This window comes from Phacochoerus africanus, chromosome 5 (assembly GCF_016906955.1).
Source record: "Phacochoerus africanus isolate WHEZ1 chromosome 5, ROS_Pafr_v1, whole genome shotgun sequence".
NCBI classification, from domain to species: Eukaryota; Metazoa; Chordata; class Mammalia; order Artiodactyla; family Suidae; genus Phacochoerus; species Phacochoerus africanus.
In genome coordinates this window covers 107,285,523-107,530,507 of record NC_062548.1, presented here as the reverse complement: position 1 = coordinate 107,530,507, position 244,985 = coordinate 107,285,523, and the positions used below count along the sequence as shown (strand labels likewise).

General features: G+C 38.7%; 7 protein-coding genes across 8 annotated transcripts; 3 read left to right on the top strand and 4 right to left on the bottom strand.

The window, feature by feature from the left end:
* Positions 1-6,255: 6,255 nt before the first annotated feature.
* SULT6B1 (sulfotransferase family 6B member 1) lies at positions 6,256-26,828 on the bottom strand. Its single transcript, XM_047782279.1, is given in 8 exon segments — positions 6,256-6,386; positions 8,943-9,099; positions 13,490-13,584; positions 17,435-17,561; positions 21,172-21,261; positions 24,983-25,047; positions 25,050-25,097; positions 26,630-26,828. Coding segments are annotated over 8 exon segments (912 nt in total).
* Positions 26,829-44,862: 18,034 nt separating this feature from the next.
* CEBPZOS (CEBPZ opposite strand) lies at positions 44,863-50,620 on the top strand. The gene is given in 5 exon segments (XM_053743505.1): positions 44,863-44,915; positions 48,276-48,367; positions 48,370-48,390; positions 49,860-49,904; positions 50,529-50,620. Coding segments are annotated over 4 exon segments (249 nt in total). The 5' UTR covers positions 44,863-44,915; position 48,276.
* On the bottom strand, positions 50,516-74,537 carry CEBPZ (CCAAT enhancer binding protein zeta). Its single transcript, XM_047782273.1, has 16 exons — positions 74,321-74,537; positions 70,981-72,458; positions 63,258-63,489; positions 62,421-62,607; positions 60,674-60,762; positions 58,534-58,587; positions 57,238-57,340; positions 57,072-57,140; positions 55,871-55,937; positions 54,737-54,831; positions 53,957-54,014; positions 53,194-53,384; positions 52,576-52,659; positions 51,548-51,609; positions 51,379-51,460; positions 50,516-50,783 (listed from the first exon to the last, which is right to left on the bottom strand). Exons 1-16 carry the CDS (start codon positions 74,477-74,479, stop codon positions 50,644-50,646), a joined length of 3,150 nt encoding a protein of 1,049 aa, XP_047638229.1. The 5' UTR covers positions 74,480-74,537; the 3' UTR covers positions 50,516-50,643.
* A 25-nt stretch (positions 74,538-74,562) lies between these two features.
* NDUFAF7 (NADH:ubiquinone oxidoreductase complex assembly factor 7) lies at positions 74,563-90,842 on the top strand. Of its 2 annotated transcripts, XM_047782277.1 has the most exons (10): positions 74,563-74,672; positions 74,977-75,140; positions 79,500-79,580; positions 81,187-81,297; positions 83,149-83,362; positions 84,194-84,252; positions 84,947-85,057; positions 87,651-87,794; positions 89,155-89,328; positions 89,870-90,842. In XM_047782277.1, the coding sequence occupies exons 1-10, from the start codon at positions 74,621-74,623 to the stop codon at positions 90,083-90,085; spliced, it is 1,326 nt and encodes a 441-aa protein (XP_047638233.1). In that variant the 5' UTR covers positions 74,563-74,620; the 3' UTR covers positions 90,086-90,842. The 2 variants fall into 2 exon arrangements, with proteins under 2 accessions (XP_047638233.1, XP_047638234.1); XM_047782278.1 differs by lacking the exon at positions 84,947-85,057.
* A 5,294-nt stretch (positions 90,843-96,136) lies between these two features.
* PRKD3 (protein kinase D3) lies at positions 96,137-187,318 on the bottom strand. Its single transcript, XM_047782272.1, has 18 exons — positions 186,478-187,318; positions 138,740-138,878; positions 138,208-138,339; positions 137,264-137,421; positions 133,775-133,967; positions 130,429-130,506; positions 123,503-123,686; positions 121,748-121,871; positions 119,239-119,316; positions 117,801-118,077; positions 114,807-114,859; positions 111,326-111,398; positions 110,211-110,317; positions 103,757-103,918; positions 103,418-103,516; positions 101,122-101,389; positions 98,547-98,632; positions 96,137-96,946 (listed from the first exon to the last, which is right to left on the bottom strand). Exons 1-18 carry the CDS (start codon positions 186,763-186,765, stop codon positions 96,773-96,775), a joined length of 2,673 nt encoding a protein of 890 aa, XP_047638228.1. The 5' UTR covers positions 186,766-187,318; the 3' UTR covers positions 96,137-96,772.
* On the bottom strand, positions 187,285-197,078 carry LOC125128482 (uncharacterized). Its single transcript, XM_047782812.1, has 3 exons — positions 196,950-197,078; positions 195,360-196,111; positions 187,285-187,424 (listed from the first exon to the last, which is right to left on the bottom strand). The coding sequence occupies exons 1-3, from the start codon at positions 197,076-197,078 to the stop codon at positions 187,331-187,333; spliced, it is 975 nt and encodes a 324-aa protein (XP_047638768.1). The 3' UTR covers positions 187,285-187,330.
* Positions 197,079-213,696: 16,618 nt separating this feature from the next.
* On the top strand, positions 213,697-242,156 carry QPCT (glutaminyl-peptide cyclotransferase). The gene is made up of 7 exons (XM_047782271.1): positions 213,697-213,911; positions 222,342-222,488; positions 229,339-229,617; positions 235,086-235,262; positions 237,187-237,286; positions 239,797-239,913; positions 241,564-242,156. The coding sequence occupies exons 1-7, from the start codon at positions 213,792-213,794 to the stop codon at positions 241,707-241,709; spliced, it is 1,086 nt and encodes a 361-aa protein (XP_047638227.1). The 5' UTR covers positions 213,697-213,791; the 3' UTR covers positions 241,710-242,156.
* The last annotated feature ends 2,829 nt before the right edge of the window (positions 242,157-244,985 follow it).

Genomic DNA, 244,985 nt, shown 5'->3' with positions numbered 1-244,985 from the left:
CATTTGGGACGGCGTTGCGGGGAAGGATGTCATCAGCTCCATTTTACATTAGAAACTGAGCAAATTAACTGTCCCAGGACAAAGCAGGATTCTATTACCCTTAACCACCAAAGCACCCTGCCTCTTCCTCACATTCACCAGGCTGGGAATGAAGAGATCTGCTGGCATAATCTCCCTTCAGTCTGTTCCCAGCCATCCATCCATTCATTCAACGATACTTGCCAGCCTTTGTACCAGCCAGTCCATCAGTTAGAGCCACTTGCTCCCCGCGCAACCTCCTGGAAGTTTCGACCAAAGTTCTTACCAGAAATCCCAGATTTGTAAAAAAAAAAAAAAAAAAAAAAAACCCTACTCACCTAATGGACTATGACACCTTCCCAAAGTAATACTGGTGCCTCGACCAAATGACTGAGGAGTGCTGAGGACTTACCTCACAACAGTTCTGCAAGGTAGGTCCATTATTATGCCCATTTAACAGATGAGAAAACAGGCCTGAGGCACAGAGAAGTAACAACTAGTAAGCTGAGGAGCCAGAATTAGAACCAAGAGTCTGTACCTCAGCATCCTAGCTAGGGTGAGTAAGAGAGGTGGTCCCAAGGTGGACTTCAGGTACACATTACCTATTGGCCATTGGCTCCAGGAGTCCTTTCCCACTTCTCTTTTCTACCCCCTGTATGGCAGGATATCAATGGCTAAACACTGCATTTTCCTTGATTTAAGTTCCCCAAATGTGGCGCACTGATGGGAGTTTGGAAGGCAGGTAGGAGGCAGAGCCATCTTTCTGTGCCCTTTGAGGTCGCAAAAAGCTGTAGCTTTGGTGGCTGTTTGAAGGAGTCCACTTACCAGCTTCGTGGGTGTGGAGTGACTGTGACAGCCGCAATGGCAGTAGCAATGACAAGTTTTCTGACTTTTTGAAGCCTCTGAACTGCCCAAAAGCTTAAGGAAAGAAGATGACAAGCTCAAGCATGGTCAGAGGACACAAATTTTTATGGTTGAGGGGAAAATCCTCTTACTTCTTGTAGCCTCAGGGCTGATAGAGCAAAAATCAGGTGCAGAGTCTAATGCTACAGGGTAGCGGAAATACTATATAACTTTTTGTTGTTCTTTTAGAGTTTTATTGAACTGTAGTTGAGTTGTAATGGTGTGCATATGCCAATCCCAGACCCCCAGTCCATCCTCCCCCTGACCTTTCCTCTTTGGTAACCATGAGTCTGTGAGTCTGTTTCAGTTTTGTACATAAGTTCATTTGTATCCTTCTTTTTAGATTCCTCATATAAATGATATCTTATGATGTCTGTCTTTGTCCGACTTACTTCACTTAGTATGATAATCTCTATGTCCATCCATGTTGTTGCAAATGACATTATTTCATTTCTTTTTTATGGCTAAGTAATATTCAATTGCATATATGTACCACAACTTCTTTATCTTTTCTATTGATGAATATTTAGGTTGTTTCCATTGTCTTGACTATTATAAATAAGACCACAATGAAACTGTGGTACATGTATCTTTTCAAATTGTGGTTTTTCTCTGGATAGATGCCAAGAAGTAGGATTGCTGGATCATAGTAATTCTATTTTTAGTTGTTGTTGTTTTTTTTTTTTTGAGGAACCTCAATACTGTTTTCCATAGTGTTTATATCAATTTGCAATCCTACCAACAATGTGGGACGGTTCCCTTTTCTCTGCATCCTCTCCAGCATTTATTGTTTGTAGACTTTTTTTTTTTTTTTTTTGGCTGTTCCTGCAGCATACGGAAGTTCCTGCACCAGGGATCTAACCTGTACCACAGCACGAACCCAAGCCATTGCAGTGACAATGCCTGGTCTTTTTATCCACTGTGCCACAAAGAACTCCTGTTCGTAGACTTCCTGATGATGGCCAATGTAAGGTGACACCTCATTATAGCTTTGATTTGCATTTCCCTAATAATTAGCAATGTTGAGCATCTTTTCATGTGTTTTTTGGCCATTTGTATGTCTTCTTTTGAGAAATGTCTATTTTAGATCTTCTGTCCATTTTTTGATTGGGATGTTTTTTGATATTGAGCTGCATGAGTTGTTTGCATATTTTGGAGCTTAATCCGTTGTTGGCTACTTTGTTTAGAAAGATTTTCTCCCATTCTGCAAGTTGTCCTTTTGTTTTGTTTATGGTTTGCTGTGCAAAGTTTTTTTTTTTTTAATGATTTTGATTTTTTCCGTCATAGTTGGTTTACAGTGCTGTGCAAAAGATTTTAAATTTAATTAACTCTAATTAACTCAATTAATTATTTTTTTAATTTTCATTACTCTAGGAAGTGGATCCAAAAATGTGGGGAGTTCCCATCGTGGTGCAGTGGTTAACGAATCCGACTAGGAACTATGAGGTTGCAGGTTCAATCCCTGCCCTTGCTCATAGGGTTAAGGATCTGGCATTGCCGTGAGCTGTGGTGTAGGTCGCAGACAAGGCTTGGATCCCGTGTTGCTGTGGCTCTGACGTAGGCTGGCAGCTACAGTTCCTATTGGACCCCTAGCCTGGGAACCTCCCATATGCCATGGGAGCAGCCCAAGAAATGGCAAAAAAAAAAAAAAAAGACAAAGATGTGTTGCTGTGACTTATATCAAAGAGTGTTTTGCCTATGTTTTCCTCTAAGAGTTTTATAGTATCGACATTACATTTAGGTCTTCAATCCATTTTGAGTTTATTTTTGTGTATGGTGTTAGAGAATGTTCTAATTTCATTCTTGCATGTAGCTGTCCAGTTTTCCCAGCACTATTTACTGAAGAGACTATCTTTTCTCCATTATATATTCTTGTCCCCCTAGTCATTGATGAGTTGACTGTTGGGGTATGGGTTTATTTGGGGGCTTTCTATCCTGTTCCATTGATCTGTATTTCTGTTTTTGTGCCAATATCATACTGTTTTGATGATTGTAGTTTTATACTATATTCTAAAGCCAGGGAACCTGATTCTTCCAGCTCGATTTTTCTTTCCAAGGATTGCATTGGTTATCCAGAGTCTTTTGTATTTCCATACGAATTTTAGAATATTTTGTTCTAGTTCTTTTAAGTATGCCATTGGTAATTTGGTAGGGATTGCACTAAATCTGTAGATTGCCTTGGGTGGTATAGTCATTTCTGGCAATGTTGATTCTTCCAATCCTAGATCACATACATCTTTCCATCTGTTTGTGTTATCTTCTGTTTCTTTCATCAGTGTCTTATAGTTTTCTGAGTACAGGTCTTTGCCTCCTTAAGTAAGCAGCTTCCTAGGTATTTTATTCTTTTTGATGAGATGGTAAATGGAATTGTTTCTTAATTTCTCTGATAGTTTGTTGTTAGTGTATAGAAATGCAAGACATTTTTGTGTATTAATTTTGTATCCTCCAACTTTACTCAATTCATTGATGAACTCTAGTTGTTTTCTGAAAGCATCTTTAGGATTTTCTATGTTTAGTATCCTGTCATCTACAAACAGTGGCAGTTTTACCTATTTTCGAATTTGGATGCTTTTTATTTCTTTTTCTTCTTTGGTTGCCATGACTTCTAAAACTATGTTGAATAACAGTGGCAAGAGTGGGCATCCTTGTCTTGTTCCTGATCTTAGAGGAAATCCCTTCAGCTTTTCACCATTAAGAATGATGCTGGGGGAGTTCCCGTCGTGGTGCAGTGGTTGGCGAATCCGACTAGGAACCATGAGGTTGCAGGTTCGATCCCTGCCCTTGCTCAGTGGGTTGACGATCCGGCGTTGCCGTGAGCTGTGGTGTAGGTTGCAGACGTGGCTCGGATCCCACATTGCTGTGTCTCTGGCGTAGGCCAGTGACTGCAGCTCCGATTCGACCCCTAGCCTGGGAACCTCCATGTGCCCTGGGAGCGGCCCAAAGAAATAGCAAAAAGACAAAAAAAAAAAAAAAAGAATGATGCTGGTTATGGGTTTGTCATATATGGCCTCTATTATGATGAGGTATGTTCCCTCTATGCCCACCTTCAGGAGGGTTTTTTTTTTTTATCATAAATGGATGTTGAATTTTTGTGAATAGCTTTTTCTGCATGTATTGAGATGATCATATGATTTTTATTCTTCAGTTTGCTTATGTGGTGTATCACACTGATTTATTTGCAGATATTAAAAAATCCTTGCATCCCTGGAATAAATCCCACTTAATCGTGGTGTATGATCTTTATAATGCATTGTTGGATTCTGTTTGCTAGTATTTTGCTGAGGATTTTGCTCTATATTCATCAATAATACTGGCCTATAATTTTCTTTTTTGTGAAATCTTCATCTGGTTTTGGTATCAAGGTGATGTGGCCTCATAAAATGAGTTTGGAAATGTTCTTTCCTCTGCAATTTCTTGGAATATTTTTGGAAGAATAGGTGTTAACTCTTTAAATATTTGATAGATTTTGCATGTGAAGCCATCTGATCCTGAATTTTTGTTTTTTGGAAAGTTTTTGTTTGTTTTTAAATTTGTGGGCTGCACCCACAGCAAATGAAAGTTCCTGGGCCAGCTGATTGAATCAGCTATGCTGCAGCTGCGGCAACACCGGATGCTTTGACCCACCATGCTGGACTGGGGACTGAACCCACACCTCCAAAATGACCTATGCCACTGCAGTCGGATTCCTAACCCACTGCACCATGATGGAAATGCCATGTTTTTTGGAAGTTTTTTATTTTATTTTTAAATTTTTATTATTTATTTATTTATTTGTCTTTTTTGTCTTTTCAGGGTTGCACCCACAGCATATGGAGGTTCCCAGGATAGGGGTCTCATTGGAGCTATTGCTGCTGGCTTACGCTGCAGCCACAGCAACGCCAGATCCGAGCCATATCTGCAACCTACACCACAGCTCATGGCAACGCCGGATCCACCAGCCACTGAGCGAGACCAGGGATCAAACCTGCAACCTCATGGTTCCTAGTCAGATTCATTTCCGCTGTGCCATGACAGGAACTCCCGGATGTTTTTAAATAATAGTTTCAATTCACTATTGTGATTGGCCTGTTCGTATTTTCTTTTCTCCTTTAGTCAGTCTTGGAAGATTGTATCTTTCTAAAAATTTGTCCATTTCTTCTAGGTTGGCATATAGTTGCTAATAGTAGTCTCTTGATCCTTTGTGTTTCTGTGGTGTCAATTGTAATTTCTACTTTTTCATTTTCAATTTTATTAATTTGTGCCTTCTCCCTTTTTTTCTTGGTGATTCTGACTAAAGTTTTATTAATTTTATCTTTTCAACAAACTAGCTTTTAGTTTCATTGGTCTGTTGTCTTTATTTCATTTATTTCTGCTCTGATCTTTGTTATTTCTTTCCTTTTACTAACTTTGAGTTTTGTTTGTTGTTCTTTCTCTTGTTGCTTCAGGTGTAAGGTTAGGTTGTTACTTTGAGATTTTTCTTGTTTCATGAGGTAAGTTTATATTGCTGTAAACTTCCCTCTTAGAACTGCTTTTGCTGTGTCTCATGGCTTTTGGATTGTTGTGGTTTTGTTTTTCATTTGTCTCTAGGTATTTTTTTATTTCCTCTTGGATTTCTTCAGTAATCTATTGGTTGTTTGGTAGCATATTTTTTAGTCTCTATGTGTTTGTGTTTTTTACAGTTTTTCCTTGCAGTTGATTTCTAGTTTTACAGTGTTGTGGTCAGAAAAAATGCTTGATATGATTTTAATATTCTTAAACTTAACAAAGCTTGATTTGTGGCCCAGCATGTGATCAGTCCTGGAGAATGTTCCATGTGCACTTGAGGAAAATGTGTATTCTACTGCTTTCAGATAGAATGTTCTATAAATATCAGTTGTCAGTCTGGTCTCAGTTTGGTCTAATCAAATTAGAATAGGATTTATTCATTTTATTTTGGCATAGAGTTAGAAGTAAATTTCCCCCAGCAGTAAGTTTGAGATAGACAGCACATGTGTTCTGAACCATAGTGAGAAAGAGGAGTTATTATGAGAAGATAAAACACTGTGGTCATTTGGAGGCCTGTCTCATCTCTGCTCAAACACAGACTTAGGTACATCTCTAATAGTGTCAGCTTGTGCTCTTCTGTGAATCCAGAGAATGAAAGAAGTTGAAACTCCAAGATTATATTAACAGTAGCTACCCTGTCCTCAAAAAATAAACAAACTGAAATTTGTGCTCAAAAATTTCAGGTGTTCTCATTATTACTAAATTTGTCTCATTTATATCTAAATGTTAATTATCATTATTTGATTGAATTATTGTTTAGTTATTTAAATCCAGTTATTATTGATGAAAATAAAGCTGAATCAACCAGAATCAGGCCTGGCAATATAAGTCATATTTCAACTTTGTTCCCAGGGCAGTGCCTGCTAAGCACTCTTTAAATTTTTCATCCATTTCTTGGTTCTGAGTTTCACTGAACAACTTTTTCCAATCACCAACTTCACCTATAACATACAAAGAACAGTAGAATCAGATATCTGTTAGAATACTTCTTCTTGAATTTTACCATTTTCCAGTGAAGAATTTCAATTTGAAGTGTGAAAATGGACATAGGAAAAAAAATTACACATTCTTAAAAATGAATGTAATTTCTCTTGTAAAATTAACAATATCCATTTGGGCTTCCCCATTTCTGTGGTGTGGTAGGTGCTTTCTCTACATCACTAAGGGGACCGCTGACCTCAGTGACCTCCATCCCCACCCCTCTCCTGGGACCAAAAATGCATCATTTTGGTCTCTTTTTGAGCATCATTTTTCTCTCTAAAGTCTTTGAAGACTTTAAATATCCCTTGAGATGTTAACATTTTATAGCAGGTTTTGGTTAAGAACCCAGATACTAAAAATTTTGCAAAAAATTATTATTTTGCCTGAGATTAGGATATGTTTTACTGAATTGCTTTTAAAAGTAAAGGAAGTTTCTTCTTTTTAAAAAAATCTATTGATGATTTGGATTAAAGTTGTAAGTTCCTTGTTGCATAGCCATTGAAATGTATCTTTATAAAGAAGATTTAATGATGTGAGGGAATGCTTAAGTATATGAAAGGAATAAAAAAAAGCCTGTTTATAAATGTCATCAATGATATAAAAATCACAGAATAAATATGGAAGAAACGTGTCAGAAAGTCAAACCTTCCTCTGGTGGGAGAAATGTAGATACTTAATACTTTTTCACATCTTTCTGTGCTATCTAATTTTTCTACAAGGAATAGTGTAAATTTTTTAAATTACTACTTTATTTTAGAATTTTTCTATTCTTAAGAGTACTTGATTAATAATGTATGGAAAGGTTCTATTCTCCCCACCACCACCACCCCCGGCTTTTTGTCTTTTTAGGCCACACCTGCGGCATATGGAGGTTCCCAGGCTAGGGGTCTAATCAGAGCTACAGCTTCTGGGCTACACCACAGCCACAGCAACACCAGATCTGAGCCAGGTCTTCTATCTACACCACAGCTCATGGCAATGCCAGATCCTCAGCCCACTGAGCAAGGCCGGGGATTGAACCTGCGTCCTCATGGATGCTAGTCAGATTCATTTCCACTGAGCCACAAGGGGAACTCCTATTTCCTCCCCTTCTTAAAGCTAATAAAATAAGGTGTAAAAACCAAGGTTTAAGTCAGGACTGAAACCAAAGCCAGATTTATATTCAACATTCCATTCACAGTGGATTTTTTAAATGGGTCTTCACTTGACAAAGTGTAATAGAGTCAAGTAGACCCATGTTCACATCCTGATTGCATCATTTATTAACTTTGTGATAATGGACCAATTAATATCTCAGTTTTGGTGCCCATATTTGTCAAATTAAGGATTTAATGTATTTTCTGCTATAAAATTTAACCCCAGCAATGGGTCTAACACATGACTGATGCCTGATAAATGATAGTTGTTGTTTAATGTGCTGCCTCTAAATCATGTTATCATTCATTATATATGCAATAAAAAAGTAAACTGGCCGAGTTCCCATTGTGGCTCAGCAGTTAACGAACCTTACTAGCATCCACGAGGACACAGGTTCAATCCCTGGCCTCGCTCAGTGGGTTAAGGATCTGGTGTTGCCATGAGCTGTGGTGTAGGGCGCAGATATGGCTCAGATCCCTCATTGCTGTGGCTGTGGTGTAGGCCAGCAGCTACAGCTCCAGTTGGACCCCTAGCCAGGGAACCTCCATATGCCCTGGGTTCAGCTCTAAAAAGACAAAAAGATGAAAATAATAATAATAATAAACTGGCAATCCCTGAGCTATATTATACATTTCCATAGGAATTAGAATGCTTTAATGAAATTTAGTAAAATCAGTGCTATAGAGACAACTGGTTGCCTATTCTGTACTCATTTTCTCTTTCCTCCTTACTAATAAAACCTTGATTTTAATTAATAAGACACCCCTTTTAAAAAAAAATACATTTTCCAGCCAACAGCACTGTGAGAAGTGACTGATGAGCTGTAAGTCACTGAGTGAGGCACCCCACAAAGTTCTTTAAAGGGGGCTCACTCAGCAAATACACATGATTCTATTTCTTACCTTTCCCTTTGCATTTTAATAAAGTAGTCCTTAACTTTATTGTAATGGTGGAGCTCTAGCTTCTCTCCTGTCATCACGAAGTGATGAGCAGAAAGGTAGAAGAAGCTCAGTACTCTGAAAGATAAGGTGAATGAGTTCCCGCTCTGGCACAGGGAACTTCTCGGCGTCCCTGTAGCACCAGGACCCAGGTTCATCCTTGGCCCAGCTCATTGGGTTAAAACATCGCACTGATGCATCTGGCCATAGGTAGCAACTGGGGCTCCGGCCTGACCCCTGGCCCAGGAACTCCATGTGCCACAGGGCAGCCAAAATAAAAAGTCAAAGGTAGGACAGACCTGTCAGTTCCAATTCAGCTCTGTGTCCTGTTTTCTTGTGGAGGGGGAGAAAAGGAAAATTCTGTCTTATTTAAGATAAAGTCACTTGAATGGCTTGTTCTGTACAGATTGACAGGAGCCCCAGAAACCAAGGCAGCTTTACCTTTTCGGAACAAGAATGGGCCCACGGCACCATGTGTTTCCTGGGACTGTGCTCGCATCGCCTGGAAGGTACTTTGGGCCGAGATAGTTTGAATCTGCTCCCCAGATGGAGAGAATCCAAAGAACGCAGCAATTTGTTTTATTCCAGCAGCCAGATCCTGAAAGCAGAATTTTAAAGGATAAAAATCTTTCTATGGAAATTGTGGCCCTAGCAATGACAAGCTTCTCAGAGTGGGTTAAGCCTAACTCTCTAATTCATCTGTTCTACTCTTTCTTTATTTTGATACTTCTGTATAAATATTTGAAATATCCCTATAATAGTCCATATTTTATTTACTTTGTAGTTTCAATTTATGACTCTTGTTGACCTATTCAGGGTATAAATAATGACAGTAAGCATTCATTAGTAGGTTAGAATTTTATGTAAGAGGACATGCATCATTATTAAAAAGCACCAATCTAGACCACCTGAGGAAATTAATGTATTTGTACATGCTCATTAGAATTCCCTTTTCTTCTGAATCCTATCTGTAGCTAATGTTTGGTTCTAGAAAGAAAGGCTCATTTTTAAAGTCGTACAAACTGGCAGGAATCTTGAAATTTATTATTTAACACCTTCATAAGTATCATCAACCCCCTAGACAGTACTGCTGACCAACGGAGATTTATAAATCTTCTAAAATGGTTTCTTAACCTGTATTCTACGAAACACAAATATACCTCAAGGTGGTTATAGATGTTTCATGGGGAAAAAAGGAGGGTAAAGGGTTGAGGTCAAATAAATTTGGAAGCTTTGGGTTAATACATTAAGTCTTCCCCCCACCTACTGCAGAATCTCTCAGTCTTTATTTCTTTCTTTATTTTTTTTTTTGTCTTTTTGCCATTTCTTGGGCTGCTCCCGCGGCATATGGACCTTCCCAGGCTAGGAGTCGAATCGGAGCTGTAGCCGCCTCCAGAGCCACAGCAACGAGGGATCCGAGCCGCGTCTGCAACCTACACCACAGCTCAAGGCAACACCAGATCCTTAATCCACTGAGCAAGGCCAGGGATCGAACCCGCAATCTCATGGTTCCTAGTCGGATTCGTTGACCACTGAGCCACGACGGGAACTCCAGCATCTCTCAGTCTTTAATATGCCAGTGTGCAATGCACATTTCCCAAAGGAGCAGACCATTTAATATGGCAGACCCCAGATCAATGTGAATAGGCAACCTCCTTCCAACCCCAAGAAAGATGTATTAACATCTGGGACAACACTAACATCCCATGGAGCACAAGCTTTAGAAACATTCTAGGCTAGAAGGGGAAAAGACTAAATTAGTATGTTCTTTCTGGTTATAGAAAAACATCCTATAGGAGTTCCCATTGTGGCTCAGCAGAAATAAATCTGACAGATATCCACAAGGACATGGGTTCAATCCCTGGCCTTGCTCAGTGGGTTAAAGATCCAGTGTTGCTGGGAGCTGTGGTGTAGGTCACAGACTCGGCTTGGATCTGGCATTGCTGTGGCTGTGATGTAGGCCAGTGGCTACAGCTCCAATTCGACCCCTAGCCTGGGAACCTTCATATGCCACATGGAGGCCCTAAAAAAGACAAAGAAAAAAAAGAAATGCATCCTATAAACAGAAGGAATGGATTGTTATACTTTCCTTTCATAAGAATATCAGAGGATACTAATGTTGAAAACTCAGAGAGAGTATTTGACACATTCCCTTTCCCTTTAACACACTGGTTTTTTTGTTTGTTTGTTTGTTTGTTTGTTTGTTTGTTTGTTTTTGGAGGAGCTTCTTCACAGGAGCTCCAGGACTCTGGTTTCCCTCCTACATCTCTAGCCGCTCCTTCTTAGTCTTCTTTGCTAAATCCTCTTTTTCCCAAAATCTTTATGTCGAGGCTGCAGGCCTCCGTTCTTGGTCATCTTCTCTTCTCTGTCTGTACACTTCCAGACACAGGTTGGTAGTCTCATGGCTTTAAATGTCATCTACATGCCAGATTTATATCTGCAGCTCTTAACTCTTTCTGCATTCAAGACGTCAGTACCTCACTGCCTACTTGACCTCTCCATTTGGATGGCTAACAAACACCTGCACCTTAGCGTGCCCCAAACCAAACCCCTGGTTGTCCCACAACCCTGCTTCACTGGCTGCATCTCTTACTCAAATGGTGACAACTCAGTCCTCCCAGTTGGTTGGACTAAGAATATTGGGGTGTTATTTGGCTTTTCTTTTTCTCTCATACTCTTTCCCTCATCCAATCTGGTGGCAAATCCTGTTGGCTCTTCCTTCAGTGTAAGCTCAGAATTCAGCCCCTTCCCTTCCCCTCACTGCCCCTTCCAGTCTGAGCCACCATCTTCCCGTGCCTGCACTGGAGCAGTAACCTCGTCCTGGGTCTCCCTGCATTATCTTTCCTTTGCTCCAGTACATCCTACTCCAGAATGATCCTATTAAAAACACCTCAATTCCTATCCCCCTTCTGCTCAAATCCTACAATGACTTCCCATTTCACTCAGAGAAATTTCTGAGTGAAAATTTAAATTTACTTTTTTTTATTTTTTACTTTTTTTAGGGCTGCACCTGAGGCACATGGAGATTCCCAGGCTAGGGATCGAATCAGAGCTACAGCTGCTGGCCTACACCACAGCCACAGAAATGCAGAATCCAAGCCACGTCTGCAACCTACAGCACAGCTCACGGCAACGCCAGACCTTCAACCCACTGAGCAAGGCCGGGATCGAACCCACAACCTCATGGTTCCTAGTCGGATTTGTTTCCGCTGTGCCATGATGGGAACTCCTGAAAATTTAAATTTAAATTTAGCAAAGTAGGAGTTCCCATCTGTGGTGCAGTGGAAACAAATCCAAATAGGAATCATGAGGTTGCGGGTTCGATCCCTGGCCTCGCTCAGTGGGTTAAAGGATCCAGCATTGCTGTGAGCTGTGGTGTAGGTCGCAGACACAGCTGGGATCTGGCATTGCTGTGGCTCTGGCGTAGGCCGGCAGCAACAGCTCCGATTACACCCCTAGCCTGGGAACTTCCATATGCTGCGGGTGCAGCCCTAAAAGGTCAAAAGACTAAATAAATAAATAAATAAATAATAAATTTAGCAAAGTAATTTCAGTGGCCTGCCACGCCATTCCTCATACCCCACCCCACCCCCTTACACCTGTCTTTGTTGGTTAGTCTCTTCTGGTTCATGCCTACGGTCCAGCCACATCTGCCTCCTTTCTGGCCCTTAATCATCCCGGGAACACTCCTACCTCAGGACCTTTGCTCCAGTTAGCCCTCTGCCTGGAAAGCTTCTACTCCAGTTACCTGCTTAGCTCACTCCTTCATCTCCTTCAGCTCTTTGTTCAGGTTACCTACTTCCATGAGGTTCCTTTGATCACCCTGGGGTTTGTCCAGTACCCCAGGTCCATGCCCCCTGGCCTTTCCAGTTTTCCCTGATCAGCTATGCCATTTCTTCATTCTCACAAATTAACATTTTAAATTTTTATTGTTTCATTATTTATCATCCTGTCTCCCCGCCCCACCTTCTCCAGCTAGAATGTAAGCTTCTCTACAGCAATGAACTTTCTTTGGTGTTCACAGATATATCACAAGGGCCTACAACAGTGCTGAACAATCACTTGCTAAATGTTTGTGAAGAAACTGTTTTTTAAAAATAACATTATATGGGGGAGTTCCCATTGTGGCTCATGGTAATGAACCCAACTAGGATCCATGAGGATGCGGGTTTGATCCCTGGCCTCGATCAGTGGGTTACGGATCCAGCGTTACCAGGAGCTGTGGGGTAGGTTGTAGACTCGGCTTGGATCCCGCGTTGCTGTGGCTCTGGTGTAGGCTGGCAGCTATGGTTCTGAACCCCTAGCCTGGGAACTTCCATGTGCTATGGGTGTGGCCCTCAAAAGACAAAAAAAAAAAAATTATATGGAAAAATTAATTCGCAGCCAAAAGCATGTTCAATTAAACCTCAATAGAGACCTACCTATTGTTTTTGCTATTTCTAATTTGGACTTTCTATTGTAGAGGGGAAGTAAAGCAGCCACTGTTGGTAATAAGTTGCTAAACATTATTTTATTTCTGTTAAATAAATAACCTAAGCACATATGCATTGTTTGGGGTTTTTTTTGCTAGCACTGTACCACCTACATGGAATATTCTTATTTTATTTTTTTATTTTATTTTATTTTATTTTATTTTTTAGGGCCATACCCTCAGCATATGGAGATTCCCAGGCTAGGGGTCTAATCAGAGCTGTAGCCACTGGCCTCCGCCACAGCCACAGCAATGTGGGATCCAAGCCATGTCTGCAAGCTACACCACAGCTCATAGCAACGCTGGATCCTTAACCCACTGAAGCCAGGGATCGAACCTGCTTTCTCATGGATGCTAGTCAGATTCATTTCTGCTGGGCCATGATGGGAACTCCTGGAATAGCCTTTTTTTAAATTGAGTATAATACTTGTTCATGCAACCAGACATTATGAGTAAGTGCTTTATGTTGTAGTTTATAATAAATCTTGTTATTGAATGCCAATAATCATAATCTCACCTCTTTCAGGTCTTCATATAATATGAGCTTAACATTTTCATCATTAAGATGTTTGTTCCAATTAATTGCAAAGTCAAAATAGCTTCCCCAAGAAACTAAAAACACAAGGGAAAAATAACTTTTTTAAATAACTGAGGTTAAATGATAGAATAAATCATACAGTGAGGATAAAATGGTTAATGTATGCCCTAAAATATAAACTATACATATGTATATATGATAAAACAAGATATTTATAAGATTACACATTCCTGCTCCAAAAGAACTGGCGTGAGCCAGTCCTTTTGCCAGATTTTCTCATTTTCTTATTTTCATAAATAGTAGCAAAACTAAGCAAGTTGTAAAAATGGTTTCACAAGAACTACAAGATATTCATGAACATTTAAGGTGAATAAAATAATTCAGAAATAGTGAATGATACATGAAAACTCACAGATATAATTCCAGAAAGAAATGTTGAGGTGAATGTTATCTAGATCAGCATTATCTGGTAAAAATGTCATACAAACAACATCTATAATTTAAAATATTCTAGTAGCCACATGAAAAAGCAAAAAGAAGCAGGTGAAATTAATTTTCATATTTTCATTTATTTAACTATCCCAAAATATTATCATTTAAGCATGTAATCAGCATAAATAATTAGTGAAACATTACATTTTTTTAAAATTCTAAGTCTATAAAAGCTAGTGGGTATTTTATACTTATGAAGAACCTCAATTTGAATGCTATGCTTTTGTCAAAAATACTTATGTGTGTTTAGATATTATAAAACTTACAATTGCAAATTAAATTCACATACACAGCTTGTACTAAACCTAGTTGAAAGTTTCCAATAACTGAATTGAGTATGTTTTTAAATGTAAATTTAAATTAATTAAAATAAAATAAAAAGTTTAGCTCTTCATTGCACTAGTCACATTTCAAGTGCTCAGTTCCACATGTGGCTAGTAGCTACCATATTGGACAGTGAAGATCTAGATGCTGGTTAACCGGGCTACTTACTAGCTGTGTGCATTTGAGAAGCTCCTTAAACCTCTTTGTACCTTAGTTTCCTCATCTGTAAAATAGGATTGTTATGGCTTTTAAGAGAATTAACATGTGTCAAGTGTACATGTTAATTCTCTTAAAAGCTTTAAATTCTTTATTTAAAGTGCCTGATAAATAGTATCTACTTAACAAATGTTAGCTATTATTATTATATCATTAATAATAGTAATATTCTCACAGTTATTATCATTATCATCATCATGAAGCCTTTGCTTCAAGCCAGGCAGTTTCTGTATTTGCTGTGGAAAATACTGTTAAGTTTCCTGACCCAAATCCAATACACCTCCTTTGTTGCTAACCAAACCCTGATTGACTGGGTCTAAGCCAGTCCAAGAATTCTGTTTCCCACTTTCTGCCTCCCTTAAAATTGTAATTGGTCACATAACATGGTTCTGGCCAGCGAGACACAAGCAGGGGTCTGATGGAAGGTTTCTAGAAGACCATCTTGATGAGCCTTCTTCATGATCTGAAGGGGATGCTCTGAGGAACAGAGGCCAACTTGAGAGAAGGTTGCAAAAACCATGGAAGGAGAGGCCAAGGGGATGTCAGAGGTGCTGGTCCCATGTCACTGGGCTGCTGAACCAGTTGCCTATCTCTAGACTTCTTGAAAAAGGAAACTTGATCTGTTTAGGCCACTGTAGTCCACTTTTCTGCTCTTCCAAATGTACTATTAATTGATACGCATACACTTTATCTTTCGATTTTAAAAACAATCTAATATGACAAATACAATTTCTTTGCCCATTTTGTTGATGGGGAAATAGAAACCCAGAGGAGTTAAGTAACCACTTTATGGAAACACAATAGATTATATGTATGGTCATCTTTTAACATCAGTCTGCCCCAGAGCTAGTGCAACCAAACAAAATGCTATACTGTGTTAACCTCCCATAGGTCAGATATTCTACTCGTCTCACTATGACTAAGGAAATCAGACTTTAGAGATCAAATGTCTTGCTCAAAATCATGCAGGCAGTGAGTGATTTGAACCTGAGTTTAAGTTCTAGCTCTGATGTTTAGTGACTGTGTAGCCTTTCTATGCTTTACTTTCCTTCTTTATGACATGGTGATGATAACAGCATTATCCTCATAGGGTTCTTATGAGAATTAAAATAAAATTATGTGTACTAGAGATAACATATAGTGCCTGGCATGTGTTTAGTGCTCAATAAATGGTAGTTATTTTATTCCATCTAATGTTAATCACTAATTCATAATAATAAGTGATGAAGCCCAATCTAGGCCTTCTCATTCCATATCTCTTTTTTTTTTTTTTTGGCACATTCAGATGCCTCCATAAGTTGAATTTAACACGTTTACAATGTTGAAACTCCACCCAAGTTGTCACTGTCACTTTTTATCACTGTAAGTCAAATAATTAGGCTGAAAGGATGACTAGACAACAAAGATCCCCTAAAACAGATTGTCCCAGTGACGAAGGGTTTCTCGTCACTCAGTGTTCTCTGGTGTTATTAATGGGGTAATGTTTCAGGTGTGCTTTAACTGCCCCCATTTAGTCTTAGTGAGTGGTTAATTGACAAACCAAATCTCTTTTACCAGTGCTTCGTAAGTACCTTCTGGGCTCTTTTTTTTCTTTCCTACACCCCAACCCCAATATTTAGTCTTTGCTAAAGGCTCAGTACTGTACCCAGTGTCCATACATGTGGGACAAAGTAGCCCTGCTCTGCTGATCACCTTTAAAAGTGGTCCTTCTAGGGGAACCTATTATCATCTGGCATTAATTCTTCTTTCTACGACACTGCAAAAACTCCACAGAGTCACTAGCAAAAGGAGATATTTATTCATTTCTGGCCACATACCCATGGAAATAGAGTCACTGCCACTTACAAGCATTGGGACCATTAGCAAGTGATTTAAATTTTTGATAGCTAATACTGCCTTTTTCATAGTGTGCTATTGTCTTAAATGAAGTATATAATACCTAGTTTAGTGGCTGGAGAATTTGTAGGCACTTAGAAGGTTGTAGTTGCTAATAACTAGCAGTAAAACATCAACATGGACTAACAAAAACTTATTTCCTTCCTGGCAAACAAATATCTTAGGTGTGGTTGCTCATTGTCATGGTTTTGGGTTTTTTTGGTGTTTATCATTGTGTTATTTATGGGAAGTTATTTAGAAATGCTTATGTAAATGAGTCTGTTACAGATCTTTTTGTCCCATGTCTATTCTGTGGCCATTTAATACTCATAGTGAGCATATGAATTGTCCACATTATTTTTTTAAGAAGTGCTATACTGTTTGATGCACAGAAAACTTTATTTAAAAGCAACTTTTTGGTTCCTGGATCTATCTTATTTATTTTTAAAAATTTGTTATTGAAAAATAGTTGATTTACAATGCTGCATTGGTTTCTGGTGTATAGCATAGTGATTCAGCGGTATATATATATATGTGTGTGTGTGTGTGTATATGTGTGTGTGTGTATATATATATATGTATATATATATTTTTTTCTTTTTAGGCCACCCCTGCAGCATATGGAGGCTAGGGATCAACTCGAAGCTACAGCTGCTGGCCTAAACCACAGCCACAGCAATGCAGGATCCAAGCCACATCTGTGACCTACACCACAGCTGGATCATGGCAATGCTGGATCTTTAACCTACTGAGTGAGGCCAGGGATTGAACCCACAACCTTATGGTTCCTGGTCGGATTCGTTTCTGCTGCACCACGAAGGGAACTCCCTTTTTTTTTTTTTTTTTTTTCATATTCTTTCATTATAGGTTCTTACTGGATATTGAATGTAGTTCCCTTTACTATACCAGTAGAACCTTGTTGTTTATTTTCTTTCTTTATCCTATAACACATTTGAATTTTCCTATTTATATGGTCATCTGTTAAAGTAAAAAGGACTCTTTTACCAACAGCCATACCTTGTCCTTTCATGAACTGTCTGAAGAATTCATCCCAAGAGCCATAGCTTGGAATATCAGGAACATCATTGTGGAAATGGAAAAAAGATACTGCCGTGTCTTTAGGATTTCGAAAGATCACTAGTATCTAAAGAGAGAAAATTAAGTGATTTAGTTCTAAGTTCTGAACTTTGCAAAAATGAAAGCATAAGCATTCTGTCCTATTGTAGACTACCTAATTTTGTTAATGTATAAAGAAAGAAAAAAATTGAGCAACAGGGGAGTTCCTGTTGTGGCTCAGCGGAAACAAACCCGACTAGTATCCATGAGGATGCAGGGTCAATCCCTGGCTTCCCTTGGGGGGTCAAGGATCTGGCGTTGCCATGAGCTGTGGTGTAGGTCACAGATGCGGCTCAGATCCCATGTTGCTGTGGCTGCGGCATAAGCAGGCAACTGTAGCTCTGATTCAACATCTAGCTTGGGAACTTCTATTATGCCACAGGTGTGGCTCTAAAAAGCAGAAAAAGGAAATTGAGCAACCGGAGGTGGCAGATGGGGAAGTCTGGGAAGAAGGGAGAAAGAAAGAAGAAGAAGAAAATTGATGTAACAAAGAGCTTTTGCTAATGAGTTTAGACAGTAAAAAGTTGTATGTAGATGATGTAAAAAAAGGATAAAGAGCAAGCTCACAAGAGCATGGTCTGAAAAATCTTACTGCCTCCAGAAAGTAATTGCAAAATAATGTTAAGGACAGCAAAAAGAATGTTTAGAGTTTGATGGAAAAAAATCAAAGAAGGGCATGCCGAAGGTGCAGTAGGTGATGTGGAGGAAGCAGAACCACTGAATTTCCACGTTATGTCTGTCTTCCCTGATGGGGCATGGGTTCATTTTTTAAAAATAAGTGTGAAATAAATGTTGTAAGGAGCAAACTGAAACCCAAGAGAACCAGGGACTGCAGACCACCTGCCTTCTCCAAGTGAGGCTGGGCCATCTGGCCTGAAGATTTCTTTTTCCAGAACTGAGGAAAATGGAAAAATACATTACTGAGCACTGTTAGTGACCCGGGAGGAATCAGGGATAACGATGCACAAGAGGTTCAGAAGACCGGAAACATCATTTCCCCTTCAGAAAGGAGGAAGTTGTGGGTTTTTGTAAAGTACAGATTTTAGATGCGACTTTATAGATGGTTTGAGCCATATAAAACAGGAAATAGTAACAACCATGGGGCAACACAGGTGCTCTAAGAACAAGTCCTTTCTGAATAACTCCAAGTTTTGCTTGGGCATAGTTTCTAAATTAGCAGATTTGTTGCTTATGACTTCCTCTGCAAAATGGAAGGAAGCAAGCCGGAAGCAGAAGCAATGAGGCAAATAAAACTGACTGAGTACTCAGATGCAAAGGAGGCTGAATAACTAACATAAACCTGCCTGGAGGTTTTTAATGGCATTTTCACTGTCCTGACTAGACCAGCATCTAAATTTTACTGAGTGATTTTAGGTGAGGATATAGAAGTCGTATTTATCAGATTTGTAGATGACACGAAATTGAGAGGGAATCAGAATCCCAGAACACTTCATCAGTCTCAAGACATGAACTAATGCTAACAGAATACAACTGAATGGAGATGGATGGGGTGGGTCTATAGACAGGTAGTCTGAAACTCACCTCTGCTTCCAATCCACATGGAGCAGATTCTTGTCATAGGAGCATCTTATATTTGGGCCTCTGATTACCACTCAGGAATCACCCTGGCTCATAGTAATTTATAACTTTACAGATAAAAAAAATTGAATGGTGAGGCCAATGAGCTGTAGTGTATGGATAAATCCTCAGCACCAAACTCTTACTTTGGCTGTCACTTGTCTCTTGCCCTGTTGTTCTTGTGAAAGTAAAGCTTTGTCCAAAAGCCTGAGTGCTGCAAATCCAAATGCTTTATACATCACTTTAGTTCAGTGTCTTATGGAGTAATTCAAGGGGAAAAATAAGAGTCACTGAGATTTGAGATTCTACTGAGTTGCATTAAAGCAGGGAAATGAGAGGTTAAAGTGATATTTCTGATTTGGGAGATTATTGATGTAAAGAAAAACTGTTTTACAGAGCTGTCCTCTGCTATCACAGGGGACAGAGGAGTCTCTTATAATTGGAGGGGGTGAGTAGTCTAGACAGCCACTTGGTGGAATTCAGACACGTAATCGGGGTTAGGCAACCTTCAAGGTACTTTCCAATTCTGCTCCTAAGATTCTTGTTCCATAGCCACCGGCTGTTAATTCTAAGCCTCCACTTCCTGGTCTTCCCTCCTCCATTATTTCCCCTCTTCCCTCTTACCACTGCCATATCTTAACTCTTTTCCTCCTTTGTCTTCCCTTGCTGTTACTGCACTATCCTCCTGTTCTGTTTTATTTTGTTTTTCAGCTGCACCCACAGTAAGCAGAAGCTCCTGGGTTAGGGACTGAACCCACACCATAGCAGTTATCCCAGCCACAGAAATGACAATGCTGGATCCTCAACCCACTGAGCCACCAGGGATCTCCTCCTCCTATTTTTATTTGTGGCATTCGGGAGTTTAAATCTTCATTTTATTTTATTTTAATTTTTATTCGTTTTGTCTTTTGTTCTTTTAAGGCCTGCCAGCGGCATATGGAGGTTCCCAAGGCTAGGGGTCTAATTGGAGCTACAGCCGCTGGCCTACGCCACAGCCATAGCCACACCAGGTCTGAGCCACATCTGCGACCTACACCACAGCTCACGGCAACGCCAGATCCTTAACCCCCTGAGTGAGGCCAGGGATGGAACCTGCAACCTCATGGTTCCTAGTCGGATTCATTAACCACTGAGTCACGAGGGCAACTCCTAAATCTTTATTTTAATTAGTTCTAATCTTTTCCTCTGAAGACAGAGAAAGATGAATGGAGGTGAGACCAGGTGACAGAAAACAAAAAGGATTGGGTAAAAACTAATAATTATGAAAATCCGTCAGTAGTGATTAATGAGATGTGATTTTAAAACAAATGATAAGAGTAGCCGAGGCACATTGCAATTATGTATGCTTGATATGAAGTTTACTGTTATTTGTGAAATTCAGAAATAAAATAGTTTCAGACCTCAGGTAAATAGTGCTCACCAGAAAGAACGGAAGGAAAAATTTTTGCTCATTTTCCTAGGTTGTATTCTTTTGTTAAACACTCTAAACATCCTAGGGGGGTGTTCAAATCTATTCTCTCTAAAACACGTTTTATTTATTTATTTTTGTCTTTTTTGCGATTTCTTGGGTCGCTCCTGTGGCATATGGAGGTTCCCAGGCTAGGGGTCAAATCAGAACTGTAGCCACTAGCCTACACCAGAGCCACAGCAACGTGGGATCCAAGCCACGTCTGCAACCTACACCACAGGTCACGGCAACGCCAGATCCTTAACCCACTGAGCAAGGGCAGGGACCGAACCTGCAACCTCATGGTCCTTAGTTGGATTCGTTAACCACTGAGCCACGACGGGAACTCCTTTTTTTTTTTTTTTTTTAAACACTTTTTAAAATATGTTCCATGCTATGTATATGTTTTATATCCTGGCTGAAAATGCATTTGATTTGAATGCAACTATAGCAGATATATCTGAAGAAACAGCAACCAAAGAAAGACCACTTCATTGCACACTTCATTTATTAAAATTCTGTGATGAGTGGCAAACTCATCCTCTACCTCAGAAAGCCAATATCTATACATTAAGAACTTCAAACAGAAATACCAGTAGGAAGGAGCACTCACCTTGGCTTTATTCTTGAAGATGGACCCAGGTAATTTGTCATAATGGAGGTGAGTTGTCAAAATCCTTGGTGATGGAAACTGGCTCATTCTCTTAAAAATATATACAATAAGGTGAAAGCATGTGTTGTGTTTTGTGTGTGTGTGTAATGAATTACTCCTAAGTTTATTACCCGAACTGTAGTTTCAGTTATTACTATTCCTCTCTCTTCTCTTCCACACCCTCCTCCAGATTTTCTTTATTTCTATTTTCTTACTTTGTGGGGGATGAGGAATGGAAAATTATACATAAATAAATAAATAATTTAAAACTTCCTTTTGAATTTCTTTCTTCTATCCCACTTCCCATTGCTCATTTTTTTTAGATTGTTTTTTGGGAAAAATTTACCTTTTCCCACAACCATACCAAGTTCATTTTCTTCACAACAGCTCAAAATCTGCAATCTACTCTTTCACTTAAATGTGGATCTTTTCTCTATTCAAAGTCATTAACAGAAATGTTCAAGCCTTTCCATAGCCCCTCCAAATCCATTTTTAACATCTAGATCTTTCTTTTTTCTTTTTCTTTTCTTTTCTTTTTTTTTTTTTTTTGTGGTCTTTTTAGGTCTGTACCTGCAGCATACGGAGGTTCCCAGGCTAGAGGTCAAATTGGAGCTGCAGTTACCAGCCTACACCACAGCCACAGCAATGCAGGCTCTGTGCCACATCTGCGACCTACACCATAGCTCACGGCAACGCCGGGTCCTTAACCCACTGAGCAAGGCCAGGGATTGAACCCGAAACCCCATGGTTCCTAGTCAGATTAGTTTCCACTGTGCCACAATGGGAACTCCCTAAAACTTTTTTTTAATGTGTGTACATGTATAATTGAATCACTTTGTTGCATAGCAGAAGTTAGCACAACATTGTAAATCAACTATACTTCAGTAAAACTTTAAAAAATAAAACAATACAAAAATTTGGGGGGGGGGGGCCTATGCCTGTAGCATATGGGAGTTCCTGGGCCAGGGATTTAACCCACACCATAGCAACAACCCAAGCTGCTGCAGAATGGCAATGCTGAATCCTTAACAAGAGAACTCCCAAAATTTAAAAAAAATCAATGATACAGATTCAAGTGGCGATTAGTAGTCATAATACTCGACTTACATTGAATTACACTTTTTCAATTTGGAAGTGCTTTTGCATTCATTCACAACAGTCCTCTCAGGTAGATATTATAACCCCCATTTTAGAGATTAACAATAGGCTTTGAGGCTTTAAGTGCTTTGTACAAAATCACACAGATGGTAATTTTCAGATTAAGTGATAGAATGCTGTTTCCACTAAACTGCACAATCAAAAATCACTTAAAGACATAAGAGAAATGGTAGAGATCCTAAAAGGATTAGAAAAATATTCAGGGGAGTTCCCATTATGGCGCAGTGGAAACGATTCCGACTAGTATCCATGAGGATGTGGGTTTGATCTCTGGCCTCGCTCAGTGGCTCAGGGATCTGCTATTGCTGTGAGCTGTGGTGTAGGTCACAAATGAGGCTTAGATTCCGCGTTGCTGTGGCTGTAGTGTAGGATGGCAGCTGTAGCTCCAATTTGACCCCTAGCCTGGGAGCTTCCATATTCAGCCCTAAAAAAAGCAAAAAAAAAAAAGGAAAGAAAAGAAAAAGGAAAAAAGAAAAGAAATGCTGGGAATTACCTTAATAGGAAGAGCAACTTTTTATGTCATAATTAGGGCAAGGATTTAGAATGCAAGAACCCAGAGACAGAAGAAGCACTTTGATTTACCTTCATACCAAAGTACCTGGTGGAAAAGGAAGAAACCAGGGAAGGACCAGGAATACCCGGTTTCCCATGAGAGAAAAGAGAGGTTCCCAGAATACTGGGTGCTTAAGCTCAGAGTGAAGTCTTGGCATGTCAAAAGCTTAGGAATAAAAAGTCTTCCCAAAGTAGTAAGTAATATCCCAGGAAGTTCCCTGCTTACAAATGGTTTGCGTTACAAAGTTTTGTTTCTAAATTAAAATGGCAGAACAATCATATAAACAACATAAAAATGTGTAAGCTAGCATACCAAACCCTATGTCAGTCATAAGAGAAACTTGTTTATCTCTGATAGGTAACAATGCAGACAAATAAAATCATAGTGTTTACATTGGTAAGGTGAGTTATAACAGGTAAGGTAACCTGTGATCCACAATGGAATACAGTTTTAAAAGAGAAATTGGAAAGCTAGATAAATGTTAGCATCATTTTTAAAGATGATACTAAACATTATTTATTTACTTATTTTTGGCTGCACCCATGGCACACAGAAGTTTCAGGCCAGGGACTGAACTCGCACCACAGCTGTACCAGAGTCACAGCAGTGACAATGACGGATCCTTAACCCGCTGACACACAAGGGAACTCCTAAATACTCTTTAGGGAAGGTTACCCAGTGGCCTGCATAGCGGAAATCAATGAGGCTGTTTATCAGCCAGTCCATTTCTAACCTAGGAAAAAGCTTCTTAAGACTCCTGTGAATCTACATATGGGTGAAATTTTGTAGAACTATACACTATAAATGTTAATTTTACTCTATGTTAATTTAAAAATAAGATTTTAAAAAGTGATAATGAACCGAACTGCAGAAGGAAAAAAAAAAAAAAAGGACTCCTGTGCTGGTCCTGACCAAACTCACCTCTGCTGTGCTTATGACCCTCCAGGCCTGTTGCAACCGTATCTCTTTGACTCCTCCTGAGGCTGCAGCCAGCCACATCCAGGAATTAGTGCTCGCCTCCCCACCTCACCGACTAGGCCCTGAACACTTCATTTACAATAAATACTTCTGTTACTTTGACCCAAACCACGGACATGAGTTTCCTTCAACCTGGGATCCAACTTTTAAGTTTGTATTTGTCATCATGCCAAGTGTCTCCATTTCTTTCAAGATGCTGTTTCCTAACTCCCTATGTGACTTTATTTTTAGTAACTGAGTTCGTCCATCCACCTGTTGGGAACCTTGGTGGTGAACAATTCTTTTTTTTGTGTGTGTGTGTCTTTTATTAGGGGGCGGGGGCCGCACCTGTGGCACATGGAGGTTCCCAGGCCAGGGGTCCAGTCGGAGCTGTCGGTGCCAGCCTACGCCACAGCCACAGCAAATGCCAGATCCGAGCCACGTCTGTGACCTACACCACAGCTCACTGCAATGCCAGATCCTTAACCCACTGAGCGAGGCCAGGGATTGAACCCGCAACCTCATGGTTCCTAGTCAGATTCGTTTCCACTGCGCCACAATGGGAACTCCATTGGTGGTGAACAATTCTGCAAGTTTTGCTGAGCCTATGTGGGTCCCCTTTGGGTATGTTCTTCCCCCTCTCAAATGTGTTTAGGGTGTGTCTAGGCCTGGAGTGGGGATGGTCATCCTCTCACCTGTTCTGTCCAAGCACTGAAGTCCTCAGGCAGATCCTTCCTCTCACCCTTTTCTTGCCTTCCCTGGCAGCGAGCCGAACATCCTGTCTCACACCCAAGCCCTAGTTAGTTACATTGGTTAAGGTGAATAGTAACATGTGGTAAAGCAAGTAATAACAGGTAGGATGACCTGTTAGAACCTTCACCCACATTCTTAATAATTTAATCATTTGTAAAATGGTGATAAGGTTATTTTGCAATAAAATGAAATCATTGCTGAAAGTGATATTTCATTATATGGAATTATACGGCAAGCATATAGTAAATTGCAATAATTATTGGTGTTGTATTTTCTGAACTCAAAACCAAAAAAAAAAAAACCTCAAAGGGAAGCAATAATTTGCTGTAAGTTTTAAAGGCTGCTTTGTACCAACCTTATATTTTCTGGGTCCCCACATTCAAGAACTGGAAATTCTGGATATTCAAATTTTTTTTAGAATCGGCGAATATTAATTCACTAATGATGTGAAGAATCCAATTGGAACCTATAAGAAAAAAAATCAGTCTTGATATACAAAAGATTCTTACTTTAACATATATATCATAAAAATTAAAATCTATAATCATTCTCTGATATGTATAATTGGTTCTTCTGCATTCAGAATAACCTGGACTACAGAAAGAGGTAGAGTTTTGTGGAAAATAGCATTTTACTTACATTGGTTTAAAAATCAAATTATCTTGCTTCTCAAATTTCTCCTTTAACAAGAGGCAATGCTTTTTATTTTAAATCTAGAATATCTGGAGTTCCCACTGTGGCTCAGTGGTTAATGAACCCGACCAGTATCCATGAGGATGAAGGTTCGATTCCTGGCCTTGCTCGGTGGGTTAAGGATCCGGCATTGCTGTGAGCTGTGGTGTGTTGCTGTGAGCTCTGGTGCAGGTCTTAGACATAGCTTGGATCCTGAGTTGCTGTGGCTGTGGCTGTGACATAGGCCAGCAGCTACAGCTCCAATTCGATCTCTGGCCTGGGAATCTCCATATGCCACAGGTATGGCCCTAAAAAGACAAAACAAAAATCAAAACAAATCAAATCAAAGTCTTGACTATCTTCCTTATAGAACAATGTTAAACCATAGAAATGATTGTTTATTTTATATCATACATTTACCTTACATTAGTGAGTATTTTCTATAGGAGTATATAACTTTGGTTTTATAAAAACCCAGCATCAATCAAGAAAGGAAAACATGGGAGTTCCCGTTGTGGTGCAGTGGAAACAAATCCGACTAGTATCCAACTCTGGCCTTGCTCAGTAGGTTGGGGATCTGGTGTTGTCATGAACTGCGGTGTAGTTCACAGACGTGGCTCGGATCTCACATTGCTGTGGTCTTGGTGTAGGTTGGAAGTTGTAACTCCTATTAGACCCCTAACCTGGGAACTTCCTTATGCTGTGGATGTGGCCCTAAAAAAAAAAAAAGAAAGAGAAAAGAAAAGGAAAATATGAAATGGAGTTGGCTTTAATAAACAAGGGTGAAATAACACTTTAGAATATCAAAAGTAGTTTGTGTAAAATAGAGTAATTTAGATTCTTACATCTTATCCTCCACTTAGGAAGGAGCACTGTGAAACTGATTTGAGAAACTAGAATATTGTTGTTTGATCCTGAAAAATAATCTATTACATGGAAAGCTTAGAAGTTTATCGACATGGCCATGCTTGACTTCAGCCCAAAAGCAAGATGAAAATCTTGACTACTCTCAGTGCTCCTTGGTACCTGGACTTTCCACATCCCTGCTTCTGTTTGCCAGCCCCCGCCATGCATTTACTTCTACACTCATCATCTGACAGGTTCTTCACACAGGTTTCCTTCCTCCGACACTGGGGTTTCAAGAGCTAGCAGTTCTAGTCATTGGTCTTACAAGCTCTGTTCTTACCCATCGTGGCCATCCTCCTCACTGATTTCTGGCTGACTTCATGCAGCGATGAGCTGCCTTCTTCCTTGCACCTCTCACCCCCCCACCCTCCCCCCCCGACTATGAAAAATCACCCTTGTAGGAAAGGATTTGTTAGTTACCGCACTTTGGATAAGACGCTAGCACTATGTCATCGCTTCTGGCTTCAAAGGTGTCCAAGGCTTGGAAGGTCTTTGAGGTGCACATAGTGACTGGGTAAGGAATCCCCTGATAGGTGAAAAGCAAGTGAGACAGTGCAGTTTCTTTTGATTTTTCCAGAGCTTCATCAATGTAGTCAATAAATTTGGAATTAGTGGCCATGCTGGTTCCCTGCTAATGAACTGGTGCTATGCTTGTCCAGGACCAGTGATGGCTTTTAATGGAGGTGAAATAAAAGATTCCTCCCATTCACATGAGAAAGAAAGAACTTAATTCTTATCCACTCCCTACCCCCACCTTCTTGCATCCACCTCTCACAAAAGGCACACCACAGGTGCAAAACAGGCTGAGGATCAAGGGTTGATTATGTTACCATTATAGGCAACCTTCCCAAGGAAAGTAAGAGTAGAATCTCTTAATAGATGATAATAGATATTAAATCTCTAACACATAGTTATTTAATTGAATCAGGTATATAATTTCCCTATTAGCAAAAAGCAGTTCATGGATGAAACCTCTCCCCTTGGTTGATGGCTTTGCACATACATCCTCCATGGTGTGATTTAGGGGCAGAAAAAACTTTCCCTTCTAGGTTCTTTGGCTGATCTAATAATTAAATTGATATAAGACAGATCAACAGGAGAAAAACCAAAATTATGTATGGGGGCTCCTTTATAACATGCAGATTCAAAAGGCGACTAGGTAATTGAAGCTTAATAACATCCTGAGTTTAGGAAAGGGGTAGAGGTTTGGGGATACAAACGGGAGGAAAGCCATCCCTGGGAAGGCAGAGATGTTTGGAAAACTAGGGTTGTACTGTTATGCAGATAAGGTTTTTAGGGGAAAATGGTCTTTTCCTGGTACAGCCCTTTTTTTCCAATAAAAATTTAGGCAATTGAGGTGGGAAGCAGAGAGCTTTTCCTGAATCTACTGGGTTTTTAAACTGCTTTTAGCACAAAATAATCTTCATGCCAAAGTGGCATATTTTGTGGTGGCAAAACCCGGTCCCCTTCATAGCAAGGAAGCAGTGAAATTGCCAGGTAATTCCATGGGGTGGGAAAGCAATCCTTGGCACCAAACTCAGATCTGTCATTCACTACCTCAGTAAACTTAGAAGTCTGCGGACCTGGGAGTTCCCTTCTGGCACAGTGGGCTAAGGATCCAGCATTGTCACTGCTGTGGCTTGGGTTGCTGCTGCAGTGTGGGTTTAATCCCTGGCCATGGGTGTGGCCAAAAAATAAAAATAAATTTTAAAAAATTAAAAAATAAGTAAATAAATAAAAAAGTCTATAGACCTGAGTTTGGATCTTGGCACCACTGCTTACTAGTTATGTTTTGTTTGTTTTTGCTTTTTTATGTTTTTATTTTAGTAGAATTAAAATGCTGTGTTAGTTTCAGGTGTACAGAAAAGGGATTCAGTTCTTTTTCAGATTCTTCTCCATTATGTTATTACAAAGTACTGAATATAGTTGCCTACAACAGTTGGTCCTTGTTGTTTATCTATTTTATATGTAGCAGTGTGTATCTGTTACTCTCCCAAACTCTTAATTTATCCCTTCCTCCCCCTTAACCCTTTGGTAACCTTAAATTTGTTTTCTGTGTCAGCAGATCTGTTTCCATTTTGTAAATGAGTTCATTTGTATCATTTTTTAAGATTCTATACATAAGTGATATCATATTTGTCTTTCTCTTACTTCATTTAGTATGATTATCTCTGGGTCCATCCACGTTGCTGCGAATGGCAATATTTCATTCCTTTTTATAGCTGAGTAATATTCCATTGTTTATAAACCACATCTTTATCCATTCATCTGTTGGTAGACACAGGTTGTTTCCATGTCTTGGCAATTATAAATAGCACTGCTGTGAACATTGGGCTGCATGTATCTTTTCACATTATGGTTTTCTCCAGATTTATGCCCAGGAGTGAGATTGCTGGATCATATGGTAGTTCTATATTTAGTTTTGAGATTTTGTTTTTGTTTGTTTTTTTATGGCTGAACCCATGGCATGTGGAAGTTCCTGGGCCAGGGATCGAATCCAAACTGTAGCTGCGGGTTGCTGGATCCTTTAACCCACTGCGCTGGGCTGGCAATCAAACCCATGCCTCCACAGTGACCTGAGACACTGCAGTCAGGTTCTTAACCCACTGTGCCATAGTGGGAACTCCTATATTTAGTTTTTAAAGGAACTTCCATACTGTTCTCCACAGTGGTTGCACCAATTTACATTCCCACCAACAGGGTAGGAGGGTTCCACTTTCTTTACACTCTCTCCAGCATTTATTATCTGTAGACTTTTTGATGATGACTAGTTGTGTTATTTTGAGCTCATAGTATACCTTCAAAGGTGTGTGTAAAATGGGATAATGCTACTGCCCTTCCTGACCTATTTACCAATAAAGTTATATGGTTCCTGGAAGGGAGATGCTTCGTCAAGGGCAGCACATAATACAATGGTGTCTCCTGTTCTCTGCGTTCATGCACTGCTGGTTAAAGGTCCCTGGAGTGAGACACTCACTCTCTGTGATACGGTCTTTCCCTATCGGCTCTCTGTTCTTTTTCCTTTGAATGAACTGGGCTATGATCCCTTTGCAGCTCGGTGTGACCCTGGGGCTGGTAGGAGGTGAGCAGAGGTAGTGTGTGCAAATTCACTGTTATGACCTTAAGACAGGAAGTTAATTGTTCTCTAATTTTCCCCTATCCCCTTTCCTATGCCTGATACCAGCCAGCCCAACTTGCTAATTAGCAGACAAAAAGCATTCCAGGTGATGGTAGACCAACAAGATAGAGAAACTTGGCTCACTTGACAATGGTGAAAGAGTCACTCTCCCATCACCCACCCTACTATAACAAATCTCCTGAGCTGGATGTAAAAGAGCGCAATTGTCTATCTTGTTGCAGCCTCTGGATTTTTGCAGTCTCTTTGTTACAGCAGTTGGACCTATATCCTATCTAGTACACTTTCTGGGTCATGATGTACTCTCTTTTGGCCTCTTAAGTTGTGTTTCCATAAACACCTGCTGAGCTTTTTTTCTTCTTTCATTGTCTTCTCCAAGTCATTCTCCTTACTCTTCTTCCATTTTTTTTTTGTCTTTTTGTTTTTTAGGGCCGTACCCTCGGCATATGGAGGTTCCCAGGCTAGGGGTTTAATCGGAGCTGTAGCTGCCGGCCTATACCACAGCCACAGCAACGCCGGATCCTTGACCTGCTGAGTGAGGCCAGGGATCAAACCTGCAACCTCATGGTTCTAGTCAGATTCATTTCCACTGTGCCACAATGGGAACTCCTCTTCTTCCATTTTTTTCTCTAGCCTTATGAACATAATTTTTAAAAACTATGAATACCTTTCTCTAAACTAATGCACTGAAGAAGTTAATTCCTAATTGGATGATTTAATATAACTTCATAATAGCCCTATGAAATCAGTGTTACTGTTGTTACCATTTTACAGATGGGTTAAGTGGAGTTTTACAGGGGTGAAGTAGAGTCAGCTGTTTCAGGAGCTGAGATTGGCATGCAGGCAGTACAGCTGAATTCCTTGACGAAAAGACAATTATAGCAAGATTTCTCTTAGAGGACCTGGGTTTAGCTGTCAGCACCACTCTGCATTCTTCGTACTTTCTTTTTAAACTGTGTCCAGGGCATGTGGAAGTTGCCAGGAGAGGAATTGAACCTGTGCCACAGTGACTGGAGCCACAGCAGTGGCAACACTGGATCCTTAACCCACTGAGCCACCAGAGAATTCTAAGGACGCTTTACTTAATGATAGCATTTGGGGACAAATATTATATTAAATATATCCATCGATCACAAAATGCATTCCAATTTCAGAAATGTAAACATATGGAAGCATGTATAGAATAAAGGAAATTTTACCTGTCAGCAGGTGTCTTACTGAGGCAGGTGGAAGATATCAGAGAGAAATTTTAATCTCTGTTTTACTGAGGGGAAAGAACTAACCCAAGAAGGTTCCTAGTTAAGAATGGATTTCTGGGGAGTTCCCGTCCTGGTGCAGCGGAAACGAATCCAACTAGGAACCATGAGATTGTGGGTTTGATCCCTGACCTCGCTCAGTGGGTTAAGGATCCGGCATTTCGGTGAGCTGTAGTGTAGGTCATAGACGTGGCTCTGATCTAGCATGGCTATGGTGTAGGCCCGTGTCTGTAGCTCTGATTAGACCCATAGCCTGGGAACCTCTATATGCCACAGGTGCAGCCCTATAAAGAAAAAAAAAAAAGAGTATCTGTGTATCATTATAATAGTGATTATAGTTTTTAAAGTTTGTAAAATTCAAATGTTTGAGTGTCTTACTATTTTCCTATTTCCATACAGCACTTCTCATTAAAGGTCTTATTACCTTATATAATAATAGGATGCTGTTCACTGTGGATGGAAAGGTTGTATATTTCAGAGTCTCCCTCCCTAAAAAAAGAAAAGAGTGGACTCCCTGCCAAGCTGCTTAGTGGGGTTGTCCCTTATATTACAAAGAGTCTTTATTTCTCTGGGGAAGGTAGAATTTAAGACATTAATTCAAACAGCGTTGTACTTTTCTTGCTTCCCAGTGAGTAAAACATTAAAAAACCAACAACAACAATATGGATGGACCCTGTTCTGACACTAATACCTATAATTTTAAGAGGATTTGGGGGCTGTTTGGAATTTGTAATGTGAGCTCTGATGCTTGTTTGTCTCTTTAGGCTCAGGACAGCCTGTTAGGCTTACAGTTCTAAATACTTGACTCTTAATTGTCTGGCATGAATGATTGCAAACTAACCCAGATTGGATCATGCATTTGCACTGGTGAGCCTTTGAGTACATCTGGGCCTCATGTTCTGTGAAATCTTAGCTTCCTGTTTGGCTCCTGGATTAACCCGACCTCGGGTAAGTGGTGGAAGACCTCTCAGATGGTGCTGCCGTGGCTTGGCTTTTGCTCCTGGTGGCACAGCCTGGGAGGCTTATTTAAAGCTCCTTTCCTTGATATTAAAGAGATTGTTCCTTTTACCTTCTTTGCCTTTATTTATTTATTTTTGGTAAGATTTTTTATTTTTTCTACTATAGTTGATTCACAATGCTCTGTCAACTTCTGCTGTACATACAGCAAAGTGACCGAGCCATATTATATATACATTCTTTTTCTCATTATCCTCCATCATGTTCCATCACAAGTGACTAAATATAGTTCCCTGTGCTATACAGCAGAATCCCATTGCTTATTCACTCCAAATGTAATAGTTTGCATCTATTAACCCCAGATTCCCAGTCCAACCCACTCCTCCCCACCCCCAACAACCATAAGTCTGTTCTCCAAGTCCATGAGTTTGTTTCTTTTCTGTAGATAGGTTCATTTGTGCCATCTATTAAATTCCAGATATAAGTGATATCATGATATTTGTCATTCTCTTTCTGACTTACTTCACTTAGTATGAGAGTCTCTAGTTTCATCCAGTTGCTGCAAATAGCATTATTTTGTTCTTTTTTGTGGCTGAGTAGTATTCCATTGTGTATATATACCACTTCTTAATCCATTCGTCTGTGGCTGAACATTTAGGTTGTTTCCATGTCTCGGCTATTGTGAATAGTGCTGCAATGAACATACAGGTGCATGTATCTTTTTTTCCTTTTAGCCTTTTTGCCATTTTCTTGGGCCACTCCCACAGCACATGGAGGTTCCCAGGCTAGGGGTCGAATCGGAGCTGTAGCCACCAGCCTACGCCAGAGCCACAGCAACACGGGATCTGAGCTGAGTCTTTGACCTACACCACAGCTCACGGCAACACCGGATCCTTAACCACTGAGCAAGGCCAGGGATCGAACCCACAACCTCATGGTTCCTAGTCGGATTTGTTAACCACTGAGCCACGACAGGAACTCCATCTTTTTGAATGAAAGTTTTGTCTGGATATATGCCTTGGAGTGGGATTGCTGGGTCATATGGTAGTTGTATATGTCGAGTTTTCTGAGGTACCTCCATACTATTTTTCATAGTGGTTGTACCAATTTACATTCCCACCAACAGTAAAGGAGGGTACCCTGTTCTCCACACCCTCTCCAGCATTTGTTGACTTGTTAATGATGGCCATTCTGACCAGTGTTAGGTGGTATCTCATTGTAGTTTTGATTAGCATTTCTCTAATGCGGGGAGCCAAGGGGATGCAAGGACGCAAAAAAAAAAAAAAAGGACCTTGCCTGATGGCAGAAAAACCTGAAAGCAGATTCCTAACCAAGGAAGGTAGCTCACCTGAACGGTACAAACCGAAGGTGGGCTTCTGGTCAGGATAAAAACCTGCCTGAACGGTACAAGCTGAGGGCAGGCCTCAGGTTACACAACTCTCATGTTGATGTTGATGGGGAAAAATTGGGGGTTCCCTGGGAAAACAATTTCCATGTTTGCTCTGGAGAACATGGATTGTTTCTCGGGTGAACTAGTCTTTCCTGTTGTTTTATTTGTTATTCAGTTTTCCTCAGTCTTTCCTGATTATTTACTTATTATTCTTATTTTCCATTGTTGTTTTCCTGTGGTGATTTGTGATTTAACAAAATTGCAACAATAATATAATAAAAATTTCATCCTGAAAGACTTTCCCCTATTTAAATCCAACTTAATTAAAACATAGTGTTTATCTACTAACTAGTTATACAGTAAACTTTAGAGTTAGGATTTTAGTGAGGTTCATAGAAGTTAGACATACATTATTCTTGATCAAAAGACACCTAGCTATGAGTTATAGAAGCTTTTAAGTGATAGCTAATTAAGTTGGTTTATATTTTCTTACACTGTCTCCCTGCCATAACGTCTTAAAGATAAGCACCAGTCGAAAAACAAGATTTGTGAATGCCAAATTCCTGTGTCTGTGACCTCTTCAACTTGTGGAGACTTGCTGGCCATGGGATGATTTGTACTGAGTCTCCTCCTTTCCACATGATATATTGTACCCAATTGCCCTTAAATTGTACTCACTAAATTCAGTTAAAACAAAGATCTTAGAACACGATGTATAGCTGCTGTATCATGTAAAAGTTACTTTTAACACTGTGATGTAATCTGTAGTGAGAAACTGTCTATATAATCAACCACTTATGCCAATAAAATTTGAGCAGTCCAGCACCCTGAAAGAAGGGACAAAGAGACTGTCTCGGTTGCAAAAGCCGACGCACGTCCCTCTCCTATCAGGAAAAGTGTACACTCCCTGGCCGCGGGAGCTGGCCTCCGGCACTCTAGTAATTACTAATGTTGAGCATTTTTTTTTTTTTGGTCTTTTTGCTATTTCTTGGGCGGCTCCCGCAGCATATGGAGGTTCCCAGGCCAGGGGTCGAATCGGAGCTGTAGCCACCGGCCTACGCCAGAGCCACAGCAGCGCGGGATCCGAGCCGTGTCTGCAACCTACACCACAGCTCACAGCAACGCCGGATCGTTAACCCACTGAGCAAGGGCAGGGATCGTACCCGCAACCTCATGGTTCCTAGTTGGATTCGTTAACCACTGCACCACGACGGGAACTCCTGTTGAGCATTTCTTCATGTGCCTATTGGCCATCCGTATATATTTTTTGGAAAGATGTCTATTCAGGTCTTCTGCCCATTTTTCACTTGGGTTGTTGGTTTTTTTGCTGTTGAGTTGTGTAAGTTGTTTATATATTTTAGAGATTAAGCTTTTGTCAGTTGCATCATTTGAAACTATTTTCTCCCATTCCATAGGTTGTCTTTGTGTGTGTGTGTGTGTGTGTGTGTTTTATGGTTTCCTTTGCTATGCAAAAGCTTGTAAATTTGATTAGGCCCATTGGTTTATTTTTGTTTTTATTTCTGTTGCTTTGGGAGACTAACCTAAGAAAACATTTGTAAGGTTGATGTCCAAAAATGTTTTGCACATGTTCTCTTCTAGGAATTTTATGGTATCTTGTCTTACATTTAAGTCTTTAAGCCATTTTGAGTTTATTTTTGTGCATGGTGTGAGGGTGTGTTCTAGTTTCATTGATTTACATGCAGCTGTCCTGCACCACTGGACAGTTTTCCCAGCACCACGTGATGAAGAGACTGTCTTTTCCCCATTTTATATTCTTGCCTCCTTCATCAAAAACTAATTGACTGTAGGTGTTTGGGTTTATTTCTGTTTCTCTATTCTGTTCCATTGGTCTGTATGTCTGTTTTGGCACCATTACCACACTGTCTTGATTACTGTACCTTTGTAATATTGCCTGAAGTTTGGGAGAGTTATGCCTCCTGCTGTTTGTTTGTTTGTTTGTTTGTTTCCCTCAGGATTGCTTTGGCAATTCTGGGTCTCTTATGGTTCCATATAAAATTTTGGATTGTTTGTTCCAGTTCTGTGAAAAATGTCATGGGCAGTTTGATAGGGATTGCATTGAATGTCTAAATTGCTTTGGGGAGTATGGTGATTTTAACAATATTAATTCTTCCAATCTAGGAGCATGGAATACCATTCCATTTCTTTGAATCCTCTTTAATTTCTTTGATTAATGTTTTATAGTTCTCAGCGTTTAAGTCTTTCCCCTCCTTGGTCAGGTTTATTCCTAGGTATTTAATTTTTTAGGTGCAATTTTAAATGGTATTGTATTTTTATATTCCTTTTCTAATATTTCATTGCTAGCATATAGAAGTGCAACTGATTTCTGAATGTTAATCTTGTCTCCAGCTACTTTGCTGAACACTATCTGTTCCAGTAGTTTTTTGGTGGAGTCCTTAAGATTTTCAATATATAGTATCACGTCCTCTGCATACAGTGACAGTTTTACCTCTTCTCTTCCAAGTTGGATACCTTTTATTTCTTTTGTTTGTCTGATTGCTGTGGCTAGGACTTCCATACTATGTTGAATAAAAGTGGTGAGGGTGACATCCTTGTCTTGTTCCAGATGTTAGTGGGAAAGCTTTCAGCTTTTCTCCATTGAGTATTATTTTGACTGTGGGTTTCTTGTAAATGGCTTTATTATGTTAAGGTAAGTTCCCTCTATATCCACTTTGGTAAAAGTCTTTATCGTGAATGGATGTTGGACTTTGTCAAATGCTTTTTCTGCAACTATCGAGATGATCATGTGGTTTTTGACTTTTCTTTATTAATATGGTGTATGATGTTGATTGATTTGCATATATTGAATCATCCTTGTGAACCTGGAATGAATGGTGTATAATCTTTTGTATATGTTGTTGGATTTGATTGGCCAAAATTTTTTTGAGAATTTTATGTCTATAGTCATCAAAAATATTGGCCTATAATTTTCTTTTTTGATACTATCTTTATTAAAGTCATCTACTATTTTATTTTATTTTTATTTATTTTATTTATTGTTAAAGTCTCCTACTATTTTGTTAAAGTCTCCTACTATTCTTGTATTCCCATCAATTTCTCCTTTTATGTCTCTTAGTATTTTTTGTATGTATGTGGGTACTTCTATATTAGGGACATATATATTGACAATTGTAATATCCTCTTCTTGAATGGATCCTTTTGTCCTTAAGTAGTGTCGTCGTTTTTCTTTAAGGCCTTTGTTTTAAAGTCTATTTTGTCTGATACGAGTATTGCAACTCTTGCTTTCCTGTCTTTTCCATAAAAGTGGAATATCTTTTTCCATCCCCTCACTTTAATTTATATGTGTCCTTTGCCCTAAGGTGAGTCTCTTATAGAGAGCATATAGTAGGCTTTTGCTTTTTTATCCAATCTGCCACTCTATGTCTTTTGATTGGAGCATTCAGTCCATTGATATTTAAGGTAATTATTGATAAATATGTATTTATTGATATTTTAAACCTGTTTTCCAGTTGATTCTATGTTTCTCCTTTGTACCTTTATTTTTTGATTGGATGATTTCCATTTATTTTATGCTTGTGTCCTCTTCTTTTCAGTTTTTGTGGATGTAATGTTTAGTTTTGATTTGTGGTTGTGCTTTTTTTCAAGTTTGTTAACCCCTCCCTATATCTGCTTGCTTTAGCCTGATAGTCATACAGGCTCAATCACATTTTACAAAAAAAAAAAAAAAGTGTTTGTTCTTTTGCTGTTCCTTGTGTTTTTTGTTGCTTTTACAATAGGTTTTTTTTTTTTCCCCTTTTAGATCTGTATACTGGCTTATTTAAGTGATTGCTTTCCAATTGTGATTTCCTCCATCCTATTTATTCTACTTCGTTTTATTTAGAGGAGCCCTTTCAGCATTTTGTGTGTGGGGGGGTGGTTTTAGTATTGCTAAACCTTTACTTTTTGTTTGTTGGAGAAAGTCTTTATTTCTCCTTCTATTTTAAATGATACTCTTGCTGGGTAGAGTATTCTAGGCTGCAGATTTTTCCCTTTTAAAACTTTGACTATATCTACCCACTCTCTTCTGGCCTGTAGTATTTCTGCAGAGAAATCAGCTGATAGCCTTATGGGGGTTCCCTATAATTAACTTTGTTTTTCTCTTGTTGCCTTTAAAAGCCTCTCTTTAACTTTTGCTATTTTTATTATAATAACACTCGGTGTAGGCCTGTTTGGGTTCAACTTGTTTGGGACTCTTTCTGCTTCCTGTATCTTGATATCTATTTCCTTTAGATTTGGAAAGTTTTCAGCCATAATTTCTACAAATATATTTTCAATCCCCTTTTCATTTTCTTCTCCTTCTGGAATCCCTATTATGCATAGATTGGCCCACTTTTTGTTATCCCATAGATCTCTTACATTGTTTCATGTTTTTTCTTTTTCTTTTTTTAATCTTCTTAAGCTGCCCCGTGGTATGTTGAGGTTCCCAGGCTAGTGCTTGAATTGGAGCTATAGCTGCCACAGCCATAGCAATACAGGATCCAAGCCATGTCTGAGACCTACACCACAGCTCACAGCAATACTGGATTCTTAACTCACTGAGCAATGCCAGGGATCAAACCTGTGTCCTCATGGATGCCAGTCAGATTCGTTTCCACTAAGCTACAACTCGAACTCTGCTTTCACATTTTTTTCATTTGGTTTTCTGTTGGCTGTCCTGATTGGGTGATTTCCATTATTCTATCTTCCAAGTCATGTATTTGTTCCTCTGCATTATTTAGTCTGCTCTTCAGGGCCTTTAACTCAGCTGCATCTCTGCAAATGGATTTTCTAATTTTTCCTTGCTCCTCCTTATATTTTCTAGTTCCTTTATAAAGTAATCTGCATTACTGTACATATACACTCTAATTCCTTCAAATTTGCCCTTAATTCCTTCAGTATTTCCGCTCTCTCCTTTCTGAACTTGATGTCTGTTAGAATGTACAGGTCTGGAGTTCCCGTCATGGCGCAGTGGTTAACAAATCCGACTAGAAGCCATGAGGTTGCAGGTTCGATCCCTGGACTCGCTCAGCGGGTTAAGGATCTGGCTTTGCTGTGAGCTGTGGTGTGGGTTGCAGATGTGGCTCGGATCCTGCGTTGCTGTGGCTCTGGCACAGGCCGGTGGCTACAGCTCCAGTTCAACCCCTAGCCTGGGAATCTCCATATGCCGTAAGAGTGGCTCAAGAAAAGGCAAAAAGGCCAAAAAACAAACAAACAAAAGAATGTACAGGTCTGTTTAATCATTTGTTCCCTCCTGTTCTTTTAACTGGGAATGATTCCTGAGCTTCTTCATTTTGCTTATATTTTTCTTGTTCTGTGAGTTTAGGGAAAACAACTCCTGTAGTCTTGAAGGGCTATTTATATGCGAGAGTGCCCCTAGGTATTTTGTGAGGGCTTACTTTTTGTTTCTAGGTGCTGTGTGTGCTTCCAGGGAGATGGAGGCAATGGGTAGGGCTGGTAGCCAGTGCCTGCTCGCTAAACCTTTGACAGCAGCAAGGACTGGCAGGAGGGTGGCACAGGCTGCTCTTAGTTGCAGGGTCCTGGGAAGTGGCAGTCATCAGGCAGGTGTAGGTGGTGCCTGGAGTGTTTGGCAGTGGCAGCGTCAAGGCAGGTGTGTCCCCAGGACAGTGAGAGCAACAGTGGGTAGTGCTTGGTTGCAGTACCCTCTTCTTCACCAACCTCTGAGGTGCCTGGGCTGTAGATGGTGCCTGTTCACAGACTTCTAGTGGTGATTGGCCATGCCCACCTCTTGTGTCTGAGATGACTGCTGTGGTTTGCCCCCTCTGCCTGTAGATCACCCTGTCACTCTTAGCCCTTCCCCCATGCTGCCCTTAGCCCACACAAGAGGTGCCTGGCCACCTGTAGCCTGCACAAGAGGCACCCTGTCTCCCATAGCCTACTCCAGAGGCACCCCACCTTCTGGGAATTCTCACTTGTGCAGGGAAAGATATTCCTATGGCAGTCCACCCCTCTCCTCTTGCCCTCCCCAATAATGGCACCTTGGTTTTCCTTTGGGGCCAGACCTCTCCTGGGTTCCCTCAACTCTGGCCTTTGGCTCCCCAGCCTGTGGCACACCACTCCCTAGCCCATCAGGCTGTCTCCACACAGCCAACCCTAGTGCCCTCCCTGGAACTAACCTCTGGAGCCTGAGTCTCAGTGCCCAGCCCCCACCTGAGCATCTCAGGCGGTGGAGTCCAGGGGTGGTGGTGCAGGTGATCTGTGTGGCTCTCACTCTGTTTTGTCCTCCTCAGTCCATCTCGTGCACTTTTCTCCACGACTTTGAGGTCCATCCATCTTGGCCGATCTCCCCATTGGTTGGATGCTTCCCAGGGTGTGGGGTCCTTCCCTCTTTAACAGCTCCCTCTTAGGAGTGCTAGTCCCGGCTTGACTCTTTCTCTCTCTCTTTTTTTTTTTTTCCTTTTGTTCTTCCCAGTTATGTGGAGGGTTTCTTGCCCTTTTTGGAGGTCTGGGGTCTTCTGCCAGTGTTCTATAGGTGTTGTGCCAAGTGTTCTGCATGTAGATGGTATTTTTGGATGTGTTTGTGGGAGAAGGTGAGCACCACGTCTTACTCCTCTGTCATCTTTTTTTTTTGTCTTTTGTCTTTTTGTTGTTGTTGTTGTTGCTATTTCTTGGGCCGCTCCCGGGGCATATGGAGGTTCCCAGGCTAGGGGTTGAATCGGAGCTGTAGCCACTGGCCTACGCCAGAGCCACAGCAACGCGGGATCTGAGCCGCGTCTGCAACCTACACCACAGCTCCCGGCAACGCCGGATCGTTAACCCACTGAGCAAGGGCAGGGACCGAACCCACAACCTCATGGTTCCTAGTCGGATTCGTCAACCACTGCGCCACGACGGGAACTCCTCCTCTGTCATCTTGATCCTTCTCTGCCTTCAGTTTTTTTCCGCTAAGCTCTAGACTTATACCAAAGAGAAAGAGAGAAGGTAAGAGAGAAAACAGGTGATTAAAAAAACATCTAAGGTGACTGAAATCAAGGTAGATTAGTAAAGCAGGCATTAGGGGTTAGGCCCCTCTTGTGTCATTTTCTTTTCCACGTAGTGGGGTGCTCCTTCAGAATTAAGTTGTGTGTGTGTGTTTTCCTCTTTGTTAGGAAGAGAAGTGTTACTTCCCAGAGTAGTTCAGGATTGAAATTTACCTTGGAATTCAGGGTGTAGGGAGAGGGATGTAACTTCTGTATATTGGGAGTTTATTAAAAACTAGCTCCCCTCATCAGAAGTTGAATACCAGAAAGTCAGGGTGGAGTCCATGAGTTAGTGAATGCTATAAATATTTGGGATTCAAAATGGTGTATCTGGTATCATTTTGGTCTCCTTGACTGAGGGTGATGGGGAACTGTCCCACTCTGGCAGCTGGCAGAACAGGGACCCTGTCCCCACTGCGCCTGCTTCAGGAACTGTCCCCCGGAGGCTGCAGCTCATCGCTGTTCTGTGACCTGGGCCATCTGAAGGGAAGGCTAGGCCATTACCAAGATCCTGAGCCCCTCTTGTCCATTAGGTGCCCTTTGGCAACCAGTACCAATGGGTCATCTGGACTAATCTTTGCTGCTTCATGTCCCCTAACTGAAATCTACCTTGAGGATCCCACCAGATTGGCTAGCTGCTCTTCCTCTGAGGTGACCATGGGAGAATGGAGAGTAAACTTCCTAGGTACTTGTTAATGTGGAGATCTCTATAGCCCTTGAACTTGTGAGCACCAGGGTAGCCTGGGACTTTTGCCATCTTCTGAGGCTCAGCCATGATGCAGCAAGGAGAACTTTCACTTGGCTACTTGCATCCCTCCACGAGAGTTAGCAAATCAGACCGTATTGGGAATGTACAGCCTTGAAAGGGGTGCTGAGGCTTGGAAGAGGATGGACAGGACTTCTGAACTGGAGAGCTCCAGCATTTGCATTCTGGGGTTGGGTCTGGTGCAGTTACCTCCTTGCCCCAGTTATGTAGAGGCACAGCCCTCATACCAGCTGCTTGTGACACCCCTCCCCCACTTGTAAGAATCAATGCCACTTTGGAAAGCTGCCTCCAGAGTCTCTCTCACTGCCCCAACATCCTCTGCCTCCACCTCAATTCATTGATTGAATCAACTTGGTAAGAGTCTCTACCAGTTTTCACTTTTCCTAACCTCAACCTTGTGGCCAAAAGGTTCTTACCTCAAAACGTGTCCATGAAATCTATAGTGGGGTCCAGGATGAGTAAGACATGGATAAGTTTGTCAAGTTTTCTGTGATGTCGTGAAACTTCCACCCCAATTAACAACCTCCATTTAATTAGTTTATATCCATTCCCAACACAATTGATTGAGTTTCTGTGCAATTATTTTAGTCTTTGTTATGAAGGGTTTTTTTCCCTTTTCTTTTTTTCAGTCTAAACCATTCTGATTACCTTCCTATCTTGATTTGTCATCCTGGTGCCTTTGACACTGATGTTCTGGTATTTCGAACCAACATGTTCTAGGGCTTGGTGGCTCCAGGCATAGAGTAGTGCCTTAAGTAATATGTATCTATATCTGAATATGTATATATCTATATTTATATTGAAACAAATTGTTGGAAGTCATAGGGGTTGCTTTTAAAATGAGCAATATTGCTTTTAAATATTTCTTTTAAAATGAGAAATATTTATTTAAATATTTCATATTGGGAGTTCCCGTTGTGGCGCAGTGCTTAACGAATCCGACTAGGAACCATGAGGTTGTGGGTTCGGTCCCTGCCCTTGCTCAGTGGGTTAACGATCCGGCGTTGCCGTGAGCTGTGGTGTAGGTTGCAGACGTGGCTCGGATCCCGCGTTGCTGTGGCTCTGGTGTAAGCCGGTGGTTACAGCTCCAATTCAACCCCTAGCCTGGGAACCTCCATATGCCGCGGGTGCGGCCCAAGAAATAGCAACAACAACAACAACAACAACAAATTAAAAAAAAAAATTTCATATTGGAGTTCCTATCGTGGCTCAGTGGTTAATGAATCCGACTAGGAACCATGAGGTTGTGGGTTTGATCTCTGGCCTTGCTCAGTGGGTTGAGGTTCCAGCGTTGCCAGGAGCTGTGGTGTAGGTTGCAGACGTGGCTCAGATCCCTCGTTGCTGTGGCTGTGGCGTAGGCCGGCAGCTATGGCTCTGATTGGACCCCTAGCCTGGGAACCTCCATATGCTGTGGGAGCAGCCCTCGAAATGGCAAAAAGACAATAAATAAATAAATAAAATGAGACATATTTATTTACGAATCTTTGAAGGGGAATGAATCCTCTAAAGATTCTGCATGTCCTGGCTGGAGGGAAAAGGAGATCTTCAACAAAAGTAGGTGATGCCTGAAGGGGGGAGATCTGAAAAGTTTTGAGAAAAAGAGATCATGACAGCAAAAGCAGTAAGAGTCAAAATAAAAAGCAACACATTGTGAAAAGAGATCTTATGAGACAAGTTTGAGAGAAAATCAGACACATAACATTAATAGAATTGATGTTCAAACTAGAGACAGTTTCTACGGCACAGATAGAAGAGATCAAAAGATTGAAGTTCTCTGGTGGCTCAGCAGGTAAAGGATCTGACATTGTCACTGTTGGCTCTGGTAACAGCTATGGCACAGGTTCTGTCCCTGGCCTGGGAATTTCCACATGCCTCAGGTGTGGCCCCCCCACCAAAAAAAGAAGAGATCAAAAGATTATATAAAGCCTAAAAGTTAAGAGGCTGTCAGTAAAGTTGATATCATGGAAGAGATGGTTTGGGACTCTGAATCTGGTTAGACCTGAGTGATTTTGACTGATAATGACATGCTTTAAATGAATGGAGTTTATGCATCTGTATGTCTCACATTTATTTATCACATTTATGATAGTTCAGCTGTGTAAAGGAATGGTATGGGCTGGACTGTGGGGGTGTTACTGAAAACCGAGTTGCCTCTTAGTGGGTGTCAAGCCAGAAGATACAACCCAGCCAGAGATCCGGAGAAGGAAAGATTTATTACTTGCAGCAAGGAGAACACCAGAGGCCTTTCGCAAAGCAGTGTCTTCCTGAACAGCAAAATTGGGGAAGTTTTAAGCTAAGGGTATGTGCATATTTCTAAAGGGTTTTGGATGGTATATGCATATTCATGAAGGGGCTCCAGCAGAAGAGAATTAAGCATAGAATTGGGGCAAAGAGGAGTTCCCGTCGTGGTACAGTGGTTAACGAATCCGACTAGGAACCATGAGGTTGCGGGTTCGGTCCCTGCCCTTGCTCAGTGGGTTAACGATCCGGCATTGCCGTGAGCTGTGGTGTAGGTCGCAGACACGGCTCGGATTCCGTGTTGCTGTGGCTGTGGTATAGGCCGGTGGCTACAGCTCCAGTTAGACCCCTAGCCTGGGAGCCTCCATATGCCCCGGGAGCAGCCCAAGAAATGTCAAAAAGACAAAAAAAAAAAAAAAGAATTGGGGCAAAGATTGACAATACCAGCTTTAGTTGATTTTAGTCATGAAGTTCAGAAAACTTCAACATCATCTTTTTTTAGGTTCCAGCTGGTCTGGTGGTTGAGTAGGTTTTGAATTCTGTAGAACAGCTCATGAGTGTTCTTCAGGCTAATCTTTACCATTGAAACAGAACTGGGAGCCTTTACAACCTGATTTATTATCTTTGCTATTGTGACTTCTCTTGTCCCATAACAGTTGTTTGTTCCTGCATTCTTTTGTTTCCTTAAGATCATTAATTACTGAGACCTGTTCAAGGGCAAGTACTGTGGCCAGGCTTAGATCACAAAGTGGCTTAGGCCCAAAATGGCTTCTCTTTTGTCAAGAAAGTCATGCCTGGTTTTCTTTCTCCAGGGACACCTCCCTATCTGCTCACAGGGGTTGGATAGGAAAATTAGGGCAGTCACAGCTCCTCAGGGGCTCTTCCTTTACCTAGTATTAACAAAGCCCCAACCATTACCCCTTAACACCTTTGTGGATCCCTCAGGTCGGAAGAAAGGTTCTAATCACTGTATACTCTTCATTAGTTATTTGTGGATATATTTTACCCCTCCCCCAACTAGACTATAACTTCAGTGAAGGTAGGTCTGTGTCTGTTTAGGAATTTCACGTTTTGTCACGCACATGCTTCAAGATGGCTTTTCCTCTCTGTATATTCTCTGCTTGACCAGTCCCTGCTTCACTCACATGACTATTCAATCCTACTAATTATAGGGCTTAATTAGTAACTGCCTACCTGCTTGCCCCCTACTCCCGTTTTTAGTTTTCCTGAGCCAACCTGATGTCAGTATTCCACCTCTCAATGGTAACCTGCTTCATCCCCTCCGGACAAAGTTTCAAAGCTTGCCACCGTGTCCTGCCTGTTGTCTGCCCTATGTGGTGGTGAGTTGCTCCAGAACCTTGTTTCAGATGTGTAAGTTCCCCTGTCCAATAATCCATTGATGTCTCTATCACTATTTCTGGGCTCTTTATTAGGTCTCCAGGCTGGCAACTACAAGGCTTGCAGGGTGTAGCCTAATGACATGGAACCTTAGTAGAGTTTTATATTCCTTTTCTCCTTCTCCTCCCCTTCCCCTGTTTCATTCCCCTCATTTCTTCCTATATAGTGGGCATTACAGGCAGTGACTCAAATTTTGATTTATAAATGAATTGTTTAGGAAGCTGGCTAAAATGCAGAGTCTGATTCAGTAGGTCGGCAGTTCTAACAAGCTCCCAGGTGATGACAATATTGTCGATTCACACTTTGGGTTGCAGAGTGTTGAAAAATCCACGTTCTGGCTCTTATTAACTGTGTGATTGTGAGCAGGGCAACACTCTCATCTCTGTAAATTGAGATAATCATAGCACGTATTATGACAGAGTTATTGTGAGGATTAAATAAAATAATGTAAGTAGCCTGAAGTCAGGATCGTGTTTTATTAAAAGCAGAGTAAGTGGTAATTTCAGTGTGGGGGCGGGGCCAGCGCAGGAGGGGCGGGGCAGGGCTCTGCCAGCCTTTGCGCTTGCGCAGCCGTACGGGTACGCCGCTCAGGTAAGGTTTTTTCCGTGGGCTCTTACTTGGCTTCCTGACTTGGGGTCCACAGAGTGGAGAGCGCAGCAGGCTTTTCGGTGGGCAGAGTTTTGGGGTCATTCAGCGGACGATCGGTGTCTCTGTATCCTCTGCCTGAGGAGGCGCGGGACATGCCCGAGTGTTTCCGGGTCGCTCGGCGACCTTGGCCCGCAGCCGGAAGGTGCTTCTTGCTTTGGGCGCGCGTGTCTACACCTGGCGGGGCCGCAGAGCCCTGGGAACCCGGGCGGTTCGGAAAGCTGGGGTACGCATGCAGGGGTAGCTGGGAAGCTGGCTGGAGCCTATCAGAGGCCTCGCTGGTTGTTTGGCCCTTGACCCTGGGAACTCGGAAAAACTACTCTTGTTAATTAATTGAACCAGGGTCATAGCTGAGAAACCTTGTTCTTCCACTTCTAGAGTGTTTGGAAAGACCTTGTTTTCTGAAGTGTTGCTTGAAAATGCCGAACTGTGTCGATTTCTAGCTTTGGTGCAAATGAGGGGTTTTCGGACTTTGCACATTTGTCTTAATGTGTGCCCTGATTCAGCTTCTCAGCCAAGTGTAATGTTAACTTTAAGACACACAGCCCTGGTTTTCTTCGAACCCATCAGAGGATTGTTTTAAACTTCACTTGAGTTCCTTCCTTCTCCAAAACTTGTCTAATCCTAGTCCTCCTCTGCTAGTTAGTAATATAACTTTGTCATGGACAGGTATGCCTTTGATGGTCTTTATCAGATGGGGTTTTATGAGTGGTTATAAACACCTTTCGTGAAGTTGAGGGACTTGGACTTTTGTCTTTTCAGGGCCGCACCCTGGGCACATGGAGGTTCTCAGGCTAAGAGTCATATCCGAGGTACAATTGCCCGCCTGCACCGCAACCACGGCAACTTGGGATTGGAGCCATGTCTGTGACCTACACCACAGCTCATGGCATCGGGGGACCCTTAACCCACTGAGCAGGGTCAGGGATTGCACCTGTGCCCTCGTGGATACTAGTTGGGCTCCTTCTCTCTGAGGCACAACCGGAACACTTGGAATGTGTTTTTAAGAAAGTAAATGCTTTATTATTCAGTGTTATTTGGACTTTATTGTTTGAACCTTTATCATTGCTGTGTCCCAACAAAACAAAATTCTGTTTGTATTCCTTTCACTGTGGTCTGGCTATGGGCAGGCTTTGTTTTTTGTTTTTTCCACCCCTTGAACATTAAAATAACCCCCAAAACCCCTACCTGTACTGATCCTGGCTTATTTCCTGTTAGTACTTGTACAGCATAGTCAACAAAGCAAAACAAGTCTCCCTTCTACCCCCTCATCGCCTCTTGGTTATATGTAAGTTCTTTTTTTAACTTGCTCTGCTTCATTTCTCTTAGGTAAGAACAATAAAAATTTAATCTTTTAGTCCCGAGGGTGATCGCATTATCAGAATGAGAAGGGAATTTGGAGGGGAAGGGACACCTAGTAACGATATTCGTAGATAATCCTACCTAAGTAGGGTATTTAATTACCCCACCATCAGACTTTGTGAAAAGGAGTCAAAATTGGATGGAATGAGCGGAGTTCTGGGGCTGGAGACTGTTAGAGGACGTGCCATCTCGCACAGAGGGCAGAACAATGTGCAGCATACATAGGACAGTGGTGAAATCCTGAGTTGAAAAAAAGCGCTGGTTCTTCTGTTATTGACTTTGGCGTTATAGGGAGGCAGAGTAAAAACTTAGCTTTACATTGAATATATTCAGTAAGAGTCGTATATGCTATTTTCTTGTTATGTAGCTCTCTCCTTTTTAGCTTTCTCTTTAGAGAAGGAGGATGAAGACTCAAACCGTGTCTTCTGATTAGCTTTTAATTACAGGAAGAGAATCAAGATTTGAAGTCTGGTTTGCCACTTACTGGGTGATGGTGGTCAGTGTTCCTCCTTATGTGGTCCAGCAGCCTCTTATATAAATGTCCCTTGGAGTTGTCTGTAAAAGGGGAGATTACTGGGTGCCAACTCTAGACATGCTGAATCAGAATCTGGGAGTTGGCAAGTTCTCGCTGTGCTGCAGCGGGTTAAGGATCCAGCGTTGTCTCCGAAGGACTCGAGTCACAGCTGAGGCCAGGGTACACGCCTTTGCCTGTGTAGTGGGTTAAGGATCTGGTGTTGCTGCAGCTGGCCCAGGAACCTCCACACCAAGAATGCAGTAGCTGCCACCGCCCCCCCCCCCAAATCTGGGGATGGGGGAGGTATTTTTTTTTTTTTGTCTTCTTGCCACTTCTTGGGCCGCTCCTGCGGCATATGGAGGTTCCCAGGCCAGGGGTTGAATCGGAGCCACAGCTGCCAGCCTACGCCAGAGCCACAGCAACGCGGGATCCGAGCCGCGTCTGCAACCTACACCACAGCTCACAGCAACGCCGGATCCCCAACCCACTGAGCAAGGCCAGGGATCTAACCCGAAACCTCATGGCTCCTAGTCGAATTCATTAACCACTGAGCCACAACGGGAACTCCATGGGGAGGTATTTTTAACTGTTAGGATAGCAGCTCCTCAGGAACAAGAAGCAGTTAATTTATTGCTCATCATTATATAAAATGCCCAGAACTATGGCACATAGTTCAATATATGTTGTATAAATAAATGAAAACCTCCAGCTATAAAACATGTAAAAACCACTTATGGAAAACCTTACTTTTGTAGGCTACTTCACAAAGCACTTTCACATACTAGGCCCATTAGATTGTGTCTTAATTACTATTTTCAGCTTAAAAAATGATCTACCCCATCTCTATATTAGGGAGTTTAAAAATGTTAATTCCATTGGAGTTCCCGTCGTGGCTCAGTGGTTAACAAATCCAACTAGGAACCATGAAGTTGTAGATTTGATCTCTGGCCTCTCTCAGTGGGTTAAGGATCCGGTGTTTGCCGTGAGCTGTGGTGTAGGTTGAAGATGCTGCTCGGATCTTGCATTGCTGTGGCTGTGCTGTAGGCCAGTGGCTACAGCTCCGATTAGATCCCTAGCCTGGGAACCTCTACATGCCGTGGGTGCGGCCCTAGAAAAGACAAAAACAAAACAAAACAAAAAACAAACAGAAAAACAACTTCCTTCATAAATTGCTAGTTCTTTTCACAATGGCTTCTTCAATTTTGTCTCCTCTGTGCTTTCTCCAATCATGTTTTTGGTTCACTGTACCTCTTAGTCATGGAAGTTGAAAACTAGCAATGTGAGACATGTCTGATACAACTAAGAATACAGTAACTTTGGGATTTTATTTTTATATACTCATTTAAACTATGGAAATGGGAGTTATTTTTATAGAAGTGGTATTAAGCTTGAATATGCTTATTCAGTTTTACATTTGTTGTTACACTTAGGATGGCCCGGACTATGGAACCACTGGCAAAGAAGATCTTTAAAGGAGTTTTAGTGGCTGAACTTGTGGGCATTTTTGGAGCATATTTTTTGTTTAAAAGATGAACACAAGCCAAGGTAATCAAATTCAGAAATTAGTGTTTTGTGTTTAAATTAGTGTTTTAAGAGAAACCACTTCTTCAATGTATTAGGCATTTTATGGACTCACGGGGAAGAAGCTTAGTTGTTAGTTATTGTAGAATAAATGACTGTTACTTCTTGCTTAAAAAGTTGTAGACTAAGGAAAATGTTTCTTACTTCCATGGATTTTACTAGTGAGGGGCATAGGGCAGGTATCCTAGGTCTAGCTTAGTTTGGGAGCACAGATGGAGAAAAACCAAGCCTGCCCACCATACCTCATTGTTTGGTAGACTGAGAAAGCAAGAGGTGGGTAGCACAGCTGAATTGTCAAGAAACCAGTTTCTCAGGCTAGCAGTTTCTTCCTCTGCATTGATACTGGGCACTGAAAGCCTTTCCCATGCCATTGGCCATCACCATTTTGACATTTTGTGGGAGAAATTTATATTAGAGCCTTCAATTTTTGAAATCAGCAAGTGCTACTTCTCGTTTCCTAAAGCAGGGAATAGTAGACCTAGGGTGGTGGTCATCTTTGAAACTTGTCATTTATCTTCTTAGCACTTCACTGAAATACTGTGTTCCAGAATGCTGTTGAATATTCACAAAATACACATTTAAACTGTAAATAAAGCATATAACAGAAAACATCTGAACAGTATTTAAAAGGAAATCCAAGTTTTAAGACCAGCATCAAAAACTAAGTGAAGTATAGACTTATTTCTTATTTCGTTTAATAAGGTAAAATGGCACCCACAAAAACAACTCATAATGGGGAGTTCCCATCATGGCTCAGTGCTAACAAACTGGACTAGTATCCAAGAGGATGTGGGTTTGATCTCTGGCCTCATTCAGTGGGTTAAGGATCTGACTTTGCCCTGAGCTGTGGTGTAGGGTTGCAGACACAGCTTGGATCTGGTGTTGCTGTGGCTGTGGTGTAGGCTGGCAGCTGCAGCTCCCATTTGACCCGTAGCCTGGGAACTTCCATGTGCTGCACCTGCAGCCCTAAAAAGACAAAAAAAAAAAAAAACCCAAAAAACCCTCATAAAATAACATGTGAAGTTCACATTAACACTGAAAATCTGCTTTTCAATACAATTTTGAAATGAAGTTCCTTGGTGGGACAGTGGGTTAAGGGCCCAGCATCGTCACTGCTGTGGTGTGGGTTCAGCTTCTGGCCCAGAAACTTGCCACAGGCACAGCCAAAAAGAAATACTATTCCAAGGTAAATTACATCATATATAATAAATATAGGTAAAGTTTAAAAAAACTCCAAAATTACTATAGAAGGCTACATTTATAAGGTAAGTACAATTTAGACCCTATAAGGATTTAATTCCTGGACTACCAGGTCTTTAACAGATTTCTTATTTACAGGATTCCTATCTTTAAAGCTACAACTAATTTATGGCTCCATGTGTTAATCCAGTGACTTTCTAATTATGCCCAATTTTAAGACTTTTTTTTATTAGATTTCAGGCAAACAATGAGCAAGAAGTTTCCCTTCATCTTGGAAGGTATGTTTTTCCTTAAAGAAAATAAAGAGTACAAAACACTTCTTCAGGTAACCTTTATAAATTATTTCTTTATGACCAATTAAAGGATAAATGACCATAATTTTGTGATGTCAATTTCCAAAAAATACTGTTCATTCATTCCCATTATCGCTCTGAGACCAGAATGGAGAAAATTCTCATCCATAGATGAGAAGTTTTAGTCAGTGGGCTGTATTCTTAGTTATTCCAGTGGATTAAGAATGTAGACTTTGGAATGAGACTTATCTGAGGGTGATGGATTCAAACCACAGCTTAAATTTTTAAAATTGATCTCTGGTTTACTAACTTCTTGGAGCTTTACCTTTCTCTGTCAAGTAGAGATAATGCCCAACTCATGAATTGTGATAAGGATTAAACAAGACGACATGAAATTATATCACACAGTATCTGCTATAAAATAATGCTTAGTAAATACCATTCATTACAATGATTAGTAGGGATGCTAGAGGTTACACACAACACAAGTATCCTATCTTTCGCACTTTACTAGGTAGAAATAAGGGAAAAACGCTTGATTTTTCTCAGTACAGTTTAATTTTAATACTTTTACATGATTTTATAAATGACAGTTATTTTTATTTATAGTTTATTACAAATCCATTGAACAGTCCGGGATGTACGGAATCAGAGAGCAAGATCAAGAAAAATGGCTCTGAACAGCAAAAATTAGTAAGTAGAATTTTAATTTACTTAGAAAAACTCATTTTCTTTGCTTTTTAATTTTTTGAGTGATTTTTGGCCTCCTCTTTTTGAAATTTTTCTTTCTCTTAATGATGCTTTTCACGTCTCTGTTGTGCAACCAGTCATCCCGTTCAGCCTCCCACCTAAGCTGTTTGAGACCTGGGGGTTGAGGAGAAGGAGGAAGAAGATGAGCAAGCACACTGTAGACTCTTGCAGGCTCCATAGAACATCCTCCTAAGTAACAGGAACTGGTCTGCCACAGCCTAAGGTCATCTGCCATCCACTATGCAAACCCCCTTTGTTGCTTTCCTTTCTTCCTCCCGTATTTGTCATCAAAGACTAATGTTTACAATTAAGACCAGGACAGGAAAGTAAAAATGATTTAAAGATTCTATTTCCCCTGAACACTTTTACTGGTGAAAGAGAAGCCAGTAACTATCAATACAGAAATAACTATCTATTTAAAGTGCTTAAAAGTTACTTAGCAAATTCATACTATATAAAAATAGCCTGCCACTGTAAACAGACAGACAACACCTACACTTTTGTAAGCTGTGGTCTTTTTAGGGCATAGTCTAAATATTTTTTAATCCCATGCGCTCCCCAGACAGAAATGAAAAAGCCATTCCTTCCAGGTTATGAGGAACCATTTTATTCCTTTCTACTACAAAAGGGTCCTCCAAAAATATTCACATCTTCAAAAATTCTAAGTTAAGGCTATTTTAAAACCTCAGTAGAAATTCAAGTTACTTACTTGCATTATCTCTGTTAGCCATAGCATTCATGCCAATGTTGTCAAACTTGGATCCCATGTTTTCATCCAATAGGTGCCCAAACTTGGGGGAGGGGAAGAGATACATGTATTAGAAAAGTTAAAACAATGTAGAATAGCTTACTGTTTAAAGCAAGTACATTAGCTTTACCTCTTCAGCAGATACAAACAGGTTGGCGTCATCAAGATTTCTTTTCCTTTTTTTTCTTGGTCCTAAAAAGTATAAGCCTAGATTATTATAGGTCTAATGATTTTGGAAAAATAATCAACATGGTTTTGTAAATAATATATATATAATGTGAATCAAAGCACACAATTACAAAAAGAAAAACAAGAGTTAGTATATATTGTATTTTTTTTTTAGTAAGTTAATATCCTACTAGAACTGGTCAGGTGACAATAGGGTTTTCTTATCTTTCAGATTTGACCATTGATCAAAGTTTTGCCCTATTTTATAGTTTCAGGCAAGGTTAAAATTCCAAAGTCTATATGGATGGGTTTTAGAATATTTAAGGTTAAATGTAAATTCTAATGAAGTCAAGTTTTACTTTTAGACTGTGAAGAAGTTGATGGAAGGTTTATTTACTGTTACAAATGAAGTTTGGTTTACTACTCAGATAAACTGGTTCTCCTTAAAAAAAAAAAAACGATCAAAAAAACCACTCTGCTATAATTCTGAATACATAAACTTTTCAAAATAGATAAATAAAAATATATGTTTTAATACTTTATCTTGGCCACACCTGCAGCATGTGGAAGTTCCCAGGCCAGGGATCAAACTTGTGCCATAGCAGCAGCCCAAGGTGCTGCATTAACACTGGATCCTTAACCGCTGCACTCTTATCAGCACTTATCATTTGGAAAAAGGCAATAAGCGTCTATGGAAATCCAGGGTGTACTTATTGAAGGATTTAAACATGAATGAGAAGATGATCTAGAACTATTTAAATGAAAGGGACAAATTTAGGAAAAGAAAATTATGGAAGGTGTTTGTGAGAAACAACAACTGTCATATTAAAAATACATAAAACTATTGTTATCCATTATAAAAGCAAAAACTAAATTGTATTAATAATTGTATTAACAATTTATAATTAAAAAGTTAATCTTCCAAAACTTCACTATCAACAATTTGCACATGCACAATGCTTAGGTAAAAGACTAAATACATCTTCTTACCTTGAAATGACCCAGCAAAGTCAAAATCATTTGCACTTCTCTTGCTTTTCTTACTATTGACTTTCCAGCTGACTTTATCAAGTTCTGTTACACACAAAAAAACAATAAAACCCCTGTTATTAAGCAGTTTAAAAACAGTGGAGTTCCCATTGTGGCTCAGAGGGTTCAGAACCCAACTAGTATCCGTAAGGAAGCGGGTTCAATCCCTGGCCTCCTTCGGTAGGTTGAGGATCCCACGTTGCGAGAGCTGCAGCATAGATCACCAGCTGCAGCTCAGATTCGACCTCTAGCCTGAGAACTTCCATATGCCACAGGTGGGGCCCTAAAAAGAAAAAAGAAAAAAAAAAGAGAAAACAACAAGAAACACAAACCTGCTATAGGGCTATGAAGATGAATACCAATTAACTTTTGAGAACCTGCTAATTACTATTCCAGTGTTTTAAAAGGCAATAATATAACAGCTCAACAGGTATAGCATAGACAGCCTAATTGTTAATATAAAGCCCTAAACTGAAAACTCAACTGCTTTAAAAACAAACAAAAATTTCAAAAGAAAAACTAGCCTATGCTGTGGAAGAAAGATCCAATTTGTTTGTCTTAAACTTTTAGAGTATTTACCTGGAATGCCCTCGTTTTCATCCTCCAACACATCCATGAATGTTCCTCCATCTTCCTCAAGTTCAGTAAATTCTTCATTCATACTTCCTAAAGAAACTTCATCATCATCCAAGTTATCAAGGTCATCGTCTTCTGAATCTTCGTCTTCTGAGTCATCCTTAGCTCCTTTTGCCTTCTTTTTCTTCATGTTGCTGCAAAAAACAAATTGTAATGTATAAGAGGACTTTGTTTTTTAAAGTATGTTTTGGTGACCATTAAGGTACTAGGCTATTAGAATTCCAAGGAGAGTTGCAGATGGCTCAGAGCCTTTACTTAATACTAATGAGCATTACAAAGGTCTAAAATGAAAGGACTGGAGTTCCCGGTGTGGCTCAGCAGTAACAAACCCGACTAATATCCATGAGGATGCAGGTTCAATCCCTGGCCTCCCTCAGTCGGTTAAAGATCCCACAGCGCTGTGAGTTGTGGGGTTGGTCGCAGACAAAGTTTGGATCTGGCCCTGCTATGGCTGTGGTATAGGCCAGCAGCTGCAGTGCAGTTCCAATTTAACCCCTAGCCTGGGAACTTCAATATGCTGCAAATGCAGCCCTAAAAAGACAAAAAAGAAAGAAAGAAAAAGGAAAGGACAGTATCCAGTACCCAAACTTATTTCAGTACCTTTCTCCTAGACAACCTAGTCCTGTGCTCTACTGTTCTGAGCAACAATTATTTTGGAAATGCTGGGAAAACAGTTTAAAAAAAACAATGAAGAAAAGTATTTTACCTGGCAAAATCAAGATCATCCTTTCCCGAGATGAAACAATTATCATCTTCAAATGTGTCTGCCAGAGAATATACAAATCATGAGATACAGCAAAGGAATAGCAAAGTTAACAGGTTTTATATCTGAATCAATTAATACATCATCATGATTCTGCTATTTACAACATCAAAATGGTAACAGTTGACTACTGCTGGTGTGTTTTATTAATCTACATTAAATCTCTGAATATACTGACCTTAATTCAGTCCCTAAACCAAATGGGTTCGTTAATTTTATATATATTTACACACATATATATATATATAATTTTTTTAGGGCTGCACCTATGGCATATGAAGGTTCCCAGGCTAGGGGTCGAATCGGAGCTGTAGCTGCCGGCCTAAGCCACAGCCACTCAGGATCCGAGCAGCGTCTGCGACCTACACCACAGCTCACGGCAACACTGGATGCTTAACCCACTGAGAGGCCAGAGATGGAACCCACAACCTCATGGTTCCTAGTTGGATTTGTTTCCACTGAGCCATGACAGGAACTCCATTTCCAGTTAATTATAGCTTTTCTATAGTTCTTTTATGGAAAGAGGGAAAATATCAAATTAAACAGTATTTAGCAGTCCTTTTTACTCCATTAGAACTATTTACATGCCTTATTTTTAGTAGGTGTAATATAATATGCAACAAAAATGAACTCAATGTAAGCTTTTTCTAATTACCCATGGGTTTTTTTTGTTTTGGCCTAAATTCCAATAAAATGTTTCTAGCTCTGCGAATTATAAATTACCAATCATCCTTTCAAATTCCTCATCATCCACATCTTCTATACTTTCTTCATCTTCATTCCTTTTTTGCTTCTCTTTAGCAACTTTTTTATAATACCTAAAATAAAAGGCATGTTACATATTTGATAATTTAAGGACCCAGTTTATTATAATCAAAGCACCTATGACCAGCGCCACAAACAAGTGTTAAAGCTGTTAACTCAGTTGACTATAAATAATTAAAATTTCTATTATAGAAAAAAATAATTTTGAATCCAACAAAATAGTTGAAACTTTTGAAATTAGGCTTGGTTCTTCATAATAACATCTTAACTCCTTAAATGGCACAGTAAAAGGCATCAACACTAATGAATGACAGGAATATTTGAATATTATAAACAGTGGCTCTAAATGACCTCTAATCACAGTAGTTTATCAGTTAGATCTATATCAGGGTACAGTGAATACCCTGGCATTTTGCAGATGCGATCATACCCTCAAAATTCTTCCAACAAAATGTTTTAAAAAAGCAAACCAGGAGTTCCCATTATGGCTCAGAAGTTAATGAACCCAACTAGCATCCATGAGGATGGGGATCAAGGATCCCGAGTTGCTGTGAGCTGTGGTGTAGGTTGCAGATACAGCATGGATCCCATGTGGATGTGGCATAGGCCAGCGACTAAAGCTCGGATTGGACCCCTAGCCTGGGAACCTCCATATGCCTTGGGTGCAGCCCTAAAAAGACAACAACAACAAAAAATAAATAAAAAAGCAAACCAAATCAAATTAACCAATCAACAGATGAGATAAAAGTTTCTATATTATCACAAGGCATTAGTAGTAACATTAGCAGGTTTAGGACTTATCTCTGTAGTAGTGCAATGAATTCTGCTAGTTCTGCCTAGAGCCATTTTGGGGCAAATTACTTAGTCAAGATTCTTAAAATTTATGCTAAATTATTAAAAACAAGCCCCTCAAATTTACTTTAGTTTCACTTGGATATCTTAATATTAGCAAACTGCCATTTCTAAATTCCCCTCACAAAAATGGTACTGACATATCGCTTCAGTCTTTTCAAGACAGGCCCATTTTAACACAGCTGTTTTTGGAATCTAAAAATTTAAATTTCCCCAATGAAACAGGATTAAATATATTACCTATAGAAAAACACTTCATCCACTGGTATTTGGCTTTCTTCTTTTGCAAGGAATTCCTTACTGTTAACTAGGAAAACAAGTTTAAAAATTTATTAAAGTAATCCTTTTATGTTATTCAAGCTCTTAAGACTAAATACAGAATTTCTACAGCTCTAAAGTCTCAAAATGTCACGAAGTTGGACAGAAGGCATCTAATTGTGCAAAGGACAATGTCTCGAAGTCTAGAGGAAACCCAACATATGAAACTGTTGGCTACAATCCAGTTGGTAGCCATTTAGTGCATCATAGTGAAAGAATAGTGTTCTCTTATCCAGTTGCATCCAGGATCTAAATTCCAAGAGAAACAAAAATTCTCTCCCTTTTTTTTTTTTGCCATATGCTCCTGTGGCATATGGAGATTCCCAGGCTAGGGGTCGAATCGGAGCTGTGGCCGCCGGCCTACGCCAGAGCCACAGCAACACGGGATCCGAGCCGCGTCTGCGACCTACACCACAGCTCACGGCAACGCCGGATCCTTAACCCACTGAGCAAGGGCAGGGATCGAACCCGCAACCTCATGGTTCCTAGTCGGATTCGTTAACCACTGCGCCACGACAGGAACTCCCAAAAAAGTCTCTTAATAATCACTTTAGACTTGTCATTTTCATCTTGGGAAAAATGACAATAATGCCTGGTATTCTGGAAAAGAAAGTAAAGGTAAACAGAAGTAGCTACAATTTTACTTAACACTAAGGAAAACTAAAGTAAGAATAAGGAACTGAATCTATAAGAATATGAGTGTTTCCTCCTCAGAATAAACATTTCGGACTCATCTTGATTAAAAGGGTACTTGGCTTCTAATTTTATTCTACTAACTGTGGGTGAGTCCTTTTATGTCTCTGGACTTCTGTGATATAAGTCAGTTATAAAGTAAATGACTTATAATGAACTTTAGAATCTGAAGAAAAAGGAGCTGGGATCTAGTATGTGAAGAAATGCCTGCTTTGACTACAAAGAGAATCAGAGCCACTTAGGTACAAAATACCTGTAAAAGTAGGTTATCAACTAAATTTAAACTTGAAAATTCATACATCCTTGAGAACAAAGATGGATAATCTCTCTGCTGCTTAGGTTTTATTCTGATAAAGTAGAGCAAAGAATAACACAATGTGTTACTAACTTGTTCAGCTGTCAGTTTCAACCATCTAGGCTTTATACTTACCAGCAAGACTACGAATATCCTTCATAAAATGTTTTCTTTTTGGCTGCATCACAACACTTTCTGTGTTTTCTGAAATGTAAAATCAAGACAGTATAATGTAAAACCTCATGTTGTTTATTAAATTTGAATAGAGAACAACTGAAAAATTCATCAAATGGAAGCATACCTTTGCCTTTATGTGGCTTTGGGTTTCGGTATACAAATCGATCCAAGAATCTCATTAGTGTGAAATCCTGTAGTGGATCCCCTGAATATTCAATGTAATTTCCCTGGGAGTTGCAGGGGGAGGGAGGGAATTAAGAATTTAACTCAAATTATACATATGCCTCCCAAAAAGAAACAAGAAGAAAAACTTAAGCAGCTATTACATTGCTTTGAAAGTATGAAAATCAATAAAAGATCCTTCAAATATCCCTGTCATGCTCATTATTCTTTTCTTGAAGGAATTACACACACATTCATACACATTTTAGGATGCACTGCTGATTTTATGAGTAGGCAAGTGCCACTAATACGGTAGGTCATCATATGTAAAATCTAAAATATGACACAAATGAACTTATCTATGAAACAGACTCATAGAGAACAGACTTATGGTTGCCAAGGTAGGGGGAAGGTAGTGATGGAGGGAAGGATTGGGAGTTTGGGATTAGCAGATGCCAACTTTTTTTTTTTTCCCACACCCACAGCATGTGCAAGTTCCCGGGCCAGGGATGGAAACTGTGCCACAGTAGTGACCCAAGCCACTGCAGGGACATCATCAGATCCTAAACTCACTGAGCCACATGGGAACTCCAGATGCAAACTATTAGATATAGAATGGATAAACAAGGTCCTACTGTATAGTACAGGGAATATAATATTCAATATCCTATAATAATAATGGAAAAGAGGAAGAAGAATATATATATATGTAACCAAGTTACTTTACTGTACAGAAATTTACAAAACACTGTTAATTAATTATACTTTAATAAAATTAAAAAAGAATTCTGTAGGTCATCTACCCATTAACCAGGAACCAAATTCTGAGTAGCAAACATGGGAAAAAGGAAAAGGGAAGGCAGTCTTTCTTCAGGAGCAAAGCCAGGATATCATAAATAACTGTTGTGATTTTTTCTCTCTCTCTTGGCTACATCCTCAGTATGTGGAACTTCCCAGGCCAGGGACTGAACCCATGCCACAGCAGTGACCCAAGCTGCTGCAGTGACAACACTGGATCCTTAACCCACTGCATTACAAGGAAACTCCTGTTGTGGTTTACTAATACCCTGTATTTCTACTCATCTTGGAGTAGAAGAATTATCTACTGCTCTCTGTATTAAACTAGTCATTGTTCTTTTACAACAGCAGGACAATGTATACGATTCTATATGGTGGAGAAAACAATGACTAATTAGATTATCTAAAACTGGATTACTTATTTTTTTTATTTTTTGTCTTCTGAATATTTGAGACTTACCTGAAGGATAGTCTTTGCAAAAAGAGCCACAGAGGGATGAAAATGCTCAGATAGCTAAAAAAGAAAAATGTGAAATAAGGTCAACTCTTATTATAGTTTTAGATTATTTAAGAAAATTGAAGAGTGATTCTTAAAATCATGGTCTCAGGAACACTTTGTACACTTAAAAAATCAAGGACCTTAAGAGTTTCTTTAATTCAAGCAGAATTATCTATAGATACTTATTAGAAATTACAAAGGAAAAATTATAGGGAGTTCCTGTCCTGGCTCAGAGGAAACGAATCTGACTAGCATCCATGAGGACACAGGTTCGATCCCTGGGCTTGCTCAGTGGGTTAAGGATCCAGCGTTGCCATGAGCTGTGGTGTAGGTCACAGGTGTGGCTCAGATCCTGAGTTGCTGTGGCTCTGGCATAGGCTGATGGCTACAGTTCTGATTTGACCCCTAGCCTGGGAACATCTGTATGCCGTGGGTGCAGCCCTAAAAAGACAAAAATAAATAAATAGAGTTCACTTAAAATAGCAATAAACCTGTTGCATACTAATGTAATACGTTTTATGAAAATCAACTTTTTCAGAACAAATAAATATTAGCGGTAAGAGTAGCATTATTTTAGTTTTGCAAATCTACCTAATGTCTGGTTTAACAGAAGACAGCAGATTCTCCTATCTGCCTCTGTACTCCATGTTATTTTAGTTGAAGTATATGAACCAAATCTGGCCTCACACAGATACACAGTTGGAAGAAAGAGGATTAAGCAATAGTCTTTCACATAATTATGGATTTATTTTCTTTGATACTATACTGAAGTTCAAGATTAGTTGCAATATGGAACCTGAAACACTATCAATCACTTTTTGTTACTTGCTACTTAAATTAACTGGTCTATAGTGAATGGATCTTTTACCCATTCTTGACTTTGTAACACTGCACAATGGTCATTTGGAAAATACTGACTTAGTGAGTTATGCAATTCTTCCAAATGTTGGTCACATTTCATTCAACATCACAAAAATCACAGCGTATCACCATTTCATCAGAAGAGGGATTAAGAAACTATTAAGCTCAAAATGGTGGTGATAGTTATAAAATTTTAATCTTTGCTTAAAAGCTTGAATTTTATCATTGACAACAAAGATTCGGCTGTTTTGTTTGAAGTAATCAGGTTCACTTTATTCATTTTTAAGAAAACCTCTCCCAATACCAAGTCTGAATGAATGACCTATTTGTTGGTCAGCCAATCTTTCATGAAAAGTGCAACAAGCTGTGTTTCCCAGCAATTACAAAGGCACTTTTCCCTGAAACATGAGACAACTCTCACACTTATATTTGCAGCAGAGTACATTATGTGTTCTTGTTATATATGCACACAGAACATTAAAAAGATATGTATGTATTTTGGGGCAGGACAATAAAGTGAACAGTTTTTCCTGCATCATTCTTACCTGATACTGGCTTTCTGCCCTGCAAGTATGTGTCAGTGAAGAATATAATAGCCATGAGTGAAGGTTGGTACTATAAACTACTTTTATTTACACTAAGGCACCAGCAATTTTATCCATCATTTTAAAAATTCCATCAGTCAACTGTCAGAGGCAAATAATGTCTTGGTAGCACTACGAAAGTAGCTGTAACCTTGCAGACTCGCTAAAAAGATGCCAGGGACCCATAGGAGTCTGCATAGGCAGACACTGACTTGCTTTACCCGCCACCATCCCCCGCAAAAAAAAAAAAAAAAAAAAAATCACAGGTTATTAGAAACATGAGTTCCTCTTACACATTTAAAAAGTAACTTTGTTTGCAGAAAGTTCTATCATCACAAAGCTTTTCAGAGCTATTTAATTCATAAAGCAAAATTTATTTATAGCCATGTATGATATCCTTATTTTGCATGCACATTATTTAAGATTTTCTGAATGTGAATACACTGAATTTAAGGTTTATCAGAAGCAAAAGAAAGATGGGTTATACAGCATTATAGCCAAGTGACATATTTCAAATTTCTTTCTTATGCCAATTAATGTCTCAACAGCTAAACTCCTATATTTATAATTTACAAGAAAAATGGAAACGGTGTTAAATCCATATGGGCAAATATATAGCACAGATGAATTAAGAGACAATTTGAAATTATTTTTACCTTTTTGAGTTCCCAAAGACTTGTATTTTCAGCTCCACAGAACAAAGGGTTTCTACTGAATGGATCATACGTGTTCAGCTGTTTGCCACCTGAGAATAAAAATATATTTCCCAAATGCTTTATTCCTAGCTCAAGAGGTCACCAAAACTGCCAGCATTAATGCTGTCACTGACACTTCAACAATCTTAGCCAGGCATTCTATCAAATTTAAAAACTCCAAACGCCACGACAGTTTGTTTTGGTACCCAAACTACCATTTGATATTGAATAAACTAGGCAGCATGTCTATCCCAACCACTAAAAGTTCTCCTTCAAAATTATCTCCTTTTCAAATAGCTAGCCATTTCTTGGTCATTAGTGTTAAAGATTAAATAGGTCTAAATTCTTTTGTAAATATTCAGTGCACTGAATATTTGTTGTTAAATTATGTCCCCAAATAAGTCTTACTTGGAACAGGTCTTATGTTATTATTTTCATGTTTTCTGCAATTCCAGATTAGAATTTTTCTTTTTTTTGTCTTTTTGCCTTTTTTAGGGCCACTCCCACGGCATATGGAGGTTCCCAGGCTAGGGGTCTAATCAGAGCCACAGCTGCTGGCCTATGCTAGAGCCACAGCAACAGGCAGAGTGAGCTGTGTCTTCGACCTACACCATAGCTCATGGCAACGCTGGATCCTTAACCCACTGAGGGAGGCCAGGGACTGAACCTACAACCTCATGGTTCCCAGCTGGATTCGTTAACCACTGAGCCATGACGGGAACTCCAGATTAGAAAATTTAAAAATGAGATAGCTTCAAAACATGACAAACTGTCTACTTCACAATGCATGTGCTCAGTTTTCCTACTAAAGGCTTATTCCCAATTTAGCCTTCAGGACAACGGATGGATTCTTTTAAAAACTTTCCTGGTGGTTACTATACTGCTTTTTTATACTTCACAGGGAAACTAAAGTTTGGAGAGAGAAAATCTGACCAAGAGTTTCACAACAAGTTTGAAGAAGTGGGTCTGGCACCTTTCTTAAACCTGAAGGGTAGTGTGCTTTCCTTTACTACCTCAAATGAAGAGGGTGCGCTGCTAAGACTTCTGACTCCAGTATTCTATAAATAAACTTAATTCAGTTTGTGTGTGTGTATGAAAAACCTAAAGTTTCTTTCTCACAGAAAGTTTTCAATCTTAAAACTTTCCTTTAAGAACTATAGAGGGCAAATATGATGCCCAAACAAAATAAACACAAGTTCTATGCAATTTATAATATGTAACCAAGTATTATGTTTATAAATCAAACTTCTGCATACACACATTTGCTGTTTTCATGTATGTTTCATGTAGGAGGCCTTTATATGTACAGATAAAGGCCAAGAAATTAAAACTGGTTCAAATGTATAAACTTATTATTTACAGCTGAAGGAAAAGAGATCTCTACTGTGCATCTAATATGACCATAGTTTTCTCACTAAATCTTCACAGCTCCAAGAGTTGTCAGCTTTAATTTCTAAGGTGTAAATTATTTTAAAATACGTATTTATTACCTGTAGTGGTTTATAAGTAAATCAGTAATTCATTATATTAAAAATTTACTTCCAAGGTCTTAAATACATCTCATACATTATGAGAGCTCCCAACTAAAAGAAAGCAGTATTGAGGACTTCTAAAATGGCGTAATATTAATTTCTATTAACATCAAAGGGGAATCCAATACCTTGGTTTAAAAATTCAAGAGAAAAATTTAAAGATTTAAGAAACTCACCTTTCAAATTATCAAAGTGCACCCAAGAAGCAGATTCTAATTTTTTGGTTTCCACATGTCTTTCAGACACAGTTTCTTCCACCTCAACTTTTCCCGCTGTATCTGTTTCTGTTTCTTTATCTGCATCAGTGAATTTTTCTGTTTCTTCATCATCTATGTCAATAAAATTTTCTTCCCCATCAGATTCCTACAAGTGATTAAATGAATCTGGGTTAATCAACTGAATGTCTATATTCAACTATGTGAGGCAGTTTTGAAGACAGTTCACTTAGAGTAATTCTTTTTTTGGTGGGGGGAGCACACACCTGAGACATATGGAAGTTCCCAGGCTAGGGGTCAAATTGGAGCTGCAGCTGCTGGCCCACGCCACAGCCACAGCAACACGGGACCTGAACCACATTTTTGGCCTACATCATAGCTCATGGTAACCCCATTCCTTAACCCACTGAGCAAGGCCAGAATCAAACCCACATCCTCATGGATACTAGTCGGGTTCGTTAACTGCTAAGCCACGAAGGAAACTCCCACACTTATCACAATTCTGATGAAACATGAAAGTTCATCGATGAAATGTATAATGAGAGATCATATTCTTATTTCTAAATGTAACAGAGTATTCCGAGACTCTGAAGACATTCAGCCCTCAAATTTCTGACTTGCAACATGCTCACCTAGTAAACTGACCACCTGGGACTAAAACCCAGGTCTGTCTGATTCTAGGGCTCACATTCTACATGCTCCAGAGAACTAAGTAAGTTACTGTCATGGAAGCAAAGAAGAAAACTACCAAATACATTTCAAAACCCACTTGACTTAAAAAGCAGTTGTAACATGTACCGGATGATCATCTAGTTGACTTCTTAAACCCGGTTTTGCTTTAAGAATCTCAGACACAAGATATAGAGCTCCACATATGAATGGTGGCATCTGTTCACAGGTAACTTGAAGTAATCTCTTCACAAAAGCCTTCACCCTCCGCAACACGATGTCAGCTTTCAGAGATTTGTAGACAAGGTTAAGAAACATGGCTTGCTTAGAACACAACATCAACCCTGGATCCAGCATCTTTCTGCAAAACAGAAACAAGATTATATGTTTATTCATAAAACATCCCCATACTTAGCAACTACTAGAGGCAACTATTAACTTCATCTTAGGGATAAACTTTCCTGCTTATTTTAGAGAGAGAGACCATTTTTCTGCCCTAACATGGAAGATGGAAGTCAAGGACCAGAACAGAAAGAATGACGCTAGTACAAGGGGGAAAAAAACCCCACGGGAGCACAAGATTTTTCTTACGGCTTTTTTTCTTTTCCAAGTGGCTTTTCATTCCCTAGACCAACACAGCACAGTCCTAAAAGTATAATTTTCATATAGATATGGTACTGCACATGGAAGGCTAATCCAAAACCAAACAATGAGAACTAACCTATGAAAGCAGTGGACTAGACCACGGTTCTTATCCTTGTATCACTACTTACTACCTGGGTGACCAGAGGCTGCCTCCATATGGTCTAGTGAAAACCATGCATGTATAATACAAATCTGGGCTATGAGAATCTCTAGTTCAGTGTAGTAACTGTGTACCATCCTTCCCATACACGTTACTCTGTAGGGAATGATTTTCTCCAACTGTCTGCAAGTCCATAGGTTCTTCCCTTACTCTCTCAGTCCCATGTTTATGTTCTTTATAGTTTAACATACTTTGTTGCCTTTCTCACCGCCCCCATCCCAAGTCTAACAGAATAGGGACTGTACCTGTTTCATTCATCATTATATCCCCAGTGCCTGGCATTTAATAAGTACTCAACATCTATTGAATGAATAAGTGGTGGTGCAATTATCTCTAGTGATAGCAGAGTGCTCACTCTCTCACTAGGTACACAATCCAATTTCAAGCAACTCATTTTTGCCAGAAAATACCTTCTTTATCCACAGCTGAAATCTGCTCCTGTGTAATTTCCAACCATTACTTACACTATTGCCCTCTAAAGCAACACAAGCAACAAGAGCAAAAATAAACAAATGGGATTACATCAAACTAAAAAGCTTCTTCACAACAAAGGAAACAATCAACAAAATGAAAAGGCAACCTACGGAATGGGAGAAAATATTTGCAAACCATGTATCTGATAAGGGGTTAACATAAAAAATATATAGGGAACCTCATACAAATCAATAGCAAGAAGCCACAAAATAATCCAATTAAAAATGGGCAAATGACCCGAATAGATATTTTTCTAAAGAGGACATACAAATGGCCAAAAGGTGCATGAGAAGTTGCTCAACACCACTCATCATCAGGGAAATGGAAATCAAAGCTACACTGAATAAACCAAAGGGACCTAATCAAACTGACAAGCTTTTGCAGCCAACAAGGGCTTCATCTCCAAAAGATACAAACAACTCATACAACTCAACAGTAAAGAAAATAAACAACCCAAATGAAAAATAGGCAGAAGACCTAAATAGACATTTCTCCAAAGACATACAGGTGGCCAACAGACACATGAAAAAAATGCTCCACATCACTAATTGTTAGAGAAATGCAAATCAAAACTACACTGAGGTACCACCTCACACCAGTCAGAATAGCCATTAATAAATCCACAAATAACGAATGCTGGAGGGGGTGTGGAGAAAAGGGAACTCTCCTACATTGTTGGTAGGAATGTAAACTGGTACAATCACTAAGGAAAAGAGTATGCAGGTGCTTCAGAAAACTACATACAGAACTACTATATGATCCAGTAATCTCAATCCTGGGCATCTATCCAGACAAAGCTTTCACTGAAAAAGATACATATATCCCTATGTTCGCTGCAGCACTATTCACAATAGCCAAGACATGGAAACAACCGAAACGTTCAACCACAGACAAATGGATAAAGAAGATGTGGTACATATACACGATGGAATACTACTCAGCTATAATAAAGAACAAAATAATGCCATTTTGCAGCAACATGGGATGGGACCAGAGACTCATACTACACGAAGTCAGAAAGAGAAAGATAAATATCATGATATCACTTATATCTGGAATCTCATGTATGGCACAAATGAACCTATCTAGAGAAAAGAAACAAACTCATGGACCTGGAGAACAGATTTGTGGTTGCCAAGAGGGAGGGGGACAGAGTGGGAGGGACTGGGAGTTTGGGGTTAGTAGATGTAAGCTAGTGCATTTGGAATAGGTAAGCAATGAGATTCTGCTGTATAGCACAGGGAACTATATCTGATCACTTGTGATGGAACATGATGGGAGATAATGTGAAAAAAAGAATGTATATGGATGTATGTCTGTGTCACTTCGCTGTGCAGCAGAAATGGACATAACATTGTAAATCAACTATGATAAAATTTTTTTTTAAAAAAACCCAAAACAGGGAGTTCCCGTCGTGGCGCAGTGGTTAACGAATCCGACTAGGAACCATGAGGTGGCGGGTTCGGTCCCTGCCCTTGCTCAGTGGGTTAATGATCCGGCATTGCCGTGAGCTGTGGTGTAGGTTGCAGACACGGCTCGGATCCCGCGTTGCTGTGGCTCTGGCGTAGGCCGGTGGCTACAGCTCCGATTGGACCCCTAGCCTGGGAACCTCCATATGCCGCGGGAGCGGCCCAAGAAATAGCAACAACAACAACAACAAAAAATAAAATAAAAAAACCCAAAACACATTGAGGTATTAACTCACAGCTGTTAAGATGGCTATTATAAAGCAATACAAGAGTAACTTCCCTTGTGGCACAGTGGGTTAAGGATCTGGCATTGCCATAAACTGGCATGGGTTTGAACTCTCGTCCAGGAACTTCCACATGCCATGGGTGCAGCCAAATAAGTGTAATAAAAATAAAAAAAGAATGAATGCCAATCTTCAAAAAAACAGACAAGAGATAACAAACATTGACAAGGATGTGGGAAAAACAGAATCCTTGGGAGTTCCCATCAGGGCGCTGTGGAAACAAATCTGACTAGGAACATGAGGTTGTGAGTTTGATCCCCAGCCTCGCTCAGTGGGTTAAGGATCTGGTGTTGCTGTAAGCTGTGGTGTAGGTTGCAGACGCGGCTTAGATCCTGCATTGTTGTGCCTGTGGCATAGGCTGGCGATACAGCTCCGATTCGACCCCTAGCCTGGGAACCTCCGTATGCCAGAGGTGCGGCCCTAAAAAGCAGGAAAACCCAAAACCCCCCCAAAAAAACCAAAAAACCACCAGAATCCTTGTATACTCTTGGTAAGAATATAATTGGTACAGCCATTATGGAAAATAGCATGGAGACTCCTCAACAAATTAAAAATAAAACTACCATATGATCCAGCAGTCCCACTTGTGGGCATACATCCAGAGGAAATAAAATCAGTATGTCAAAGAGATATCTGCACTTCCATGTTCACTGCATTATTCATAATAGCCAAAGTATGGAAACAACCTATGAGTGTGACAAATGAATGGATAGTAAAGACATGATATATAGATATATACACACAGTGGATTATTTTTCAGCCATGAGAAAGCAGGAAATCCTCATCCTGTTACCTCAATATCAACCAATCAGAGAATTATGCACAAGCTGATCATGTACCCTGCAACTCCCCCCACCACTCACACCTCTTCTAGACTTTAAAAATGCTTTGCTGAAGCCCTCTGGGGAGTTTTGGTGGGCATGAGCCACTGGTTCTCCTTGCATAGCCTTGCAATAAAACTTTTTCTGCTCCACACTTTTAAAAAAAAAAGGAATGTGACACATATGAACTTAGAGGATATTACACCCTTACTTATGAAGTCAGACGGAAAGACCGCTACTCTATGATTTTATATATATGCACAATCTTAAAAACAAACAAACAAAAATAAACAACTGAATTCATAGAAATAGAACAGACTGGTAGTTGCCAGGGGTGAGGGTAGGAGTAGGGGATAAGGGGAAATGGGGAGATATTGGTCAAAGGGTGAAAACTTTCAGTTGCATGGTGAATATAGTTAATGCTATATTATATACTTGAAATCTCTGAGAATAAATCTTAAATATTTTCAGCCAACCCCCCACCAAAGTAGTAACTATGTGAGGTGATGGATACATTAAACTTGACTATGGTAACCACCTCAATGTATACCTGTATTAAATCCTCATGTTGTATGCTTTAAATAATTTATACAATTTTGGGAGTTTCCTGGTGGCTAAGTGGGTTAAGGATCTACTATTGCCTTTGATATGACTTGGGTCAACTGCTGGGGCATAGGTTCAACACCTGGCCTGGGAACTTCTGTATGCCACAGGCGCAGTCAAAAAGAAAAAATCCAAAACAAAAAAATTGTCAATGTTGGTAAAAAAGCTCACAACAAAATAACCTTATTATATTTTTACATGACAGTCTTTCAAATATTTGACCCTTTACTACAGCTATTGTACGTCCCTCTCTTCCCCAAAGTCTATCTTCTGCAGGCTGTTGAAGTACCATCTGATACAATAATTCTAAAATTCTCTTTATCTTGCTTGTTGAGTCCTAGAGATGCTCCAACTGGTCTGGACCCCCAAACATTAGGACACTCAGGTTTAACACAATCCTCCAGGTACGCTTATGCAGAATCGTTACTTTTGTTCTAAGCATTTTTTGTTTTTTTTTTTGTCTTTTTTCGTCTTTTTTGTTGTTGTTGTTGTTGTTGCTATTTCTTGGGCCGCTCCCGCGGCATATGGAGGTTCCCAGGCTAGGGGTCCAATCGGAGCTGTAGCCACCGGCCTACGCCAGAGCCACAGCAACGTGGGATCCGAGCCGTGTCTGCAACCTACACCACAGCTCACGGCAACGTCGGATCGTTAACCCACTGAGCAAGGGCAGGGACCGAACCCGCCACCTCATGGTTCCTAGTCGGATTCGTTAACCTCTGCGCCACGACGGCAACTCCTGTTCTAAGCATTTTTTATATATTTTTTTTGCTTTTTAGGGCCATACCTACGGTATATGGAAGTTCCCAGGCTAGGGGTCCAATTGGAGCTGTAGCCACTGGCCTATACCACAACCACAGGATCTGAGCTGCATCTGTGATTTACACCACAGCTCATGGCCACGCAGTATCCTTAACCCATGGAGCGAGGCCAGGGATAAAACCTGCATTCTCATGGATCCTAGTCGGGTTCGTTAACCACTCAGCCACAAAGGGAATGCCGCAGGCACTTTTATTAATTTTTTTCCCACTAACACTGTAAATGAAAATATTTAACCTTGTGAGGCATTTTTATATTACTCTACATATCCAGTTCTCATTTGTCGGTTCCTCAATTTTAGTAACTGTTGATAATAATTCTGAGATCGTCTATATTATTCATATAATCTTTGATATTCCACTCTCTTCTCATTTAAAAATTTTCAACATTTCCATCCATTCTGCCACTCATTTTACATCATAAGTTCCATTAACACAACAACATAAACACCTGAGAATTTAGATGAGTGTGTCTCCACTGTTTGACAGAATGTTCCTGGATTTTTTGATAAATCGCTTTTGTTAACCAAATCATTTCATTTCTTTAATCCCTCAATTAACATCAGGGAATTCTTATTTAAAAGATTCATAATAAAACCAGTAGTGAATAAATACTTTAAGAAGGCAGCCCTTTGAGGAAATCCATCTGTAAGATACTCCTGGAAAGCAGTAGTTTAAAGAATTTAGGAACTTACTCCTCAGAGATGTTAGGCTGTTATGTTAAACACTGAGATGGTGGAGTTCCCATTGTGGCTCAGGGGAAATGAATCTGACTAGTACCCATGAGGATGCAGGTTTGATCCCTGGCCTTGCTCAGCAGGTCAAGGATCTGGCGTTGCCATGAGCTGTGGTGTAGGCCGCAGATGTGGCTCGGATCTGGTGTTGCTGTGGTGGTGGTGTAGGTTGGCAGCTACAGCTGATTCAACCCCTGGCCTGGTAACCTTCAAAGGCCGTGGGTGCGGCCCTAAAAAGACAAAAAAACAAAAACAAAACCACACCAAGATGTTATATTAGAAAAATGTTTTCAAATACTTTTAAGAATTACGAATTCCTATGACCCTCAAAAGTTACCAAAAAACATAACCCTGAAACCTCCACATTTCCTTAGAAATCTTTCCAAACTAAAAAAGTTTAAGTATTTATTACTTTAAAAACTGTAGACTCCTACGAGTTAAGGAAAGGCTTCTGAGATTCTTTTTAGTATATCCACGTAATCTGTGCCACGAAATGCCAAGATCGCCAAGCCAATAGACATGGATTTGCCACCGTACTTGCCCTCATAATGTCTGTGTGACCTTGCACAAATTATTGTACCTCACAGACTGGAGAGCTGTTAAGAGAATTAAACCAAAAAGAAATATCCTAATAATGATAATGACACCAGCCAGCACTTATAGAGCATGTACTATGTGTTGGGCGTCATTAAATGCATAATGTACACTGATGATTACATGGGTTTTCATATACATTAACTCATTCATCTTATTAAAATCCCAGTTCTGTCACTTTTAAACTGTGTAACTGTGAAGAAGTTTCAGGGCTTTCCTCTCCACTTTACAGACAAAGGAAAGCAGAGTAAAATGGTATCAATCATGTTTACCAACAGAGTTTCAATGAAGATTAAGTAATTTGTCCAAAGAAGTTACATGCCAAAGTAATGGGATGGGACTCAAATCCAGATAGTGAGGCTAAGGTCTAAGATATTAGCTACTATGCTACATTTCTCACAAGATCTATCTATCTATACATACAGAGATGGATTTTTTTTTGGGGGGGGCGCACATCTGCAGCATATGGAAGTTCCCAGGCTAGGGGCTGAATTGGAGCTGCAGCTCCTGGACTATGCGACAGCCACAGCAACACAGGATCTAAGATACATCTGTGACCTACGCCACAGCTTGCAGCAATGCCAGATGCTTAACCCACTGAGCAAGGCCACGGATTGAACCCACATCCTCATGGACACCAAGTTGGATTCTTAACCTGCTGAGCCACAATAGGAACTCCAAGATGTATGCACATTAAATTAAAAAATGAATTAGAAGGAAACACATAGCTTGTCTACTTGAATAGTTCCCAAGTGAACAAACTTCAAAATATCAGCCCTCAATGGTGCACTGCAGGATAGCACAAAATTCAGTAATTCTAGTATCAAAGTCTTAATCCCCAGAGTAAAAAAAAATTTACCATCTGTCTTCCTCAATATGAATGGAAAAGCCTCTAGAGGTGGGAATTTTATTCACTGTGTTATATCCTGAGTCATGGAACAGTGCCTAGCACATAGCTGGCACTCAAATCTTGTTGAATGAACGATCAAATGGTTGTATGAAGGACAGGAGGGAAGAAACAGAGGACTGAGGATAGGGGCCTTTCCAAATTAAAAACCAAACAATGTATTCAAAGCATATGTCATAGCTGTCTAACAAGGAACCAAAGATTAAGTGAAGAGCAAGTTGCTGAGGGTGGGGTTGAGGGATCTAAAATTCCACTTTCTAAGTCTTTCTCTTGCCTCACAGAGGGGCACTGCATTGTATTAGGCCACTTTATTTTTCACTTACATATTGGAATGGTTGGTACTTACCTATATAATGCTGCATAATATCGATTGGATATTGTCTGCTGAGAATTCATTACTTGGAAAAGCAACATTAAAGCCTGCACACTGGTATTGAAGTTCACAATATGTAGCACTTTGAACAGCGTGTCAACCTGCTCCCTCACTTTGTCATCACCTGTCTGGGCATAGGGGTATGCCCTATTCACTCCAGTTAAGAGGGCACTGAGCATTTTTGATTCAATATCTTTTTTCTTGATGCAAGTCCGAAAAAAACAAAAATAAAGAGTTATTAATTTGTTAGCTAATTCACTCTCTTCATGGGAGAGGGCCATTTGATTTAAAAAGCAAATTGCATAATACTGGGCTTTGGAGCTGATATTTGAGCGGAAGAGCAGCCTTTCTACTTCACTACACACAACTCCTTTCATATTGGGATGTTTACAAAGCAATGTCTCTAGCAGATGGGAGGCTTTGGTGGCTATTCTGTTCAGAGGATCTCCCAGTTTATTTACCACCTGCACAAGAAGGGCCTTTTCTTCCTCAGGTTTGTTACAAAGAAGCTCATGAGCCACTACAAGGGCTCGGGTCTTGGTGGTTACTAATGAATCATGACTTAAAGTTTCTAAGACCTGCACGAATTCACCCACTAAATGTTTCAGTTGATGTTCAAAATACCATAATATGAGTCTTCTATCTCTTGAGTCCTTGTTGCCACTGGACAGCTGCTCTAGTTTGTTGAAAGGATGCTGGCTGAAAATCCGTAGCTTTCGATTGTCTGGCAAAAGGTCTGTAATGAGTAACTCCTTGAAAGTATCCAAAGCCATGAGGCAATGCTGTTTGCTGCCCTTCTTCTTAACAAGGTTCACCAGAGTTTCTACAAACTGGAGTGTGTGAATCGCATCATCCTGGATAAGAAGAATCATGGCTGCCATCCTGTCACCTAGAGTCCCTGATGAAACAATTGCCTTCATCCAGGCAGAAGAAGCTCCCTTTTGCTTATTCGTCTTATTTTTGAATAAGTTGGTTTCATGCTCATACAACTTCTGAGCCAAGGTTTTGTACTTAGCCACAATATCCTGAGGCTGGGGTTCCAAAGAATACTCATTGCTGTATTCCAGATCATACCATTTGCCTCCAGACTTAAGTAACAATGTCTGTCTTTCAACAAATTCAAAGATGTCCTGTTGTTTATCTCTCTTTGCTTTTGGTATGGTACTGTTGTTCTCATCAGGATGTTGTTCTGGCCTTTTTTTACTTTCATTTTTTGCTGCATTTTGCTTTTTATTATCTACTTTAGATACTCTTGCTTCTTTGCTGCTGCCATCTTCTTTTCCAGATGATTGATCTTCTTCAATTAAAAAAGTCTTTGCATACTTGGCCAAACTAAGATTTTGAATAAATGCTTCTAGTTCACCTTGCTGAAGATCATCAATTGCTCCTTTTTTGCCTCCATCCACCACTTCTTCATTTTCATCCAAAGTAGCCAGCATAAGATAATCTTGCTGCATAAAAACATAAGAAAGTTAAAAATAAATTACAAATCCAACAGTTTAGTTAAAACTTAAAAAGTTAATATCCTTGAAATCAATTATCCATGAAATTGAGTTTTCATGGTACTGCCTGGGCTCCTACCCACACCCTAAATACTTGATGGATCAAAGATTTAAATGTGAAAAGTAACTAACAGAAGGACAACATGATTTAAAAAACGATTCCAGAGTCTTTCCAAATTTACAGAAAAGCTCAGGGCCCATGAAGAATGGATAAATCAATCATTCTCTCATACACAAAAATCAAAAGACAAATAATAAACTGGCAAAAACAAATGGCAACTCACATCAAAATAATCTGGCTTATTATTTAATATAAAAGTTCCTATATATTAGGGAAGGAAGCGACAACACAACAGAAAAATGTGCAAGGGATACAAACAAACAGTTCATGGCGGGGGGGGACACAAGATGCATATCCTTTGACACAGCAGTTCCATTTCTACAAATTTCTGTTACACACACACTTATAAATGTGGGTGAAAAAATATATATATACACAAGGTTATTACTGAACATTATTTAAAACAGCAAAAGATCTACAACTTCAATATCCACAATATATGGCTGGCTAGATATACTAAGACAATGATCCATGTATGACACAAGAACTTTATGTAGTGATATTGGGGGGAGGGTGGATCTCTAAAATAGTAAGAAGAAAAGATTTAAAATATTACAGGTATTGTACGGTACCATTTGTACAAAAAAAATTTAACACAAGTGTAGGGGTGTATGTGTGTATTTGCTTGGAAAATATAAAAGACACAAAAGTGACTGCTTCCCGGAAGGGAAATTACATGATTGGAGATAAAAATGGGAAGATGATTTCATCATGTACCTTACCATGTTTCACTTTTTTCAATGTTTCTCTTCAAAAAAAAATTATTTTTTAACATGTGCATATACTACCTACTCAAAAATTAAATATGACCCAAGTACAGAGCAAACTGTGGATCTGCTCCTATAAAGTGCATTTCTCCTGCCTCTCTTTATTTGCTCATCCTATCCCGCCCACCCACAAAGTCTGGTCTCAAAATCAAAACACTTAATGAAAAGCCAAACTATGTCACGTATTTGCTCCAAATCATCTAAAGTTTCTCACCAAATTCACAGCATAAGCCCACCATCTTACCTCCCTGAACTCATTTCTTACTGCTCTCCTCTCACCTCACTCTGCCTCAGGTACACTGACATTTTTATTTTTCCTGGAACAACAAAATCAGAAAGGCTCACTCCTTTCCTTCAGTTTTCTGCTCAAAAACCTCAGTGGTGGGTTCCCTGATCACTTAGTTTAAACATAACGCCCTCCCCCACTCATCCTCCTCCTTCCGTGTTTTATTTTTCTCCATAGCTCTACCCAGCGTCTGATATACTACGTATTCCGAAGTTTGGTTTCTTTCCCTTAATTAGGATGTGACTTCCAAGAGCGCAGAGAGCTTCGTGAGTGTACAGTGCACACGTGCGTGTGCTTGTGAGAAGTTAAAATTCCAAACACCGACGTTAGGACCAAAAAGTCAATCCTCTCCAACTTGATGGAGTGTCAATTAAATACTACGTAAGTAAAACGAGACGCTCACCTACATCTTAAGAAACGACACCGCACGAAAACGTTCAGTTCTAAACCTTTCTCTTGTAAAGAGCAATGGGAAAGAATTAAGGGCGGGAAGCGCCCAGAACACATTCCCACGCTGGAATCTGGAGTCAAGACGTCCTATTCCGCAGCTCCGGGGCTTCCGGGTCACTGGTCTAGCCACTCGCGGGACCACCCCACGCGCTTCTGTCTCCCTTCTCCGGGAGTCTGAGGCCATTACCTTGGTGCCTCCGAGCCGTAACACCTCCTCCAGGGAAAACCCATTCTCGGCTTCATCGTTATCATCTTCGTCGTCCTCGTCTGGATCTTCTACCTCCTCCTCCTCTGGGGGCCAGGGTCGTTTGGCGTGGAACTCCAAATGTTTCTTGGAGGCCGCCATGGCAAACAAGGCACGCGCACTCGTCCCACAATTCCCTTCCGCTACGCTCTGTGACGTACTTCCTTCAGGGGGCGTGTCCTCCCCCGGAAATGGGGATAATCCCCACCCCCTGGCGGGGCGAAGCTGCCTGCGAAGTTCGACATGAATGTCCTAGCGAGGGTTGCCGCCGGGCGCTTGGCAGCTGCTCGAGCGGGTAAGCGTTCTATTAGCCGCAGTCCCAGTTGCCGGGGAAATCGCCCCGGGCACCTTCCTGGGATGGGGTGGCGGCTCCGGGGCGCTCTGGGCTGCAGGCAGCTGGAGCCCAGCTTCACGAGGTGGCTTTGTGGTCGTGGGCCAGGCGCGTGCCTGCGGCTCCCTATGAGCGTGCTGCCCGGGTCCACGTTCCTGGCTCTGGCCAAGGTGAAGGGTTAACGAAGCCGCATTGAAATCACTCAGGCTGCTGGGCCCATGTCAATACTAAGGTTTCTAATGAGTCCTGTTTAATGTGTTTTTTGCAGTCATTCCTTGTCTTTGGAGAGGGCAGTATTTCAGCTCCGGGAAAGAGCCGGCAGAAGACAACTCAGTGACTCCTATGCTTAGGCATCTTATATACAAAATCAAGTCCACTGGTCCCATCACTGTGGCCGAGTACATGAGGGAGGTCTTGACCAACCCCGCCAAGGTATGGGTTGAGGAGATTAGGACCAGACCAGTCCTAGAAGAGCTGTGGGTTGTGAGCCAGAAGGGTGTGCGCAGAGAGGAACCCAGGGGTCCTTAACCCCGGCGGGTGCCTTCCTGGCAAAGAGTCATTCTTGGACAGAGTAATGCATGTCAGTTGGTCAGGGCTGGGTCAAGTCAGCGACAGTGGCTTTAAAGAGGAGAGGATAAATTCTAAAGATGCTCAGGAGACAGCATAATGATGATTGGATTTATAAGATGAGAGAGGGATGACTTTTCTGCCTGGGTTGATGGTAGATATTGGAGTCATTTCTCACAAAAAAAGGGAGCTTAGGAGGAGTGGGAGCAGCAGCCATTTTAGGAGGGAGAGGAAGGACAGAGCAAAGTCCCATGTATGAATTTGAAGTATATACGGGGCTCAGGTGGAAATGTCTAGTAGGCATCAGGAAATATGGATATAGTGCCTGGAAAGCTGTGTTGGGATGGCATCAGCAGGCATTGGAAGCATATTGTGTGTTTTCTTCTTGAGAATGGAAGGTCCCTGGGCCTTTATGTTCTAGCATTAAGCACTGTCACAGCTTTTTTTTTTGGTCTTTTTTAGTGTCACACCTGTGGCATGTGGAGGTTCCCAGGCTAAGGGTCAAATTGGAGCTGTAGCCGCTGGCCTACCCACAGCCACAGCAACAACAGATCTGAGTCATGTCTGCAATCTACACCACAGGTCACAGTGACACTGGATCCTTAGCCCAATGAGCGAGGCCAGGGATTGAACCTGCATCCTCATGGATACTAGTCAGAGTCATTTCTCTTGAGCTATGACGGGAACTCTGGTCACAGCTTTCTGACCTTCATTTCCTTATCTGCGCTACAGAGTCACTTGGTCAAAGCCTGGGGTCCTTTATATTTCAGAATGGTTCACTTTTTGGTGGGTTGAAATAAAGAGATCTGCAGAATTCTGGAGTTTCTTTGGCCTTTTGCTGTTGAATATAGTGGAGTGACCCAGGGTCCAGAGGTTTAGTAAAGGCAAGATTCCTTTAAATGCCTGTGCATAGTGCTACAGTGTACCAGAAGTTCATATTTAGAGCAAACATCTCTGGGTTACAGAGGAGGCCCCTCATCATTTATTCATTTATTCATTTACTGTGGTGGCATGTGTGCCAGACACTGTCTCAGGCACTGGGAATACTTCAGTGAACAGTGGGGCATGGCAGTTAGTTCTAGTGAGAAAATGAACTGTAAACAAGGACAAGAATAATTAAAACAGGTTGATAGGATTGTAAGTAATTTGTGCAGTGGGAATAGGGGTTGTAGAAGTTTCTTAGGTGGGTGGTTCGAGAAGGCCAGTACATTTCAGCTGAGGCATGAAGGATGGGGATGGGCCAGTTTGGCAAAAGACTGGAAGAAGTGAGTTCCCAGCAGAGGAGCCAGAAACAAAGTTTTTAAGCTGAATAATGCCTTGGTGCATTCTGAGAAGAGAAGGGCACCAATGTGGCTGGAGGGCCGTGCCTGGGGGTGGCTAAGGAGGGTTAATGGTGAGGAAAGTGGTATGAGTTTGGAGTGGATCAAGTTCTTGCAGCGCTTTCATGAATTTTAGATTTTTGTGTTAGTGCAATGGGAAACCTTCAGAAGGTGTGTCATGTGTATTGCACTGGCGATGACATCAGTGTGGAGAGAGTGAGTGACCAGTTGGCTCTGAGTCTAGAGCTCATGGGACAGATTTAGTATGCGTGTGTAAATTTGGTCATTATCAGTCTATAGATGATGTTAAAATCAAAGGAGGGAGGGAACACCTAAAGAAGATTTTTCAGAATTAAGCCTTGCGGTAACTCTAATTAATTAATTTATTGCTTTTTAGGGCCACACCTGTGGCATATGGAGGTTCCCAGGCTAGGGGTCGAATCAGAACTGTAGCCACTGACCTGCGCCAGAGCCACAGCAATGCCAGATCTGAGTCGCATCTGTGACCTACACCAAGGTTCACGGCAATGCTGGATCCTTAACCCACTGAGCCAGGCCAGGGACTGAACCCGCAACCTCGTGGTTCCTAGTTGGATTCATTTCTGCTGAGCCACGACAGAAACTCCAAGATATTTAGAGTAGGCTCTTAACCTAGGGGTCCTTGAATAGAAATTAGAGGGTTTGTGAACTTGGATGTGAAAAAAAATTTACAACTTTATTTTCATTAACTTCTAACCGAAGTTTAATATTTCTCTAATTATGAACATAGCCAGCAACCAGTAGCATCAGCAATACTTGTGATTTTGTCATCAGTAGAAAATCGCCAATACTGTCATATTGCAACAGTGATCAGATGTCTTAAAATACTGTGGCACTTCTCTGTACTTCATAACTCATTGTTTTGAAACTAAAAGCTCAGGAGTTCCCATCTTGGCGCAGTGCTTAACGAATCCAACTAGGAACCATGAGGATGCGGGTTCGATCTCTGGCCTTGCTCACTGGGTTAATGATCCGGCGTTGCTGTGAGCTGTGGTGTAGATCGCAGACACGGCTCGGATCCCACATTGCTGTGGCTCTGGCGTAGGCTGGCAGCTACAGCTCTGATTAGACCCCTAGCCTCGGAACCTCCCATATGCCACGGGAGTGGCCCAAGAAATGGCAAAAAGACAAAAAAAAAAAAAAAAGAAACTAAAAGCTCATTACTTATTAGAACTTCAGCTCAATTTTGTTCTGTAATACACTTATAAAGGTGTGTATATATTACTACATGTCAAATTTTAAAATAGTTGGTAAGTATTTTCAATTGATTTCATTTTTAGTCTTGTTTCAAGTCCTGTGCATTTAAAAACATTCTGTGAAGGGTCGGTAAGCTTCATTAGACTGCCAGAGTGGTTCATCACACACACACTCACACACACACAAACACACACACATATCTGAAGTGCTTAGCAATGAAGGGAAAGAGAAAGGCTAGAAGAAAGAAGCTGTATGGAGTGAAAAACACTTTTTTAAAAGATGGAAGTGGCTTAATTATATTCTCAATGCTGCAGGGGGTGGGGGGGGGAAGAGTTGAAGCTGTGAGAGAAAGGAGATGGTAAAAAAAAGATCCTGGCCCATGAAGGTTATGTGAGGAATGGTGATTGAGCCAGAGCACAGGGTTAAGTTTGGATAAGAGCAGAAGGTGTAGGCATTTCATTCTTACAGTCTTGAAGAAAAAATGGAAAGAGCTAGAGGCCAGAGGGGGTCAGAAACCTGAGGAACGCTATATAATAACATTCTTTAACTTCTGTGTAGGCAGGACCTAAGGTCACCTGCTGAGAATACCCTGGTAGAAGAAGGGGCTTGAGGGACGTAGAGAATTTTTCAACAATTCTTGAGTGTTTCTTGAAGGTTAGACACTATGATAAAACTTGGGATATGAAGGCAAAAAAGATACAGTCCTTCCCCAAATAATTAATCTTTCTGGTGAAGAACTTAGATGTGTAAATAAATAAAGCTGAGAAAAGGAGGCTCTGGATTTACTTTGAGGTTGGAGTGTTGGAAGAGGAGGTCAGGGTTGGCATTTGAGCAGATTTTGTCTTACTGAATATAGGATAGCCAGGGAGAGATGGAAAAGGAGAAGGGAGAGCATTTGCAGTGGTGTGGATAGATGGACAGGCGGGGCAAAAAAACCAGAAACAAGACAAAAACCCAATTTATGAGGTATAACATTCATATAGAAAAATGTATATGAAGTTACTTACCACTATGGTGCAGTAGGATCAGTGGTGTGTATGATTAACTGGGATGTAAGTTAAATACCTGGCCCAGCACAGTGGGTTAAGGATCTGGCATTGCTGCAGCTGCAGCATAGGTCACAACTGTGGCTCAGATTTGATCCCTGGCCCAGGAACTCCATAGGCTATGGGGCAGCCAAAAAAAGAGGAAAAAAAGGAAGAAAGAAAGAAAATTAGAAAGAAATGCCTAGATTACACATATACACAGCTTGATAAATTTTCACACAGTGAACACTCCCATGTAACCAGCACCCAGTTGAAGCCCGTCACCAGCAGGCAGGGCTAATTTGCAACAAAGTGAGAATTTGGGAGAGGAGGATAGAGTGGAAGACAGGGTCTTCCTGTGCTGGGCTGTGGGAGCAAGAGGTGGGAGTGGGTGTGGAATGTAGAGATGGACATTGTATGACTTCTACCTCTATAGTCAAGGAGTAATTGTTTTTCTATCAGTTCAGCAAAATGACTGTTACTTTGTAAAATTTAGGTAAAGACTGTTTATTTTGCTAACTTAGAATTTTCTTACGATCTACTTGTTCATCTCATTGTATGCATTACATAAGGTTTTGGAGGGGTGTTTTAAAAAGCTCATTTGAAAATTAATTTGTTTTCTCCATTTTTTTCTTTTCGCACAGGGATATTACGTGACTCGTGACATGCTAGGAGAAAAAGGAGATTTCATTACTTCACCTGAAATAAGTCAGATCTTTGGGGAGGTAATATCCCATGAAAACTGTGAAGAAAACTAATTATCACAAACATTTGAAAGCAGATCAAGTAGTATTATTCAACAGTGGTGCTTTATAGCTTTGTTTTTGTGATTCATTGAAAGTTTTAACTTTTTAGTGTTTTATATACTGAAGGAATAGAAGGCAGTACAGGTATGTAGAGGATATTTGAATAGTTTATACTTTACTATAGAAAATGGAAATGGGAGTTCCCATCGTGGCTCAGCAGAAATGAATCCGACTAGCATCCATGCAGATGCAGGTTCAATCCCTGGCTGTGAGCTGTGGTGTAGGTCGCAGATGCAGCTTGGATCCAGCATTGCTATGGCTGTTGTGTAGGCTGGCAGCTGCAGCTCCGATTCGAACCCTAGCTTGGGAACCTCCATATGCTGTGGGTTCAGCCCTAAAAAGACAAAAAAGAAAATGGAAATGCAGGGATAATGAGGGACAGAAGGAAGGAGAAGGAAAAGAGGTGGAAGGGTAGTTCCCTTGTGGCTCAGTAGTAACAAACCTGACTAGCATCCTTGAGCATGCAGGTATGATCCCTGGCCTCACTCAGCGGGTTAAGGCTCTGGCACTGCTGTGAGCTGCAGTGTAGGTTGCAGATGTAGCTGGGATCCATTTTTGATGTGGCTGTGGTGTAGGCTGGCAGCTACAGCTGTGTTTTGACCCCTAGCCTGGGAACCTCTGTATGTCATGGGTGTGGCCCTAAAAAGAAAAGAAAAAACAGAGCCGGAAGGAAAGAGGTGGTTGGAAGAGAGGAGAACCAGATGAAAAATGAGAATGGATGGATGAAAAGACAACAAACAAGGTGAAGAAGAAGGTTGTGAGTTCCCAAGAGGGAAGAGAGACAAGACAAAATCACTGAGGAATTAGTGGGATCAAGATGTGCTTTAAAACCCCTTCCCCTGATTTAGTCATGTTTATGGTAGATGTCTCCCTTCAAGGTAGGTTGAACTCTTTTTAGGAATTCTAGTTCATTTATTTCTGTATAAGAACCTTCCATCAATTTATGGAGTTCCTATTATGGTTTAGCGGTAACAAACCCAAGTAGTATCCTTGAGGATGCTGGTTTGATCCCTGGCCAAACTCAGTGGGTTAAAGGATCTGGTGTTGCTGTGGCTGTGGCATAGGCCGGCAGCTGCAGCCCCTGGGAAACTCCGTATGCTGAGGGTGTGGACCTAAAAAGAAAAAAAACTAAATAATAATAATAATAATAATAATAATTCTAAAAGCCATTTAATTGTTGAAATCACATGAATATGAAAAATGGCATAATCATTTCATATGTCTGCTCTTTTTTAAATATTTCATTAGTGATAGTTTGTGTCTTGGGACCTTTTGTGGAAGAGGCTGCCTTTTAACCACTTGTTTTTTTTTTTCTCTTATAAAAGCTTCCTAAGTGGTGTCTGTGGAACTGTAGCCCCATTGAAGTTTCTGTGTGTGTATATATACATGAACATGTTAAATAACAGACTTATGTTTATTTGTAAACATTTTGCCTTCTGGTGTAAAGTGTATTTACATGGAGTTTTGTACTGTTGTAGACCTCTATGCTGTATAGTGCTCTAATGTATTTTTTTCCTTGTCACAGCTCCTAGGGATATGGTTCATCAGTGAATGGATAGCCACTGGGAAAAATGCAGCTTTCCAACTGGTGGAACTGGGCCCAGGCAGGGGAACCCTCTCAGGAGATATTTTGAGGGTAGGTAATAAAAGAATGTCTTAAAATCTCATGTACATGAATCTTGTTGCTTTTGACTGAGTTTGAAAACTTTGTTGACTCCTTGACTTACAGTCCTACCTCCTTAATCTCATATTTCTTAGCTAAAATGTCAGAATTATGTAATGAATTGTTACTTACTGTTTTCTGTCTTAAACAATGGAGGTAAGGGGAGAAGATAAAAGCTAAAAGTTTAGGAGTTCCCATTGAGGTGCAGCAGAAACAAATCTGACTAGTATCCATGAGGACTCAGGTTTGATCCCTGGCCTCGCTCAGTGGGTTAAGGATCCAGCCTTGCAGTGAGATGTGTAGGTTGTAGACGTGACTCGGATCCCACATAGCTATGGCTGTGGCGGACACGGGCATGTGAGTTCTGATTAGACAGACCTGTAGTCTGGGAACGTCCATATGCTGCAGGTACAGCCCTAAAAAGACCGAAAAAAAAAAAAAAAAAACTAAAACTTTAAAACATTTAGAAGACGTTATGGGAAAATATATTCATCTTCTGAGTAGGGAAAGAGTTTTTTCTTTTTTATTTATTTTTTAATTTTTTTCGTCTTTTGTCTTTTCAGGGCCGCACACACATGGCATTGGAGGTTCCCAGGCCAGGGGTCAAATTGGAGCTGTAGCCTACACCATAGCCACAGCAACATGTCTGTGACCTATACCACAGTTCATGACAACACCAGATCCTTAATCTACTGATTGAGGCCAGAGATCGAACCCATGTCCTCATGGATGCTAGTGGGGTTCGCTAACCACTGAGCCATGACGGGAACTCCTAACTATTGATAAAATATTAGCATATTCCTTTTTTTTTTCTCATGTTTACAACAGCAGAAAAAAAAAAAAAGTGTGTAGCTAAGAAAAAATGGAAAATGGGAAAGAATTCCAAACTTAAACCGTCAAGTTATTAGTGCCATTCAAATCTGATTTCCTGTGGATAGTTTAATCATCTTAGGGGTAAGATTATTTCATAGATATAGCAGCTTTCTAAAATCAAGCCCAAAAGGGCCCCACTTCCTAAAGATCCAGCATTGACTTTATGGTAGCATGGGTTTGATAAGGGTCCTGCGTTGCTGAAGCTGTGGTATAGGTCACAGCTGTGGCTTGGATTTGGTCCCTGACCCAGGGAACTTAACACACGCCAAAGGTGTGACTGAAAAAGAAAAGGAAAAAAAAGCCCCACTTCCTTTAAGGAAGGAGGCAGGCCTGACCCTGAAACTCAGTAAGGGGCAATGCTAGGCTTCTTGTTTTTCTTGCTTTAATTCCCTTTTTTTTGTTGGTCATGTGCTGGGTTTGTTTAGAAAGGATGTGTTTTGTTTAACCAAATATTAAAAGTGGAAAACTCTATTAAAAAGTAAATAAAATCAAGCCTAGCTTTCTCTCTACCTATGAGCTCACGATATGGCCCCAGATGTGGTATATAATTTCCAGGTCTTACAAGTAATCTTTGCTTTTCAAAATTTACAAAAAAAAAAAAAATCAAGATTATATATATGTTTTATTTCCTTGGTCTATTTTAGACTCGCTAATCAGAATCATTGTTTTTATTGAATTCTAAAGTTTTGTTTTCATTGGTTAGTCGTATTTCTAATTTTTATCAGTAGAAAACCAAATGTGTACTATTCATTTCTTATATAGACTATGTTTAATAACTAATAGGTTATGATTCTCCTAGACTGCTGGACAGTGGCTTGTGTGAGGAAGAAATTTCTCTGAAGACAATTTCTACTTTTACTGTGACATGAGCAAATTATTGAGATAAATGGTTAGGAAACCTAAAATCTAGTCAGCATATTGTATTTTGCAATTTCTTCTTTTTATATTTAGGTGTTCAGTCAGCTTGGATCTGTGCTGAAAAACTGTGACATTTCAATACATCTGGTAGAGGTGAGCCAAAAATTAAGTGAGATTCAAGCATTAACATTGACTGAAGAGAAGGTCCCGTTAGAGCGAGAAGCTGGATCCCCAGTATACATGAAAGGTGTCACGAAGTCTGGAATTCCAATTTCCTGGTACCGAGATCTGCAAGATGTTCCAAAAGGTAATTATTTTACCTTGGTCAATGAAAGAATTTTGATTAGAGCCCCTCACGTTAGCGATAGATGACCACGACCTTGTAGAGCATTGTAGTAGGTTGAGTTAGTGCTGCTGCCAAATCCCGTACCTAGACAGAAATGATGAATTTTTTTTCTAGAGAAGAGCATTGTACTAGAAAATAAAATCATCTAACATTGAGGAACAATGAGTTTCATGTGGTATTGCAAAACTGAAATCAAAACACAGACGTCTGTTGTACTTTTTAGTTTTTCCCTATCTCTAAGAAAATACTGATGATGAAACAGCTCAAGGCAGTGGGGCTGAAGGTGGCAGTGTTAGTAGATGGGTTTACTTTAATTATCTCATCTTCTCATCATCCTTCCGTGCCTAAAGGCAAGCAAGGGGTGCTGGGAAAGTCCTTGCACTCCTCAAGAATATTATATTGATGCGCCCCAGCTCAAACCTAAAGTGGTGGTCTGACCCTGGCCTTAATTATCTCAGATGATTCTAGGAAATTCAGATCATCTTCCAGCTAACAAATTTGAGTTCTGATTTCTTTCAGGCCTAGTGATGAATAAAAGATTAAGCTGATAATTGGAATATTTTGGCTCTCTGACCCTCTGAGTAGAAAATGGGAATAGTAATAATTACTTCTATGTACGTTCTGCACAGTAGGTTTGCTGTGAAGAAGTGGATGATTCTGTGGAAGTGCTAATTATGGAAGCAGCACAAAGTCCCAAGATGAAGAGCTACATTTTTCTGTTTGTTTGTTAATGTTCTAAAGAACCACCAGTTGATTGCCTTGAAAATGCTGAAATGTTAATTTTTTCTTCAGGGTACAGCTTCTATCTTGCACATGAATTTTTTGACGTTCTTCCTGTGCATAAGTTTCAGGTACTGATGGGAAAGAAGTCACATTTATAATTGAATAACAAAGAGCTTTATGTTGTAAGAATAAATTTATGGTATTTAATTATTGTTGAAGTTAGCTGTATTTGGAAGCTTGATGAATATAAATAATTGAAAAGCAAAAGTGAAATAATAAGAATTCTTAATTCTCCTAGGATAATTATTAAGAATTCTTAACTCTCCTGAGATAAAGATGCGTAGGAGTATACGATGACAGATGGCTATAGTACAGTGAAAGATTATTTTTAGCAAATATTTTTAAATTCCAAAAATTAAAATTTTTCTTCATTCTTTCTTTGAGGAAGTATAAGATTTGGTGGTAATGCACATATACTAGTAACTTTTAAAACTAAGAGTATATATTATTTTGCAGTAATTTGTTGGCAGAAGCTTCTGATTAGTCCTATGTTTGTTTCCCATTTTGGGGGCACTTCCCATGTTACTTATTTTCCCCTCTGTTTCTTGTCTAAACAACATAAGTAGTTTGCATGTTTCAGTCATGTCATATTGTTCAAAGGAAGTGAAGTAATGCCTTTAAATAATTTTAAGTGCTAAGTGCTCTGTAAGTGTTAGTTATCTATCTTATATATGGTAAGAGGAGGAAGTATGGTAAATTATTTTGATAGAGGCAAAATAATTTTGAGAATAATCTTGCAAAAATTTGTTATGTGATATTTAGAAAACACCACAGGGATGGCGAGAAGTGCTTGTTGATATTGATCCACAAGTTTCTGATAAACTGAGATTTGTTTTGGCGCCTTGTGCCACCCCAGCAGAAGCCTTCATACAAGTAGGAATAAGAGTTTTTTTGTTTTTGTTTTTTTTCTTATTTTATTGCTAACGAAATCTTCAGTCTTGTTTTCTGAGTTGTTATTTTAGAGTACCTTATACCATGTGGGGTGCTTTTTATTAATTGTGAAAATGCATAGGATCTAGAATCAGGAGACTGGGTTTGAATCATTTCTTAGCTTTGTGACCTTAATGTAATAAGAAAATAAATGCTTACTCAGCAAGTCCCTGACTATCTCTGTTTACCTCAGTTCCCTATCAAATGGTGACAGTATTGTCTACCTGACAGGAATTTAGGTATCTATGAAAACAGTGTAGTACAGTGTATAGTAAGGTAACAATATTTATTGAGTACTTTGGGTTTTTTTTTTTCTTTTTTCTGCCTTTTGGAGCCGCCCCCACCATATGTGGAAGTTCCCAGGCTAGGGGTCAAATCAAAACTATAGCTGCTGGCCTGCATTACAGCTGCAGCAATGTGGGATCAACGCTGAGTCTGTGACCTACACCGTAGTTCAATGCAGCACCAGATCCCAGACTCACTGAAGGAGGCCAGGGATGAAACCCACATCCTCATGGTACTAGTTGGATTCATCTCCATTGTGCTACAACAGGAACTCCTTGAGTACTTTGTATATATTACTCTGTTTTCTCATTTAGTTTTCAAAACAACTCCATTCTTTTAGAGCATGTCTTTTTTTCTCATGCCTCCACCCACATCTAAATTTGATTCTAGACTCCCAGAATGGTAGATTTACTGCTGCTTTCTATTGTTTTCAAGGAAAAATTGCAAGAGCCTTCTATCTTGGGGTTGGGTTTAAAGTTCAAAAAGACCTGTACTTGTCAGGAATGTTTGGGCTTTAGATTGCCTGTTTTATTCCTTTTTTCCAGCTCAGAAAAAGATTCCTACTTTCTGGACCACAACTAAGAACTTTTACCTCAGAAGTTATCGATTTTAAAAGCAAAAGAGCTTTTAAACATAAACGTATGAATTTTTTCTTTGCAAAGCATACATTTAAATGTCAGCCTAGGTGCTTGTGAACGGTTCTATTTTTTCATATTCTGGCTACCTAATTTTACCTGAGCAACAAATGCATAAAGCTACTGAGAGCTAACTCTCTGGCTCTAAGAGTTGATCTCTCTTTTTTTTTTTTTTTTTTGGTTCTTGACTCGAACAGTATACACTTATGATGCGAGTAATGATTTTTCCTCATGTAGATGGAGCAAATGGTAATGGAATCTGTTGTCCTGAAGAGCAGTCTAGGATGGTAAGAATGTCAGGTTATACCTGAAGCAGCTGACTCCATGGTTTTTATAGTTAAAGCACAGTAATATTAGTAATATTTAATCGCATTAGGGACTGAGTGGTTTATTGCCACATTTAATCCTCACAGTAAGCCTAGTGTATGTATTGAGGAGACAGCCTGTCAAAGGGGGAAGTAATTTGTCTCTAGTAAGCAATAGAAGAGCTGAGACTCAAGGGCTGAGTTTGCCTGACTCTGTACCTGTTAGACCTCTGCCATTACAGGCAGAATCATCAGGGCAGGTTAGTACTTCACTTATGATAAGTGTTAGGAGGGAGCAAAAGTTAATGTATGTTTGCATAATGAAGAAAAAATTTTTTCCATTATCACAGGAATTAGCAAAATTTCATATCCACAAGTCAGCAAATATTACTCCTTACTGTCATTTCTCTTTTCAAGCTAATATGCACTTATTGAGGACCCTTAGTTAACAGCTGAATATCTTGGGAAATAGTGGCCTCAAGTACATTGACACTAGTTCATAAGCCGATATTACTAGATACAAGGCATACCATTAGGGTTCTATTTGACCCCAAAGAAGGCAAGTATAGTTGCTTAACAGGGCCTGTTTTGTTGTATCGGGTCTATCATTTGTTCTTCCAGAACAATTTTTTGAGTGTGTTATGTGCCAGACACTGTTGTAAGCAGACAAAAATTCTTTTCCCATGCTTTCTACCCAGTAAGACTATGAATTATGAGTAATATCATCTAAATAAAATGATAATGTACTTGGCCATTTGGAGGGTTGGGAGAGCCTATGCCTTTTTATAGAAGGCACTAAAATTACATTTTTGTAAACTTGGGTTTACAAAGCATCAGAGAACCAAAGAGTTCTGTACATTAATAAAAGGGATTGTCGGAGTTCCCGTCGTGGCGCAGTGGTTAACGAATCCGACTAGGAACCATGAGGTTGCGGGTTCGGTCCCTGCCCTTGCTCAGTGGGTTAAGGATCCGGCATTGCCGTAAGCTGTGGTGTGGGTTGCAGACACGGCTCGGATCCCACGTTGCTGTGGCTCTGGCATTGGCTGGAGGCTACAGCTCCAATTGGACCCCTAGCCTGGGAACATCCATGTGCCGCGGGAGCGGCCCAAGAAACAGCAAAAAGACAAAATAAATAAATAAATAAATAAAAATAAAAGGGATTGTCATGTGAAAAGCTGAGTGTAGACAACATACTCATATTGAGAACAAATTTATTTTTACTGTAACTGAGAAGTGCTCATTGTCAAAAAATCCTAAGGAAACAGGTCTTTTGAAAGATGTTCTATTTTGATTCTCCTCTTCCTTTACTAGTGTGATGAAACAAGGGATCACGTGGAAGTATGTCCTGATGCTGGTGTTATTATTCAAGAACTTGCCCAACGCATTTCACTAACTGGGGGTGCTGCTCTGATCGCTGATTATGGTCATGATGGAACTAAGACAGATACCTTCAGAGTAAGTATAACTCAGTCACATGATTTATCGGAAGTTAATTGGTATGATTTACTTATAGTTGTCATTTGTTAGGTTTGAAGCTCATTGAAGATTTTTATCTTTGGTTTCTACTGTGTGTAGCATTGTTGTTTTACATTATTTTGTAATTCATCTATGTTATTATAATTACCCTTCACCCTGTATCTTATTGTCTACTTCTCCTCTGAATGGGATATGAATTGTCTACATTATTCCTTAAGTTCTAGAACCTAGGTTTGCATAGATGCTAGTAAGCATTGTAATGATTCAAATGGAAAGATTTTCATAAAAGTTCTCAAAAATTTCTCCTCCTTCATTAAAAAATACTTTTGTAGATTTGATCTAGTTACTATAATCATCCAAACTTTGTCTTTTTTTTTTGGTCTTTTTAGGGCTGCACCTGCAGCATATAGAGGTTCCCAGGCTAGGGGTTAAATCGGAGCTGTAGCTGCCGGCCTACACCACAGCTACAGCAGCTTGGGATCCGAGCTGCATCTGTGACCTACACCACAGCTCATGGCAATGCTGGATCCTTAATCCACTGAACAAAGCCAGGGATCGAACCTGCATTCTCATGGATACTAGTCTTGTTAACTGCTGAGCCACAACAGGAACCCCTGTCATATTTTCAACATGCTTTTTCCTCTCCAGATGTATTCTTTTGTCTTTCTTAAATATCCTTCGTGTTCTGGAAATATGGTCAATTCTGATTAATTTACTTGAGTTGAAATACATTTAACTGGAGTTATCAAGTCATTTTCTAGATCTGTGGTTCTCAATTTTAACTTTTTTTTTTTTTTTAAAGAAAAACCTGGAGAGTTTCTTATTTATTGGCCACACCTTCAGGCCAGGGACTGAACCTGTGCCACAGCAGTGACTCAAGCTGCTGCAGTGACAATGCCAGATTCTTAACCAGTAGCTCCAGAAGGGAACTCCAGGGGTGTCTTTTCACTAGGTCTGGGTGGAGTCCAGTAACATGTTCTCAGGTGATTCTGATGCATATAGTGGATATGTTTTGTAAAATGCTGTCTAGCTTCTGATAACCTGAATTTATCTGGAGAATTATCTCTTCTACTTCATCACCATGGGTATTAATGAAAAGTTTAAAATTGTCAAAGGCAGCATCTTTAGGCACTGCAACATAGTACTTTATATGGGGTTTTCCACAAAGCATCTCATTTGAAGAAAGGGTGCTACTGCAGTAAGAGTTTATAAATCACTGATTTAGGCCATATTTTCCTTTTTAACAGTTGTTAAAATGCACGAAAATGATATTTTTTTTATCTTGATAATGATAACCAGAAGAGTACAAAAACTCATCATTTAAAAAATTATATTCAAGGGGTTTTGTGGCCACCAGCTTCATGATGTCTTAATTGCCCCGGGAACAGCAGACCTAACAGCCGATGTGGACTTCAGTTACTTGCGCAGAATGTCCCAGGGGAAGGTAGCTTCTCTGGGTCCAATAAGTCAGCAAACATTTTTAAGAAATATGGGCATTGATGTGAGGCTGAAGGTAATGGTTTATTTCACTATTATTTATAGACTTGTTTAATATATATATTTAAATACATTTTATATATATTTATATATTTCAGTAAATATTTCAAATATTAAGCTCACCTGGTCTTAATGCTCTCGTAGTTAGATCCTTGGTATTACAGTCTTTTCGGTAGTGTAAGGTTCAGTGTAACCGGATAGCCTGATAAGTTCCATGTATCTCCATGTGAGGTAGGATTAAAATCCAAATAGTGTTCATGTTTGTGAAGAAAACTTGACTGCCTGTGTGGGTATTAATTTTATAACTGTTCTGAAGACATCTTAACCCTTCAGTGTAGATCAGACCACCTGGGAATATATTTGTTAAACATACAAATCCATAGGTTGTTGGATCATAGCAATCTCTGTCTTTAAGAAACACTCCATGATTCTGAAGCAGATGATCAGAAATACTATTTTACTCACTGCTTTAATGAATAGCTAATAATCATTACTATTGTTGCATAAAAGAATCATTTCTTCCAGTTATTTTTTACTAAGAAGTTTTTTCTTTTCAGATTCTCTTAGATAAATCAGATGAGCCATCACTGAGGGAGCAGTTACTTCAGGGGTACCGTATGTTAATGAATCCTGAGAAGATGGGAGAAAGATTTAACTTTTTTGCCTTGGTACCTCATCAGAGACTTCATGGTAGACATCATCAGATGAATGCATGTCAGTCAAAACCCTCTCCATCACCTGTAGCTGGGTTTGGTGAACTCGTTTGGAGGTGATATTTCAGTTTGAATTTTTCACCCTCAAGTTGGCCTAAGAGTCTAGAATAAAGGGAACATTTTATATATCACAGGTAAAATAAGTATTCAAATATTTTCTTCACAGCCAATAAAAATAGCCAGTTTTACATACAGTACAACTAAAAATTGATTTAAGATGATATTTGATTCAGAGTTCCCACTTTGCTGCAGTGGGTTAAGAACCTGACTGCCCTGGCTTGAGTTGCTGTGGAGGCATGGGTTTGGTCCCCGCCAAGTGCAGTGGATTAACAGGATCCTGTATTGCCATGGCTGTGGTGTAGGTCACAGTTGTGGCTCATATTCAGACCCTGGCCCAGGAACTTCCCACATACCATGGGTATGGCCATAAAATTTAAAAGATAAATGAATAAATTTAAAAAGATTATGTTGATTCTTGGTACAGATGTGTTCTCAATATAATGAAAGAAATTACTGCGTTTCCTCTAACAATGCTAGTTGCTATATTTGTATTTTAAAAAGTAAACATGAATACTGATTGATTTAATAACAACTGGAAACAACTGGTCATTCACAGGGAACTAAATAGAACTATCCATATATTATTTTTAAAATGAGGTAGAGCAATATGTTCTGACATAGATCTCTAAGATTCAGTAAGTGAAAAAAGTAGGGTTCAAAATGTTTTATAGTCCTGATTCCATTTTTGTTGGAGAAAAGCTATTTTTAAAGAAATGCTTAGAAGTAATTTCACAACAATTAAAATGCTAAACACAGACTGGTTGTTTTCTTTTTTTTTTTTTTTAAGCTTTCTATTCTTTTTTTTTGTCTTTTTTTAGCTATTTCTTGGGCCGCTCCCGCGGCATATGGAGGTTCCCAGGCTAGGGGTCTAATCGGAGCTGTAGCCACCGGCCTACGCCAGAGCCACAGCAACGCGGGATCCGAGCCGCGTCTGCAACCTACACCACAGCTCACGGCAACGCCAGATCGTTAACCCACTGAGCAAGGGCAGGGACCGAACCTGAAACCTCATGGTTCCTAGTCGGATTCGTTAACCACTGTGCCACAATGGGAACTCCAGGTTGTTTTCTGTTTGTCAAACAGCAAACCTTACTTTCTAACAAGAATGTAAGGAAAAATGCCCAGTAATCACTATTTACTGAAGAGACTGTCTTTTTTCCATTTTTTATTCTTGTCTCCTTTGTTGTAGATTAGTTGACCAGAGATGCGTGAGTTCATTTCTGGGCTCTCTATTCTGTTTCATTAATCTTTTTTGGTGTTGTATCGTGCAGTTTTCATTACTGTAGCTTAGTAGTAAAGTCTGAAGGCAGAGAGCATGATACCTTTCAGCTTTGTTCTTTTTTCTCAAGATTGCTTTGGCAACTTGGGGGTCTTTTGTGGTTCCATATAAATTTTAGGATTATTTTGTTCTACTTGTGATAAAAAATATATAAATGTATTTATATAGGAATTGCATTAAATCCACGGATTGCTTTTGGGTAGTATGGACATCTTAATTTTTTCTTCCAATCCAAGAACACAGAATATAAAACCATTCCTTTGTATCATTTTCAAATTTCTTCATCAGTGTTTTACAGTTTACAGGCTATAGTTCTTTCACCTCCTTGGTTAAGTTTATTCTGAGGTTGTTTTGTTTTTTGATGTGATTTTAAATGGGATTGTTTTCTTGCTTTCTCTGATAGTTCATTATTAGTCTTAGAAAAGCAACAGATTTTTGTATATTAATCTTATATCCTGCAGCTTTACTGAATCCATTAATTCTAATAAATTTTTGGTGGAGACTAGGGTTTTCTCTCTATATATAGTGTGTCATCTGTGAACAGGGACAGCTCTGCTTCTTCCCTTCTAATTTGGATTTTAGGGGAAAAGGCTTTCAGCTTTTCACTTTTGAGTATGATGTTAGCTATGGGTTTGTCATAAATGGCCTTTATTATGCTGAGATATGTTTCTTCTATGTCACCTTTGATGAGAGTTTTTATCATGAATGACTTGAATTTTGTCAAATGCTCTTGGTGTATTGAGATGATCGTGTGATTTTTAATCTTTCCTTTTGTTAATGTAGTGTATCACATTGATTGATCTGCAAATGTTGAACTATCCTCGCATTCCTGGAGTAAATCCCACTTGATTATGGTGTGTGATCCTTTTTAAATATTGTTGGATTTGGTTCGCTAACGTGAGAGTTTTTGCATATATATTCATCAGAGATATCAGCCTGTAATTTTCTGGTTTTGTAGACTTTTTGTCTGGTTTTAATAACAGGGTAATGGTGGCCTTATAGAATGAATTTGGGACTGTTCCGTCCTCAATTATTTGGAGTAGTTTGTTGTTTTTTTTTTTTTCTTCTTCTTCTTTTTATTGCATGTGGAAGTCCTGGACTAGAAGTCAAATTGGAGCTGCAGCTGCCGGCCTACACCACAGCAACGTGGGATCCAAGCTGTATCTGCAACCTGTTGGTGCAGCTTGTAGCAACTCCAGATCCTTAACCTACTAAGTGAGGCTGGGGATTAGACCCACATCCTCATGGATACTAATCAGGTTCTTAACCCACTGAGTCACAATGGGAACTTCAGAAAAGGTTGAAAAGGATAGGCATTAGCTTTTCTTTTTAAGTTTAGAATTCCCCATGAAACCTGGATTTTGGTTTGCTGAGAGTTTCGTTTTTTTTTTTTTAATTATAATTTCACTACTAGTGATTGGTCTATTTAGATTGTTTCTTAATTCTGTCTTGGCAGGCTGTATGTTTCTAGGAATTTGTCCATTTCTTCTAGGCTGTCCAACTCGTTGGCATGTAACTATACATATTTTCTTAAGATTTTTTTTTTGTATCTCTGTGGTATCAGTTGCTATTTTTCCTCTTTATTTTATTTGGATCCTCTTCTTGATGAGCCTGGATAAAGTTTTATCAATTTTATATTTTCAAAAAACCAGCTTTTGGTCTCACTGATGTTTTCTATCATTTTTTTGGTTTCTGTTTTACTTATTTTCTCTCATTATTTCCTTGTATCTGCTAACTTTGGGCTTTGTTCTTTTTTAATTCCTTTAGATTGTAGGTTAGGGTGTTTATTGAAAAAAAATTTTTTTTTCTGGAGGTGGTACTTATATTGCTGTAAACTACAATAATCACTGTTTCCCAATCTGGAAGTAGGTTTGAGCAGTGGGAAGAGAGTTTTTTTATTTGTCCTTTGTTGTGGTATTTGAACTTTTTTTAGTGTATGCTTCTATGAATTTTATAATTAAAAACAAAATTAGATTAAAAATTTCTTAAAGTCACAGTAAAACCAGTTATGCTGACAGGTACTTAAATATGAGTTAGAGTAAATCCAGACTTCCCAGGAGGAATAATTTTCTAAATTGAGCTAACTCTCTCGTTTTTAGATAACTGCCAACATTTAGTTCTGTAAGTTCTCATTTTTTGGTTCATAGAACTTTCATATTAATACCAGACATATGAACTTTCAGAGGAATGGTTATATTAGTAACACAAATTGTAAGTGAGATTAAAGGAAAAGAATACTAGCCGTATGTCTTGAATTTATAGCTTAACTATATTGGCTATCAGTTCATTGGCAGAGTGATGAATGGTTGCTTTTTATTGTGCCTTCAGCTTAGCTGAAAATAGGACTAGCATTTTGTATCTCCCTCTAAATTAAAAGAAGATGGAGGCCTTATTTTTCAGATGCTGCCTAGCTTTGGGCCATTCCTAGCCGCCCTTAAAGACTTGGAGAATTTTTAGAAGATGAAAATGCTATAGGTCATCCCAATTAAATAATAGTTTTTATGAGGTGGGGGAGTCAGGCAATGCTTCTTAGAACCTACAAAATTTACTTTGATATTAGGTATTTAAGTCTTTTGGCAGTTGCAGTAGTTGAATATTAGACAGAAGTTTCCAAAAATTTATAATTATTACAAACTTTCTCTCCAAGAAATGAGACCTCAAGGTAATTACTCAAATTTTATGTAAAATTGTAATAATGACTTGTTTTTTATTTTAGTTAAAAAAATCTATGTTCTTAAATATAGCATTAGTTCCATTTATAAATACTATTTCCAAACAGTTCTTTTACCAAAGCTTGGAAAAATAACACAACTAAATAAAATTTTCTTTGTATACCTCTAACTAGAGATAGGCTCAGGTTTTCACATGGAAAAGTATGGTGATATGGAAATACATTTTATTATCAAGCTTCTGAGAATATTTACAAAAAGTGGAATGTAACAAAAATAAAAATGTACTGAACAGTGTCATTATAGACTACTTTGTACATTACCAAATGTTTCTAATGATTATTTCTTGTACAAACACAACTTCAAGACAAAAAAAAGGTTATGCAGGTTAAACAGTAACTGGAGAAATCACTCAACTCCAAATTATCTGACAGTGCCTTTACAAATTTTTTTTTTTTAAAGAAAACTTCTTAGGCATTCAGCAACAAAGAGAGTGCAATTAATTTTCATGGCTTGTAAAGTTTGATTATATAAGTATAGCAAACATTCCAGTTAATTTTCATCTTACGCAGTAAAACCACAATAGGGTGCCTAGAGTGACTCAGAATTACTTCATTTTAGCATACCGATATAAACACACTTTGGAGAAATTTGGGGAAGTTATCCTGTCACATGGAAAATAGATTTCCAGAAGGCTTTGTAAAATTAATTTTTAAATTCATATGAGAATGAAATACTGAGAGACGTTGTGGGATGTCTCCTGGAGATATATAGGGGTAGAGAACATAGCAGTATATTTTGGAAGAGTAGTAACAACTTTGGAGCCACACTACCCCTGGGTTCAAACCCACATAGTAACTGTGTGCCTTTCAGCTGGTTACTTTATCTCCTTTCCTCATAACGCACTTACCTCATGGCTGTTGTGAGGATAACACACGTAAAGGGCTCAGAACAGAGGAGCACCACATGTTTGCTTTCATTCTTTCAAGGATATTTTTAGTCCTAGATAAGGACAACCTCAGGGAGCTCTAGAGGACCTCTTAGTCATAGCTCACAAGAACATTTTTTTTTTTTTTTGCTACCTCAACTTTAGGAGACAGTGATAGTTAACACTTTAATGTATTTAGTTTATGAATATCTGATCTTCACATCAACATTGTAAGGGAGGTAGGGGCAAGAATTAAAATCTTCATTTTACAGACTGAAGAGCTGAAGGCTCAGACAGATTTGTTACCTGCCCAGGCCAACATAGCTAATAAAGGAGCCAGATTCAACCCCCATCCCCCAGGGCTTTGCCTGTTTTTGCAGCATGTGGAAGTTCCTAGGCCACGGATGGCATAGCTGTGGCAATGCTGGATCCTTAGTCTGCTGTGCCACAGAGAACTTCCAGAATAGAGCCAGATTTTTATACTCCACATATTTTGCTCTTTTTAGAGGGGAAATCATTTTATACTGATTACTGAAGGATGAAGAACAAAATTCCCTAGGTTTTCTGTAAGTGAATGGTCTCAGATCTTTTTTTGAGCGAGAAAACTGTTAGCGACTTTAAAAAAACTTTGAAAAAAAATCTAACCTCTTAAATATATCTGGGTAGAAGTCTTTAGCTGGCTGCTGGAGCCGAAATATTAAAAAAAAAAAAAAAAAGAACCCTATTTCATTTGCTTAGCTGAAAATATAGCCCTACTCTTACAGACTGTTTCATGTTCCACCCCACCCACTTCCCCAAACCGCTTAAAATAATTGATTTAAAAATATTCCAGTAAGCATCCAGTAGAGCCTTCTTTCAAGCTCAGGGAAGGAAAAAGTACAGTTTATTATTCTTTCCTATAGCATTAACTGACTCTGCACTGGCCTTACTTTTAGCATATATTTAATTTTCTTTCCCAAATTATTCAGCCCTGTGTAAAGATAAATTGTGTAATCAGAGTTCAGATCTATACCCCCAAATGTGAGAATCCAATTGTGGCATCACAACGGCGTCAATAGGAACATGAGTATTTAGCAGCGAGTTGAGCTATAAGAAAACATACATAACAACTCAGCACTTAGATCAGCAGTCCCTACTCCTGGTCCTGTACATTAGTTCCAAATTATCTTAAGAGGCTGAAGAGCATATTGAGAATTTCAACTGCAAAAAGGGTAGGGATCACCGTTTTGGAGTCTTGACTGACCTAAAAAAGGTAGAGCAGCAGGGTTTTCCTAGACTCCCTTTCGTGGGGTCTAGGAAAACCCCCCTCAATGTCTCTATGGCCAGTTAAATAAATGTTTATAGGAAAGGCATGCTGGTAGCCTCTCAGCACTTAAGCGCAAATCTGTTTAGAAATCAACCTTGTAACTCTTGTATGATTTGGTCAAGCTATGCAGTAACTGGACTCTAGATTGACTTTTCTGCCTTTTAAAAAAATAACGTAAGAATAGGAAAGGGAAGATAGATAACTAGGTGCTACTATTGTACTAAAATGGACAATTAGGAAAAAATACAAAAACCAGTTATTGCTTATGCTATAAAAATTTATGAAAAGCTTCACCTTGGGTTCCATTATGTTTTTATTACTCAGTTTCCCCTCTTGTACCTACTCATTATGAACTACAGTATTGGTGTCACTGTTTCCTTATCGTATTTCCTCATGTCTTTGCATCCTTTCAGATGACAAATCTACAGAGAACAACACTTATGCAGCAAAATATCAGTCCATAACATGAAATCCTTCCTTAATGAAGTTATTAGCTCATTGATAATTAAGGATCTTCTTCCATGTCATCTGGATTGGGAGCCATAATGAAGTGCTTTGGGTATACAAGGTTGTGTGTGTAAGCATGTATTTCCCAACGGGCATCATCACTTTCGTGTGTAATGTAACGTTCACCAATGCGAGTTTCAAATTCTCTAAGGTCAAGCCAAGTCTGATAGTCCTAGAAAAGAAAGGAAAGTGTTTATGAACCATGAAAGAAACAAAATACTGTCAACCTTTTTTTTTTTTTGCTCAGTACTCTAGTCATAATTGACAACCCCTACTCCTAAGTATGTACTGTAAGTAAGTTCTATTTGTAATATTTTAAGTTAGCTATGTTCAGAGTTACTGTCTTGGTGCAGCAGAAATGAATCTGACTAGCATCCCTTAGGAGGCAGGTTCAATCCCTGGCCTCACTCAGTGGGTTAAGGATCCAGCATTGCCATGAGCTGTGGTGTAGGTCACAGATGAGGCTCAGATCCCAAGTTGCTGTGGTTGTGGTGTATAGGCTGGCAGCTGTAGCTCTGATTCAGCCCCTAGCCTGGGAACCTCGGTATGTCGTGGGTGCAACCCTAAAAAGACCAAAAAAAAAAAAAAAAAAAAAGGCAGTGTTAAAGATACTTTTTCACGTTAAATGAAGAAAGTAGTTTTGCCTTAGGTAATAACAACCACTAAACTATTTTGTTTATATAATGAGAGGCCTATACCTTACTCCTCAAAGTTAGGGAAAATGTTTAGAATGCATTTTCAGGATAATTTAACAACTGCTGAGGCTTAGTACAGTTACAATTGTTTCGAAGTTACCTTTATCCCTCATTCCCTTTAAAATAGTTTCTAAAGCTTCTTTCTTTACTTTGAAGCTTGTGGGGATATCTTTTGACAAGTCCGATCTGGCACATCTGATCTTGACAATGCAAACAAATAAACAAAACCTTTTAGTGGACATTATAAAAGTAAAACAAAGCCAAACAAAAAAACATGGAAGTTCCCAGGCTAGGGATCAAATCAGAGCTGCAGCTGCGGGCCTACAGCACACAGCCACACCAGATCTGAGCTGAGGCTGCTCTTCAGCTGACAGCAGTGACAGATCCTTAATGCATTGAGTGGGGCTAGTGATCGAACCCTCGTCTTCATGGATACTAGTTGGGTTTGTTACAGCTAAGCCACAATGGGAACTCCAAAAGTAAAATATATTTGACAACATAATGTGTCATGCTCCTCTTACAAAAAGGTGAAGTGAACACTGTAAGGCCCTATTTAAGACTAAATTACTGCTTTCAGTTCTTTGGACTTTTAACTGCCTATCACTTCTGCATTTGAATGGTATCCCTGCAGCACTTGTAGAGATTCAGCCACAGTACAAATTAATCACTGAAGAACATTTACATTATTCTAAGACATGTAGAATCTGTTGATCTTAAGAGTGATTTCATTAAGGAGTTCCTGTCGTGGTGCAGTGGAAACAAATCTGACTAGGAACCATGAGGTTGTTTGTGGGTTCGATCTCTGGCCTTGCTCAGTGGGTTAAGGATCCAGTGTTGCTGTGAGCTGTGGTGTAGGTTGCAGATGCGGGCTCGGATCCCCTGTTGCTGTGGTTCTAGCGTAGGCCAGAGGCTACAGCCCCAATTCAACCCCTGGCCTGGGAACCTCCATAGGGCGTGGGTATGGCCCTAAAAAGACAAAAAAAAAAAAAAAGAGTCATTTCATTAAGTAAGACAAATCACCAGGAACTGCTACAATGAGGATCACCAAAGAGAGAGATGTTTTTGTTTTTGTTTTACCTGTAGCCAGGGATGACTAAGAGATTTGTCCACACTGTAACGTTTTCTCATCTTCACTTGCAGTAGGTTATTTATCAAGTCAATTGCTAAGGGAAAAGACAAAATCAGTAGGTTATTTATCAAGTCAATTGCTAAGGGAAAAGACAAAATCAGGTACATGGATTTGAGGGTGCAGAGCATCCAAAAAGTGACTCTGCTTGGAAGGTAGCTCAATCCATAGGAATATAGGATTCAGGATTTTTTTGCTTCTCAAGTACATGGCCTTTAACATGTTAGTGACCCATAAATGTTTATTAAATTTATAGTGTAACTGATTTATTAAGGAGGCCGTATAGAGTACAGACTAAAAGTACAGACTGGAGCCAGCATGCCTGAGCTGAAGTCGTTCTTGCCATTTGTGTGTGTGACGTGTGTGACATAGGGTCACTTTCTAAGCTATACTGTGCTTCAGTTTCCTCATCTGTAAAACAAGGTTGTCAAGAAGATGAAATGGCTTAGAATGGTGCTTAGCACATAAGTGCTAAATATTAACTATTATTTTAAAAAATTAGTTAAAACAGACTCTGATTACAGGCTGATTTTGTCTGTTTGTTTTTTCTTTCTCCAATGATGCCATGTTGTTCTCTATCTTGGGCCTGGTCTGGAAAAGTAGCCAAAGCCATGGCCTTGCTTCTATAGATGTGGTTAGAGTGAGGTGGTAACTTACTATCAAAAGTTCAGGGAGTTCCCGTCGTGGCGCAGTGGTTAACGAATCCGACTAGGAACCATGAGGTTGCGGGTTCGGTCCCTGCCCTTGCTCAGTGGGTTAATGATCCGGCGTTGCCGTGAGCTGTGGTGTAGGTTGCAGACGCGGCTCGGATCCCGCGTTGCTGTGGCTCTGGCGTAGGCGTGGCTACAGCTCCAATTTGACCCCTAGCCTGGGAACCTCCATATGCTGCGGGAGCGGCCCAAAGAAATAGCAAAAAGACAAAAAAAAAAGTTCATACACAGGTAAGAAAATAAGTTCATGGTATTTTGGTGTATGTAGTGAGATCTTGGCATACATATTTTATCCAGTTATTTGGAGAAATGGGCCAACTGCAAAACCAAAGCAACCATATGACTACACACTGACAAGAGCCATACATAACCAATTGATACTAAGGCCTGGATCTAAGGATGAGCCAAATGAAAGACTTACAGTATAGCATTTGTTTCTCTTCTATATTCCACCAAACTAGCAAAGATTTTCCATAAGTATATCAATTATGAACTTTCCATATTTTAAATACTTCTAACTTTTATCCATTGTTCCTTAAATGGTGGTCCACCATGTACATCAGAATCACACGATGTACTTATTAAAAAAGCCTTCCTTGGTAACATTCCAACTGGTGAGTTTGAATCTCTGGGGTAGGGCCAGGGGGTTTTCTTCTTATAAACCAAGTGATTCTGATATAAGAAGTCTGCAGACTACACTGTCCAAAGAAGCTCTAGATGACTTTAGTAACATCTCCAAACCCTCACATGTATTTCTTCAGTTAGCTCTGTTCATTACTGCATAAGCCTACTACTTGCATGTTGTTCCTCAAACTTTTCCCAGTTTAATGGACTACGGATCCCTATAATTATGTCTGGTACTTTTGGAAAAACAAAAGACTCCCTTGTTTTAAGGGTTGGCTAAATTCAAGTTAGAGTATTCCTTAACAGCGGTCCTATCAAATACTGTGGGACTGTTAAATGTTTTAAGTGGTGTACTCTTCCTATTAGTATCAGTACTAATCATTCTTGATAAGTACAGAACCAGGGGTTGTAAACTCAGAAGCCTTTGCCAGGCAGGAAAAACAAACATATGAAGCGTCTCAGTAGTGGTCTGTAAGAGAACTGAAAAAAGGTTCTCATTCCAGGTCAAAAGAACCTAAGTTGCAGGTCTTTATTCAGGGAGGTTATAATCTAGATCTGAAGACAAGAAAGTGATTGTGAAAAGATCTTACCTAGGCTACTAGTTGGGTGTGTTTTTCCGTAAGTATTCTAAGTAGATCTTACATAGTTTAGAGGAGGGATTCAAGGAAGACTTCACAGATAAGCCACAAGTTAAGGGATCTTTGAAGGACTGGAAGGATTTCAACAGCAAGGAAGAGAGATGGTAGGCAGGGGAAAGGCCTAAACAAAATGCAGAAAATAGTTGAAAGTAGGCTTTTATAGGGCAGTAGTGGCAGATAAGGCAAGAAGGTAAACTTGAGCCATCATCTCAGACCTACAGCTGCAACTAGGTTAAAGAGGCCGAAATGCTTGGGAGCAGAGGAAGTAGTGTTTTCTGAAGACGAATTTGCCAGTGGTAACTGGGAAGGACAGTTAAAAAGACATTTGAGTAGTTTCAAAATGAGGCAATTGCATACTGGATTGGTGCCTTGCCTGGGAACTATAAGGAAGATACAGAAAAGACAATGTAAAAGGAATAGTGCTCAAAAATTGGTAAACAGTTGAATTTGGAAGGTGAATGGGAAATATCAACACAAGAAGTCAGAACAGAGTGATTTGGTATCACAAAGATTTTCAGGCTAAAGGGCACAGAGCTAAAACTTTTTTTTTTTACCTTCACCAGAAATTTCTCTCCATGGATTTGGTGGGTACATAAACGCAGCATTTTGGATTTGGTCGTTTATATCTTCATCTTCATTAAAAGGAAATGTGCCACTGAGGCTCACATAGACAATAACTCCCACTGACCACATATCTAGAGAACGGTTGTAGCCTTTGCTCCTGAGAACTTCAGGAGCTAAGTATGCTGGAGTTCCTACCACAGATCTCCTGAATGACTTTTCACCAATGATTCGTGCAAAACCAAAGTCACATAGCTTCACCTGGAAATTAAAGGATGTTATTTTTATGTTATTTATGTATCTATATCTCATATATATATACACACACACACACATACTGTCCTTAAATGTGATACCGATTATTTCAACACACTTGCCAACTGTATTGATTATGAATGTCAAAAGATTACAGATAGGGAAAATGTAAAATACCTTTTTCCTAAAAGGAAGATACATTTATAACCCTGTGGTCCATTACTATAAAGCATGAAGAGCTTTGCTAGTGCTCATTTCAAAAAAAACCACTTTTGAATTCTAGCTACCAGAATGCCAGATACCAGACTGATGTTCTAAGTGCTTAGTGTTTTTTGATGAAATGGAGGGTGCTGATCTATCATTTGGCTTTCAAGGAGATCACTTTCTATCACCTGTAAGCAGGAATTATGTTTCATTTTTAAATCCTCAATGGCCTCATAGTGCCTGGATAAAGGTACTCAATAAATGTTTGTTGAATGAAACGTTAGAATATTTAAAAACTTACTCTTTATTTTGCTTAATTCTAGAGCCTCTCTTCCCAAGGATACTATATATTGGCAAGCACATGAAATTGAAGTGTATTAAAGATAACCATTAATGTGGCCAGCAGAAGAGTCATATTAGAGATTACTTGAAAGAATGAGAGTGTTTTCTATGACTATGGAACAAATTATTTCTAATAAGATAGTCAGATTTGAAAAAAGTTATACCTGAGGGAACTGTAGTCATTACCATGCCCTTTTGGGAAGAGAGTTCTGGAAGCAAAATGAGATTGGAGAGCACAGAACACTTATCTTGCTGCCTGTCTACTCACAAGATGTCTTCACTAAAAACTTTAAGGTAAATTTGGAGAAAAGGGATTTGGCCTCTACAAACCAGTATCACAAATAGTAGAAAGCAAAGTTGGGTCTTCATACATGTTTTTATGATATTTGTTCATGTCATTATTGAATTTGGCTACTTGTGAATATTTGAAGAATACAATTATTGACCATATAGAAATGTCAACTCTTTTTTTTTTTCCTTCCCCATTAAAAGCCATATTTCAGTTAACATTTTGATAAATGGCCTAGCAGTTTGGCAACTAAATAAAAAAGAGTGGCCATAGCTAGCACTTGACCCCCCACCCCCAAAAGCACTATTTTCCCTTTGTTCCTAATGGAGGTCAGAAAGCTGGAGTTTAGCCTCAGCTGTGCCCATAGTCCTTTGCCCATATTCTTGTGAAGATCAAATGAAATAATATGTGGAAACACTTTAAAATATTGCACCAACTCTTGAGAGTTCCAGCTGTGCCTCAGCAGAAACGAGCCCGACTAGTATCTATGAGGATGTGGGTTTGATCCCCGGCTTTGCTTAGTGGGTTAAGTATCTGATGTTGCCTCGAGCTGTGGTGTTGGTTGCAGATGTGGCTTGGATCTGGAGTTAATGTGTCTATGGCATAGGCTGGCAGCTGCAGCTCCAGTATGACCCCTAGCCTGGGAACTTCCATATCCCACAGGTGTGGCCCTTAAAAATATATATATTGCACAAACTCTTACAGCATCTTTTTGACCCTTCAAGGTTTTGCTGAAAATGTCTGAAATACAGTACTCTAAAGAAGAAGAGTTGGCTGAAATACAGTACTCTAAAGAAGAAGAGTTAGGTGCATACCTCAACCAAAATCTATTATCTCGCATTTCAGAGTTATCCCTCAAGTTTGTTTTATGTCCTAGGCACCAAGCACCAACCAAGGCTGACTCTTTTTTCATTCCCAACCTACAAGGAAGTGTGAACTGGGCACAAAGTGCAAAAAATACTCTCCTTGAGAACCAGTCAAAAAGTAACTAATTCTACAAAATCTTAATGAAAATAAACCATATAATTAGTAAAATCTGAATTCAAGTATTCAGGTATAAATAGGTACAAGTCAGAAACTTTATTTCTATGATATGGTTATGTATTTGAACCTACAGCACTACCTTTCACTATTACATGGTAATCATGTCATCAGATATTTAAAATGATACTCTAAAAAGGTGCTGAAGAATGTCTCACCTGGGGAAATGGCTCTGCTGATGCAAGTAGCACATTTTCAGGCTTTAAATCACAGTGCACAATATTCTTAAAATGTAGATTCCTCAAAGCAACAAGTATCTGTTATTGAAGAAAACAGAATTTTTTCAATGCCTAGAAAAATCACAGCTAAACCCCAACTGAGCGCCTTGAATGGGTAAGAATTTGATAAGTCCTCTACACTTCATCACAATTTAATTAAAAGTGTTAATTCTGTTCTTCAAACTTAACAATTCCCACAATATCCTGAAATGTAAAAGCATTGCTATTTCTTTTAGTTTTTAAATATTCTTTAGTTTCAAAAAAAAAAAGTTAAAATACCTGCGTGACCATGAATTTAGTAATTCGTTCTGGAAGTCGACTTTTCTCACTGGATAGAATCATTTCCAACATATCTCCATGCAGCTTTTCCATTACTACAAAAACTCGTTCTGGGGTTTCAAACATACATTCCAGGTTTACAATCCCAGGATGGTGCAAATTCTGAAGAGTTGCAGGATATTTATGTGACCAACATGAGTAAAGTTTTATTATGCAAATATCTAACAATGTGCTTGCAATTAATTGTTTGGAATAATGCCATAGAAAGAAAAAATAGCTTAGAAAAATAAATAAAAGCAAATAAAATAAAAAGGATCACAGATTCTGATTTTCCAAATTCTGTACTGGAGAGTGGAGAGTGGAAGGGAAAGAACGTCTTCCCAGTTCGAATATACAGCTGCCCTTGTCCATTACTACTACTTTTCCTTCCTTCTCATCTTTTTACTTTCCTCATACCACTCTAATTTTATGCAGCCCGTGAATAGATACCAACTGCCAATCAAAGTTTAGCCAATTACACAGAGCTTTGGTTCTTTGGAGCTATTTGTGAAGGTCTTTGCTCAATAGATGCTTTTGACTTTAGGCAGTTAGATATTAAGTCTCAATCTCCTATTATACCTTGAGGTGGTCTTCCTGCTTTCAGGCTCTTTACCACCATTACCCCCTTAAGTACTATTGGATTAACAGGGTTGGAGAAATACAAAGCTGAATGTGGCACTGTTTCTGCTAATAAAAAAAAAAAAAAGAGCAATCTATCTTACTGGTAAAAATGAAAACAAAGAACTTCCTCAAAAACAAATTTGAGAAGCCAGCCATACTCAGAAACATTCAATGGTTCTTTATTTCTGGACATAAATCTAAACTCTTCTGCTTAAAATTTAATATCCTCAATAATCTCATTTCATTCTCCCTATTCAATCTTAAATATGCTCTTAAATTATTTGCCCAAGTGATTAAACTTTTTAATCCCTATTAAGAGAAATACATTTCCCCTTACTATGGGCATCTAATTATGCCAAGAGGGCAAACTCTTTTTTTTTTGGCCCATGTGAAGTTGAGCTTCATCTCTAAAATGTGTTCTGAGTCCACCATCATTTCTCAATTCGCACTCTAATGCCTTAATTTTAACCCACATCACCTCTCTTCTGGACAATGGCAGTAGCTGCCATTACACTCTCTAGGCAGCGGCACTAATCCCATGGTCCTCATTATGTGTATATACATCTTACTCAGTAGCCTAGTAAGTTCTCTGAGAGCACATCTGTGTCTTAGTCACTTTTTAGCTCAATATCTCAACATGTTTGGAAAATGAGGAGTTCCTGTTGTGGCACAGCAGAAATGAATCTGACTAGGAACCATAAGGTTGCATGTTCGATCCCTGGCCTCGATCAGTGGGTTAAGGATCTGGCGTTGCCGTGAGCTGTGGTGTAGGTCGTAGGTGGGGCTCAGATCTGGTGTTGCTGTGGCTGTGGTGCTCTGATCTGACCCCTAGCCTGGGAACCTCCATATGCCACAGGTGCGGCCCTAAAAAGCAAAAAAAAAAAAAAAAAAAAGAAAGAAAGAAAAAGTTTGGAGGATGAATAGAAAGTGTAGAATACTGTTTACTAATCAGCATAAAACAGTTTTTTTGTTGTTGTTGTTGCTATTTCTTGGGCCGCTCCCGCGGCATGTGGAGGTTCCCAGGCTAGGGGTTGAATCGGAGCTGTAGCCACCGGCCTATGCCAGAGCCACAGCAATGCGGGATCCGAGCTGCGTCTGCAACCTACACCACAGCTCACGGCAACGCTGGATCGTTAACCCACTGAGCAAGGGCAGGGACCAAACCCGCAACCTGGTGGTTCCTAGTCGGATTCGTTAACCACTGCGCCACGACGGGAACTCCCACAGCATAAAACAGTTTAATGGCATGGTGTTCCAAGTAGCAAAATAAACAGTGACACAGGTTTTTTTTTTTTTTTTTTTTTTAATGGCCACACCCACAGTATAAGGGTGTGCCTGGGCCAGGGACTGAATCTGAGCCACAGCTGCAACCTATACCACAGCTGTGGCAATGCCAGATCCTTCCACCCACCACAGCAGGCTGGGGACTGAGCTGCTGAACTTCAGTTCTTAAACTACTGTACCACAGTGGAACTCCAAAAGTGACACAACCTTGAAGTAGATAAATGAAAGTGAAAAAACCCACAGTAGTGGGGTTGATGATATCAGTCAACAGGAGAAGATCTGTAACATCATCACTTTCACCAACTTAGAGCTGGAAGCATGGCTGGCTGTCCCCTATGCTGTAGTTACCTGCTAAGTCTTTTCTCCCCACGGTCATCCCTGAAAACACATGGATGTACATACACAAAATAAAAGTATCCTGTGACATAATTCTTTTAACAAGTCCTCCTATATGTCTAAATGTCCTATTTCCTCTGGAGTCTCTTTTGGTAAACTATACCTTCATAGAGAATTAGTCATTTTCTCTAGGTTTTCAAGTTTAAGAGTTGCACAAAATTGTGTCTTAAGATTCCCTTAGTTATTTTTCAGTATTTGAGATCATCTCCCCAAAGTTTTTTTTTTTTTTTAAAGATTTCTTTTTTTTTTTGTCTTTTTGCTATTTCTTTGGGCCGCTCCCGCGGCATATGGAGGTTCCCAGGCTACGGGTCCAATCAGAGCTGTAGCCACCGGCCTACGCCAGAGCCACAGCAACGCAGGCCAAAGTGTTTTTATATTTCCTTATATTTTTTTTTATCAGGGTGGCCACTTATTTTATTGTTATCCCACCTACTACATAACCAGTTTTTGGATTTATCCTATTAAATTTATTAATTTCCATTTTTATCTTTGTTAACTCTTTTTTTGGTTGCACACATGGCATGGGGAAGTTTCTGGGCCATCAAACCCAATCCACAGAAGTGACAATGCTGTATGTATCCTTAACTTGGAACTCCTTCTGTTTTTCTTATGTTGATTATTCATCCTTCAACTTTTTTGAGTTGGATTCTTTTTTTTTTTTTTTGGGTCTTTTTAGGTCCACACCCGCAGCGTACGGATGTTCCAGGCTAGGGGTCGAATCAGAGCTGTAGCACTCACAGCAACATGGGATCTGAACCTCATCTGCAACCTACACCACAGCTCATGGAAGCACTGGATCCTTAACCCACTAAGCAAGGCCAGGGATCAAACCTGTGTCCTCAAGGATACTAGTTGGGTTCGTTAACCACTGAACCATGACGGGAACTCTGAGTTGGATTCTTAATTCATCTATTTTCATTCTTTTTGGAGTAAATATTTTAGGTTATCAAGCTTTCTCTGAGCAATAGACCAAAACTCTGATATACAGTATTTTTAGAATTATACTAAGATACTGATTTCGCTCTATGATTCAAGAATTAAGACTTGGGAATTCCCATCGTGGATCAGTGGTAAGAAACCCAACTAGAATCCATGAAGACACAGGTTTGATCCCTGGTCTTGATCAGTGGGTTAAAGGCTCCAGAGTTGCCTCGAGCTGAGGTGCAGGTCACAGATGTGGCTTTATTAAAGACCTAAAAATTTTTCAGGGAGTTACCTGGTGGCTCTGTGGGTTAAGGACCCAGCATTGTCACTGCTGTGGCTCAGGTTCCTGCTGTGAAACATGTTTAATCTTTGGCTGAGGAACTTCCACATGGTGTGATCATGGCCAAAAAATTTTTCAGGTGGTAGGAGCTTTTGTTTTCCGATTTTATAATTTATTTCTAGCTTTACTGCATTAAGATCAAAGACTACTGTTTATACTGTTTTTTTAAATTAATGAGGTATTTATTTGTTTTCAGAGTACAAAGTTCAACATAAAATAGTTAGATCTAACTTACACTGTTTGAACCTCATCTGTTCTTACTTGCTTTGTCTACTTCATCTGTCATGGACTACTAGGGTGCTTATCTGCTATACCCTGTATCGTCTCTATTTTTCCCTTATAAATGTTGATGTCGTCTGGGTTAGTGTCAGCAAAAACAGTTCTTACTGTGGTGCTTCTTCCTGCATGCACCTAGTCCATCTCTACTGTTTTTGGAAAAACTTCTACCTATTTTGTAGGTCTGAACTCTTCTATTTTTACTAAAAATAGTATGCTTTTCTGTTTATCTTTTTTTTTTTTTTTTATCTTTTGAGTGACTTTCAAGAAGGGAAGGGGAAAATACTGAATTTATGCTACAAAATGTTCAAACTAGAAATTCTCCTCTTAAGTTTCTGAGAACATTTTCCTATTTACTTAGGGAGCCATGAGAATGCCTCACCTTTTCTCCCACTACTCTACCACTTTCTTCAGGCAACAGCAAAGGAACACTTTATGTTACTATATCCCTATGAAATGAAAGTAAAAATCCTCCATTTCTTCCCTGCCCAACAGATGCTTCCCAGATGTGGCCATGTTGACAGGTAGGTATGACTCCTTTTTGATAACATAACCATACACAGAAATATGTGAAGTAGACATCACCTTAATGAGTTACACAAATAAAATCATTCCACACTTGTTTCTTAAAATTTAACAACATGTTACTGATAATTTCTCACATAAATACATTCATTTGATAAATATAAAAAGCATCTGCTATGTGCCTAGTACCATCCTATGTAGGTAGGTAGTATGGATTCATCAGTGAACAAAACTGACAAACACCTCTTGTTTCATGGAGCTTATTAATTCTAGGAAGTTGAGATAGACAATAGGGATAAATGAGAAAATTACCTAGTATGGAGGTAATAAATGCTAAGGAGAAAAGAAAAAGAGTTAGAGTAAGGGAGAGTTAGGGTAAGAAGGGTGGGCTTAATGCTGAATAGAATGCAAAGGCCTCACTGTGGAAATGACATTAGGGTAGAATCTTGAAAGAAATAAGGGAATATGCTGTGCTGATAGTGGAGGAAAGCATTCCAGGCAGAGGGAACAGCTAAGGCAAAGTCCTTAAGACAGGATCATATCTAACATGCTTGAAGAACAACAAGAAAGTCAGAGTGGCCATCATCGGGAAAAAAGATTCAATTTATTGAGTGTGGTGTCTGCAATGGAACCTTTTTCAAGAGATTTTGGTTTAGCCTAATAAGTTAATGGATTTAAGATGAAAATAGTATATTTGGGACATACTACAATTATTTAATTCTATTTCCAGTCAAGTAATATCAATGAAAATAACCAGAGGGATGAGATGATAAAGTGTTTACATAGTACAGTATCTGGAAATTCCTAATTTAGTTATGATCCATAGGCAAGTTTCAGTATTTAGTTCAGAGTTGTGTTTGTGATCAAAGTGACAAGCAGAAATCAAGCCTTAGGAATATACCCTTAATATTTATTTTTTGCATATTAATTGGACATCGAGGAAGAGTCCAAAATTAGATATTAAAAAAGATCTCTAACAATATATTCAAATCCTAATGCAGAGTCTGAATGCTATTAATATTCTACTTGAAAGGTAGCTTTATAGCAGGCAGCCTTGAAGTGACCACAGGTACCTTGTAGACTATAATGTTTTGATCATTACTCCCCTGAAGAAAAAAAAAAGTGAAGCAAATGTTATTAACAGTGTCCAATAATGTAATAAATGTAAAATTAATGACATATTTATAAATTTCTTACCTTCTTCTCCAAGGAAACGCAAGTTCAACAGGCTGTGTCTTCTTGAACTTCACCCCCAAGCAAATGGGGCTCTGACACCATTAACTATTATATCACCATGATTTCTAAATACTATGCAAACGCTACACAGTGAATTAATAAACATTTGCATTTTATAAGTTAATTATATGTGGTTCAGAAAAATAAAGCTAAATTTTAATCTTCTAGATGACCCCTAAAAGAGGTAAAAATGGTAGATGAAAATAAAACCACATAATATTTTATTTTAAGGGATTTAAGTTGTTGCCAATATATATTTTAAAACAAACTTTAATGGACAAAACTATTATAAAATTAAATCTTTAGTGTTTTGAATAAAATAACAAATGCTACTGTTAAAAGGTACACAATTTAAGCAGTCTTCATTTTTATAGTAATTGCTATAACAATTAAGTGCATCATCTGTGAGACCTAGATAGGCACAATGATGAGACAACTGAGGCCTCCTACGGAAATGCAGTGGTAGAAATATCAAAGTATTTTGTGCTCGTGGAGTGATGAATTAAGAATGAAATGTGGGCTTTTTTAGTTTAAGATTTTATTTAGGAAAATGTTTTCTAAACAAACTACTACCATAATGGCGGTCCTTGTAACTCCTAGATTACTATAACCTAATTTTACCTTTATAATAAAGACTTAAAGGAGTTATTTCAGATACTCACCAGCCTCTCCTATTGAGCCAAAAGGTCATAAAATGAAAACAAAGAAAACAAAAACCAAATCTTATTCTTATAAGCACACTAAAGAGACTTGGATTTATAAATCCATTTATCAAAATTTAAAACCAATACAAAGCAACTTTTTTTTTTTTACCTGTAAAATAGCTACTTCATTACGGAGTTGACTTTCCTGTTTTGTGGGGAATCTCATCTTATCAATTACTTTAATAGCCACATCCCTTCCAGTCTTTCTGTGTTTTCCTGTTTTTAAAAAAATACAAGAGAGAAAGAAGCAGCAAACTGACATCTCACATACAATACAAAAGCTTTGTCAGGAAGTTTTTCACAAAATGAAACCGATAAGCATTTACTCTTGTATTTCTTTTCTTTGGCTCATTTTCTTCTTTCTCCAGCATTCACCTTTAATTTTAAGAAATAAATCATGTTTTTCCTGATACCAGTTGCCTCTAATAAAACTAGTTTCATTATCTGAAATGGCAGGAAACTTGAATGAACTTGTTTACTGAAAAATAATCTACCTTATTAAATAAATGACAGTTAACTATGTGACTTAGTCTTCAGAAATTGTCAAGATAGAAACATTGTACCAATGAATTAATTTTATTTTAGGTTCATGGGATCAGCAGGGTGATTTAACCACATCACGTATGACAGCAAGCCTTGAAGCAGAAAGGCCAACTAGGAGACTATTATAAGTCTCACTAAGGAATGAAAAGAGTTCAACATTACTTTTTTCCCCTTTTTTTAAAGTATAGTTGATTTATAATGTTATGCTAATTTTTGCTATACAGGGCACTACTTTTCTTTTATACCATGCATTATAGCTTATAAAGTACTTTTACATACATTAGGTTTAATTAATATTAACAACCCTGTGAGCTATGCAGTTCAGGTTTTACTGGCTTCATTAAAATGATGAAAATACACAGTGAGGTTAAATGACTTTGCCAATATAAGTCACAGAGCTGGGTAAGATTTCAGGTGTTCATTCCTGATATACTATTCATGCCAATAGTAGACAAATGGTGCCATCTGTGTTGGAAAGCCAGTAGGGCATATAAAGTTTTAGGTTTAAATTAATAAATGAATACTCAGTTATAATGAAGAGGACTTAGCTAGGTATGCAAGTCAACCTGCAGGAAAAAAACACTTGACAAAACTGTGACAAGATTTAACAGCTGGCAGGTGTTTTTAAATTTCAAATATTTCCATACTATCTATAATATGCAAATGACTATAGTTGCTTACCTCCATAAACGATACCAAATTGGCCTGAACCAAGCACCTCATCTGCAAAAATCTGGTAAACGGTACTGATGTCCTATTTAGGAAAAAGTAAGCAGTGTTATTACCTCTATAAAACGATGTCAACATTTCTGACTCTTTTCATTCAAATACTTAAATACATTTTAGTTTTTATGATTGAGTGAACTAACTTCATCAAGTTATTAATGAAATATAGGCTTTTCATGTCCTAAAAAAAAATCCAATTTCAATACTATGACTTTTATATTTTGTTATTTTTTTCTTTTTTGGCTGCTCCAAGGCACATGGAGTTCCCTGGCCAGGAATCAGATCTGAGCTGCAGTCACAACCTATTCCACAGGGTGGCAATGCCGGGATCCTTAACCACTGTGCCAGGCCAAGGATTGAATCTGCATTCCAGCGTCCTAGAAACGCCACCAATCCTGTTGTTCCACCTTGGGAACTCTTAATACTGTGACTCAATGTACAACGATAATGTATTCTGTAAGACTTTTGGGGGGGAAAATGCTTCAAATTAAAAAGTATATTTATTAAATAGAGATCTATTAAGAGTAAATTATAAGAACAAAGTTTTATTTACTATTAAGGAGATCTGCTATCTTTGATATGAAGGAAAAACTCAAAGGTTCCTAATGAGATCAGAGTAATTTTGAAAGACTGATGAAAAGTGTATATGTGAGAAAGTCTGTAATTCAAATTCACTCCTCAATCTTCTTCCCTTTTGTTTCTTTCCTTCCTTCTTTTTGTCTTTCTAGGGCTGCACCTGCAGTATATGAAAGTTCCCAGGCTAAGGGTCAAATCACAGCTGCAGCTGCCAACCACAGCCACATGGGATCCTAGCTGCATCTGCCACCTATGCCATAGCTCACGGCAATGTAGGATGCGTAACCCACTGAGTAAAGCCAGGGATTGAACCTGAATCCTCATGGATACTAATTGGGTTCTAAGCTTGCTGAACCACAGCAGGAACTCCTTTTTTTTTTTGGATAATGACTGTTGCTGGAAGGCACGCTCCAATTCTCTCCACAGATCCCAGTCAAGGTCTCTCTTTTGTTTGGGTGTGTACTGCAGTCTCCATGGAGCCACGGATGACACCTATCTTGTTCAGTGTTACATTCCCAGCCAGTGCCTGTCTCATGGTAATCACTTGATTGAATAAACTGAGTTTCTGAGGCCTCATTCCTTCATTGCTATAGTAGATGTAATAACACGAACCAAGTTTTTAAGTGAATTATTTTTCTTTCAAATCATTTTAATAACGTAGCAGTGACTCAAAGTATGAAAAAAAGATTCAAACTTTTTCCCGTTAAAGGGGATGCTAGCATGATTACTTCACAACAAGCATGATCAAAGGCAATGATGAGACCGGATTCTCAAGAGCAAGGGTCGGAGTAAGTCTTCAAGGCTCATAGATCGAAGAGCTTGTTTGCACAGTCTCTTGAGCGCTAGCAGGCAGCAGAAGAGGCATACAATTTTAAGAGATTCTCGCAAGGATGGGGCGCGGTTGCTGGGTCATGAGCACCTTGAAGCCTTTCTTTTTTTTTTTTTTTTTGTCTATTTGTTATTTCTTGGGCCGCTTCCGCGGCATATGGAGGTTCCCAGGCTAGGGGTCAAATCGGAGCTGTAGCCACCGGCCTATGCCAGAGCCACAGCAACGCGGGATCCAAGCCACGTCTGCAACCTACACCAGAGCTCACGGCAACGCCGGATCGTTAACCCACTGAGCAAGGGCAGGGACCGAACCCGCAACCTCATGGTTCCTAGTCGGATTCGTTAACCACTGCGCCACGACGGGAACTCCTGAAGCCTTTCTTGATAGTGATCCGGTGTCAAGAATATCTGTCGTCTGGGGAGAACTGAGCAGGATGGGCCGAGCAAGTCTGTTGTCCCGTGGGGTCAAGCTTCTTTAAGGTATTGACCTGGTCTCCCTGCTCGTTGAGATAATACTGGAGAAACATGATCACGCCGAAGCCAGAAGACCCCTTAAGTGAATTTTTATTTATTTATGCATGCATGCTTTTTTGGGCTGCACCTGTGGCACATGGGAGTTCCCAAGCTAGAAGTCCAATCGAGCTGCAGCTGCTGGCCTATGCCATGGCCACAGCAACGTGGGATCCTGAGTCACATCTCTGACCTATACCACAGCTTGTGGCAACGCCAGATCCTTTAATCCACTGAGCCACAATGGGAACTCCTATTTTTTAAGTGAATTAAATGAGAATATATACAAAGTGTCAAGTCTACTGCCTGGCATACAGAAATCAGTAATTCTACAAATCCCAATTTTTATTTAAATTGGGTAATCTTAAGTAAGCTGAATTCCCCAGGACTTGGTTTCTCATCTGTAAAAATGAAGTGAGAAAACCTCCTTCTTGCCTCAATAAACTGGTATTTATTCTACCTACTACTAGGACAAGAGAGACACAGATTAAATCTTCTTGAAACCCTCTCCTAATAACACTTCTGGATATCCAATCTTCACTAAAATCTTAGAAAACCCAGTGATGTGTAAATGTTACAGAGCAATAACATCTGGATGCCTCAAGCTGAAGAGCAAGAGATTTTTATCAGAGAAATTTATATATAGCTAATGAACAATTTTCTGACTTCTTTTTCTAGCTGTTTTTCTTTCTAATGCAGGGATGGCAAGCTATGGCTTATATAAAGGCTAATTCAAGCCTGATGTCTTTTTCTGTACCGCCCCTGAATTAAGACCAGACTTTAAATATTTTAATGGTTGAAAAAGTCAAAATAATATTTGTGAAACATGAACATTATATGAAATTCAAATCTAAGTGTCCACAAATAAAGTTTTATTGCAAAACATTTATGATCATCCCTTTATGTACTGCCTATGGCTTTCTTACTACAATGGCTGAGTTGAATTCATAACTGTATATGGTCTGGTCTGCAAAGTTAAAAACATTTACTATCTATTCCTTTACAGAAAGTAAGCTGACTCCTACTATAATCCCCTATATGTACCTACATACATCAGCTAAACTTCACTACTCCTTAAAAGTCCTGCATTTCCTGCTTCTCTGTACTTGCATGAAATACTGTTCCCCCACCCTCATCTTCTCAGTACTTGTGTCAAAACTTTTCCATCCTTTTAGGCATATTTCAAGTTTTACCTCCTTTAGGAGGCTCTCTCTCTTGACCAAGCAAAGAAGTAACCTCTCTCTTCTCTTTGAACTAGTCTATTACTTTGTAATGTTACTTTGTAATACTCTAATGTCAGGTATGAAAGAGTTAAATTTTATTTCATAATTTTAAAAAAAATTGCTTCAGTTTCCTTAAAAGGAGATTTCCTCAGGGTAATTATCACTCGCAGAGTCTAGCTTAGAGTCTTTAGGCAAACTGCACAATACTCTGGGCTATAAACTTATTTCTTTAAAAGATTTTCATACTTTATTTTTTTAATCACATAATTTGCATATTTTAGCTGTTAGTGTTTACTCACCACATTCTCCTGGATCTGACAATTAGATACAGAGATACTGGTAGACAAATCTTCTGTAAAACAGAAGAATGGTGTATGAAAAAAGATAAAACTGTTAGTACACAACTTAATAAAATTAATATTTACTGACATGTAGAATGCTTAGAGTATAATAAATTTTTAAAACTAGATAGCACACAGTTAATGTAATTACATTCACTGAAACAAAATTTATTCACATATGATACTAATCTATCAACAGAAAACCAGTTAAATAAAATATGATACATCCATACAAAAGAATACTATCTAAACATTTAAGGATGTAGGGCTACAAGTACTGAGAAAGCTATTTATGACATTAAATTGCAGGGTCGTGGCATTTGAATTAAAAACAAAATAGGATTACTTCTGGTGAGTGAGAGAGATGGGGCTAAGGAATGATTTTAATCTTTATACACTTCTAGACTGCTTGCATTTAAAAAGAATACATAGAAAGAATGTATGTATTCCAAGCCATCCCCAAAGTTGTGGCTCAGCAGTATCGAGCCCGACTAGTATCCTTGAAGAGGTGGGTTGTTCTCTGGCCTCACTCAGTAGGTTGGGGCTACAGTGTTGCTGTGGATCTGATTTGACCCCTAGCCAGGAAACACCTTTGGCCCTAAAAAGCACATGCGCACACACACACAAAGAAAAAAGAAAAAGAAAAATACTAATAATGGCTTTCTGAAGGGGAGAGACATATGACTGGGAGTGGGGGATGTGCCATATATATATATATATATATATACACATACATACACAGAGAGAGAGAGAGAAAAATTTCTCATTTTATATTACATAGTTCTATAAAGTTTAAGTGTTTGTACTACTCTGATAAGCAAAGAAATAATTAATGAGAAAAAGAAAAATGGGAAATTTGGAAAGCAAGAGACTAGTTATCCAACATAAAAATGTCAGACTTCATTAACAAGGAAGTATAAGCAACCACACAGAAAAAATAAGATGACTGTTGAAAATTCTATTTTAAAATATTGTCGATTTTGAAATATTTTAAATAATCCAAAAATTAAATATTAATGAAACAGACAGAAAAGGCATAGCATCAACAAAATTAATGGACCTAAAACTCTTCTTCAGTAGTTCCAATTTCCTACTTGAAGTCAATATTTATTTTGGGAGTTCCCGTCGTGGCGCAGTGGTTAACGAATCTGACTAGGAACCATGAGGTTGCGGGTTTGGTCCCTGCCCTTGCTCAGTGGGTTAAGGATCCAGCGTTGCCGTGAGCTGTGGTGTAGGTTGCAGACGCAGCTCGGATCCCGCGTTGCTGTGGCTCTGGCGTAGGCCGGTGGCTACAGCTCCGATTCGACCCCTAGCCTGGGGAACCTCCATATGCCGCGGGAGCGGCCCAAAGAAAACAGCAAAAAGACAAAATAAATAAACAAACAAATAAATAAATAAAAAGAAATGAAAATTTACTTAAAAAAATATATTTATTTTGTTTCAAACACCTCCACTCTCTCACTCCATCCAGATTTAGTATTACTGCTTCTCAGGAGAACTCTGCTCCAGATAGGTTGTTACAATGCAAAAGCATCAGCAACAACACGGTAACAGTATCACTAATGGATCAGGAACTGCAATAAATGCATTATATGCATTTATTATTATTCCCCTTTTAGATCAGAGAACTGAAGAGGCCAAGATCATGAAGCTAGTAAGTGGAAAAACTGGGCTTTCATTCTCCAGAATTCTCACTCTTAGCCCTTCTGCAATCTGTCTTTAGGAACTCTCAACTTTAGGGAAGAGGTCCATGAATAGACAGGCTTGAGACGGTCCCTAAATCCAATTACATGCAAAATTTGTATGTTATGTGCCTGCACTATTTTCAGTTCTATCTAAAATTTCCTTGAATTTAAGAAGCACTGTGAATATCCATTAGTCACCCTTTAGGAACCAATGTTCAACACCAAACATGTTTATAGTCATTACCATCATCCCTTTGATCACAATTATCTCTTCAACTCCAGTGATACTACCCCTCCACCACCCTCAGCTCTGCCTATCCTAAGCTACTTGAGATCCGAAGTCAAGGTCCAAATCAGGTTCTTCTATCTCAAGTCTCTGCTTAGTCTTCTTATTCATATCTGAGTTTCTCAAGAAATGCATTACTCATTTTTGCACTCTACTGCTTTATGCTACCATCTAATGCTTAATTATGTATGTATGTCCTATCTTCCTTTATAATCTTGAAAATTTTGTGTTTCTTTCATATTGTAGCTTAGAGCCTACACAATGCCAAAAATAGGTATACAAAGTAGCACAGGTGAAGTGAAATAAAGTACATTTAGAAACAGGCTGATACTTCTTTCAATTTAAATGTATTTGTCTAATGAATGAATGATGTTTCCCCATAAAGAGCATAATGCCAATGGGGGAAAAGTAACATTTTACTATAGTTTTCTGCTTAAGTGTCCACTTGAACCTTTATAAAATTTAGGTTTTATTTTATAAATTTTGTTGGTGCAAAGAACATGTGTTTCAATAATTTTTTAAATGTTTCTGAATGTTTTAATCAGTTAAAAGAAATACAGCATTTCTGCCTTCACAGATTTCAAGAGTATGATGTGAAGTGTGACTTTATAGCCTGAAAATCCTACCATGAAGCAAAATATTAATACAAATAATTTACTTAATTCCATGAGAGTTCTTTCATTTAATGCTGACAACCCTATAGAATAGGTACTATTACAAAGATGTAACGTACTTGCTAAGATCACGTAACAGGTTGGCAGAGCCAGGATTTAAATGGAGCCTAGCTCTGGGGATTTTAAGTATATGTTATAACCAACAGAATTGTCTAAAGGATTTAACTGGTGGTATCGGTTACTAAAAATGGTATTGGTTACTAAAGGTTAAAATGAGCATTAAAAATAAATTCAGAAATGCAACCACACCCACAATGTGCTTAAGAACCAAATGGGAAAAAAAGCTATCAAGAAGCTTATTGCTTACTGTGATCTTTCCCTTGCCCTGGAGAAGTACAAACACTTGCTTGAGGGGTAACAGGCATGAGAGCCTGGCGAATTGCTTTTTCCCAGCTCTGTGCTACATCAAGTCCCACTCCAGTGGCAGCAAGAACAGGATTGTGAGAGCTGTCCCCATTGTTTTCACCAACAAAGTATACCATAGTGTCAGTGATGATTTCAAAACAGTGTGGGTTGCTGCCTTGTGAAATGTTTGTGAAATCTTGTGGCGAAGATATACGGAGAATTTCTGAAAGTGGAATTTCCTAAGGTAAAAAATTAAACATTAGAAAATGTGAATACATCTTTGTTTTTATTTTCAAATACATTAAATAATCAAAGATAGGCATTTCTAATGAATACCATTAAGACACACACAAGTATGGGGTACACAGAACATACAGTCAAGTCTTAATGATAACATCTACCCTGAATGGTCTGCATGTCCACCAATGCCAGAGGCAGAGCATGGGGTATAATAACCAAGCCGTGATTCAAGCCTGTAGTAGGTCAACAGAACAAAAGGGAGGGAAAGGATTTTGGAGGGCAACTGCCAGTGTACCCAACACTCATCATTTCCCAGTTCTCATTAAATCAATTTAAGAACTACTCTACTGGCTGCTGTCTGCAACATATAGCCCCAAAGGGCTACAAAGGAGAAATAACAGCAGCAAAAAGAGGAATATCCATTCTGGTTCTGTCCGTAATTGTAATAATCATTTATGTTTAGTCTATTTCCTAAGGCAAACAATTTATTTTAAAAAACCCAACCAGATCAAAGCAATTCCTTGGTTTCAATTCTCTTTCTTACTGCCACACTGACAATTTTGCTCGCTGTCAGTTTGTGGCATGGCAAAACGTGAAGCAAGCCAAGCAAAGAGGACTACACAAAGGAGAAGAAGACCCAAAAGAAGCCTCTGAGGGTTGGAGTCTAAGGTAAAATGGAAGATGGGAGAATGCCAATACTACATTGGCCTCTTCTGAACCTGCAATGCTCATGGACTTTCTTAGCAGTCTAGTCTAAATCCTAGCAGAGGCATCCCTTGGTAGGCAAAGGGGATTGGTTCCAGGACTTCTTGCAGATACCAAAATCCATGGATGCTCAAGTCCCTTATTTAAAATGGTAAGGCATTACAGATACAGAGGACCACTTGTATCCAGAAGGAAAGCAGCAGAAACCTGACAGGCAGACCAAAACCGAGAAACACAGAACAGAAAACAATCTTTGGTAGCAGGGCTGTTGTGGGGGTAAAATGGAGGGGGCAGGGGACAGTTGCTTCAACAGAGAACTTAACAGTGACTTCCATAAATCATTATTAGGCAGAGCTGTAATATCCCAACATAACAGTTAATAAATACTATTTGGATATATTTGAAAAACACACCTTTTAATGTACATATACTTTTTAAAGATACGACATCTTTACCTTATAATACTTTGATCCGGATTCGTTTTGAAACAATGTTAAACATTTACTGTCCAGTCTCCAATAATGCCTTTTTCTCTATAAAGTAAAGAGCATAAAACTGTGAGGCTCAAAAGTAAAGATTCCTCCAAAGTACCTGAGCTTTCCTTTCCCTTTCACTTCTATTCATAAATTTGTACTTCTGAAGAGGTTTAAAATTCATGAGGTTCAAAATTCAGAAAATTCAAAGCATATGCATTGAAAAGTATACTTCCATTGTCATTCAAATCTCACTCCCACCCTGACTCCAGGCAAGCAATGTTATTAGGTTTGGGGGGTTCTTTTCTGAGAATCTTAAGCAATGCACAGACAAATATGTATGTATTACACAGACAGACAGGTAATGTACCTATAGGCTAAATTTATAATGGCTGGCTTACTGGGTTATTTTACTTGACAGTGTTAAATTATCCTACACAACATCGGACACAATTTATAGTCTCATCAGTAACATAACAGTGACCATTTACTCAAACTTTCTCTAATGCAGCATGGTACTAAACTTTTTGATCTTTGCTACACAGATAAATAAAAACTGGTAATTTTGGTTAAATTTTTAATTGCATTTTTTTGTTAAAGATTAGATCAAGATCTTAGATTTACAGGTCACTTCTATTTTGTCTGTAAACTTGCTGTTCATATTCCTTGCCCATTTTTCTATTTTGTTGTGGTCTTTTTGTTATCAAATTGTTGGCACTCTTTACATATAACAGAATTAATCCTTGCTTAGAAGATGAGTTGAAAATACTTTTTTTCAGTTTGTCATTTGTGTCTTTGCTTTTGTTTTTTGCCATGCAGAATTTTGGTGACTTTAAATAATTTTTTAAAATTAATACTTTTTTGGAGCAGTGTAAGGTTCACAGCAAATTAAGGGGAAGATGAAGAGACTGTCAACACCCCTCCTAGAGTGGTACATTTGTTACAACTGATGAACCTACACTGACACATCACAATCACAAAAGTCTATAGCTTATACTATGGTTCACTCTTGGTGTTGTATATTCTATAGGTTTGGACAAATGCATGATGACATGTAGCCAACATTATAGTTATCACATGGAGTACTTTCACTGCCCTAAAAATTCCGTGTTCTGCCTATTCATCCCCACCTGTCCCCATGCCCAACTTTGATCTTTTTTCTGTCTCCATAATTTTTCCTTTTCTAGAATGTCATATAGTTGGAATCATACAGTATGTAATCTTTTTACATTGGCTTCTTCCACTTGGTAATACACATTTAAGACTCCCCATGTCTTTCATGGCTTGATAGCTCATTACTTTTTAGTGGTGAAAAATATTCCATTGTCTAGATATAGCACAGTTTAGCCATTTACCTACTGAAGGACATATATTGCTTTAAAAATTTTGGCAACTATGAATAAAGCTACTATAAATATCCATATGTAGGTTTCTGTGTGGACCTAAGTTCTGATCTCCTTTGGGTAAACAGCAAGGAGTATATACCACTGCTGGATCTTATGGTAAGAGCATGTTTAGTTTTATAAGAAACCAATAAACTGTCTTCTAAAGTCGGCTATACCATTTGATATTCCTACCAGCAATCAAAGGTCCAGTTGCTGTACATCTTGCCAGCATTTAGGGTTGTTAGAGTTCAGGATTTTGGCTATGCTAATAGTTGTGCAGTGGTATCTCATTTTAAATCTGCATTTCCCTGAAGACATATGATATGGAGCATCTACTCATACACTTATTTCCCATCTATGTATCTTCTTTGGTGAGGTAAGCATTAAGGTCTTTGGCCCATTTTTTAGTCAAGCTATTTGTTTTCTTACTGATGAATTTTAAGAGTTCTTTGTATAATCTGGAGAACAGTCTTTTTAACAGGCGTCTCTTTTGCACTCATTTCCTCCCAGTCTATGTCTTGCTTTTTCAATCTTTGCAGAACAGAATTTATTATTATTATTATTGTCTTTTTTTTTTTAAATGGCTGCACCCACGGCATATGAAGTTCCCAGGTTAAGGGTTGAATCAGAGCTGTAGCTGCTGGCCTACACCACAGCCACAGCTATGCAGGATTCAAGCTGCATCTGCAACCTACACTGCAGCTCATGGCAACGCCAGCAGATCCTTAACCCACCGAGCAGGGCCAGGGATTGAACCTGTCTCCTCATGAATCCTATAGTCAGGTTCATTACTGCTGAGCCACAATGGGAACTTGCAGAGCACAGTTTTTAATTGTAATGAAGCCCAGTGTTAGCTATTATTTCTTTCATAGACTGTGCATTTGGTGTTGTGCCACAGACCTGTTTTGAATCTCTATTGCTCTACCAGTTTACAAAAACAGTACATTAAATATTCCACCTTTTGAAAATTCTTTACAAATTTAACTATAGTTCTAGTGTACTATGATGTTTTAATACATATCTCATTCTCATTTTGATTTAAAACATGTTCAAAATAAAGAACATAACAGTTTCACTACCATAATAAAATGTCTACGATTACTGACCAGGGTGTCCCTGCTGGTGTAATGGACCATCCACCCTTCCTTCACCATCGTGCTGCTCTTCCTCTTTGTGTGCTTGATGGACTGTACAACTCTCATTAGCGGAATATTATTGCTTGTTGATGGACTAAAAAGTAATTTAAAATTTATGACAAATATTTATAATTTCAATTTAAAAAATCAAAATACTAAAAACTCATCAAGATTTTAAAAAATCCTTCAAAATATCTTTAAGACAAACAATGGCTTAAGAACAAGAAAATAGATTAATCCTGCTACGATGATACATAGTTAATGTGCGAAAGATGACGATAATACTCTAAGTCATCATTATTTGTCATTCATATTTTCTGGAGGGTCACAAGGTATAAAAGCAATGGATAGTGCTGAAAGAATCCTCCTCAACTGGAAAACCTGGAGCCCAGGAGAGGGTCTCATTTGACATTGCTGTTGAGAAGAAATCTTCCTACCCTAGGCAGCATGATAAATTAGTAAATTCAGAACAAGTCAAAAAGTAAGCATATCTATACTCCAATTCATATGTTCGAATGTCAAATTCCATTATTAATTCATGTTGTCAGCAAAAAGTGCTTAGAGTAGAAGATACTGAAAGGAAAATGATCTATATATATTAAGAAAATAAAAATAACAAATAACAAAATGAGTCAAATTAAGTAATAATGAAGCAAGGTTCAATAAAAGTGCAGCTGGAGAAAAAAAGCAATTTGGGAGATGTATGTGAAAAATATACCATTTTTTAATTTGAGTCTCAAATGGTTAAATACTTTCTCTTATATTACAAAGTACTCATGATTAGGAAATTAACTAAGTTCTCAGTCTCCACACTGAGTAAACATTTGTTAATAATGATAATGATAGGTGTAATTTAATGATAAGGCAAACTGAATTTAGTAATGTGAGATGGATAATAATCTATTTTTTCTAAACACCTATTTGTTGCCAATGAAAAACAAAATATACTAAAATGTTAACATTTTATCACAAAATTGTATGTTCTACAGGCTGTAACTACAAAAAACTGAATTTCTTTACACACAGGAGGATATTTAAATTTTATAAACCAATAGCATTTTTACAAAGTGCTAACAGTCAGATTAATTGTAATATGAAAACTGCCCCCAAATTCATCACTGTCATCTTTGTGTAACATTCTCAGGTATAAAATCTTACTGGAGTTTCTAACATCAGGTAATCTGCCTGTGTGAAGAAACCGGTTGCTTTAACTGATGGTTTAGTTCTGGAACTTTGGTGGTGGCTACTCTACAGTTAGATATCATATCTAGATGATATTTAGAGAAAGCATTTTTCTCCTTAAGAAAACAGGATTCCTGGAGTTCCCTCAGCGGAAACCCATGAGGTTGAGGGTTTGATCCCTGGCCTCACTCAGCAGGCCAAGGATCTGGCGTTGCTGTGGCTGTGGCGTAGGGTGGTGGCTACAGCTCCGATTAGAGCCTGGGAACCTCCATATGCTGCAGGTGTGGCCCTAAAAAGACAGAAAGACCAAAAAAAAAAAAAAGAAAACAGGATTCTCATACCTTCCCATCTTGAGTGGATGGCAAGAGCAAAATAATTTACTGCAGAAAAAATACTGTGTTGGATGTAAAAGTATTAGTCACAGCTTAACTGATTTTAAATTATATTTTAGGTTCTACTTAAAGAGATGTGGCTTGTTCTTAAAGGAGATCCTAGATTAAGCTTGCTACTGGAAGTAGCTTGAAATCTATACACATACGTTACCTGATTGTTTTAACAGCTTCTTCATCTCTTTCCACATCAAGGTCAGATGGATCCAGGAAGAACATTTTATCTTCTGGGGGAGAAGGTTCTTCTATGTCATCCAAGCCCCGACTACCATCACTGTTCATGTCACTACTGTCAATATCCATTGGAATATCTGTATCTGTGCCCAGAGTGGAAGGTTCTGTCAAAGTTTTAAATGAATTCAGAATTTTATATTAATGGGATATCAATACACCTAAACAGAGACAGTATTTAAATGTAAAGTTGCAAAATTCTTAAATGAAAATACAGAAAAATACTTTGTGATTCAGGACAAAAAAATACTTCTTGGATTGACATAAAATGCACAAACGCCTAGCCACAGCAATCAGACAAACAAAGAATTAAAAGGCATCCAAGTTGGAAGAAAAGAGGTAAAACTGTCAATCTATGCAGGTGACATGACACTATATACAGAAAACACTAAAGGCTACAGACAAAAACTACTCGAACTGATCACTGAATTCAGCAAAGTAGCAGGATACAAGATTAACATTCAGAAATCAGTTGTTTCTGCACACTAACAATGAAATAGTAGAAAAGATTATAAAATAACTTTTAAAATTGTACCTGCCAAAATTAAATACCTAGGAATAAACCTGACCAAGGAGGTGAAAGACGTAAATGCTGAGAACTACAAAACATTAGTCAAAGAAATTAAAGAAGACTCAAAGAAATGGAAAGATATTCTATGCTCCTGGATTGGAAGAATTAATATCATTAAAATGGCCATACTACCCAAAGCAATCTACACAGTCAATGCAATCCCTATTACATTACCCATGACATTTTTCAGAGAACTAGAACAAACAATCCAAACATTTATATGTAACCATAAAAGACCCAGAATTGCCAAAGCAATCCTGAGGGGAAAAAAAACAAAAAACAAAAAACCAAGCAGGAGGCATAACTCTCCCAGACTTCAGACAATATTATAAAACTACAGTAAAAAAAGAGTGTGGTAATGGTACAAAAACATACATACAGACCAATGGAATAGAATGGAGAACCCAGAAATAAACTCAGACACCTACAATCAATTAATCTTTGACAGAAGAGGCAAGAATATAAAATGGGAAAAAAAAACAGTCCCCTCAACAAGTGATGCTGGGAAAACTGAACAGCTGCATGTAAATCAGTGAAATTAGAATACATCCTCACACCATGCACAAAAATAAACTCAGAATGGTTTAAAGACTTAAACATGAGGAGTTCCCGTCGTGGCGCAATGGTTAACGAATCCGACTAGGAACCATGAGGTTGCGGGTTCGGTCCCTGCCCTTGCTCAGTGGGTTAACGATCCGGCGTTGCCGTGAGCTGTGGTGTAGGTTGCAGACGCGGCTCAGATCCCGCGTTGCTGTGGCTCTGGCGTAGGCCGATGGCTACAGCTCCGATTCGACCCCAAGCCTGGGAATCTCCATATGCCGCGGGAGCGGCCCAAGAAATAGCAACAACAACAACAAAAGACTTGAACATGAGACAAGATAGCATAAAACTCTGAGAAGGGAACGCAGGCAAAACATTCTCTGACATTAACCATACAAATGCTTTCTTTGGTCAGTCTCCCAAATGAACAGAAATAAAACCAAAAAATAAACCAATGGGACCTAATCAAACTTAAAAGCTTTCGCAGAGCAAAGGAAACCATAAAAAACCAAAGACAACCTGCAGAATGGGAGAAAATAGTTTCAAATGATGCAAGTTACAAGGGCTTCATCTCTAAAATATACAAACAACTTACACAACTCAACAGTAAGAAAAAAAAAAAAAGACCAACCCAACTGAAAAATGGCAGAGGACCTGAATAGAAATTTCTCCAAAGAAGACATACAAATATCCAACAAGCACATGAAAAAATGCTCAACATCACTAATTATTAGAGAAATGCAAATCAAAACTACAATGAGATACCACCTAACAATGGTCAGCATGGCCAGCATTAACAAGTTTACAAAATAACAAATGCTAGAGGGGGGGTGGAAAAAAGGGTACCCTCCTACACTGTTGGTGGGAATGTAAACTGGTGCAGCCACTATGAAAAACAGTTTGGCAGTACCTCAGAAAACTAAATATAGAACTACCATATGATCCAGCAATCCCACTCCAAGGCATATATCCAGACAAAACTTTCATTCAAAAACATACATGCAACCCTATGTTGCTTACAGCCCTATTCACAACCTGAATATAAATCAACAGATGAAAGGATTAAGAAGATGTGGTATACACACACACAAACTAGAGACTCTCATACTAAGTGAAGTAAGCCAGAAGAACAAAGATAAATACCATATGATATCACTTATATCTGGAATCTAATGTATGGCACAAATGAACCTATCAGAAAAGAAACAAACTCATAGACATGGAGAACAGACTTGTGGCTGCCAAGGTGGAGGGAGAGGGATGGACTGGGAGTTTGGGGTTAGTAGATACAAACTATAGCATATGGAGTGGATATGCAATGAGATCTTGCTGTATAGCACAGGGAACTATATCTAATCACTTGTGATAGAACATAATAGAGGATAATGCGAGAAAAAGAATGTATATGTATGTTTAACTGAGTCACTTTACTGTATAGCAGAAATTGACAGAACACTGTAAATCGACTATAATAATTTTTAATACCAAAAAAATAAAATGCACAAACTATAAGGCAGAAAATTAACTAACTTGACTGCATTAGAATTTTAAATTTTGATATGAAAAAAGATACTAAAAGCAAAGAAAACAGCCATCACTATACGTCTGGGCAACTGATTTTCCACACGGGTCTAAGAAAACACAACGAAGAAAGAATAAACAGTCTGTTCAATAAATGGTGCTAGGACAACTGGATATCTACATGCAGAAAAATGAAATTGGAAACCTTCCTTAAACCAATTACAAAAACTAACTTAAAGAGAATCACAGACCTAAATCTAAGAGCTTAATCTATAAAACTCTTAGAGGAAAACATAAGAGTAAATTTTGTGACCTTGAGTTAGGCAAAGCCTTCATAGATTTACAACCAAAAACATAAGTGACAACAGAGAAAATAAATTATCTGGACTTCATTAAATTAAAAACCTGTGTGTGAAAATGATACCTCAAGAAAGTTAAAAGAGGGGTTCCTTTCAGCGGTAATGAACCCGACTAGTATCCATGAGGACATGGGTTTGATCCCTGGCCTCGCTCAATGTGTTAAGGATCTGGCTACGGTGTAGACATGACTCAGATCCCACATTGCTGTGGCTGTGGTGCAGGCCAGCAGCTACAACTCCAATTTGACCCCTAGCCTGGGAACTTTCATATGTGTGGGTGCGGCCCTAAAAAAAAAAAAAAAAAAAGAAAAAAAAAGGAAAGTGAAAATATAGTCTGCAGAAGAGAGCAAGTGTTTTCAAATCATCTATCAAATAAGAAACTTATATCCAGAATAAAGAACTTTTAGGAGTTCCTGTCGTGGCTCAGTGGTTAATGAATCCGACTAGGAATTCATTAACTAGGTTTTGGGTTCGATCCCTGGCCTTGTTCAGTGGGTTAACGATCCAGCGTTGCTGTGAACTGTGGTGTAGGTCACAGAGGCAGCTTGGATCCCGAGTTGCTGTGGCTCTGGCGTAGGCCGGTGGCTACAGCTCCGATTTGACCCCTAGCCTGGGAACCTCCATATGCCGCGGGAGTGGCCAAAGAAATGGCAAAAAGACAAAACAAAACAAAACAAAACCAAAGAACTTTTACAACTCAATTAAAAAAAAAGCAATCCAGGAGTTCCCATCGTGGCACAGTGGTTAATGAATCCGACTAGGAACCATGAGGTTTCGGGTTTGATCCCTGGTCTCGCTCAGTGGGTTAAGGATCCGATGTTGCCGTGAGCTGTGGTGTAGGTCACAGACGTGGCCCAGATCCCGAGTTGCTTTGCCTCTGGCGTAGGCTGGTGGCTAAAGCTCTGATTTGACCCCTAGCCTGGGAACCTCCATATGCCACAGGAGTGGCCCTAGAAAAGGCAAAAAGACCAAAAAAAAAAAAAAAAGCAATCTAGTTAAATGGGCAAAGGACCAAAATAATTATTTCTCCAAAACAGTTGTAAAAATAACCAATAAAAGATATGCAATATCAATTAGCCATCAGGGAAATGCAAATCAAAACCACAATGAGGAGTTCCCATTGTGGCTCTGCAGGTTAAGAAACTGACCAGTATCCACGAGAATGCAGGTTCGATTCCTGGCCTTGCTCAGTGGGTTAAGGGTCCCGTGTTGCCGTGAGCTTCAGTGTAGGTCACAGATGCAGCTTGGATCTGGTGTTTCTGTGGCTGTGGTGTTGGCCAGCAGCTATAGCTCTGATTTGACTTCTAGCCTGGAAACTTCCATGTGCTGCAGGTGCAGCCCTAAAAAAGAAGGGAAAAAAACCCCCAAAAAAACGAATCCTTAATGAGACATCACTACATACTCACCGGGATGCTGATAACCAAAATGACAGACAATTACAAGTGGCAGCAAGGATACGGAGATATCAGAATTATTAGAATTAGGATACAGCAGAAACTATACACTGCTGGTGGGAATGAAAAATGGTATAAATGCTTAAAACAGTTTAGCAGTCCTCAAAAAATTTTTTAAATAACTATTTATTTATTTATTAGAGCTGAACCTGTGGCATATGGAAGTTCCCAGGCTAGGAGCTGAATTGGAGCTGCAGCTGCAGGCCTATGCCACAGCCATGAAGGATTAAGTTGCATCTGTGACCTACACCACAGCTTACGGCAACCGCAGATCCTTAACCCAATGATTGAGGCCAGGGATCGAACCTGCATCCTCATAGATACTAGTTGTGTTCATAAACCACTGAGCCACAATGGGACTCCGAGTTATCAAAATGTTAACTCACCAATTGAACTACTGGCTAGCTACCCTGGGTAAATGAAAACATATATACTCAACTGTACTCAAAAATTCATAGCAGCATTGTTCATAATAGCTCCAAAGTGGATACAAGTCAAAGGACCATTGACTGGTGAATGGATAAAATGTGGTATATTCATAGAGGAATATTATTTGTGAATTAAAAAATAATGAAACTTTGATATATGTTGCAAAATGGATGAACCTTGAAAACATTATGCTATGTGAAAGAAACGAGTCACAAAAGACTACACATTGTATGAGTCCATTTATATGAAATGTCTAAAATAAATAAGCACATAGAAATAAAAGTTGATTTAGTGGTTGCCAGGGGCTAGTGTGGAAGAGGGGGTAGGGAGTGACTTACTAATGTGTATGAAGTTCTTTTCAGGGAGATGAAAATGTTCTAACATTAGTCTGCAGTGACAGTTGCAAAATTCTGTTAATTAACTAAATGTGTGAATTGTAAGGTGTACAAATCATCTCAATAAAGCTGACAAAGAATTAACAGAATATATAACATGACACAGGCAATTTATAGAGGAAAAAACCCTGACCACTGAATATTTTAAGCTCAAACTCATTAATATACAGATAAATGAACATTAAAATAAATATAAATAATATTTCATATCCATTTGTTAAAAGATAGAAAAGTGCAAAGTGTATGAACTACATAAATCTAGGAAAGGCTTTAGTAACATAGAAAACTGCATTAATTCAGAGTAACTGAAAGAAAACTAATCATGCTGTCAGTGGTGGTAGAAACCACCAAAAACATGCCATCAAGAAAAAACGTTAAATTCTTAAGGTGTATAATTTCTACTCCTTATGCTTTTCCTTCTACAGAACTACTTAACATTCAGTTTTTACCAGTCATGCGAATGTTAAGGAAAAATTATGCTGGAAGTTTACAGTCATCACTCCTTCCTTTCAAAAAAGGTAATCACTTTAATAAATATAATCTTGAAAAGAGAAAAAAAAAAACAAACAGGCAAAAAAGCAAAAATGATTAGCTAAAGATTTCTTAGAGAAAGAAAAAGAACAAATGAGTTCTAAAGATTATGGCCTAAGAAGCCCAAACCATATGGCTTCAAATTCCAACTCAACTAACTTGCTGATTGAATTTCTTAGGCAAGTTACTTAATGTTTTTATGCCTAAGTTTACTCATCTCTAAGTCCTCATCTCAATCTCAAAAAGTTATTCTTAGTTTTAAATGCCAACATATATAAGTTTAGAACAGTGCCTGGCATACAGTAAACAGTCAATAAAAATACTAGAACTATGAAACAGTCCTTTTTCTAAGGAACTATTGCAGGTTTTTTGTTTGTTTGTTTTTTGTAGATAGAGACCACGTTATCATGGGACTCTATTTTCTTTTTTGGTCTTTTTGCTATTTCTTTGGGCCGCTCCAGCGGCATATGGAGGTTCCCAGGCTAGGGGTCAAATCGGAGCCATAGCCACTGGCCTACGCCAGAGCCACAGCAACGCGGGATCCGAGCCGCGTCTGCAACCTACACCACAGCTCATGGCAACGCCGGATCGTCAACCCACTGAGCAAGGGCAGGGACTGAACCCGCAACCTCATGGTTCCTAGTTGGATTCGTTAACCACTGCGCCACGATGGGAACTCCTTGTTTGTTTTTTTAAATGGCTACATCTATGGCTTATGGAAGTTCTTGAGCCAGGGACTGAATCTGAGCTGCACCTACAACTATATGCCACAGCTGCAACACCAAGATTTTTAAAATAAGTTCTGTGATGTCTAAAGTTAAAAGAAGATATGCAGCACCAGTGGCCACGTTAGACTACAGAGTTGGTAAAGGAAAGACAAGAAGGCATAATTAATAAAAATATACCATTACTTATTTTCATATTTGCTTATTAAATCAGAAAAAAAGTCAAAGAAACTAATCAAATAAAATATGCAAATATAACCCTACGATAACCTAATACACAAAAGAATTGTGATCTTTTAAAGAAGTTAAGAAAAGTGCTTTTACCTCCATTGAAAGTAACCTCTCCAAGGCAGTCTCTTGGTACTTTTGATGCACAGCGTTTATGGCAGTTGAATTTACAATCTAAAATAAAATATTTAGCTTATTAGCTTACATAAAAAGGCATCATCAGATATGGTTAAGACTTTCTTTACTCACAAATAAGAGTATAATTAATAACTCAGGTCTTGGATTAAAGGTCTGGTTTCAAATTCTGACACCACCTCTTAATAGCTGTTTAATTGCCCAGCGCTCAGTTTCTTTATCTGTAAAATGAAGTTTATACTACTGGTATAACACTTTGTCAAAATGTTGATGGCGGCTCCATGTTTCCTTCCCTTAATTCATATTCTTCTTTCCACATCTCCCTTAAGAGTTTCTCAGGCTGATTAAATTCCTCTTCAACATTTGTCAGGCACTTACTTTTAATTCCTAATTATTAGGACCTGGCACATATGCAGAAGAGACTGTGATTCTACAACCTTTTATTAGCAATTAGTAAGGGCTTTCCCACGCAACCTTGTGAGGAAGGACTGGGCTTCCGTTATATACTACTATACATGTAGTATATAATGTCTCTCTTCAGCCTGCAGGAACCTCAGAGCTGACTGAACTGTGGATCAGGGACCAAGCTGTTCAACAGTACTATGTAACTCAGTGGTTCTCAAACTATGGTCAGCAGCATCAACATTCACTCGAGGTCTTGTCAGAAATGCATGTTCTTGGGCTCCACCACTAAGCTGCTACATCAGCAGCTCTGGGAGTGGGGCTGAGGAATGTGTGCTTTAAGAACTTCTTCAATAAATACTGCTATAATTACTGTCTAACATCACCTTCAAAATACTTCTACCAGCAATAACTGGGTAAAAATAATTTCAAGTCCTGACTCAGAATAACTTTGTAACCCTTCTGATTCAAAAAATTCTGGGTATCAGGCAAATAGCACAAGGTAAATTAGAAAAAGCTCCATGGAATTAATTACTTGGTGGGTGATAAAACTTGCGTTATGTAACAATGTCTTCCAAAACAAGAGGTCCAAGGAGATCATATATGATATTAATATCTTACATACATTTAAATAATTAATTTTTTATCTCAAGAGGTTTTGCAAATTGTGAAAATAACAAGGTTTCCTTTTTCTTTTGATGTAGATCCAAATTTGTGGCCCACCACCTGCAGCAAGTACGTAGGCTCTAATGACAAGGATTTTTACTTCTCTGTATTCCTACCCATGTTTTTATTCATTTGTTTATGCTTTCTTTCTGTCTTTTGACTTTTTAGGGCCACACCTGCAGCATATGGAGGTTCCCAGAATAGAGGTCAAATCAGAGCCTCAGCTGCTGGCCTACACTACAGCTCACAGCAACGCTGGATCCTCAACCCACTGAGCAAGGCCAGGGATCTAACCCGTGTACCCCTGAATGCCAGTCGGGTTTGCTAACCACTGAGCCACGAAGGAAACTTCTGTTTATGCTTTCTTTTATTGTATACGAAAGAATGCCTTAAAATGCCTTAAAATTTTAATGTAACAAAGCAGAAAACAAACAGATGAATGAAAAGCTGCTCTTAGAATTGTTATTTTCTCAAATGATCCAGCATGAGTATCTTGCTCATCTTATCTTAACTATTTCTTTTTTTGGTCTTAGCTTGACAAGTGAATGAAAATTACTGTTTTACTTTTTAAGTACCTTAATCATATTATAAAAATATGGGGGTCACTGAAATAAATTATGATTTTTTGAAAATTAAAATAGCTTAGCTAAAGAGAAATAAGTCTGCTACTTTCTGAACCAATATAAGCATAAAACATTTTTCTTTTAGAGCTTTAATAATCCAGCAGCAGATTTAATTGGTTTTAATTCCAAAATTCATTAACCTACAGATTTACTTTAGTTCCTCTATAAAATACTATTCTTTTTTTGCACATGGTTTTACAGTGTTTCTGTTCTCAGCAAAATGGCACTATTTACTATATTTGCCTAGATAATCTGTTGGCTTGAATTTGTACATCTGTTCTCAATGTTCTTTCCCAAAACACTCCTTCGTGGCTGCTTGCCAGCACACTTTAGTGATGATACTTTAAAGTATTAATTTATGTATTAATTCATATTAAAAAATAAGCTGTTGAAATAAAATTTCAACATTTAATTAAGCCTGCCTGGTGGTTATTAGGTACTTGGCAACAAATGGACAATATATTCTCTATTTGATATTCTCCTATGTAGCCATATATTGCCAAGAAAAGTTTTCTTGGAGTTTCCTGGTGGCTCAGCAGTTTAAGGATCTGGCTTAATCCCTGCTGTGGAGCAGGCTTGATCCTTGGCCTGGGATCTTCACGCACCAACCACCCACCAACCCCTCAAAAGAGAAAACTTTTCTTATATACTTAAGTTAAATTTACATATAATTATTCGAATTAACATTGTAAACAGGATTTATTATTGCAAAGATCTCAACTCTAATGTTTTACCTAGATAGCACTAGTTCTATATAAAAAGTATGGTGGTATCAAAAACTGTTAAAATATTGACATGAAAAACAGGGACATAAGACTATAGAGAGATTACTTATATACCTTATCCTAGCTCAATGCCTAATAACACATTGAAACTCTGTATTTTGATTTTAACATGATCGTGAGGCATTGTTGATAAGATACGAGACAGAAAGATAAAATCATCTCTAAAAAGCATGAAAACATGTACCTAGAAGAAAACATTTTTTCATTATTCTATTAAAAACCTGATTCATTATGTTTTTGGAATACTATGTTAGTTTTCTGGGTTAGTATCCAAATATATGTGTTCCCTATTATAATTCCAGTGGCTTCTACTATATTTTGCCTATTTCAGTTTGATTACTCTCTGAAACAACAATTTCTGTATAGCTCTCATAGCTACATAATTAAAAACGAAAATAACAAAACCTCTGTAATATATTTGTGTGTGTGAGTGTGTGTGTGTATGAATATTTAATGGAAAGAGGAAAAGTATTATTTTATATTTTGGGCAGTGTTTGACTCTAGAATAGGAATGACTTAAGCTCAAATATTAGCTTCTTGCTTACTCACGGTTTTATATTGGCAAATATTAAGCAGCCATACCTCACAGATCCAAATTCTAGTTCTGCTATTTACACTCTAATTTTTCTTCAACGTAGTTCCTTGTATATAGCACACGTTACAGATAGCAGTCATCAATAAATACATGTGTTTGCTTATTTATTTTTTCCTTTTTCAGTAAACACCTATTGGACCAATTTATTTAATGCTTCTGAAATAAAAATATTTTAAACCTTTATTTGCTAACACAAACAAATAGGAATTTTAATTAAGAAAAACATCCAACCTTACCTTTGCACTGCATTCCTTGGCGAAAGAGGCCTTTCAGCAACCGTTTGCAGTACTGACATATTGTAGGACGGGTATAAGAGTGAACAGCGAATGTGTGTGGAACTTTTACCCTGCACATTACCATCTTCTCCATCCAGATTGGGCGACCACTCCAAGAAGGAATTCTCTTACTAGGTTCTTGGTGAACATGCGACTAAAACATAAGTAATTACAATAAGTGAAAGTCAATACTAAAAACAAAGTATTAAAAACAGGGCTTGACCACAAAAGCCATTTATTTCAAAATTAAAGCCAAAAATCTAAAAATGTGGATTTCAGCGGTTTGCTTTGGAAGCTTAACTTACCAACCCTTGAATGAGAAAACTGTAGAATTTTTTTGCTATTATTTATGCTAAAGAAAAAAATATATACTTTCATCTTCACATTTACTGATTAACTATTATTTGCACATATGACATTTTACAAATAAAAAACCAAACTTTAAAATGAATTTATAACATGTTTAATCCTTTCAAAGACCTTACCAAGAAATGAATCCGCAGGAAAATTAAGTAAACTCAGAAAGTGTTAGTGCTGCCCATGTTGAATTACTGAACATAATGTCTGACAATATTTAGAAACAAATTCTAGTTTTTCAAGTGTAACAAATACTAAAGCAAGTATTTATAAAAATCTAAGTTTAATTAATTATGATGATACATATAATGGTAGATACAAACTAAAACAACTTTGTCCCTAGTTATTACGCTTTAAGAAATTTTTTGATATTTTGAGTAACTTTCCAGTTATTTGAGTTTTTTTCTCTTAGGTGAGCAAAAAGGAAAATTAAAAAAGGCACTGGTTAAAAATTTTTGTGTAATCTGAGGGATAAATGGACTTTTAAACTATAAACCTTTCTATGTACACAAAGGAAATAATCAATTCAAATTATAGGTCAGATCAATGTGGCTCATTCCATTCATTCAGCATTCACTGATTATTACAGGCCACGCCCTACACTACATCATCAGGGATACAAAAATGAATACAGGCCATTTTCTCAAGGATAAAATCCAAACATCTAACTACTATCTAGATTACAGATGCTAATTACAGATTTTGTTGTAGCTGCCTATATCTTCACTGCCAAAACTGCCTTCTACAACTAGTAATGTCTGTAACTCAGAGAAGTTGAGTCATTCTATACTGACATGTTCAACCAATAGAAGCAAAAGAAGCCAGAAGAAACTAAAAGACAAAGAAGCATATAGGAAAAATAAGAGGACAAGAAAATACAAGGCTTTTTTTTTGAAGAAAGCAAAGAAGGAAAAAGAAAAGGACAGACCACTGGAGGACAGCCTATAAAAACAACACAAATGGAGCCTCTGATGGACAGTCTTTTACTAACAAGTAGTCAGAAATGTTCTAAAGCAAATTATGAAGGAATTTAAGAAAAGTACAAAAAGAATGTTAAAACCCAAAACCAACTTGCTTGCTTCAGCTGTCTAAGGAGTCCTGCTCTAATCTGGCCCACCCTTCCTCCATGTACAGAAAGGAGCACCACAGTGATTCTGCAGAGCTGATAAAACAGTCAGTGGGAATAACATATGTAGCCCTCCTCCATTCCCTTAGTATCATTTTACCATGCTTCCTTCCCTCTGATTTTCCTCCATGAGCTCTTAGCTCTTCTCTTACTATACCCTCCTCCTTTTTGAGACTGCATGCTTGGACTGACAAATGTAACCCTGTGACATTCCTCTCTACAATTTCTACTTGTTCTAAAATACACTGCACAATCTAACCAATTCAAGCATGTCAACTCCTTTTACTTTCCTAAGGAATTTCCATCTTCAGGATAAAATATAAATGAATGAATTAAAAGTTAATACTTTATTCCTCTGCTCTGTCCTGCTATTTCCTAATTTTGTAATACTTAGGGTGTAACTGACATACGAGTATCTTTTGTGGGGTTCCCAAACAAGATACACTTTCATCCTACAGTCCCCAGTCTCAGCAAAGTTTGCTGTGCAGTTTGTATAAAAATTGCATTAACTTTTCTATTTCCAATCTTTCCCCAAGCTTTTGCATATGTTTATAATAACTCTTTGTTCTCAGTTCCTAATGCCATGGAACTCTTCTTCTACTTTAAAAATCCCATAATAGGTCTATACAACATGGAAATATGGGATTTTTATGAAAGAATTTCAAAAGCTTTTATTCTGGTGCTTTGGTAAACAAAATCTTATGACGAAGGTGTCAAGACAAAAAGCAAAAGACTTGATTTTGCCATTAACATACAGAAGACCAAAGAGGTTACAGAGATAAGTTAATGTTAAAACTGCAATCTATGGACGGAAGTCATTTTAGGTAGTATCAAATGAATAAAGCAGTTATTTCTCTCTTCCCCGATCTATTACATTTACCCTTGAGGGGTATAATATATAAGGAAAAGTTACTGATTTAAAAACAATCAGATCTGGGTTGATTTCTTAGACTGCTTACTACTTTGCTCTGCAACTTCAGTGTTGTCACTTGACCAATCTGAGTCCCAATTGTCTCATGGTATACAGATCTAATATCTCTCACTGGAATACTATAAGGATGAGTGGGGTCACTCATTCAGTTATGACTGAAAACTTAGTAAAGTACAAGGTAAGGTGCTCAGGATGGTGGGACAAAGACATGAACACTGTCTTCTCTAAATAGATCATAAACTTGGAATTCCCACTGTGGCTCAGTGGAAATGAACCTGACTAGGATCCAAGAGGGTGAGGGTCCAATCCCTGGCCTTGCTCAGTGGGTTAAGGATCTGGCATTGCTGTGAGCTGTGATGTAGGTCAGACACGGCTTGGATCCCAAGTTGCTGTATCTATGGCACAGGCTGGCAGTTGCAGCTCTGATTCAACCCCTAGCCTGGGAACTTCCATATGCCAGGGGTGTGGCCCTAAAAAGGAAAAAAAAAAAAAAGACCCTAAACTCTGTGAGGACAATCTAGTATACCAACACTATGATATTAAGGTAGAAAGCTATATACACCACTAGGGAAGTTTGAAAGTTCTACAGCTTTCAGAAAAATAACTTCTAGGGGAAAATCAGGTAAGGTAGCTATTGAGCTAGGACTGGAAAAAGCATGTAACAGAAACTAACAAGAGCAAAAGCTTGGGGAAATGGGTATGTTCAGGAAATGGTGACCAGTACAAATTGCTAGAATCACAGAATATATAAAGGTTTCTCAGTAGGGAGTGATATAACCAAAGCTGTATATTAGGTTGTAATGAAGTGTGGAGATCAAGAGACTGATCTTGTGGTCCAAGTGATAAGATGATCCCAAAGTGTTCAAAATGCAATTCATTAGTATTAGTAAGCCCTGTGTGCAGTAACACATTTTAAGTTTCTTAAGTGTAGCAATGTTACTATTTAACATAAAACTTATGTTTTGGAAAAATATCATATAACCTAAACATAAAGAGTAAGAAGTAAAATGCCCTTCTATTATCTTAAAATACATACCTCTTCAGTAGGAAGGGCTACATATTCAGTCTGTAGGGGTCTTGGAACTGAGAGGCCAGGTCCTGGCAGGGATACATTTGACAGACGTCTCTTTCTTACACCACTACAGTTATTTGGAATCTTGAAGGCACATCGTTTATGATAATTTAATCCACAGCCTAAATGTATTTTAAAAAATTAAAAAAAATTTTTTTTTGAATAAACAAAACTTTAGAAGTGTGTACATAAAAAAATAGATGCTTCTTTATTTTCTCTGGCAGCAATAGTTATCCTAATGAAGAACCCAGATGACAAGCCAAGAATAGGAAACATGTAGAAAGGTTAAGTTAAGGTTAAGTAGTGGTTCTGGAAGTGTGCTCCCCAAGACAGCACCTGAGAATGTGTTAGAAATCTAAATTACTGGGTTCCACCCCAGACCTACTGAATCAGAAGTTCTGGGGATGGGGCCTAGCAACATATGTTTTAACAATCCTTGAGGCCTTGATTCTAATGCATAATAAAGTTTGAGTACCACTGACAGAGCACTTGAGCACACTGTGGACTGTACCAAACTCCTCCCATGACATGTGAAAATTACATGAAATTTGAATTTCAGTATTCATAAATAATTTTATTGGAACACAGCATGCTCATTTGTTTACAGTTTGTCTATGGCTATTTTCATGCTACAACAAAAGTTAAGTCACTTCAAGAGATCACATGGCCAACAAAACTTAAAATATGTTTACTCTCTGGCCCTTTTCAGAAAAAGCTCATTGACTAATCAAAAATGTACACCTGTATCCTAACCCCCTGCCAATTCTAATTCAGAACAACCAGATCTCTCCAAATCTAAACCTGGAGTACCACCTAGTCACCAATCGATGACCTTCTTTCACAGATAATTACAGAATGCAAATGTGAAATCCTATTTCAAATGGGATACAAAAATTTAGAACACATACCTTCACATTTTAGGCCCTGACGTACCAATCCCCAGAGCATTTCACCACAGTAATCACAAAAAGTAGGAGCTTTGTAAGAATGTACATACAGAGTATGTGGACGAATCTGGAAGTCTTCTACTGTGGCCAAAGCTTTAAAAAAAAAAAAGTTACATAAACCTTATACTTGTAATTGCGATGAGATTAAGAACATGGACCATGATCATTTATGTCAAAGTGCACAGAATCATTTTTTCTCTGAAAGTTTCACTGAACCGTTAATTATGTTCAGCATTTAATAGTGTGGTTTTCAAACTTTATTTTAGGAAGTTCACCAGCTTCAAATAATTTTAGCTCCAAAAGTCGTCTGTAAGTAGTTACTCTGATGTACAAAACCATTTTCTCAAGGTGACATGATTACAAATAATTGTTAGATTTATTTAGCTAGTTAAAAAAATTATTTAACTTATACTAGGAAACAGAACACTAAAGTTAAAAAAAAAATTGTGGAGCTTTAACTTAAAAAGGCAACAAAATAAAGCTATTTACTTACCTGAAAGAACAACTTCCACTAGGTCTCCTTCATGTATTTCATCTGCTGAGGTAATCAGCTGCAAAATATTTTCTGAGTTCATGTCATGACGAAAGAGAAGGATTTTGTCATACATGCCAAAGAATCCACACTCTGGAAACTGCAAGAAAACAATCCTTTATCAATATAGCCATAGCATTCTATCTTTTCAAGTAAATGATTCAATCTTATGAAATAATTTTAAATGTAGTTTGCAACCGAATACTACCTACTTGCTAATAATTCTATTAATACCAAAAAAAGATCAACCACATGCTCAAGCATCCTGGTTAATTTTCTTGTTTTTTTATTTGGCCATACTCGCAGCATAAGGAAGTTCCTGAGGCCAAGAATCAAACGGAGCCAGCAGCAGTGACAATGTCAGATTCTCAACCTGCTGACCCACTAGATTAATTTTCAAGTTCAAAATATAAAAAAGTAAGCATTAGAAAGAATCATTGTTTATCCTAAAACACTTGTCTCTTAGAAGTACAGAATTTCTTTATTCAGTTATGGAAAATAAAACCTTGAACTTAACCACTACTACTACAAAGCCTGAGAGAAGCAGTCTTCCCTGTCCTCTAGAACTGGGCTTCCCATACAGTTAACTACTAGCCACATGCAGTCATTTAAATTTAAGTAAATTAAAATTAAATAATATTAAATGTTTAGTTACTCGTTCACTCTAGCTACATTACATGTGCTCAGCTGTCACTATGTGGCTACCATTTCAGACAGTGTAGATGTAAAACACTTTCATCATCAGAGTAAATTCTATTGAATAGTGTTGGTAGAAGGTTAAGTAATTTTCAAGCCACAGTTACAAGAACACCAATTCCAACATTTTTGCCAAATGCACCTATAATCTCTAGCATTTATCTAACATTTTCTTTAATCTATTTACTGTAATTACAAATACATGATTCTTTAGAGTACCTTCCTTTTTTTTTTAAGGGTCGCACCCACAGCATATGGAAGTTCCCAGGCTAGGGGTCAAACTGGAGTTACAGCTGCCGGCTTACACCAAAGCCACAGAAATGGTGGATCCAAGCCACATTTGCAACCTACACCACAGCTCACCACAAAGCCAGATCCCCAACCCAGTGAGTGAGGCCAAGGATCAAACATACATTGTCATGGATACTAGCTGGATTCATTTCTGCTGTGCCACAACAGGAACTCCATACAGTACGTTCCTTTTTAAATAAACTTTGGCCAGAGCAGACTTGCAGACCTGCAGACCTGCTTGTATATGCCTGTATGTATACGTATATTATTTCAAGGCTTCCACATTTTGTGACTACATTGCTGAGACACTTTGGGGATTAGTATACCAAGGACTAAAATATGAAGGTATGAGTTCTAAAATTTTTCATAGTTAATAAAGAGAAAAACTTGGGAGTTCCCACTGTGGTGCAGTGAGTTTGATTCCTGGCCGAGTTAAGGATCTGACAATGCAGCTGTGGCTCAGGTTCTATCCCTGGCCCGGGAAATTTCATATGCCTCAAGGGCAGCCAAAGAAAAAAAAAGCAAGAGACAGAGAGAGAGAATATCCTGAGTTTTTGCTTGCAAAAAAAGTGTAATTTTTAAATCAATTAAAAAGAAAAAAAAGACCATTTTTTAAAACTACAAGTGCCTTGGGAAATGCTGCTGCAGATATTTCAAATTTCTATAGTTTATCTCAAAACTGTATATTCCCACTGATTTATTTTTCTCCTCGTAGAATATCTTTAATGAACTATACAGTATGTCACTGCCCTGCACTGAAGGACCTGATATGCATCTGTCACTTTATAGGCACTTTTGCAGGGATATTGCTAAGGACAAGTCACCTATTTCATATGGTAGCTCTTTGTGATGACCCATAAAAGAAATTTCTCAGGTTGGTTTTATAATATGAACAATTGATTATGTAACTATGTTTTCTTGTTTACTTTGCCCACTGGAAAAGGGCAAGCCAAATTTGTAGTCCATTCCTAAGCATCAGTCTAAGATCTTAGTGTATGTTTTTTTAGGTGCACATACCAAATAAGCTTTATCTTATTTTATAACCTTAATTTTCCCATTAAAAATTCTTGCATATATCTCTCTAAAAAGGTTTCAATTTTTTGGAAAAATTAAGCTTTTAAGAAATTAAAATGACTTCATTAGAAATTTAAAAGTTGATCTGTATTTTAAAAAACCTGAGTAAGTAAAAGTGCAGAAATATTTAGTATTTTTATACTAAAAATTCAATTATTTGAGTTAATATGTATAAAAATTTCATATGCTTTAAATATATCTAACAGCATAAGAATTCTCCACTGAAAAGAGCGAAACAGAAAATCAAAAATAACTTTCTTCAAATTTTAAAGTTTAAATTTTATTAAATTTTATTTAGTTATTATTAAATCAGAAATCATCTAATGGGGAGTAAAGCATCCCTATAACTAATGTGCAACAATTCCTAAGGATTACTAAAAAAGGTTTTCACATTTCATCCTTCTAAAATCTTTTTTTTTTTTTGTCTTTTGTCTTTCTATGGCCACACCTCGGCATATGGAGGTTCCCAGGCTAGGGATCGAATTGGAGCTGTTGCTGCCAGCCTACACCACAACCACAGCAACATCAGATCCAAGCTGCATCTGCAACCTACACCACAGTTCATGGCAATGCCAGATCCTTAACCCACTGAGCAAGGCCAGGATCGAACCTGCAACCTCATGGTTCCTAGTCTGATTCGCTTCCACTGTGCCAAGACGGGAGCTCCTCATCTCTATAAAATCTTTAACAAAGTAATTGTATAAGGAGTTCCCGTCCTGGCTCAGCAGTAACGAACCTGACTAGTATCCATGAGGACATAATAGGTTTGATCCCTGACCGCACTCAGCACTGCCATGAGCTGTGGTGTAGGTCCCAAATGCAGCTCTGATCCCACATTGCTGTGGCTGTGGCCCTAAAAATAAAAATAAATAAATAAATATAAAAAATTGTATGAATAGAACTCATTTTTAAAATTCACCTTTTTTTTCACATCTTCTAAATGTAAGGCATTGGCCCTATGGTTTGCAAATGTAAGACAGTCAGTCCTTGCCTTCCAGGGGCTTACAATCCAGTAGAAAGAGAAATAAAACAAATATAGAACATGACAAGGGAAATGCCAAAAATGAAAAATAAAATTCTAGGAGTTCCTGTCGTGGCACAGTGGTTAACGAATCCGACTAGGAACCCTGAGGTTGCAGGTTCGATCCCTGACCTTGCTCAGTGGGTTAAGGATCCAGCGTTGCTGTGAGCTGTGGTGTAGCTCACAGATGCGGCTCAGATCTCATGTTGCTGTGGCTCTGGTGTGGGCCAGCAGCAACAGCTCTGATTAGACCCCTAGCCTGGGAACCTCCATTTGCCGCACAAGCGGCCCTAGAAAAGGCAAAAAAAGACAAAAAAAAAATTCTAGAAGAGGGAATAGAAAACTTTAGGAAAATAGAATATCACTAACAGTGATATTTGAGCAGAATTACAAAGAGAAGCAAGGTTTTGATGGGCAGAAAGTGAAAGCATCATCATCGAGAAAGTACAAGATAAAGGAGAGGATATGAATAAGTGGACCCCTATGATTGAAAAGTGAAGTGGGGGGGGAGGGTAGAAAGAAGTCAAAAAATGCACACAGGAGCTCAGCAAGGGCCAGACAAAGAGAGAAACTTGCAATCAACAGAGCTGAGTTCAAGCTTTGCAACCTACTAACTATAGCACCTTAAACAAGCTGCTTAACCTCTCTATGCTCCTTGTCTATAATCGGGAATAAGAGGACTACTAGCTTTAAATGATTCTTGTCAAAATTAAATTACTTGATAGCTATAAAACACTCAGCACAGTGATCAACAAACATTAGCAGTTCATATTATTCTATATCCAAGAGGGAGAGACAGAAGGTCCCTGAGCAAGGCAGTAACACAATCAAATCTATATTTTAAAAAGATAATGTTGACAGCACTATGCAGGAGGGACTGGAACAAGGAAGAGACCACAGCAAGCTCCTAAAGAAGGGAGAAGCTACTGGTCAGGAAAAAGGTTATCAGGGTCTGGATTATATAGTAAGATGATGGAAAGTAAAACAAGGGAACACTTTCCTCTAGAAACTACCTTTGGTAAATTATATGGATCACTACTGCTATTTTGACCAAGCTACAAGTCCCTATAACTAAATAACTAAATAAATACATCAATGAGCGAGGAAAAACACCAAACTAAAAAATTTATGGCTTAGAAAAATACATATAAAGTAATCTTGATAAAAACACACTAGTATTATTAAGAAACTAAAGAGCAAACAAAAAGAATTATAGGGAGTATTAAGAATATTTATTTAAGATAAACATTTGTGTACCAAACTGGAAAGCCTTCAGTGATGACATGGAATAAAGTAACTTGCTGACTAGCAAATATTTACATACTATATTTATCTATATGGTTGAAATGTTACAGGTTCCAAGGGAAAGAAAATGAAATACCTAGCCTGCGACAAACAGATTTCTGCTGTTCATGATTGGGTGTGCTTGGTAGGATATTTAGGAATTATCTGGAAAGGAAATGCCCCATAAAATGAAGTAACAGAAAATGTGGCTTGAAAAAAGCCAGAGAGATCATTAAACACTGCCATGGAACACCAGGAAATGGTGTGGCCAACCTTTAAAAATATTATGAATCTTGAGGCTTGAGTATATTAAAGATAAACATCTAAAAAAAGAACAAGGAAATAAACCATAAACATACACTTTATTTATCTATTTATTTATCTATGGCCACACCCGCAGCATGTGGAAGTTTCCAGGGATCAACATACTTTAAAAAAAACTAAACAATTGGGAGTTCTCTTGTGACGCAGTGGGTGAAAGATCCTGTGTTGTAACTGCAGCAGCTAGGATCCCTGTTGTGGTAAGGGTTTGATCCCTGGCCTGGGAATTTTCCACATGCCTTGGGCATGGCCAAAAAAATCCTCCCCAAACAAAAAGGCACCCAAACAATTATATTGAGGAAAACATTCACCAAAAAAAAAAAAAAAAATCTATTAGTAACTATAATCTGAAAATACAGGGACTGACTCTTCATGATTTTTAAAAATTCAGAAATTGGTTTTCAAGAAGGAGAATTATCTTTTTCTTACAACTGCATTAGGTGTTTATTTCACACTACTACAAGCCTCAGGATATTATGAAACACCTTTCACAGTACCCCTCCTAGGATTATTGACCCCACCTAATATCCTCACCATCATACCTAGAAGGAATATTATCACTGTTCATTACATCAACCTTAGTAATTCTAAATACACATTTCATCTTACCCAGCATAATATCTATCGTCCTGCTGGTATTCATAGCTTGCAAGTGAGTTTCAAATACATATGATGGCTACTGTGTATAGTCTCAGACTTCTCCAATGTTAAAAATAATAATTACTACAATTACATTAACACCAATCAAAAAATAATATAATCTGAATAACCACTACAACTCACAGCTTACTCATTGGTTCTTTTAATTTTGCGTTTTAATTTGTAGTTCACTTATGATGTTGTGTCAATTTCAGGTGTACAGTAAAGTGATTCAATTATACATATGTATATGTATTTTTTCAGATTCTCTTCCTATCTAGATTATTACAAAATATTGAGTAATGTTCCCTATGCCTTATAATACATCTGTGTTGGTTATCTATTTTATATACAGTAGTGTGTATCTGTTCATCTCCAAACTCCTTATTCATCCAACCCCCTACCTTTCCCCTTTGGTAATGATAAGTTTATTTTACAGTGGGTCTATTTCTGTTTTGTATATAAGTTCATTTGTATCTTTTTTTTTGTTTTGTCTTTCTGGCACATGGCATGTGGAAGTTCCCAGGCCAGGGTACCCAATTGGAGCTGCAGCTGCCAGCCTATGCCACAGCCACAGAAACGCTGGATCCAAGCCATGTCTGTAACCTACATCACAGCTCACAGCAACTCCAGGTCCTTAACCCACTGAGCGGGCCAGGGGTCAAACTGAGTCCTCATAGCTACCAGCTGGGTTTGTTACTGCTGAGCCACAAAGGGAACTCCTTTTTTTAGATTTCACGTATAAGTGATATGAAGTTTGTCTTTCTCTGGCTTACTTCACTTAGTAAGATAATCTCTAGGTGCACCCACATTGCTACAAATGGCAGTATTTCATTCTTTTTTATGGCTAACATTCCATTATATATATATATATAAAACGATGTACATTGCCACCAACAGTGTTGGACGGTTCCTTTACCCTCCACTCCCTCTATTGCATTAATTATTTGTAGACTTTTTGATGATGGTCATTCACTGTACTTTTGATTTGTACTTCTCTAATGGCTAGTAACATTGAGCATCCTGTCATATGCTTTTTTGGGGGCCATTTTCATCTCTTCTTTGGAGATATGTCTATTTAGATCTTCTGCTCATTTTTTGAATGGGTTGTTTATTTTTTTAACATTGAGCTGTATGAGCTGTTTGTATATTTTTGACATTGAGCCCATGTCAGCTGCATTGCCTGCAACTATCTTCTCCCATTCTGTGGGCTTTTAGTTTTGTTTATAGTTTGCTGTGCAAAAGTTCTTAAGTTTAATTAGATTCCATTTTTTTATTACTCTAGGAGATGGATTCAAAAAGATATTGATTTATGTCAAGGAGTTTTCTGCTTATGTTTCCTCTAGGAGTTTTATAGTATCGACCTTACATTTAGGTCTCTAATCCAATTTGAGTTTATTTTTGTGCATGGTATTAGAGGATGTTCTAATTTCATTCTTTATGAAGCTGTCCAGTTTTCCCAGCACCACCTGCTGAAGAGACTATCTTTCTCCATTGTATATTCATTCTTACCTCCATTGTCTCAGATTAACTGACCATAAGTGTGTGTTTTTTTCTGGGCCTTCTATCCTGTTTCACTGACTATATTTCTGTTTGTGCCTATAACTTTTGTGCCTATACTATACTGTTTTGATAACTGTAGCCTTGTAGTACAGTCCGAAGTCAGGGAGCCTGATTCCTTCAGCTCCATTTTTCTTTCTCAAGATTGCTTTGGCTATTCAAGATCTTTTGTGTTTCCGTACAAATTTAAAGATTTTTGTTCTAGTTCTGTGAAAAATGTCATTGGTATTTTGATAGGAATTGCACTGAATCTGTAGACTGCCTTGGGGAGTATAGTCATTTTGACAATAATGATTCTTCTAATCCAAGAACATGGAATATCTTTCCATCTGTTTCTGTCACCTTTGATTTCTTTCATCAGCATCTTAGCGTTTCTGGAGTACAGGTATACTGCCTCCTCAGGTAAGCTTATTCCTAGGTATTTTACTTAAAAAAATTTTTAAAAAAATTTTTTTTCTTTTTAGGGCCACACCCATGGCATATGGAGGTTCACAGGCCAGGAGTCAAATTGGAGCTGTAGCTGCAGGCCTACACCACAGCCACAGCAATGCTGGATCCAAGCCACATCTACAACCTACACCATGGCTCATGGAAATGCCAGATCCTTAACCCACTAAGCAAGGCCAGGGATCAAACCTGCATGAATGCTAGTCAGGTTCGTTTCCGCTGAACTGTGATGTGAACTCATTATTCTAGGTATTTTATTCTTTTTGATGTGATGGTAAATGGTACTGTTTCCTTAATTTCTCTTCTGATAATTTCCTGCTAGGGTATAGAAATGCAGGAGACTTCTGTATAATTTTGTATCCTGCAACTTTAGCAAATTCATTAATGAGCTCTACTAGTTTTCTGATAGTGCCTTCAGCATCTTCCATGTACAGTATCATGTCAATTGCAACAGTGACAGTTTTACTTCTTTTCCTATTTGGATTCTTTTTATTTTTTACTTCTCTGATTGCTGTGGCTAGGACTTCCAGAACTATATTGAGTAAGCAAGCAGTGAAAGTGGAATTTTTGCCTTGTTCCTGATCTTTGAGGAAAAGCTTTTAGCTTTCCTTGTTAAGTATGATGTTAGCTGGGAGTTTGTCATATACGGCCTTTATTAAGTCCAGCAGAGGGATATAGTCCCTCTATATTTACTTTCTGGAAAATTTTCATAAATAGATATTTATTAATAAAAACTTTTTCCGGAGTTCCTGTCATGGCTCGGCAGAAAGGAATCTGACTAGCATCCATGAGGATGCAGGTTCAATCCCTGGTCTTGCTCAGTGGGTTGAGGATCTGATACTGCCATGAACTATGGTGCAGGTCACAGATGCAGCTTGGATCTCAATATTGCTGTGGCTGTGGTGTAGGCCAGTGGCTACAGCTCCAATTCGACCCATAGCCTGGGAACATCCATATGCCATGGGTGTGGCCCTGAAAGACTAAATAAATAAATAAATAAAATTTTACAAAGCCTTTTCTGTATCTATTAAAATGATCATATGGTTTTTATTCTTCAACTTGTTAATGTGGGGTATCACACTAATTGATTTGTGGATATTAAAATTCTTTCATCTCTGGAATAAATCCCACTTGATCATGGCATATGATCCTTTTAATGTATGGCTGGATTTGATTTGCTGATATTTTGTTGAAGATTTCTTGCCTCTATGTTCATCAGTGATACTGGTCTATAATTTTTTTGGTGACATCTTTGTCTGGTTTTGTTATCAGGTGATGGTGGCCCCATAGATTGAATTTGGACGAGTGCTAACTCTTCTCAAAATGTTTGGAAGAATTCGCTTGTGAAGCCAACTGGTCCCATACTTCCATTTGTTGGGAACTTTTAAATCACAGATTCAATTTAGTACCCGTAATTGGTTTGGTCACATTTTTTTTATTTCTTCCAGGTTTGATTTTGGGAGATTGTACCTTTCTAACAATTTGTTCATTTATTCTAGGCTGTCCATTTTATTGGGATACAGCTGCGTGCTGTAGTCTCTTAGGTTTTCTTGTATTTCTGTGGTGTCAGTTGTAACTTCTCCTTTTTCGTTTCTAATTTTATTAATTTGTGCCCTCTCCATCTTTTTCTTGATAAGTCTGGCTAAGGTTTATCGATTTATCTTTTCAAAGAACCAGCTTTTGGGCTTTGCTGATCTTTGATCTTTTCTATTGTTTTCTTCTTCTATTTCCACTCTAATCTTTATGATTTCTTTCCTTCTACTAATTTCTTTTTAATGGCCACACCTGAGGCATATCAAAATTCCTAGACCAGAGGTTGATTCAGAGCAGCAGCTGGAGCTTACGCCACAGCCATGGGCAACACTGGATCTGAGCCGCATTTGTAACCTATGCCACAGCTTGAAGCAATGCCAAACCCCTTAACTCACTGAGTGAGGCCAGGGATCGAACATGCATCCTCACTGAGACAATGCTAGGGTCCTTATTAACCCACTGAGCCACAACAGGAACTCCTAATTTTGAGTTTTGTTTGTTCTTTCTCTAATTGACTTAAATGTAAGGTTAGGTTGTTCGAGATTTTTCTTATTCCCTGTATTGCTATAAACTTCCCGCTTAGAACTGCTTTTGCTGCATCCAGTATGTTTTAGATTGCTGTGTTTCATTTTGTCTCTAGGTATTTTTTGATTTCCTCAAGTGATCCACTGGTTGTTTAGCAGCATATTATTTATAGTCTCTATGTGTTTGTGAGTTTTTTGCAGCTTTTTTCTTGTAGTTCATCTCTCATCTCATAGCATTGTGAACAGAAAAGATGCTTTATATGATTTCAATTTTCTTATATTTACCAAGGCTTGCTTTGTGATCCGCATACCATCTACCATGGAGAATGTTGTGTGTGTGCTTAAGAGGAATATGTATTCTCCTGTTTCTGGGTGGAATGCTCTATAGATATCTATTAGGTCCATCTGATCTAATGTGTCATTTAAGGCCTGTGTTTCCTTATTGATTTTCTGTCTGGATGATCTATCCATTGATGTGAATGGGGTGTTAAAGTCCCTCAGTATTATTGTTTCACTGTCAATTTCTCCTTTATATCTGTTAACATTTGCCTTATACATTGAGGTGCTCCCATACTGGGTGCATATATGTTTACAACTGCTTGTATCTTCCTCTTGCATTGATCCCTTGATCACCTATGTAGTATCCTTCTTTGTCTCTGTAACAGTCTATTTTACTGGATTTTTTTTTTTTTTTTTTGGTCTTTCTAGGGCCACACCCACAGCATATGGAGGTTCCCAGGCTAGGGGTTGAACTGGAGCTGCAGCTGCTGCCTACACCACAGCCATAACAACACAGGATCGGAGTCATGTCTGTGACCTACACCACAGCTCTTGGCAATGCCGGATCCTTAACCCACTGAGCAAGACCAGGGATTGAACCTGCATCCTCATGGATGCTAGTCAGATTGGTTTCGGCTGAGCCACAATGGGAACTCCTGTAACAGTCTATTTTAAAGTTTATCTTGTCTAGTATGAGTATTGCTAGTCCAGCTTTCCTTTGATTTCCACTTGCATGAAATACCTTTTTACATCCTCTCACTTTCAGGAACACCAGATCCGAAACCCACTGTGCCTGCATCCCAACACTCCAGAGACACTTCTGATCCTGTAGCACCACAGTGGGAACTCCTGCTGGTCTTTTTCTTTCTCTTTTGTTCTCTTTGTGATTTGATAACTATTTTAGTGTTGTGTTTGGATACCTTTTTTGTGTGTGTATATCTATTATGGCTTTTTCGTTTGCAATTATGATGAGATTTTCATATAGCATTCTATATAAAAAAAGGGGGGGGAGAAGTCCCCACAGAATTGAAGCTGCTTCTCTGAATCTGCAACTCATTATGTGAAATTCACCACAGGACTTCGCAAAAAGGGGATTCAACTCTGTCTTTAGACTTACAGTCTAATACTTACTCAGCCATTTTACCATGTTCATAAACTGCTGATTATTCTCAACTAATCATAAAGATATCAGTACCTTGTACTTATTATTTGGTGCTTGGGCTGGAATAGTGGGTACTACCCTAAGTCTACTAATTGGTGCTAAATTAGGCCCACCTGGAACATTACTTAGAGATGATTAAATCTACAATGTAGCTGTTAACGGCCCATGCATTCATAATAATTTTCTTCATAGTTATACCTATCATAATTGAAGTCTTGGAAACTGACCAGTCCTACTGATAACTGGGGCATCAGATATAGCCATCTCCTAAATAAACACCATAACCCCCTAATTACTCCCACCTTCTTACTCTTACTCAAATCACGAATGGTTGAAGCTGCTGCCATGTATCCATCTTTATCCAGAAACTTAGCTCACACAGAAGTTTCAGTTAACCTTACCCTATTCTCCCTACATTTGGCACATGTTTCCTCCATTCTAGGTGCTATTAATTTTATTACCATAATCATAATATAAAACCACCCAACAAACGTTTATCCAAAGAAGACATACAGATGGCCAACAGGCACATGAAAAAAGTGCCCAACATCACTAATTATTAGAGAAATGCAAATCAAAACTACGAGATACCACCTAACACTGGTCAGAATGGCCATCACTAACAAGTCAACAAATGCTGGAGAGGATGTGGAGAAAAGGGTACCCTCCTTTACTGTTGATGGGAATGTAAATTAGTACAACCACTATGAAAAACAGTATGGAGGTACCTCAGAAAACTACATATACAACTACCATATCACCCAGCAATCCCACTCCTGGCCATATATCCAGACAAAACTTTCATTCAAAAACACATGTGGAGTTCCGTTGTGGTGCAGCAGAAATGAATCCGTCTAGGAACCACAAGGTTGCGGGTTCGATCCCTGGCCTCGCTCAGTGGGTTAAGGATCCGGTGCTGCCATGAGCACAGACGTGGCTCAGATCTGGCGTTGCTGTGGCTCTGGCATAGGCCAGCAGCTATAGCTCCGATTAGACCCCTAGCCTGGGAACCTCCATATGCCGTGGTGCAGCTCTAAAATGACAAAAGCCAAAAGCCAAAAAAAAAAAAAAAGATACATGCACCCCTGTGTTCACTACAGCACTATTCATAATAGCCAGGGACATGGAAACAACCTAAATGTCCACTGACAAATGAATGGATTAAGAAGATGTGGTACATATATATACACAATGGAATACTACTTATCCATAAAAAAAGAACAAAGTAACACCATTTGAAGCAACATGGATGGAACTAGAGACTCTCATATAAGGAATTAAGCCAAAAAGAGAAAGACAAATATCATATATCACTTATATCTGGAATCTAACATACAGCACAGATAAACTTAAATACAGAAAGAAACAAACTCATGGACTTGGAGAACAGACCTGTGGTTGCCAAGGGAGAGGGAGTTTGGGGTTACTAGATGCCATCTACTGCATTGGAATAGATAAGCAACGAGATCCTGCTGTATAGCACAAGGAAATATATCTAATCACTTGTGATGGAACATGATGGTAAATAATGTGGGGAAAGAATGTATATATATAAATATGTATAACTGGGTCACTTTGCTGTACAGCCAGAAATTGACAAAACATATAAATCAACTGTAATAGGAAAAATTAAGGAGTTCCCATAATGGCACAGTGGTTAAGGAATCCGACTAGGAACATGAGGTGGTGGGTTCGATCCCTGCCCTTGCTCAGTGGGTTAACGATCTGGCGTTGCCGTGAGCTGTGGTGTAGGTCGCAGATGCGGCTCGGATCCTCCGTTGCTGTGGCTCTGGTGTAGGCCGGCGGCTACAGCTCCGATTTGACCCCTAGCCTGGGAACCTCCATATGCCGCGGGGGGCGGCCCAAGAAATGGCAAAAAAGACCAAAAAAAAAAAAAAAAGTGCTAAAAAAATTTTTTTAATCTAAAATAAATAAATAAATAAAACTATCCACTGTATCCCAATACAAACTGATCTGCCCTAATTACAGCTGTACTACTGTTGCTATCACTACCAGTATTAGCAGCCAGAATTACTCTACTATTAACAGACCCAAATCTAAATACAACCTTTTTTGACCCTGGAGGAGGAGATCCAATTCTCTACCAACAACTGTTCTGATTGTTTGGCCACCCTCAAGTTTATGTCCTTATTTTGCCTGGATTTGGAATAATGTCTCATATTGTAACTTACACTCAGGAAAAAAAGAGCCTTTTGGGTATACAGGCCTAATATGAACTAAGATGTCTACTGGCTTTTTAGGTTTTATCATATGAGCCCATCACGTATTTACAGTAGGCACAGATGTTTACACATGAGCATACTTTACATCAGCTACTATATATTGCTATTTCCACAGCTGTAAAAGTATGGACTAGCAACTCTCAAAGAGGTAACATTAAAATGACCTCCCACTATAATTATAAGCCCCTAGGCTTTATTTTCCTTTTTACAGTAGGTGGCTTGATAGGAATTGTTTTAGCCATCTCTAGATATCATTCTTCACAATTCATATTACATAGTTACATATTTCCACTGTGTATTATCAATTAGAGCAGTATTCACTATCACAGGGGGCTTCACACACTGGTTTCCACTATTTTCAGGTTATACATTCAACTCAGCGTGAAAAATTCACCTTATTTGTAGGTGTAAATAAAACTTTCTTCCCACAACACTTTCTTGGTCTATCTGGAACACCACAATGCTATTCTGACTATGCTGATACATATAATATGAAATACCATTTCATCAATAGGTTCATTTATTTCACTAATAGCAGTAATATTCATATGTTATTTTATAATCTGAGGTGCATTTGCATCTAAACAAGAGATCTCAATGGTAGAATTAACCACTACAAATCTGAAGTGACTACATGGATGCTCTCCATCATACACACATTTAAAGAGCCTACTTATGTTAACCTAAAGCAAGAAAAGAAGGAATCAGATCCTCTTCTACTCGTTTCAATCCAACACCATAACCATTATGATTTTCTTGATAAATGGGTATTAGTAAAATTTTACATAATATTTTCAAAGTTAAGTTATAGATGAAAATCCTATATTGCTCTATGGCATACCCTTTTTAACTAGCCTTTCAAGATGCAACATCATCCATTATAGAAGAGCTCCTAAATTTCCAGGATCGCACATTAATGATCATATTTTTAATTAGCTCCCTGTCCTTTATATTATCTCACTCATATCAATGATTAAACTAACATATAAGAGCATAATAGAGGGAGTTCCCTGGTGACCTAGTGGGTTAATGATCCAGCATTGTCACTGCTATGGCACAGGTTTGATTCCTGGCCCAGGAACTCCAACATGCTGCAGGCACAGCCAAAAAAAAAGAGCACAACAGATGCACAAGAAGTAGAAACAATCTTAACAATTGTACTATCACTCTATTTCTAATTTTTAAAAGTTTATTGTAGCTGATTTACAATGTTGTAATAATTTCTGGTGTACACCAAAGTGATTCAGTTATAATATATGCACACATCCATTCTCTTTCAGATTCTTTTCCCACATAGATTAATCACAGAATAATGGGTAGAGTTCTCTGTGCTATACAGCAGGTCCCCCCGGGCCAATCATTTCATACACCTCAGTGTGCCTACCATCATTTTAATCTTAACTGCCCTATCATCATTACGCACCATTATGAATTCTTTACATAACAGATGAAATCGATAATCTTATCTGACTGTGAAAACTATGGGACATAAATGACACTGGAGCTACGAATACAAAGATATAGGGATTTAAAGTTTGACTCCTACATGATATTCCTACATCAGATCTAAAACCAGGAGAACTGGGATTATTAAAGGCAGACAACTGAAGAGTTCTACCCACAGAGATCACAATCCAAATATTAACCTCCCCTGAAAAGGATACTCATGAGCTGTCACTTCAATAGGACTAAAAACAGACACCATTTCAAGATACCTAAATCAAACGACCCTCATATCAACACTACCAGGCCTATACTGTGCACAATGCTCAGAAATTTGTGAATCAAAATCATATTTCATACCTATTGTCCTCAAATTGGTTCCACTAAAATATACTGAGAAATGATCCACATCAATACTATAAATTCACTAAGAAGCTAAATAGCTTTAAGCTTTTAAAGACTCTTGGAGGTTTAGCCTCCCCTTAATGACATGCCACAGATAGACACAAATCATGATTTATTACTATCTTATCAATAATTCAAACCCTGTTTATTACATTCCAACTAAAATTTTCAAAATATGTATATCCTTCAAATCCAGAGCTAAAATCTACTAAAACACAAAGCAATCCCTTGAGAAGCAAAATGAATAGAAATGCATTTGCCTCTCTCATTACCCCAACAGTATTAATAGGACTTCTTACTGTTATCTTATTCATCATATTATTTCCCATACCTAACTGATTAATTAAAATGTGTTATTTTCATTCAAGAATCCTAGTCCAATTGACCTCAAAACAAATAGCTATAATCACAAAGGACAAACTTGGACCCTAATACGTATATCACTCATCTTATTTACTGGATCAACAAATTTACTAGGACTCTTACCACATTCATTTATACCCACCGCACACTCTCAATACATTCAGGTACAACAATTCCTCTGTAGCAGGAACTGTCATTCTCGTCTCCCACAATAAAAGCATCCTTGGCTATTTCTGCCACAAGAATACCAGTTCCTCTTATTCCCATGCTTCTTATTTCCATGATCCTAATAGTAATCATCAAACTATTAGCTTCTACATTCAACCAACAGCCTTAGCCATACAAGTGACATCTAATATTACAACAGTTGATTTAATCAAAATAATCACTTAGTCAAAGAGGCAACCCTAGCACTATTAAGCATTAGTACCACTGCAGCCCTTATTACATTCATTATCTTATTTACTCACTTCTTGAATCTGCAACTGCTCTAACTCAAGTCTATATATTTACCTTGCTATTACCAGTAAGTCTTTCATGTACATGACAATATTTAATGACGCACCAAACCCACGCATCTCATATAGTAAATTCCAGTCCCTGACCTCTTACAGGTATTCTCTCAGCCCCTCTCATAACATCTAGCCTAGTTATGTGATTTCACTTTAACTCAATGCTATTACTATCATTAGGCCTATTAACTAATACCTTCAACAGTATATCAATGACGATGAGACATCATTTGAGAAAACATCTTCCAAGGCTATCACACACCAACTCTTCAAAAAGCACTCTAATATGGATAATTCTTTCCATTATTTCTGAAGTCCTCTTTTTTTGATTTTGATTTTTTCCATTATAGTTAGTTTTACAGTATTGTCAATTTCTACTGTACAGCAAAGTGACCCAGTCACACACATATAGTCTTTTTTTCATGTTATCCTCCATCAGAGTTCCCATCGTGGCACAGTGGAAACGAATCCGACTAGAAAGCATGAGGTTGCAGGTTCGATCCCTGGCCTCACTCAGTGGGTTAAGGATCTGGTGTTGCCGTGAGCTGTGGTGTAGGTCAAGATGCGGCTCGGATCCCGCGTTGCAGTGGCTGTGGTATAGACCAGCAGCTACAGCTCCGATTAGACCCCTAGCCTGGGAACCTCTAATGCTGCGGGTGCAGCCTTAAAAAAAAAAAAAAAAAAAAAAGACAAAACATTATCCTCCATCATGCTCCATTATAAGTGACTAGATATAGTTCCCGGTGTGAAGTTCTCTTTTTTCCTGGCTTTATCTGAGCTTTCCATCACTCAAGCCTTGGCCCAACACCTGAGCCAGGTAGATGTTGACTATCAACAGGCATTCATTCTCTAAATCCACTAGAAGTGCCGCTCCTTAATACCTCAATCTTATCAGCCTCCAAAATATGTATCACTGAGCCCACCATGACCTTATAGAAGAAACCACAAACATATACTCCAAGCTCTTTTAACTGTAATTTCTAAGATAATATCTTGTCTTAACTCTGGTCACACACTAGAATCATGAGTAGAGCTTAGAATGATTTCTGGTATTTTCATCCTAAGCATTTTTCCACAGCAAATGTTTGGGCCACATAACTAATTGGCTATAAGGCAATTTTGCCATAAAAGATACACTATACCCTGGAGGAAAAAGAGGTTGAGGGCCTCAAAGGTGTAAGTTGATCCCACATTCCTCACAGAACTGTGGAACATCTATCAACAGACATGTGATACAAACAACAGTAGAAGGCTTTCACAAGGTATACAAAGCTCAGTTACAAATATGTATCCTAGTATTTGGAAACTGGTACCTCTCTTAATGAAGGAAAAATTTTAGTGAAAAAGAAAAGTGTGATGCTGAATGAGATGACAAATTAATAAGCAAAATTTGTAATACAGTTGAACAAAGTAGGGGCAAGGAGTTTCGACCCCTGTGCAGTCAAAAATCCACATATAGGAGTTTCCGTTGTGGCTCAGCAGTAATGAATCCATAGTATCTACATACATTTTCAATGTATTCAAATATTTTGTGTTCTGTAATAAAATCTAATTTGTGACTCATTTTTCATGTTTCATTATGTTTCTTTCAATGTCCCACTTTTATTCTTCATTATCTTATCTTTTATGGCAAAACTGCCTCATGGCCAGCTAGTCATGTGGCCAAAACGTCTGTGACAAAAATACTTATGGTAAAGAATCTACAGCAAAGACTGTTTATAGAAAGTACCTAGAACCCTTAAAATAAACAAAGATGAAGACTCTCTTCCCAGATTTAAGGTCAGGCTCTGGGGAATAGGGAATGGACATTTAAATTTTAAATTTACTTTTATATAGTTCCCTGGTGGCATAGTGGTTAAGGATTTGGCATTGTCACTGCTGTGGCTCAGTTTCGATCCCAGGCCAGAGAACTTCTGCATGTCATGAGCACAACCCATACACAAAACTTAAATATTATTCAGTATATTTATATATACTCTTTAAAAAAAAACAGATTTTATTTCTAATAATGGGTTACTGAAAAATTGAGACAATAGTGCAGAGTTTCCAAATACCCCATAGCCAGTTTCCCCTATTATTAAATCTTCATTACAGTACATTTGTTACACTTAATGAACTAATACTGATAAATTATCATTAACTAAGGTCCACATTTTTTAAAATTTCCTTAGTTTTACCCAGTATCCTTTTCCTGTCCCAGGATCCCACCCAAGAAACCACATTTCCTTAACTGTCATTATCTCCTTAGGTCCCTTTTGGCTGTGACAGTTTTGCAGACAGTTTTTTGAGGACCTTGACTGTTTTGAGGAGTACTGTTCAGGTGTTTTTTTGTCAGATGCCCCACCAGTAGAATTTGTCTGATGTTCTCATTATTAGACAAGAGTTAGGAGTTTCGGGGAAGAAGACTGCACAGGTAAAGTGCCATTCTCATCACATCATATCAAGTGTATTTACCATCAACATGATTTATCACTATTGATGTAGACCTTGATCATCTGGCTGAGACACTGTTTGTCAGGTTTCTCTACTGCAAAGCTATTCCTCCCTCCCACCTATGCCATACTCTTTGGAAGTAAGTCACTATGTGCAGCCCACACTTAAGGAATGACAAGGTATGCTCCCTGTCCTTGAAGGTAGAATATCTACATAAATTCTTCAAGGCAGAGTATGTGAGTGCAGTTCTTTTGTATGGGAGATTTTTCTATTTTCTATCATTAATTTATTCATCCAAATGTGTGTATAATATATGTATATACATATATTTTTCTCAGTATGGACTTATGGATATTTATTTCATATTGGGGATTTAATTATACTCTTTTAGAATATAATTTTACCTTTTTTTGGTCATTTTAGGGCCATAGCCACAGCATATGGAAGTTCCCAGCCTAGGAGTCTAATCAGAGCTGTAGCTGCTGGCCTATACCACAGCCACAGCAATGTGGGATCTGAGTCACATCTGTGACCTACACTGAAGCTCATGGCAACACTAGATCCTTAATCTGCTGAGCAAGGCCAGGGTGTCCTCATGGATACTAGTTGGGTTCATTACCACTGAGCCACAACAGGAACTCTAATTTTACTTATTTTTAATAGTCAATTTATTCATGTGGTTCAAAATTTTTAAAGTACAAGAGCAGAGTGCAAAATCTATGCCCTAGCTACCCAGTTATCCACACTATAGTCAACAACGTTCCTAGTTTTCTCAGTATCCTTCTGAACATATACATAGATAATAAACAGAATATATCTTTCCTTCTTTTTACACAGATGGTAAAACACTATAAACACTGTTTTCTGCATATTGTTTCTCTTAGCAATATATCTGGACATCATTCCATGGCAATATATAAAAAACATTTATGTTATTTTTTTGCAGTTTTATTTTACCAGTTCCCTACTGATGGGATATGGGTTGAGGGATAAAACTAAAGCCAAAATGTCTTATGTTCAAATCCTGATCAAATTTATGTGCTAACTACACAACCTTAGCTCAGTTTCTTGATACATAAAATAGTGAATATATTTAAAGAGCTTTGAACTCCTAATATGGTTTGAGTGCCATATGAACTGTATCTACCATTTCTCATGCTTTATAATTACAAACAATAACCAATGTACAATCTTATATAAACATACCTTTTCCCAATTTTTATTTGCTCTTTAGGCCCACACCTGAAGCACATGGAAGGTCCCAGGCTATGGGTCAACTTGGAGCTACAGAGGCTGGCCTACTCCACAGCCACAACCACAGCAACACAGGACCTGAGCCACATCTGCAACCTACACCACAGCTCCTAGCAAAGCTAGATCCTTAACCCACTGAGTAGGGCCGGGAATCTAACCAGCATCTTCATGGACACCAGTTGGGTTTGTTTCCCCTGAGCCACAAGAGGAACTCCCCAATTTCTGAGTATATGAGTAAGATAATTTCCTAGAAGTAGATTTACCAGGTTAAAGAACATGGACATCTGACGTTTCTAGGTATTATGAAAATGCTCTTTACAGAGACTCTACCAATTTATATCTCCAAAAGTAACATATTAATGCATGGGCTTTTTCTGGAGTTCTTGTTGTTCTGCAGCGGCAACTAACCTGACTAGTATTCATGAGGATGCAGGTTCAATCCTTGGCCTCGCTCAGTAGGTAAGGATCTAGTGTTACCAAAAGCTGTGGTGTAGGTCACAGATGCGGCTCAGATCTGGCATTGCTGTGGCTGTGGTGTGGGCTGGCAGCTGCAGCTCTGATTCAACCTTTGGCCTGGGATCCTTCAATAAGCCAAGGCTGCAGCCCTAAAAAGACAAAAAAAAAAAGAGGGATGTATGTTTTTTTCTCATTTCACTTTCCGTGGTTGTTGTCATTTGTCTCGAGATTTTTTTTTTTTTTTTAATTTCCTCTCTGATTTCATTGTTGACCCACTGGGTTTTTAGTAGCATGTTTAGTCTCCATGTGGACTAAATTAAAATCAATAGGTCAACAACGAAATCAAAGAGGAAACAAATACCTCAAGACAAACATTAATGAAAACACAAACATACAAAATCTATGGGATTCCACAAAAGCAGTTCTTAGAGGGAAGTTCACAGCAATATAGGCCTTCCTCAAAAAAAAAGCAAGAAAAATCTCAAACAACTTAACCTACCACCTAAAAGAATTAGAAAAAGAACAAACAAAACCTAAAATCAGCAGAAGGAAGGATATGATAAGGACCATAGAGAAATCGGTAAAATAGAGATTTAAAATATAATAGAAAAAATCAATAAAACCAAGAGATGGTCCTTTGAAAGGATGAACAAAATCAACAAACCTCTGACCAGGCTCACCAAGAAAAAGAGAGCTCAAATAAACAAAATAAGAATTAAAAAAGGAGAAATCTCAACTGATACCGAAGAAATTTTTAAAAAAAGAGAATACTATGAACAATTACATGCCAACAAATTTGACAACCTAGAAAAAAGGACAACTTTATAGAAACACACAGCCCACCAAAACTGAATCCAGAAGAACTAGATCATGTGAACACACCAATCATCAGAAATGAAACTGGATATATAATTAAAAAAAAAAAAACAACTCCCTACCAACAAAAGTCCAAGACCAGATGGATTCACAGGTGAATTCTACCAAACATGCAAAAAACTTAGTAATTCTTAAAATCCTCCAAAAGATTAAGAGGAGGGAATACTCCCAAATATAGTCTTTGAAGCCACCATCACCCTAATACAAAAATCAAAGATACTAACAGAAAAGAAAATTATAGGCCAATATCTTTGATGAACAGATGCAAAAATTCTCAACAAAATTTTAACAAAACTGAATCCAGCAACACATAAAAAAGATTATACACCACAACCAAGTGGATTTCATCCCAAGTTCACAAGATTGGTTCGAAATAATCAATGTAATTCACCACATTAAAAAAGAAAAGTCAAAAACCACATAATCATCTCAATATGCAGAAAAGGCATCTGACAAAATTCAACATCCATTCACAGTAAAAACTCTTACCGAAGTGGGTATAAAGGGAATACATCTCAACATAATAAAACCCCTTGTGGCCAACCCCTAGCCAATATTGTACTCAAGGGAGAAAGCTGAAAGCCTTCCTGCTAAAGTCTAGAACAAGACAAGAATGCCCACTCTAACCGCTATTATTCAACATGGTATTGGAAGTCCTAGCCACAACAATTAGACAAACAAAAGAAATAAAAGGTACCCAAATTGGAAGAGAAGAGGTAAAACTGTCACTATATGCAAATGACATGTTACTATATATAGAAAACCCTTAAGACACCACACAAAAACTACCTGAATTGATTAACAAATTTAGCAAAGCAGCAGGAAACAAGATTAACATTCAGAAATCAGTTGCATTTCTGTATACCAACAATGATATATTAGAAAAGGAATATAAAATCACAGTATCTTTTAAAATCATACCCCGGAAAAAACTAGGAATAAACCTGACCAAGGAGGTGAAAGACTTATACATTGAGAACTATAAATTATTAATCAAGGAAATTAAAGACGATTCAAAGAAATGGAAAGCTATCCTACGCTCCTGGATTGGAAGAATTAATGTTATTAAAATGGCCATACTACCCAAAGCAATCTACAGATTTAATGGGATCCCTATCAAATTGCCCATGACTAGAACAAATAAATAAAGGAATTTTATGGAACTATAAAAGACCCAGAATTGCCAAAGCAATCCTAAGGAAAAAAAAAAAAAAACAGGAGGCATATGGAACAGAATAGAGAACCCAGAAAGAAACCCAGACCCCTACAGTCAATTAATCTTTGACAAAGGAGGCAAGAATATAAAATGGGAAAAAGGCGGTCTCTTTAGCAAGCAGTACTGGGAAAACCAGACAGCTACACGTAAATCAATGAAATTAGAACACACACCAGGGAGTTCCTCTATGGAGCCACAGCTTAAGGATGTGGCGTTGTCACTGCAGCAGCTCAGGTCCCTGGCCCAGGAACTTCTACAAGCTCCAAATGTGGCAAAAAACAAAAAACAAACCACCCTTACACCATCAAAATAAACTAAAAACGGTTTAAAGACTTAAACCAAGACAGATGATACTAAAAAACTAGAAGAGGAATTCCCATGGTGGCTCAGTGGTTAATGAATCCAACTAGGAACCCTGAGGTTGCCGGTTCGATCCCTGGCCTTGCTCAGTGGGTTAAGGGTCCGACATTGCCGTGAGCTGTGGTGTAGGTCGCAGACGCGGCTTGGATCCCACGTTGCTGTGGCTGTGGTGTAGGCCAGCGGCTACAGCTCTGATTCAACCCCTAGCCTGGGAACCTCCAAATGCCACGAGAGCAGCCCAAGAAATGGCAAAAAGACAAAACAAAATAAAACAAAAAAAACAAACTCCTAGAAGAGAACATTCTCTGACATAAACATTCTCTGACATAAATCTTACAAATATTTTATTAGGTCAGTCTTCTAAGACAAAAGAAATAAAAACAAAATAAACAAATGGGACCTAATCTATTTGCAAGCTTTTGCACAAAAAAGGAAGCCATTAAAAAAAAAAAAAACAAAAAAGACATCCTACAGAATGGGAGAAAATATTTGCAAAAATGCAACTGACAAGGGCTTAATCTCCAAAATACACAACTTACATAACTCAACAACAAAAAAAACAAACAATTTGGATTTCCTGTTGTGGCTCGGCAGGTTAAGGATCCAGTGTTGCTGCAAGCTGCAGCGTGGGTTGCAGATGTGACTTGGATCTGGCATTGCTGTGGCTGTAGCATAGGCCTGGAGCTCCAACTCAACCCCTAGCCCGGGAACTTCCATATGCTGCAGGTGCAGCCATAAAAAGAAAACAAAACCAATCAACCAAAGAAAATAACAAATGACCCAATCAAAAATGGGGAGTTCCCGTCGTGGCACAGTGGTTGACGAATCCGACTAGGAACCATGAGGTTTCGGGTTCGGTCCCTGCCCTTGCTCCGTGGGTTGACGATCCGGCGTTGCCGTGAGCTGTGGTGTAGGTTGCAGACGCGGCTCAGATCCAGCGCTGCTGTGGCTCTGGTGTAGGCTGGTGGCTGCAGCTCCAATTCAACCCCTAGCCTGGGAACCTCCATATGCCGCAGGAGCGGCCGAAGAAATAGCAAAAGGACAAAAAAAAAAAAAAAGGGCAGAAGACCTAAATAGACATTTCTCCAAAGAAGACATATAGATGGCCAGTAGGCACATGAAAAAAATGATCAACCTCACTATTAGAGAAATGCAAATCAAAACTACAGTGAGGTAACATGTTATACCAGTCAGAATGGCCAACATTATTAGGTCTACAAAAAACAAACGATGGAAAGGGAACCATCCTACATTATTGATGGGAAGGTAAATTAGTTACAACCACTGTGGAAAACAGTATGGAGGCACCTCAGAAAACTAAAAATAGAACTACCATATAATTCAGAAATCCAACTCCTGTGCATATCTATGGATAAAATTATAATTCAAAAGATATAGGCACACCGATGCTCATAGCAGCACTATTCACAATAGCCAAGACAATGAAGCAACCTAAATGTCCACTGACAGATGAACGGATTAAGATGTGGTATGTATAAACAATGGAATACTACTCAGCCATAAAAGAGAATGAAATCATGCAATTTGCAGCAATATGGATGCAACCAGAGATTATCACACTAAGTAAGTTAAAAAGAGAAATACAAATATCATATGACATCATTTATAAGTGGAATAGAAAATATGGCACAAATGAACCTATCTACACAACAGAAAGTGATGCACAGACATAGAGAACAGACTTGTGCTTACGGAGAAAGAGGAGAGGGGGTGGGATGGACTGGGAGTTTGGGGTTAGTAAATGCAAACTATTACATTTAGAATGGATAAACAACAAGGTCCTATTGTATAGCACAGGGAACTATATCCAATTTCCTGGGACAGACCATGATTGAAAATAATATAAAAAAAGAATGTGACTCAGTCCTATGTATACATAGCTGAGTTGATTCGCTATACCGCAGAAATTGGCACAAGGTTGTAAATCAACTATACTTTAATAAAAAATAAAGAAGGAAAAACAATTGATTATATCGTGAATTTCTATTTCCTTTTCTTTCTTTCTTTTTTTTTTTGTCTTTTAAGGGCCACACCTGTAGCATATGGAGGTTCCCAGGCTGGGGATCCAGTTGGAGCTGTAGCCTCTGGCCTACGCCAGAGCCACAGCAATGAGGGATCCAAGCCACGTCTGCGACCTACACCACAGCTCACGGCAATGCCGGATCCTTAATCCACTGAGCAAGGCCAGGGATTAAACCCGCAACCTCATGGATACTAATCTGGTTAACTAACTGCTGAGCCACGATGGGAACTCTTGAATTTCTATTTTCAATGGGCTCCTTTCTATTAATCATTCCAGAATACAAGTCTTACCTAATAAAATGGTATAATGCTTTCTAAGCATTCCTTCCCCATGGGGAAAAAAAAAAGTTGTTTGTGATAGGGAACAAGATTAGAAAAGCAGTATAGGTGCTAGCATGCTTAATTAACTGTCAGTAATTGTCACTGGCTATTTGTCTATTCCTCTAGGGCAGTAGTTCTCAACTGGGGTTATTCTCTGCCCTCCAGAATATACGTGGCAATGTCTTGAGACGCTTTTGTTTGTTACAACTTTTGGTACTGGTAACTAGTGGGTCCAGGCCAGGGATGCTGCTAAACATCCTACAATGTACACTCCACAGAACAGAATTCTCTGGCCCAAAATGTCAACAGTGCTAAAGTTGATACATCTTGCTCTGGAAAATAAAGGAGTCAAGAATATAGAGGGAATGGATAATGTGGAAGAAAACTGACAACCCTCTGAAAACTAGACATGCCTATATTTCCTTCTCTAGCCTACCTTGGCCTTGATTAAAGAAGAAAGAAGAAATGAAAGAAATCGAAAAGGGGGGAAAAAAAAAAAGAAAGGAAGAAACTGCAAAAGAGCTAGCAGAGTAGGAACAAAAGAGGCCTCTACTTTGGCATCTTTCCAAACTCCCCCAGGCTTTTCTGGGTTTGCTTTATACAAACTGTGCCAATGACTTCTCTTGACTGCAAAATGAAGACAGTTCCCAGTCCATATGGAAAAGTATCAGAATTTCACCATAAAATTATCAAATTCGCACCCCTTATACACTCACTTTTTCTACTTTCAGACTCATCTGTCTTCAGTTTTGCATTAAAGGTGGCTTCAGAATAAAAAAAAAAAAACATCATTTTATCTTTCTATAATCATTTTGTGGAAGTTACTAGTTACAAATGGAAGTTACTAGTTACAATAACTCAAACTTGTCATAAGTAAAAGATTCTGATATGTGCAAATAAAATTCCCTTAAGCAACACTGTATTTTGAGAGTTATCACTCAAAGTTCACAACATTAAAATTCTGTCAATAAAATGTTAGATGAGGCAGTAAGATTTCAAGTTTTTAATTAATTCTACTGGTCTGGAGTTCCCTGATGGCCTAGCAGTTAAGGATTCAGATCTGTCACTGATGTGGCTCAGGCTCAGTTTCAGGCCCGGGAACTTCCACATGCTATGGGCACGGCCAATACATAAGTAAATAAATAAATAAAATTAAAAATTCTACTTGGTCAAATATAACTTTTACATATTAATAAAAGAACTTCAGAATTTAACATTCTCTGGGAGTTCCCATTATGGCTCAGTGGGGAAGTAATGGATGTAGTCTCTGTAAGGATGCCAGTGCAATCCCTGGCCTCACTCAGTGGGTTAAGGATCTGGCATTGCTGCAAGCTGTGGTATAGGTCACAGATGTGACTTGGATACAGTGCTGCCATGACTGTGGCAGAGGACTCAGCAGCAGCAGAGACTGCACCCCTAGCCTGGGAACTTCCATATGCTGCAGGTGCAGCTGTAAAAAGAAAAAAGAATTTAACATTATCTGAACAAATAATTTATCACTGTACATTTAAAAGACATTTTAATTGAAGTATAATGAGTAAAGTACACTAATGTTAATTAGAAGATAAATAAATAGGACTTCTTATCATGGCTCAAGGGAAGTGAATCTGACTAGTATCCATGAGGATGCAGGTTCAATCCCTGGCCTCACTCAGTGGGTTAAGGATCTGACATTGCCGTGAACTGTGTTGTAGGTCATGAAAGTGGCTCGGATCTGGCATTGCTGTGTCTGTGGCATAGGCCAACAACTACAGCTCTGATTCTACTCCTAGCCTGGGAACCTCCATATGCTGTGGGGGCAGCTCTAAAAAGACAAAAAAGAAAAAAACAAACCTGGCGCTGGGGTTGTTCTGTATCCCGACCTGGGTGGTGATTGCATTGGGGAGGGGAGGGTGTGTAGCTCTTCATCTTTTTTTTTTTTTTTGTCTTTGTAGAGGCGCACCCATGGCATATAGAGGTTCCTAAGCTAGGGGTCGAATCACAGCTGTAGCCACTGGCCTACACCATAGCTCCAGCAATGCCAGATCCAAGCTGCATCCATGACCTACACCCCAGCTCACGGCAACGCCAGATCCTTAACCCACTGAGTGAGGCCAGGGATCAAACCTGCATCCTCATGGATACTAGTCAGATTTGTTTCCGCTGAGCCACAACAGGAACTCCACCAGGTTTTATTATATTCGATCAATTTGAAAAGTTGAGTACTAAAGTCATTTTAAAATTGGATGCCAATTAAATCTTCACAATAAATCTTTCTAATAATAAACCAGATCTAGTAAATAGCTCCAAGAGGGCAAGGGCACTCACTTTTCACTGTTCCCTACTGAATATTAGAACTTATAGTACATGGAAATAACTAGAATTTAATATCTAGAACTTAGTACATCTAACAGGCACTTACTGAAAAAAGTTGATGACTACTGAGCAAAGGTAACTAATTTAACACTTAACATATTTCCCAGAAACAAATATAATTATTACTTTAACATCACTTTTTAGGAAGTATTTAACTAGAGAAAGAATTTCAAAGACTGCTTCTATATGCTGAGAGAAGGCACTAAAATCTAGATAAGCTAATGAGAAAATTAATTCAATGTGGACCTTGTTTCATCATTAATCACCAACAGCATTTTCTGTTGGCATACTAGCGGAGCTGCTTCATTTAATACCATTTTTCCTTGACACAAACCAAAGAAATCTTTCTCATTTCCCTTTTTGTTTTTCAATTAGTTCTGATTTTTTTTTTTTCTTTTTGGGACCGAACGTGCAGCATGCAGAAGTTCTCAGGTCAGGGGTCGAATTAGAGCTGCAGCTGCTGGCCTAAGCCACAATCACAACACCACCAGATCTGAGCCCCATCTGCAACCTACACCAAAGCTCACGGCAACACCAGATAGATACTTAACCACTGAGCAAGGCCAGGGATTGAACCCTCATCCTTATGAATACTAGTGGGGTTCATTACCACTGAGCCATAATGGGAACTTCAGTTCTGATTTTTTTTTTTTTTTTAACTGAGGATAGAGAGCTCCCCCCTACCCCCATGGCTGAGTAGTAACCCACTGTATATCCATATCAGATGTTTTTTTAACTCAATGAATTTTGTTTCATTTATAGTTGTACAACGATCATCACAACTCAATTTTATAGCATTTCCATCACAAATTGATTGTTTTTAATTCAAACTTTTTTCAACTTTCTATTCTAGCCAAGGTCTCAACCTGAATTCTACCCAGCAGAATTAAAAAAAAAAAAATCCTTCCAGTTTGAGCCTTCAGATTAGTTAATGGTTGCCTGATACTGTTTCCCCAAGACAAAAAAATGTAGGGATATGGTAAAGAGTAGGATGTCACCTAGCCACTGCAACATAGCTGTGGGGGTGGGGGGAACAACAGAGAATGACAACTGGTTTCTAGAACATAAAAGATACAGTTGGGGGTTTCCCCTTCCTTTGCAGAACACTAGTTCTGCGGAGACAATGTATTCTGTCAAAGAACAGGCCAAAATCACTCCTAAATTAGGATACACAAACAAAGAATCTTCAGGTCTAGAGTCATGTAAATAGTCAAAACTAAAAACAAATGTTTTAAATCAATTAAAAGCAGATAGCTTTAGTTAGAATCATTTCAATGTCAGTAAACACCATTATAGTTTAAAATGAATTGCTGTCTGCCAATTTCGTTTCTCACTCCAACTGCTCTACTATGTTCATTCAACAAGTTAACACAATAGCTGCTGCATCATAGCTTTATTTCTAAGCCTCTTGGCAGCATGAAAGCAAGGTACTCACATTCATTGAGTGCAGGAGTTACTACGTAGTATCAGGCATTATGCAAAGCACTTGACATAAACTATCTCACTGAATTTCCTCAAAATTCCTAAAACAAGTAATCCCAGCCCGGGATCAGATCTGAGCCACAGCCAAGACCTAAGCTGCACCTGTGGCAACACCAGATCTTTACCCCACTGTGCCAGGCTGGGGATAGAACCTGCATCCCAGTGCTCCCAAGACACCACCAATTCCATTGCACCACAATGGGAAATCACTGATACCTATTTTTAATAGTTTGTAATGTGCTAAATGCTGAAATAAAATCAAAGGGCAAGAATAAAGCAAAGTCAGCGTATCGGAAGAATGGTATCATTCTTTGGTATTTACTAAAAATTTAAGAGCATTACAGGATCAAAGATCTTTCCAGATTTAAAAAGATTTTAAAACTATGAATATTAACATTTTGAGCATACTAATTAAGTGCCGGATGATGTATTAAGGACTTTACAATTAATTACCATAATTTTTAAATGGAGGTAGATATTATGACCCTCGCTTGATAAATCAGGGTCAAAAGTCAAGTGACTTAGAAAAGGGTCTATAATCAGAAAAAACAAGAAAGCTACAGAATCAAAATCTTTACCTGTGTCTGTCTGTTTGATCTGAAAACACTGTTACCTTTCTCAGTTAGTCTTTTTTTGTTGTTAATACACACCAATAACAAAAAATAATAGTACAGATTTAAATGCTAATGTAATTTTGGCATTGGGAATCCACGCATGAATAATCTGTTCAGAAAGCAAGGCCTACTCCCTCAGTTTTGATTTGCTCATTTGTAATCTGACTCTCTGGTAGCAACCTCTCAGCAGAGATATGATCAGCCAATTTCTGCTTGGCTCAATCCTAGTTCTACCTACTGCTCAGATCTGTCTGCCTTCTTGTCCTGACTGCCAGATCCACTATTTCTTTGGATTTCATCAGTTTTAAAAGCACTCCCTTCAGCTTATAGACTCCTAGACAGCAGAGATCTTGTTTGTTGTTAGTTTTCTTTCTAGACCAATATAAAGACATACAGAAATCTAATATACAGAGGTTAAAAACTTATTTCCTTGTTTAACTATATCTATACCCATAACAGAAACTTTGTACAATTCTTAAAACAAATACATCCAAGCCAAACTAGAAATTCTATTTTAAAGCTCTCAAGCTACAACTCAAATGTAGAAGACATTTATATTCACTAATTTATTAAGACCCTACAATAGTACTAATAGAAGTTTTCCATTTTGTAAACTTCAGAAATCCTATTTCTACACAGTTTAACTTGAGGTTTTTCAACTTCAGCATCTCCTATGCATTGTAGCAGCATCCTCGTCCTCCATCCACTAGATGCCAGTAGCACTTCCTCTTCCTCTCCCCTGCAACCCACCCCATTGTAACAACCACAAAACAAAAACAAATTCTCCAGACGATGCCAAATGTACCCTGAGGGATCAACCCAGTTGAGAACCACTAGTTAATTCAATCTTATACATTAAAATTAGAAAATGGGGGAGTTCCCGTCGTGGCGCAGTGGTTAACGAATCCGACTAGGAACCATGAGGTTGTGGGTTCGGTCCCTGCCCTTGCTCAGTGGGTTAACGATCCAGCATTGCCATGAGCTGTGGTGTAGGTTGCAGACGCGGCTCTGATCCCGCGTTGCTGTGGCTCTGGCGTAGGCCGGTGGCTACAGCTCCGATTGGACCCCTAGCCTGGGAACCTCTATATGCCGAGGGAGCAGCCCAAAGAAATAGCAAAAAAAAAAGACAAAAAAAAAATTAGAAAATGGGGCGGTAGTATTTGCAAGCAAAATAGTCCTAATATACGTTCTTACAAGAAATAAGTAAAAGTTCACTGGTATCCTCAACTTTGAGAATTTCAGAGTATTCTAGAAGAACCTGGCCATTTGTGCAATCCCAGAAAGACAGAACTCTAGAAACTAAAGTATCTGACCATCTAAACTAGTGGGGCAGGTTGGGTACAACTAAGGCACCGATATGTGAAACTGGATGAAAAAAGAATACTGGTGCTTATCTGCTTATTTCTTTCTCTTTGTGGCTCTAACAACTATAAATTATTACATTAATGGAAGTAACTACCACTACAGATTATTTGCAGTATGTTTTTAGCAGTAAAAGCAGGTAGAATGTGATATTTAACAAATGTCTACTTTGTATAAGGCATTTGGGGGGGATAGAAAAAGGAAGAAACAGCACAAATCTCAATGTAAGGTGAATGTTGGAAGCATTTCAACTCTTCAAAAAAAAAAGGAAGCTAACTTTCTGGCTTAAGTTAAAGACAACAACAGCAAAAGAAATTCCACCCAGTCCACCCTCAGGATGTGTCATGAAACTGGACTGAATTCAAAAACTGACCATTTTTGGTCACATCCAAGTTTTAAGCAGAGCTCAACGATAAATGATTTGTTGGTTACAGAGATATACTCTTGGGGAGGGGAAATCTCAGTGTACATGTTTCTATTATCTGTGTTACTTAGAATTTGATCCAGTTTTTAACTTTCATAAGCCTGGAATTCGGCTTTAAAAATTTTAACTTTTATAAGCCCAACTGTTCTTTATTTCTGAGGTTTTACCATATCCTCATCTAAACTGGAAACACCAATTTCATTTTCCCCCCAATTGAACACAAAATACTTAAAACTGTATTTATTACTATTATTTTCCCCACAAGCCTCTTCACTAACATTTTTGGAAAATATATTTTTGTATCAATTGTCCAAATACTTAGAGATCAGTGTTTTTCTTACCAATATGAGGTCTTTACAAAAAAAAGATATTAACCTTATATAAAACTTGCTTCAGTATTTCCCCAATCTTATGTTTTTATTATTCTTAAATACATAAACATTACATTTTAGAATATTCAAATCTGAAAACTGTTCTTTTCCTTTTTTTCTTTTTTGATATTATGATTTTTATTTTTTTCTTTTTCCTTTGTTTTTACTGTTCTGCAAGTGAGATACCTACTCTCTATAAATTTGATGAATATTCAATTCCACTTTATTCTATTTTTTCCTTTGATTTGAATTCTCATATGTAACCTTTAATTCCTCTGAAATTTATCTTGGTATCAAGTATTAAGTTGAGGACTATGTTAATGTCCTCAACTGCTTAACTAGTTTTCTAAACTCAACCTTCTGGAAAATGAGTCCCTTTTATTTCTCATGCCTTCCTTGGCATGTACCTAAAATGTACCATGTATCTATTACTGTTATAGTAGTATTTGCTTTTAGTTATTGTAGTTTTTCTCTTCCCTTTCTTAGTCATTAGATATTTAATTTAATGCTTTTTTACTACTTTTTCTCCCAGATAAATTTTAGGAAAACAATATGAAGGTAAAAAGAATCCAAAAAAAAAATTGAATGGAAAAAATAATTTAAGAAGTAAAAATTATACTTGAAGGAACAGGATAAGACATTTATTTCACAAAAATTTTAAACTTTATTTAGGAATTCCCACTGTGGCACAGCAGGTTAAGAATCTCACTGCAGTGGCTCAGGTTGCTTTGGAGGCATGGGTTCAGTCCCCGGCCTGGCCCGGTGGGTTAAAGGATCCAATCTCTGGCCTGGGAACTTCCATATACCGTGAGTATGGCCCTAAAAAGACCAAAAAAAAAAAAAGACCCATACAACCACCTTATCCCCTGAGGAATGTAATATTGTAAAATGGAAGTCACAGGTTTTCAGGAGTTAAAAGACTACACATGAAACTAACACATACAGCCCAAGAACAGAAGATTAAATAAATCACAAAACTCATACACCATTAACCTCCAATTTTCAGAATCAATAGAAAGGAGTATCAGTAAAGCTAACAAAAAGTAGTAATTTACCCACACAGATCAAGGAAGGAATCAGCTAGCTGTCTTCTATACTGCAGAAAATATGACAGAACTGTATATTCTATAAAGCACAAACTCAAAAGTTAACATAAACTTAATTGGCAGGTAGCTTTCATTTATTTCTAAATCATCACTAATTACCAATAAGCTCTCAAAAAGGAAAGGATCCTGCAAGTACAGTTAAAGTTTTGTTGTTTACTTGTTTAGTTTAGAAGCCAGTAAGATCAAACTAATAAGTAATATTCTTAACATTTACTGTATGATCACTATATGCTGGGTGCTGGGCTAAGTATTTTATAAATATATCATTTAATATACATACACATAGTAACACACACACAATCATGAAATGAGCACTATTTTTTCTTAAACGAGTACTATTTTAAACCTCATTTTCTATATAAAAAACCAAGGTTTCCCAACTAGTAAGTGGTAGAGACAAACTCAAACATAACTGACCCCAAAACTTAATTTTTAACTACTATACTACAATGCTTTGTGTGGATTATTTTATTTACTCAATCAAGAAATATTTGTTGAGGAGTGCCCACTGTGGCTCAGCTGGTTAAAGACCCAATGTCTCTGTGAGGATACAGGTTCTACCCATGTCCTTGTTAGGTAGTTAAGGATCTGATGTTGCCATAAGCTGCTGTGTAGGTCACAGATATGGCTCAGGTCCAGTGCTGCTATGGCTGTGGTGTAGGCCCCAAGGCTGTAGCTCCAATTCAACTCCTGGCCTGGAGAACTTCCATGTGCTACAGGTACAGCCGTAAAAAAAAAGAAAAAAAATTTGTTGACCACCTGTTATGGACATGATACCTGACCTCACAGAGCTTACAGATTTATGGTAGATACTTTTTTTTTTTTTTTTTTGCTGTGCCCATAGCATGTCAAAGTTCCTGGGTCAGAGAGCAAACTCGCACCACAGCAGCAACCCCACCACTGCAGTGACAACACTGGATCCTTAACCTTCTGTGCTGCAAGAGAACTCCTATGATGGATAATTTTAAGCAAAGGGACAATTACAACCAATACTATGAAAAATAAAATACAAGCTGCACAGGATACCAGTACCTAACCTGGACTGAAGAGGTCAGAAAAAGAATTCCTGAAGGTATAAGCAGAGGATGTGGTAGGGGAAGGGTGTTTCAGGGAAAGGAACAGCAGGCACAAAGGCCTAGTAATGAGATAGAATATGGCATGCATGGAACTTAGGAAGGAATCTGGACCAGAGATATGCCTCTGGGAATCACTGGATTATTTTTATAAGTAGTCTTGCAAAAATACCTTACATAAATAATCACATATTTCTGTCACCTGCTCATTGCCAGCAACCAAAAATGTTTGTCTAGTTAATTGTAGGGAAGTGGGGAGAACAGAAATCACCATTAATTTCTTGAATAACTAGGTCCAGCTCATTTAAAATTCAGGGCATTGCTAGGAAGCAGAAGCACAGAGCTTTATTCATTTGACCATGATAAAAATGAAGAGTCCGTATGTGCATAAGTAGACTGGTTTCTGCTCTCTCTTAAAGGCATCTTGGTTTATTCATGCTACAAGTTATCAAGTAGCAGCAGGGCACTATTCTAGCAGCAGAAGTTTATTCCCCCAGGTGAAGGACTACAGTTGTGATAAAAAATAAAGAGAAGGGTTTAAAACAAGCCTTTATAACTTCCCAAGATGATAGTTCTTCCTTTTTACCATTTCTGTACCTTCATTTCAGGACTTTTAGTGATCTATCTCACGTAATTTGACATTCACTCATCTTCTCTTTTTCTAGAGTACAAATCATTAGCGGCAGGGAATCTTTTACCTTGATAGGCTTTATAGTATCCAGCACTGTGACTGAAGAGAATAAGTATACCACAAATATTTGTTCAACTGCATGAAGTCATTGACAGATAAAGGCACCCAGGAAAGGGGTAACTGTTATCACACTATTATTTAGCTCTCTGTAAACTGCCAAGTAGAAGAAATGAAACTACTAACATTTTTTAATATAAAAATTTCAACTATCATATCAACCTATAATCTGATGCAGACCTTATTCAATTTCTGAATTACAAGATGCTTTAAAAATTTATTATTGTTACTTCCCTTTTGGCCTATAATTTAACCACATATCACTGTCATTGCTACACTCTAGTTTGAACCTCGGCCTCGAAACTTCCAAGTGCCATAGGTGTGCCAATCAAAATTTTTTTAAAAAAGAAAAAAAATACATATTATTGTATTTTCTATGTGTGGAAAACAGTGGCGAGCTCATACAACAAAATATGCTGTCTAAATATTTGCAAAAAAAATCTTCAGATTATTACTTAGGTGATCATTTATGCCTGTCAATTAGAGGCATTTTTGTTTCTGTTTTTCTTTTTCAGCTGACAGAAAGATGGCATAGTTGCAGCAACACCAGACTCTTAACCCAGTGTACCACAGCAGGAACTCCTGGAGTAAAAGTTCTTGATTCTGACTGCTCATTAGAACTACAGATAGAGCATTTTATTAACTCTTTACTCCCAAAGAGCATGACTTCATTGCTCTGGGAAAAGGACTCTTTTGGTTGTTCTCAGGTGCAGCCAGGGTTGAAAACCACTGTTTCAAAGTAAGTCACATTTAAGTTGCACATAAGCTTACAACCACATGCATGAACCTTATAAACATGTAAGAAACTTGGTCCTTCACAACACTGTAACCTGGTGGTAGAATATTTTTGAAAATTTAACTATTTTTGCGTATATATGACACACTTTGAAAATTTTGATCCTAAACAAAAAAATAAAAAAATTAAAAAGTTGGTCATTAGGAAATGCTTACTGAGGGTAATCAGAAAATCTTCCTGTGTACTGTTTAAAAATAGATTGTACTGGATAAGATTTTATAAGAAAAAGACACAAACATTGAAGTAAATTCTGCATTTGTCCAAGTATGTGTTATTACCATGTTCATCTGCTTGTAACAAACTGACCAACTTATCAAAAATTACTGAATCATAGAAAACTTTGACAAGGAGTTTGGTTCACACTCCAACCTATTTCCAACAGTAGGCTGGGATTGAAAATGGTTTTAAAATAGTGCATTAGCTCAGATGTGGTCATGGCACAACCTGGATGCAATTCATATGCAGCCTTCTTACTACACTACATATTTCAAGTGAAAGTCTGGATTAGAGAGAAAGAAGAGTAGAAGGAAAGCAAAGAACATGTTTAGAATTTTGGAAAGGGTAGTGAAAATGACACAGGAAAAGACTAAAAGTGTCAATGAATACAAAAAGTCTCAAAAGTTGAAGAAACTATGACCTCAAGAACAAGCTTTACAAACCTCAGCAACAAAATAGAAAGAAAACTACAATAAGGCACGTGATACTCTAATTGCTGAAAACTAAGAAGAGAAAAACCTAAATGAAGGCAGAAAAAGGACATACTGCATACAATTCAGATCTAACACAAAGTAATGAAGAGTACTGAAAATGTAAAATACGTGTTTACAAAAGATCACTTTTCTCAATTTTAATTTTTTAAAAACAATGCACTGTTAAAAGCAAGAAAAATAATATGTTGTGTGATCTGTAGCAAAGGTCAATCTTCATTATTTGCAGATTCTGTATCTGTGAAATGTGTCTACTTGCTAAGATTTATTTGCAATCCCCAAATCAACACTTTCTGTGTTTTTGCAGTCATTTGCACACACAGAGAAGGTGGAAAAACTGGTCATTCTGTGCATGTTCCCAGCTAAAACTGAACAAGATGATGCTCTGCCTTCTTGTTTCATCAATCACAGTGTAATATGCATGTCCTTTTCACAGTCTATTTGGTGCCACATGTTCTGAATTTGGGGGCTTTCTCATGCTGATTTCTCTGTTTAAAATGGCTCCCAAGCAGGGGAAGGGATGGACTGGGGGTCTGGAATGGAAAGGTTCTAAAATTAGGTTAAGGTGATAGTTGTACAACTATAAATATAATAAAATTCACTGAATTAAAAAAATGGCTCCCAAGCATAGTGCTTATACGTTGTCTAATGTTTCTAAGTACAAGAAGGCTAGGAGAAAATATGTGTTAGATTAAGCTTCATTCAGGCATAAATTACAGTGCTTCTGGCCATGATATCAATGTTAATGAATCAATAATACATATTAAATAAGGTGTCCTTAAGCAGAAGCACAGGGAAAACAAGATTATGCATTTATTGGTTGATGAAAATGTGACCTGATGCTCACAGGAACTTAACCCTGTATCTCCCCTAGGAGCAATGGTTCAGTATTCACCATTCAGCATTTGAGGTCACTTAATAGAACGTAACAATCACAAATAATGAGAATCGACTCCATGCAGAAATAAAGTGTATGAAACACTAATACAAATGACAATAGAAAGAAAATAGAAACATACTGTCCTAAGGTATAGATTTCATTATACAGTGGTATGATATGTTTAAAGACAGTCTATGATAAGATATAGATGCATATTATATAAACCAGAGCAAGGATTGGCAAATATTTTCTATAGAAGGCCGGAAAGTAATATTTTAGGTTTGGTGGCCCAAACAGTCTTTGTCACAGCTACTTAACTCTGCTATTGTTTTTGCTGTTTTTTGTTGTTGTTGTTGTTTTGTTTGTCTTTTTGCCTTTTAGGGCCACACCCGTGGCATATGGAGGTTCCCAGGCTAGGGGTCCAATCGGAGCTACAGCTGCTGGCCTACTACACCACAGCCACAGCAACTCGGGATCCGAGCCGTGTCTGCGACCTACACCACAGCTCGTAGCAATGCCAGATCCTTAACCCACTGAGCGAGGCCAGGGATCGAACCTGCATCTTCATGGATGCTAGTCAGGTTTGCTAACTGCTGAGCCACGACAAGAACTCCAGCTCTGCTATTGTAGAATAAAAGTAACCAAAGGCAATAATGAATAAGCATGTTGTGTGCTAATAAAAACTCTACTAACAAGAGATGATAGGTCAGATCTGGCCCTCAGACACAGTTTGCTGACCCCCACACTAGAGGAGTTGCTAAAAGATATTTTTATTTATTTATTTTTTTGCTTTTTAGGGCCACACACAGTATATGGAAGTTCCCAGGCAAGGGGTAAAATCAGAGCTACAGCTGCCAGCCTACACCACAGGCACAGTAACAAGGAATCTTAGCCACATCTGTGACCTACACCACAACTCATGGCAATGCCAGATCCCCAACCCACTGAGCGGGGCCAGGGATTGAACCTGCATCCTCATGGATACTGACTGGATTCGTTTCTGCTGAGCCATAACAGGAACTCCCTAAAAGATATTTTTTTAAAGAGTATAATAAACCAATAGTGGAGGTAAAATGGAATTATAGAACATAATTCAAAAGAAGGCAGAAAAAAAGAGAAAATGACCGAAGACCTGAAGAAAAAAATAGAAAACTTAAATGGATCTATATTAAAGTTTGTGTTAAATATAAATGGTCTAAACACTTAAAAGCAGAAGTTGACAGATTAAATTTAAAAACCATGACCCAACCACATGAACTCTACAAAAAAACAAGATACAAGAGAAGTTATAAGCAAGAACATGTAAAAAGATACCACAATGCAAACACTAATTAAAAAACAAAGAAGCCAGAATGGTTATATTAATCAAAGCTGAGTTCAAAGCAAGATATTTTATCAGAGATAAAGAAGAAAAGTTATATTGAAAAAGGGATCAAAGGATCAATATATGAAAGACTAAAAATCCCAAATGTGCTTGCAAATAACAGAGCTTTCAAAAACATAAAGCAAAAATTAGTCAAAACTGAAAGGAGAAACAGACAAATCTAAAGTTATAGTTTGGAGATTTCAATACTCCTTTCTTAGTAGATGACAGAACAACTAAAAAGAGAAGATACAGAAAACACAAACAACCTACTTTACCTAATTAATACTCATAGAAAACTCCACAAAAGCAGAATATACATTCTTTTAAAAATTGCAAAATGTCACATACAGAATATATTGAAGAGCAAAATCTTATACTAAAAAACCCCCAAATCTCAATAAATTATATAGGTTTATATTATATATTCTCGAGCCCAAATTAAAATAAAGCTAGTAACTGAAAAACTTCCAAATTCTTCCAAATTAAACAATTTATGGATCAAAGAAATCACAAGAGAAATCAGGAAATAATGTGAATAGAATGAATATGAAAACATCAAAGTCTGGAGTGTATCTGAGGTAGTGCTTAGAGGGAAACATAGCACTCGACTGACATCAAGGAAAAAAAAGACTCAAATCAATGACCTAAGCTTCCACCTTAAGAAACTGAAAAAATTAAAGCTAGTTAAATCCAAAGAAGGTAGAAAAAAGGGGGAAAAAATGATAAAGAAAATCAATAAAAGCCAAAAACTAGTTTACTGAAAATAAAGTTGATAAAAATCTCTATGAGAAAGAACAAGGGAGTGAGGAGGGGAAGAAAGGCAGAAATTATCGATATCAGGAACGAAACTGTTTCTATCACCAGAGATTCTATAGACTTTAAAGGATAATAAAAGAACATAATGCATAATTTTTGTCTTTTTTTTGTTGTTGTTGTTGCTATTTCTTGGGCCGCTCCCACGGCATATGGAGGTTCCCAGGCTAGGGGTTGAATCGGAGCTGTAGCCACCAGCCTACGCCAGAGTCACAGCAACATGGGATCCGAGCTGCGTCTGCAACCTACACCACAGCTCACGGCAACGCCGGATCGTTAACCCACTGAGCAAGGGCAGGGACCGAACCCGCAACCTCATGGTTCCTAGTCGGATTCGTTAACCACTGCGCCACGACGGGAACTCCCATAATGCATAATTTTTGCCAATGGATTTTGACAACATGGATGAAATGAGAAATTTCCTTTAAAGATGCAAATTACCAAAGTCCACTCACAAAGAAATAAACAACCTTTACAGCTCTATGTCCATTAAAGAATAGGAACTGGGTTTAAAACCTCCTCATAAAGAAATTTCCAGGCCCATTAGTGGATGAAGATGGCTTCACTGGTGAATTCTATTAAACATTTCAGGAAGCATTATCAGTTTTACATAAATTTATTCAGAAAACAGAAGATGGGGAAATAATTCCAAACTCATTTTGCAAGGCCAACATTACCTTGATACCAAAACTACACAAAGACAACAGAAGAAAAAAACTAAAGGCCAATATTCCTCATGATCTTGCACAGAAAAAAATCTTTAGAAAATATAGGTAAATTGAATCAAAAAAAATATAAAAAGGTAATATATAATGATCAAAAGAATTCATTCTAGGAATGCAAGGCTAGTTTAACATTTCAAAGTAAATGGAAATAACTCATCATATTAACAGGATAAAACAGAAGAAGTATTAATGAAGAAAAAGTATTAAAGTTCACAATCATTAAAAAAAAATCTGTCAATTAAGAATAGAGAGGAACTTCCTCAACCTGATGAAAAACATCAAAAAAACTTTATATAATACTTAATGGTAAAAGACTAAATGATTTTACTTCTAAGATTGGGAATAAGACACAAATGTCCTCTCTTACCACTTCTTTTCAATACTGTATTGGAGGTTCCAGCCTCCACTATGAAACAAGAAAAAGAAATACTGTAAGGCAAAACATAAAACTATCTTTAATTACAAAAAAATCATCTATATAGAGAATTGTAAAGAAACTTTAAAAGTTACTAGAACTAGTAAGTCAGTTTAGCAAGGTTGCAGGATATGGTGTTAATGTACAAAAATCAATTGTATTTCTATATGCTAAAATGAAAAATCAGAAACCAGAAATTAAAAAAAAAAAAAACAATGACAACTGCATCAGAAACATGAAACACAGACAAAAGATGTATGTAATTTCAGTAAGTTTTTTTTTGTAGACATCACCAAGCTGATTTTTATAATTATACGGAGATGCAAAGGATGCAGATTGGACTAAACAATTTTGAAAAAAAAAAAAGTTGGAGGACTTACACATCTGACTTCATGTCTTTACAAAACTAAAGAATTCAAGATAGCATGGAATTAGTTTAAGGATATACACATAGGTCAACAGAGCAGAACAGTGTTGAGAAAGAGCTAAGATCTATGTGGTTAACTGATTTATAACAAAGGTACTAAAGTAATTCAGTATGCGAAGAACAGTCTTTTCAACAGTCTTGGGAAAATGTGACGTCTTACATGAAGCAATGAAGTTTGATGCTTAACTCACTATACACAAAAATGTTAAAGTCCTAAACCCCAGTATCTGTGTTTGCAGACAATCAAATTAGGATGGAGGTGAGTTTCCATGTGGCTCAGCAGTTAATAAACCCAACTAGTACCCATGAGGATATGGGTTTGATCCCTGGCCTCGCTCAGTGGGTTAAGGATCCAGTGTTGCCATGAGCTGTGGTGTAGGTTGCAGACGCAGCTCTGGCTCTGGAGTAGTCTGGCGGCTACAGCTCTGATTTGACACCTAGCCTGGGAACCTCCATATGCCACGCATACAGCCCTAAAAACACACACACACACACACAAATTAGGATGTGGTCATTAAGGTAGGCTCTAACTGAACATAACTGTGTCCTTGTGAAAAAGGGAAATTTCTACACAGAGTCAGTAACTTATAGCGAAGACAGGGACAACACCATATACAAGCCAAGGAATACTCGAGGCCACCAGAAGCCGGGAGAGGGGAATGAAACAGATTCTTGCTCACCGTCTTCAGAAAGAACCAACCCTACTGATACCTAGACTGAACATGTCTAGCCTCAAGAACTTTCAGAAAATAAATGTGTTGTTTAAACCATATAACTGTGGTACTTTCAGATAGCACTCCCATGAAACTAATACATAAATCATAGACATAAAAGAACTAAAATTGGAACTTCAAAAAAAAAATAGGACAAAATCTTTCTCATCTTTATTTACGCAAATTTTTAAAAAACATGAAACAAAAGCACTATCCATAAAGGAAAAAATTAACTACACTTCATCAAAATTAAGAAACTTTGGCTCTCCAAATAACACAGTTAAGAGAATGAAGAGTAGAATACAGTATATCTGAAAGTACATAAGCTAACTTATATAATACAGACTTATAGCCAAAAACTGTTGTAAGAGGCAAAGTAGGTCATTATATAATAAAGGGGTCAATCCAATAAGAGGATATACATTTGTAAATATTTATGTACCCAAAATAGACATAATATATAAAGCATCATTAAAAACCTGAAAAGAGGGGAGTTCCCATCGTGGCTCAGTGAATAACGAATCCGACTAGGAACCATGAGGTTGTGGGTCCAATCCTTGGCCTTGCTCAGTGGGTTAAGGATCCGGCATTGCCGTGAGCTCTGGCGTAGGTTGCAGACGTGGCTCAGATCCCGAGTTGCTATGGCTCTGGTGTAGGCTGTCGTCTACAGCTCTGATAAGACCCCTAGCCTGGGAACCTCCACATGCAGCGGGAGCGGCCCTAGAAAAGTCAAAAAAACCTGAAAAGAGAAAGAGGGAGTAATACAGTAATATAGGGATTTTAATACCCCATTTTCAAGAGACAGAAAATTAGTAGAGAACAATGAATCTAAGCTACACATTAGACCAGACAATTAACAGACATTTACAGAAGATTCCAGACAAAAGTAGATAAAGGCACCTTCTTCACAAGCACACACAGGACACTCTCCAGGACAGATCATATATTAGGTCATAAGACAAGTTGTAAGTCTTAATAAATTTAAGACAAATCATATAAGCATCATCTTTTCTTAATTACAAATCAATTACAAGGCAAGAAAACTGGAAAATTCACAAATATGTTAAACAAAATGCAACTGAACAACCAATGGGTCAAAGTGAAATCAAAAAAGAAACAAACAAACAAAAATATCTTGCGACAAATGAAAATGGAAACTGGAGTTCCCATTGTGGTGCAATAGAAACGAATCTGACAAGTAGCCATGAGGGTGCAAGTTCAATCCCTGGCCTTGTTCAGTGGGTTAAGGATCCAGTGTTGCTGTGGTGCAGGTCACAGACATAGCTTGGATCCACATTTCTGTGGCTGAGGCATAGGCCAGTGGCTACAGCTCCGATTCGACCTCTAGTCTGAGAATCTCCATTTGCTGCAGGTGTGGCCCTAAAAAAATTTACAGGACACAGCAAAAGCAGTTCCAAGAGGGATGTTCATAGCAATAAATATCTATATTAAGGGGGAAAAAGATCTCAAATAAACAACCTAACTCTATACCTCAAGGAACTATAAAAAAAAATAGTAGAAGGAAAAATGTAACAAATGTAGTGGAAATAAATGAAACAGAGACTAAAAAGACAGCAGAAAAAAATGAAATAGCTGGGCTTTTTTTTTGAAAAGATAAGCTAGACAAACCTTTAAGTAGCCTGACCAAGAGAAAAAAAAGAGAAGACTCAAATAAATAAAATTACGAATGAAAAAGGAGATATTACAACTGATAATACATTACATAAATACAAAGAATCACAAGAGACTATAAACAATTACATACCAACAAATTGGACACAAGAAATGAATAAATTCCTAGAAATATACCATCTACCAATCCTGAATCATGAAGGAAAAGAAAATCTGAATCGATCAATTAATAAGGTGATTGAATCGGTAACCAAAAAAACCTCTCAACAAATAAAAGCTCAGAACCAGATGGCTTTACTGCTAAATTCTACCAAACATTTAAATAAGAATACCAATACTTTTCAAATTTTTCCAAAAAACAGAAGAGGAGGGAGCACTTCCAAACTCACTTAACAAGGCCAGCATGATCCTGATAATAAAGCCAGACAAGGACACTACAAGAAAAGAAAATTACAGCCTAACATCCCCAATGAACATAAATGAAAATATCCTCAACAAAATATTAGCGAACTGAAACCAATGACACATTAAAAGAATCATACACATAATCAAGTGGCATTTATTCTAGGGAGGCAAAGGCATTTCAACATACACATATCAATAAATGTGATACACCACATTAACAACATGAAAGATAAAAATCACATGATCATCTCTATAAATGTGGAAAGAGTATCTGACCAAATTCAACATCTACTTATGATAAAAACTCTCAAAAAAGTGAGTGTAGAAGGAATGTACCTCAACATAATAAAGACCATGTATTCATAAGCCCACAGCTAACATCATACTCATTGGTAAAAAGCTGAAGACTTTTCCTCTAAGATCAGGAACAAGACAGGATGCCTACTCTCACCACCTTTATTCAACATAGTACTGGAAGTCCTAGTGAGAGCAGTTAGGCAAGAAAAAGAAATAAAAGACATAAAAATCAGAAAGGAAAAAGCAGAACTGTCTATTTACAGATGGCATATTATATATAGGAAAACCTAAAGACACCCCCCCCAGAACAATGTTAGGATTAATTTTAGTTGAGTTGCAGGACACAAAATTGATATACAAATAATATACAATATACAAAAAATCAGCTGCATTTCTAATACTAATAACAAAGAGAAATTAAGAAACAATCTCAGGGAGTTCCTATGGGGTGCAGTGGGAATGAATCGACTAGGAACCATGAGGTTGTGGAGTCAATCCCTGGCTTTGCTCAGTGGGTTAAGGAGGCAGCATTCTGTGGCTGTGGTGTAGGCCAGCAGCTGTATCTCTGATTGGACCCCTAGGCTGGGAACCTCCATAAGCTGCAGGTGCAGCCCTAAAAAGCAAAAAAACAAAAAAACAAAAACAACAACAACAAAAAAAACCGTAAGAAAAAAAGAAACAATTTCATGTGCAATTGCATCAAAAAGAATACCTAAAACCAAATTTAACCAAGGAAGTAAAAGACACTGAAAACTATTAGACACTGACGAAAGAAACTATAAAAGACACAAATAAATGAAAAGCTATTCTATGTTCATTGACTTGCAGTTTCAAGTTCTAGCAATGTACAGCATGATGACTGTAGGTAAAACATTTCACATCTGAAAGTTAAGAGAATAGACAGCTTAAAAGTTACCAATACAAGAAAAAGATTAACTATGTGAGATGTACCAAAAATTGTTTTGAGGATGAAGTAGAAAGTGTGTGTGGGAGTTCCCTTCATGGCTCAGCAGTTAATGAACCTGACTAGGGTCCATGAGGATTCGGGTTTGATCCCTGGCCTCACTCAGTGGTTTAAGAATCCGGAGTTGCTGTGAGCTGTGGTGTAGGTCACAGATGCAGCTCAGAACCCATGATGCTATGGCTGTGGCATAGGCCAGCAGCTGTAGCTCCAATTTTACCCCTGGCCTGGTAACCTCCACATGTGGCAGGTGCAGCCCTAAAAAAAAAAAGCAAAAAGCAAAAAAAAAAGAAAAGTGTGTGTGGAACTCCTGACACAGAGTAGGCACTCAATAAATGTTGTCAATTATAATTTTCCTCCTCCCCCTCCTATATCTTTGCTCATCCAGGTTCTTTCGCCTTGGAAAGTGCTCCTTACCTCTCGTATTATTGAAAAAAATTTTTATGGCCTCACATGCAGCATATGGAAGTTCACAGGCTAGTGGTCAAACTGGAGCTGCAGCTGCCGGCCTCTACCACAGCCATAGCAACATAGGATCCAAGCTGTGTCTGGGACCTACACCACAGCTTGTGGCAACACTGGATCCTTAACCCACTGACTGAAGCCAGGAAACAAACCTGCATCCTTACAGAGACAACACTGGGTCCTTAACCTGCTGAGCCACAACAGGAACTTATGAAATCTAATTCTTTAACTCTCAGATGAAATGGTAATTTTCATAGGAAGCCTTCTAAATCCTTTATCAACCTGAGAATATAACTTAACTTCACCTTCTAGCCTTCATGTTTTAATTCTGATGAATGTTTCTCTCACCATACTATAAGCTTTTTGAAGAAAGGGACATCTAGTTTATCTATTTCCTAAATTTAAGCAGTACTCTCCCTTTAGAAGGTTCAATAAGTTATTTATTGACTAAGAACAGAAATAAGAAAAGCACGTATACCCATGAGAACCCTGGGAGTTAACCTGGACCTGTGCATGTGTGGGTAATGAAAGTAAATGATTAGCAAGCAAGAATCCCAGAAAGAACGTAAAAAGAAAAGAACGTCTGACATGGTTTTTCCATCTCTCAGATGAGTCAGGTATCCAGATAATGAAACCTCTCTATAAAAGCCCAGAATCTGAGCAGGTTCTTTTAAGATATTTTTCCAGTTAGGACCTATGCAGGTCATCCCTTAAAACTCCTTTCTCCTTTATCTGTCTTTAGCAGTGAAGATCTAAATGATTCGGAATTTCACCGCTGGAAATTACACACTAGAAATCATCTCAGCTCAATCATTTGATAGATCTGGAAATGTAATCCAGTGAATTCAAATCACTTACACCAAGTTATATAGTTAATAAACATTTGAGCTGACATAGGTACAAACCCATTTTTCACTACACTTAAGCAATAGCTAGGACTCCAGCACTTGCCAAAACAAGTGTGTAGTAAGTTTATGTCACATATTTGCTATACATTTTTGCCAAATACATCCCCGTATCACTACAATATTGATTCAAATTCAGTTCACTATCATATTTATTCTATGCTGGCTATCTCCATAATCAATAATTCTGTCTATATCTGCATAAAGTTTATCCTGAATTATCTTTTCTTGAACCATATCTTGTTTATTTCCTTGGCTTCACTCAAATTTTTCATGGATTATGATTTTTAATCTAGTTTCCCAAGAACTTGATCCATCTGACCCACTTCTTACATCTGTATTAATGAGGAAGTAACATTAATTCTAAAATAATCCTGTAGAAAATCAGTATGCCTCCGTATAAGAACTACATAAAACTTCCAAAGATTGAAAACTGAACAGTATAGACTCTGCCAAAATATTAGTTATGAATTTCTACGGGCTCACATAAAACAACTACTTAAGTTAAAAATCTTACCTTTAGATTAAAAACCTAGTTGCAAAAGTATTTATAAAAACCTCTGGTATCATTTGATGAAAGAGAAATTAAAAGCAAAGATACTTAAAGACACATATATGGTTCAATAGCTCTACAAAAGAAAATCTACTCTTACTTCAGGCCACGTTTAGATAGATAAGTCACTGTTAACACGCAGGAGACATGGGTTATTTTCACAAACCGAATAACATTTTCTCAACTGTTAATTTCTTCTACGTTAGAAGATAACGACAGACCATATAAAGCATAAGGAACTAAAACAAAAACATTGAGACTAGGAGCGTGGGAGTTCCCGTCATGGTGTAGTGGAAACAAATCCAACTAGGAACCATGAGGTTGCAAGTTCAATCCCTGGCCTTGCTCAGCAGGTTAAGGATCCAGCGTTGCCATGAGTTGTGGTGTAGGTCGCAGACACGACTTGGATCTGGTGTTGCCATGGCTGTGGTGTAGGCCAGCAGCTTTAGCTCCGATGAGACCCCTAGCCTGGGAAACTCCATGTGCCGCCGCGGTACAGCCCTAAAAAGCAAAAAATAAAAATAAGATAAAATAAAAAATAAAGACTAGAGAGTGAATCTATGTAACTCTTACTGATAGGATTTTTGAAACATAAAGTATACTAATTTATTTGAAACACAGGCCTGGTCCATTGAAAAGGACATGTAACCAATCCACACTACCTATATACACAGTTTGATGATAAAATATAGAACATATAAGCTCATCTATCGAATCAAGATTATTAAAGATGTTTAGCTAAGACTCCTTTTAAAATGGTATAGTAGGGCAGTGGGTGGGTGGATGGGAAACAAAATCACTGTTTTCAAATTTTCATATATTCTAATATATGTTAAAAGCTCATTTACCTTTTTAAGAGACATAGAGTGTGGTCCTTTGGTAGTTTAGGCGAAATCAGGATCTAAAGAGAAGGAAGGGGGTCTACAAAAGAGCGGAACACAGGGCACCTAAGAAGAACAAGGTGTGGACCTGGGCTCAGCTACTGCTGTGTCCCATTTTTTTGGTTGGCAACCTTGATGCCTGTGCCTTCTGCCTCCTGACTGTTTTCTCTGAAAACAAATGAGATTTCTTAAGTCCCCTGACTTTACAATGAGTTTCCTGCTCTTAAAGAGACAGACTGAAAAAGCAGTATTTTAAAGCTGGGATAGAGGCTCCAGTTGTTAAGACTGAAATTTCAGACCTTAGGCTTTTTAGTCTGTTAGGACTCTCCCCCAAATGCTCAGAATAAAGATATAAACCACTGATTAATCCACCTGTGTCAACTCACTGTTCCATGAATAATATATAGAAATGCATTAGAAACAATATTAATTAGAAAAACTGTTGACATAAATAGCAGGCACAGTACCTTTTGATAAACAATGGAGCACACAAGATCCTTGACAGCAGATAAAGACAGTTCCTGGGCTTCAATGGTAATACTTTCTCGTGTAAGGCCAATTTGCAGGAGAAATGAGATTGTATGCACTGAGCCTCTGGAGTTGGTGAGTGACGGCGCACTGAAGCTTCCATTAGAGAGTCGCCCAGAGAGTCCTGTTTTAGGACTTGAACATGGAGAAGGAGCTGGAAGCACAGCAGGAAGACTTGCAGGTAATACAGACTTCTGGGCTGATGGAGGAGAATTGTTTGCAGACATCTGCCTTTCTTTAATCTTTTAAAACAGTTGTCAACTCTTTTTCAATGGTTATGAAGAGGCTTTAAAATCACAGTAGCAGAAAAATGACTGTACTTTTGGATTTAGTTGAAAGCTTCTTTATTTCCTCTTTTAAGCCACACATGCTGATGATGGCAAGTTCTACAACTGTGAGTTGAATACACAAAACGTCCTACTTCCCTTAATATCAGTCCCATCAAAAAAAAGTCTTGTTTTTAGAGCCACAGCTAGGGATTCGGAAAAGATTTGACATCACTGAAGTATCCTCATCAAAAGAGAGTTGACATTGCTTATTTACTAAACATTTTCATCTATTTTAAGTCTATTCTTGTCTCTCTCTTTTAATTTCAGAAAATACATAATGAGTAAGTTTTTCTGTCAAGATGAAATCCTCCTGGGTAAAAAATAGTAAGTGTTTAGGATTAATCTATTCAGTATTTATCCTTTGGTTCACTGAATCAATGGGATGCTTTCCCAAAGGTCCACACCTTAAATCACCTTCTCAAATGTCCTCATTTTCATTTTGGGGCAGTTAATTTTTCCAGGATTAAGCACAAAGCTTTTTAAAATAGTATAGGCATGTTCCATTTGACGAATGAGTCCACTGAGAAAAAGTTGATGCTTTCTGAAATGTAGTCAGCCTGGAAGAAATTTTTTAAAACTTTTAATATTTTATACTCACTTGACATTGCTTTAAAAATGCAAGATCCTTATACTTTTTAAAATAACTTTGCTTGTACGTTTATGATTCACCAATAAATCTTAATGGATAGCTATTTTTTTGGGTCTAGCTATCAGAGCCATTTTTTCTACAGGCATAATTTCAGAGAGAGCCTCCTGCTCAAAAAAAATTAAATTAAAATAAAAAAATAAAATAAATACCCCTTGTATCCTCACTAATAATTGAAACTTGAAGGTCAAATGCTTTTATTCTACAAATATATAATGGAATTACGACAAAAACAGAAAAATAAAACAAATAAGAATAGTAAAAGTAACACTGTCATAGAAATAATATACCATTTGACAAAAAATGTATAACACTGTCTTAACATATACAAGAGGATTCTTTTTTATATTAAAAGTCGAATTCTGCCAAAACATGACTCCTGATTTGCTTTGTAGACATATTTCTTTCAGAAAACTAAGGAAGCAAGAGGGCATATACTAAACACAGTTATATGGCACACAAAGAAGTACCAAACACATACTAATGACAGGAACATAGGAGAAAGTGATCTCATCATAAAAAATTTCTAAAAGTGAAAAAGAGAACACTAAGCACACTTACATTTGTATCACAGTTTTACATAAGGACCCTATGGCTAAATGAAAGGCTCACAAGAGCTAGATCTTTCTACTTATATTCCATCTATATACCTATAAACAATGCTAATGATAAAAAAGTGAAGCATCCAGTGCGGTTGCAGAATGACTTTCCGAGAGTAGTTAATGGGACTAAATAAAATAGGATGAACATAACAGAAAAGCAAAAACATATAGATAACATCAGGAATGAGAAAGCTCAGGAAAAACTAAGGCTTAGAAAAAACAGCTAAGAGAGAAAAATTTTTAGAGCTACATTCAAATAAATAGTTTTTATCCCATCTTCTATTGTACAGCACTTAACACCTTGTAAATGTTTCATACACTTGATCTCATGATAATTCTTTGAAACGTGACAGGGCAAATATTATTATTGTTGCAGATAAGACAACTGAAGCACAAGCAGATAAAGTAACTTGCCCAGCATCACATGGCTATTAAGAGGTGGAGTGGGAATGAGGACCCAAGTTTCATACTTTCCAACCAAGTGCTGTCTCCACAATAACAGACTATTTCTCAAAGAGAACAAGGAACTGAGAGAATCACTGCTCAGAGAGGATGTTGTTAAGGTTGAAAGAGCACAGAGAGAAGGCAGAATTGCTCAACTTGTATTTTGCTTACCTTCTCTCAGTTTTTAAACTAAAGTTGTAGAAGAGCATTGAGAACTGAAACCTGAGCCTGATGAATAAGAGAGACTAAAACACACTTTCATGAGTGCAAGTCTCTGGATCCAGATACAATCCATTCCACATTGCTAAAGCAATTAGTGCAATCACAAAGCTGACATCTATAATCTTGGAGACAGAGCTCAGAAAGAGAGAAATAAACATGGCCTGGAGATAGATAAGAGTTGCTTCAAGTTTTGTGGGCTAGAGGAGTGAGGAAGCAGATTTCAGAAACTACAGACATATAAACTTAATATTAACCACTTAGTCAAATCTGAGAATAAATTATGAAGGCAAATTTTTTTTTTCTTTTTATGGCTACACCTGCAGCACATGGAAGTTCCCAGGCTAGGGGTCAAATCGGAGCTGCAGTTGCCAGCCAATGCCACAGTCACAGCAACGAGGGACCCCAACAGCACCTGTGACCTATGTTGGCCGCAGGTTGCAGCAGGGCTGGATCCTTAACCCATTGAATGAAGCCAGGGATCGAACCCACACCCTCACAGACACTATGTTGAGTTCTTAACTGGCTGAACCACAATGGCAATTCCCAGCAAATGGTTTTTGAATACCTAGAAAATAAAATGATCACTAGATGTCAGCATAAATTCAAACAGAACAACTAATCCCAAAGCAACAACATTTATACCTTGGAAAAATGTGATTGGCCTCTTTAGATGGAGAAAATAATAACAACTCACAGTAACTGATCTGTATCTGCCAGACACTGTTCTAAGCACTCCATATGAATTTCCTCATTTAAGCCTCACAACAACCCATTTTACAGTTAAGAAAACTGGCTTAGAGATTAAAGTACTTGCTTAAGATCACACAATTGGCAAAGACAGAAAAAAACAAGTGTATTCTGGCAGAACCCATATTCAAGAAGGTATTCCATGCTATTTTTGTAAATATGTGTGCATTAGATGTTAGTGTAGTTGGTTAAGTTTGCTGCTCTGTACCAACTCAGGAGAGAAGCCTTTAGGGGAGTCCCTTATAACTCTACTCTTGGCCCCATATTGTTTTTGATTACTTACATGATGATAAAGCTGTAGAAGACGTGCTTCTAAAATCCTCAGATTGTACAATCAGGAGAAATAAACTAAAATTCAAGTGAACTGTAACAATGAGGAGTGTAAAGCTTTGCATTTAGTTTAAAAAGTTAAATGCAATACAGAAATGGAGAAATGCTGACTTAGACCCTGTTCAATGGATGAGTTATCAACCCAAGAATTTAATAGGAGCTGCTAATATAATGGGTGACTAAAAGAACTAACATAAACCTAAACCCCCAGGACACGGAGAACATGTCAGCCTCAATCTGTATACTGGTTGCTAATCAGTATACATTACCTTTGTATTAATTTTTATGGTCCACATTTTTAAGAGCTATATTGATTTAAAAAAAATAATAATATGTATCCAGATAAAGGTGAAAACAATGTTATACAACAAATATATGCTTAACAAAACCAAATAGAGTAACAGTCTTCAAATATTTGAAAAGGGGTTAAGAAAATAACTGGTTTTATTCTGTATCACAGCAGAGCGTAGAGGTAAAATGAAAATAACAGCACTATTTACTTACTTCACAGGATGTCAGGAGGACTGTGCTACTGCACATACAGTAGCTACAATGGTACCTGGCTTACTATAAGTGCTCAGTAAAGTTCTGGCAATTTTCACAGTAATTAGATGAAGGAATTATCAATCAGGGTCCTACTTTACATTAAACACTGTAATTCAGATATGATACTTCATTAAATCTTTGCTATGACCCTAGATTTGTTTAACTCTATTTTACAGAAAAGGAACCAGTTTCAGAGCTGTTGCTTGCCCACAGCTACATAACTAATAATAATGGAACTAGGTTTTTGGGTTTTTTTTGTCTTTTTGCCTTTTCTAGGGCCGCACCAGCGGCATATGGAGGTTCCCAGGCTAGGGGTCTAATCGGAGCTGTAGCCACCGGCCTATGCCAGAGCCACAGCAACGCGGGATCAGAGCCGCGTCTGCAACCTACACCACAGCTCATGGCAACGCCGGGTCCTTAACCCACTGAGCAAGGCCAGGGATCGAATCTGCAACCTCATGGTTCCTAGTCGGATTCGTTAACCGCTGCGCCACAACGGGAATTCCCTGGAACTAGGTTTTATGTGAAGTTTCCCTGACTCCAAAGCCCATGTTCCTTCACACCACTTAATTTTACCTCCAACAATTTTCTTCTGAGGTAACGAAGTCCTTAACATGAGGTCCTGACACAATTTTTTTCTGAGGTAATGAGGTCCTTAACATGAGGTCTTGACCTGAGTAGTTTCAAGAAGCTAAACAACTGTCATAAAAAAGTAAAATATCTATAAATAATACTGTATGCAGGTTAAATACTTCAAAATACAAGATACTATTGTGTTCAATAATAGTTTATTTTTGATGGATGTCTTCCCATTGAATTTCCATTTTATAATACCCACTAATACTAACCAAGTAACATTAACTGTCATACAACTACAATCGACTATCAAAACTATTGATAAGTATTAATAAACCGTAATATTTTGTATAAAAATATTTTTTAAAGTTTCAACATGAACACAAATAGAAGAAACTAAGTGAGCTGTCTTCTTAGCTTCTGCCTACTCATTCCATCTGTTTTCCCTCTCCATGTTTTCTTCTATGGGACCGTGATTTGATCTTTAAGATGTAACAAGATGTAGGGTGCAAAATATTACAACTAAATATCAAAAAACTAATAATTCTAATTAATTTTACCTTCATGCTTCAATCAGAAAACTGAGACAACAGTAATATCTTACACTTTATAAATTACACGTTAAGTAGATAAGTTTGTTAATGATTATGAGTTGGAAAGCATTTCTGTTTATTTGGAACGCCTCGAATATCCTTTTGGGGAATTTTCTGTCACATACTCCATTCAAATGAGCTTACATAATGTCACTATTGTTGAATGGTATCAAAAGATGGCATATTAAAAGGATCTTGAGCCCGACCTGCCCTTCTATTACAGATTAGGTAAAAACAAAGGCCCTGGAGGTCAGGGGACTTAACTGAGGGTTACTTCATGGCAACATCACAAGTTGTTCTATCCTTTCTCTCCCTCTCCCTCAACTCCTCCAACATGTACATTATCTCATTTCTTAGAAAAGCTTCTAATTATATGAAGGTCTAATGGCGGCATTTTCACTCAACAAATATTTACTGAGTGCCTATTATTTGCTAGACTGTTCTAAGAGACTCTGGGGGTTGTCCAGCAGTGAACAAAATAGACATGGATACTGTGTTCTCTGGAGCTTATAGTGTGATGTGGCACATACACACTAAACAAATAGTCACATAAATAATAAGGCAATCAAAATTATGAAAAGTGGCATGACAGAGTACAGTGAGAGGACCTAATTTCAACTGAAGTCACAAGCAAGGCACCTTTAAGGAATATAAGATCTACAGGGTAAGTAGGAGTCAGGGAAGCAGAAAGAGAAGCAAAGAGGATTCTAGGAAGGCAAAATAAATCCAGCTAGTAAATATTTCAAAAGGAAGCACAATTATTTAGTATAGCCAGCATCTTTTTTGTACTCAGTAAGGTCTAAAGTGGAGAGGTAAAATGTCTTTCCTATTCAGAATAGCAAAATATTTACCATGACTCCCTATTAGTAACAGGTGTTCTTGGTTGAATTTAGTTCTGTGTGCTACGAATGCTAATGAATGTAGGGTCTTTTTTTCTCCTGTTGATATGTACTACATTATTTTAGTATGTAAAAATGCCTGTGGCCTCTAAATGCAATATTGACCAGTGTGCTGAAGTCAGTTTCCATGTTCTACCTGACACAGGCTTGGCTTTGCTTAATAATCCTGATGTTGCTTTTATTTTGCATGTTGTATAAAAAAATCAAATTATTTTGTTGGTTATTAAAAGTCATAGTTTGTGGCGATCCCTATATCTATATATTTCTTTTCAAAAATCTATTACCTTAGATTAATATAAATGTTTTTCCTCCTAAGAGCTCAGCATTCAACTAAATTTTTTTTTTTGTCTTTTTTGTTGTTGTTGTTGTTGTTGGGCCGCTCCCGCGGCATATGGAGGTTCCCATGCTAGGGGTTGAATCGGAGCTGTAGCCACCGGCCTACGCCAGAGCCACAGCAACGCGGGATCCGAGCCGCGTCTGCAACCTACACCACAGCTCATGGCAATGCTGGATCGTTAACCCACTGAGCAAGGGCAGGGACCGAACCCACAACCTCATGGTTCCTAGTCGGATTCGTTAACCACTGCGCCACGACGGGAACTCCTCAACTAAATTTAAATTACTGCTGCTAAAATTCTGGTCACCTTGACCAGGGATATTTAAATCTCATTTTTCTATTGTCAGAGACAGTATAGAAAAAGCACACCAAGTCTGCTCTCTGTTCAGGCCCTAAAAAGTTTATCCAGTAATAAGAATATGGACTGCCAGTCTGGCACTGCTGTACGAATTTATGTTGAGCTTGATGTATTTTCATCACCTCTCTGCACCAGTGGTATCTGAGAAATCTGACTGCCTACTAGTACCCAATGAGTAATTTCTTACATATGACCACTATAACCTAACCACACAAGTGGAGAAAACTTTCTTCTACACTGAAATTAAAATTAAAACATCTAAGTACAGTATCTCTAGTTTTTTCATTAACAAGACAACTGCTCTAGAGGAGCACATACAAGTTCAGTGTGAATTACATAATCAGACTCAAAAGTACTATCTGCACAGATTATGAGTCACAGGCATAATAAAAATTATACTAGCCAATAATTTCCCCAAATATTAAGTTCCGTAAAACTAGTTTCTTTTAAAAATGAGCAGATAACTCCAATATGGTAATATTTTAATCAATTTTAGAATGCCTTTTTTAAAATGAAAACACAATGTCCATTGATTCATTTTTTTCTGTATATTTTTTAAATTGTTACATAATTTCAAAAATTTAATATTCAAAAACTTTATTTTAGCTCTTTTTCACGTGTGTGGCAGTGCTTAGACGAAAAACAGTCCACTGAGAGAGAAACTGCTATTTTAAAGAGGTCATCTCATGAAACTGAAAGCTTATAAAATTTGTACATTTAAGACTCATTACAATCTAGGATGCTTAAAAAATTCATTTCAAGATAATTAACCAGACAACATTCTTGAATCATTCTAAAAAGTTAAATGCTATAGTTAAATTATAGAATTTAGGATGGAAAAGGCTTGTCAAATATTCAAGCGCCTATGATCAGGCCTATCACATCTCTATTACCTAAGAAGCAAAACCTAACTAACATAGGCTTTCTGTGACACGTTTTAAATAATTTTACTAAAACTTGTAACTTTTTTTTGACTGAATGTCCATGCTTACTCTCAATCCAGATCCTAACAGGAAAGGAGGAAAGCGTTCCTTTATTAAGTAAGAGTGGCCTAGACCTCGGTCGGGGAACTTTATGGGCGCCTTCAGCAGCAAATTCATAAGTATTCCCCACCCTCACTGCCTTAAAGTTGATAAGTAAGCTTGATCTAAGCAAAATCAGAGCGGCTAAGACTTTAGGAACTGCAGCCTTAAGTACAAAGTAGAAACAGAACAGGATAACATTTTCTAGGGTACAAATTACAGAATTTTAAACATTTTCGTTTCATTTACGACTACAGCTCATTAAAGCTATGTCGAACAAAATAGTAGTTCAGGGTGTAACTTATCCTTCCTAATCAAAGATGACACCGATAGTCTTATTTCCTGTGGGGATGGGTGTGGCTGAAGAGACAGTTACGTCCAAGCCATCAATCTGTGTATGGAAAAGTCTGCAAGTCTCACACACGCTGTCGCCCGCTTTACATTCGTGCCTGCACGCGGCAAGGCCTATGCTGCTGTTGGCGATGACTTGAAATAAAATATCCAACAGGCAATCTAATAGTATGTAGTTATTTTTACTGCTCGAAGAAACAGTCACGCTTCTCGGTGTTTCATCTTAAGAAAAAGCTCCCAGGGATGAAACCGACTCGGAGCAACGCTGCAACTTGCAAAACTACATACACACAGTCAGGAAACTGGGGTGGGGGCTTACGTTCCTTCTCTAAGCACCGTTGACTCACCCTTGAAGACGACTACAAACTAAAGTGGAGAAAATCAAAGGGAAAGGCTAATCCAAAATCCGACAGCTTGAGTAACGCGGGACTGGCGTGGGGAGCTTGTTGGGGGGACGTGGAAACAGACTATGAGCTACGGGCCCGGCGCGGTGGTCGCTGGTGGAGCGCGACTCCGAGTTGGCGTCGGCGCCCACGCCGGAACTTGGCCCCATCTGGCGGCCGCGCCGGCGCCCCAGCTTGCCCCCGCGCCCACCGCCCGCTCCTCTCGCGGCGCGCTCAGCCAACTTACCACCCAGCCCCGGCGGCCGCCGCCCAGCCCGGCGCGGAGTCCGAGACCCGCCGCCGCCGCCGCCGCCGCGTGCGGGTGGGTGGGGGAGGGGCTGCCGCCTCACCCCACGGGCCGGGAGAACAAAGCGGCCGCCGCGGCGGCGCTAACTTTTTCGGTGTCTGTTCCGCGCTCCCTGAGGCGACTACTTACAGAAGCGGGCTCCGCCGGTCGTGAGAAACTCCGCGCCCGCCAGCGTCTGACTCCGGGACCAGACGCCAGCGAGGCTTCACGCGCTCAGCAGAATCCCTCCCGTCGCAGGCGCCCCTTCCTCCCTCCCTCCCTCCTCCCCGTCCCGTCCTAAGGCCCGAGGGCGGGGGGCCGGGGCGTGCGGGGCGGGGGCGCGCGAGGGGCGGGGGCGCGCGGCCGGCGCGGGGGCTGTCGGGAGCTGTAGTCTCCCCCGGGGCTCGACACGGTGGTAGCCACGCGGGGATGTTGCTCACTGTCTTGACATAGCGCAGGGCAACAGGAGCTCCGGGTGCTTTCGGGCTCGCTCTGTACCCTTCGAAGTCCTGGCGTCTCCGTGACCGCGGGGGAGCGGGCTGCGACCGTGTACTAATTCCAGTTACACACTGTCCTTGATACCCATTATTGCTACTGAACTGTTTTTGTCGTCCGCTCTGATGGAGGCGATGGTGGCCAGGGGCCAAGAGGTGATTAAGTTGGACGCTGAACTTGTAAGAGGTCTGCAGCAGAGAGCAATTTCCTCCCTGAGAAATCTTCTCACTGCTCCCCGTTTCCCTCCCGAGTGCTTGTAGTCCAGGTGGTCGCCTGGCACAGGAGCCCCGGGCATTCCACACCGAGGCAGATGCTCCGAGCGCCCTTCGCCTAAAGCAGTCTTTGAGAAGTCTCTGTTTCCAGTGTGTTTTGTGTATCCTACTTGTCTTTAAACTCGAATGTGTTCCCTACCGTCGGGGTGAAGTGCAGCGAAGAGTCACCCAACCTTGGCTTCCACGTGACTTTGACAACGGTGACGGGGGGCGCAGGTGGGGTGAAATTTAGAGGAAAAATACATGAGGTGAAAAATTTTACATGTTTTATGTGAGAGAAAGGCATGAGCGGCTGAGACCCATTGTTCCAGGAACGACCTAGTTCTCCTTATATCCAAATTTCATCGCAAAAGTACTCAAGTAAAATACACTGAAACAGCAGGTGGGCCACAGTCAACAATCTATATCCATTACCACGCAGAGGTCGAAGGCAGTTTTTGAGAATAGAAAGTAAAGAAAGCTAAATGGGTCCCCACTTTTTATACCAGGTCATCACTCTTAATAGATTTCCCTGGATTTAAAGTTAAATGGGAATTTTAAAATCATTTATATTAAAGATGGGCAAGTAAAATTGTGTATAACCCTGGTCTACTCTGACGCTATAGTGTTACTCCCCCCCCCTTTTTTTTCCTTTTTCTTTGTTGGATGCTCAGGGACAGGGATCAGATCCAACCCGCAGTTTCAACTTAACATTGGATCCTTAACCCACCATGCCAAGCCGGGGATCGAACCTGTGTCCCAGCACTCCAAAGATGCCTCCAATCCTGTTTCACCACAGCAGGAATTCCTGAAGCTATATTTTAAAAAGACATCTCTGAAATATTTTCAGGAATTAGAAAATACTAAGTATTTCACATTCAGTAATATCTAATTCAATCTAATTGTATTTTATACCGAGTCTTATTCTGCTATTCTTTTACTTTAAAATTGAAAGTAAATTCACTCTAGTTTTTAAAAAACATTCTTACCTAACTTTGTCTTTTTCTTCCTTCCCACTTCCCACTGACGTTTTAGTCCAACCCTGAATATCCTCTCTCAGCAAGATTCCCAGGATCTCATTGGAGCAGTTTACAGCCAGTCCCATTTCACTAGTGACTTCCATTTTCACTCATGGTCCTTAAAGAGACAGAGGTTACTCTTCTAGAAGTAACTTTTCTAAATGAAACAAGCTGCTGTTTTACAGAAGTGTAAGGATTTGTGTGTATGAGAATATATATGTGTGAGAATACACACACAAATATAGTCATTTCATTCCCACTTTTCCCCACTTCTCTTTTTAAAAATAAAACCATCTCCTCCACTCCAGGTGAATCTTTCAACAATACATTTAAGTATAAGACTATCTTTGTACCTATAATTTTTTTTGGTTGACGTGAACTACAGTTTCCTCAAGACAGTCTATTCCTATTCCAAGAACATTGAAGGGATAAAGATTAGGTTTAATAAGTAAATGTGAGATTTTTTATCCCTGAGAGAAAATATAATCAGAATGACCAAGATGGAAAAGATTTTTCTTCTCGGTATTTTCTGAAAACTAGGAGCTTACAGTCTTTTTCTTCTGTGGTTGTAGTTGCAAATCTTGTCCTACATTTACCCCTCCCCCCCCACATACTCCTTGTACTTAATAACACACAACATAACCATTCACATGGTTACCTAATACAAGCAAAGAGTCAAAACTGTTGTGACTCAAGGTACAGAGTTACATAATTCAGAACCTTAAATGCTGAAAAACCTGATTTGCTAAAGGCCCACTATAAGAAATAGTCAGTATTTTAAAACTTGAGCTGGTTTCAATTTATAGAATATGATTACTGGAAAATTATTTTGTTTTTGTCTTTTTCCTTGACCTTGAAACATGGGTGAAAAATTCAGAAAGCATTTGGGTGTAAATATAGAATTAGTAAAATAGTTAGAGTAAAAAATACTTCAGGATCTATTTCTGTTTCAGCAGACATGCATTTGATATATTCTTCAAAATGTCCTTCCTGTTTCCACTGCCGCTACCTTAGTCTACACCTTCCATATCTGGATTACTGCAAGAGATTTTAGCTGGTCTCCTTCTGGACTAGTGTGAACTGTTACACCCTTGAAACTGTCTTCTCTGATTTGGAAGCTGTAAATAGTTGTTCTGTGCTCCTTAGTCCTCAATAAATAATTTTCATGTCACTTATCACACTTTATTGGGGATTGAATGTATATTAGATGCCCCCTGGCCCTTTATCTGCCCTTCCCCTTACTGAGCTTGTAGAAGACCATGGTCTTCTGATTGGATATAAAGCCTATTAATTATAGCTGTCATTTTTTGAACACCAGCTCTGGGCCAGGCACATTCGTCCATTTTTAAAAATAGCTTTCTCTGTTTATTCCATATGATGCCTCCCTTTTCCCTATTTGCACTTATATTTAGCTTTATAAAATTTACTGTTTGATTACATTATCAATGTATACACAGGTATAAGTATATTTGCAAATATATTTATATGTATAAAAATATACATGCAGATATATTTATAAAAAGGATATAATTAAAAAGAGGTGTGGTAAGGATGTTTCAACTAAAGAGGGGATTAGAAAAATCTGGTAATTAAAGGAGAGGTTATTGCCTATATTCTACCTAGGATTTCACATGGTATCCTTAAAAGTGAATTTTGAGTAAGTTGCAATAAAAAACCAATTACCCTGCTCATCCACAATAATTCCTGTTTATCTTTGTGGTTGTAAAACATGTTTCCCCAAGAAAGAGGAGATAAAGCACAAATGTTCTTCTGGATTTCATTATAATTTAGTATTAATTTAAAACCTCTCTTTTAAAATACTGTAAACTGTTTACAATATATTTTAAAAGCCAACTGAGAAAGAGAATAAAGGTGCTAAAGACCTGGATAGGGAGCCAGAATTAAACTTAATTTTCACACCAGCAATGAGCAGAGCAGCAGCCTTAAGGAAGTGGGCTCCATCCCTCACAGTCTGGAAGCTGCTCTGGCCCTGAGGAGCCAAGTGGAGGGAAAGGGCTGGAATAAAACTTTGAGACAGAGTCCAACCGAGGCTCTGCCATTTAGCAACTGCATGCTACTTAATCTCACTAAGAATCAGTTTCTTTACCTATGAAATAAGGGAAGATAAATACTCATCCTATAGGGTTATTGTGAGAATTAAATGAAAAAAAAATGCATCTAATGCTCTATAAGTGTAATAGGCATTAAAGGTAGTCTGTCTGAGGATACACCATGAGTCTACCATTTATCAAACTATATGACCACAGGAAGTTAACCTCTGTGTGCTTCAGTCTCATCATCATTAGTTAAATTGGATGGTAGTACTCCTTACCCCATGATTTGTATAAAGACTAAATCAGCTAACACACAGAAAACACTTTTAAAAATTCACATGGCCAATGCTCAATAAATATTAGCTATTATAATTCATGTTACAGAGTTAGAGCTTTTTACATCTCCACATCTCCCCCCATTCTGACAGCACAGGGAAAGAAAAGTTGCTAAGCTTGAGTTTGGAGGAAAATTTAGAATAATAATAGGAGTTCCTGCTGTGGCATGGTGAGTTAAGTATCCGACAGCAGTGGCTTGGTACTTGGCCTGGCATAGCAGGTTAAGGATCCAGTGTTGCTGTCACTGTAGCATAGGTCATAACTGAGGCTTGGATTCAATCCCTGGGCTGGGGACTTCCATATGCCACGGGCGTGGCCATAAAAATAGCAATAGTTTTAAAGGAACAGGAATCCCTACGGCTACAGAATGAATTCCTTTCTACTTCATCAAAGGAAGATCTACTGCACAGATCTTCAATTGACCAGAAACCATCACTGCAGTATTTTCTTCACTAATACCTTCATGTGTTCCAGTGCAGGATAAAATCACTGAATAGCTTTATGTTTGCTGGTTTTAACATACTAAATCATTTTACTATAATTTGTACTCTGAGCATGGCATCTCAAATTTCAAAATCTCAAGTCTCTCTGGAAAGAATTCTAATTATATAACCCTAGACTTTGAATTGTATCATACTGACTTAAATGATGATGATGTAGTAAACGTTTAGCTGAAGTGTTGATGTATTGATGTGCTGATTTAATAAACATTTGATGTATTGATTTAATAAGCATTTTTGAAAGGCTACTATGTGTGAGGCATTTGATCTCTATAGAAGAAGCAACTCTGGTTCTCAAGAACCTAAAGTTTATTAAGTAAAATATGTGACAATCTATTATACAGAGAAGAAAGTAAAAAAAAAATACATAAATAGGAGGTAAAATAAGTAGATTTCAGGAAAGTACAAGATATACTTCTGACATGGGGAGGCTAAATGCACAGGGAAAGAGGATTTTAGCTGGTCTTTGAAGAAAGAGTGGGATTTGGAAACATAGGGCGAGAGGAATGGGGGAAAAGAGAAAATTTTAGGTAGGAGTAACAGGAGCTAAGGCACATAGGTGTGAAAACACAGGGCATATTTGTGGACCAAATAGTCCAGTTAAGCTGAGCCACAGAATTTTTTTTCTCACACATTTTTAAAGAAATTGAGATATAATTCATAAGATTCACTTTTTATTCATTTTATTTTACTTTTCGGTCATGGCATATGGAAGTTCCTGGGCCAGAAATCAAACCTGCCCCACAGCTATAACCAGAGCCACAGCAGTGACAACACTGGATCCTTTAACCCGCTGAGCCACAAAAGAACTCCCAAGATTTACCCTTGTAAATGTGTACAATCTACTGGTCTTAGTATATTCACAAAGTACACAACATCACACCAATTTTGGAATATTTCATCATCCCAAAAAGAAACTTCATACCTGTTAGCAGTTGCTACCCACTTCAGTGGAGTCATAGGTACTTGCCTTTGGAAGCCCCTGGGCAGGCAGGCACAGAATGGTGAGTGCAGAGGGGACACTGGCAGAGAACCTGCTGCATTTGTTACTGGGGGCTTCAAGCCTTTGTCTTACAAATCTGTATCTCTAGCCTTGATCTGTTTCTGTAACTACCTGAAATTTCCACAGAGAGACCACAAATTCAAAGTGTCCCTAAATGAACTCATCATTTCCTTGAAACCTTTTTCTTTGCCTATATTTCCATTCTTTGGTGCATAGTACTACCATCTGTTTAGTCATCCAAGACAGAAACTTTTTGGTCACCTAAACTCCTTTCCCTGTTCCCCAGATCCAATGGGTGACCAAGTCCCATCAATTTCATACCATCACATCTCTGTGTTGTGTGCCCTTTCTTCTTTTCCAAGACTCCTGTCTCAGTTCAGGCCTTCATTAGCTCTCACCTGATCTACCAAAATGACCATCTAAGAGATTTCTCTTCTTGAATCTTGTCTTATTTAATCCACTAACCACTCTGCCATCAGAGTGATTGGTTTTTTTTTTTTTTTTCGTCTTTTCTAGGGGCTGCACCTGCGGCATAGGGAGGTTCCCAGGCTAGGGGTCCAAATGGAGCTGTAGCTGCCAGACTATACCGCAGCTACAGAAATGCTGGATCCAAGCCACTTCTGCAACCCACACCACAGCTCATGGCAACGCCGGATCCTTAAGCAACTGAGCGAGGCCAGGGATCAAACCCGCAACCTCATGGTTCCTAGTTGGATTCGTTAACCAATGAGCCACCATGGGAATGCCCAGAGTGATGGTTTTAAACTGCAGAATTGATAATATGATTTCTTGAGCTTAAAATTCTTCCATAGGTATCCAATGTCTTTACTGTGTAGACTTCTGAGCATGGGCATATAATGTACCTTCTCCTGTTTTCTCTTTTTGCTATTCTTCATTTCTTGCGTACCTAGCACCTTTAGCAGTGGTGGACTACTGGCAGTTCCCCAGTGTGCTTCTGTTCAAGTAATACCTGTCTCCTCCCTTTATTCCTGGTAAACAATTCCAAAACTCCTTCAGTTCAAGCTCTCTTCTGTGATGCATTTCCTTTCTACTTCAGGAAACCTATTTCTTTCTTGATGCTCCAGACATGTTCCTTTCATAGCACCTGTGACACTTAATGGCTCCCTTTTACTAAACTGTAAACTCCTTGAGAGAAGGGTCATACCTAATTCCCTATATTTCTTGCAAAGGGCCTTGCACAGTCTTAGTGCTCCATGGACATGGTTGAATACTAGAGATTTGGGAGTCATTGCATAGTGTGGAGAAAAAAAATATGAGAAGGGATAAAATTACCCTGTGGGAAGACCAGGGACAGAAATTATATTTATTGTGCTCCTCTGATCCTGAGGGAAGAGGGTTCTAGGTCTGATTCCAGAGACTCTGCACTTTTCATTAATCATATAAAGACAAAGAAAGTCCATCCTGGAGTTCCCATTATGCCTCAGCAGGTTAAGAACCCAACTAGTATCCACAGGATGCGGGTTCGATTACCAGCGTTACTCAGTGAGTTAAGGATCCGGCGTTGCCATAAACTGTGATGTAGGTCATTGATGCCACTCTGATCTGGTGTTGCTGTGTCTATGGTGTAGGCCTCAGCTGCAGTTCCAATTCAACCCCTACCCTGGGAATTTCTATATGCTGCAGGTGCAGCCCTAAAAGAAAAAAAAAAAAAAAGAAATGAAATTACCTTATGATCCAGCAATTCCACTTCTGGGCATATACCCAAAAGAATTGAAAGCAGGATTTCAAGGAAACCACTGACAAAATGAAAAGACAACATACTGAATGGAAGAAAATATTTGCAAATGATATGATGGTTAAGGGGTTAATAGTCTGCTGTTATTGGTTAGGCTGTACTATTACGTACTGTGATGAGTCACATATTTCTTCATATTTCTGGCAGGTACTACTTGGAATAATCATAAGGTATTTGTTTTCAGACCTGCAATATTTTCTTGAGAACTTAGTATGCTGCCAGGTCCCTGCTCTTTTAAGGATTATGTTATCAAAGCTTATGCTAAAGATGTATGTGTGTGTTATAATAGCATTATGTAATGCAAATAACTTAATAAAGATATGAAACACTAGCACACAGAGATGTTTGTGACCAGGCTATTATCTAGCTACTATATCATTCTTCTCTCATACTTTCAATCTCTAAACATCCTGAATAATACTTTTTACTATATTCTATATATATATTGCATGGTCCTGAATACCATGGGTTTCCCATCTGAGCCATTAACTTGTTTTTTGATTGGTGTTCATTTTCTGCATTCTAAGAGTAGAATTGCAAGAAGGGGACCATTTTGACTCAGATGAGAATGAAGATGCATAGTTCTCCTATGGCCACTTCCTTTGCTTACGAAATTTCCTCCCAGCTCATGTTCTGTAATTACAACTTTGTTTCTTCTTAGTTTGTAATACATATATAACCTTGGACTATTAGAAGGATTTTCTTTGAGGACTAAACAACTATATTATGAAAGGCAATTATTTAATCTTTTTTTTTTCTTACAGATCTCTAGATTTAAATTTTAGTGTTACCCATAATAGATATATGTGAATTTCTGAGTGAGAACCACAAAAGATCAAGGTTTGGCCAGTGACAGAAGGGGATTAGTTTTACTAAAATTGTATGCTGAATAATTTAAGCTCATTTTAAAGGGAAATTTAGGTGTATTCTTGGCCTAGTGCTGATAATGAACTCTGTTGAAATGCTTTTTCAAACATTAAAATAGAAGGTGAATTGGTTCATCTAATTCATTACAGTCTGAACAGTGGAGTATATGTAAACAACAGGATTGAAAAGGTTTTTTATGACCATGATCTGTACTATTTTAGAATTACTAAAACACTCAAAATATTTTGTTAATATTTTCAGATATATAAATAAAACAAACATATATTCATCCTATCATAAATTCAGGCAGAAATAAAGATATATATAGGAATATATGTGGTTTAAGGCAGAATTTGGGTTATGGTATTATGTTGCAACTTTCTAAAATTACTCTTTGTAACTATGTGTGGAATAGTCAGCTAGTATTTTTACATGACTGCTGTTGTTTTTTGTGAATTTGTGTCATTTTTATTTGCTTTCTTAATGTTCTATTTTTGAATGCTGTGGAAAGAGATTTTTAGAGCCTTTCTTCCTCTTTCATTTGCAACTGTTGGGCCTGAATCTTAAAAACAAGCTTTTTTTTTGGTATGAGCTGAAAATACTCTTCAAACGAGTATTCTTTCAGGAAAAGTCAGAAAGGGCCTAATTAACAATCACAACACTGCTTCAAGATTACAAGATTGAAAAAGTGTGCTTTTATAGTTAAATCTGATTATGATCTGTGTAGCCTGATCAGTAGAAGAACCTCACAATTTCATATTATTAAAACATAGATAAGTAGAATGTAATACCTTGGAAAGTCCATAAATGATGCTAAAACAAAAGACAACCAAGAGCTTCAGTCCTGACTGTAGATTATATTAATTTACATTTTAGTAATTTTTTTTGTGAAAATCCACTTTTCTGCTTTTAATGCATACTTTATTAGACATCTGATTAAAGGAGAAAAAATACAAAATGAGTACAAAAACAATATTAAATGAGTATTCTGCTTAAAATTTGGAAATAAAATAATTTCAAAGGTTTCTAGTTTGCACTCAATAAAAGCTTACCTCAGCATATTCAAAATCAGATTTTATTAGTTGCTTAAATTTTCTCCTTTGAAACTGGAAAAGCCTATAGGTTAGAATAAAAGACATTGCCTGCACTGAGCTGGCTTTGCATGCCCTGGGCACATTACTTAACCTCCCTGCGCTTTAACATTCTTAACAGTAACAATGAGAATAATACCAAGACTGTTATTTATAGAATTTATAGAATTAGAAGATCTTTATAAACAGACTATTGACACACTTAACCTCTTTGATAGCTAGTAACTTTGAATGGGAACAAGTTCTTGAGCCAAGAGCTTTTTGTCTTTTATGTATTATCGTTAATATTTTCCAGAAATTGGTACCTTTTCCCCTATTTGACCCTATAAGGTGGAAAAAAAAAAGCAGACAGAATTTTTTTTTTTTTTTTTGTCTGCACCCTGGCATGTGGAAGTTCCCAGGCCAGGGATCAAATCTGCACCACAGCAGCAACCTGAACCACTGTAATGAAATACTGGATCCTTAAGCTACTGCACCATAAGGGAATTCCTATACAAAAATTTTTGAATAAAAAGTAAAAATGTATACACCATATGTATATGCACACACCATAACAATCAGTTGATTGAACCTTCATATTACAGTTAATACTGGTATTGTATAGATCAGACCTTTCTATTCCGTAAGCTGTAAAGAAGTTTCTCTTCGGTACTTCATCTTTTGTTTCACTCTGCCCTCATCATCTCCTTGAATGGATTAAAATTCCTTACTAGAGATTCATTCCTTTAGATCATCTTGAAGACTTTTGGTTTTCAGAGCCCAAAGAGAAAAACTGGTTTAAAAAAAAAAAAAGGCAGGACAAAATTAGTAAAGGAGTGAAAGGAATTTTGTTTGTGGCCAAGATTAGTATTGGTGAAAGAAATAAGGGCTTTTGGGGAATGTCCTCCTTCCCTTCTTTGAGAGGAGAGTGAGTGAACTGTTATTCTAAAGGGCTGGGAAGGGAGAGGGCTAGAAAATCAGAGGAAAGGAGATTTTTTTCCCCCCTAACTTTCCTTACCACCTTGACTTGACCTCTGATCTGTTAAAAAGAGTTGGGAAGATTTACAGGAAATCTGGATTCCTAAGATTTCTAGGGAACAGCACAAGTTTGACTCTGTACTGTGGAAGCAAACATTTTAATTTTTTATTTCATTATTGAAAGCAGTGGTGGACAGATTGGGGCAGGGATATAATGAAAATTGATAGAACACTGTAAACCACTATATTCTCTGTGGTTTCTGCTATGTGTTTCTCAGAGTGTGTGATAAATGCAGTGGTTCTCAGCTCTGTTAGAATCACCTGGGGAGTTTTAAAGAAATTTGATGTCTGGGCCATACATCACACTAATCATATTAGATTCTCTAGGGGTGACACCCAGGCATTTTCTTTAAAAAGGAAAAAAACATTTTCAGATGATTCCAATATGTAGCAAAAGTTAAAACCATTGGCTTATTGTTTTATTTCTCCTGGGTAAAATAGCTTTAACACAACAGTTATCAAATGTTTTATTCCTTTACATTAGTTAAAATTATAGAGGGCAATCTGGCAGCTTTTGTTTATGTGAATTATTTCTATTAATATTTATTGATTGAAAATTAAAACAGGCATTTTGTAAATAATTATGAGTTTGATTTAAAACAACAAAAGCATTACAAGAAGAACAACACATTTTTATGAAAAAAATTTACATTTTCTAAAATAAGAATTTTATGAGAAGACTGGCATTTTTTTTGTCTTTTTTTTTGCTATTTCTTGGACCGCTCCTGCGGCATATGGAGGTTCCCAGGCTAGGGGTCGAATCGGAGCTGTAGCCCCCAGCCTACGCCAGAGCCACAGCAACGCGGGATCCGAGCCACGTCTGCGACCTACACCACAGCTCATGGCAACGCCGGATCCTTTAACCCACTGAGCAAGGGCAGGGACTGAACCCGCAACCTCATGGTTCCTAGTCGGATTCGTTAACCACTGCGCCACGATGGGAACTCCAAGACTGGCATTTTTTAACATTTAAAGAAGTTTCTTTACTCATGGACTTGGAGAACAGACTTGTGGTTGCCAAGGAGGAGTGGGAGGGAGTGGGATGGACTGGGAATCTGGGGTTAATAGATGCAAACTATTGCCTTTGGAATGGATAAGCAATGAGATTCTGCTGTATAGCACCGGGAACTATATCTAAGCACTTATGATGGAGGATAATGGAAGATAATGTGAGAAAAAGAATGTATATGTGTATGAGTGCCTGGGTCTCTTTGCTGTACTGTAGAAAATTGATAGAACACTATAAACCACTATACTGGAAAAAATAAAAATCATTTTTTAAAAAAGAAATTTCTTTAATGTCTAAGTTATTGGAAAATAACTGTATTTGTTTATGCATTTAATCTGCAGTGACATGTTATTTTGATGGAAGTATACGAATAAAATGTAGCCTCACACAAACACGTAGTAGGAAAAGGAAGGAGTATTTTCATAGCCTCTTCAGACTATTATGGATAATCATCTTTGTTATTAAAATAAAACATGACAGTTGATAATGTGGTAAAGTTATCAGTAATGCAGAGTCTGAAACCATATAAATAAATATTTTTACTCAATTACATTAAAGTCCATTGGTCTCTCTTATATCTTGAATCAATCTTTTCTCTGTGATTGGGCATGGAGCGTTTGGAAAATATCAGTTCACTGAGTTATACAGATATTCCAAAAGTTGAATATTTCATTATAAATCATTCTAAAAATCACATTTGTTAAAATAACTGACTTTATCAGAAAAGTTATTACCTATCATAAAACTGTCAAGCTAATGTTAGCAGATATAAGTTTTTAAAAGTTCTGATTTTCTCTTGAAAGATTCAGTTTTATCTTTGACAACAAATACTGTTGGTTATTGTCTTGAAGGCATAGGTATACTTTTAAACAAATGTTTTCCAAATATCCAAGTCTGAATAATCATAGGATATCAGTCAAATTCTTTCAAATAAAAATAGGATTTTATGAAAAAAGCAGATACCTCATCTCGTATCTCAAACAGACAAGTGCTTTTCCTTGAGACAACACTTGTCCTTTAGTATACAGCAGAAGTACTTTATTTATATCTCTCACTTTTTCATGCAGAATGTAAAAAGATTCATGATTAGCAACTTCTGCTTCCAGTCAAAGTGGAATAACAGACACTGGATTTATCTTTTTATCTCCAAAAACATATATCAAACAATGATGCTGGGTATTCCAGTTGTGGCTTGGTGGTAATGAATATGGCTAATATTCCTGAGGACATGGGTTTGATTCCTGGCCTCACTCAGTGGGTTAAGGATCTGGCATTGCCATGAGCTGTGGTATAGGTGGCAGATGTGGCTTGGATCCCGCATTGCTGTGGCTGTGGTGTAGGCCGGCAGTTGCAGCTCTCATTTGACCCCTAGCCTGGGAACTTCCATATGCCGTGAGTGTGGCCCTAAAAAACTGAGGGAAAAAAAAAAGCAAACAAAAAAGATGCTGAAATATTGGAGAACACACATTACAGGAAGGTCATAAGAGAAAGAAAACAAATGAGATGAGCTGGATGCTTTGCCCAGCTTGCTGCCTTGAGAGATTTCCTGGGTTGTAGGAATCCAAACAGAGCCAGGCAGTTGTTATGAGATAAAAAGAGCTGAGAACATAGGAACGTTGGGTGGCTGGAATTTGCTGAGTAATGGAGGAGACAGAGGAAGTTTCAAGGAGAGAGTGTTTCGGGGATCAGTAAAGGTTCCTCCATAAGTCTTCAGCTGAGGACAGATCAGCACATGCATGTGAGGAAACTACCCAAGGTGGGGGAGAGAACTACTGAAACTACTGAAAAGAACTACTGAAAAGAAGCAGGTATAACAAACTCCAGAGCACAGGTAGGTTCAGGTATATTTTGTGTTTACACCAATCAAAATAAAAAGAACCTCAAAATACAAGTTAAAAAGTAGAATATCCAGAGAGCTGGATGTTGCTTCAGTAAGTGTCACATTATGCCTGGACTAGAGGTGCTCTGCTCCAGTCTAAGAAAACTTGAAAGCAAGCTTCCAGAGGATCAAACTGTTTCCAACTCAGCTGTGCCTTAGTACCAAACTCAAAAATATTTAAAGGGCTTCAAATATTCCCAGCACCCAAAAGAGTAAAATTCACAACATTTGTTATCTAAAACAATTACTAGGCATGCAAAGAAGTAAGAACCCATAATGAAGAGAAAAAACAATCAATAGAAACAGACACAGAGATGATACATGCTAAATTAGCAGACAAGGACATTAAAACGCTGCTCATAACTATACCCTGTATGTTTGAGAAGGTAGGGGAAAAGTTGAACACAGTAAGGAGATATATGGATGGTATGAAGAAAATCTAAAGCAAACATCTAGAGAAGGGAAAAACAATGTCTGAAATGAAGAGTACACAGAATGCAATTAACAATAGGTTAGCCATTGCAAAGAAAAAGATTAGTGAATTTGAAGCCATAGGAATAAAAATAACACAAATAAAATAGACAAACAAACAAAAAAACAGTACTGGTGAACTGTTGGAAAACTTCACACAACTCAATATATATGTTGTTGGAGTCCTCAAAAGTGGAGGTGACATAAAAATACTTGAAGAAATAAAGGCTAAAAGTTTTCTGAATTTGATGAAGATTTAAAAACTCACTGATTCAAGAAACTCTACGAACTCCAAGCATAAGAACATAAAGAAAATTCCATCAAGGCATATCATAATCAAATTGTTTAAAAACTGTGGTAAAGAGAAAATCTTAAGACTAAGTCACATTACATGCAGAGGAACAAAGATTAGGATGACAGATGATTTCTCATGAGAAACAAAGCAAGCAAGAAGACATTTGAGCACCATCTTTAAAGTACTGAAAGAAAAAAAAAATCTGTCAACATAGAATTCCATACTAAAAAAAATCTTTCAAAAACAAAGTCAAAATAAAAATTTATTTTCCGCATACAGAAATCACCAACATACTAGCACTACAAGAAATGTTGAAGGACATACTTTATGCAGAAGGAAATGATACCAGATGAACATATGCATCTACACAAAGGAAGGAAGTGGTAAATGGGTCATTTCACAATGATGAAGGAGTAAATTTGTCAAAAAGATGTTACAGTCTTAAACATTTATGCACTTACTAAGAATGCTCAGAAACACATGATAGATACAAAAATTAATATGGGAGTTCCTGTCATGGCTCAGTGGTAATGAACCTGACTAGTATCCATGAGGATGTGGGTTCAATCCCTGGCCTTGCTCAATGGGTTGAGGTTCTGGTGTTACTGGGAGCTGTGGTGTAGGCTGGCAGCTACAGCTCCAATTTGACCCCTCGTCCACATGCTGCAGGTGCGGCCCTAAAAAAAAAAGCGGAAAAAAAAATTAATAGAACTGAAAGAAGTAGGCAAACCTACAATTATAGAGATTTCAATACCATTCTCTTAGTAATCAACAAAATAGGTAGAAAAAAATCAATTATTATATGGAAGATTTAGGAAACATTATCAACTTCTTAAAACCAATTGACATTTACAGAACACTCTACCCAATAACAGTAGAGTACACATTCTTTTCATGTCAGAACATTTACCAAGATAATTATATCCTGGGCTAAAAATAGTTCTCAAAAAATTTAAAGGATTCAACTATATAAACTGTACTCTCTAACCATGATGGAATTAAATCTGAAATCAGTAACAAAAGATATAAGGAAAAATCTTTAACTATTTGGAAACTGAATAACAATTTAAATAACCCATGGTAAAGATGGATATGTTTATTTTTCCTTTTTTTTTTAAACTGTGGCATTTGGAAGTCCCTAGGCCTATGCCACAGCCACTACAAGTCAGATCCAAGTGGCATCTTTGACCTATGCTATACCTTGCAGCAAGGCCAGATCCTTAGTGAGGCCAGGGATCAAACCTGCACACTCATGAACCCTGTGTTGGGTTGCTAACCCGCTGAGCCACAATGAGAACTCCAAGATGGATATGTTCATTCTCTTGATTATAATGATGCTTTCACGGGTGTATACATGTTAAAACTCATCAAATTTATATACCTTAAATATGTACAATTTATTGTAGTCTATCTCAATAAAGCTCATGTGAGATTTAATAACAACAATATTTTTTATTGCTTAATCAGTAATACTCTTAAGTGAGATGGGTTTTATATTTTTTTCTTTTGTTTGTCTTTTTCTTTTTTCACTGTGGAGGGCTGTGAAGAATACAATGGCTACAGGTATAGTTTTGTTTTAATAGTACTATTTTGTATTCTGTCTTGATAAAGTGCTGAGATGCCAGAAGTTTTACCCACCATTGCTTTTGCAACTTCAGTGAAAAGTTAATAGAGTAAAAAGTAAACCTTGCTTTTATATTATTATAAAAATTGATTTGTCCATCTAGATATCCAAAAGGGTCTTGGGGAATTCCCAGGGGTCCTTGGATCACATCTTGAGAACTGTTGTTTTAATACAACTTTCTGGTCATTACTGCTTTAGTCGAATAGTGCCACTTTAAAAGTGAGACTAGGTATATGAAAATCCCGTCACCAAAACTGCCTGGGTAAGTACTTTTTAGCAGTTGAGTCCTTAATGTGCTTCAAATTACAGTATAGAATCTATACCATAATGAAGATGATAACCACTTCATTTGTGACTAATGCTATCACTGCATACATAAATAATTTTTTCCATGATGAAAAACAGGGCCCGAAACTGTTAAATGTAATAGTCATGGGTTATCTTCCATAGAGAGAGTCTGAAGACAGGAAAAGTTACAGTAAGGAAAACAATAGCAGATAGAAGGGATTTCTGGAAGTTTCCAGAATGAAGAGAAAAGAAGAATGAATGAAGAAAAGAAAAAAATGGAGATTTGTGGTAAAAGGCATAAGAAAAGATACAAATAAAGTAGGAAGGGACACATAGAGAGCTACATTGAATTTGTAGACTTATGGAAAGCAGACAGAAAAGACTGCATGTGTAAAGAATGATTTACTAAAATCAGTTTCACTTACTATGCAAAATGTTTTAGATTTGTACAAGATATATTATTTGGAAGCATTAGTGGTGGATATAGAGATGTACTGTTCAGATTTCCTGCAGACTGCTATAGCTCTTGGAGTATTATTACCAGACAGCCTCTAGCTGTCAGCTTCTTTGGCTGCAGAGAGCTGCTAGTAGAAAAGTCACCCCACTGAGGTGAAGGTATAAAGATCCAGCCATTTTTGTTCACTATGGGACAACTCTGACAGGCAGATTTCAGCTCCAGGGCTCTCAATGTGTTGGGATGAAACTGGGGGGGTAGGGGGTGGGGGGGCGGCACTTCCCTGCTGGCTCTTGCCTCTGCCCAGTCCAGTTCCTCCCTCTCCCTCCCACAGGGGTTTGTCCCAGGGGCACTCCCTAATACACATCCTGAATGCTAAGCTCTGTCTCAGAGTCTACTTCCTGTAGAGCCCAAACTGCAACAGCATCTTACTGACTTAAATATAACCCAAACTGGAGAAAACTGGAGCACTGTAGGCAATGGAAACTAATCATCAAAATTATGTATTAACAGTTAAACTCCAGCATTTTTGTACTTCCTATTTTGAATTGCTTATACTTAGCATATTATCTTTAGCATTTTGTTTCATATAGGTTTGCTATTTTTTCCACCAAGCCTTTCTTATAGAAATCTTGTTGTGGAAAGATAAAAAGGCAATAGCGTAAGAAAAATAATCATGTTTCTTATCCAGCTACCTAGGAAACCCACTATTTCAAGGTTGGTCTAAGCAGCAAGAGTGTAAAAAATGTATCGGGAGATGTGACAGTAGTTTTGTTCTGAATGTATACCAGTATTCTGAGGTGGTCTGATTATCAGAAGCACTGTCCATGGATGTACTAAAGAAGCTATTTAATTTTGTTTGCACCTGAAGATTTGAATTCCTACTCTAAACTCTGAGACACGAATAGGATTAGTAATTCTGAACATCAGGAAAGTAGGAATTTCCATCCTGTCTTCTCCTGTAGCTCCAGAGGAGGGCAGACAGTGTATCTCCAGGTCAACCCTTTCCCTTTTCAAACTCACTCTTATAGCCAAGCCTAAGAAGACAGAGTAGAGTGGGTGAGCCTTCTGGCGGACTCCATTACCTTCAGACCTTTGCTCTTTGGGAAGTAGGTCTGTGTCAATGTCATTATTTTGACATATATTTTTTTCTGGGATCTAAAAGTTTCTAGGAGATGACTCAGAGCAGCCCATGCCCTAATCCTCATTTTGGAAGGAAAAGAGGATGATGAAGTAATTGCCTGACAACTTAGACCAGAAACCTGCAGACAAAACTGAGATAGTGTTTGTTTCTAGGATTATCTTGGTAAGTGATTTTTGATGTTACAAAGAAAATAAATACATTGTTTTTAGCCTTTCCTTTTGTAGGGTATGGATTGGAGAAGATGGCTGCCTCAACAGCCACTGTGAACATTATCTCATTTATTTCAGATAATTTATTTTACCTCAATTATACTTCTCAGTCTGGGAGTACGATGGTCTGTCTCCTATGAGGCAAGCTAAGTATTTGTGTGTGTGTGTGTGTGTGTGTGTGTGTGAGAGAGAGAGAGAGAGAGAGAGAGAGAGAGACGATGGGCTGTTATAAAGGATGTTTGACGGTTCCAGTTCAAGCTTTGTTTCCTCATCTGTAAAATGGAATTAATACCTACCTCACATGGTTATGAAGATCAAGTAAGGGAAAATCGGAAAAGCACCTAGGACAGTGACTGGCACAGAAGTATTCAGTAAATGTCGATCCCTGTCCATCCCTTCTTAATGAAGCCGTGGGAAAACACTTCCTAACCTCACAGGGTCTGAGAAACCCTCTCCCTTCCCTTTGTATTCTCGGTCACCCCCAGGCAGTGGAGATTAAAAAAAAAAAAAGCTTCTTCCACGTCTCTTCCCTCCTTCCTTTCTTCCTCTCCTAGACAAGGAAGTGGCCGTCTCTGTTCCCATGGATTCGGAAGCCTGTGCCTCCCAGGACAGCCCAGCCTCTGGGTTGCTAAGGTGGAAGGTGGGGGTTGGAGAGAAGCGGCCTTGGCCTGCGCAGCGCAGTGGGGAGGCGACAGGGAGGCGATGGGGAGGCGGGAGCTATCGACCCAAGGGTGGAGAGGGGGGAAGGCGAAGGACGCGCGTTCCCGGGCTCGTGACCGCCGGCGACTCTGGGAACCCGCGCCGGGACAGTCCTGGAGAGATGACAGGCGGTGGGGACCGGCGCTTCGTGGGCACTCTCCACCTGCTGCTGCTGGTGGCCACCCTGTCCCTGGCGGCTCAGGGGGTCAGTCGGAGCGCGGCAGTATGGACCCAGGAGAAGGTGAGGGGTTGCTGCTGCGCGATTGTACCTGGGCGGCTCTTGCTGGGTGTGGGACCCAGAGCCCCAGTCTAGACAAGATGGGAGGCAAGGCAGAGCCGAGGTCCTCCCTCCCGGAGCCCCGAGAGGTCGGGGTTCTGCGTCCTCGCCAGTGTTCCTCGCTGGCCGCCGGGCTGCTTTGGGTACGCCACGGGAGCTGGGTGATGTCACCGGCCTCCCCTCCGCTGCGGTCTGCTGCGGGTACTGATAGACACAGGAAGCGTGACTCGCTTTCTGCGGCGGAGCAGGGAGGCGAGGGCGCATCGCCGGTTCGCCGCCCACTCGGGAGCTGAGAGGCGCGCGGACTCCGAGCTCCCCGCCGCCAGGGAGCCGGGCGCGCCTGGAGGTGTGCCCGCTGCTGCCTCGCCCCGACATCCAAGGAAGCCCTCCCAAGGCTGAAGTTTCCAGGCAGTCAGCACGGACTAGTGTTGGTCTGTTTTAGATTTTTCAGCAGATCAGCTCTGAACGAAGGCGCGTAAATGGAGACCAGCTTTACTTTAACATTTTCTTTTTCTTCAAAGAGAGTAAAGTGCAATCGTCAGGGAAATGTATCGAGTAGTAGGTGGAAATTTCACATATGGAATTTAGGATAAAAATGATCTGCAAGTTGCCTCTACGTGCAGTAAATAGCTTCGCAATTATTCCTTTTCTTGTGTAACAGTTTTGAAATCCTGTAATTGCTAGGGACTTAAGCAAAAGTTAATGGTATTGGAGTAAAATGGTATACTTTCAAAGATACTAAATAAAGCAGCAAAGCAAAAAGCAGCAGGGATATAAACATTGATCATATTGTTAAAAAGATCTTTTGAATGGTTACAGAATGTCAGTATCAACTCAGAGGTTTGAAATACTGAGCACCCTGTGAACGTACAGGCCCTCTCAAGGCCGCATGCTCCTCCGCCCAGGCACAAGCATATGTACATGAATCGCCCCTTCAGTCCTCTGAGTAATACTTTTAGTTTCACCTTTCAAGGGCTATAACATGCCCCACTTACACGTGGACACCACTAGCCATAGAGAACCTGGTGAGGATGAGGATAGTCAACTCAATAATAACTTCATGGTAAGAAGAGCTTTCCATGGGGGTTCAGTAGGAGTAACATCCATTGAGGAATATCCTTACGGATTTAAAACTTTTGCTTCCTGGCCAGAAATTGGGAAGGGGCATTGACTACCAGCATGTGGAGCCAAGGCAAATGTGTCTTTATGATACGTGGAAATGGATGGGAATGAATGAGGTGAGGAGTGTTTGAAGAAGCTGCTAGGAAGGGATCATTTGCAGGCAGGCTGTATTTTGGGTGGGAGAAGGTGCTATATTCTTACAAGGTAAAATACCAATGAGAATTTAACTTTTGAGAAAGGTCTTTTAAAGCACAAATCCCTTTTATATTTAAAATGCTTCTGATTATTTTTCTATTGGGAAACTATATCCTTTCCAATGGTGGAAATGCAGAAGCAAATGATAAAATCAGCCATGACAATTCCTGATTTCTGGTCCCCTCCCCCACCCCTTACTCTCCAGGCTTTTGTAAAGTCTTCCAGGTGGCCAGTACAGTTTGCAGCCTGGGAAGCTGGGAATTAATCCACACTAAAACATATGCCTTCCTGCTTTTTGTGGCATTTAGCTATTTTAATCATGTGAGGTGTGCCCTTGGTACACTGGTCTGCCGAAAGGTGAGGTGTGGTAAGGGAAGCATTGATTGTGAAATCCATTTTCTTTGCTTTGAAATAAAGGTGTGACTCTTCCAGTGGGATCCAATATGTAAAAACTGTTCAATCCTAGTTTACGGTTGTGTTCCAATTTGCTTATCTGAAACCTGTAAACAGTTTTTCCATAGAAGTATTACAAGTTATTAGATTACCATGTGGGCCCACAGGTGTATATCATAGGCATTGGCATCTGGGTACCAAGATTCTATAGATCAGCATCTCACTTGAACCTCACAGTGTCCCTGTGAGGAGGGTATGGTCATCCCCAATTTACACAGGAGGAAACTTATGCTCAATCATGGTAGCATTTTTTTTTTTCCTTTTTATGGCTACGCCTACAGCATATGGAAGTTCCCAGGCTAGGGGTCAAATTGCAGCTGCAGCTGTCAGCCTACACCACAGCCACAGTGACGCTGCAGCCTGAGGCAACACTGGATCCTTAACCCACTGAGCAAGGCCAGGGATTCAACCTGCATCCTCACGAAGACTATGTTGGGTTCTTAACCTGCTAAGCCACAATGGGAATCCCTACAGCAGCAATTTAAAGAGCTCTCATCTTTCCTTAATTTAACTATCCCTTTATTACTAGATAGGTTGTTTCTAAACTTCCTCTATTATAAAGCCAAGACTTAATGTATTTTATTTTTATTTTTATTTTTTTTGTCTTTTGTTGTTGTTGTTATTGTTGTTGTTGTTGCTATTTCTTGGGCCGCTCCGGCGGCATATGGAGGTTCCCAGGCTAGGGGTTGAATCGGAGCTGTAGCCACGGGCCTACGCCAGAGCCACAGCAACGCGGGATTCGAGCCGTGTCTGCAACATACACCACAGCTCACAGCAACGCCGGATCGTTAACCCACTGAGCAAGGGCAGGGACCGAACCCGCAACCTCATGGTTCCTAGTCGGATTCGTTAACCACTGAGCCACGACGGGAACTCCTCAATGTATTTTAAATGGTAGAATTTTCCTTTATTATAAGGTGAAGTAGAAAATTTCAAGTCATATTGAGGGTGGAAGGGCAGAATTTTTTTTTTTTTTTTGTCTTTGCTTTTTCTAGCGCCGCTCCCAGGGCATATGGAGGTTCCCAGGTTAGGGGTCGAATCGGAGCTATAGCCACTGGCCTACACCACAGCCACAGCAACTCGGGATCCGAGCCGCATCTGCGATGTACACCACAGCTCATGGCAATGCCGGATCCTTAACCCATTGAGCAAGGCCAGGGATTGAACTGCAAGCTCATGGTTCCTAGTCGGATTCATTAACCACTGTGCCACAACAGGAACTCCTGGAAGGGCAGATTTTTTGAGCAGAGGAACCTCATACAGGAGAGTTGACCTCACCTAGGAGTCCTTATCCAGGGTAGCTCTGGCAGACAATTACAGCTCTCATCAGCATTTCACATTCTTCTGCTGGAGCCACATATATTCTAAAATTCTTTAGAGTTCCCCTCTTCAGGGTTCTGAAAGTCTTTAACCATCTACCTCTCTACCACTATGATTCTTATGAATCATGAAGAAGCAATGGAGAGTGTAAGGCAGGGATGGGGGCCAATAGTAGGCTGGGTGTTGGTGGTAGAGGGAGAAAGAAAACGTGCCATTTTTGAGTTTCTACCATTAGGCAGGTAAGTACTATGATATCCATTATACAGATTAGTTAAAGCTAGTAAGTGAGGGAGCTGGAATTTTTTTTTTCTTTTTAGGGCCATACCCATGGCACATGGAAGTTTCCAGGCTAGGGGTCAGATCAGAGCTACAGCTGCCAGCCTACAGCACAGCCACAGCAACGTGGGATCTGAGTCATGTCTGCAACTTACACCACAGCTCATGGCAATGCTGGATCCCTGATCCACTGAATGAGGCCAGGGATCGAACCTGAATCCTCATGGATACTAGTCGGATTCGTTTCCACTGGGAAACTCCGGGGAGCTAGACTTTGACCATAAATTGTTGTTTCTAAAGCCACTACTACTTTGTTTTTAGATAGAGGGCTGCTAGCATTTAAAGACAGAACTTTATCTAAACTTTATATTCTGTTCCCAATTGTTCCACAGCTACATTTGTAGTATTAGTGGCATCCAACACAGAAGAAGTTCAGTAAATGCTGGCTGGGTTGAATTTGCAGTAGACAACAGGTGCTGTCTGGGAGATGCTCATATGGGATGGTAACTGGAATTGAATTGGCTGTGCTTCTGGTCTCCCTTTAATCCAATGTTTTGGGACCTCAAATCTCTTTGCAAGCTGGGCCAGCTCTACAGATTATGTAATCAAACCCCTCATTGGCCTGGCACCCTGTGAGTAGTCCAGAGGAGATGCTGTGGGATATCTGGTTCACACTTTTTTAGCTGAAAGATTCTTGTCACCCAAAGCAGACTTATTGTCCTTTCTGCCTGGATAGAAAGACAAGGCAGGGGCTGTAATAGACACTCATTCTTCTGAGAATGTCTTATCAATAGAAAATTGTCTACATGTCTTTTAATTGAAATAAACCTAGAATAATCGGGGGCTGACATTTAACATTGGGCTAAACACAGTTTTGGCTCATTCATTTACTGTCTTCATGCCCAGTCCACACTTTCTTCCAAGGTTTTCCCTCTCACTTCTTCCTCTCAAGTCCACATAGATTGTTTATATTTATTGAGTTCTGAGTCAGCCTCCAAAAAAAATAAATGGATGCTGTTTAGGTTGGAAAAATCAAATGCTTCTCCATTCAGGGCTTTATTGAACAGAAAGGCTAAAGCAGTTAAACTGAGTGTGACTGTTTCCCCTTCTCTATCTTTCACTGATTGGGAAGCTTTTAATCTCTGATTTCACAGGGGCATCTTTATTCCCAGGGAGGCAAGGAGAGGGAGGGCTCTTTACTGAAGTATGTTAATTAAATGGATGAGCCCAGGAGATTAAGGATCAATCCAGGTAAGTCTCTGTATTTAGGAGCTCCAACTGGTCTGCCTGATAAATTTACCCTTTATTCATCCATTAAACTTTTTCTGTTTGTTTTTTTAGGGCTGCAGCCCACAGCATATAGAAGTTTCCAGGCGAAGGGTCAAATCACAGCTGCAGTTGCTGGCCTACACCACAGCCACACCAATGCCAGATCTGAGCCACGAATGGAATTATACCACAGCTCAAGGCAATGCTGGGTCCTTAACCCTCTGAGCAAGGCCAGGGATAGAATCCACATCCTCATGGATACTAGTTGGGTTCATTACAATGGGAACTCCCCATTAAGCATTTTTTGGTGCTATTTCTCAACTATGTTTCATCCATGTTATAGGTAGAGATACTGGAGGGTTATTTATTTTGTTCCTGTTTTTTCTTAAATCTCCTATGAATTCTTTCAAGCCTCCGTAAATCACCCACTTAAACACCAGCTTGATTTCCTTTCACTGGGGACCACATGGAGTGAAGGACCACAGTGACCAGGTAGGCTCAGGGATGGAGACGTGGATAGCAAATAGAAAAGGAGCCCCTGGTCAAACAGCTTTTGACACAATAGTTCTCAATTGTCACAGTGACTGCCCTGGGCTAATCCAACTCTAAGTTGTCACAAGCATCGACTTTCAGAAATTCAAAAAGAACAGAAGCCCACCAACATTGAACTACAGCTCTTCTTGGCCCTTTGCAGCAGGCAGACACCTATCTTTCCTGCCTTTATAATTTCTATTCATTCAATTGATTTGATATCTATGGTGGCAAATATGCCCATTTTACTTTATTATTATGTAAACATAGTCTAAGTGAAATTAGTTTTAGAAAGATAGTTCATCTGTTGATTCCATATTTGATGAATTCATCTAATACTTTTTAAGTGTGCCACATGAGCTGGGCACTGAGTAGTTCTGGGGAGAGAGTGGAAAACAAGAGAGAGAGTTCCTGTGCTCCTGGAGTTCACATCTTGCATGAAATCAGACATTAAATAAATACACAAGGCCTCTAAGCTTCGACCTGAAATGAGCAGGACTTAGCTGGGTGAAGAGGAAGGGGAAAACCTTCAAGGGTAGAAGGCATCACAATGCAAAACCCTCAGGAGGGCTGAGCCCCACACTGCTTTGCAGCCTGGAAGAGTGCCAAGGTGACTGAAGCATGGAGGAGAGTGGCCCTGCATCGGGCTTGTGAGGCAGCAGGAGAGACCAGAGGCTCCTGTTGGCCAGGTTAAGTAATATTTAACCAAATAAGTTTTCCGACTTCTTGCCTCCAGTCCCTTTTTCCACTTCTCACATCGCTATTGTTTTGTCTTTTAGCTCCCTTTCTTCTCAAAGTGCTGTTTGAGAGTTAATATGAGGACTTAGATCTGAGTACCAAGGAAGTGAAAAGCCACAGCAGCACATTTATGAAGGAAATATATTTCAACATGTGTTGCTAGTAAATAAACACAAACCTCAAGATGTTCAGACAGCATCAATACACTGTGTTGTCCTCTGGAAGTGCACAGACAATGCAGGGAGGCAGCGTTAAGACTAGAACGGGATTGGGAAGCTACAGAACTGAAATCTTTTCTCCAACTTACCTGTACTTCTCCTACAACCTTGGGAAAATCAGCTGGTTTTTATGATCCTCAGTTTCCACAGACATAAAACAGGAAGGTAGGACTATAATCATCTCTAAGTGGCCTTTCTAGCTCTGAATTCTATACATCTTTGGTGTTTGATAGATGGTAATAGAACTCATAAAACTCACTGAATGTTTACTGAGGCAGTTTACATGAATTAGCTCACTTAATTATAATTACCCTAGGAAGTAGGTGTTCTTATCTCCCTTTTATAGGTGAGGAAATTAAGTCTTGATGAAGTTAAGTAAACCTGGTCAGAGGTGGTGGCCACTAAGTGCTGGGGAGTTAAGTTGAGACGTGGCGTGAAGGGATCTACCTGGACCTGCAGCCCACACTCTTCGCATGATAACACTGGAGAGGAATTCTGAGGCACAGCAAAGTGTAGATGGGTGTGAATAATTAAGCAATAAGCACTCTCTAATCTCACAGTTTCTTAAAGAGTGAAAAAACCCATGTGGTAACTTAGACATAGTTGACTTACCCTGGTCTTGGAAAGAGCTGTAAGATTGATAGGGCTCCCCTGAGTTCTGCTTTGCATTCCAAAGAATTTATGTTTCCTTCATCATGCCTCTCAGGAAAGAAATCATCTGGTCACGACACTGAGTACCTGATAAACATGTAAAGAATGAATGATTCATCATTATTAGCATCATAGGAAAATACAGCGTGTGTAAAGCAATATCCAAAACACAAATTTGAATGCTAGGTATGTTTAGCTGCTTAAATTAAGATTCACTTAATTAATATATAATTGTGAACATTAATATATTAATATAATATTAAAATAATTTAACCAAAGATGTAAAGTCTACCATTTAGTGGGTTATGGAATCATCCAGCTCTAGCTGAAGGGAATTGAAAATCATCTAGTTTAGAGCTGTTCGACAGAAATATATAATGAGATGCACATATGTAATTTAAAATTTTCTAGTGGCTTCTTTAAAGTAGAGGCAATAGGTGATATTATAATACTATATTTTATTTAACTCAATATATCAGAAATTATTATTTCTACATGTAACTACTATAAAATTATTAATGATATATTTTACATTTTTTTCATACTAAGTCTTCAAACTTCAATATATATAATACACTTAAGCAAGCATACCTCCATTTGACTTCCCATGTTTCAAGGGTTAAATAGTCATGTGTGGCTGATGGCTACCATACTGGACAATGCAGATCTAGCTCTAAATTCCTTTATTAGTATTTTGAAGGGAATGAGAAGGAAAGGGATCTGCCCAAGATCATACAACCTATAAATGGCAGATAGAAACTTTGAATCCAGCTTCTCTTATGCCAGCTTCTCTTATTCTATAACACTACACTGGCTTTTATAAAGCAATTATGCGAACAAAGTATATTGTTTTGTTGGCTGTAGTTTTTGAAATATTGTATTTTCTTAAGACTAGGATATCAACAAATTATTTATTTATTTTTATTTTTATTTTGGCTCCTTAGGGCCACACCCACGGCATATGGAAGTTCCCAGGCTAGGGACTGAATGGGAATTGCAGCCGCTGGCCTATGCCACAGCCACAGCAATGCGGGATTCAAGCAGCATCTGCGACCTACATCACAGCTCATAGCAACGCCAGATCCTTAGCTCACTGGGTGAGGCCAGGGATAGAACACACATCCTCATGGATACTAGTCAGATTTGTTTCTGCTGAGCCTTGGGAACTGCAACAATTGATATTTTTAAACCTTAGTTTTACAAAGCAATTGTATCAAAATTATTAAAAGTTACATAGGATATCAGTGTTAAGTTCTTGGGCTAGGGGTGGAATTGGAGCTGCAGCTGTAAACCTATGCCACGGCCACGGCCACACAGGATCCGAGCTACATCTGTGACCTACCTATGCTGCAGCTTGCCGCAACACTGGATCTTTAACCCACTGAGCAAGGCCAGGGATCGAACATGCATCCTCGCAGACACTAAGTTGGGTTCTTAACCAGCTGATGCACAATGGGAAGTACCAAGGGGCCAATTTTACAGTGGAGTAGTTTAATTTATTTTGTATAATGTAAGAGCTATCTCTTTATTTTGAGGTTCAAATGAATATTTTATAATTGCAAATGTCTCAATTAAAATTTTAGAAAATGAAGCCAGTTAAACAATGTTATTTGATCCTCAGAGTTATCATCAACCAGCCCCTTTGAATTTATCATCTCTTCGGCAAGTTGCAGAAGGCACCAGTATTTCTGAAATGTGGCAAAATGACTTACGACCACTGCTGATAGAGCGATATCCTGGATCCCCTGGAAGCTATGCTGCTCGCCAGGTGAGAAAATAGCACACACACCTAAAGGTTGTCAAACACTTTGCTTTCACAGGAGAAATAATGTTATGCCCAAAATTCTGAGTTGTCTAATATTCATATCTGTCATTTCATCTTATTCACTAAAACAAGCAACCTAGAAAAACAAACAACTGAGAGTAAACATCTGTTCTGAGTTAAGAGATGAATGTTAACTTAAATCAATTTATGTGTGAATTCTCTGTCTGGGGTACAACATCCAAAAGGGTACTAAGTATTCACTCCTGACCATTTCTATAACACACCCACAGACACCCAGTCGAGTTTTCTTGAACCCTAAACACCCAATATCAAAGGCCTTAACAGGTCTGGGTCAAGAGTGAATTACTAACAGGCATTCATTCCCTTTTGGGAAACTGGATTCTTCTTGAAGGAAGAGTCAGGATCAGTGATAAGTTACTTTCTCCCATGCGGTGCTTCTCAAACTTCTGACCATGACATGCGGCAAACATCTATTTTACATTTTATGTACACAAACATAAAGATAGATTTAACTGATACATAAGTTTCATGAAAGATACTCTTATTACCTGCAATCTACTCTGATATAATTAATTCTATTTTTATAAGATTTCTTTCCTTTTAGGCTGATCATGATGACCCACTAATTTGATTTCAAGACCTACTGATGTTTGCACTGAAGTTTGTAAGACATTGACATAGAAGGCAGATGAAGCCATAAGGTGGACTAGACCTGAATCCTCTCTGCCTCCTAAGTGTCATTGCTCTTAAGCTATCTGAAAACCCAGCTCTGAATGACTATTTTGTCAAACTAGCCCCATTTTAAGGGGCATCTTGGGAAGGAGTGGGGAGAGACTGGCTTCTCACATTCTCAGGTAGGTGGAGTACTGGAGTACTCTCAGTACTCCACCTACCTAACACTTTAGGCAAAAGACTTTGGCACTCCATGGCTGTGTCAGAGTGATGACTGTCAGGCCCAGCAGCACAGCAATTGGGCTCTTCCTTTCTAGCCAGGATATAGCTTCTGCCCCAGATGCCACGGTCTGTTGCCCCTTTAGCGTGTTGTCTTCCAGCCAAACAGCTCTTGCTTCCCCTAAGCATTTAAGTGGCAGAAACCCAAAGAGCACCTGAGTTCTTTCTAAGCTTTGGGTAGGGTGAGAAGGAATGATGATGATGGCTGACTTTCATCCAGCACTTTTTCAGCTCAGGCTCTTTATGGAACTCTTTGCATAGATCTTCTCATTTAGTCCTCACAACAGCACTACTGTGGGGGTACAATTATTCTCCCAGTGTGACAGATTTAGAAAGACCCGAGGTTTAAGCATACAGGCTAACTTGCTCAAGGTCATACATTCAGTAGGGATGAGGCCAGACTCTGGACCCTGATTTGCCTGACCTCCCCATCTAATCCCTGGGAGCTGTGGCTGGGAGAGACCAGCTCTGTGGTGTGTCTCATTCATGTCGCCAGCCCTGAATCTTCTCAGGCCCAAGTTGGATAGTGAGGCGCATACCACTCATTTCAGTGATATCCCCTGGGCCTCATCTCCCAAGCATTTTCTTAAAAAAAAAAAAAAGCTCAAGACATTGGGTCTTTCCAAAATCCTCAGTTACTCATTAGAAACAAATTGATGCCGGTACTGCTCACTCATCTCTACCTTTTTCGTTTCCCCATACCAGGTGCTCAAAAGGCCAAATATCTACCCAGAAATGTATATGCATCCTTCAGACCTGAGGTTCCTTGCCTGTGGCCTCTAGAAATCCATAAATACAACTATTGCTATTTTGATCTTTATCTAGCTTCTATAGAATTGATTACACAAATAATACACATAGATTCTGCAGTGATTTTAAAAATACATATTCGTTTAGAAGTGTCACAGAATCTGCAATACCCTGTCATGTGGGGTGAAGGCCAAGTGAGAAATTTATTGAGGGTATTCTGGAATGTGCTGGGAACTGCTGTAGGCCTGCCTGACACAGCAGTAGTCCTAACAGGATGCTTGTGCTAAAAATTTCACTTGAGAGATTCAATTTTATAATTTGGGGGGAAGAAAATTATAAGTTTTAAGAAAGATGTCCCCTAAGCTGTGGAGGGTTCCCTCTTTTTTTTTGGTCTTTTTGCCATTTCTTGGGCCGCTCCCGCGGCACGTGGAGGTTCCCAGGCTAGGGGTCGAATTGGAGCTGTAGCTGCCGGCCTACTCCAGAGCCACAGCAACTGGGGATCCAAGCTGCGTCTGTGACCTACACCACAGCTCACGGCAACGCCGGATCGTTAACCCACTGAACAAGGCCAGGGATCGAACCCACAACCTCATGGTTCCTAGTCGGATTCGTTAACCACTGAGCCACGAGGGGAACTCCAAGGGTTCCCTCTTTTTAAGATGAAGTAGATGACACCATTTATATGAGGGAACTACACCAATGGCTTTAATTTGACTAGGATTAGTGGCTTTTACTCGGAACCATATTTAAATAAGCATGGTGGAAAGTTACTTCTTCTCCTGAGGCATTTTTTTGAGCTCTATATTAGATGTTTTATAATTTATAGAGTTTCAGGATTATAACGAGAGAAGAATCTAAAATCTAAAAAAATAATGTGGGAGTTCCCATCGTGTCGCAGTGGTTAACGAATCCGACTAGGAACCATGAGGTTGAGGGTTCGGTCCCTGCCCTTGCTCAGTGGGTTAACGATCCGGCGTTGCCGTGAGCTGTGGTGTAGGTTGCAGACGCGGCTCGGATTCCGCGTTGCTGTGGCTCTGGTGTAGGCCGGTGGCTACAGCTCCGATTCGACCCCTAGCCTGGGAACCTCCACATGCCGTGGGAGCGGCCCAAGAAATAGCAAAAAGACAAAAAAAAAAAAATAATAATAATAAATAAATAAATAAATAAATAAATAAATAATGTGGACTTGATATAAAATTGGTTAGTGAATTAACTTTTGTCAGTTAACAATAAAGATGTGTATCCTTCCCTTTCAGAGGATAATGTGGGAAGAGTATCCCATAGTCTGCATTTATATTGTCGCTGATCAATTGGCCTAAAGCTGCCTGTCGGATTATTTTTTTGTTTTATTGAAGAACAGTTGATTTACAATGTTGTGATAATTTCTGCTGTACAACAAAGTGCCTATTATATCTTTATTTGAGAAGATACTTTATTTGTAAATTTAACACTTTGAAGGTATTAAAGAGAAGAATAAAAAGTAAATTAAAAAATTAGGATGATTAAGTCTCACTAAGGAGCAAGCCAGAAACTTTGTCTAAAAGAGGCACACTAGAAACTTGGTGGTTAAAATCCCCTATAGAAGTCCAATGGATCCGAGTAGCTTAAGCTGGACTTCTTCAGTGAAAGGAATGTGTATCCCTGAATGGAGGGACCTGGGAGAAGGGCCTTCAGCTTGGAGCCCGAGACACTAATATATGGTTCACTTGAGAGGGAGAAGGTACCTGAAGTCCCTAGCAGCAGGGTTCAGAACCCTGACAATGGTTTGTCTGTAGACTTATTACAAATAGTGCAGGATCTGCTTCCTCTGAACAAATCTGGTTTACGAAGGACACTGTTTCTCTGAACTTGGAAATGAGAATTTAATTTTAATTAATTTGACCCAGGACCATTTGCCAATGTTAACCTAAAGTCCTCAGGGTCTTCCTCCCCAGGAAGTAGAATGTCATGCTTAATTTTATCTTTTCTTCTCTCTCTACCCCCACTCTCAGCCTCTCCCTGTTTCTTTTTCCTCATCCCCACCTCTATCTTTATATCCTTTTCTTTCTCTCTCTACTCAATCTCCATCTCTCTCTGTCTCAGTCTGTGTATCTCTTTCTCTCTTTTCTCCCTTCCCCACTTAAAAAGATAGAGGTGTAGAAATCCAAAGTACCATCTGTATTCTAAATTGCATTTCTGCAAGCCTGGTGGGCCGAGGCTCTTGCTACCTGGAGTTAGGGATGCACAGCACAGCTGCTTGGGACACCCTCTCACAGCCAAGCAGTCCCTGTTTAGGGGCACTCTAGTGAGAAGAGCAGTAGTCTTTGGAGTCTACATTAGAGAATTAATAGTGGGAACTTGCAACCTAAGTCTGCAGGCCAAAAGGAAACAATAAGGGATATTGGTGACCTAATTAGATTATGCAGCCAATTTGCTTGTTTGTACAGAAATTAGTTGCTAAGATAAATAAAAAAATATTTATACTTAACCAAAAAGAGGTTACTTCAGGGAGAACCCTTTTTGGGGCATTTGCTTTTGTGGGCTTTAGTGTCAACATAGATATCAGAAATTACGGCCAAGACCTGTTCAGTAGTGGAAGAATGAGTTTGTATGTGAGACTTCAGTTGAGCCGAGCTATATTTTTAAAAATCCCAATTCATTTTGTAAGCATGCAGGCTGCTATTGGTATTGAGCACATTTTATGGAGCAGTTCATCATCTGGATACCAGATGTTCTGGAGGATAAGCTTTTTTTTTTTTTTTTTTTTTAAGATGACCCTTTTATGGAAAAATTTATTTTCCCTTAAGTCTGGGGATAACTTGTTTTCAGATTCTCTGGGAAACTTGTATTAGATGTAGTGATTTCTCTTTAGTCAAACTACTAAGGTTCTATATCATCTAATTTTACGTATTCTCATTGAGAATAACTTAGTTATAATTGGCCCATATTTACTGATAGCTGACTGTGAACAAAGCCTAGTGTTAAGAATTGCAGAGGGTGACAAAATAAATGAGATATGAGCGATGATTTCAAAAAAATTATAAAGTTTTTAAAAATTATTTTTATATGAAAAGACAACCTGTAAATGCGTAATAGGAAAGGTGAGGTTCTGTGTATACATGCACTTTAGGCCAAAGTCCACCTCCTGGCAGAAAGCAGGGAGTGAATATCTGGGAAACTGTTTGTTTATTTGGCTTTTGCAGGACTGACTGTAGAATCACTGTCCTCCCTCTGGCTTAGTTTTCCTCTTCCTGGAAGCTTCCTGCCACAGTTGTTCCAAGGCCCTTGCCTACGTGTCATGTCACATTAGTTAGGGCAGGTCACACAAGGCTTGGCTAGGCTAGAAAATCATGTATTTCCTTGGGGGGGGGGGAAGTCTCTCATTCTTTTCCAGTCATTATAGTTATTTGTTTATCACCTCAAGGTCCATCCCCACTAGATGTGCACTGTGGAACAAACAGCCGGATATGTTGATAGCTTGTTTTGTGACTTAAAAATAAGTTTTTAAGGCAGTTTTCACAAATCTATATAATATTTCAAAATGAAATAAATGGAACACAATGAGGCAAATGCAGCAAAGGTAAAAACGATAGAAAAGGGCAGATGTAACAGCAATGCATTCACCCATTACTTCTCACACCACACATTCCAGATTTTTTTAAGAAGACGCCTCCAGTCCCTGAAGTGGTGTTTCTTTTCCATCTGCTGCTTTTCCCTGTCAGTCACTATGTTGCTCACAAGGCCCGAGGCGACCAGGAAAGATGGGAAAATAGATTCTTTTTGCTGGCGTTTGCAGTAGGTCTGGAACTGCCTTGACTGCAGAGGGAAAACAACTTGATATGTCATGATGGTTCAGAGTTGCTTATTGATTCTTAGGGTGGGCAGAACCTAAAATATCCCCCAACCATCCCTTTGTCATGGGACTTTCTGTGCACTATACTTAACAGGTGGACATTACTATCTTTTGCTAATGTTTGTTATGTTATGAAATATTGGCTGGACTGGGGGCATATGCTAAGTGCTTGGGACAAAAAGAGCTGCTATGGGCAGTTCTCATCCTCAAAGAGCTGAGAGTGGAAGATATGACTGTAGGACTCACCTTAGGACATCTAGTTTCTCAAACCTCTCTTGCTAGCCTCCTGGAAATATTAAAAGTGGGCTATAACATGTACTGAACTGGAGCTCTATTTCCTGACATTTGGAGACGTCAGGGTTCTTTTTTTTTTTTTTTTCTTTTGTCATTTTGCCTTTTCTTGGGCCACTCCCTCGCGGCATATGGAGGTTCCCAGGCTAAGGGTCTAATTGGAGCCGTAGCCACCGGCTTACACCACAGCCACAGCAACTCGGGATCCAAGCCACATCTGTGACCTACACCACAGCTCACGGCAATGCCAGATCCTTAACCCACTGAGCGAGGCCAGGGATTGAACCCACAACCTCATGGTTCCTAGTCAGATTCGTTAACCACTGAGCCATAACGGGAACTCCAGGGTTCATTTTTTTTTTTTTTGTCTTTTGTTGTTGTTGTTATTGTTGTTGTTGTTGTTGCTGCTATTTCTTGGGCCGCTCCCGCGGCATATGGAGGTTCCCAGGCTAGGGGTCGAATCGGAGCTGTAGCCACCGGCCTACGCCAGAGCCACAGCAACGCGGGATCCGAGCCGCGTCTGCAACCTACACCACAGCTCACGGCAACGCCGGATCGTTAACCCACTGAGCAAGGGCAGGGACCGAACCTGCAACCTCATGGTTCCTAGTCGGATTCGTTAACCACTGCGCCACGACGGGAACTCCTCCAGGGTTCATTTTTAAGTGAGAAGAGCAAAGGGCAGGGCAAATGTAGAGTAGGTACTATCCCTATAAGAATATTCTGCCAAATGTGTGTGTGTGTGTGTGTGCCAATACATGTTTGTATACACAAGGAGGAAGGTGTGGAAAGACATACATTCAATTCTTAACATTGGCAATAATAATAGTTGGTTGGGTTGGATCAGCAAGGGGAAGGTTAGGGGAGAGGGAAAGGATTAGCTTTTTCTTTAAACACCCTTGCTATTGATACACTAGGCATGTTTAATTTGAAAGGCATTACATAAAATTTCTAAAACAAATGAAAACTGTGTCTGGATCTGAAATTTTGGTTTTTGTTTTTGACCAGCATATAATGCAGAGAATTCAGAGACTTCAAGCTGACTGGGTCTTGGAAGTAGACACCTTCTTGAGTCGAACACCCTATGGGTACCGGTCTTTCTCAAATATCATCAGCACTCTCAATCCCACTGCTAAACGACACTTGGTCCTCGCCTGTCACTACGATTCCAAGTATTTTCCCCACTGGGACAACAGAGTGTTTGTGGGAGCCACTGATTCAGCTGTGCCATGTGCGATGATACTGGAACTTGCCCGGGCTTTAGACAAACAACTCCTTTCCTTGAAGGTATCTATTTCCCTCTTGTAGATTCCTGGGATAAAACACATTAGCAGTAATTCAGAGTGAATACTAGAATCCTTGGGGGAGTGAGAAAGCCATTTAGAAGTGTAGACTTTCTGTAATTTTGTATTAATTTGTTCCAAAATGAAATGAGGTTGAGATAATATTAATTGGAAAATTACATTATTTAAAATGTCAACCCATGGGCAATAAACCTAAGATACGTGAGAGTGTGTTCATTAATTGGCATCTGATTTCTTAGTTATGAATACACATTAAATTAAAAGCAACTTTTTTTTTTTTGCAAAAAACTAAAGAAGGTGAAAGGTTGGTACAGGCATATATATGAGCACTATGTTTATTTCTTCTTGTTTATTAGTCATGAAACATCACAACCTTCTAATCTGAGAGATAGTGGCCTTGAGTTGGGGGAGGGAGTTTCTGCAAAGTGGTTCTGAAGTAGAGAGTGGGTAATTCAGACATATCAAGATGAAAAGCATGAAGCAGAAATGCATTATTGTTATTATCTGTGAATCTCGGCTCAATTTTATGTAGCATAGCAAAGCTTTTGTTACATTCTCAGCTCAAAATACTTCTGGGACTCTCAGATGTTATTTCAGTCTCTGAGTTCTTAAAGGCATATTGGAAAAAAGTGCTAAGCTAGATGAAGACATTTTGTTCAGATATCACTCATAACCAAGTAAACACAAGAAAGCAAAAACAAAAAACTTTGTTTGCAGGCAACAAATACCTTCTTTCCCCCAAAGCTTTATGAAGGGGCTAGCTTTTGATACCAGAGGGGTAAAGAAGTAAAAGATTTATCTTGTAATGGAAGTAACAGAGATATTCAATTCTATTTTTGCTGGATATGCTGAACTTGAAGAAAGCAAGAATTGTTTATAACTTCTCAGTATCCTTTTCACTATTTTTGTTTTGTTTTGTTTTCTAAACCTCTATAATGTCTTTGTCCCAGGCTCTGCCCTACGTTTAACTAGCATCTTTTCCCAGCAATAGGGCGAAAGAATTCAAAAGCTGATGTAAAAGGTTAATTTTTTATATTTGCATTTCTAGTGTAAGCACATGAAATGAGTGAAATATGACTTAAAGAAACAATCTGTGTGGTAGGTGTGTTTTCTCTGAGTGAAGTCCTTTACCTTTTTACATGTAATCCACACCTGCTTTTGGTAACCAGAAATAGAAAGGGCTGAATGAGTTGTTAGGTGGGGATTTCCAATAACAAAATACACAGACACTCTTTTAATTATCCTTTCTAATAGAGGTAAGCAGGGATATGGGCAATTAAAAATAAAGACTGGTTTTGAATGCAGGCTTTGAGAGGGTCAGATTTATTCCTCCAGTTGTACTTTAACTAGGTTTCAATTTAGGAGTTATTTTATGGTCTTCAGTTGTCATAGGTTGGGTGAGTGATGATAGCACATTATCTGGGAGAAGGCTGGATAGGAGACTGGATGATGGGTCTAATTCTTGGCAGTTCTGCCCCCTCTGGTAATAAGATTATATTATACATTCACTTCTTCTTATTCTTATACATTCATTCTTCTTATAACTTTGCTGTGCCCTCCTACCTTAGCAGGTTGTAATTCCTCATTCCTTGACTTTGGACTTGGTTATTTGTCTTGCCTTGGCCAATGGTATGCTAGGAGATGACATAAACATAAGAGTCTGGAAATTTGCTTGTACAATTAGACTTTTGCTCTCCCGTGCCTTTACCATCATCATGAGAAGAGCATGTCCAAACTGGCCTGCCGACCCAGGAGGAGGATAAGAGGCTAGTGGAGCAGAGCCAACTTTGATGACTGCAGGGTGAAGCAGAGCTCCTCCAGCCAAACCCAGCCTAAGACCACTTGTCCCTAGCTGACTGCAGACCCTGCAGAACTCATGATTGTTTTAAGCCACTGAGTTCGGGGTGGTTTTTTACACCTTATTATGGTGGCATTAGCTGTTAACAGTCTTGGATGGGGAAGACTGCAGATAATTTCCTGACTCTCTTAACACGGATAACTAGGTATTCGTCATATTGCCACGAAGGACCAGAAGACCTTCACAAATCTAGCTACATAGATTTTCTAGCTCCAAAATACTAGGCTGAGTTACTAGAAACTGAAGGCTACAGTTATTTTCCTGTCAATCCTAAAAAGAAGTAAAAAGAGCAAGTTGCTTCATAGGACTCAGGGTCATTGTCTAAAAGAGTCTACCCCTATCTAAATGAAATGGTGCTAAGAGAATCATTGCACTAAACAATGAAAGTAAATCATTGCACTAAACATTAGAGTCACCAAGCTGTTGACATTTCTGAGGCACCAGAATCTTCAAACTTGCAGGCTATTAAAACTACTTTTTTTTTTTTTGTCTTTTAGGGCTGCACCTAAGGCATATGGAGGTTCCCAGGGTAGGGGTCCAGTTGGAGCTATAGCTGCTGGCCTACGCCAGAGCCACAGCAACTCGGGATCCCAGCTGTGTCTTCGACCTACACCATAGCTCACGGCAATGCTGGATCCTTAACCCACTGAGCGAGGCCAGGGATTGATCCATGTCCTCATGGATGCTAGTTGGGTTTGTTAACTGCTGAGCCACGACAGGAACTCTGAAAACTATCTTATTTTTGCTTCTGTCCTGGGCATGAACAGAATGTCTCTGGTCCCAAAGAGTCTTATTCTGTTCTGGTGTTCTGTGATCATGCTATTTGATTTGGAGTTAGAACTTTGGAACCAGTCAAGGCCCTTTAAACTTAGAAATGTGTGTCCTAAAGTATGCACCTCATATGTTTTGCCAGTGAGAAAATGTTTTGTTACTTAGTTCTTTTTTTTTTTTTTCTGATGCACCTGTGGCATATGGAAGTTACCAGGCCAGGGACTGAATCCAAGCCATAGCTGCAATCTAAGCCACAGCTGCAGCAACACTGGATCCCTAACTCACTGCACTAGGTCGGGGATTTAACTGGTTTCTCTACAGAGACAAGCTGGATCATTAACCTATTGCACCACAGAGGGAACTCCTACTTAGTTCTTATTAAATCCTAAGTGAATATATATTATACAGACAGATACATCCTGTACTGAGTACTATTGGGAGTTATAAAAGATTCAAAATATAATAAACTGTCCTTTTCCTGGAATCTAATTAAGGAGTAACATTAAGACAATTGAAATGATTACCTTACAAAGATAACTTAGCTTTCAGTTTATAAAGAAATTTTTCTTCTTATGAAATCACCCTGAAACAATCAGGGAAAATTCCATCTTTAAAGAAACCAGGGAACATCAGTTAATGGGAACAACTATAGGAAGACAGAAGGTGAAAAGGCAGAGGACATAAAGAGAAGTCATGTTCTCCAGAGGGGAAGGACTGAAAGAAGCCAGTGGTCCCCTGATAAAATCCTGAATGGCTCAGGGATGGGAGGAGACAGTAAGGAAGGCAGAAGTGAGGCGAGGGTGTTTATAAGTCTGTATAAAGAGCACTTAGGTACATAAAATTTTCACTCCACACCTGGCACCTACCAGGAGATGATAGAATATTTTTCTGGAGAAGTTGAACCAGAGAGGTTCTGGATGTGGGGACACCAGGTACAGAGGAGAGTAGTAATGAGGTGCCTCATGGAAATCAGCGAGATTAGGTGAAAGAGTATACACTGAGCAGCGAGAAGCCCAGCCTTTCCCCCATTTCCAGCTTGAGAAAGCCAGCAGCCAGTTCATACCCATCAGGTAGACAATTGGAGGATCTTCCTCTGGAGAATGTGAATTATTTCCTAGAAAAGAGCCATAGACAGTTACATTTCGGATCCTCAGTGAAAACACTGACTGGTCCTCAGATTGCCCTGCAGTGGAGCCAACCAATCTGTGTCTCTAATCAGTGTTTTAGTATCTTATTGTTTAATGTAAATGCACGCAAAGGATGATCAGACATTTGAGGACTGTCTCCAGCAGAAATGAAACAAAGCAAAGCAAATAATGAAAGTTGAAAAGTGAACTCAGAGGACATAGGGTACAGGACCAGAAAATATCTTAAAGAACACTATTTTAATATCCTTAGAGAGGTAAGAGGAGACGTTTTATCCACAACAGATTAAAGAAACATCAGATTCATTTCTGTCCAATGGGAACACATTTTCCAGTAATGAAGAGAAGCAGAGAGAGCAAATGGTTGTGAATTTTTCTTCATCCAGGTTTAGCTGCATGAGTGTAGGTACAGAGCAGGCAGAGAGTTGGACTTAATACTATGTTTTTGCCAGTGAATTTGACCACAGAGGCACGGGAGTGGAGTGTGTAATGCAGGGAGCAATTAGAATGATTGACTGCAATTGAGCTGAATATAGAGTGAAGTGAGGATATCATGGGGGTAAAGAAAAGACTGTGTAAAAGTGAACAATTCAATAGGTTAGGGATTCCAGTGGGGTTGAAGGATTGTGGGGGTTAGTTTACCAGAAAGACTAATCTGAAAGTTGAGGGTTGTCCGACAGTGGAAAGTATAAAATCCATCAGAATCCTACTCACCCTTGTAAGTTCTGCTCAAACCCTTTTTCCAAAAGTCTTCCTTAACACTCCAAGGATTTGACCTCTCCATCTATCCAAATCCCAGAAGAGTTTTATGTTACATTTTTGACCCTTGGTACCTTTTGCCATGCCGATGTATTCGTTTTATCTTTCCCTAACCCAACTAAAGTATAGGTTCCTCCAAGGGAGAGGCTATAATTATCATTCTTTGTGTCTGTGGCATTCCAGGGGAAGATTCTTGAACCTAGACTCAATACAACACTGCAGACTTAAATAAAGTGAGAAGCAAGATTTGCAGTTGTTTCAGGTTGGCTTCCCTGGGATGCACCCTCTGACACAGAGGTTAGCATTTCAGTCACTTACTAGGGCGTGGCCTTGACTCAACACCTATGACAGGTAGGGGGAAGAAATGGAAATAGAGGGAGAAGCCAGGCTGCCATGCAGGTTCAGCAACAGCCTCATCCAACCCCTGGAGAGCTCTGGGGGTAGCGTGGCCTTTAAAGAAGCCTTAGTACCTGCGTAGGCCAGCAAGCAGATGTAGGTTGCCCTGTGGCTGAGCCAAGCCTTAAAGGGACTAACAACTGAAGGCTTTCTGCTGACACCTCTGCTGGCAGCAGGGACAACACAATATTCTGAGAGGGAATGGGGTGTTGTGTCACAGTGTCCACTATTACACTTGCATGGTTCCAGAGTTTTCTAAGGAGTAAGAAAAAAATGTAAGACTTCTATTTTCAGAGGAAAATGGAGAAAGCGAGATTTATATGGGCGAAGACTTGGGATTTGTGATGATTTTCAGAGAGGAAATGGTACATATTTGGCATATTTTTACTTGTTTTGGCTTCTTACTTTTCTTCATGACACATCTTTTTTGTCCAGTTAATAGGAAAGAATACTCTTTTTTAATAAGAATATTTTCGCTACTTTTCTTTTCTTTTTTTTTTTTTTAAAAAAAAAAAAAACAAGAATATATCAGACTTGAAGCCAGATCTCTCACTCCAGTTAATTTTCTTTGATGGGGAAGAGGCTTTTCTTCACTGGTCTCCTCATGATTCTCTGTATGGGTCTCGGCACTTAGCTTCCAAGATGGCATCGACCCCGCACCCACCTGGAGCAAGGGACACCAACCAACTGCATGGCATGGTGAGTCTGGATGATTTTCATAGTGCTGCAGCTGCAGGCTCTGATTCAAAGGAAGCCAAATCGAAAGCCAATTAAAGACCTATAAATGCCATGGCATTCTTCGAGGAGAGTGTTTATAATAGAACATTTTTGGCAGGCATTGGGTTTTTGAGGAATCCCAGAGCTAAAAAGAATGATTCTGAGTTGGAAGTTATGTTTGACTGAGCTTAATTAAAATGATATTAAAAACCAGAATAAGGAAACATCAGAGTCAGTTCAGTCCCATGGGAGCACATCCCCCGAGTAAGTATTGAGGTGGAGAGAACAAATCTCATCTGTGAAGTCCCTATCAAGCCGGAGGAGGCTGGGGTCTTGGGAAGTGGTATAAGAGTGGAACATAGTATGGGAACGGGAGTGAAGAAATCTTTGGTGGCTTCAAAGCATTACAGTAACTTGAAGTGTGTAAAGGACATTTTGATTTGTCAGTTTTGATATGGTATTTTTCATGTGCGGGTGGAATCATTTTGATGCTGTCTTAAAACCCCACTCCTATTACCAAGTAATGGGTGCAACTTATGGCCCCTCTTCATCCCATATTCTGGCCCCATACCCCATACCGAGTCCTTTATTCCACCTTTGAATTTCCTATTCTGACTCTCTTCCCATATTTGCCCTTCACTCAGTATTTGAGGCCTTGCTAACCCCAGCATGGACTTCATTACTCCCTACGGCTCCATCCATCCCTGACCCTCACCCTACCTCTGAACTGATAACCTGTTCCTAACCCCTCCACTCATCCCTGTCCTTTGCCCTATCACTGACCTTCACCCTAAGAGTCTAAATGGCCACATTTAATGTCCTCTATGACTCCAACATATCTCAAGTTGGCTTTCCTTTTCATCCCATTACTCACTGGCAGCTCATAAGCGGTCAGGGGAACATGAGCACCTCATTCAATCACTTTCACTGAAGTAGCTAAAAAGGACTCAGAGGAGGAAGGGAGACCTGATTGATCAGCAGGAGGAACAAAGTTATTTGTTTACCAGTCTGAATATATGAGTCCATAGGATAGTTAAGGCCCCCCCCCAAAAACAAACTCTTAAGAGCTTATCCAACCTTGTGAATATACTGTTTTGAACAAGCCTGATCTCCCCAATAAATATATTTAATCATCATTCACGAGTTAACAGATACTATGTCTTTAGAGTCAAAAACTCTGAAAACACTTATCTATTATGTGTCAGGATCAATGCTAGATATTTACCCATACCCTGTCTCACATATATAAATCAGGAGATTTTAATCTGGGTGATAATCTTCAGAGACTCCTTAAGCCTGCTGATGTCCTGTGGCTCAAACAGGTTAAGAAATACTAGCCTATTATAGAGGCTTATAGCTGGAGATCAGCAAACTTGAGCTTCTCATTTAATAGAAAAGGAAATGGAAATCTAGAGACTAAACTCATAGAGCTCCTAGTCAAGGAGTTTTTCCTAAATGTTGCCTTTAAGGATTAAAAAGTTACTATCCAAGTGCTCTTCTGTGGCAGTTGTGTTATTACAGACTAAGGATAAAATGGGTAATTAGAATGGAACAGAAGATCAAACAGGCTTGCATACCCATCTGAAAATAAAGCAAATGTATTCTTTTTCTATGAAATATTTATCCCAATGTCCTCCTTCTAATTTATCCTTAGTGATATCCTTCTGTGGTTACAGACATGAAGAATCTACAATTTGCCATTTGTCCACATTGCATAAGCAAGATTTAAAAAATTTCCTCAAATGATTCACTTACAATGTTATTAAACCTTTTCTTCATGTTTATAGCTCCCTATTTTATTCCAATTTATTCAAATACAGCTAGTTTTGACTAATTTTTTTTTTCTATTGATGGGCATGAAATGTGTTTTAGCAACAGTGATTGTACAATATTTTTTCTTCCTTAGGATTTACTGATCTTACTGGATTTAATTGGAGCTCCAAACCCAACATTTCCCAATTTTTTCCCAACCTCTGCCAGATGGTTTGATAGACTTCAAGCAATTGGTAAGTACCACTGGTATTAAAGAGTTAAACCTGGTTTCTTCCTACTGCATTTTATTATTATTATTAAAATTTTTTTTTTGTCTCTTTAGGGCCACACCCACAGCATATGGAAGTTCCCAGGCTCGGGGTCCAATCGGAACTGTAACTGCCAGTCTACACCACAGCAACAGCAACACTGGATTCGAGCCACTTATGTGACCTACACCACAGCTCACAGAAATGCTGGATCCTTAACTCACTGAGGGAGGCCAGGGATAGAACCTCTGTCCTCATGGATAATAGTCAGGTTCGTTACTGCTGAGCCACCATGGGAAATCCTCCACTGCATTTTAAAATTCAGAATTTATTATTTAAGTGTATGATTTGAATATATAATATACTTTACTGGATTTTTTTTCTTGCTCTATTGATTTAGTTTATTATTACTATTCATCTTTTTCGGAAGACTCACTTTATTTTCCTACATGAAACTGCCTTTTGAAATGGAAGCATAAAGTACTACATTTCATATTTGCATATTCTTAGAAACGAGTTGGAAATATTTTCTCAGAGTCCTATTTGAAGCATATGGAATGAATTTTTAGGGAAAACTCAGCATAACATGTTGGATAATTATGACTGTTACGTCTTTATAATGATACCAGAAGATATTCTTTAATGTTTCTTTCTTTTCCATCTCTGTCTTTAACATCTTCTGTTTTATGCTTTATGCAGATGTGATTTTCCTTTAAATCTAATACAATCTCTGCCTATTTTTCCAAGTAGTAGAGATGGGGTTATAAGAGAAAGCCAAAATCCTTCAAGGGTCATTTAAGAGAAGGTTTAGTATCAAATAAATGAGAGTAGACTAGGCCAGGCCAGTCTGGGAAACAAAGATATGTATGGCTCAAGAGAGAGGCTTGGGGCTTGGAGAAGGAAAAGGAGAATAGCTTCTTTTCCCTTCTTGTACCTCCACTCCACCCCCTGCCCCTTTTCCAAACACACACACACACACACACACACACACACACCCCAAAACAAAACAATTGGCATCAGGGAGAGATGAGCATGAGATAGACTTCTATTATAGAATCCAGGCCAGGAGCCTGCTTTTGATGCAAGAACATCAGGCTAGGAATTCCTTTCTAGCCACACAAACTTCTTGGAGCAGGACAGAATTGTTTTTCTTCTAAGCAGTGGGAAAAGAACTGCCATCTTAACTCATGCTTTTGCTGTGAGTTCAGAATTTGCCAATATCCAGATCTAGAATATTATGAAAGAAATTTTACCTGAATCTCAGATGCTTATCTTTGGCAAATTTCAATCCCTAGATTGAAAGAATTGCTATTATGCTATTATTAAAATAAGCTTCTTGGGCCTCTTCCTTACAGCATGTTTTCCTTACTTTGATGGTAGCCTCAAGAAGTTGGGTTTGGCTTTCTTTCAAGGATTTTGTTCACTTCTCTTATTTCCTCCACCAGAATGAATTTATATTAGTAACTCAGATCTTGATATAATTTTAATCCATTGTGCTGCCCCACCTAGTGGTATTTACACTTCAAACCATATCTCTAATTGTATAAGTTGTATTCCAAGATAAAGGGATTACAAATATCAACAAACAGATGGGAATATTGTTTTAGTGGTATCAAGGGCTTTCTTGATGTTGCTAAAATCACATTACATATGAATGCTTACCACTGGGTCTAGTTTTACCCTTTAAATGTAGCAATTAAAATAACCCTATCCTGGGAAGTTTCACTCAGTTGTCTTAAACTCTTCTTGTGATCCCTTATTGTTTTATAATGGACTCATGCTGTAAGTAGCCAGGCTAGGGGTTACTTAGAACACATGGGTTCTAAGTTACAAGATGATAAGAGTGATGGAATGTAGGCCAGTGGTTCTCAAATTCTAGTGTGCACTAGCGTCATCTGGAGGGCTAGTTACACCTCAGATCATTGGGCCTGACCCCTAGAATTTCTGATTCAGTATCTGAAGTGTGCCCAGTTAATCTGCATTTCTAACATGTTCCCAGGTGATGCTGGTGCAGCTGATCAGAGACCACACTTTGCCCTGATACAAGTCATAATAGGTATCCCTTTCTCATAGAGTGACCACTCAGTAAAGTACTTTATGCCTATTCTGTTTGAGAATTCCACTCCAAGCCCCACATCTCCTCTTAAGGGATTTCTTGTGCAGGGTTGAGGATCTGTAAGTATTTGTACCTGTGTTTCCCCTCCCCCCCATTTTCCTCTAGTTTTCTCAGCTTCATTTCTCCATTGTTCTATTGAGTTTCTGACTCTAAGAAGGTTTTCCACCGGTAAAGCTAGAGCCGTGTGTGACTGTTCTCCCAGAGCTACTCCAAAATGTTCACACCCAAGTTCAGCACAGATGTTTATTGTCATGTGGTACTACTGCATAATGTTTTAAAAACAACAGCAGCATATGCCAAGATTTCAAGCTCCTTATGCATGCTGACTGTTGACCAGATAAAAATAGATTTTCATCTGCTGTCTAATTGTCATCTGCAGAACATGAACTCCATGTATTTGGTTTGCTCAAGGATCACTCTTGGGAGAGACGGTATTTCCAGAATTATGGTTATGGAGGTGTGATTCAGGATGACCACGTTCCATTTTTAAGAAAAGGTAATGTGTATGTATATGTATGCATGTATGCACATGTGCATTTTTTGCTTATATTTTATTTTATGTGCATTTGCAACAATCTAGAAGCGAGAAGAACCATTAAATTTAATAACTGATTAGTTAAATAATTTACCAATCATCTCATAGCTTCTATTTTTATAAAAGCCATTCCAAATCTCTGAGGATTTTTTTTTTTTTTGCTTTTTAGGGCCACACTTGTGGCATATGGAGGTCCCCAGGCTAGGGGTCAAATCAGAGCTACAGCTGCTGGTCTACACCACAGTTACAGCAACGCAGATCCCAGCTGCGTTTGCAAGCTACACCACAGATCACAGCAATGCCAGATCCTTAACCCACTGAGCTAGACCAGGGATTAAACATGCAACTTCATGGTTCCTGCTCGGATTTGTTCCTGCTGTGTCATGACGGGAACTCCTTTTTTTTTGTTTTTCTTTTTTTTTGAGAGTGACAGGTGCGGTATATGGAGGTTCCCAGGCTAGGGGTTGAATCAGAGCTACAGCTGCTGGCCTATACCATAGCCACTGCAACTCGGGATCCAAACCGGATCTGCAACCTAAATCACATCTCATGGCAACATCAATGGTCACATCTCTGACCCATTTAGTGAGGCTGGGGATTGAACATACATCCTTATGAGTACTAGTTGGATTAGTTTCCACAGCACCGCAGCAGGAACTCCTAGATAGTATTTTTGTGCCTGTGTAACTCTGGTGTTTTCCTGTTAATAAGGAAGCAATATCTTTGTCAGTGGAAGTCTAAATTAATTCAAGAATTCTTGCAGTAGCCTCCCAATTGATCTCTTGCTTTTGCTCTTACTTCCCTATTCTTTACATAGTAGCAAGAATTATCTTTTAAAACTATCAATCAAATCATGTTACTTCCCTGCTTTAAAGCTCTGGTGGCTTGCCATCATATAGAATAAGACCCAGGGTCTTTATCATGACTTACAAGGGCCTCCATTTTCTGACGCCTTTCTCTCCAATATCATTTCCCACTTCTTTCTCTGAACTATTGCTCTGATCTGGCACATTGTTTGAGGAACAACCTCCTCGCTGTTCCTCAAGCAGGCCAAGCACACTCCTACCTCTCAACCTGTGCACTTGCTAATACTGCTGCCTGGAGTGCTTATCCTCAGATCTTCACAAGGCTTCGCTCTCCTTCATTGCATCTATTTAAATGTTAGGGTCTCAAAGAGGCCTTCCCTGACTTTAAGTACCTATTTCTTGGCCCTGCTCTCTGCCCTTCATTCTCTATTCCCTTAATTGAATTTATGATTCTTTATAAAGCTTATCACTTTCTAAAATTATTTGTTTTTTGTTCTTTCTCTACTGCAGTGTAAGTGAATATGAGAAAAGGCTTTGCTTTTTCACTAATGAAACCTCAATTCCTAGAATAGTGGCTGATACATAGTAAATGCTTTATAATTATTTTCTGAATTAATTAACATTGATTTAATGAATGAATGACTTTGGAGTATAAGGGTAAGATACAAGGAAGTACACAGATGATGAATTGTCAGCTGGGTTTGTAGCATACAGAGCTCCCACTCAGATGTCTTTGAAGAGTGATAACTTGCTAGTTTATCCACTGGAAATATGCACTTAATTACAAGTCGTTTCTTCCTGTTAGGTGTTCCAGTTTTGCATCTGATACCATCTCCTTTCCCTGAAGTATGGCACACCATGGATGACAATGAAGAAAATTTGGATAAAACAACCATTGACAATCTAAACAAAATCCTGCAAGTCTTTGTGTTAGAATATCTTCATTTGTAATATTCTGATTTAGTTTATGGTTTGCATCTAGTATCACATTCAGAATTCAAGGCACCATTTTAAATAATCTGACTCCAAACAAATCTTATGTGGAAACTGCCACAGATTCATTCCATAGGTACCTTTGAGTATCCTAGATTTACATCATCTCCTAAATTGCTCATTAATTTTCATCTAGCTAAAGAGTGTAAGAAAAACTGAAGATAAATATCTTTTAAAGACTCCTTTAGCTACAATATGAAGCTAACTCAGATTCATATAGTCAGTATCATGGTTTCTAAATAGTACTTAAATATGATGGTCATGTGAGATGCACAGACTTAGTTTTATGATTTTTTTTTTCACTTGGAATTTATACAAAACAGAGATGTAGTTTGAAGACTTACATTTCTTTGAGAAATCTTTGTATGGTTTATTTCATGGAAATTAAATCAGAATTAAATGCCACGTGAGTTTCCTTTTTTATATATAAATGAAAATCATATAATTTGAAGTATAGCTCGATTTCGACAGGGTTTTACAAATTTAACATTTGTATTGTGAAATAATATAATCAGTACCAAAAATATAGAAATTGGAGAGAAGGAAAAAAACCTATCATTTCATTGTATTAACAGAATCACGATTTACTCTAGTTTTTCCTCACATATTTTCAATACTCTTTTTATGTAGTTACAGTCAAACCCCAGGTACAATTTTTGGGGGCCATTTTTCTGTTAAATTATATAATAATCAGACATTTATTTGCTGGTCTTGGGTTTAGATGAAGACAGAGACTGTTGAGTGTGTTCTCCAGAGTCAATGTTAAGGTAACACAGTGGGATCAGTGCAGTTATGATCATTTTCTCTCTTTTTTTGGCCATGCCCAAGGCATGTGGAAGTTCCTGGGCCAGGAATTGAATCCATTCCAGTTTGGACCTGCGCCACGGCAGAGGCAACACTGGATCCTTAACCTGCTGTACCACACAGGAATTTCCCATGATTATTTTTGTGTAGGTAAATTATATGGTGTTCAGTTATTTATAGCATATTTCTTTCAGGACTTATGCAAGCAAAATTGTTTGGGCTGGAAACACATAGGAATTGATGGGTTTAGCTATAGGAAATAATTATCTTATTAATAATATTTATTAATAATTACCCTATTAGTGGGAGTTCCCGTCCATGTGCCGTGTGTATGGCCCTAAAAAGCAAAAAAAACCCCCACTTATCCTATTAATAATTATTAAATCATTATTTTCTTCTCTAGCTATAGGAAATAATTATCTAGAAATACACACTTGATCAGTCAAACAACTAGGAAATTAATCCTGCCATACAGATGAAGTTAGCTGCTGTTTTGCATTTCATTTTTCACAGTTAGCTGGTGTGCTTCCTGTTCTGAGCAGGCATTTAGTAAATCCTCACTGAATTAATGTGCTGGGGTTGGGTAGGTCTCAAGACAGACAAGCTGAGTGAGGAAGCAAAGGCATCTTTAATTTCAATAACAAAGAAAGTCACTGGAGAAGGAATTTACTTATGAAAACATACTTTCCAGGTTAAAAAAAGGGATGAATATAATTTTATCTCTACGACTTTACCTAATTTTACAAAAGAATAGCCAGAATTACATACAATTATATCTAACAATATCTGTCTGTACTCTCACAATGGTAAATTTTATAGAATTAGATTTTTTTTGAATTTCTTTTTATTTTACAAAACTCCTAAAATTATGTAAAGGGAAGTTGTCCCTTTGTGAGTCAAATAATATTAAGAGCTAACACTTACTGAGTACTAACTCAGGGTCAGTGTCATAAATGCTTTATATGTTTTTACCAATCTAATCCCCACAACAATCCTAAAGGGTAGGTGGTATTACTAACCCTATTTTATGATGCTCAGAATGGTTAAGTGTCTTTAAGATCATGCAGCTAGTACATGGCAACCGTGGGATTAGAACCCAAGCAGTCTGGCTCTAAAGCTCATGCTCTGAAGCACTGTACAGTACTGCCTCTTTACACGAAAAGACCTCTGCAGACTATTCTTAATGACAAGTGCAAAGCAACAACCGTACCTTGAAATTTTTATAGGTCTTTCATCATTCTGGGAGAGCATTCTTAATTCACTGCTGTCTGTGTTCACCTGACAATGTTAGTCTTCAGAGGCACACGATTTGTATGCAGAATTATTTCTCTGCTATGGTAAAGGCTATTTTTACATCAGCCTGGATATGACAGAAATCAACACGAGTGGTTCCAGGGCTAAAGAATCTAAGCCACAAAGCAGGATTAAAAGAGGCTGAGTTTTCTGGATTAATTTTGGGGTGAGAGAAAACATTTGAAAGGGGTTCAGAGAAAGCATATATTAAAAAAAAGCACCAGAAAAGAAACGATTTAACTGATGATACTGAAACAATGAAAGTTAAGCTTTAATAAGGAACCTAAAGATTAGTTGACATGTATAATTATAAACCTAAATAATAAATTATTTTTGAGGCAGAATGAAATATATAGGAGATCTACTATAATCTGTTGAGTTGACATTAGTTGAATTATTTTTAGAGGAGGATGTTGGAGGATATGTCGAAATGAGATAAAAGGAAAAATAAAAACATAAGCAGATTAATTCAGTGAAAGTTTCCTTCCTTTTAAATGGCACATCCTAAAATTATACTGAGTCTGTACTGTACGCAATCATGATACCATAAAGGGGACTTTTAAGGTATTAATTTTGATATTAATCTCTAAAATATGTTCTGTATAATACATGCCAGTCAGAAACATAACTTTAAAAAATTTTTAGCTGCAAAGGCGGGGTTCCATAAACATTATGTTGTATTTGTATTTTTTCTATATGTATTTTGGAGTATTTTACTGCCCTTAAGAGAACGATTTGTATGTTTTGTCCATTACTGTCAACCCTGCAATACATAGGGCTATTTTTCTTCTTCAAGAGAAATGAGTTCAAAGGAAAATATTCATAAAAGAGTATCTGTAACCTTGGCATCTAAAAAAATCATGAGTTTGTTATTGTAGCTTGAGGGCTGTGGCTGGAAGAGAAAAGACAGAGCCTTCAATCTGGAGAAATGTTTTAGGTGGTGAAGCAGTTGTCATAAGAACAAAGCAGCCCATGTTTTCAGCACCAACTCTAAATCTTTAAACTATTTCATGAAACTTCTTCCTCCATCAAAGAAGTGCATTCATCACGATGAATCATGTGAAAACGGAACATTCACTCAATCAACTTGGCTCAGCTGGAGGTGATTACTCCTTAAAGGAGGCAAGGACAAGACAC

What these genes read in the sequence shown, in the direction of transcription:
- LOC125128482 (XM_047782812.1), bottom strand. Translation starts at nt 197,078, where the DNA reads ATGGAAGTCACTAGTGAAATGGGACTGGCTGTAAACTGCTCCAATGAG. An exon ending in GGAAGGAAGAAAAAGACAAA is followed by an intron (nt 196,112 to 196,949) that starts GTTAGGTAAGAA and finishes CCCCGACGGTAG; the next exon opens with GGAACACATTCGAGTTTAAA. An exon ending in GACCGGCGGAGCCCGCTTCT is followed by an intron (nt 187,425 to 195,359) that starts GTAAGTAGTCGC and finishes AATTTCTTCCAG; the next exon opens with GCTGACTACATTTCAGAAAG.
- QPCT (XM_047782271.1), top strand. Translation starts at nt 213,792, where the DNA reads ATGACAGGCGGTGGGGACCGGCGCTTCGTGGGCACTCTCCACCTGCTG. An exon ending in TGATAGACTTCAAGCAATTG is followed by an intron (nt 237,287 to 239,796) that starts GTAAGTACCACT and finishes TGTCATCTGCAG; the next exon opens with AACATGAACTCCATGTATTT. An exon ending in CGTTCCATTTTTAAGAAAAG is followed by an intron (nt 239,914 to 241,563) that starts GTAATGTGTATG and finishes TCTTCCTGTTAG; the next exon opens with GTGTTCCAGTTTTGCATCTG.
- PRKD3 (XM_047782272.1), bottom strand. Translation starts at nt 186,765, where the DNA reads ATGTCTGCAAACAATTCTCCTCCATCAGCCCAGAAGTCTGTATTACCT. An exon ending in AGGGCAAGGGAAAGATCACA is followed by an intron (nt 114,860 to 117,800) that starts GTAAGCAATAAG and finishes TCTGTTTTACAG; the next exon opens with AAGATTTGTCTACCAGTATC. An exon ending in ATGAAGTAGCTATTTTACAG is followed by an intron (nt 103,919 to 110,210) that starts GTAAAAAAAAAA and finishes GCAACTCTTCAG; the next exon opens with AATTTGCACCATCCTGGGAT.
- CEBPZ (XM_047782273.1), bottom strand. Translation starts at nt 74,479, where the DNA reads ATGGCGGCCTCCAAGAAACATTTGGAGTTCCACGCCAAACGACCCTGG. An exon ending in AAAGCCACATAAAGGCAAAG is followed by an intron (nt 57,141 to 57,237) that starts GTATGCTTCCAT and finishes TTTACATTTCAG; the next exon opens with AAAACACAGAAAGTGTTGTG. An exon ending in TGAAAACGAGGGCATTCCAG is followed by an intron (nt 52,660 to 53,193) that starts GTAAATACTCTA and finishes TGTGTGTAACAG; the next exon opens with AACTTGATAAAGTCAGCTGG.
- NDUFAF7 (XM_047782277.1), top strand. Translation starts at nt 74,621, where the DNA reads ATGAATGTCCTAGCGAGGGTTGCCGCCGGGCGCTTGGCAGCTGCTCGA. An exon ending in TCTCAGGAGATATTTTGAGG is followed by an intron (nt 81,298 to 83,148) that starts GTAGGTAATAAA and finishes TTTTATATTTAG; the next exon opens with GTGTTCAGTCAGCTTGGATC. An exon ending in TCTGCAAGATGTTCCAAAAG is followed by an intron (nt 83,363 to 84,193) that starts GTAATTATTTTA and finishes TTTTTTCTTCAG; the next exon opens with GGTACAGCTTCTATCTTGCA.